Source organism: Hyalella azteca, unplaced genomic scaffold (genome assembly GCF_000764305.2).
Source record: "Hyalella azteca isolate HAZT.00-mixed unplaced genomic scaffold, Hazt_2.0.2 contig13457, whole genome shotgun sequence".
NCBI lineage: Eukaryota > Metazoa > Arthropoda > Malacostraca > Amphipoda > Hyalellidae > Hyalella > Hyalella azteca.
Window position 1 is genome coordinate 257,707 of NW_025943380.1, and position 273,659 is coordinate 531,365.

At 37.9% G+C, this 273,659-nt stretch overlaps 6 protein-coding genes and 2 long non-coding RNA genes across 9 annotated transcripts; 6 read left to right on the forward strand and 2 right to left on the reverse strand.

Moving 5' to 3' along the window:
• Positions 1 to 72,006: 72,006 nt before the first annotated feature.
• Positions 72,007 to 80,967, forward strand: LOC108672515 (STAGA complex 65 subunit gamma). Its single transcript, XM_018160195.2, has 10 exons — positions 72,007 to 72,748; positions 73,704 to 73,820; positions 74,549 to 74,648; positions 76,413 to 76,540; positions 77,352 to 77,589; positions 77,810 to 78,009; positions 78,711 to 78,808; positions 79,466 to 79,558; positions 79,867 to 79,993; positions 80,412 to 80,967. The coding sequence occupies exons 1-10, from the start codon at positions 72,684 to 72,686 to the stop codon at positions 80,479 to 80,481; spliced, it is 1,236 nt and encodes a 411-aa protein (XP_018015684.1). The 5' UTR covers positions 72,007 to 72,683; the 3' UTR covers positions 80,482 to 80,967.
• LOC108672516 (signal recognition particle 19 kDa protein) lies at positions 80,884 to 84,155 on the reverse strand. The gene is made up of 5 exons (XM_018160196.2): positions 83,881 to 84,155; positions 82,102 to 82,177; positions 81,766 to 81,825; positions 81,375 to 81,493; positions 80,884 to 81,087 (listed from the first exon to the last, which is right to left on the reverse strand). Exons 1-5 carry the CDS (start codon positions 83,961 to 83,963, stop codon positions 80,973 to 80,975), a joined length of 453 nt encoding a protein of 150 aa, XP_018015685.1. The 5' UTR covers positions 83,964 to 84,155; the 3' UTR covers positions 80,884 to 80,972.
• Positions 84,156 to 85,689: 1,534 nt separating this feature from the next.
• Positions 85,690 to 92,435, forward strand: LOC108672517 (putative protein MSS51 homolog, mitochondrial). 2 transcript variants are annotated; one of them, XM_018160197.2, is made up of 8 exons: positions 85,690 to 86,329; positions 87,527 to 87,648; positions 88,078 to 88,255; positions 88,845 to 89,071; positions 89,228 to 89,335; positions 89,615 to 89,704; positions 91,041 to 91,196; positions 91,516 to 92,435. In XM_018160197.2, exons 1-8 carry the CDS (start codon positions 86,092 to 86,094, stop codon positions 91,651 to 91,653), a joined length of 1,257 nt encoding a protein of 418 aa, XP_018015686.1. In that variant the 5' UTR covers positions 85,690 to 86,091; the 3' UTR covers positions 91,654 to 92,435. The 2 variants fall into 2 exon arrangements, with proteins under 2 accessions (XP_018015686.1, XP_018015687.1); XM_018160198.2 differs by having other exon boundaries at positions 85,690 to 86,320.
• A 1,771-nt stretch (positions 92,436 to 94,206) lies between these two features.
• LOC125178884 lies at positions 94,207 to 197,240 on the forward strand. The gene is made up of 3 exons (XR_007157056.1): positions 94,207 to 94,503; positions 159,606 to 159,675; positions 196,812 to 197,240. It is a non-coding gene; the product is annotated as an uncharacterized LOC125178884 (long non-coding RNA).
• Position 197,241: 1 nt separating this feature from the next.
• LOC108672507 (protocadherin-16) lies at positions 197,242 to 213,397 on the forward strand. Its single transcript, XM_018160185.2, has 21 exons — positions 197,242 to 197,912; positions 199,604 to 199,720; positions 200,345 to 200,475; positions 200,791 to 200,856; positions 200,999 to 201,091; positions 201,453 to 201,560; positions 201,929 to 202,030; positions 202,145 to 202,270; positions 203,181 to 203,271; positions 203,620 to 203,729; positions 204,211 to 204,387; positions 204,595 to 204,741; positions 205,185 to 205,372; positions 205,996 to 206,110; positions 206,782 to 206,939; positions 207,440 to 207,545; positions 208,518 to 208,611; positions 209,011 to 209,221; positions 209,880 to 210,121; positions 210,966 to 211,105; positions 211,953 to 213,397. The coding sequence occupies exons 1-21, from the start codon at positions 197,297 to 197,299 to the stop codon at positions 212,058 to 212,060; spliced, it is 3,246 nt and encodes a 1,081-aa protein (XP_018015674.1). The 5' UTR covers positions 197,242 to 197,296; the 3' UTR covers positions 212,061 to 213,397.
• Positions 213,398 to 214,360: 963 nt separating this feature from the next.
• LOC108672492 lies at positions 214,361 to 218,049 on the forward strand. The gene is made up of 3 exons (XM_018160159.2): positions 214,361 to 214,377; positions 216,262 to 217,106; positions 217,391 to 218,049. The coding sequence occupies exons 2-3, from the start codon at positions 216,272 to 216,274 to the stop codon at positions 217,993 to 217,995; spliced, it is 1,440 nt and encodes a 479-aa protein (XP_018015648.1). The 5' UTR covers positions 214,361 to 214,377; positions 216,262 to 216,271; the 3' UTR covers positions 217,996 to 218,049.
• Positions 218,050 to 220,152: 2,103 nt separating this feature from the next.
• On the reverse strand, positions 220,153 to 223,469 carry LOC108672506. The gene is made up of 4 exons (XR_001930900.2): positions 223,330 to 223,469; positions 222,904 to 223,150; positions 221,389 to 221,550; positions 220,153 to 220,408 (listed from the first exon to the last, which is right to left on the reverse strand). It is a non-coding gene; the product is annotated as an uncharacterized LOC108672506 (long non-coding RNA).
• A 42,025-nt stretch (positions 223,470 to 265,494) lies between these two features.
• Positions 265,495 to 267,572, forward strand: LOC125178886 (F-box/LRR-repeat protein 7-like). The gene is made up of 2 exons (XM_047883677.1): positions 265,495 to 265,512; positions 266,242 to 267,572. Coding segments are annotated over exons 1-2 (1,332 nt in total). The 5' UTR covers positions 265,495 to 265,511.
• The last annotated feature ends 6,087 nt before the right edge of the window (positions 267,573 to 273,659 follow it).

Sequence of the window (273,659 nt, forward strand, 5' to 3'; positions counted from 1 at the left end):
GCCGGTTATCTCGGCAGGCAACTCCAGTGCCGTCAAGTTCGGGAGAGCGGCACAACTTCACCACCTAACGTCACCGCCGCTCTCGGCACACTGGCCACGCAGGCACGCGTAACAAAATCTACGGCAGCTGCGTGCCCTGCTTCGACTACACTTTTCAAACTTTTGCATGAAACTTGCGACACCTTTCAAGTTAGTAAGAAGTGCCATGAATCATGGGTGAACTCATACTGCAGGGGCGAGTAAGAAATGACTTATTGGTGTAAAATAAATTCCTGAATGGGAGGAACAGAAACGTAAGCAAATTCATAATAATTGAAAACATATTACATCTGAAACTAAATGAATCTTATATTGTCGATTTTGATTGTGCCTATTCGGTTTAAAGCATAATACAAAAAAATGTGCCGTCCACTGGAAGAAACAATAATGCTAATAATAATATAATATATAATACAAATATTTATTAGTTGAATAATATATTAAAATATTATTAGTACAACAATATTATTATTACTTGGAGTAAAATAGGTAAAGTAAATCGAAGTGCAACAACTTCCTCTTCATGCAAATAAAATGTTAGCATTATGACATTAAAAGAAAATGAAAATAGAATTGATTGTGTAAGGTCCCAGTTGCAAATTGATTTTGTTCAATTTTTTATGAAACTCTGAACCTCTGAATCAGGAATTTACAAACTTGAAATCGGGGCTAACTTTTCTTCCCAATCGCTTGCATGAACTTTATCTCGCAATTATCAAGTTCAGGGGCTTAGTTGTGCAATTAAAATTGTTCCTTGAGGTCTGGAAAATGCGCCCAGCTTTACGACCGTGCACTCATTTAATTTAATTATGAACTACGAGTAGAGCCTGTATTTCTGATCCGAAAAACATGAATTGAACATGAAAGAAGGATGTGACTATCGATTTGAAAGTATACCATTTGTGGTAATGAAGTAGTGTAACATCTTTTTCTCGAGAAGTGGAATGAGACTCCGTTTGAACAAACTTGAATGGTCTTACGCAAGCACATAAATATGTCATCTTGAATAAAACGCTCTAGTGGAGACTTTGACGCCAAATAATGGTTACTCGCGAATTATGGGTTATTAATGCAAATCAATTATCTATTACCTTCAACAATAATTACTCAATTAGAAGACTCGAGTAGCCATTTTTAATTTATACAGTGCATTAAAACAAGCTTTATAAATATATTTTTACGATCTTTGACTCAACTGTTATGTGATAATTTTACACAATGTTGTGAAATAAGTAATACTTGGCAATTCAAGCTTTATTCAAACAAATGTCCGGTTACCTGAAATTAGAGTAACTGAAATTAAATACTAATCAACATAACAAATATAACAACAACAAGCAATTAAACGGCAGATTTAAAGTCAGCATGTACGTGGTAGAGAACTTACATTACATTACGGTGGTAGTTAGAACGCGTCAGCTCGACGGGTACATTGAGACTGGTACGGTAGTGAAGCCAGACCATCTAACATCAGATAGTCATCTTATTATGAACTTTATTCATATAGAAATCAGGACTATATTACAACACACAATTTGATATCAAGAAAAAAATACTCGTGGACAATTTTTCATCAGAATTGCAGGTATAATTACGAATGTATTAGCCTAAGCATTAAAACAATCCGTTATTTTTACGAGAAATATTACTAAAATGTTACTCGTTTTAATAAAACATGAACAAAAATCGATGGGAGCGGCATGAAGAAAACAGAAGTCTAAGGCAAATTAAGAAGATTTGACACCTGGAAATTTCAACAGATAATGAGCATAGGGAGAGTCACAATACTGCATAAATTCATTCTATTGAACAAACTTGAATGGTCTTACGCATGCATATAAATATGACATCTTGAATAAAACGCTCTAGTGGAGACTTAACGCTGGTCTTTAGACGCTGCGTTCGCATGCACTGTTAGAAAGAACGGTGAAAAAACGGTCCCACTGGCGTTCTAGTGGCCGGTCGCCCCGTGAAAATAAACTCTTTCGCCGTTTTATCGTATGCATTACGGATTTCTAGTGTTAAATTAGAATAAAAACGGCGACACTGTGTTTCTTTTCACGTGCCGACCGGCCACTGAAACGCCGGTAATACCGTTAACGGTAATTTTTCTAACAGTGTGGGAAACAAAATATTGTGTCACAGGTAAGTTGCGACGGATATGCGAGCTACAATGGCGGGAAAAGAAAACTTTATTCGGTTGCAAGAACTTCAATTACACGTTCAGGCAGGCAACAGGATAACGTACATCATTGTGAAAAACGATTAAACAACGACGATGATAATTGAAAAGTAGTGGGTATAATGGTTAAATATCGAGGATAAAGATTATCAAGGAGAACCATAACACACCAATTAAAATTAAGGAGAACGACTACAAATCGAGGAAAACGATTACAAATAAAGAAAACATCTAAGGAGAACGATTATTAATCGAGGAGAACGATTATAAATCGAGGAGAACGATTACACATAAAGAAGAACAATTACAGACAAAGAAGAACAATTACAGACAAAGAAGAACAATTACACTTAAGGAGATCGATTATTAACTGAGGAGAACGATTACACATCCGGGAAAAAAACATTTCAGTATCGGTGCAAGCGCTCATCGGCGTCGCTGTTGCGAATAATATTTGCTTAAATAATGAGGTGCCTGAAAAATATGCGACATAGCGCGGATTTATTTGAATTTTAAAAATTTCAAATTGCAAATACATGCGTTAATATAAAAGTCACACAATTTGAAATTAATTCTTGCTTAGAATTATATAGAACGGTGTTGCGTGCAACATGCACAAAAACAATATAATTTTCCAATTTTGTACGTACTATTGTTACAATAATTATGGAGAAATTACTCAAACTTGCCAATAAAAACTATAACGAAACTTTTACCGTAGAATTATGTTCTATCTTGCAAAAAAATTTTATAATTATAATTGTTAGTATTTTTAATTATAGTAAAAGCCACAAGAAGAAAGAGTTTTTAATTGGTACCGCGTAGGACGTTCCAACAATGTCGCTACCCTCGTCTCCACAACGATCCGCCCTCGCGCTCATCAATTAAAGCTTTTTAAAAATACTTGTATAACGAAATTTATCTCGGTTACAAGGGTCATTCCATTATTTATAATATCATAAAAATTGATCATACCGTATAATGAATTTAATTGGTCTCTGACCTATTAATTAAAAAATGTCATTATTACATTTACACTATTAAGAAATCCGAGAATTATTATGTGAATCAATACTTACTCCACAATCTACCCAAAATAAGGGGGTTCCACTATCGCCCCACTAGTCGCTGCTGCGATGTTCTCCACGTATCCGATCCTCGCTGCAATATTTAATTTCTAGTGCAATATTTTTGCGCATTTAAAAGATTTCTTGTAGACTAGAGCCACTGTAATGCGTGCCTGGATGGCTAAATTTTGCGACATCATCGTTCGTGAAAAAATTCAACGCTATTTAGGCAGTTTTCTCGACTCTTGCCTCCAGACACGGGAAAACTATCATGGGACCGTTGACTAATACTCAGCCGTCGACTCTTTATCTGTTAATGACAGAAACTTATTTGAAAAACTAAAAAAATGACTCTAATCACTGAATACGAAATATATTTAACTTTTTGCCACAGTGAATCTATCGTAGCATTTTCGACCCCAATGTGCAAGGCGTTTCGCTCGGTAAGACGTACGAAATATCCGTAACATTTAATGAAATAAAATAGAAATTAATTTCACGTATAATAGTTATATGATACAAGTCACTTGTGAGTAACAGATTAGCTTCAGCTTAAAATTTTTACTCGGATCATTCATCTCACATTTCCCGGTACGGCACAGCCTTGCAGTCGTGACGTCACGCAATTCATATAATTTTGAGAATAATTTCAATTCAAGTGTTAAAGCCGAGCACGGAATGGCTATGGCCCTTTGACGACATGTTACGGCTGCTCAGGAAACCGACGCTCGTGTTGGCTTGGAGTTCAGCAATAAAAGTTGAAAGTAAACGTGTCCTTCTAAATTCGCATCTGTTCGCGGGAAGAACCGCTAACATTTGCATCAGCAGCGCATCCACGGCATGCATTTCTTTTAAAGCCTTCCTGAAAAATGGCTGCAAAGTTTAGCTTGCCGTAATTTCCTGGCAGTTGTTATGTAAAATGAGTGAATTATCGAGGGTGTTTGTCTGCTATCAACTCAGGAGCTCGGGAAATTTGAACTGTATTTTTATGTGATCTACATTGATCATGCAGTGTCCAGGGTCCAAATTCTAATGAATGAGAGAAATCTTGTAGAAAAACTATCATACCTTTCGTTATTAAGACTGATTTTGTGTTCTAATTAAACCAAATATTTTATATTCAATGATCTGGTGTACTTTTTTATTGGCCAAAGCAGTTTGCTTCAGTGATTTGACCCCCATCCGCATAATTTATTTACGAGATATAACCAGGATTTAAATTCAGATCAAGATGATATTGCCATTACATATTACATGCGATATTTCAAAAAACATGATCGCATAATGAAGCTAAAACTTTAATGGCCGGGGCTGGTCGAGATTTCCAATTTGGGTGATGCAGTTCTCCGGGATACCATAATATATTCTGCGCTCAAAGGACATTTCTAAAATTTCTTTTGTGGCAGTATTTGAACTAGCAACAAAAGATACATAAGACAAGTTTCCTTTGTGAAAATTTTAATATTTCTGCCAGGGATTTCCAAGAAATGGATAACGAAAGATAAAATGTTACGTGACACTGGATAGCATGCAGGGCAAATACCGTCCAGTCCCTCACCTTTGTTGAAGTGTAAGCGTTTTTGCGAAGTGCGGGCATATAAACAAACTCGAGCGACATCCTCTATGGCCGTACCAGATTTCCTACAACGCTGAGCTTCTTATTTGAATCCAGCGTCGAGTTTTCTGTTGACGCACGTGCGAAAAAATACGACTCTGGTCTCACCTTTCAGAAACCAGACGTTCTTCTTGCACGGAGCCTGGAAGTTATGGGGAACTTCAAAGCGATTTTTTGTAGGAGCCATCGACACAATTTCTTTCTTTGTCAGCCTCAGGTCCAGCAAACGCTGCATCATCTCTATTATACCTAATTATCTCGCTAACAGGTATTATAGGTAGCTATAACTTTAATGTCATACGGGACGACTGATTAAGTATCAACGGCAGTATTTCTTTGCTCATGTTTTTTCGGTCCTGATTTGCCGGTCGACGGTTAGCTTTAGTGATACTTTCGCTTCTCTCGTTGTGTTATATCTCGAGCTCCGAGCATCGGACCATATTTAATGTTTTCATCCTTACCGGAGTTACTGTTTAAGTATTCGGTATTTTCGGCAATTCAGCTTAAATAAATATCTTTTCACCAGTCGGAGCTGCGGGTCACAGATTATGTATCTTTCAGGCACTCTGTCCTCGCGCCAAGACGAACGACTGCAATAAAGCCGCCCAGCGCCCCCAGCCAAACCCATGCCTTCCAGTCCGTGACGCTGAGCCTGGGTTAGGTTTAGGGGCTTAGGGTGTGCTATGTGTTTAAGCCTGCCGCTGTCTGCTGCTAGATTAGCGCCAATCAATATAATTGATAGAATATTTATATAAATTTTAATTTAAAAATGTAGCAGAGTAAGATCGGATTAGGCTATGTAGGCCTAATTATTAATCAATCTGCCACCTTGCCGATTTTGGACCAAGAATTTTTTACGAGTTGTGGGTTTCGAACTCCCCAACTCGCTGTTCTACTTCGAATTTTCTTTTTCTTAACCTCTCGTCCGCATCTATTAGTAAACCATAAAATTCAACATGATCACTCGACATGTTTAAATTGAAACTTATGCAACCTGTCCACTAGATGTTTCTTTTTTTTCTGCTTCATAATTGATATTTCGGCAAAAATTTATTGCGCCAGTGTTCTCCACCTAGGAAATACTGGTAGACATTCTACAAAAATTAGATAAATAAATAAAAAGAAAAGCTTGTGAATAAATCAGCCATATTTTGGGATCCTATTGCAGCAAGTAGCATGAGTCACTAGTCTACAGGACTACAGGTAGTCACTCAGTCAGACGCAGCACGACTGCAGCTAGTCACTCAGTCAACTCAGTCAGACGCAGCACGACTGTAGCTAGTCACTCAGTCAGACGCAGCAAGACTGCAGCTAGTCACTCAGTCAGACGCAGCACGACTGCAGCTAGTCACTCAGTCAGACGCAGCAAAACTGCAGCAAGTCACTCAGTCAGACGCAGCAAGACTGCAGCTAGTCACTCAGTCAGACGCAGCAAGACTGCTAGTCTCCACCAGTCCACCAGTCCCCCCACGGCCAACAGATGATGGCCACTCTTCACATAAGATTTGTGGCGGCCGCTCTTAAAATGAAGCACCAAACTTTATTAGACTCGTGCCTGCAACGAAGCCATTCCATCGTAATTATCCCTGATATTGCTGGGGCGAGTCCCTCTTTTTCTTGGCTCTTCCACTACAGTCGCTGACATCAGCTTCTCCTAGAATTATAAAGGGGCGATCACGATTTATGGAGAAGCAATGGTACTAAAGGTAAATTAGGTTTAATCGGGTGATTGTTTGTATTGATTGTTTGTGTTAAAATGAATCAGTTGACCAACAAGTTTTCGCTGTTGAACAGTTTTGTTTAGGGTAGATTGTCTTACATTGAAATATGGCACGTACTTCAATATTATTTAATTTAATCGGATTATAATGACCAACGCTGCAACATATTAAGGTACAATAGTGCTTTTAAAAATTTTTAAGATTTCATTTTATCGCGCATAACGAAATAATTTGAACTCAAAGAAATAATCTCAATTTGAACACAAAGAAATAAACTCAATTCAAAGAAATAATCGTCAGTTTTGCATTTTTCAATTCAAAACTGACGAATATTTTTTACAAATTATTCCTTTAATTAAGGTGCAACACAGGACGCCAAGTATTTCTCAGATTGGCTTGAGTTTTCATCAACTGATGACATAATCTTCGAAAAATGTCCGGAGAGCTACAACAGTCATACTTGGGGTTCCAGTCTATGCTTATTCAGAAAAATCAATGGGACATGCTGTCCAAATTGCGAAACACTTTATGCAAGTATCACTGATACATTTTTTTACCGGGTTAAACTAGGTCAGGATCACGTACACAATGACCAAGCGTGCATCGCTATTTGGTCATAGTCTCACTCAGTTTTTGAGTGGTGAAGGTTAGTCATATGCGGGGTAACGCAGGAGGAAGCCATGACCGAGGCTTCTGACCAAATTTTCGAATCTTACAGTTTCGAATAAAGAATCGCATCAATAAGGAAAGCTACTTATTACTAGTTATCTATATCAGTAGTTATTAATAAGCAGTTTCAATAATCTTTTTTAAAATTTGATTCATTCTCGTTTGAAATTGACGATGGAAAATAAGTATGGCCAGTATTTTAAATCGAATAAATATATGTGCAAAATTTTCGAATGGTTGTTAGTAACCCTGGAACGCAGATGTGCTCCCGAACGGGTCGAGAAGTGTTCTGCCGGGCAATCCAGCCGTGGATATTGGAAAGTCTACGGGCCAATATCACCCTCAATGGAATGTCCAAGCTGCTCGTAGGCCAAGCGTAGCCTTACTAAGTGACTTATAAAGCTAACCAATGTAAGCGTGCAGCTAGCAGTCACGTCTTATTGCAGTACTTGTTAAACTGGGTTCATATGTCATGCTTCTTGAAGTTGCCGTGAAACTGGTATTCCACACTGTCGAAAAAAACGTGAAAAAACGGCCTACCGGAGTTCTAGTAACCAGCCGCCCAGTGAAATAAACTTTTTTACTGTTTGTTCAGATTTTGTGCGGGTTTCTAGTGATAAAATGGAATAAAAACGGCCACATGATGTTTCTTTTCACGTCCCGGCCGGCTACTGAAACGGAGGTAAAACGGTTTAACGGGAATTTTTTGAAGAACAGCAAATAATTCCACATGCAAAATTATGTTATGAGCAAAATATCTAAAATTCTGTTTCAACATAATAAAAACTTGGTATGAAAAGATTTTCAATTGGATTTCATTCATAATACTCATAGTACAAATTTTGGCAATAATTTTTAGGCAGGTAAATAAAAACTTGTTTCTAACAAGATAGCTGATTAATTTGTTTGGTTTCACATGATTGTGAGTGATATTATGAGGGTAACTCGCAGGTTAAAATGGCCAACGAAACCTCTTAGGAGCGTCGTTTCGAGGCCAATGCTTGTTGGCATGGATATCCTTCAATTACACTCCTTGGAGACTTAGCATCATGTGCTTCAAAGGCAGCAGGCTCATGACGCACTCATATATGTTCTTATATATCGAACAGAAGTTCAAGACCAGGGCCTATACTTGCAAAAAAAGTTAAGAGATCGTAAGTTCATCAGCCAATCATTGACGGCCTTTCAAGCAAAGTCTACCAAGCATAGACAAGAAAATTGAGCGTAAGTACTCACGTTCACTTAGCGAGTTTTGAAAGTATGGCCCCAGCAGTTAACTAGTAATGCTATTGATGTTTACTCCAGGACTATTGCACCATTGTTGCGCAGTTGTAGCGGCACCGAAAAGTGAGGAGCTAGCAATATGTAGTAGCCATCGAGGGTGGTGCTGCAGCATGACCATGGGTTGGTAAACCTAAAAAAACTTTGGGTACGTATTACCTGGAGAGATTTTAAGGTCTTGAGGTCTGACGTTACATGGATTAACCCGACGTTGCACAGGAACAAAACGTTTGCCTATTTACTCCCCAATGGAAACGCATGTCATCACGAGCATCATTCTAATGTACGGCTTCTGAATTTACTCCGACGGTATTCGATCTTCTGAGGAGAAGGTAAAATGCTATATTAAACAAGAAAAAATACTCAGAATATAGAAGAGAAAAGGGAAAGTGGGGGACAAGATGTGCACTGCGTAGGTCTTGTCTACGCGACCTGGGTTCAACGAAAATTTGCCTTGCACTTCGCACAATTGATTCGAAACAATTTGAATTAGATTGATCCATCGCCTTATAAAATTGAATGAAGTCAAAGTGAGAGTATAATCTAATCGACACGTTCTAAAACGACACAATAATAACATATTTTAACGGACATACCAACATGCTGAACGGCTGGAATGTGGTTTTCTTTGGGCCAATATCGTTAGGGCCAGGAACACGTGCCATGTATGAATTACTTTATGACATTGGTGCGGCTTAAAGGTTACAATTTAAGCAGTGCCCCACACCGAGAAGTTGAGTTTAAGACATAAAATTTATAATAGGTTTTCTCCCACACGCACACGACTATATAAATATTATTCAACATCATATTGAGTGATGGTTTAAAAAATTAAATGGGACATCAAACAGTCAACGATTTTAGAAGCTTTGTGTATAGAGCAGACAAGGTGCCAGAGAAAGATAAGACCAGGCACCTTCAATTTCACTAACAGCTCTAAATGCCTCGAGAAATTGGAAAGTCTCGTTTAAAATCGAACAATTGAGACAGCGAGAAAGCCTCTGTTCCTTCGCTTTCTTTAGGCTGACTTTAATTATATAATGGAAAGAGAACCTCATTGGTGGTCTTTTAAAAAATAAATTGCTATTTGGTTTTTTTAAACATGAAAATTAAAATTGGTTTCTAAAATAAACGTTTTGTGCTGCTACTTTGCTTTTGATACAAATGAGGTAATATTCTTCACCGGTCTTCAAGACTTCCATTAATGCAACGACTGCTTTCAGAGCTGCTGATGTCAGCATTTCTGTCAAGCAACCAGTCAAGACCAAAGTAATTTGAAGCGCCCTATCTTATCTCCAGCCAGCGGCAACATTATCTGCCGAGCGAGACGTGAAACGAGATTTTTTATTTCTCCTTCATTCATTTTATAACCTCGTGATAGCATTAGCTGGGTATAGTTACAGAGACTGCGTTAGTCGTGATATAATGAGCGTGGAAGCCTACAAGCGGCCATAGAAGATAATTTGTTTTAGAGCATTTGTACTGCTTCTCAGCATAATATTCAGAGGAGGAAATGGCCTCTACAAACAAGTTCAGAATTATTTTCTTCGTCAAGTTTACTTTTACTTTTTTCAAAAGAGTATTCTCCTTATTATTATTATTAGTCTTAATATTATTACTAACAAATTATTTATTTGTTATTAATATTATAATTATTAACCGCAAATCATTATTATTACATAATAATAATTTTAAGTATCTGATCCAATCTGAAATGATTCAGCTCGTTCAAAGAGATTTTTGTTTATTTTATTCTGGGCGCTAAATGAACCAATATCTTACAACTATTAGATCGTGTTTCAATCAATGAAGTTTATTGAAAAGTATTTTCAATGCAATTTAGGAAACTATAATAAATTAAATGTTTGAAATTACACTCAGTTCTAATGGCAATTTTTTCTGGTCCTGCCCTTTTCTCGCAACATTTTTTTCGTACGCCCAAATGAAATTTGGACCGAAGAATTTGATACCGTGAATCTAAAAAACCATGACCTTAATTGAAACAGAAGTGATGCGATTAAATTAAGACCTGTGTTGGATTAGTTCAAGTTGAGAATCTCTTTCAAAACGACAGATATCTGACGTATCAGCTTTGTACAATAGTCGGACAAGACGGATTCTGTCTTGCACTCGACATTACCGATAGAGAAAATACTGCTGCTGCCATCCTCTCAGGACTTGTCTCCGTAATTGCTTTGTACGATAAGAAGTCGCTCGGAGCTGGCCTGAGATTACCGCAAGCCACCCGGACTTCTTCCATTAAACGTTAATTGTTACAACTTCACCGTGTGCAGTTTCCGAAGTCTTCATTGCTTTTATTGTTATAGGCGGGAGGTCAGTAGCTGTATACACTATAGCTCGGTCTCTGGTGGATCGCCACGAGATCATTTAGAAAGCTGAAATCCGGCGTCGTCCCTCAGACTAGCAATATAGCCTTCATTCATGAACTCGGCACTTATTCATAAAATTTGAGAACTCAGCCCTCATTCCTGAACTATGCTATCATTCATCAAAAATGACATTATTAATTAACTATGCCCTCATTCGTGAATTAAATATGCACTCATTCATGAACAATGCCATCATTCATGAACAATGCCATCATTCATGAACTCAGTCGTCGTTCATGAACTATGGACACATCCATTAACTATGCCTTCACTCACAAATTTAAACCCTCATTCATGGACATGCCAAATGTTTGAGCGCTGTATATCATGTATGGCGTAATTGGCATGTTATTGATATTAGAAATTTATTTCAGAAATAATGCGCTTAACTTTAAAAAAATAATTTCTGGTACAAAAAACTTAAGGTAATCTTTAACTTCGAGATAAGGAATTTTTGTGAGGAACATCGTAAACGTCTTAATTAAGTGACCGGAGCAGAAGTCAGTTTTTGGAAAGAATGCATGCGAATTATAATCAACATTTTCTATGCTGTCACTTAGTCTTTCTACGCTCGAGTAAGTCCAAATTTTGAGGTTCTGTGCGTGAAAATTTGAAGTTAAATTAAAGCTCCTTCATAAAAATAATTTTTCTTAAATATTCAGATGTTACATTTTATAATAACCCCGGATTGGTTGAGGACAAAAAATAACTAATTTCTTAATAATTCCAGCACTAATAAAAAATTATTGGTTTATAAATTAGTTAATAAGTTAATTTAGTTAACTGTCTAGTATAAAAATGGTAGTGATGCACTGTTATAACCTTTGAATGTCTGTAGGCCAGTTATGTGCAAGGTTAAGCTGACCACTCGCGGAAGATCCTATACAAATTTCTACCGTATTCTGGAAATTAGTTTAAATAAAAAACTGACCTCTCAAGAAATAAATCTGTCCTAGGCTCTGAGAAACCATAACTTTGGAACTTTGATCTCAGTAACTTTTATCAACAAAGTTCTTGAGTTTATTGAGAAGTTTGCTTTGAGCTTCTGCATGCATTTTCTTTTATCGCGTCAAGTTTCAGGCTACTGAACTCCACACAACTTCTTGCTCAATTGTCAGAATTTTTCTCTTGTAAAAGCGCTCAAGGCAACCAGGATAACTATAAGCTAAGCCTCAAACCGCACGAACAAATGATCTCTAATAGAACCTTAATATCTTAATAAATCGTTAAACTATAGTTTTTTCCAGCAGAAATTTCAATTTTATCGCCAGCTAACTATTGTCTTGAATTGCGAGCTTTTAAAAACAGTCCCTGCGAGATCGAAGTACTACCCGGACCCCCTACATAAGGGTACGCACACAGTGAAAGCAGGTTGCCAGCGCGTTGGTTACCTGTTCAGGCTGGCGTCTGAAACCATAGAATACAGAAGCAGGTTACCCGAATACAGAAGCAGGTTGGAGCAGGTTGCCCGCGCGGGCAAACCTGCTTTCACTGTGTGCGTACCCTAATGTGAGAGCGGGTCCGCCGGAGCAGCAACAGCTGGCTCGCAATATCATGCCTAATAGGATCATGTAAATTTCTACGAAGAGTTCCTTAACTCAAGCTGCTGCAATTAAGGCTCGTAATGTCGGTCGCAATTCATTATTGACGCCGCTGCTCATTGGGCTTACAGCTTCAAGTTGTGGACGGGAAAGTGAGTCCACTTGATAAATTTCATGTTGGTCCGCGTTTTTATTGAGTTAGGAACTTAATGAGACCGCTTGTTGACGCGCTTGCGGATTTTTAATTACAACTCAAAATTGAGACTTCTAAGGAAAAATAAATCCTGCGAAGATTATAGTATGAGTATTATCCGAGATTAAATTGATTACAGTACTTTAATAACGAACGTTTGTTATACCGAATAATTACGAATTGTTACAGTAGGCTATAACAGTGAGAGTTTTGCAACGTGATGGAGAATTAAGATAAAATGTATTATTTTTGTTCAGCTGCAGTACTTATTTCAAACATTTTATTTATATTTTCTAAATAGATACAAATTATTTGTATGTCAAAAAACTTTCGTTCTCAGTTGCGCGCGTTTTGATCTATTAAATCACTTTTTCAGCCCCAGCGTGCTTTCCTTTATCAAAAACATTTGTTTAGCACTGCGTTCTCTACTTCATCTAATCATTTGTCCAGCACCACATGTTTGAGGTTATTTAATATATTGTCCAGCACCACATGTTTTACGTTATTTAGCATATTGTCCAGCACCGCGTATTTTACGTTATTTAATAAATTGTCCAGCACCACATGTTTTACGCTATTTAGCATATTGTCCAGCACCTCATATTTTAAGTTATTTAATAAATTGTCCAGCACCACGTATTTTACGTTATTTAATAAATTGTCCAGCACCACATGTTTTACGTTATTTAGCATATTGTCCAGCACCGCGTATTTTACGTTATTTAATAAATTCTCCATCACCACGTGTTTTGCTTCAAAAATCACTGCTTCTACTCCTCGTGCTAAGCCTGTCACAACAAAAAGTTACAACAAATAACACAAATAAAGTTACATTTGTACAGCAGGAGCTCGGTGGTAGCGCTGCAAACTCCTGAAAGTTAGCTCAATCCGCCCTAATGAGGAAACCTCGCAGAACTTCAATCTTTAATGGCTCTTAAAACTTTGAAGTGGAAGATAAAAACAACCTTAATACGACCACTTAAAATCAAATCCAAATGCATAAATAATTAAACTGAAAATTTGTCTTCAAATGTCCACCCTCGCGAAGTAAAACTTTCACCTGATAATTCAGAGATTTATTCTTCAGGTTTATTTCAAGTTGTATTTTGCTTTGCGTATTCATTCCTATTTTGAACTTTAAATTTAGTGTATTTTACTTCAGCAGTGATTATGTTAACTTGGAACCTCATACCTTTTAAATTATAAAGTCCTAATTGTTTGTTCACTTTAATTTAGTTACCGCCGAAATTGATGTTAATCCAACCACAATCTACAGCTAAGCCTCAAACCACATGAACAAATGATCTTTAATAGAACCTTAATATCTTAATAAATCGATGAACTATAGTTTTTTCTAGCAGAAATTTTAATTTTATCGCCAGCTAACTATTGCCTAGAATTGCGAGCTAAAATGTACACAAAGAGTCCTATCTGGACCTCGCACTAATGGCTTCAGCGATTGTTATCTGGTATTTCTGCTTCACCTCTTCGTCTCGTCCAATTACCGGACGCGCAGTCTCTTGCGTTGCTACCTTGCCATATAACGTATTGAACGTCACCTCCCGGCAACGTATTGAACGTCACCTCCCGGCAACGTATTGAACGTCACCTCCCGGCAACGTATTGAACGTCACCTCGCACCATTGCGCATTATCTATTGACGAGTAATCACCGCGCTTCAAATTATTGAGTGACAGGATGATGTGTGGTGTGTGCTTACACATAAAATAACACACTCTCTGTATCCTCCGAAAGTTTAATAGACTTTTCTTGGTACAAGACTCATGACTCATTTGTTTTGGTGTCTTACATTAGAAGGGAATTATTCATATCTAAAAATCTTGATTGAAAATTTTTTTATAAATTTTTTTTGGTCATGCTGAACTGTAAATTTTGTATGAGATAAAAAAATGAAAGGCTAAGAAAATTTTTGTATTGAAATTATTTGCACTTATTATTTTATCATGGTAAGGAATGAATCAATCTCGAATTCTTTTTCATATCTTGATGAACTTCCATTACAAATTAACACTAATGTTAAAGTTTATGTTGCTAACTGCACGATTGCTATTCAATTATTTATATTTCCGTCTCCCAGTCCCGAACATCTTGCCCACATCTACATTTCCGCATCACATATACATTTCCCGAACAACATGCACACATCAGCTTAAACTTCACACAAAACGAGGCAAGTTTGAGACTCCCAAACTCTACACTCCTCCATTCACTGCACATTAGTCAGCACAAAGATTGCTGACCTGGTACGATATCTTTTGAGCTAAAGTTTCAGGCGTGGCCATACCACTTGAAACTGACCCATGCCATCAGGAAGCGGCTCATAGGACTTGATACGAACTGCCATTTGCGGCTATGCTGGAACATCCTTAGGACCATCGGACTCTTGTAATTGAGCCTTAGCATCGAATAACATCTTCTGGTGTCGATGGGATTGAACCTGGGACATTATTATTCAAATCACACGTGGAATGAATATTCAAAAGTATTTATATGAAATGATTCCTACGCAGGTACATGTGGACGATTCTTATGAAACGTACGCATGGAATGAATCTTCCAAAAGCACTCGAGGAATGATTCTTCAAAGCATTCCTTGCGTTGAGCTTTAAGGATTCAATGAAGCATGGAAGCCTTGTGTGTTGTAAAATATTTTACGTTCAGCGTTATGCTCTGCCAAATCAATCGTACGAAAGCCTTACGTTCTCTCAATTTAATCCACACAGCAAAGCTCCCAACCGCGTCTGTAGTGAAGCCTTACACGAATTGTATCGGTAGTTACAACGAGAGTTCAATGCATGAATATGCTATGAATAAATCGATTCAATGTAAAAATATCCAATGCACCATAGGTTGTGGAACCGAATATCCAATTCTCAACTCGGTTCAATGTACAAAAAAAATTTAATGCATAACTCGGTTCAATGAACGAATATCCAACGCATAACTCGGTTCAATGTACGAATATCCTATTCATTAATTCCCCATTCGATGAACAAATGTCAAAAACATGACTCACTTTCAGCATATTGACATTCTCTAATTATTGCGTGCATACAAATATATTGAAGTTTATTAATCTAAGTGTACATATCAGCACATATGTTTACAGTAGAGTCTCGAAAAAAATAATAATTACTTGAACCATTTATGTTTGATTAGCAGTCACATAATATCAACTTAATTGAATAATATATTTAATAAAACTTAATAGGACATAAATTCGGCCGTGGGCATTTATCAAATGAAATAGTGTCAGGGAAAATTCTCAATTTTAATCCCAACACTGGCGCATTACATCGGCATCAAAAAGAAGCTAATCCTCACTGCCAAATGCCGGCACGCGGGCATGCAAATATTGATCTCATCAGCCCCCCGGTCTGCACGACTGATGCGCTCAAAGCCTCGCTTAATTAGTGAGCTGGAAAAGTCGGTAAGCGCGTTAGTGCAGCGCTCGACGATAACAAGATAGTGCGACCAGCTGTGCGAGTACATGTTAGTGAGAACGTTAGTGCAGCGCTCGACGATAACAAGATAGTGCGACCAGCTGTGCGAGTACATGTTAGTGAACGTAGTGCAGCGCTCGACGATAACAAGATAGCGCTACCAGTTGTGCAAGTGCAAGTCAGTGAGCGTGTTAGTGCAGCGCTCGACGAAAACAAGATAGTGCGACCAGCTGTGCAAGTACAAGTCAGTGAGCGCGTTAGTGCAGCGCTCGACGATAACAAGATAGCGCTACCAGTTGTGCAAGTGCAAGTCAGTGAGCGCGTTAGTGCAGCGCTCGGCGATAACAAGATAGTGCGACCAGCTGTGCAAAGTGAGCGCGTTAGTGCAGCGCTCGACGATAACAAGATAGTGCGACCAGTTGAGTACAAGTCAGTGAGCGCGTTAGTGCAGCGCTCGACGATAACAAGATAGTGCGACCAGCTGTGCGAGTACATGTTAGTGAGCGCGTTAGTGCAGTTATCGACGATAACAAGATAGTGCGACCAGCTGTGTAAGTAGAAGTCGGGAAACACGTTAGTGCAGGTCATTTACCACCCCTGAAAAAATGGTCTCTGTTTGCACAGTTTTACATACCATTCAGGTGCCGAAAACTTCGGCCTAAAATATTTTATTTTATTTAAAATTATAAATTCGCAAGTTTCTGCTTGCAGTGTTAGGAATGAAATTTAACGTTAAGGAAAGATTATAAAAAATATAAGAATTCATAACACAAGGATGGTATACCGTCAATTCTGAGGTGCACAAGTGTTGTCCGTGCTTACTACTGTAGTCTGGTCCAGGGGGTAGAGCCACGAAGAGCATTTGATGCGTGATTTTTTTAATACGGACCTAATAATGCCCTACCATTTGTGCTAGTAATTTACAGCAATACTCGCACCTAACAATGCGCTACTATTTGTGCTAGTAATTTACAGCAATACTCGCACCTAACAATGCCCTACCATTTGTGCTAGTAATTTACAGCAATACTCGCTCCTAACAATGCCCTACCATTTGTGCTAGTAATTTACAGCAATACTAGCTCCTACCTCACTGACGTAAAGCATAGGAACTGGGCCTCCTTGACTGAGTGCGCTGACGTGAGCCTCGTCACGCGTCTCTAGACTCACGTCAGGTCGTGAGCCTCGTCACGCGTCTCTAGACTCACGTCAGGTCGTGAGCCTCGTCACGCGTCTCTAGGCTCACGTCAGGTCGTGAGCCTCGTCACGCGTCTCTAGACTCACGTAAGGTCGTCAGCAATGCAACATTATTACTCGTCACAAAAGGTGGAAGCCTGGGTCATGCGAACTGCACTCCCGCTGTTGTATCTCTCGACGGAGAAAAGACATTGAAGGTTCCTTCCTTACTATCACTGTCTTCGTGGAAAAATAACAAATATTTGCGAAAATTTAAGAAACATAAATGGCAAATAGAGGAACTGAAAGTTTAAAAACCAAATAGATGGATTTAAAGGAAAATCTTGCATTTTAATTCAAATGTTTCTATTTGAAGAGAAAAAAATATAATAGATCAAAATATAAGATAATCCTTTCGACTTCCTAAAAAACTTTCGCCTTTTTCTTTGACACAATTTCCTCATAAGTGACTCAAAGGTTTATTGAACTGTTCAATGTCAGCGAGCTTTGAAGCAAACTTTTAAATTTCTATAACGTTTTGGTTTTGCTGTGTTATGTTTCATTATTGAGTTGTTATGTTTCATTATTATTAATAATCATTATCATTATTACGTTAGATTATTATTAATAATCATTATCATTATTATGTTAGATTATTATTAATAATCAAAACATCTATGATCTTTCAGTGTAATTCTGTGAGCGAAAAGTGCACACTGAAGACTGTGGCGACGGCTCCATATTGATAGTTGTTCCTCTGATGCACTAAACTCTAACGGCTTGATTATAAGTATATGCTGCTACCCCGAATGCAATTGTAATTTTTAAAATATTGATGTATATATATGTAATAGTTTTGAAATTTTGAAGAATAGCAGGAGGCTGAAGGGTACAGCTAATACAATTGAAAGTAATGATTATCAATAGTTAAATTTATACTAATTATAAGACTGCATATTAAGTAAAGCACAGTTTCTGTCACAGGTGATAAATCCAATTCTTAGAATTTAGATTGAACTTTCAGTTATCCGATAAATTTAAATCTAACTGAAAATTCGATTCTTAAATCAAATTTTCACTCTATTTGAAAGGAATTTTTCGTACAGAGCAGTCTCATAGGACAATTTTTTTCGTGTTAATTTGTGATGCGAATTTCCAGGCAACAATTACGATTTTTATTTTTAGTAATTAATGATTATATCTGTTAAATAATCAACCACGTCTTCTCTGCTCATCCAACTCACCATGCCATCGAAAATCGATTGATGTCGACCACGAAACACATTGGATTATGTATGCATGGTCTGCGCTTTCATTTTCCTCTAAAGCAGCGAGTTTCACAAGCATTCGACGTCATCGACGATCCGTCGAACATCTGAGGTATCGTCAGGGTTCTTTCTAATACTATGATATGGACAGGATATGTTGTGGAAGCATCTGCAACAAACGCATTCCTTCTCCATAGCATCGCTAAAAATTCCATGAATATCAATATACTTCCACAGACTGAGGCTGAATTATTCAACATATGAAGAGTTTGTATGAAGGCTGCTCTGATGTTCCCGTAAGCTGAAAAAAACGACGAGCGAGTTAGACTCGCTGAATAATTTAAGGGCTAATTTCGGCTCAAAGTAGAATGCTGCCTCTCCTGAAGCCGCATTTCGGCTCAAAGTAGAATGCTAGTTCACTAATTGCCATATTTCGACACATAGTAAATTGCTGCCTCACTAAACTTTGCATTTCGGCTCCAGGTTGATTTTTGCCTCCGTAATTGCAACAATTCTCATTGCTTCATTTTCTAGCTTTGTTAAAAGATTACTAAGGCACGTGAACTGTCCCGCTTGCAAATTTGGTACAAATTGTCCAAATGACATTAAAACTTTATTTGCGGTACTTATAGTCGTTTAATCCGAATTTCTCAAAATGTACGTAACAAAACAATAATATTTATGATTAACTACTCAGTTGTGAAATCTTAGAACAATAACGCCACGGTAATAACAATAAGGGTGAGATGGGTACATGTTTTCACTCATCAAGTTTGAATATTAATTTAAAAAGCATTTAAATTCATGTGAAATTGAAGCCTCAAATTATTTGATGATCGTGATCTTAGCCATTATTTGTCATTTATTTACGCTCTTGAAAGCATAGAGATAAAAGCACTTGTGAAAAGTTCTAGTCTGTTTTACTTGTGTACACCAGGTACTGGTTTGTAGTGCTATTCACACGTTACTTGTGCATAATCAGGCTCTATTCAAATGTTCGTCAATTCACCGATTGGTCTTCTGTTGGATCATCGATTCCAATACTGCTTCGAGGTACAAAAATTGCAGCTCCATCCAATCACTTTCAGAGATAGAGCTCAGATCTTGTAAACTGTTTATGCTGTATATTGGATGCAGAAAGTACGTTTAGTAGCTCCTGCAGTTAATCCTATTCAAAACCTATCGACGCAGTTGAAGGAAACCTATCAATAGAACAGGGATTCATTTATCGTAATACAATACGAAGTGGACAAATTTTTTTTATATTACATTGTAAAACGAACAAAATTTTTAACCAAACTGAAGTATCAGGAAAACTGTTAAAAACATTCAAAATACATTGGATAACTCTGAGTTTGAACTCACTCCTCGAATTTTGATGAACATTAACAAAACTCAACTCAATGCGTACAGGAAATTTCCAGTCAGTTTATGATTAGTATAGGTACCTATATAAAGGCCTGGTAACGTTAGTTACCGCATATAGAGGTTGTATTAACCGTTCGTCTAATAATTCATCAGCCGTCCTTAAAGACCGTCAATAGACAAAAGGATAAGTTAGTTCTTGACTACACTAATGGTAGCCTGTTGAATTCCTTGTACTTAAATACACTTCTTGTGTGTTCTACTCCCCAGAGGCATGTGTGCTTGTTATGCACTATGTATCTGTATGTGTAGTTGATTTACTTAGCAGAAGATCTGATTATATGTCGTGTCTTAAATTCAAAATAATTTAATTTTTACTTTCTGTTAGATCAAAAGTGCAAGAATAATATTTTATGTTGCCTTTTTTTACTATTGTATATTGTGTTCTTAACTACTCACAAAATCTATTTAAATACAGAAGCAGGATAAGAAATTATACATTCATATTCTTCATAAACAAATATGCGTAATATCGCTATTGCTGTCAACCTAGTGTGTTTGAGTGATCATTCCTACTAAACCAATTTAAATACGAAAAGATTAAAAATCTTGCATTCAGATTCTTCGTAAACAAATATGCGTAATATCGCTATTGCTATCAACCTCGAGTGTTTGATTGATCACCCCTAATAAACCAATTTTAACACGAAAAGATAAAAAATCTTGCATTCAGATTCTTCGTAAACGAATATGCGTTACATGGCCAATACTGCGAGCGTTTGACAGAGCAGCCGTACGGTGTAGGCTGCCCATGCCGCGGGGGGTGCAGGGAGCGTTTGACAGAGCAGCCGTACGGTGTACGCCTCCCATGCCACGGGGGATGCAGCGAGCGTTTGACAGAGCAGCTGTACGGTGTACGTCGCCCATGCCACGGGGGGAGCAGGGAGCATTTGACAGAGCAGCCGTACGGTGTACGTCGCCCATGCCACGGGGGGAGCAGGGAGCATTTGACAGAGCAGCCGTACGGTGTAGGCTGCCCATGCCGCGGGGGGTGCAGGGAGCATTTGAAAGAGCAGCCGTACGGTGTACGCCTCCCATGCCACGGGGGGTGCAGGGAGCGTTTGACAGAGCAGCCGTACGGTGTAGGCTGCCCATGCCGCGGGAGGTGCAGGGAGCGTTTGAAAGAGCAGCCGTACGGTGTAGGCTGCCCATGCCACGGGGGGCGCAGGTATTGGGCATGCACGACGGTAGGGCCGTAATTCGCCCGAGCAAACACCGCGATTTGTGAGATGATACTCGGCCTCTGCCAGGTCCTTGCGTGAGGCGACTGCTGACACATCCTATAGCTACAGAATCTTTTGGGATGATCATGTGCTGACAATTATTGTTGACTTCAGAACAAAATTACATTAATACTGAATATTTAAAATTACCTTAATATAGAATATTGGACAAAATAGAACAAAATTACATTGACACACAATTCTTTCTAACTGCCCTTTAAACATTGGGAGACAATTTAGGTTTCATGTACAATTTAAATTTGTTGAGTCGAAAATAAATCTTAATATATAAACTAGTTTTTCCCTTCATTTTTTGCCAGAAAAATATTTCATGGTTATCTTCACGGTTTAGAGAAAATTGGTCATGGTGCTATTCCCATATTCGATTTTGTGATTATTCATTCTAATGGCCGAGAGAAGTGACGAGATGTTTAGTGAGAAAAAACGACAACATAATTCCGCTATACTTGTAAAAGGCTCAGCAGAATTGCCGCCTTGTAACATTCACTGCGTCAAGAGAATTACAGTATAATTCATGTTTTTTAGATGCTTACATTTCAAGTGAACGGAAATCCACAGAAAATTCTTATATTTATCCAAGCATTAATGTGAAGTAGCTTTCCGAATTTTCGATATCTGTTCCCCAGACGCTCAAGCAACTCGCATGCCCGACTGAACCACAACAGCTCGCCTATAATGAGATCCAGCTGCAGGCCCATGCTGAGTACTACACTAAACAGCCTCAGCAGGACCACCTTCGATTTCCAATGCTGGTATGAAAGCCAAGAGAGATCTTGTCTTCAGGCAGTGGTTCGTGATGTCTGTACTGGGCCTTTTCTGACTTCCGACAGAACGCTTGGCTATGTTCCGGGCCTTTAGTAACTCTTAACGAGTGTTTTGGTATCCATTGTTAAGTGTCAGCTCCAACTAGATGCGCCGGAGCCTTTCACAGGGCTGTCCAACGGCCCGCGAAGCGTTCCAATGGTCCATTGCGAGTGAATAAGGATGCTCTAACATTTGACTCCAGCTGTTTGTGCAACGCGTGTCGACACAAATGGTCTCGTTCGAATAAATTCGCTTAAATTTTATGACCAAGCTTGACATCAAGCAGATTTAATCAAGTCGTACCTGACAGAGCGATAAGATCAATTGGGGTGATTGATGAAATCGAGTGCTGATAGAAGTGATGATAACTACAGGATTTGCATTCAGGTATGCAATGATAACGCAAATTCACTTGTTTGTGTTATTCTCACTGCTGAATAACGCGTTGTATTGTGAGATTAATGACGCTAGATGCTGCAGTATATTTATATTATCTACCGATCTTTAAAGTGGTTAATCAATGCCTTGTTTTCAATTAAATGATTCTTGAATCAATTTCCAACTTCACACGATACAAATCGAATTGCTTTTCAATTCTGTTGCAGGAACAAACGTGGACTTTATGTTGAAGGTTAATTCAAAATCGAAGATAGATTAATACCCATCAGTTTCAGTGGTTCGTTGACGTCAGGCAGCGTTTCCACTTTTGTAAACACATTTCCCGGCCTTCAAATCCATGTAGGTTGTAAGATTCCCGCAGCGGTCAAGCGATTCCGAAGAAAATGAAATTGGAATGCTCGGTCGCAAATTTGTGCGATTTCATATTCTACATTTATATAGGACGGTCTTTGTACACTAGCCTGAAGTAGGAAATAGGACTCGGTTTATAAAAAATTTTCTTTAATTGAAGCAGCATAATTTATTATTTTTACTTATAAACGGTGGACAGTACTTATAAATAAAATGGTTCAAACAGATCACACACGCGTTTACTGAATCTCTTCTTAGTTGATAAGCTTTGGCATCATCCTAAGATAATTGACGCATGAGCAAAGAGCGTACGACTTGTCCGGCACTGATAATCCCAACAGTTTTTTATATCATAATCCAAAAATATATTTTATTTGGCCCAGCATGCGTACCCTCATAGGACACCAGAGTAACAATAATTTTAAATCGCTCCTTTTATATTAATCTAATTTGTAATATTTCCTTGTATTCCTCGATTAGTATTATGCAATTAGTATTATAGCCGTTCGTTCATTCTACAGGTGCAACCATTATACTTTACAAAATACACTTTGGACATTATCCTCGACAAATTCGTGTTAAAATCCCCCGTTCTAAGTTCATAAATTGTAGCAGTTCCGAACCAACTGATCTGCTATAGCTCCTCGCCGCGTTCCCGAGGTCTACCATGTCCTGAGGTCCACCATGTCCCGAGAGGTCTACCATGTCCCGAGGTCTACCATGTCCCGAGGTATAAATTTGTTGACCTGCTCAATCGTCCTTAAGCCGCCATGTTAAGCTTCGTAAGTTCCAATTAGTTTTTCTGCGTCCGAAGTGGCCTCGAATTAACGTTGCTGTTATCTATCGGTGGCAGTCAAACAAACAGCCAGATTTAGAACCTCAAATATAACAGATCTATAATAAATAAGACATATAACATCTATAGCGTTTCTCGTAATTATCGTGCTGAGAAACTTGCATGTATGTTTACAATATATACCGGCAATATTAAACTAAATTATGTGAAAAATCGCACAATTCTAGTAATGACAATTTGGTGACAAAATGGCGTAGAGAAAATGACGTATTGCCGTAAGGGAACTGGAATTAAATGCACGGACACGTCCTTCGCTTTACCTTCTCTATCCTTAGGACCACAAATGTACAAGATCAATTGAGGTTGACATCAATCAGCCCATTGTGCTTAAATTGGGAAATCCAAGCAACCGTCGTCCACATGCGACATTGATTTATTCATGTCGGTCTATTGACCTCATGCAAACGAATAGCTCTCGATCATTAGGCCGCTAATCATAGATCAGCCCCGACAACAAGCGGCCATGCGTAAACCCCAGACTCTGCGCTCAATTTTTGACGGTAGAGCGCATGCGTCTCTGTAGTTTATGGCTCTGTAAATATGGATGTTTAACGGCGTCACGTCCGTGACTGGTGGTTTAGGCAATATGCGATCACATGCCACGTACGATTTATGACAATGTTTGCATGTTGAATGCAGTACTGATCCTAATATGTTCCCCTATGGCAATGTTGGTCAATAACGCACTTTTTATTGTCAGGGCATGAGAAAGCTTTATATAGTGGAATATCTTTTTAATGGTTATAAGTATTATGTTTTGTAGTAGTTTTGGGTAGTAATTACATATATGCATGCGCACTACATGAGGCTGATGTCATCTTGGTTTAAATCTTCCACAACTAATTAAATGAAAGGAATTTTCTTCAAAAACTTCAGTAAGTTACTGCTTTATTAGACCAAATTTGCAAGTTTCTGCAAATATTTCTGCTTTGAGTTTCAATACTTTGTAAATATTTTCTTGTATTCCAACGGACCAAATTACAAAATCTGAATCGTCTAAAGTTTATTTGTAAATTTGGAGTAGCACAAAAATTTAATTGTATTGATTAAGAAATTACCTCAATCTCGGAGCAAGTGAGTTTCATGGAGGATAATTCTATGCGTGACAATTGGCATGGCACACAGCCTGGCATCTCCTTTTCGATTGCTCCATTCAGACTTGACCGCAGCATTAGCCTAAATATTGTTACATTTACTCTGGCTGATGCGTGTACCGTGAGACTCAACAATGAATGTTGCGTGCAGCTGCCTTCAATAGCACTGCAGTGACACGTCTCAGTGGCACTGCAGTGACACATCTTAGAGGCACTGCAATTGCAAGTCTCAGTGGCAATGCAGTGTCTCGTCTCAGTGGCACTGCAGTGACACATCTTAGAGGCACTGCAGTGACACGTCTCAGTGGCAATGCAGTGACAAGTCTCAGTGGCACTGAAGTGACACATCTTAGAGGAATTGCAGTGACAAGTCTCAGTGGCAATGCAGTGTCACGTCTCAGTATTTTTTTAATTTTGAGTGAATACGAAAATATAAATTTGTTCGCGATCGACCTGGAATTGTGATGCCGGTAATAAAAATATCCCCTTCGCTGCCAAGTATTTCTGTTCGATCAATTTATTTCAGCTTTAAGACGAACATAAATTAAATAACTCTCATAGGCCGTGAATTGAGTATTGACTTCATCAAACTAATTTCAACTACACCTACACTCACCATTGAATGGGTTTCTCTCCGCAAGAAAGTGACGATTGAATCGCTCTGTGGTAAAATTTAGAGCTTTTCCCGAATGTAATTCCTGACATATTTTCATAACTGAAATTTTATTTCCAATGTTTTCATCTTCGGTGAACAAGTTAAGTTTAAAAATAACTCCCAGAACTCGATGCAACTGTTATATTTTATTTAAGGTAATTTTTCAAGCATATTCACACCTTTTGGTAAATATAACCATCACATAATTATTAATAATGATATATTTACAATAATAATTAGATTATTAATTTGGCATCACATTTGTTTAGAACATATTAAGTAGACAGTAATATTGCATAATTTAATCGCCCAACGTTCTTCAACGAATTTTACTTAATTAATTATTTCTCTCGATTAATCTCGATGTCATAAACTTTGAAATTACGGGAGAGAAACGAGTGCAATAAAACTCACTTACCATGCAAAACTGATTAAATTTTGCTCATGATTTTAACCAAATATCTTACCTGATTCGTGGATAACTTTGTGAACGGTTGCGCAATGTGCGCAAATCCCTTAGTATTTCATATTAATGCATGTCAAATATAGTAAGATAATATATAGTATGCTAAGGCCTTAATATATCATATTTAAGAATTAACATAATGTCATGTTAAGGTTATATGTTAATGTTAATATATTATATTAAAGGATTTACGCGCTCTATTTTCTCTCTCAATTAACATAATGTCACAATAAGGTTATATGCTAATGTTAATATATTATATTAAAGGATTTACACGTTCTATTTTACGCGCTCCTTGATCCAAATCTCGAAATGGATTTGTAATATTTTTCCAAAGGCTACTAGATGCCAATTTTACATTGTATAACAATTTACTCATAAAAACAACGTTTGTTCCCTCATGAATCCTGCGCGAGTTCCATTCCAGTAAAATTTTGAACATTTTCAAAACGAATGAGAAATTGTTGCGTGCCGTTTCAATGCTTGCTGTACAGATGACCGATTACGCGGAGACTTACTTCATTTATTTTTAATTGAGGCTGGAACTTCGGAAAAACGGCTAACAATGGACGGGACTTGTAATGAGCTTGAATCAAACTTAGAATTGAAAATATGGCCACGAGTCGGGTAAAGGAATAAAAGGTAATAGACGACTAGTTTAACCATAGTTTTCAATTCAGCAGAAATACCTGCAAATGATAGGTATTCAAGTTTATTGGCGTTATAGTGACGATTTTTGCCTTGCTCGAAATTGTGAAATAATTGCAGAATTTTTTCAACATACAAGAAAATAATTGTTAATTTGTCCAGAAAGTAGATATCTATCGCTATTGAATGTTGAGTGGAAAATGTTGACTCTCGAAATGTTGTTGACTCCTAAATGCGTATAACTCCGTGGACTTTACACCTAATATTTAAGTATCTCTGATGGGAATAATGATGCTTGGAAATAATTATGTATTTAATATTTTTTTAATATGTATTACGCTAACTCTAAAATTCACTTTTGTTATTTAAGAAAGGGATAAGCGAGATTTTGAAGGAGTTTTCCTTTGCCTGTCAAGTGACGAATAAATTCGACTCATCCCGTTCATATTTGACGGATATATTTGGCACAGTTCCAAATTAAGTACAGGAATGGGTTTAAGGTTTCAAAGTCTGTCAAAAAATTGAATATTAATAAGATAAAGGCAAATTGAATCACGATATCCGCGATTGATTGCTAGTGTGTTTGTGTATTTAGTCACTAAAAGCAAAATTTAATCAATTAGTAACAAGAATTCTCATTGACGTTAATTTTTATTCTTAAAACCGTCTTCGATAGCAGGCATTAATTTAAATTTAAATGTGGCAATTGAAGTCTGAAGTGATGTGCATAACTATTATAACTCCACGCATCTACCGCTATTCACACAATTTTTATCAATCGATGAATTGATTCATAAGCTGCTAAGTTATCTAAGATCCCAAAACTTAGTTGAATAATTTAAATATTTTTCATGACGACCACTGAATTGTCGTCATGAAAACCGAAAACCGCAAAAATAATTGAGAGATTTCCTGAAATTTAGGACTGATTATAAAAACGCTTGCCCTGCATTTGCTAAAACGAAGAAAACTTAAAAACACTAACAGATAATTTTAAGAGAACAAAATCGGTAATAAGTTTTGTTATCAATAAATATGTTGATAGTAATAGTGAACGTCATGGATCTTTGTCGTAAGAATGCTAAGTCATGGAACATAAATATCATAAACTTTCGAATACAACTACGTACCATGAGCTTTAAAAGAATGCAGACTTATAGACGAGAGGTGCTACGAAGAACAATCGTGTTCATAAATTTATGTAGGATATTAATTGTTACAGATGAAAACAACAAGGTTACCGTGTCATTCTGTTGCTTTAATTTTAGAACAGAGAATAATGGAACTATGTAGTAACAATGGCAGTACAACAATCAGTTTGATTGTCATAATGGCATTACAATCAATTTGAATTAAGTGCGCTAGTCTCAATAATTGATAAAAATATATTAAGAGTCAGCAGTGCTTGGGAATTTTGAATCATTGGAGCGCCCCTTGCCGTGATTTCTTCTAGAACAAAATTGACGTAAAACTTATGTGCTGCCGTGACGACCCACTAGCGGTGCGTGAGAGGAGAATTTCGTGTCGACTTTTTCCTTAAAGATCTTGAATGTTTTCTTCTCATTAGCGGTGAATGCAAGAACAGAGTAATGCCTATGCTGGGAATATTTTGGCCTCCCCCGCACGAGCGGTGTGTTTTTTCTGCATAATATCCGGCTGAAAAAGCATGAGGTTCGGTCGCGCGCCTTGGAGCCCAAGATCGAGCTTCTCATAATTCCGAGCAGATTTGTTGTATCCTCAGGGAGCTCGACTAACACTAGATCTGATCTCATAAATAACCTGAATTTAGTAATCAATAGCAAAATCGAACAAAATTAATCAAATTAAGAACATATAAATGATCTATCAATATTATCACTGTACACTATTCAATGCACATATGAAATAATTTGGGGGATGAATTTGAGTAATTCGATCATTTGAATGGAAAACTCCATGTCTCGGAATAATTTTAAGTCATTGGATAAATTAAAAAAATTTTTCGTTTATCGCTTTATATTAATTAACTTAATTAATTAAACTTTTCACTGCAAATGAGGATTGCTTCCTCTACTGGCATTGTCTGCGGTGCCTTACAAGACCCATTAAAATCTCTTCGACTTTTCAAGAGAATAAGCAATGTAAAGAAACCCAATATGATTTTATAATTTATAGAAATGTCGATTATTTATGCGAATATTTAGAAAAGATGTTTTCTTGACAGCCGAAATTCTCATGAAAATATTTATGTTGTTACAGTAAATAGTGGCATATTTTCTAAATTTAATTTTATGATGCATGATTGGATTCATGAGCGCATGTTTGGATTCAACAAACGAAGCAAAATTTTGCATTTAAACTTTCATTTGCGCGTGGTAAAAGTAAGTCGTCCTGTATAGCTACACTACACAGCTCTGTGTTGCTGGTCGTCCTGTACAGCTACACTACACAACTCTGTGTTGCTGGTCGTCCTGTACAGATACACTACACAGCTCTATGTTGCTGGTCGTCCTGTATAGTTACACTACACAGCTCTGTGTTGTTAGTCGTCCTGTGCAGCTACACTACACAGGTTGCTGATCATCCTGTACAGATACACTACACAGCTCTGTGTTGTAAGTCGCCCTGCACAGCTATACTACACAGCTCTGTGTGCCTATGTTTGCTGTCATCCTATATTGCACGGCCCAGAATACCTTACTAGCTGGGGCCAAAGTAAGAGCAACAGCTAGATGCCGTAAAAAAAGCCTCCAAATTTATGCTTAGTAAGGAAGCAATGTTATACAAAACTTTTAGTAGCCCTTCTCATAGCGAAGAGAATAATAAAATGCTTATTTGGTCATATAATGAAGTCAAGTGACTGGTCAATAAACTTTATTTTGACTCATAATCGCTTATGTGCCAAAAAATGACCATTCTTTAAAATGACCATTTTAATTTCATCAAAATTTAACTCATTTATTTAATTTGAATAAATTAGTTTTAGTTAAATTATCTTTACCGTGTCCGGGGGGCCGATTTCAAACTGTTAACCCAATCTACAACAGACGCCAGTCTCGGCATGAGCAGCCGCAGCGAGATGCCTCCTCATACGGCCACACCTAATCATTGCGAACAGATTTCCTTCATTGATGAAAATTAATAAACTGCACGGCGAAAAATATAGAGCCCATGAGTCTGTCATTCTGATGAAGGAATAACATAGTTATAATAAAAGTAGAAGTCCATATCACTATTTATCAAGTGCGACTAATATGTATTTTAATTTGTATGACAATATTTCATGCACATTTTTAATTGTAGAGATCTATTAAGCAACAATAGAAAGCAGTTAATAATTCAGACATTAATATGAAAACTAATGAACTGTTAAATCCAGCAAATACTAGAGCAATGTCGGCAGCTGCTATACATATTATACTCTTGAATACAACACAGAAAATAAGGATTTAAAACATAAATTAACAGTGTAAGAAGAAATTTCGTTTTTTCACGCTTCAAAGTGAACAATTCACAGTAATCAAATCTTGGTATAATATTTATGGTGCAATTCACTGAAAAAGAGCTTTTTATTAGGTTCGTGATAGCAATGTTACATTAAAAGGAACTTCAAAAGTTCCGATGTACTTTGATATCTATTACAGTCGCATAAGAACCAATTAAAACTCAACATATGTCTCAAATGAACAAGAAATACAATAAAAAACCAGAATTTCAAGTTTTATTAAATTTTGTCATCTATTAACTTCTTCAAATTGCCAATGCTTGTCGACAGTCTCATGTTAAGAGGCAAGATCGTCAATTTTTCTTAAGTGCTTGTGCCCCAGTGAAAATTTACAGACGCGGCAGCTTCTGATTTGGAGTACCAGAAGCTGGGGCGACTCTAAATTTTGTTAGGGTAGGAGTTCTTCCCAGTGAAAATTTACAGACGCGGCAGCTTCTGATTTGGAGTACCAGAAGCTGGGGCGACTCTAAATTTTGTTAGGGGCGGATCTCCGCATTGAGCCATTTATACTACTTTCGTTAAATATTGACTTTCTGTTACTTTTAAAGTTGTGTAGACGTGTTGTCCTCTTGTTAAATTATGTAAATTGCATGCTGGCACTCCTGTATCCACTCATTTAAATTTTATCGTGCTGACACTATATATAAGCCAAGTGTTGGATCCCGTAGTGTTTTTTTTTTTTGCTCCGTGTAGCCTTTGTTCTTTAACTGCTAGGCTTATGCCAGCTTTAAAGTGCATGCTTGTATGCCTTTAAACTAAGTATCGATTGCATGGATACACCTTTAACTGTGCTTCCTTATTTCATTTAAATTATAAAAAGTTATCTATGAGAACTTTCTGCAAAGGTGAAGTAGAAAGTTTCTACAAGCAGAAGTTCTCTATGAGAGCTTTCTACTACATGTGGTCCTTTTAAGGAGCTAAATGGGTTTGCAGTTTAGTTTCTTGTTCTGATTTCTGTATTATATAGAGATGCATTGCGCAAACACTTGAATCAATCGTAGGGTAGGTTCCTAAAAGTGTTTAGCTTTACTTGCCATATAAAAATCCATCAAACCTCCAATTGACGTCTTAGTCTTCATTCGCAAGCTGCTTGTACTATATAGATCAAAAATACTTATGAATTTTCTTGCACAATAGCCACGCTTGCACAGTGAGGACTGGAGGGAAAGACGTGTAATCTTGCAACAGCGACTCATTCCCTTTATAAGTTCATATATTTTTATTCGTAACCATCACTTGCTGTACTTATACTGTGGTCTCGTGATTTTTTTCTGCAGTGTGTCAACTCCAGCGTTTAACAGTTCACATTGCCCACAGTAATAGCACTTCTTCTTGGTTTTCAAAGAAGTATCGTCGTTTACATTGATATGTTTCATTTAAATTTGTACTGAAATTCAATAGTTAATTACGTGTCTTCCTTTCGTTGCTATCTTCAGTCGTCGGGAACAAATTTCGATCCCGTGGAACGCGTTCGCCTTGCTTCTTCTTTGTCTGTCAGTTTTAGCAGCAGACTCACAGAAGACCCCCCGGAAGCAGGCTCAGGGAAGGTTGGCCGTAAGAAAGAAGGCCTAAAGAAGGCTAGCTGGCAAGACTGCAGCAGGATCAGGGAAAGTTGGCCGTAAGAAAGAAGGCCTAAAGACGGCTAGCTGGCAAGACTACAGCAGGCTCAGGGAAGGTTGGCCGTAGGAAAGAAGGCTTATAGAAGGCTAGCTGACAAGACTACAGTAGGCTCAGGGAAGGTTGGCCGTAAGAAAGAAGGCTTATAGAAGGCTAGCCGGCAAGACTGCAGGAGGCTCTGGGTAGGTTGGCTGTAAGAAAGAAGGCCTATAGAAGGCTAGCCGGCAAGACTGCAGGAGGCTCAGGGTAGGTTGGCTGTAAGAAAGAAGGCCTATAGAAGGCTAGCCGGCAAGACTGCAGGAGGCTCAAGGTAGGTTGGCTGTAAGAAAGAAGACCTATAGAAGGCTAGCCGGCAAGAATGCAGGAGGCTTGGGGAAGGAAGGATTGTTGGTACAATTGCCAACCAATGCAATAAGTATTGTCTGTTAAAAAGCGAGCTATCGCTCAACCGCCATTGTTTTTGAACAAAAAAAAACAGGTTGTTTCAAACGGTTGACACTTTGATGGGTTCTGTGTTGCATCATCCTCAGCCTGATCTGCCCTTACACATTTCATCAAGAACAAATTTCCCGCTCAGAATTGAACAATTGTCAACATAGGCGCAGCTGGTCGATTCTTGTTAACGATGGTCATAGGAAATCATTGCTGAGTCACACTCAAGAAGCCATATACTTTGCCTCATTCTCGGCATTTTTGTGTCCTGAAAGAAAAAATTACGCGGATAATGGCCAAACTCCAATCAGATTGATTTTAAAATTAAATTGCGTGTGGTACATACTTTTCTAAAGTATACTCTATATAAGAGAAAAAAGTATGTAAAGTTTTACTTTTTGCGAAGAGAAGTTACTAAAATCCCACCACGAGGTGTATAGATCGTTAGAAGTCATTACAAAAAGATAAATACTTTAGCGTTGATGGAACAATAAAAAATTTTTATTAGCTTTAAATGAATAATGATGAAGAAAGATATTAATTTCACCTGATGTCAAGGATTTTGTTATGTGTAGAGTCGTTTTTTGAATGAGAAAAACGGATTAGTTTGTTCCACGAGACGACTGTTGAAAACAGCAACCTAGTTTCAGGCCATGAGCCCTCTGACCAAAACAGCAGCCTAGTTTCAGGCCATGAGCCCTCTGTTCAAAACAGCATCCTAGTTTCAGGCCATGAGCCCTCTGTTCAAAACAGCAGCCTAGTTTCAGGCCATGAGCCCTCTGTTCAAAACAGCAGCCTAGTTTCAGGCCATGAGCCCTCTGTTCAAAACAGCAGCCTAGTTTCTGTCCATGCGCCCTCTGTTCAAAGCAACTTCCTAGCTTCAGTTCATGAGCCTTTTGTTCAAAGCGGTAACCTAGTTTCAGTTCATGAGCCTTTCGTCTAAAGCGGTAACCTAGTTTCAGTTCAAGAGCCCGCTGTTCAAAGCAGCAACCTGGGTTTTGCAACAATTTAGTGCAGACTGTATGAAACGACTGGTTCACAGATAAACTTTTCTGCTGTATCGTCTTTAAAATATTACCACAGAAAAAACTAGGTCTAGACTCCAAGTCGCCGAAAAGTTATCTGTATGGCTGAGCGAGAGGCTGATAAAGTCTTGGCTTGCAATATACCACAACAATAATGAGAACGAAGTCGTTCATTTTCCGCTTCAGCGTAAATCTTTTTCCCTTTGTTTAAGAACTCTGACCTCTCGGATAAATTTTCAGTCGTCGAAATTACAGCCATGACAATATACCAAAGCTTAATATAACTAACGAAAAAAATTCTCTTTTTTAGCCATGCACTTTGCATGCTTTTGGCAAGTTTTGACTCATGTAAAGTTCGTTAATGTAGGTGTCTTCAACGAGGGTGCTGTGTGGTAAGCAATGAAATTAAGTACAAGGAGAAATTTTGCTTAAAACATATTGATGTACGTTAACTCTAATTGATACACTAAATGTTTAATTGTTTTGGCTGTTCTTAAAAAATAATTTAACAGTTATGTGATTCAATTCCCTGCTATCTTTTGGTAATCGCGAGTGTGGGTTTTGAAGCAAGTGAGGATAGATGTTCTTTACAAGTATCATTGCAGCACGTCGTGGGTTCGGGCACTGGGAGTACGAGTTAAATCTTCTGTTCGGAGAAGGTCCTCTGAAGTTGCAATCCTAAACGAATGCGGTTCGTTCCCGTAGGAGAGCTCTCAATTTGGTGCCGTTGCAGCTGCAAACAATGCTGGGGCAATGAAGCTCTACGCACACGAAAATCATCGGCGCAGTACATACGTCCATTAACAAGCATGCCAAGATTTGCAGCGGTGAATGCAGTCCTCTGTAGAATAGGTGGCCGAGGGAGGCAGCAGAGAGAGAAAAGTGCTAGTTTGCATTACCGATCGTTAGAGCTTTTTAGGTCGCGACACTAAAACGAAGATTTCCTTTGACCATTTTACGAAGCTCTGTAGGACGATCTAGCTGGATAAATGTGCGACTGACCTTCGCTGTCTGCCTTTGATGCGCGAAAAATTGTTAATGAGAGAATTTAATTTTTAATCTGCACTGAACCATGAATTTTTTTGGGTTTCTCTGATATCCTAAAAATGTAATTATATTAAAAATTGACAAATCTAGAAGCTTTTACTTAAGCTGCATGAGATTTTTTACTGCCTACAAATAAACCTGGTATTGTACTTGTTCATGGGGATATTCAATTTGAATAGATTTTTATTTTTGTCGTGTATATTTTTTTCAATGACGGAAAGTATTTCATGTTTCTTCACGGCGTTAAGAAGGTTAATTAGTTTAATTTAGGAAGATCTTGCATAAGAAATTCCACAAAATTTCATTATGTTACTGCAATTAAGTTAAATTTAAAAAGAATTATCCTTGTATTAAACCTTGCATTGGAAATTCGGTTTGATAATAATTTGAGACCATTTTTCCTCATGCAAAGTTTTTAACAAGTTATATAGTGATATTACTTAGGGATAATTAAAGCGGAAATAATTTTGTGGACGTTTGGGAAAAATATTCTGTTAGTAATTAACATTCTAAAATTGAAAATTTCTCTAAGCCTCAAATGAAAGGAAAGAATCTGAACTGTGCAGCGCTACACGCTCTTCAGCTCGCACCATTAGAGGCCCGTGTGTGGCCACCAGCGAGTGCCTCCTCATTGGACGGCTGAGGCTCAAGTTCATTGAATGTGTCTCGAGGCTCACGTAGTATTATAGCTCACATAAATGAGAACGAGAGTCCTTTCAGTCCTCAGGTTACACTTTCATGAGCCCTGTTCCTGTTCACAGCGCCGCGTCAAAGGGACCGCGTATTTTTAATAAGGCCTGTGAGGTTGCGTACGGTGCAAGATAAAGAGAGAAAACGAAGTATGTTGGCAGCCATGGCTGTAAACCGTTTACGTTATACCTGGGGACACCGTATTCTAAATTAATATCTCAGAGAACTTCCAATGCGAGAAAAAAACAAATTAGCACCATAAGCTTATGAAAATCTCACACATTTTTGTCGAAAAGTTCACTGCTACGCAATTCTACATTCAGAAACCATAATTCTTCATGCATGAAGGCTTATTAGTTGACTTGAACTATTCACATCAGTTGTGAGTCTAACAGTCCCATTCACTTCCTTATTTATTTCATCAGAGTTATAGCCAAAGATACAAATTTAAAGGGAATCAACCTTCAGCGACGCACTTTGCATTTAATTTCACCCGACTTGCTGCGGCCAAATTTGGCTTTCCGCAATTATGTTACGCCTAGAACATTTCATCATTTACATATGTTTCGTAATTCATTTATAGTGACTCACTCATGGCTCATGATTACTCATTGTGAATATTCAAATACTCTTGGAGAAGCTATTATTGGGAGCCATTAACCGCTTATTCTGCACTTGGCATCTAATGTCTGAGTGGCAATTTCTGAATATACTATGCGGTCGTATTTAAGGGACCAACTACCTAGGGCCGCAGGTGTTGGTGCTTCAGCGCGACTTACGGTCCTCCTTGTCGAAGATCGCATGGCCCTCCTTCCCTGTAGCAGCCGGGCTCTGCTCGCGACAAATATGAAGTTTGATAGTTTGTCTGAAGATAAATTGCAGGGTTCCTATCTAATATACTAAGGGCTGGAGTTACTTCAATGGGTTGACCGCGACTTGGCTAACTTAACCCTGTCGCGTCCTCGGCAGAGGCTGACTACGCTGATTAGAATTGCAAGAAATGAATCACTGAATTAATTACACAAATAATTCATTCGTTTATAATTCATGTTTGCGAGCTTAAGATGACACTTAATGGTACCATCATTATACATTATATGGTACCTTCAATTATAATCGTTAAAAAAATTCTAGGAGTTTTAGCAGTATAATGAGCAATCGTTATTAAAGTTTTCTTGACGTTTCTTAATACTTACAAAAATTTGTGCAAAGAAGCTATGATTCAATCAGTGCTCTAAAATGATCGCAATATTGTCGTTTTTTGGACTCGTTTCTAATTTGAGATGGAATTAAATTTCATCTTCTTTGAAATTTGAACATAATTTGGTCTAAGGAATGATGTACAAATTTTTACGCTTTATTTGTGTTGTATATTTTGATTCAGCGCGAAGAAATTCAAATCGAATCTTGAAAGCAATTACTAAAACGTTTATGCAAAAAGAATTCATTTGAACGAGCAAAAAAGTGTCTAAAAACTATTAAGTCAGTTTTATTTTGCTCAAAGTATTCCCCAAAACAGTTTAAAGACTGAAAAAAATACCACGAAATAATTTAATTATTACGGATTCTCATTTTACATTGATCCCCTAACATAAGAAATATTCCACAAAAATGCGGAAATCAACGCAAATATTTAGGATAGAATTATTTTACTTCAATTGTTCGTTCATGGGCCCGAACCACACATGATTTCACCAAGGCACATCGATTTCAATATCGATTCAATAAGTAAATCATTATTTTTTCTGTGAAGATTATTCTCCTGTGCTTCAAATAAATTTTAAATCGTATTTTAGTCCCGGTCGCGTGGCTTGGTGCAGTGCTTTAGATAGCATAGACTGACACTTAACTACCAAACATAGAACTGGTCACCTCAATAATATTGCAGTGTTTCAGCCATAACACCAGTTGATGAAACACTACACTTACGCTCTGTATAATTATTGTTTATATGTGCATGTATTGCTTTAACTGAGTTGTCATAATTAAAGTTTCGCGCTCGCCAGAAGCCGTTGTGAGGAATCAAAACACGTATAAAATTTTTCCACCTAGAAGCCGTCGATCGGGACGAGATTTCATAGCTTATTCAGAACGAGGTCTATATAAAGTCATCTATGGAGGCATTTACTCACTTCGTTGAAAGATGTGACTCCAAACCTAGCAACTGAGAAATAGCTGGAATCCCAGGTTAAAGAAACGATCAGTGAAGATGCTCCTAAAATGGCCGTATCTTTAAAAAAATTAAGATAATCGAGAAAAGACAGTTAACATATGAAAATTTCAAACGCAAGAAACAGTATTTATTGCCACTGGCTTTCCGCAATGTAGTGGCAATGTAGCTTTTCGCGCATTTAGTTTCTTCAAAATCATCGATTATTGCTTGCAATGATCTCATAAATAGATTTTTTCCGTTTCTTGATTGAAATACGGACAAAACTTCAAAATTTTATGAAGCAACCAAACACGAATAGATTTAAAACAGGCAATAATCAGAATCTTCTATATGTGGCAACGATGGTTGTTGCTGCAGGAGAGTTTCCGTACACACACTAACGGTCTAATTGCCCCAATGTATTACCCCCATGAATATTACAGCCTCGTTAATATCAATAACTGTCTTGGGGAGACTTGCCTAGCTTACTTGCTTGCTGATAGATACTCAGCCAATACCATGCCGGAGAGCTACACCAATAATCTACTGCTTGTATCATTCCAGCAGACCATAGTCAGCAATTTACTGCTGGTAACATTCCAACCGGACCACTCCAGTAATTTACTGTTTGTTTACTTAAGCGGACCACATCGATAATCTCCTGCTTGTACCATTCTAGTGGACAAAACCAATAATATGCTTTTTTTAAATACAAAAAAAAACAACAATTATCTATTCCTGCTACCATTGCAGCGAGCCACACCAAAAATTTACAGCTGGGAGGATTATTCCGGACCACACCGATATAATCTCCCGCATACACCAAAAATTACCGGCAAAGGGACTGCTGCCACAGTCAGTGATGGAGTCGTGGGATTCACTGCTTCTCACAGTTCCAATTACCTGCACAACCATTTTTTCTTCGAGAAAAACCTGGCTGATGAATGATGATGACTTCTGATTTGCCCCTTCCTGTGAAATTAATGTGGCTTCGACTTATTGCATCAGTAAGCAAGTTTCGCAACAGCCTAATAAGTTCTTACCCAAATTCTGGTAATAAATCGGCTTTATTATTACACTTTCCATCCACTTAAAAAAACTTGTAAGACTGAAATTATTTGGGAAAATGCTCGCTTTGAGAAATTTTTGAACGTAATTTCATACCAAATGCGAATAAAAAACAGGAGGATGAGCGACCACGACATCGCACGAAACAATATTTATGCCTTTCATTTGTTTTTCATAAGCGCACACATGACAACGGCTGTGCTTTTTCCATTTACTGGTTGATTTTTTTTTATTTTCGTGTGAGCCATTATAGAAAAGCTGATTACAAACCGCCATTAGCATTACGTGGCATCATTAGGGAGTTGTGTAAAGGGTGTTCAGGCGTTGGGATATCACAGCCCCGGGACGCGAGTTGTTTGTCGGGTGTTCAGGGTTACTTTCCGTTTCGAATTAGCAGTGGCAAGTAGATGAGTTAAACCTTATTTAGCAGTCTTTATTTTATGTATGAGTAAAATTTAATGCTAATCATACAAGTTGTGTGGGTTGTTTTGAACTGGATCATTGATTGGGTGCTAAGGACTAAAAAAATTTGTTATTTGTATTGGACGAAGCATAATCATTTATTATCTAATCGACATTAAAATTTTTCACACAAATTAAAAATTTAAATACCATTCTCTCCTATTACTATTTTATTCATTTGAATTTAAGCTGTCCTGGCTAGAATTCTAAGAGCCACTCAATAATAGCCAGGCAGGAACAATTAGAAATAAAGGCTTCCGAGATCTTCATCCTATCTTCTTTATTTCAGTTTTGTTAATCACCGGGAATAGGAAGGCAAATCTAAAAAAAAATATGTGTACTTCAATTACTCAAGGATTCAGGTTTAACTTGACATGGTAAACTCAGGTTTAACTCGACATTTATATAATAATATTGCCAGATATATCATAAGGCATGACTTGTGACTGCAGGTCACTGAACTTACATGAATGACTTCCCTAGTCTAAATTGGAACACTCAAGGTGGAATTCGATTGCTTTACCCTAGTATTGAGAGATAAACAACATTTCGTTACACTGGTAATAAATGGATAAATATCACAACATATTGACAAAGAATGTATAATTTTTAACTAATCGGACTATGAAGTAGCGCAGCTGTAGCGCTACTCCCAGCAGCAGCTATCAACACAATGTGCGGACGGGCGGCCGTGATTTTGAATACTGTGACGTCCGCGCTATTAACGTATGAATAAAAAATTGCACGTCAAGCGCGCACTGGACGTGACACAAACCCAAAACATTTAATTATATTGATTAGATAGTATACTGATGTTTAAAATTCGGTTATCTAGTAAGAACAAAGTTCGGTTATCTAGTTCGGTTCAATCTATCTAGTATCTAGTTCAAAAAGTTCGGTTATCTAGTAAGAACAATTCATTAAGCAGAGGATAATCAATCGAATTTGATTATATTTATCTTATATTATCTATTATATCTTCCAGCAATTATCGCTGAAATGCGTTCAGCGATACGAGCAATGCTATTGACAGCTTCATTGCAGAGAATTCAGTGCAGCTTCAGGCAGTAATGTGACTCCTCGATGATTTAAGAAAATCTCGCTTAGTTAACATGGCTGCCGACAACCACCGCATTGAAATATCTTCTGATGAGCCTATTGAACATATTTTAATTTGTGCAGAATTTCCTCCCACTTAATTTTTTTAGAGCGCATGGGCATTCTTTATCCGAATTTCTGTTAACGAAATCGAACCTTATTGCTATTCTCCAAAGTTTCTTAGAAACAAATGACAGGTCGTTCTTTAAAAAGGTATTCTCTAACAACGACGACCTAATAACGACTACGACATCGTCCTGCTGATAAACCTCGAAAGTTAACGGTAAAATCTTCGAAACTTTAACCACTTGCTGCTTCAGTTCAACTTGAGTGGTGTAGTCGATTCTCCTCTGTCAGTTTGAAGTGAACTTTATCATGAATTCATCGGCCTAACTTCTCGGTGAAGAAATCTGGAATTTTCAAATATTGCGATACGAGCCGGAAGTTGTTAAGACTCTTGCGAACTAAAGCTTAAACTTGCCGCATGTTAGTGACTTTCTTTGGATTCCCGGCAACAAATCTTGACAATTTTCCGGTCGTAAAAGCTGGGAAAGTGCAGAAATGTAAATTATATTCTTAAATAAAAATTTTATTTCAGGCAAGCCACTGGACATTTTTCTTTGTTTGGATTAGTGCGGGTGACAGAGATGACACAGAATTCAATATTTACTCCATAAATTGTAACTTTCTGAATCGTCGACAATCATGCGCTGGCCGCTTGTTCAAAAATTACTTTCCGCTTCATGTTGCTAAATGTTATAGAATATCTAATTCAAATTATTCAATTGAAATCATTTACTTATCGTTAATTATTCCATTGATAGTTATCACTAGTATTACGTCCAGTAAAGATAAATTTTCTGTATTTTTATGTAATCTATCTATCTAATCTGTAAGATTTATGTATTTTATAAATCTAACTCGTTTCAACTGATTATTATTTGTAATAGATTTTTCTAATTACGTTACAATTTCACTGAAGAAAAAATGGTTGCTCTAATTTGAATCTAGTTTATTTTAGTTATTTTGAACAAACTGAAAAATATCGGAAGAAAATGATACGAGGTTTGTTTTAATCTAAATTTCGTGCCGCGCTTTCCATCAAGCAAAGGCGCTTAAATCAGGTCAGCGGTTTAAGAGCGCGTGACGATCACAGAATTTCTCCTTGGCTGAATTTTCATCTTCACTATTAACAATTAATTTATGTGCTGAATATGCTTAGAGCCTATCTCATTCGCTTCAGTTTAACATTAGAGTTTACATTTTCGTGTGAATCCAGCAATATGCTGGAAGATCGCAGGGACAATAGCATGCTTGTATTAACAGCTTGCTGGGATTGATTCTTTAGATATAAATATAAAAAATACAAATAAATATATTTAAATATATAAATAACCATAAAAAAGTTAAAAAACAAGAATTCTGTTGTAATTCTTGTATATATTTCAATTCATTAACAACAATTAAATTTATGATAAATATTTTTGCTATACTAGGTCTGATTTTTGCACTCCTGAGTTATTTTTGCCAATAACAGAAACCTCCAGAAATAAAATATGATGCTGAAACTCTTATATTGTTTGAAATGCTGAAAATATTAGCCGTCCGAACAAAATAGGATTAGGCGAAATTTACAGTATCAATCACAGATATAGGTAATTATCGATAGATATTGAAAAAAATAACGATATGATTTATAATTATAGCATTTCTTTACGAATTTGTAAATTTTCTGTTAATTAAGGCTAATAAAATGTTGCTACATTTGTTTTATATATAACAGGTTGATAAGCGACAGCTTAAGAGAATATTGTCATCATGTTTACCCAACTTATATAATTATATATAAGTTGAATATAATTATATATACACAGAATAATTAATTAACAAGAATAATTAACAGAAATATAATTATATATAAACATAAAGCCAATATAATTCCTGAAAAACAATCACCAAACTCAATACAAGTTCCGTGCACTCGACACGTAGAGGAGCCAAGATTCTCTAGAGAGCACAGTTAATAAAACTCAACTTTATTGGTCGTAGACGCTGCACCTAAAAACTTAATGGTTGGCAACGATTACAATGGTCATTAGTGAATTAAATGTTTTTCGAGCGCTCGTTAAGGAGTGAATTATTAAGACGTGGTCAATCTTAGCGAGAAAAATCCACCAAAACGATCCTGAGGAATCAGAGCTGCCGTTGTTTGTCCTCTAATAGCTTTTGGAACGAGTTTCTGTGTAGACCAAAGTTACTGGAGCAAGGAAAATTCACTACAAAAGTTTGCTGGCTTTAAGGTTGCGGTTGGAATCCAAAATTCGAGTCAAATCTTGAGCCAGGAAAAAGGGGAACATGAAGAATTTATTAAGTTTTTCCATATCAAATCATAATTATAACTAATATATGAGATTTAAAAACATTCTAGGTATTAATTGACGGAGGACACGAAAAAAAGGAAGCTGTGAAAACAATCGTTTTATTTCCAGATCTCCAGTTATTCTCAACACTTTCATTGGAAGCCAACAATTAATGATGAAAAGGTCATACTTTATTATCGAAAAGGTCATACAGAAATATCTTCGTTGACAACAGTATTCAATCAACCTTTTGAGTTGATTCTATTGATTAAATACTAAAAACATCAATTTCAAGCAATCGTTTATGTTTCTTTGTACCATGAATACAGTCGAAAAATTCCTTTCCACACCAAAAATTATCGTAAAAATACATTCTTTAATCGCAATTTGCATCTTTAACACGCAAACGCTTGCTCTACTCGCGCAGGCAGCGCTGCCGCGTTCATGCATCACACATCAGACGAGCGTAAATTGCGCGTCAACGCGCAAAATTACACTTTGTCCTTCCAAAGACTAACGATGCTGGGGAATATGGCGTCATCCGGCACTTGTAATGGTGTTATTCGAACTGTTATTCTTGGTGCTCTGTGGTCTTTAGTAATTCTGTGAAGTTAAACAACCACCGAAAATGTTAATATGTGAACAATTCAAGTAAAGTTCGTTCAACCTTCAATTTTGCCTCTTTGTGGAGTGTTCCCTGCAAAAAATAGACCGTTAATGCAGTTATGATGCATGTATGATGATAAATATATATTAAATAAATAATTAACTATTAATTATTACAAATCAGCTAATTTAGAACGGATCAGTTAATTATTTAATTATTTGTCTCTCCAATGCTTAAACGTATTTCGTAACATATCGCATCCTGCTCATAGAATTAGGGTCTTGTTAAATTACCGCAATTATAACAGACAGGCCACACTGATATTCCCGGATATAAAAAGTTTCTTTCTTGAAGACAATTTTCCCAAAGCTGATCACAGGTTATCAGAAAATTGCTTCCAAATATTTATTTCATGAGAAAAAAGTTGTTGCAAAGCTTCGTGTAAACGAAATATTCGATTAAATCGACTTATCATCATAGGTAATTTTTATGAAAAGCTTACCAGTTCCTCAGAAATGCGATGACAAGCATGAAATCTCAACGTCAAATAAATTCAAGTATTACAAAATTTAAAAAATCGAAGTCGAATTAGTAAGAATCCGTTGCGTGATGATAGTGTGCTCCTGAAAATTTGTTACAACTCTCTTTGTTTAAATAACTTGTTACCTTTAGAGTAATTTATCCTCATGTCGCTGTTGGACTCAGGTATACTACATTAGGCCTTTTATTTTCATTATTCCATTGACTCTTCGATTCAGAAACACTGTGAACATGACCATTTTTTATGTTTACTTATTAAAGAAATTTTCGATTTGTTCATCACACATTTACGATTCGAGATTTGCTTCTCAATATCCAGACCTGGTAAAAGTCCAATGAACTTACTGCATCAATAAGCGTTTGGTAATACTGCATCAATAAGCGTACTGCATATCTGGTCTCACGACCATGTAGTAATCCTACAGCCAAATGACGTCGAAAAAAAATTAATTACAAATTAATTTCGTCGAATAAAATTTAATCAACATTATTTATACATAAGACAACTGTTTGGAAACTACCTTCTATAAACAACTCATGATCAATGTTCATGGCAAAGGTTAACTGATTTAGAGACAGGCGCTAGTCTCTTCCTAAGTCTATGGAGGCTCACTAGTTTACGTTATACGTATTGAACAGCTAGCGCATCATGCTCCCGACTGCTCTAATTAGCGCGGATCCATGAAAAGATTTCTGTCCTGATTCCGGAAAAATCCAACACTTTTTACCAAGTTTACGGCGTCTTGCAAAGTATATTTACCTAAGAAGTTTCGTCTAAAAAATTTCGTTTTCTAAAATTTAGATCCGCTAGATTTTGCTCACTGACGTTAAAGGGATTGTGGACGACGGGGACAGAATAAGACGTCTGGAATGATGTAACTTTAATCAAAAAATCTGCGCGACGATAATATCTTTCCAATATGGATCTTCTATTGGGAAGTGATATTGCAGGAAATTTGCTGCGGATGTTCCTGCAGCTGACAATGCTGGAGCGGCTCAAGCATTTCTCAATCGCTGGAGAAATCGACGTTCGGAAGTTTCTGAAACTTTCATTTCCATTTTAGTTTGCAGAGAAATCTTCATATGGAGATAAATTTTTATAAAATGCTGGAAAATACAGATCAATGTAAGCTGTCTTTGAAGACATTTAAAATAGTCCCTTTTACACCGGTTGTTAATTCCATATGTGAATTTATTAATCATTAATGAGGTTTCAGTATAAGTAAATCATTGATACCGTATGTTTATTTTTGAAGCTTTAATATCAGTTGTTTGTATGTGAAGAGTTAATATATTTGTGGAAAAATGAACTGTTGATGCCGTTTGTGTAGCTTTGAATCTTTAATAGCGTTGGTAAATTAGCCTTTCAATGAAAAATTCGTGGGAGAAAACCAAGGTAATTTTTAATTTTATAAAAGTATTGGTATATTGGTTTGTTGACTTATCGCTCATAAACAACGGTGAATGTGGCAGTCGTATTTCTCCCAATTTCATGCTTATCTTGAATCTGTGAATGGTTGTAATGGAAATTTTAGGCATTTTACTCCATTAGCCAAGATAAATTTTTAAATTACGCCCGCATGTAATTTACCTCCAGGTCGAGTAGCATAGGAAGGGCGAGCCTGAGGACGTTTGTTTACCCGTCCAACAGAGCCGTGAAGGAGTCACGGGAAGGTAAATATTTGAATACTTTTCTCTTGCAGCCGAGCCAGAGTTCTTGGCTGCCACTGTACCTGACGCCTCATTTATAAATTATTTTACTCGAACCAAGCAGAATTTGCTGGTTTTGTCAGCTTGATATACTCATGTTTTGTTTCTGGGATTTACTTGGTAAACCTGGAATCTGCCGGGAATTTCCTTGTATTAACATTTAATATGATTGATATGATTAACATTTAATATGATTTAATTCCTATGCCATAAGTTGATACTCGGCTGACAGACTTCAGTTTAAATATTATAATGCGGTAGTTAGTCTTAGGGCTACTTGTGTAGAATTTTTTAGCTGTTTTTAGTTTAGTCTTGTTACCTTAGTTTAATTTTTTAATAGTTCTTCAACCATACAACTTTTAATGAACTACATTCAAAGTTCTACATAATGATTAACACGCAAGTCTCTGTGATAGACAAAAACGATCTGATGCAGTTTTTGACTTCACATGTCGATCACAAAAATATACATCGCTTGAAACTGCCCCAAAAGAACATAAACGGCGCGAAAATCATCACTTCTTTCCGTCCATTGCTGACTTGAACGGCCATAAATCGGGCTGTTGTCCGGCCCTAAAAAAAGCCTTTTATTGGAGTTGGGATTTTACTGCCGAGCGGGAATGTTTTATGATAAAAGCTATGGAATTTCAACCGATAATTTAAGCCCGCAAAGAGACCATATCTTCCCAACGCTATTTCGAACAACTTTAACAAATTACCGATTATAGTAGCAATCCATTCGCTAATTAAATAAAGACATTCTTTTATTAAAAAACTCAGGGCTTGTTCAGCTGCAGTAAACTGGAAATTCATTTAAGTTCATTCAGCAACTGGAAGACAATTTTTAACTGATTATAGCAAACAAAATATGCCTTACATAGGAAGCAGGAGTATTAATTTATTATGAGAAGAACAAATGAATATTATATAAATTTGTAAATTTAATATTTTGCATAATTACTTTCGGTATGTTGTGATGATAGTATTCTTACAATACAAACTTTTATCAAAGAGAGACCGAAAATTCCAAACCGAAAAATTATTCGTTTTTCGGCGCATTCTTACTTAATTGGTTTCTTGTCTATTTTTCTCGCTTCGCTTCGCATGACTCGCGTTTGCCACGTTCACGTCAACCTTGACTCGGTGGAGCGTAGCAAGCAATCGGAAAACTCAAATCCCATTACAACGGAGAGATTGAGTGCAGTGCTGCCATTAATACGAAAGTCTATATTTTCAAGGTTTGGAAGAAAACCCAAAAAGCAATGAATATCGACGTTAAAATAACCCTCTTTATTTGTGTGCAGCAGTAATTTATTTTCATTCAGGAGGAAAAACCAACAAGCAGATTGTAAAATTACATGCTTATAGATAAGCTAACAATGTACATGAATTGCATAATCATACATGATAAAAAATACCTGTTCTTGGCCAAACTTTAGGTGCAGTGTTACTTACTATGATCGGTAAGCTGTTTAGTTTTGTTTCTTATCCTAGGTAACGTTGTATGATTACCTAGGTTCTAGTCCTAGGTATTGTTGTATGATTACCTAGTTTCTAGTCCTCGGTAATATTGTATGATTACCTAGTTCCAAGTACAGGGTGTTTCAGAATTAAGTAACCCTTTTAATTTGTTAATAAATAAAAAATTAAGAACGTTATGAAGTTGAAACTTGTTTTATTTAAAAGAAGAACATTTTCATGGTAATATTGCATCATAGTTACGTCATTATATTTGTCAAAACAATTGTGGTGGGCATTTAAAAGATATTATATTTAAAAACTAGGATACAATATTACCATAAAAATGTTCTTCCTTTAAATAAAACAAGTTTCAACTTCATAACATTCTTAGTTTTTTATTTATTAACAAATTAAAAGGGTTACTTAATTCTGAAACACCCTGTTCTAGAGAATGTTGTATGGTTACCTAGTTTCTAGTCCTAGGTAATATTGTATGATTGGATTGATTACCTAGTTTCTAGTCCTAGGTAATGTTGTATGATTAGCTAGTTTCTAGTCCTAGGTAATGTTGTTTGATTAGCTAGTTCTAGTCCTAGGCAATGTTGTATGATCACCTAGTTTCTAGTCCTAGGTATTTTTGTATGATCACCCAGTTTCTAGTCCTAGGTAATGTTGTACGATTACCTAGTTTCTAGTCCTCGGTAATATTTTATGATTACCTAGTTCCAAGTACTAGGGAATGTTGTATGATTACCTAGTTCTATGTTCCTGCCCCAATCTGCCACAACATGCGCCTCCACAAGCCTAATGCTCATAACGCCTTCATCTTTCGTCGCGCCTCATCAACTCTTCGTTCTGTGCCGCGGCTCCCAGCTTTGTTCTTCCCATGTCAAGTTTTATGAAGACGAGCTCTGTCTTTGATCACCCTCCATTATCTTCCTTTGTTTGAATGAAGTTCGCTGGAAGATATTGGGTTTCATGTGTATTTTGCACTGACGATGTTACATGTTTGCAAGGCTTGGAATGAGAGCTGACGTCCTCGATGAAAGCCCAAAGCTGTTTTTCCAGGAAAAATTGTCGAGTTGTGAATCTTAATTGGATCAAAAATAAAGTATTTTGGGTTGTAGGAGGTCCTAATACTGAAAATACTGCTAAAAATTTCATTACAATAGAGGATTAATTGTCACACGACCATTCTTTGTCCTTTGGATGTATTAAATTTAACAATTATTAGCTTTGAAATTAGTAAATATCGAATATCCAGTCACATTTCTTTTGGGCTTCACGAAAAAAAAATCGGATGTAAAAGATTATTCTGCGTAAAACTGATTTCATTGTTGTTGCAAGGATGACGAAGTTTGCATGGTATTATTTTCAGCACGCGAGAGCTAAAAAATATTTTTCAAAGCATCAATCGCAATATATTTTTTAAAAAGTTTGACAGCTTCTGTTTTGAACACATTTTTTTACTCAGACAACGTCACGTTTTGCAGGGCAGTCTGTGCGTCTGCATTTTTTCTAAAGTCTCCTGTAGTTGCATCGACACCCTTGTTGTATTTTATCTGGTAATTTAATGTACAGATGCAAAAAAATAACTTGGATATTGAGACGTACGTTTGAATGTTACCATGAATTAGCTTCAATAAATCACGAATCCATCAAGTATGCCATCATGAGCTCTTCATGGTCACTCTAATGCGTATTTACTGTCACGTGAATAAACCACTCAGATGAACAACTTATACTGATGGCTTACATGCTTTGCATGCCAATTTATAAGAAAAGAGCGAGAAAACTCGTAAAAATTCTTTTTTACACCTTTATATATATACATCAATCCCCCAGACACAAACTGCAGTGTCATCCCCCCAGACACACAAACTGCAGTGTGTATATCATTTAAAATGCATAAGTTAGTTATTTATATGTTGGCTAGGCTTCAGCCATTTATATTTCGCTCCCTGAAATAAATATTTAGCCAAAAATAAGGAAAAGCTTAGTATTTCTCTAGTGCCTGACATCCTGACTGTCTGCTAAAAAAATACGATACGAGGCAACACGAGATCCCGGGAGCGTTGGCTGAGGCATGGCTTTGTATGCGCGCGGGAGAGCCGCGCAAACTGCGTATAGCCCTCAGAGGGCGGCCGCACCTCAGGTCAATTCAGTGAGGGACTGAGAGGTGCAGTGAGCACCTCAGGTCAATTCAGCGAGGGGCTGAGAGGTGCAGCGAGCACCTCAGGTCAATGAGTGAGGGGCTGAGGGGTGCAGCGAGCACCTCAGGTCAATTCAGTGAGGGCTGAGGGGTGCAGTGAGCACCTCAAGCAATGCTCAAATGGTTTGATTTTATTTTTGAATTATTCATGATGAATATTACGAGTACTACCTCTAGGACTAAAAACGATAGAAAAATGTTGTTCCTTTATATGTAATTCGTTATTTCAGTTCTATAGTTTATATTAGGATTAACCCATACAGTGGTTAGACAAAATAAGGAAAACACCTGAGAAAACCCCAAAATATATTTAAGTACGCTGTAGGCCCACCTTTGGAGTCAATTACAGCCTCAATTCTCCGAAGTAATGATTCATACAAATTGTGAATTGCTTTCAAAGGAATTTTAATCCATTCTTCAGTTAAAACTCCCTGAAGCTTTTTTAAAGACGATGGCGGCGGGAATCGAATTCTGACTTGCATCTCCAAAATCGACCCTAAATGCTCGATAATATTTCAGTCTGGTGATTGTGGTGGCCAAATGAGATGCTTAAATTCATTAGAATGTTCCTCGTGACATATTTGAAAAATTCCAGCTGTAAGGATTGGGACATTATCATCTTGAAAGATGGCTGTCCCCTCCGGAAACAGTGCTTGAACCATTGGATGAACTTGGTCCTCAAAATTCAAAAATAGTCATGGCTGTTGATTCTTCCATGAAGAGAAATCATTGGTCCGCCAGATTTCCAAGAAATTGCAACCCAGATCATTACAGATCCCCGCCATGCTTTAGGGTTGGGAGGAAGCAGTCGGGATTAAATGACCCTTATTTTTTCCAACCCCTGTATGTGTTAAAAGAATATTGTAGTTAATGCTTTATAAAGATAATAAATTTTTAATGAACAGTTAATAACAAAACTTATTTTGCATAAAATGAAAACTACAGGAAACTTAAAATTATTTCACATTAATTCCCGAATCGATTTGAAACTTATGTCCTAACTCAAGTGTTAAGCTCTTAGCTCAAATTAACGCAAAATTTTCAAACCTTAATTCAGATACCTGATTTTAGTGCGACATGCATATTATTTGAATAGTGAAAAATACTAGACCAATTGTTGGCATTCTAGCGTAAGGAATAAGAAAATTTAGATTTAGAACTTGGAACTCTCCACTTGCAGGTACATGAATATACTCGAATGCATATTTTTCCTATCCAGTATCTTCGTGTTTCTGGCATTAAATAATGTAATCGTACACTGAGATGAAGTCCTGACACTTGCGCACGTTTCGTTTGTCCCAAGTTTCGGTTGGAGCTCATTGCCTACGTCATCAAAATATCTGCAAAGAAAGTCATCTGCGGCTCTGCAAGCTCGACTAAAATCATTATCGAGGGATTGTAACGAAGCTTCAAAGGCACCAATCAAAACTTTGATCGTTTCATCGGGGAAAAATGCGCCTCAAATGAAGCTTCCGAGCAAGCAAAGCTGAAAAATGGATTGGCTATTCCTTCAAGTCAAACTTAAAGGCTGTTGGCGAGTGCGCTGTTGCTGCGGTGGTGCTGTCACGATCCTTGGATGTGGCAGCCTTTATTATAATTATAGCACCCACGATCCTTGAATGTGTTCAGGGGTGCTATAATTATGATTATCAAAATAAACATGAGTGCTAACGGTAATTAGGAAAATACATTCAATAATGGATTAATTCTTCCATGTGAGACCATAACTTAGACAAGAGGCACTAGAAAACATAATAAGATTTAACAAATAAATACAAAGTGAGGTAATATCTAAAGACAGTGACGTGGTCATGTAGAAGAAAATAGAAACGCTCTTTCCAAATATAATTATTTCTTACGTCTTGTAATTAATATATTTGATGTCGAGGCTGTATTATCGAAGTTTCAAAGCACCAGGATACGACACGGCACTCGGGCACTAACTTTTAATGGAAGCATAGCAGCTCGTAACTTTTGGCTCAGGAAGCTTTCCGGAGCAACGGGAAATCTGTTGAACAGATAATAAATTTGAAATGCCACTGCAAGAAATTGATTATATTTATTATAGAGATTATGACATAGAGATGTATAAATTGAAAATTGTATGATTCCAAGTAAAAACTTAAAATTAAAAGAATTTTTTGACGGTTGTAAAGGCAATCGCTGTGTTCAATGTCAATTCTGTGCATATTATTCATTTTTCAATTTGTTTCATTTACACTGAACTGAACTAAAATACTTGAAGCCACTGATGCATGGTGGTTCAAATAACTTCGAACATTTCTTAACGCCATAGCACACAATTATTCAGAGTAAGAAGATTGAGTAATGTTTTTATTGGATAAAAAAAAAACAAGACAGCATCGATCAGCAAAAGCTCAACAGCAATTGTAAAATTTTGAGTCGCTCTTGTGCTAGCATTTATTGTACAACACGCTGACAACAGCCCTTGATAACATCGTCAATCGAAGACACATGTCCCTCTAAAAGCTCTAGAAATTTTTTATCTCTTTGGCACGGGCAATATCATTGACGCTCCGAGTCAATCGTTCGTTCAACGCCGCTGTCACGGTTGTATGTGAGTGCACCTGCACATACGTTGGGTATAGGGGGATATTTTTATCAATGTAATGAATGAACAAAAAAGAGACCCGACGACTAACAAGTTATGGGAGAAATTGAGTGATCTGTTTGACCGAGATTTGCACATTTATTTAATGCGCATCCAGGGTGAAAAAATTAGTTTCTTCATTCGACGAAACCGTTCCAAACACTGAAAAAATTACCAAGGAATATTACTCTTAAGCATTGAAACACAATCTAAATAACAATTATTAACTTCCAGGTATTTTTATTTATCAATTACAACAATCACAATTACTACCCTGTGCTGACGTGATGAAATGAACCGACAGTTGTGACTGACTTTGTCATCAATTTCTTTGTCAGTTTTCTCGCCTGTGTTTACAAAGACACGAAAGTCAGACTAAATTATATAACTTAAGACTAAAATGAAATCCTACATGAAATAACAAGGGGTAGCAGCGAGAAACACTATAAGCCGAGAGTTCATTTCAAAATATAAAGATAGTAAATTGTGACTAAATTTGGAGTCAACAGTGACTTTTGCAACAACACCGACAGACATAGGATGTATTTTTAATTTTCTTGATAACTCATCTCAATCTGAGGGCACTTGTGATCAGTCAAGCAAGGACACGACAAGGCATTCTCGCCTGAATCATTCTAACTCGCAAGTCAACACATACTCAATGGAAGATAAATAAGCTTGGTTTGAAGACTCAATTCTGCCGTGTTTGGACAGAACACTGCAAGTCTGTACGCAGAGGCCTCGGCAGCAGCGCATTCGGTGTCAGGAGAACGGATCAGGTTAACTGGACCGCTGTTGCTGCTGGTATCCGAACTACCTACACGATCGTCACGCTGCAGTTATCTATACAGATTATGCAAGGAGGCGAACAAAGGATGATCAACTAACGTAGTTGCAGTATGGGAACGTTGAAATTCATCATATGTTCGTCATAATACAAGTTCTGTTTGAATGCATTAGTCGTCTTCCTGCAGTTGCATTCAGCGGAAAATTCTTTTTAGCAATTTGTCGGTAGGAGAGTAGGTTGAAATGTAAAATAATAAGTTTATATGCAATAAATTTAATTTCTGCTATGTCAATATTTTACAGTTTAGGCAAATATTTCTTCTAACTAATAAATATTAGTTTATATTTAATAATAACAATAATATTATAATTAACTAATAATAATAACTGATATTTCTAGTAAACTAATAAAAATAACTATTGCAGCAGTAGAGAACTGTTGAATTCATTGTTCATAAATTCTGTGTTTTCAATTCACTTTTAGACGTATTGAATTCGCCTAATCATTTTAAAGCAGCTTGACATTTCCTTTTACGCCTCTTGGTCTCATTACCATCGCACCCTTCATCTTTTCGTATTGATTCCTGGGCCTATACTTTCAAAACTCGCTAAGTGAACGTAAGTCCTTACGCTCGATTTTCTTGTCTATGATTGGTGGATTTTGCTTGATAGGCCGTCAATGATTGGCTGATGAACTTACGATATATTAACTTTTTTTGAAAGTATGATTCCTGGAAATCAGGGGCCATACTTTCAAAACTCGCTAAGTGAACGTAAGTACTTACGCTCTATTTTCTTGTCTATGATTGGTGGATTTTGCTTGAAAGGCCGTCAATGATTGGCTGATGAACTTACGATCTCTTAACTTTTTTGAAAGTATTGGCTCAGGATCAAAGACTTGAGTGACGTGACACTCGACCTCTGAATTTTGCCCTCCTTTGCTTCTAAGAATTTTTTTCTGTGGTTCTTTATGAACAATGACTTTCTCTTAGGCAAACTTTGGCTCTTGTCAATGAATCTCGGATTCATTACGAGGTAATTCCTGACTAAATTCAACTCGAAACTTAACTCATTAAAACCCGCCTCAAATTATCCGTACTCGATATTTCTTCAACTCGTTTAACTGAAGAATTCTCGTGAGATCTCGACGTTTCTTTTCTTTAGGGGGCGAAATAATTTGCGTTTTTTTCCTAGAGCAAATCAACGGAAACTTTAAAAGAGAACCCATTGATTGCGCGGTAACCGAATTAACGGACGGCCTCGCAATCAGCGACCAAAGAACCCCAGTCTCGTGGTATCATTAGCTTTAAGAAGCAAGGCAGTCAAATGAACCAATAGGATCTAAGACCTGAAGGTCGCTGCCGGAAAGAAAACTTAGAAAAAATGAAAAATAATAATTTTTCGGAAATATCATTTATAACAAGTCTGTTTAAAATGCATTCATTATATCTTGTTAAATATATATAATTTGGCTCTGTTGATTTGATATCACTCTGTAATCGTTAACTCGAGAAAGTGAGAAAGTAATTTTGTCTGAATATTTTTATTTGGCTTGGTCGTGTTAAACGCAATGTTCGAGACTCTGGATATCCTGTGTACTTCATTATAAGCCGTTTCTGTATATCTATCTGCGCTACAGTAAATAGAATTGTGTTGAAAACAACTGGAAAGATATGAATTTTAATTTATCAAAAATTATTAATTTTTGAAAATGACTATCAAAAGATTGCGAAAATTATCAAAGGATTGCAAAATTTATCAAAAGATTGCAGAAAATGTGAGCGAAATGCGCAAATTATTCCCAATTATCATCATCAAACTACCCTCATCTGAGTACAGAGTATAGTCCGCATTCGTAAATTACCAAGTAACATTTCCACTAACTCAGCACATAAAAGCTGAACGCAAGGAGTTCAATTGGTATTTGTATCATGGAATTTGTTCATCAAAACCATCCGTCATGTAAGGTATTACGGCGACCTCTTAATAAAGAAAAAAAATATTGGGCTTCATTCTATATCGGAAATGTTTGTGCACTTCTGAGCCTGTATCCACTTCTGATGTATAATATGTATCCACTTCTGAGCCTTATTATCAACGTCATATGCTCCACTTCTGAGCCTGTAGTCCAAGCGCTGATGAGGTTAAGAAAACTCGGAAAAAGTTCACCCCAACTTGTTCAAAGTTCGTTAGGAGGCCAGAATGACAGGGGGTAAAATTAATTGCTTACATTCATAACCTACGAAGTTTGTGCTCTACTGAGAGAAATATGCCACTATGGTTGCCTAAATCAAAAAGTTATCAATGTGGTCGAGAATCTCTTACTAACTTCCTAATTTGATCTGTACAGAAATAAGATCACTTAGCACAGATAACAGTTAATTTTGACCCAGCCTAAATCGGAAATTCATTTCAACAAAATTCCTGATGGGAGACCACCAGCTGAGAACTTTACAACTCCTGAGCTTCGGCCCAATAAAAATTCTGCCCAGTAACCTAATATGGTAAGAATAATTTTTAGTTCCGGTACTGCATAGTAAAGCAACGGCTTAAAAGCATGCAGCTCCAACAGCTCACGAATAAACAACATTTTGCTAGGCAATTATTGGAAGATACGAGCGCTCCACTGCTGCCTGTAGCCCGCAGGACGCCCCTTCGAGATGTATAAAACCGGGCTTTAAAATGAAGCAAGAGTGCTACATCCCGAACAAAATTTCGATTTGCTTTATAGGATATTAAAGAACGCCGCGATTGTCTCAAAGGTTTGTCTGTATCGTTTTGTTTTAGACCCGTTCTTATTCTTTGATAGCATCAAATATAAATGAATTGTTTTTTCGATGATCTTCTAACTGGCAGCAGTTTAATATGCCACTCGTACATTTTTTTGCATGCAAACCCGATTAAACAAACCACTAGAAAGTACTGTCTTTCCTCGATTTCCACTTCTCGTTCCTGCTCATTTGGGCTGTTTTTCTGATCAGGATTCGCAAGGGCCCCAAGAAGAAATGTACAAAGGCACAGCCGCGGGATCTGTACATCTTTGAAAGTGGATATCATATCTTATTGAATTTATTCGTGTTTTCGAAATTCAAGAATTTTGGTGGCGCTTCAATTTATTTATTAAATTAAATCATACATTAAATCTAGCGAAATATGACTTGGAGGTCTCAAAGTTGCTCATTTGCAGCAGCCGGCGGCTGAGAACTAACGTTGCTGCATCTATTGTTGGCACTAATTTCGGGAAAAAGAATGAGCCTTGTCGCTGTGTACGAACTTTGTTATTGTTTTTGCTGCACCGAACATGGCCGAGCTTTTTATCGTGGCAAATTAATGCAACGGCTGGAGCTGCGGGGCTGAAGGCTCTGTCATTCGCTGGCCCTGTAGCCCGACATGCATGCCTTGGTCTCTGTGACTTTTTACTCAATTTTTTCAATTGCTAGGATAGCATAGGCACAGAATGTCCTCCAATGAACTCAAGACGCATTTGAATGTTAACTCTACGAATTTTTTTAATGGTATCATGTTGGTAATGTTATGTTATGTTATGTTATGTTATGTTATGTTATGTTATGTTATGTTATGTTATGTTATGTTATGTTATGTTATGTTATGTTATGTTATGTCTGTCTCTTATACACATCTAGATGTGTATAAGAGACAGATGTTATGTTTGTTATGTTATGTTATGTTATGTTATGTTATGTTATGTTATGTTATGTTATGTTATGTTATGTTATGTTATGTTATGTTATGTTATGTTGTTATATATTATGGTATGGTATGTTATTCCAGTTGTATGACTGAAACTTTTGTGTGCCGTTATGTCAAATTTAAACAATCTAATTCCGACCTCTCGTATATTTTATAGATTCATTCCGCTTTTTCTGTACAATATATTCGTATATTTTGACGTGCGAATGGCATATCAACGTTGGTTTCCTGGTGCGGTATCTCCCTTTTCATTAATAGAACTCTCATTATCATGTAGTTTTCCTTGATTACCTAACAAGTGCGTTAATTCCAGATGCTAATAAGGTGATTGAGTTTGCATAAGACAAGTTACGTAAAATCAAATTACCCAGCTGACGATAAATTAAAAAACTCAGAAGTAGGTTCTAGAGAAGAGAAAAAACAGATTTTTCATTTTTTTCATCGCTTGAGGACATTCGTGATCATTTCATTCCGTAAGTTTCCGAGCAACAAACAAAGCTCTGAAATGAGCGTAGGAAATGTAGCGGATGAGTTGCAGGTCAGAATGAGTTTTGTGTCGCGCGCAAACGAGCTTAGGGATTTAACACAAACACCAATAAGATTAAGTGAACATTCAGAAAATATTTTGGGGGGTCATAAAGCGGCAGTTAAATGCAGTCAATAGGAAAATAAATTTTTACTGAAAATAAGTTGGGGGTCACAAAGCGACCGTTAAATGCAGTCAATAGGAAAATTAATCTTTACTGGAATTGTTAATTCTCAGTGGGAAGAATAGTTTGGAAAGGGAGTATGGAATTCATGCAACGTGTTATAAAATGATTTGTTACACAAATTAGATGAAAACCGGTACCATTCAAAAGTTTCTGATTTTATTGAGTTCCATGGATAAACTTAAAGCTCGTATGAAAGGGCAAAGAATTGAGATAGAATTTTAAATGAGAAATCAAGAACTAATTAAGACAAAAATTAGTCAATTTAGGCAGACAATTGCACTCTGGCCTGAGAGATTTTTCGCGTAAAAAAATTTTTGGAAATGTTTTACAAATTAAACTCTCTGGGAGAATGAGAAATCATTTTACAAAAAATTGATATTATTTGGAAACGAAATAAATGAATGAAGAGAAACACCCCGCCCTTTATAATCTTTCTTGCATTTTGCATGTGTGCTTCATTCGCTAAAAACTATACAATTCAAATATGTTGAAGAACTTCTGCGTGAATCACACGTTTGTTGTATTTTGAAGGTTGATCTCGTCGCTGTTCAGATGACCGAATAATTAATTAGGTTCTACCAATAGAAGAGGCAAGGAATTAATGTTACACTGGTATTAATAATCAACGCATTTCTATAAATAATACATGTAACTCAACGACATATTTTGTTATTGATAATTCTTCACAAACTGGTCACTGAATTTTTTTTCATTTTTGGTGTTCGATATAGAATAATTATTTGAACACATGCTTGATTTGTATATTTTTACCTTGCCACCTGTTACGTATGTCGATGGCATGCATGTAGCGTGGCAGTGCACGCAGGCAGCGTGGCAGTGCACGCAGGCAGCGTGGCAGTGCACGCAGGCAGCGTGGCAGTGAACGCAGGCAGCGTGGCAGTGCACGCAGGCAGCGTGGCAGTGCACGCATGCAGCGTGGCAGTGCACGCAGGCAGCGTGGCAGTGCACGCCATCCTGTAAATATTCTCTCGGCATATGAGAAGAGTCGTCGAATTTCTGCTGCTTTGTTCTTCTTTACGAGTTTTGGAGCGTCTTAATGATTCCAAACTTCCGCGTGCTTCCAATTGCGCCGCCCCTCCTCCGTTGTGCGCGGTTTTGTTTAGGCAATATTACGGCAAATTTAGAAGACGTTAAGAAGCTACCATTGGCAAGTTATTGCGCCTTGAGTGGCTTTTGTAATTTCGTGACGTTAATTGTATTTATTCGAGCCAACGGTGAAACTGAAGCACCACAACAGCCTCATTAACAGCAATACAATAAACTGGGCTCTTTTTCTCATTAACGGTTCCCTAAAAAACCGTCAATGCCCCGGGCAATAACTACTGCTTAGTATCACTTGTTTTTTTTTAATTAATGTCTTTCTTGTGTCTTCCTTACTTGATTCTGTTCTATAATCCACTACGCTTGTATATTTTCAGTCTAAACTTTTAAATAACAAATGGGCTGAGTCAGCATGACTCACTTGCGAGCGTTGCGTTTTAGACAAGCACTGTACCTACTCACTGAGATATTTAAGCCGTGAAGAAATAGCGTAGTCATTGTAAGTGATTGCATTAGGACACGTGTCCTATTTATCATTTATAGGACACGTGTGATTTACCATTTAGGATTTGATTCACCTTTAAAGTTCTGGTGCATTCTGTCTCCGTAGAAAGTTACTATTGTAACTTTCAGTTTAAATTTCCGCTATGAAAACCTACATTGATTGATTAATGTGATCTTGTTCAGACGCGTTTTGTTCTTCTTCATTGTATTAAAATCGCACAACAGAGTTGCGGGCTGCTATTAGATCTGTTTATTTTAATGGTAAACATGTGCTGATTTTGTGGTTTGTGTGAGTAGTCATGAATGTTAATACTTATATCAATCTATTATATATTTTTGTCACGTTTGCGCTACATTCTGCTTTGTTGGTGTTATTACATTATTGTTATTGTATTATTATTAAAAGTCTTCAATTTGGTTTATATATGCATTTTCAGTAAGGCTCCTCATCTTGAGCCCGAAGATAGGACATGAGCTAAGAAAACCCACGGTTTATAATCTTGTATATATAATTTATTGATTATATGAGATTTTATTTATAAGTTTTATTCCTCCTTAATTTAATTATTGGCCTGAGGATCTCGCAGGCCAAGTTGGTGTTTTCCGGTGACCCTAACATCATCAAATAAATTTAACGACCGTTGAGTTGTACTTCACATATTTTGCTCGTTCAATGCAAGTGAACTTGCTCAGTGATAGAATTGTATTCTAACGCCACGAATGGCCAAGGAACCTTGTATGCCTTGCACCTTAAAATGACTTGTGGACATTGCTTCATATTCACTTTTTGGCTAATAGGAAACAACTTTTATTCAATTAGACACCTTTAAACTTATTTTATTTATTTGAACGTTCTCTTGGTATTATGAAGATAAAATTGGATTTAATTATTTATAGCAGCAAATAAAATAACTTGGAACCATCCAGCTGAGACTCAAAGCACTTTGCCGTGGTGCTTGGGCAGCAAAGTTCTTCATGTTCGAAGTTCAAAGTTCATCAGTGCAAACCATGACTGCTTGTGCATAATTCTGCAGCTCTTAAGTTTGCTTTCATCACAAGAACTGTCGAGGAGCTGTAAGAATCTTTCGTCAAAAGATTTATGAAAGTTTAGCGAGTTGAGTGCGGATCTTAAAACATGCGAAAACGTGTCTTCTCTTCATATATTTTCAGCCGACGGTTTTAGTTTTAGCGGCTCATCTCCAAAGCTCTTCATTAATGACTTATGTTGGTCCAGGCAGCGCTCTCAACTGAGACCAGCAAGTTGAGGTTGAGAGCAAAGTGAGCTTTATGATTAATATTAAAATGTTTTGGATCAGCCACAGTTAATCTTACGTCTACAAATGTTGACCTGCCTGACGACGACAGCTGTTGGTCTGCCTGAAGTCGAAATCTTTTGACTTTGTTGACGTCGAAAGCTGTTAACCTTGTTGACTTAGAAATCTTCTGACCTTGTTGACGTCGAAAGCTGTTAACCTTGTTGGAGTTGACAGCTTTTGACCTTGTTGAAGTTGACAGCTGTTGACAGCTTTTGACCTTGTTGAAGTTGACAGCTATTGACTTTGTTGAAGTTGACAGCTATTGACCTTGTTGAAGTTGACAGCTATTGACCTTGTTGAAGTTGACAGCTATTGACCTTGTTGAAGTTGACAGTTATTGACCTTGTTGAAGTTGACAGCTATTGACCTTGTTGAAGTTGACAGCTGTTGACCTTGTTGAAGTTGAAAGCTGCACAGCAACAATCATCCCGACGTTAAGTCCCTAAATATCTTTAAATAATATAACAAATGACATTTATTTAATTGCGTTGATGTATTTTCTCGTGTATTTTTCGTAGATGTATTTTCATTTGCGTCGATGAATTGCATCCACAAAACCATAAACAATGTAATTCTGCAGGAAGTTCCCTTTTGGACAAAGCCCTGACATTAAAACCGTTTAAAATCCGATGAAGCGACAATTCAGTTCTTGAAGTAAATATATCATAGAGTAATGAAATATTTTCCTCTCTCCGAGCAATGAATGGAAGAGACTATTCTTAGCTCAAGGTTTTTTTCGTCCTCTAAGTTGAGATTCAGCCGACAGTTTGGTCCGCTTACTTGGGCATTAGACAATCTTCTTGTGCGTCTCGAGAATTTCAATAGAGCGTCCGCTGAAAATCTGAGCCTCTTTCAAGATCATCTTACGGGGTCCAATCTGCGCCAGAGCTCGACGTGGAGGTCGAGGTCAGTGACAACAAATTTGATTTTGTTTTCAACTTTTAAGCTTTAATCAACCATCGTTGACTATAGTCTACTGCCTGGGCGAGATACTGGAATATAACCCTCTAGGCTGTAATATGTTATATTATATCTATATATATTATATCTATATGCTGTTATATGTTATATTTATAATGATATCCAGTCAACTTGCTCAAGTTGACTACTCATATGAGATAGTTTAAGCATTTCATTTTGTTTATCCACTCTAGTTAGTCTGGTTTTCAAAATATCCTGTCTTGTTCTCTAGTTAATTTCAGATGTCTTTACTATAGAGGCAGACACGACGGAATTCTGTGCCGCATATTACTACTTAAATGCCTTGTCCGGTAAAGAAAAAAAAAATAATTTCACCAAACAAAATTTTCAAAACTAACAACTTCTGTTAGACTATAATCTTTGGATGAAGACATATCAGCCGAAGCTTTGCTTGTAAAAGATTGCATTCTCCCTCGAGCTCAGGATTAATGGTTTTAATTCGTTCTCGAGAAATTTGTAAAACTTATATCAAATAAAGGTCAATATGCAAACATCAGTTAACGAAATTTAGATAATATTGCTGGGAATTTGCAACATAATACACAAATAAATAAGAGTCGTCAACAAAATAAATACAACACAAGTAACTTGTTACATTCTTCACAGGATCGAAAATTTAACGCCATTGAAGCAAAAGATAAAGAACTCGAATTCTAGTAAATTAAATGATAAATTATAAAGAACCGAATTCTAGTAAACTTAGAATTCGGAAAGTTCACTGTTAATTGGAAAAAGTAGAGAAACATTTCAAAATCAAATTATTACATATTTTAGCTATAAACTTAGGTTTATTAAAACTTTATCCGTGCTTAAAATTTGCCTGTGATGGAACATAAGTCGAACACCGCAGTGTCTAAATTTAAACTCTGTAATCCGCTGTCTGTTAACACATATAGCGGACTGGGATGACTTGAGCTACAGCTACAATAGTATTAATTATATAACTGCATTCTAAGCAAAAATTCTCAAAGTAGTAGAGAGGCAAATAGATGCGTACGTTCGTCCCTTTATAATTTCAAATTCGCAAGATAACTATAGGAATACCGCCGCTCCATACTATCAACACCATTCACAATAATGTTAACGGACGCGCTTATCGTTAGGTGGATAACGATCTCTATATTAAATCCTCTTACTTAATCGAATCAAAGTTTACTCCTGACGGAAAATCTCGTTTATGAGATGGACATTTTCGACGTATCGTTGATTTCTTGCCAGTAACAAATGTGGGAGGAGAGTTTCGCGGAATTTGAATGCAGGTTGCCCACTTCCTGTGATTGTAAGATAACTCGAGCGAGGACTCAAGAATTGCCGGCGCCAGAGCATGACCAGCCATCACCAGCAACACGAGCATTCCTATGCAAGCGAGCGAGCCTCAACCTGCGGTAATACTGGCTTATGACTTGAACTGTGTGTTACAGGCAGGGCTCCCAGCCAACAATTTGAGAAAAACTTAGATGGTTGCTGAATAACACCCAGATTCTGCAGATTTCGTGGGAAAAAAACCCAGACGACAAATTTCATCAAACATTGTAATTTTACTTACTTCTGATGGAATTATAAGTATTCGCCTGCTGCTAAATTGATGATCTCTCTGTTTTTTTTTTTTTGTTTAGGACGCTGTTCATATCATATGGAAGCAGGTTCCATCTACAACGTCTTTCACCAACTCTTGTTTCGGCTTCCATGTGTAGCAATTCTGTTGCTTCCTCGCAAGAAACTCCAGTGCTAATAATCTTTCTGCCACTGTCTCAGTTTTAAGCGAGTTTGTTTGCTTCGTTTTAACGTGGTTAACGAACGAAAAAATCCTTTCAACACAAGCGGATGAGTGAGGCAATATAGTTAGATTTATCATAAAACTAGACAGAGTTCCATACTTTGGTTGATTCATCCCGTCTTTAATGTTACGCAGTGAATGCCAGAAGCCAATGACTGAAGTGTAGTTTTTAAAGATACATCGCTAAACTGCCGAAAGAGCCTCCATTCATCGTCGAGTTTGTCAAGAACATCCTCAGGAACAAGATGGGGAAAATTCTGTGCTACGTTCACTATGGAACTGGGAGATTCTGTAATATCTCTTGAGGCAGCGGGATCTAATATATGTAAATTTGCAACAATGCCAAGGACTGTGTGTTGCAGGGACTGTGTGTTGCAGGGACTGTGTGTTGCAGGGACTGTGTTGCAGGGACTGTGTGTTGCAGGGACTGTGTGTCGCGTGAACTGTGCCCCGTATTCAGTATAGTCAGCGTGGCCTCCCTCCTTGCCTGAGCAGAAGAGTCGTGCTGCAGCCGAAGCCTAAGCTTCTTCTGTTTCGTGCAGTTCCGACGATGTTCACGCAGGAGAAAATAATGATAATGTTGATTAGCTTCGAGTATTACCCTGAAGGTTTCTTTCCTTTTCCAAAAATCCCTAAACAAAATTTTTGTGTGGAATTCTCAATTTACTTGAAAAGCAGAGACATGTGTTTGAAGTACGAAGCCCTTGTTGCTGAAACGCATCATTTTCAGCGGCTTATGGTCACGATATAAATAACATAGTACGATGGTGACTCCAGTAGTTAGCGGACGTAACCTACGCAGTATATGAAACCTATCATTAGTGTCATTCATATTCGTATTAATTGACGCGATAAGAATGTGAAATATAACCCCGGAAGTCCTGATTAACTACCATCTGCCTCACGGCCACGATTGGTCGAGCATTGCTCGCCGTTGCAGTGAGCAGCATTTAAAACCGCGGTTTTATTGTTAAGATTATTTCAAAGTCTAAATTAAGGCAAAATATTGCCAACATTGCAGGACTTAAAATGTGTTGCGCTCAACAATATTGTAGCACACATTATTTTCAATATACGCCTTTGCTTGGAATTTTGTCAAGATTATAGTCTAAGTTTTGTGTACACACTATTTTCTCTTACATTTTATTGGGTTTTATAAGAAGCCTAGATGGCTTTGTTAAATTCATTAGCTTGTGTTCCTTTGATTGAATTTAAAATTATTTAAAGTTTGAAGGTCAAATGGCATATTCCATTTGATAACTGATGAATAATAATATAATATATGAAAATATTTGCTCATTATAGTTTGTGAAAAACAATAGTATTTATTTTATTACTACATCATTAGACTGTTCAAATTCGTTTAATATATGAATTTTGTGCGCCAAGAAAACTTTTTCTACTAAAAATTCGTTCAAAAGTTTGCCGTATTATTCGTACGTTGCAACCTCTCTTGGGAATCGTAAACTGCGGAGTTTAGCGCGGCTGCGCTCTACAAAGCAACGTTTTTCTTACCAGGTCGTGAAGTTGAAAGTTAGAAGAAGTTTGGCTTTACTTTCCGCAAGACTTTCTATAATCACATATGCCACTCTTTATGGGCTCTGTACACAGTAAAAACATAAATTTTATTCTTTAAATTTATTTTTACATTTGCTCTAAGCCATTTTGTTGTGAAATTGTACATTATTGGCGCTAACGAGCAATAATTTATAGTATATTTGCCCCAATAGGTTCAAAAATTAAGACGTACACAGTGAATTCAAAAATATACTTTCAAAGTTAAGTTCGTAAATTATTTGTTTAATGTATTATTTAATCTTGAGTCAGCCGAGCGAAATTTTTCACCCACAGATCCGCAGCCCAGAATTTCACGTAAATAATATCATTTCTGACGTTTGTTCCCAATTCGTATGAGGTTTGAAACCATTTATGCTGTAGCCTTGAATTGCACCAACCAGCCCTGCAACAGCTCCCATTGTTTTTTTTCCTGTACACAATTTTTTAATAACCGAACTAGATCAAATTTACGAAAATATTTTGTTTGGACTCATTGGAATCAATCAGCGAGTGTTGGCACAGCACTAAGCTTGTTCGCTGGGATTTAACGCTCGTTAAAATCGTCGAGCTCGGCGTTTTTTGAACAGGATTTGCTTGGCACGGCAGCGCGGAATCAATAGGGTTGAACAGTCGGCGGAAAGAGAATGTCTTTAATTATTCGGTTTGGCTTTGCCTGCTAATTAGAGATCGCCTGCAGGGCATTAACGAGCGCCTAATAAGCTCGTACCGAGAACAGGACAACTAATAGGATACTGCACTGTCAGTAGGATGCTGCACTGTCAGTAGGATGCTGCACTATCAGTAGGATGCTGCACTGTCAGTAGGATGCTGCACTGTCAGTAGGATGCTGCACTGTCAGTAGGATACTGCACTGTCAGTAGGATACTGCACTGTCAATAGGATGCTGTACTGTCAGTAGGATACTACACTGTCAGTAGGATGCTGCACTGTCAGTAGGATACAGCACTGTCAGTAGGATGCTGCACTGTCAGTAGGATACAGCACTGTCAGTAGGATACAGCACTGTCAGTAGGATACAGCACTGTCAGTAGGATACAGCACTGTCAGTAGGATACAGCACTGTCAGTAGGATACTGCACTGTCAGTAGGATACAGCAGCGTACAGCCGGGACGTTGATTAATATTATCATATTAATCAATCTTAGTCTGCTATGAAGTTCTTGATACGTTTTTCGATTGTAAAGGCTTATTTATCATATGTGTGATTGACGATACCCGTACAAAGAGAAATGTGTGAGACTTGAGTGAGTACACAGCTGAGGACTCCCCGTACACAGAGAAATGTGTGAGACTTGAGTGAGTACACAGCTGAGGACACCTCGCACACAGAGAAATATGTGAGACTTGAGTAAGGACACAGCTGAGGATACCTCGCAGTTACAGGACGCATTAGAAGGCATCTGGTAGAGTGGACACTGTGATCCTGAACGCGCTTATAAATAAATAAAAATTCAAACACTTCAGAAATACGGGTTATTCAAAAACTGTTTACATATGTATAAAGGTCATTCAAACAGAGTTCATATATCCATATTTACGAACGATTCAAGCACTGTCTATATGTACGGACTATTCACACACTGTTCATGTATATGGGTCATTCAAATACTGTTTATGTATATATATTTACGAACTATTCGAAGATTCAATATATACAGGTCTTTCAAGCATAGCTCATATGCTATGTCAACACAATTCATATAATACAGTCAGAGAAATAAGTTTAACTTTGTGAAAATAGTTACGCCTTATTTCATTTATATGGGTAATCCCGTCCCAATAAGGATCGACAAAGTGTTGTACAGTGCTACGTGCATAAAATTTGTCCCACTATTTGGACAGTACGACCCATTCATTATTCTGAGTGTTTCGTTATGTTTTAATTCATTATTATTCTAATAGTTCACATACGAAGTAGTCAAACACTGAAGCGACGCCAGAACGTTGGCGTTTTAGGCCATCTAATTAAACTCCTGTACCTGGAATGCAGGATATTTTTCTGGCATTGTAATTTATATGTCCAAGCGTATGGCATACTTGTGTCCGTCAAGCTTAAAGATAAAGAGTGCGTTTATTTCTGCAAGTTTGTGGCCTTTCTCATTTGCTAAATTCAATACCATATTTATGGTTTATATTTGATTTATCTCAATTCCAGAAATATCAGAAGGAAATAAATGTTTACTGCAAGACTCTTTTCCAAGTGCACACACATTTTTTTCACACAGAAGGTTATTGAACCCCGTTACATGCAGGCAGTAGGCTGAATAAAAACGTTGTTATATGAACTAGGCAACTGATGTTGTCATTTAATATTCATCTGCAGTTGTACGAACATTGTTCTAGCTGTTCGTAATCGAAATGCAAATTGTGTCCAACGGCCTGCATGAGCTTGTGTTTGCCGAATTGTTTTCTAAATTAAAGCAAAAAAAATTAATTTGATAGATGTGAGACACTAACTATAGAACAGCCGAGTTTAAAAAAACACCACGCACGAAGCAAATGTCGGAGCACAAAAATTTCTGTGCAATTAAGTACGTTGCAATTTCATCGTAAACATCAGTTTTCGTCAATTGAGACCCTGTTAAGTTAAATTGTATCTCGCTTCCGTGTGAGCTTAGCTTTCAAGCGGCGCAGTATTTCGTTCTGTAATTGAAGGTTTGCTGGTAAAAATATAACTCATTTCTTAGCGTAGCCGAGGTGCCACCATGTTCTCTTAGACGGTATAATTAAGGACAGCACAGCTGGAACAATTCTCCCAGACAATATAAGGTTATTTCTTACGGTATTACGTTAATAATTATGTTACTTATGGTCTCTGACTGCGAATTTTTGACTCTTTTTAGCGCACTTTCCCATTTATGGAAAAAATGCACTATTGTGCTCGCCATGTCCGTCTGTCTGTCTGTCCGTGCGTCCGTCTGTCCGTGACCTCAAGTTTTCGTCGACGAGAAAATGCGCTCTCTGTCACTCACTGCAGTGAGTACTGAGTTATATTTTTTTATCATTTCCTCTCATATTTTAGATTGCTTTAATCTTGGGTTAGCCATTAAAAGGATCAGAATAAGTTTAATTGAACTCTTGGTGCTGAGAATTTTACGCTGCTCTATCCGGTCCACTCCAACTTTACTTGCATCGAAATTGCAAAACAAAATGAACTGGTTACAGTTACAACTGAGACAATCTTGCCGAGCTACAATTACAACTAAGATAGCATTGCTGAGTTACAGTTACAACTGAGACAATCTTGCCGAGCTACAATTACAACTAAGATAGCGTTGCTGAGCTCCAGTTACAACTGGGACGGCGCGGACAGGTTACAGTTGCAACTGAGACAGCGCGGACGGGTTACAGTTACAACTGAGACAGCGCGGACGGGCTTAGGTTACAACTGGGACGGCGCGAACGGGCTCGGGTTACAACTATCACTATTATGCCCACCTACTCAATAGGGGAAGTAAGCGAATGATCGTCTAAGACACCGTGGGACCATAAATTTTGCTTCATTAATTTATATATACAAATACAAATACACCTGTATTTACAAATAAAGGTGTATTTGTAAATACAGGTAAATAAGAAGAAGATATAATAGTGTTGTATTGCGATGACTTTATTTTTCATGCTAATTAGATATTTCCGGGGCAACATATGAATTAATGAGAATTTGTTAATAAAGTACGTCAATTTCAGCAAAGATGGATAAGAGTATCGTCTATTATGAGATAGCATGACATCATAACCTGAATTAATCATTTCCATAACGATGCTGAATTATTTTTGATACCAGGTGGCTGGATTTGCAAAAAAAAATTACACTTTTAAGGGTTCTCTTTGTGATGTGTGCGCGTCACATTTCCATTTTTCACGGCAATGGACGTGTTTATTGTCCTTTAATCTGCATTAAAATGGACCTCAGTGAAGTTTTAATGAATTTACTGCTCGTAATTAAGTCGTGACGACAATCCCGGCAAAGCTGCCGCTCAAAACTGTCCAATAAGAATACCAACTGCCAAGCAACACACTGCAATGTCCTTTGAGCAATGAAGTTCACGATTAAAAACTAGGTTTTAATCAGGCACTTGCTGAGTTTTTGTCAGCCTCGTCTGACATTACACTGGCCTTTGATGAAGACCTTGTCATAGTCAATTGCGCATGCATGCCGGTCTTCAGACAGCTTCTTGACTGTCAAACGCCTTCGTGAACTGTTAAACGACATAGGAAGACATTTTCCTCGATGTTTTGTGTAGGTGAGAGTAATTCTTCCCCTTCCATGTAGATATCGCTGCAACCATCGCCTGATGGCCGGAAAGATAAATTTTGATCAACATCGAGCCTAAAGCAATAAGTTGAGGTTGAAATTAAAGTTGGATTACGCTTGAGGATTGGGTTCTGATGGCCAGTCTAAGATTTGCCCGGCAGAATCAGAAAAAGATTGCTGTATAATTGTTTGGCCATTCGTAGCCCAAATTTGTGACGGCATAATAAAATTAAAAGGCATGTGGGAAAAAATAAGTCTCATGCATCCAACTAATAAAAAAATTCAATTGAGTGATGATACTATATTTGATTAAAAGGAATAGATTTCAGAAACAACATTTATGCGCATTTTCGCTGAACATTATTCGAGCATATAAACAAATGATTTGGTCTGTTACGAAAAGGTGCAATCTATTTCATAATCATCCAATAAGTTTCTTTCTTTCAAAGTCATTTTATCAATAAAATGTGACATGAACGATAAATAATTGGGTCTATTTCAATGATAGTTTGAAGGAGCGCTATAGGCGATAGGTCACGTTGACGGAAGCAATGCATTCCTCTATCGAGGTGACCAAGAGGGATGGCTGAGCTCTTCATCTTGCGGACAGCTTGAAATGTTCGCCAGGGCCGATCGCTATTGGAGTATCGAACATCGCTGCCTCTCGGAAAATATTGAAAACTATGAAACTAAACCAGGGTCTTAGAATGTTAGTTTAAAAATTCCTATGAGTATGATGTTAGTCAGGCCAAGGGTCCTAGAATGTTAGTTTAAAAATTCCTATGATGTTAGTCAGGCCCAGGGTCCTAGAATATTAGTTTAAAAATGCCTATGATGTTAGTCAGGCACGTTTTAATCTATTTTCGTGTATTTTTAATAGATTCAGAACATGGGGAAACGATTTATCAACCATACTGGATTTATAATACAGTTTTGAAACTCAAAATTTCCCAAGTAAATCGAATGTTCATAAAAAATTTAACTCCTTCACTGAATCGAGCTATAACGAGATTTGAGATTATGAATTTTTATGTAAGAAGCCAATATCGCAAGCTTATAGAAGTATTCATTAATAATTCTGTAATTGCGATATGTTATAATAATAATGTCATTAAAAATATTTAAATCGTTATTCAAGAAAATCAAGATAACTTGAAAAAATATTTTAGTTTGTTAATTCAGTTCATTCGACCGGATTTGCCTAATATAAAAGATAGTTAAATTCTACATGTATTTTCATAAATATGGTAGTTTCTCTAAGTTTCTGTAAGATAAAGTCGAGAATAACTATAAAAATTAATTTGTTTTGATAGCTGATCATTGATATTACTACTCGGTCGTCTCAATTAGCCAGAAACCACCAGAATGCCGAAATTATTTCAGTGTAATGTAATTATTTCAAACCAGTCTCAGATTACTGAAATATCCATATTTATAGTCGATGATATTTCGTAATCCCGATATGAAAGAAGCGTCACAAGTCAAATTCACATCTGATTGATCGATTATGAACCTAATTTAAATCTGTATAATGATTTAATATATTTTAGTGCGAGCCAGGACGATGTCAACGGACCAAATTTGACTCAATCGGTTAAGCAATGGATCACGCGTCACTGGCTGTCTGTGATGTTTCGATTTAAGACGCTTTTATAGCCTATTTCTGCAATCAAAATTCATCAATAACATCTCAAACCATGAGGTTACAGACTACATATCGAATAAATGAACAAAATATTGTGTTTTTCTTTCACTGTGAATGGAACGTATTATGTATAACATAATATATTAAAAATTTAACACGCGTATTGTTGAGTGGCTTCCGATTGAGAAAGCCTACGGGCCTGACTCGTAATATTTAAGAATCTAAACGCATAAATCTACATGTGTCGAATACCTTTTTGCCTTTTAATGGACTATTTAATTACAATGTCCGTCACTAAGCATATTATGTAAAAACTGCTCAAAATAATAATATAGCATAATTCAGGTATAGTATGATAATAAAAGGATGACTTAACCATTTTACGTGCCAAAACTAGGGCCAGATCGAAATAAGAATACGAAACGCGAACTCTTATTTTTGAATTCCGTGAAAATTTGTACAGGTTTATATGCGGGCCTTCCAGCTATCTTTAGGCTATGATAATTTTTTATTTTACTTTATTCATTATTTATCCGGCTATTTACAAATCACGATGAGCCTATTTTAGTTTCAAAACTACTGTACAGATATGAGCAAAATGTATGAACAAAATGTACGCTCCCGTCGGTGCCTTAGGTCGTGTGTCATTTTTATGTTATGACTTATACAAGTTATACAGTTATAGTGACAACTGTTGATTTCGTGCGAAAAAAGGAAGCCTTTTTAACGTTTGTATCTTTTTCCGGAAATACATGGCTGAATTAAAGCAAAAAAATATACTGTGCGAATTGCCTTAGCGACCGACGGTTCAGAATTTACCGATCTTATCGCAGAAGCCAGAAGAAGTGGAAATTAGTTCTTTTCAATTTCAGTATTATTTAACCAAATTTATCTTATGGAGGGTATTCTATGTCGCCAAAGTTGGAACAAACTTAAGGTTATTCAATAAAAAAATTAAAATTATTACGACAACATGATAAATATACAGTGGGGGGAAATAAATATTCGTACACTTGAAAAACTGTATTTTAATGTATGCAAGTACACAAACTTAACAGGAAAAGTGATTTAAATTATGTATAGAAACGCATAGTATTCAAAAATACTATCAAAAGAAATTAAATCTCAATGCAACAAAAAACAATGCAACATGTTCACTTCTCGGGGTGAAAAAAGTATTCGTACAAAACAATAAATCCGCATTATTTTAATTTAATACTTGGTTGAATACCCTTTATAAAGGGTATTCAACCAAGTATTAAATTAAAATAATGCGGATTTATTGTTTTGTACGAATACTTTTTTAACCCCGAAAAGTGAACATGTTGCATTGTTTTTTGTTGCATTGAGATTTAATTTCTTTTGATAGTATTTTTGAATACCATGCGTCTCTATACATAATTTAAATCACTTTTCCTGTTAAGTTTGTGTACTAACATACATTAAAATATGATTTTTCAAGTGTACGAATATTTATTTCCCCCCACTGTATATACCAAGCCAGGTGTGCGATAAAAAAGCTGGAGATGTTTGTTACAAAATTACGAAATGCTTAGAGAGCACAGATGTGAAGGAGAGAGCTCATAGTTTAACAATATAGCTAGTTCCATGGGGAGAACTTGAGTGCTGGCGGCGAGCTGCGGCAAATTAGTGCGGACAGCAATGACGGCGACGCGGACGCCGGCTTCGGTCAGCAAGTTTCGCACTTGTGTGTGCTTACAGCGGGTGTGGTGGATAGCTAGAGGTCAGCATAGCCCAAGTCCACAGTGCGATTCATATACCTTCCCGACTCCCGAGCGTAACGCAGCCGGGCATCTTCACGGCTTTTGACACAAAGCGCCCACCACAACAGCGCCGTTCAGTCACAGGCCCTACCGGCTACCGCAACTGCGCAACAGCTACTGAATGTCTTTACTGAGTTTGGCCTCGTTGAACCCTCAAATATTGTGTTATACAAGATTTTAATGCGGTACTCCTAATCCTAACGTCCTAACCTACGCCGCCTGTTGCGGTAGGGCCTGTTGCGCTCCGGCATATCCACAGCTCATTGATCTGAGGCTATGTGTAGATATTGCATGCTGATGGTTGGCGTTGGGTGGCTTGGGCCTAGGGCCTGTTTACGAGTCAATTTTGTTACCCACGGCTGCACTCCCCAGCGGGTGGTCCGGGGTGGATAGATCATAGGATTCATAGCTAGAGGTCATCGGAATGATCGGATTCATATAGGTACCTACCTTCCCCGAGGCCAGAGCGTAGCAGGCCTGCCGGGCTGCCCGAGATACCTAATTGGTTCTAGACTCTGGAATTGATTGGTGATGTGAGAATTAATTTTAATGAATTTTTGAAAAAGAAAAGAATTTAGGTAGCCTTAACTATCTAATTTATTCCAGGAAAATTTATTTACTATGTGGAAGTAATTGATGAGCAAGAAATTAGTACAGCTAGTAAAATAATTGTAATGTATGGATTGTATGCAAAACTAAAGCAATAAAAGTTTTCTATAATGTAAATAAAACCTTGACATTGTTTGGTGTGTGATTCTAAACTTGAACGTTTCAATGTTTTCAGAGCTACAAAATCAATAAACTAAAGTCAAAGCTCACTCAAAAATCTAGTTAGGCCTATGGCTTGGAAAGTACCTAGATATTTTTCATGCATGACATTTATTTTACAAATACTTGATTCATGTCACTGTCAGAGTGTCATAGACTCCCAGTTCTGTAATTTTTTGTTTGCAGTTGACAAAAAGCCATTATGTTCCCTTTTTTATATCTAGAGAATGATATCCAGCAGTCTTAATTTCCCTCTCTCGACAACCCAAACTAGAAAATGCCACCTGCCACTTATATATAAATGAGATGAAAAAGCCCATGATTGCAGACAATATTACCTATTTCTATGGCCCTTGCCCAATTCCTTCAGTGAATATTAAGAAAAACAGTACATTTTTTACTTGCAATTTTTAAAAAATACCTGCAAAACAATCACTTTTACTGTACTTTTTTGGACATTTTTGCCGGATGTTCAATATTGGTTACCAACTGCCATAGCATTCTTACTTGGAAATTCATACTTATTTTTGAAGTTTCCAATAACCCAAACAAACAAATATATATTCTGGCTACGGTATCTAATAATTTTTCAATTCTAAAAACCTCATAGGTAAGTACATTATATGATTATCATATTGCAAGTAACAAATAAAAATTGATTTATCCAACAACAAAAATGACCACTGCTGCTGTTAAAGAAAAACTATGGGGCGAGTTTGAAGACAGCAACGATGATCCTTGGTAAGAAATCATTAGGTTTGTTGATGTGACGTTGTGATTAAAATTTTGACTTGAATTGCTCATTTGCCTAACAAACCTAGCAGACAGCTACAAATTATACTAGTTTTTTTTTTTTAAATACAGACACAAATTCAATATTAGTAGTGATTGTTCATAGACCCTTCCCTTTCTGCTAAAGGTAAATATATAATGTGATGCTGTCTTTGTAACTTGTAGGGTGAAATTTATTTTGAAATAGTGTTGAAATAAGTGGTATGCGACATGTGTAAAGGGTATTGTTACATATTGGAGCAATACATACCATATGCCCCATGATACTCATATGTACGGGACCACTTTGGTGATAATATGACTGACCAGTTATATATGACTCCAATTGACTCAAAATTTATAATCCCTTCAGTGGTATAAACTGTTTTGAGAAAATATTGAGGTCTGACTAATACCATACATCACTTGTTCATTTTTGCTGATCTGAAAGTATAATCAGAGACATATAGGTATATATGTAGATACATTTATTTTTTATTTTATTTTATTGTTTTTTAATGCTGCAATCCTAGCACAAAATATACCGTAGAATGCAAGATCATGTTTTTCATTCACCATTCATGCTGTAACAAATGCTAATTTTTATTTACAACTTCAATATTGTTCATTTCCCATCTAATGTTTGACTGCATTCAATGGAGAATGCAAGATAGTTTGTGTACTACTGTACTGTTTTTTAATATGTATTGTCTGGAGTAAAGCTTGAGGTATGGTCAACATAATGTTTACATAACAGATTGAACTAATTAGGCTCTTCCAAAGTTTTATTCAATCTGTTCCAAAGTTTTGTTCAATCTGTTTTCTCCACATTTTTGGCTAGCCAAGATCTAGTTTAAGTAGGTATACAGTATTTCTTGTTGGTAGATGAGCATGTCATAGTAACAGTTTCTTGTATTGTTGCAAGGGGTGACCACAGCTTCGTGTTGAGTGACTATGAGGAGCTCCTGACTCCACGGTCTTACCCCCCTGGCTCCACTGCTCTTCATCAGCCGTCTCAACAGCTCACATCTTCTTTCCAAATGCATGTAACTTTCCATCCACTGCATAATATGATTAACTTATATTTTGTCTTGATTTTTTTGCAATTTTGTATCAATGAAATGAAAGACTATATATGAAGTTTATGAACTGTAGAACTATTGTTGAAATTGGCTTCAAATATTTCTGTTAACATGAATAAAAAAAATATATATATATTTCAGGGCTGCTGAGGGAAGTACCTACTAAAGAGTACTCTTGTTATGAATGTACATATTTTCTAATAAGGAAGTGATCATAATGTATTCAACTAATTTTTTTATGAATTGAAACAAATACCTTCTAAATTATATTATGTGTAAATTTGCAAATTAAGGTTTTTTTGTCTCAAAAATGATTTTCTGTACCTACATAAAAACCTGAAATGTTGTGCTTGGATTATGACTATCAGAAGAAAAAGAGGATGATATGGTTTTTCTGAACCATTATACTTATGTTGAATCAGACCTTTGATGTGAATTTTTTCATCACTTCTTTATTTGATTGATAGAATTTTTTTGGTTTAATGTTGATTGATTCATTATGTAATTTGTACTACTTGAATATTAATATATGAAATCTCTGCAATGTAGGTATAATTGTTTGATCATTCATGAGGATTTGCCTTGAAATCTTGAGAATTCACTCAACCGATTCATTGTGATCATTACAGGAGTTTACTACTATTTTTACATTATTATTAAGCACTTGTAATATTGTCCTTGTTTACAGATTGAGTGGTGAGCTGACACGTTCAGATGTCACTGTTCAGAACACTATTCGTCTGCTGCAACACACGCGGCATGTGGCACAACTCATCAACAGAGCCCAAGTAAGACTGAGTATTAACCATGTTAAACTTACACAGTTGACATAGCAAAGCTCTGAGTCACTGTTTACTAATGTATCAATAAAACATATTGCTCGGTAAAACAAATTGTGTTGTACAGGTCAAAGATGTGTGTTACATACTGTGCAGGTATTTACAGGGTTATTCAGTATTCACAGAAACTTCCTGATTTGAAAGCTCAATAACAAAAGAACTAGTAAAGATATCATTATAATATAAATTTAACTTAAAAAGACATTACCTGAATTCTTGTATCACTTAGTTTTAAGGGTGACATTGGACAAATGAAGGCCCCTATTGTCAATGCATTCAGTTAGTTGATTTTTAAAGTTCTGTTCAACTTGCTGAAGCATATAGATGGGTGTGTTAGCAATGGCTTGGCGTATGTTGTTCTTCAAATGAGGTGGTGTCCTTGGACAGTCATTGTAAACAGTTGATCTAAGATACCTTATAAAAATCACATGGAACCAATTAGGGGGATCGGGCCGGTCAAAGAATGTTGCCTCTCAAGGAGATGAGGCGCTCTGCTAAATGTTGTCTCAGAAGAACCATTGAACACCGCGCTGTGTGGGCCGTGGCTCCATCCTATTGGAACAAGCCATACCTGACATTCATTTTAGTCAGATTTGGGAAAGAAAAGTCATCAATCATTTGCGTGTACCAAGCTGCAGTCACTGTTACTGCGCTTTCATTTCCTCAAATGAGGGCTGACATTTGACACCGCACACCACATAGTTATGCGTTCGCAATGAAGTGGCCACTGAATGAGTTCAAGCAGATTGTTATCACTCCAAGAACGCACATTTTGCTTATTTATTCTGCCGGAAATGTGGAAGTGAGCCTCATCGTTAAAGAAAACGACTGGATCATGAGGCAAGTTTTCAAAAAGCGCTTCACATGCATTTTGGTGGGCAACAAAATTGTTATTGCCACAGTCGTTTTTTTAGTTCTTGTGCCAGTCAATTTGTAGGGATAACATTGCAGTTGTTTGTCGAATATTCATACCTCACTGTTATTCAAAATCCCAAGAATAGAAGCGTGTTTATGTGCTGTACGGTGTGGAAAACGCAGAAACACCTCTAACTCTCACTACGTTTTTGGGTGCTGTGGCAGTCTGCTTACCTGACCCTCTTGCATTCATACTGCCTCATTCCCTAAATGTGTTCTCCCACGTAATAATCAATTTTTGATCAGAAACGCGACTTGATCAGAATTCTTGTTGAGTAGCGGTAATGGAACGGCCAATTGTAAAATATGCCTCGACAGCAACCTCATGCTGCTCATTTGTCTAATGCATAGAAGAAAATGACTGACTAGGCTGGACACAAAACTTCATAACCATGCCTACCTTATAAAATGTTCCCCGCCATTTTCCTGCAACATCTGGCTGCTTGGCACGCAATACAAAACATGAAGTTTCCGTGAATCACGCTTACAATAAAACATTTCACACACCGTCAACCAAATTGTGAACTTGTGACAGGTCAAAGATATGTATCACTGTAACACATGTTGCACTATCAACCAAAATATATTGTACAGGTCAGAGATGTTCTTCATTGAGAGTGAATGTTTACAATAAATCATGTTGCACCATCGGCAGAATTGTATTGTACAGGTTACAGCTGTGAGACAGCATTATGTACAATAGGTAAAACACATAGCACTTCCTACCAAATTGTTTTGTTTATGGGTAGCAAAGCCAGCGTCCCTGTTAAATTATAATTTATCACTTGAATTTTGCAGAGTCTGGCCAACAGTGGGAGTGACTCGGCCTCGTCGCTGCCTCCATGTCCCGCCATGCCCGCCGAGATGCCCCTCACCCGTGCCCCCCTTGGTGTTCAGCCTCTCAATTTCCTGCTACCTCAAACCACGTAAATGCATTAATGTTTGTATTGAAATTCTGGAGTCCCTGAGTTTAAAACTATTTTTTTCCTACACAATTTTTCCATAAATATACACTTACCTACGTAGTTGCAGTGCGTGATAATAAACGATGTTAAATTCTTCATAAAATTAATAAGAATATGATCAAGCCTTCTGTGCAAGTGGCGATCATTACAACAGCGTTCAATTTGTTTTTATTCTTCGCACACAAGCAGCCAATAAGTAGAAGATATTTCTATGTATATCAGCAACACTAAAATTGGTCAAAATTATTTACTGTCAGTGGTGGAAGTTAATACGTTACCTAAATTATTTTATTATTGCAAGTAAAGAACATTTTGGGACTGAAGGAACACAAGGATGGGACAGGCTTTCATTAAATACTCAAGCATGAATAGCAAAGTAAATTTTCTCGGCTCTTTGATGGAATTGGCTTAAATATTTACAGACAAAATAACAAGATAAATTATATCCACTCAGAAAATTTAGAGGAGTACTCTCGACTTGTACTGTGGATGAGAGTGATGGAAATATTTCCAAAAAGGGATTTCTTCATGATATAGTAGAATAATGATAATATTAGTGGAGATATTTGAAGTCTGCTTCTCAAGGATCATGCCAGTTTTTCTCAAACTTTTGTAGTTCAAGAACGGTGTTGCACCTCATACATTAACCCATTGTCTATTAACGGAAACCCTTATTTTCAGGCCTCTAGATATGATTAACTGTGATGTCTGTTTTTGTATCTGAAGGCAGTTATCTGAAAAACTTGATTACTTGAAGAAAAATTTGTTTCAGGGCGTTCACCAGCGGGGAAGAAGGCGGCTTGCAGCTGCAAATCGAGCACGGGACGGCGCGTAAGATGCTGCGTCAGGCCGTGGCTCTGGTGCTCGTACATGCGGGCTTCACCGACTCCTGCGAGACCGTCCTGCGCACCTTGACGGATCTCATGCACGACTTCCTCACCAAGCTCACCAAGACCTACAGGACCAACGTTGATAACTCCATCCTCAACCTGGGCTACTCGCCTTTCCACGTCAGTCAACATTTGTGCTTGATCATTCCGTGCTGCAACTCTCAAATGAGTGTCACTTTCTCCTAAATAATATGTCGTCACTTGGTTATGTCTCTCAGTCATCCATTTTGGGGCTTGAAAACTGTCATAAAAAATAGGATAAGAATTTTTAAAAGTAATTGTTTAATATTAGACTTCAAAAGGTGTGAATAAATTTGCTAATAGAGAGCACTTTCATCAGGATGTGCTGGAGCAGACGCTGCAGGAGATGCACCTTGGTGGCCTGCGTGACCTGCACACGATGTACATGGAGCGCGTACAGAATTACCACAACCTCGTTAAAGCCAACGCACTACAACTCACCAGTCATTACAGTGCACTTATTAGTAAGCAGCAACAGCAAAAACAACAACAACAGCAGCAGCCTCAACATCAAGTTTTGTGAGTAACTTATTATCCTCCCTCGTATAAGTTGTTCATTCTAAATAAAGTGACTGAAATCTCATGTTGTTCCATCTAGTTCCTTAGTACTTGTGATTTTTTGAATATGCTGGAGCATAACTTCGGTGGCGCACCCAGCGTAACGCGTTTCATATCAGGCGCTAGGCGGAAATCAAATTAAGTGTATTCGTCATTGCTTTGATGTTTGTTCATTTCATATCAACATGTGTGCTTCGATGTTTGTTCATTTCATATCAACATGTGTGCTTCGATGTTTATTCATTTCATATCAACATGTGCGAAAAAGTCTCTTTGCTGAAGAATTTACACACGGGACTCGTAGAGTGCGAGTTACTATGATCTGAGTTTTATTGTGTAACTGAATTATTAAATGTTAAAGAGACTGCTGTGAAGGCAAGAGTGCGTCTATTGATGGTTGTAAAATCCTTACTAAAATACCACATCCCATTCAATGACAACGTACTGATAGATATGCGTATCTTTCTAATTTCTGGCACGTGTGATGGTTTAATATCTTATAATATTGTTAGTTTCAATATGAAAACGTACTGATAGATTTGCGTATCAGTCTAATTTGTGGCACGTGTGATGGTTTTAATATCTTATAATATTGATGGTTTTAATATGACAACGTACTGATAGATATGCATATCAGTCTAATTTGTGGCACGTGGTCTCAGATGGCAGTCAAATGGCAGCAAGAACGGCTCGGCGACCGCCGTACCGTTCAGCACCGTGCTGCCCACGGCCGGCGGCGGCAGCATCAACATCACAATCGGTGTGACTTCTTCTCTATCGCTCTTTGCTGCTCATCTCGCATCTAATTCAAAGATTTTGTTGAGCATATGGAAGGTGGCTACTAAAAGCGAGAATATCACACGTTAAAACCACTTGGATCAGGCAAATCATAAATTAACAAAAATCTGGAAGCTAAGCATATGTTAAGAAAATCAAACGTATTTCTAGTTAAAACGTTTCTTAGACTAGCTCTAGCATTCATTGCGTGATATCATTTCTAGGAGATGCACAATATATGAGCATATTGGGAGAGTAGAGCCCATGCAAAGCAAGTAATCTCATAGTATAGGTGATCTCTCATAGCATCAGTACTTTGAAAATTAATTGCTAACATGATGTGTTTTTTTTTAATTGCTTGCTAATAACAAATTCTAGTTTCTTCCTATTTCCTAACCTAGCAAACAATTTTAAAATAATTTGGACGTTTTATATAGGTTTCTAAAGATAGAACAATTTGAGTCCAAATTTTATGTCATAAATAGGAAATATTAAAAATAAATTGAATAGCAAATATACAATCAAAGGAATTTAAATTAGAATTTTCGTTAATAGTAATTAATCAAATAATTAATCTGATCACGTTAATATTGTTGAATAAATTCAAAGTAATTAAATCGTAATTAAAATGAACTTTCAGGAGCTTTACCCGGGACAGCTAGCATCAACTTTCCCAACATGACTGCCTGCACCTCGGCTGACAGTCCGAGCTCTACTGAATTCATTACGGCAGGTATGTACCTTCTTACTGTATATTGCGAGTACCCAATACGTACAGGTTACTGAATAAAGTGCAGCTGATAATTTTGTCATACATATCTGGAGTGTAACAAATTTCTACATCGTAATGAAGCAAAATTATTATTCATTTATTATACGATCTATAATTCCTCACTTTAGTGAGGTAATCTTGGATGGAACAAATTCTTCCGCAATTATTCATATCTTATCTGATTTATTTGTTATTTCGAAAAATGACTGTTAAATTTAAGTCTCATTGTAAACCAATTAACGCAGTTCATTTCTATTGGACCCGAGTAGACGCCCCACGCGGAGGTCGGTCGTCGCGGTTCAGCAGCGGCGGGAGGAGCGCCACGCCCACCAGCAGTTCCGGCCTGGTCAACTTGGAACAGGAGATGAGTCGCCAGTACACTCCTGTATCTTTACAGTGCGTCTAATTCTTTAGCATTAAGCTATCACAATTATGTATTTCAGTGTAGGGTGCACTGAGCATTTGTATGTTTTTCCAAAATAAAACATTGCCATTATTTCACTTAGTATAATGAAATGAGCATTTGTCTTGATGCGCGTGACTTTTCGAATCGTGCTTAAGAAATTGTTATCAACGTTAGGTACCACATTTGTGCACATGCTTTAGAAGTGTTTGCATTTATTTGTACTTCTGTCAATTCTTTCAAGCAATGATGAATCTAAATCGTTGTCATGTTTTTCCTTACGGAGCTCTTTATATTTTGACATGTATGTGCCTTATTCTGTTTCAATTTGTATGTTCTCTAATAATGATACTAGAATAGTTATTATTTATGAGATTACATTCCGAGTGTAAAGGAACATTTATTGAGCAGGAACGACACCGACGGGCGTAACCAGAACTCTCCTCTGTCGGCACATTTCTCACGCACGCAGCAGAGATGAAGCATCCACGTTATTGCGCCTTGAAATCTTATTCCTTTGTGAATTTCCACTTAAACTATTATTCGGGTGGAGGTCTATAGCAAGTATTAGGAATGAATCTCGTTATTATACTATGATATAACGGCTGTTGTATAAACAATTTATAGATGCACAGCCGATGACCGTGTATCTAAATGATTTATAGATCTATATGACTCGTCCAAGGACATTACAGACTTCAAAGCGTAAAATAGCATTAATATTTGATCAAATCGTCAGAATTCCTGAACGGATTCAAGTACTGAAAAACAGCCACAGTATTTTCCGATTTTATTGTGAGTAATTATTCGCGCGTAATTTCCATGATGTTACTTGTGAAAAATCCTAACGTATGCGTTTCGTAAAATAAATTAAATGTCATAGTAGAAACAAATATTTTAATTATCATTCACGTCCAACACGAGAAACTCAACAAAATAAACTGGAATATCTTTTTTAAAACTCGTATGTTGTTACTTCTTCTTGCCCTTGCCTTTCTTCTTCTCTTCTTGCTTTTGCTTAGGCTGCGTTCGAGACTTGAGCTGAGGAATGCTCTGAGCGATGAACCTGTAGATATCCTCTCGACGCCTGCGGAAAAAATCGGAGAACTCTTCCTATCAATTGTAGTCATAAACGTGTAGATTTAAGTCGTATCAATTCAGAAAAAAAAAATTTCGCGGGATCTTGTCACGAGAAATCTTCATTTAACTAGGCAACAAAATGAAAAGCCTTATTCATCCCAGGCACTGTGCACAACATGATTATATGCAAATACATGTTTCATTTCATAGAATAAGTTCAACAGGAACTCGAACAACAATAATGAAAAACACTCTTAGGATAAGTAACTGTTGAAATGTTTGCCATATGCTCACGTGAACTGCTCGTTGATGATGTTGCCGTCGCTGTCTTTCATCTCGACACGAATGCGCCCGTAGTTGTAAGGTTCTTTGCTCCGCTCTCGCGGGTGTATTCTATTTGGCTCACCTATCACCTGATATAATTCACAATAATTCGAGCAGCCGTTGTCAGAAACGCTTTATACTTGTTTAATTACTTAAAACATACTCAAGACATTACATCAGGCTAGCACTGAATATGCAAATAGCATTTAGTGGTATGTTATTAGAACCAAAATCAGTCAGTTCAAATAACATGAGAGATTGATACAAAGCTTCCACATCTTGAGAATTCCTTGACTGCAAATTGCATTACAATTCAAACTTTGCACTTGCGGGCCTGTTTAAAATACAGCTCTCGACTCACCTGCAATCCAGTTCCTTGCATCGCTTCCATGAGCTCAGGTAAAATTGGATGCTTCACTGCCTGTCAAAGAAATGACCTCTATAATCGAGACACAATAAGATTAAAACGTATCAAAATGTGGTTCAAATGAATATATATGTACTTTATTAGAACAAATTTTTACAGCGATGTGACCAGTTTCACTGACATTATGCAAAACCTACTTCAATGGAAAATAAGATTTCTTGCATTGTTAATAAAGACCTTAATCAGAATGAGACTTTATTAAGGCCATAATATTAATTTGTACTATTCAACGACAACAATTCATTCGATACATAATTTTCAACTCCTTACCTCAGACTTCTTTACTCTTCTACCTTCTGCAAGGGTCTTGTCCTTGTTAATGTAAATTGGGTAAACACATACCCAGCTGAAAAAAAAGCAAAATCTCATTAACAAAAAGCTGTAGTGAATTAGTTAATAAAGGTCTCTTCAACGTTATAGTTATTACATGAGCTTGGTAGATGGAAGATTCTTTCATCTCAGGTGACACATTGCTCTCTTGAGATTCTTTAGCATCAGGCTCACCTTACTTTATATATGTGACTATTTAATTTATCTCCAAAACATGCAGATTATGTCTATACAGAAATGTTTTGTATTAGTGAAAATATGCTTTAAACATCAAGACCTCAGCATCTGCTTAGTGCTGCTTGCAAGAATATTTTGTCGAGTTGCAGGGCATCAGGCAACTAACTGGCTAATTGCTAAGAAATAAAAAGTTCTAAGGAAATTCATGTACTTAATAGGTAAAATTTTCTAGACAAATCAATATTTTATGTGTTTATATAATTAGCAACTCTGACATATGGTAGTATCCACAGCTTAAAAAATAATCTCATGGCTGAATAAATGAACTCCTGGCCAATAAAAATTTTCCATGGCTCATATCTGCACTCCTGTTGGCAAAAATTGTTCATGGCTTAGAAAGTAAGCTTTTGAAAAAAGATGACTTTGACTCTATGAAGAATTTTTGGAATGGCATCTATAATTTTATATAAATTTGTATTCTTGAGTGGTCCAACTAGGTCACTGGCTATATACCAAAAAGTTATTCTAGTACAATATGTGGTAAGTTTGGGCCTTGGGGCAGTGAAATTAAAATAATAAGGTGGCATGGAATATACATTGTTGATAACTTCTTAATTCTTACCATGAACATTTCATACACGAGTTTGGGCTCATTTTAAAAGCCGTTGCAACTTGCAAGGGTTATCAAATGGCATCACTGAAAAAATTCCATATGCTATTCGTAAGGTGACAGACCACAGACGCAAATAAATGCATGCCTAATTACCCCTGGGAATGGGGTAATTAGGTACACTTGACATTAAACTTAGTTATACAAATTTTGAAGCATGCAGAGTGTGCTCATCCATTACTAACTACTCCAAAGTCCTCTTCCTTTGTAGATGATGTAGATGTTAATACAATTGGAATCTTGTGGCCTGATCAAGAACTTTTATCAACAATTAGATAGAAGGTAGGCCTAATTGATCTGGCGAAAATCTTGTGGTTCCAGAAATGGCTGGAAAGCTCTGGTTGTGGCCTTAAAGGTAGACATTTTCCACCTGACCAGTTTTCACACTTGCTTGCCATGGCTTCTGCCCAATTTTCCAGTGTGGACTTAGAAGTTCTTAAATTACATTATTATTTGCTTCCTGGCTATATGTTTTTTACTCAAATTTAGATTTCAGGCAGATGTTTTCCTAAAAATAGCAGACAAATATTATCATTTAAATTTTCATGGGTGATTTTCATAAATTGCAGGTAAAAATAGGTAGGTAGTTCTAATTTTTATGGGAGAAATTGGGCCATAGGCAGAGGAATGAGTGAAATTGTACAGATTCATCATGGGTGTCAAATTCATAGGTGGCTTGACGCTTCAGTCTTGAACATTTTTATTACCATTCATTTCACTAATAGACTACCTAGGCTAACAAGTTTCACCCTGCATTAGGATTAAGGCCATATAGTGGCCCATTTAAATTTCTATCGATGAATTTACATTGTTAAAGATGATAAAATAAAACACCATACATGACCAATGTTCACAGTATCAAGTATGCTTACTCTTTGAATCCATCTGGCAATTTTTGGGGCTGCCTGTAAGTTGGAGCGTGTTGAGGTACAGGCCCCACAGCTGCCGTTGCCATTATCTCCTGGTCCTGAGATTAATAATTATTGAGATATAAAATATGAAGAAAACTTTGAAAAACTTAGATTCAGTTCACGGCTTACGCGAAATAAAAAAAGGTTATATTTTAATTATTTTTTATTGTTGGAGTAATGGGGTTATGAACCACAACTTTGTTGTTCGTGACAGACTTCCAATGTCACTGGTCACAGGCAGGAACCAAAACACTGATCCGATGATCCGATCAGCATCCGATATCAGGTACAAAATAATCGGCAAAAAACTTTTTATAATGTGAAAGAATAATTTGTGATTGTAGCTTCGGTGAAATAAAAATATTTTTTGATACTACGTACATATAACGGAAGGTTGGTTTTTTTAGAGCCTACATGGTAATATTAAAAGTTTTTGGAAACCGATCCAATCTACTGCTATATAAGCTAATTTTAATTAATCATACATTCATTGCATGAATAAAGCGAAGCATTGAATCATGTTCAATCTTCGCTTACTCTAAACATTCGCTATAGGCGATAGAATATAGACTAATGACGTGTTATGTACGCTATCCTGTACGTAGTATAGAGAGCTTGCAATTCGATTGCGAAAAATAATTAATAAGGTAATGTTCTGGTGTCATTTTCAAATATTCGTCAATATCTGGTCTATTGCTAATTTAAAAATCGAAGAATTGTGATTTTGACAAGAATTTTTACAGCTAAGCTGGGACTTGTATTCATAGTCTTCAATCTACCTTAGGTAGCTGACCTTTTTGAATCTTAATTGCTATACAGGATCTACCCGACCATGTACCCGACCTCAGTTCGCAATTCCGGTGTTCACGATTTAAACTCTACTCTTTTGATATGATTCCGAAAGACCTTTATATAATAATTAGTCAGTCGGTAAGGATACAAAACTGATTTACACTAATTATTTTATTTATTTCACTCAAATTTTACAAGATTCCCAAAAGACTATCGAATTTACTATTGTCGTTTACAACGTTGAAATTTTGCCATAGTGAAAATCGATTTCGACTGGATATAGGAGCTACGGGCGGTAAACTAGTTACGAAAACGCGCTGCACTCGGATATTTTAACTCACAAATAAATATTGGGCTACCAAAATATGAAATATAAATTAGACACCACAAACCCCAAAACCACAACAAAATTAAATCTCACGGACCTTATCCACTCCGTCTACGCATTAAGCAATGAATATGTTCAGATAGGATCAGGGTTGTGATTCTTCATTATGAATAATACATGGTTTATCACAATTTCAATGATATAAAACTGAAATGGAATAATTTCAATCCGCCCATCCGATAACCTCAATTGCGTTTTCTAGCGTATGTTATGCATTTAAAACGTAGTTTTGTATCCCAATGACGTAAATAACGTTCTCAAATGTTGCTATTTCATTTTTCCGAACTTTTCAATGTTCCCAATTTTTGTGGGAATTTCAATTCCCAAATGTTGCCAATGTTTGGGAATTTCAATGTTCCCAATTTTTTGGGAATTTCAATTCCCAAAACAAAAATTTCTGTGTTCGCCGCGTAAGTTATGTTTCAGTATATTTACGACCATGCGCCCACACCAGAGTCCATTAGGTCGCGATACTCGACTCCTTATTTGGCATCGAACCAAAATTACTCTCCACTCAAGCCAAGCAGCAAGACCCGCCTCATTTGGCGCGCTTCTGTTACTCAAGTCCCAGTTTGCTCGTAGACCCAGCAGCCGTTGTATTTATTCATCGTTCCTTGTGGGGAAAGTTGGTTGACAAGATATCACTGAATGCCAACCGAAAATTAATATCAGTGTGTTCACTTTTAGTCAGCGTGTTTATTGTAACCTGTTCATATGTTGAGTTTATAGTTAAGTTTCTGTTTAGGTGATGACTGAGGTAAACGCTATTTGAAACATTATCACAGGCTCCACAGCCCAGTGTTGGTGTTCAGAACAAACTTGGAAGCCAAACCTGTAATATCTGATTAAGTTTCAGGCCTTAACAGATAAAAATCGTCATGTCATAACAACGAAAGATTTTTTCTTTGCATCCTAGCACAACGCCTTTTATTTAGGTATAAACAAACAGCGTCTATTGTCACGACATTTAACATCAGTACGTATAGTGGAAGATGGCTTTTGAAGCCCCACAAAGTTGCAAAAGTTATCCTCCGGCGGCATTCAGATCAAAATATGAAAAATTCTTGGCCCCGCACGGACTTCTTTTGCCTCCCAAGCAAGTTTTTAAGAACAAGAAGCTCGGTCCCGCAGCAGAAGATAATCTTAAGAAAGCCTTTATGATCACCGTCAACAAACTCAACAAGAGGAGAGACGTGTGCCCAGAGTGCGGCAAGAAACCCGGTATTTTTTGTAAGCGTTTATTGCATTGTAATGCTTGAAGTTTCTGTTTTTCTGACACTTGATGGATTAGGAAAAATTTATATGGCAGTTAAGTTATTGATTAATCTTTTCTAATTGAATTAACTCATGCTCATCATTTTCACATAAACTTACTTATTATCTACAGATAGAAACTAAATTTCTTGACTAGTTAGAAATTTAGTTGCTTGGCTACACGTAGTAACACAGTAGATTGGCTATACGTGTAGAAACTCAGTTGCTGGGCTGCGAGTAGGAACTCAGTTGCTTGGCTACGAGTAGGAACTCAGTTGCTTGGGTACGAGTAGGAACTCAGTTGTTTGGCTACGAGTAGGAACTCATTTGCTTGGCTACGAGTAGGAACTCAATTGCTTGGCTACGAGGAGGAACTCAGTTGCTTGGCTATGAGTAGGAACTCAATTGCTTGGCTACGAGGAGGAACTCAGTTGCTTGGTTACGAGTAGGAACTCAGTTGCTTGGCTACGAGTAGAAACTCAATTGTTTGTCTACGAGTAGGAACTCAGTTGCTTGGCTACGAGTCGGAACTCAGTTGCTTGGCAACGAGTAGGAACTCAATTGCTTGGCTACGAACATAAACTACAGTTGCTTGGCTACGAGTAGGAACTCAGTTGCTTGGCTACAAGTAGGAACTTAATTGCTTGGCTACGAGTAGAAACTACAGTTGCTTGGCTACGAGTAGGAACTCAATTGCTTGGCTACGAGTAGAAACTACAGTTGCTTGGCTACGAGTGGGAACTCAATTGCTTGGCTACGAGTAGAAACTACAGTTGCTTGGCTACGAATAGGAACTCAGTTGCTTGGCTACGAGTAGGAACTCAGTTGCTTGGCTATGTCGGGCATTCCGCCAACGATCTGCGAAAAACGGCTCCTATCATTATTCTCTGCGATGATCTAAGATTCGTCTCATACAGCCTTTTCTATTCCTCTATACTTTAATTACGAAATAAATGTTTTGAAGAATGCAGTGAATCAATTAAATCTTCTAATTATATATGAATCAAGAAACTCACGATTCATCCATTAATTAAAATGTATATTTTATGCTGTATTTCTCTTTTGATTCCCATTCTAATCTAGGTTATATTTTAATTGTAGAATTATTTTATCGTTGCGATTACTGTTTAATCATTTGCGCTTTCAAATAATCATCCCAGTACTGTGATTCAGACCCAGCTGTAGTCTGCGGCGGGTGTCGGATGGCGCGCTACTGCAGCGAACTCTGCCGAGAGCCCCGACGTCTGGCACACAGCCTCGTCTGCGACGAGCTCAGACAGGAATTTTACGATCAGGTATTGCTGCGGCAAGAAGATATTAATAATAATTATTTAGGTATGATAAGATAATGGAGACAAAAATGACCAGGTAGGCTGCTGCAAGAAGATAATATTGACAAATAGTAAGAATGATGAACATGATCCCCAACAGCCAGAGTGTCTAAAGTATTTCTCAATAAACCCTCAGCAATTATATGTTTTCGCCTAAAATAGTTAAAATAGATCCATCATTATAGTTTCTAAGTAGTAGACCTTCTGATTTAAATACTACACAATCTGTGTAACTGTGGCACAATACACTAATTCAGATTGTACTGCTCTTTAGGTAACCATCAATGCGTTTCGAGTCGCTGTAAAATAAATGCTGAACTCAGCCTCCTCATAATTACCGTTTTCTACTTGCATACTCAATTTTCCTAACTTGATAAAAAAAACATATTTCAGTTGCTTGAGTGCTTGCCGGACCCATTATTACTGGGCCGTGAAGTCCTGAAAGGCAAGGGAGGTTATGTCAGGAGTTGGAGTGACTGGTTCGACACGCACACAAGTCTGCGGGACAACGTCAGGTCGGCAACGAGTGTCGTCTCGCAATGGTGGGACTACACTGGGACAAAGCATCCAGGCAAGTCCTCTGTGAAATATCTCAATGTTGCTGGTCAATTCAAAAACATAAAAACATAATCTCATCAATACATCAGGAGCAACTGTACTGCAAGCGTCACCGGATAAGTCGGTCTGATCTGACCATTCATTGCTCGCATCTATTCCATCGGGAAACAAATGACAGTGATCATTAGTTATTAATGCATTAATAACTCAAGAGCCGCTGTACTGCAAGCATCTCTGGGAGGTCGGTACTTCAATTGTTTGATAGGACCACTCATAGCTTGCATCTATCCCAATGACACTGATCATTAGTTATTAAATGTATTAATAACTCAGGAGCCGCTGCAAGCGTCTCTGGGGAGGTAGGTACTTCAATTGTTTGATAGTACCACTCATAACTTGCATCTATCTCATCGGGAAACAAATTAAACTGATTATTAGTTATTAATGCATCAATGCTTCAGGAGCCACTGTAATACAAGCGGCTCTGGAAAGGTCGGTACTTCTCCTACTTCAATTGTTTGATAGATCCACTCATAGCTTGCATCTATCCCATCGGAAACACATGACACTGATCATTAGTTATTAATGCATCAATACTTCAGGAGCCACTGTAATACAAGCGTCTCTGGAGAGGTCAGTAACAAACATCTTCTCGACGGTCCTGACCATCGCCAACTCGGTATTTTGGCTACGGCAACCTGAACTGTTCGGTGGCGTGGGCCCGACCAGCAGTGAGGTTCAGGAGCCGCTGCTTGACGCTGACGTCAACATACACCTGATCGGGGCTGACAAGCCGGAAGTCACTCTGGTGGAGTCAGGGCTCATCCAGGTTAGGTCAAAGTAAAAACGTAATACTATGCAATATGTGTTGCGAAAAACAAAGCTTGTATCTTTGTAAAGAAAGTTACCACACGGTATAAATTCTTCTGAAAACTGGAATAATATTTGAACTTATATCTAATTTTTTTTTTATAATTTTCGGTAGGTGTGCAGTCGCGTGTTGCAGGGACGGAACGTGAACGTGACTCTTGTGGCTCCAGACCTGACCAGACATCCCCAGACGCTGTCGCTCTCGCCTGCCGCGCCCGCTAAGGTGGGTCGGGTATTGGACAGGTAGAGGTACTGCATCGAAAATAAAAGAATATGATTAGTTTAGAAGAATGACAATCTAAAAATATGATCAAAGATTTCGTCATCGCCATAAACATATTCTCTCTTCATTAGTGATTTAAATTCTAATGTAAAGAACAGTTTTAGAGTTACTTCAAACAAAACAGTATGTGCTTATTTAAAGCGATTTACGATGTTATGTTATTTTAATTTACATTATATATTTTTATATAAACACAAAACCAAAGGCAATATATTTCAGGTAGGAGACAAGGTATCAGTAGGCTGCTACCCCGGCCTCTACCACTCCTTCTGGCACGACCACGTGGATGCCCAGGACCCCAATAACAAAGTGAGACGCTTATATAAGTTTCAAATACCACGAAAAATTCTATTTTGTTACTATAAAATCAATACATGTTTAATTACGTCATACATCAAATTTATTATATTTATTAAATAAACAAATACTTAAGAATTGCAATTCTTTGTAAACAAGTACGTAAATCTAGCGACTTCCCACTCAGTCTACACAACGACTGGCATACTCAGAAAAATATGCATCATATTGTCCAAATAGTGACTCACTTTCTTACCCACAGCGCGAACAGAGAGCGGAATTCGGGCCAAACTGGGTCAGGATGACCCACACAATGGCAAAAAATGCAGCGCTATTTGGTCAAAGTCTCACGTATTTCACTCAGTGCAAAATCTTCACACATTTTAGGCACTTATCAAAATTTATTAATTCGACAAAAATAAATATTCATCTCAGCACACTTAAGAGTTCAACGGAGACGCAACACTTATGATACAGAACGTGATGTTGATATTTTCAACTGCCGGATGAAAACCTGGCATTGCTATTACAAGAAGGATGATTTTTAAATAAATAATAATATTTTCAGTTGCTCATGGCAGATAAATTTTTTGATGGCAAGTTCCATGAGTGCCCCATTAAGTCCACACTCTTTTATGTTCAATTATGTTATCAGCTAGATAAACATAATATAAATACTGTGGTTCAGCTTATTGCAGGGAATGAAGTGAAGGAAAATATATGTAATGGAAAAATTATGAGTATATGGCATCGCATTTTTGGAATTCATTTTCACAGTCGTAATTCATCTCTGTTTTGTTACTCTCAACTGAAGTAAACATATAGATCAATATTTAATTATTGATCTAAGGGGATTATTATATATATCATGGCCAATTACCTTATCATTTATGAACTACATCGTTTGATATAGCATTATAAATAAATAATATGCAATTTTTCAATGAATAACAACTTGCATTAATCTTTTTCTCTGACACTTATTGCACTTTTTAGTCTAACCATAATATATTATGGAGCAATGTCCTTTCGGTCCACTTGTTATCTAGTTATTGCAATCCTAATGGGATTGGTGGATCCTGTGGACAACAATCTCATCAACTGGTGTTGATGAGGATAATTTTTCGTATTTATTGCTGTCTATGGTAATAATAATAATAATAACAATAATAATAATAATAACCACAGTATCAATGATAATGAAAATTATAATAATAAGAACATTGATAATAATAATAATAATAATATTAGTGATGATAATAATAATAATAATAATATTAGTGATGATAATAATAATAATAATAACAATACTAATAATAATAATTATAATGAAAATTGAATTGTATAGGTTCCGCGGCCGACGGTAGCCGTAGCCATACACCCGGGCTGCCACACGCCCGAGATGTGGAGGCTGTGGTTGCCCACTTTTGAGCTGCTGCTCCAGGAAAAAATTCCTATTCTGCTCACGACGTACAACAAGCACGAGCATGACTCCACTCTTAAGGCGAGTGCGAATAAATTTAGCGAAAAAAAATTCATTTAAACTGATAATCGATGAATAAAGAAAGAGATGATAATTTTGAAATGCTATTTAATTTTATTCACTGTATGTACAGATTGGTATGCATTTCTCACGCAAATATTGTCAATATTAACAAAAAATAATTTTGTAATATATCCACGTTGCACATCGGTGTTTCGCAAAAAATGAACATACCTTCATATATAATGCAATACCTTCGTATACAATACAATACTTCGTATACAATACAATACGTTCATATACAATACAATACCTTCATATACGATTAATCCACCCTCAGGTAATGCGTCAGCTGCGACCCTCCATCAGGTTCGAGGGCCGCAACTCGCTGGCGTCGCTGCTGGCCAAGCAGACGCCCTACGAGCCCGACCACGTCTGGGCGTCCAATGCATACATTATTGGGATAACGCACGACTGAACTTGTCGCTTACTTTAGTAGGCTAATTGAGCAGTTATCAGGAACAATGTATGCTAATTAAACAGTTATCAGTTACTTTGTACGCTAATTGTGCAGTTATCAGCCACAATGTATGCTAATTAAACAGTTATCTGTTACTTTGCACACTAATTGTGCAGTTATCAGGCACAATGTATGCTAATTAAACAGTTATCAGTTACTTTGTAGGCTAATTGTGCAGTTATCAAGCACAATGTATGCTAATTACACAGTTATCAGTTACTTTGTACGCTAATTGTGCAGTTATCAGGCATAGTGTTCAATAATTATGCAGTTATCAATTATTTTATAGATATATTATACAGTTATCAAGCATGGTTTACGCAAAAGTTCAGTTATCAGTTATTTTGTAGGTAAATTTTGCAGTTATCAAGTTATCAAGCATAGTTTATGCTAAAAAAGCAGTTATCAGTTACTGCGTGCGCTATAGTTTTCCTTCGTTGAAACGTGTTCACATAGTATAGTTTACTGTTTTTTGTTGAAGGGAATTCTTTTCTGCTTATAACAAAAATCCATAAGTTTGTTCAAAGAAGTGTAGAATGGATAAAAAGCAATTTACTTTTGTCATGAGGGTATAAGTTGATTGTACAAAGGAATAATTCCTAACATCATCCATTAGTGAGGTAACTGGAATTTGGTGTTAATCATACATTGAATTTAATATCTTTAACTGCATTGCTTTTTTCGGTGAGACGTAACAGCCAATGCACATATTTTAACAAAAATCTATTTAACAGCTATTATTAACTTATTAATTTATCCTAATTATCTGTAATTTTTGAATAGTTTACAAATTTTACGGCCAGGACCTCGGTTTTGAATGGTTTATTCATTTTATTCACAAGTAATTTTATTCACAAGTCTATGGGCAGGGTGGCCCAGTGGATAAAGTTCAGAGTACCATGATTGGCGCAGAGAGGCGCGGGTTCGATCCCAGCTCTGTGCGCCAGTTTCTGGTAAGAATCGGCAAGTAGGCCGGGCGGTTAAGCATAGCAGAATTGAAGCAGTGAGTTGCGAGTTCGAGACCGCAAATTGCTGTGAATGTTCTGCGATGTTAAGAATCGGCGACAGGCCTACGGCCTAATAACGCTGAAACCGCTATTATTATTATTTATAACGACCGAAATTTTCTGACGATGCACGCCACGTCCATCATTTAAACAAGTGCCTTGCCAACGAGTGCCTCGACTGACCGCTTACATTGAGATTAAAAATTCGAGCAATTGCAGTGCCGGCCGGCCATAAGCCTCCCAACAATCGTCCATAAGCCACCATTTTTGAAAGGATTGTGGATCCGACTCGTCAAGGTGAATGGGGCAAGTGATGTCCCCCATTCATCACTTTGAATGGAAGAAAAAATAATCCCAAAACGATACTGAATCGAAGAAACACGGAAGGTTACAAATGCACATTAAAATAACGGCTGCACGTCAGCCAAAGTAAAATTTTACTGAGATAGAAAAAGAAATAAATGAGGATGTCTGAGCCTGAAGTTGTATGAAGGGAAGAACAATATGTGCTTCAGAGAAATGTGGAAGAAACGATGATGTGAAGCGGTTTGCTCAGGATATAAATATACCAAATAATGGATGTGATTCTGGATGAACGAGGTGAATGTGACGTGACATCGTCGATAGGAAAGTTTAAAAATGAATTGCGCTGATTCTTTATCTGCCATTTGCCAAGCTTTTGGAAAGTGGTAAAAGAGGTTTTGGAGCGCGAGGCTCTTAGAGAGCTGGAGATGTAAAGAGCTTAGAGATTACAGGTATCGAGGGTCTGTCGCGGAACTTGAAATGTTTCAGCAGCATGACTAAAATAAAGTAGAATTCTCATGTTTACGCTGCTGGGCCTCAAAGACTAAATTTATTAAACACACATGCCAACCCGACGAGCAAAGACATGGTCAACTTTTGCTACTAGCTGGAAATGCTGAAATACTTGAGATAGAATCTGCATTTTTAGCGCATTTTCTCATTTATGGAAAAAATGCACTATTGTGCTCGCCATGTCCGTCTCTCTGTCTGTCCGTCCGTCTGTCCGTCCGTCCGTGACCTCAAGTTTTCGTCGACGAGAAAATGCGCTCTCTGTCACTCACTGCAGTGAGTACTGAGTTAAATTTTTTACTCTAATAATTTGGTTACTTCAAGCATTGGTTGAATAAAGTCAGAATGGCGGGATCTCAAGAGAAGCTCAAATGATGAATGCACCATGAGTGGTTTGTGTGTAATTTATAATTCTCATGTCATGACATGATAAGGCACTTGCTAAACTCCATAAAGGAACATGGGGACTGGTCCAGATCATAAAAAACGGATCACACTTGCTAAACTCCGTCAGCATCATCATCCTCGTAAAGAAAATCAGACCTACTTTTTATAAGAATTTGCATTATTGATAACTGATCTAAATTCAATCCAGCCAATTCTTTATAGAACATGATGGAATTACAACCTAAACTTTGTTTGAATATGCAATTATTTATAACCTCGCATCTCGTTAGTACATGCATGAGTACATGTTCTTCCTGCTAGTCTGGAACCACTGGGATTGGGAACGGATGGAGGGATTCGGATTATCGCAGCGTCAGTAAAGTCCTGACGCTTGGCAAGTGTGGTTGTGTCTCGCTGTGAGTGCTCGCCGGATGACTTGGTTCGCTGCTCGTGTACATTTGGACTGGTTCAAATATTATTTTACGAAATGGATCTAAGTTTTAAATATGCTCTGGTAATACGTATTTAAAAACCTGTGGAATTTGAACCAGCTTGTTCGTGACCTGTGTCTGCAAGTTACCAAGCCTGTCCTGATTGCTAGGTAGGTACAATTAAAACAGGTAATCGATTATATTTAGTATTTTAACCACTAAAAGTTCTTCTTTTCTCATGGAATAATTTCGTTATTCAAGTATCTTTGATCACTATTGACAAATGGTGGTTGCACTATTAGTACAATTAGTAATAAAGAAAACTTTTAAGTGACATTCACACCTGTCTCTGTCAGGAATCAGTCATCTAATTCTGAACTTTTAAGACAAATGCATGTTTACTGACTTATTCTTTTTTTTATTGTGTCAATAATTGTTGTATAGCGTTGGCTTTATTAATGAGTTAGTAGATTTTCCAATCTGATTAATGATATTTACGTCTGACTTGCACTTGTACCGTCAATTACTGAATTACGAGTCGCCAGCCACAGTTGCCAAAACTAGAGACGTATTACATACTGAGCAGTGGTCGGAAACGAGTTTTGTAGTGATTGAGGAAGGGAAAGAAAAATAGAAGGAAACGAATTCTTGACATGCGTTTTTGTTTAAATCTAATGGTAAGGTATTTTTTTTCTTTTATATGACTGCGACTCAAATGCACTGGTGACTTGCGCGCCAATGGAGTTGGTAGTGATCATTTATCTAGTTAATTTGCTCACTACTTCCTCTACAAATTAGGTACGTTCAATCTTATTAGCCTCTGATGTAGACGTCCTTCTCATTAATTACGTATCATCGTTCATTGTTCGTTTAGAAATTTGATAAATGTGCCAAGAATGAACTGTTCGGTTATTAGCTTTTTTACTCCTTATATTATCTATTGTCCGAAAGTAACCTTATTCCGACACCAGTGCAGTCTTAAGTCCTTTATCTCTATACCCGTATTTACGAATAATCTCGTATATTTACCATTTTATATGAGCTGCTAATGCACTGGGTTTTGTAGCTATTAATTGGATTTTCAAGTTTCTATTATATTATTCTCTATAACTTCTAATAATGAATGAAATCAGCTAATGCATTCTACTTGAAAATTGTGTTGTGTGTGTCATTATCATTTGTTATACAAAACATTGTTCAGTTAATTAATTAGCTCAACTAAAGACTTCAATGCTTGTTCGTAGTCAGGCTACCCTGCTGATTGGCAGTGTAGGCAAACCCACTTTTAATGTGCAGCCTGACATGCCATTACCAAGTGCCTCTAAATTCTCCAGACTGGATTCCTGTCATTTTGTTGGTAGTGCATTGTCCTTTCGGCGGCGCTCTAAACCCGTTCAGGCGCCCTTAGTTCAAACTTGAAATTCCGAGCTTGCTGGCCCTCGAGCCTCACATGTGGGGTAGTGAAATGTGGAATATCGCGATTGTGATGCATTTTACTTTGAAGACATTTACAGCAGGCCAATTAGGCGGCATCATATTTTAACCTTATCATTTGGGGAGTGCGGGTATTTGTAAACGAAAACTTCCTGCCACGATTTAAATCTGAACAGTTTATTAGAAAGTAGTTACTTGAAATATTTTTGCATATGTTGAAGTGGAGTGCAAGCATCTTGTGGCAATATGAAGCCGAAAGATAATCTCAGCTTATGTAAGCAAAATTTTATTAACGATTTACTGTTTAGCCGTGCGTTGCCGTTAAATCCAGCATTTGTTACAAGTGGATTTAGGCTGGGTCTACACCATACTGCCGGGCGTGTGCCAGTCATGACCCAGTCCAATATTCTCTAATTCATTTCTATATAAGCATTCATACCAGCCCTGCAAGGCACCTACCGTGCTCAACTGCTCATGGTGGGAATGCTTCTATGGAGATACATTCAAGAATTGGACCGTGACTAGCATAAGCTTGGCACATGCCCGGTAGTATGGTGTGAACCCGGTCTTATGACGCACATAACACCACCAGGGCGGTAGAGTGCACGAACGATGTACTATCAATCGTGGACTGTAGATTTGATGAAGTAGTAGATTTGATGACGTCCATAACACTATCATCGACGTTAGAGTACACGAACGATGTACTAATAATCGTGTTGCTGACCAAACGCTGCCCCTAAATCTTGCATTCTTCCTGCTGATAATTACGGATTGTTTGCAGGTAATTACGGCCGTTTTATGTGGCCGTCTTGTGCTGTTCTCCGCCTTCTAGAATTCAGTAAAAAAAAACAGCGTGGGGCTGATCGCTCTCAATCTCTATCGCTGTTCATTTTGCCTCCTGATCCGGCGGGTTTTCGGCGAATTGTAGTTATGAGGTGCAAGTCGTGCTTTGTTTTCAATTTTTATTTGTATTGCTCAATTGCAACAAAAAATTTAAATTTGCTCGATGGCAACACAACTGAAGATTTGCAATGTTGGTCTTCAATTATTTACCGAGAAGATAAAATTTCATTGATATGCATTAGTATTCGAAATAGCTCACATTATCCCCAATAATTTATGGGAGCAATTTTTGCGGTTTAAAAAATTATTTTATAATATACATGGAATTTCAAATGATGGAATTTCAAATGATACGATAATTTTGTCCTGGCGTCTGAAATATCATAGTATTTAAAGGCGTAAATGGCGTTTGATTGGGTTTGAAATAAGAACTTTTATATCCAGTTTTGTCATTAACTATTTCGTATATGTACGTACCTATATCACTAGTTGCGCAGTCACGTTTATTGTGGTCCTTGTTTGTTTTTTACCATACAAGATCTTGAAGAAGCGTATATTAACCGTCACAGATAACCGCGCTCTTCTTATAAACTTGAATATGAAACGAGAAATTAAGGGCCATCGTATGCGATGAATAACTTTAGATGTGTTTACCAAAACAAGTAAGCAGAGAACACGAGTGCTGCTCCATTGCTTCAGCTCGCTGGAAACATCACTGACTGGAATAGAAGCCTGTCGCTTCGTTGGAACTCCATTGTTCCCTGCGCTCTGGTGAACAAAAAAAAAAGCTTGAAAGAAAACTAGACAATCTGTGAAAGGGATATTGATAAAATCTTGAGGCATGACGGCGGTGAGGAGTGAAGTTTGTGAGCAAGTCATTCTTAATCCTTTGGTGTGCGAAACACTTGCACCTGATGATTCAGTTACGACCAGATTCAGTTAATTGGAGACTAAATAATTTAATATTATATGCTGCTGGGTTAAAGTAAGAAACTTTTTTGGTACTCTGTGCCGAGAAAGAAGCGAATATTTTCATTGCCAGATGAGATATATAAGGTAATAACCAATGACTTATTCGCAGTTTAAAGTCGAACATATCGACGCTGTTACTCATTTTCTGCTATAGAACCAACCCTGCACGCAGAGAAATTATTTGGATATTGTCCAGATAACGATGGACTTTTCGCCCTTGTATAGGTCAATCGGGTTCAGTTTAGCCGGACCCATCAGTACTGCGTCCGCAAAATTGTTTCGATATTTGAATAAGATTACCCATCCATTTTCCTGCGTGTGGGTTGGGTTGGTTTCAGGAGCTCTAATGCCTAAGCATATAAAATTTTATAACTGTTTTCTAAGGCACAATATCTGCACCGATTTACATAGCTCTAATGTCTAGGCATATAACGTCTTTGCCGTCATTGTATAACTTTTATTCCTGTGCCTAATACCTGCATCGATGTCAACATCGATATTGACATCGATGTTGACAATAAATAGATCAACATCTATTGATCTATTTATCTAAATATCGACATCTAAAATAGATCAACATCTATTGTCAAAAGGTATAACATCTTATCCATTATTTAGCTACGAACATCTTAGCGCGGCGACCCAGACTCAAGTTAAGCTTCTTAAGCTCCCAGCCAACTGCTGGTAGCCAATATACTTTCGATTTCTTGAGGAGGTTGTCGGCCATGTGACCATGTCCTCGACGCTTCATTTGCATTGCAGGCTCAGCTCACCACCATCGTCCTGCAGGATAATCCTTTTATAATGCCTCGTATTTACCCTGGCAATTCTGTGCCCATCTTTTGCTAATGATGGGCCTCTTGCATTTAGCAAGTTATTGCATCATTAGATGGTATTAAGTTTTGTGATGAAATATAGAAGATATTAAGTTTTGCGATGAAATATAGAAGATATTAAGTTTTGTGATGAAATAGAGAAGAAATTAAGTTTTTAGATGAAATATAGAAGATATTAAGTTTTGTGATGAAATAGAGAAGATATTAAGTTTTGTGATGAAATATAGAAGATATTAAGTTTTGTGATGAAATACAAGGTATTGGGAACCTAATTGTTGCTGTGCATTCCTTGCACAATTGTTTTGTTCCATCTGTGAGCATATTAATTAGAATATTTGTGAACAATTCATGCGTACCTGGGAGGCCTATCATTAACTGGGATGCGCACCTTTAGAGACCTCTGTTCATTTTTCTTAATGCGAGGATTTTTTACGCCTTGTTTCTCTGTATCTGATTTAAGTTAAATGAATGTATTTTTTAATTAATTTCGGTCTACGCTCATTTAATGCATATCTAGTCTAGCATTATAAAAACGTATATGTGTTTATTAGTGTAAAAATGATAATTTTTGTCATTGCACAGTTTTTTAATGCATTGATGTAGTTAATTGATGTAAATTATGACACGAAGATCCCTTTGAAGATCCTTTTATTTTGATTTATAGTTAACCGAAAGGTTCGCATTTTCTCTTGTGCAATGACGTAAAATTTGAGGTCTTTTCAGTTTCCTATCTATTCATTTATTTGTATATGATGGTAATTTTGACCCGAGCCACCCTTCTAAATTTGACATATTCTTAATTCGAAGTGGCTTCATCTAATGAGAGTTTGATGAATGATTATGCAGGCATAAATTACAATGAACGCTTCTGGTCGTGCGCAGTTTACCCTAATCATGATTCATCACAAACCAGAAAAAATTAAAAGTTCAACATTACCTTCTCATCACCGCGTGTATTTGGCTGGAACCAACGATCATTTGTCTTATTCTTGAAGTCGGTAAAAAGTTTTCATGCCGCTGCCCTTCTAACACACTCATAAACCTTGGGAAGGCCACGCAAAAGACCATTGAATGCTGGACCTTTGCATGTACTGAAGGTATTTATGTACGGGCTTCTATATACTGAAGGTGAATATGCCGTCTGTCCCATTGAGCTTTGCTCTGAGTGTCAAAGGGCAATCTATAATGCACGTGGCACGGTGCCTCGTATGCGAGTGCGTGAATCATTCCTGCAGGATCCTATTGCTTACAAATCGCTCAAGCCGCTTGAGGAAAGTGTGCCGCCTTTTGTTTCTAAAGGATTTCCTATTGGACTCAGAGTTTTTTTGCGTGTCTTGTGACAATGCGGGTTATGCAAGTTATAAGTTCACAAACCTTTCGATGCATTATGATTTTAAATTTTTTTGTTAAAATTTTGTTTCTAGTGAACTTTTTTCTCATAGTCTTGCGAAGTAATTATTAAATTAGACATCACCAACCTGTTGGATTATCATTCAACCGCAATGAGCCACAACTTCGATCGGGTAATTTAAAATTCAAAATTTTATCTTTTTACTTGTATGATTTGTAAGCAATTTGTAGGGCTACTGAAAAAACATCAGTATACATGATGTTTCGCGCTATACTCTTTACCATGCACCCTACAGGTAGTCACATTCTCTTTTCACCCTCGCACAAGAGCTTCTCAAATTTCCAGGCATATAATAACCTGCAATGCTTGCGACCTGACCAGCGATGAGCGCGGATATAAAGCTGACATTTTTATTACCTAGGCCGAGTGAGGTCAGCTCCTGAGATCTCAGCTGATGAGGTCGACGATTTAAAGAGCTCAGACTATGGTGGCGACCTAGAGCTGGATTCTAAGGATTGTTAGTTAACATAATATTCACGAAATAAACTTTGAGACTGGCATTTAATGGATCAGGCTGCTCACGAGCTGGCTTTTGAGGCTTGTTAGTTCACCTACTGTTTACAAAATAAAATTTTCTGACTGGGCATGTAATGGAACCAGGCTGCTCACTAACAGTTTCAGCGATCAAGTGTCTGCCATGCTGTTGAAGATAACAGGTGGTGTTCAGGCCGACTGCTTGAACGCATGTTGCTATGATAACTTTATTGCCAATTTCGAAAATTGTCCCGAGTTTTGAAAATGTTTTAGTTTGTTTACAATTTATCTCTATTCTGATAAAATTGTTTTGTTTCGTTAATTTGTCCGTGACAATTCTCGCCTCGTTTCGCTGTTCCGAAAGAGAAGTTCGTACTGCTGTTCTGTCTATATAGAAAACGATTCCAAAACGCGGAGGTATACCGCCATTCATTATAATCACAATAGTTTATAAAAGTTTGTTTGCATTGTGTGTGCACGCTGAAGGTAATACGCAAGCGAACCTGATGTTGTGAGTTTGGTCAAATTCGTAGGTTCTCTTTGTTAATGCACTGACATAATCAGGAAATCATGCTAATAACATTTTGTAACCTTTCACCAGCTTATCGCTTCCGAGTATCGTCACCAACGTCTTTGTTTTGGCCCTTTGGCGACTTTCTAAAGCTCGTCATCGATATCCCTATCATCGTCTCAGCAATGCATGGCACTCCAAGCCCAAATTCTGCGTATAATGCAGTCAAATCTTGATCAATGTTGCGCTGGAGCAACTAAGTCTTAAAGCTATGCACTTGGTGCAGCAGAGCATCACTAAATTGAGACCAGTGTGGCACCAAAAAAGTTGAGTATGATTATGTGTATTATTTACTAGTGAAGAAATTCGCAGTATGTTCGATGATGTACAGAGTTCAGAGCCAAGGCAATACCCTTCACATGTTACGTTTGAAAGCTAACGGTAGGAAGGCGAACAGCACGCATGTGTTCTCGGTTGGGGTCTTTCATCTAAAGCCTTTCGCCCCGCATCGCCTTCTGGCAAGACGCTCACTTATACAGGAAATATTAAGCGCTCTGTAAATCTTTGACGTAGTTATATATACGAGGAGAAAATATTATATTCTGAAGTATATCCGCACGTAAAGCACATTTGCGCGTAAGAATTGAGGGTTGCGTAATAGGTGTAGCGAAGTGAAAGGGAAATGCAAAGGCTTTAAATTGTAGTTATATAGATAATAGGCATATGGCTCACTGCATTAAGGTAGCGTTGCTGCGGTGTCGGGCAAATAAATGTTGTGCATTGCAAGTCCAAAACAATCCAACAATTTGGCGCATGACTTTGCTAATTTTTCGTACATTAAATGTTCATTTGAGCACTGACGTTTATATACAGCGTTTTGCCTTGTAATATTTTTATTATATGAAAGATAATTTGTGTTTCTCATTATTTTAATGCCATCGTCATATTCTGATTCCTCTGTTTTGTTTCATGTTATGTTCAAAATCATGTTCCTGGAACAGACATGAATGCCGATAGTCATTATGTAGCTCAGATTCTGCCGTGATAAAAGAAAAACAAGAAAGTTTTTGCAAAAAAAGTTGTTTTAAAGGGACAGGGGTGATTTCATCACATCAAATTTTGCCGGTTTCAGACCATACAAATCGACTTATCGATCGATCGATCAGTCTTACAACCTTTGATGATTCCATAAGCACTGAAATGTCCTCATCCCACGCAAAACACAAATCTTCTTTCCTTTCGCCATGCGTGGCGCCTCACAGTCACCCCAACAGTCTAGTACGCTATGATATTAATAAGATATTTTCGTGTACTGTACGTTCAATGCATCTGAATCGTCTAAATGCGAATACAACTTATAAAATTAGTGCAAATTTTACTTAAGTGTGATCAGACACACTTTATTTGTCAACTATTCCTAGGAACGTTTTCCTTTTCTCTTACCTGAATTGGCAGAGCAATTAATGGTTTCTTCTTAAGAATAAAGTTCGTCTTTAATCAATAACTATGCTGCTTGTCAACCATTTTGGAAGTTGGAGTTGTAACCCGAAATTGAAAAACTGATAGAAGTATCGAATTCTGATCTAATATGAGTGCCAGCTCCTTTGCCTGATATATACTGTCAATTATCTGACATATTTTACCCATAACTGGTATCATTAACTCGGTTATAACCGACTTGGTTGAACTTGAACGTTCCTTTGGACAAACTCACGACTTACGGCACATTACGGAGCATTTCCATGGGCTTATTTCTTCAATGCCGACACTTCTATTCTATTGTCGCAGGCTGCGTCGAGAAGTGCTGCTTGCTCCGCATCCCCCTGTCGAATTTGTGATTCGCGGCTAAAGCCTTGCGTCTTGACTGATACAATTCTTTGGTCTCTATGTTGATGCTGCTGCAAGTTAAATTAGAGTATTGCTTCGTTGAACGTTGGTTATGGAGCAACTAGCTCATTTATATGGATCCAGTATATTTATATTTGTTCTTCAGACAAAAAATTAGGTGTTTGTCGTTCAGTAAAAGTTTATGAAGTGACAGCGATAGCCTCATTATTGAATTTCATATTTATTTTAGCACATTTCACTAAATGCTCCGTGTTATTAAAACCGTGTAGCCGTTGAAGTTCCTAAGCACCTTAATTTGTACAAGAAATATGATAAATAATTAACCTAATCACCTTCTTTATTTAAAAGGATGATGAAAATAAAATAAGCATTTTTGATTCTCTACGCAATTGTAAACAGGAGAAAGTGATGTGAGAAACATTCTTGCATTTCTGCCTAGTCACTCTAGATGGAAATTGGGGTAGCTATCCCTGCATTACCTGTCGTCACCGGTCATTACCGACCACCTCAGTGAGTGGCCATGTTTTTCAATATCCGCACTAATCAGCCTACGGAAATTACAACCGACGCCAGACACGCCTCCCCTGTATACGCGCATGTCACGTATAGGCTGCTCTTAGGGTCTAGTACATGATGGGAACATGCTTAATGTTCGTCTACTTTATTGTTCATGTGAACGCTTACACTGATTTTCAGGGAAACTTTTAAGTTCCTTCTCAGTGATGCTAAATTTTTGGGGAGGAATATTCTTTTTAGCGCATTTTCTCATTTATAGAAAAAATGCACTATTGTGCTCGTCAAGTCCGTCTGTTTGTCCGTGACTTCATGTATTCGTCGACGAGAAAATGCGCTCTCTGTAACTCACTGCCGTGAGTACTGACTTATATTTTTTAGTTTCTTCCGTAATATTGATTCTTGGAGGCTGCTAAATTTAGCGTACTAGCCTAAGTTTTATTGATTACTAGTTGAATTCCAGCAGGCAAAATTCTTTTCCTCAATTATATGCTGATTTTGCGTGTATCAATAATTTACCTAGGCATTTGTTGACTGCTCATTTAACTTCGTGGTTTCAATTCAGTCATTCATGTTATCAATTAATGCAACTAAGCAAAGTCCTTTTTAAATATTAATAACAAATTTTTTATCAAAGAACACAAATGTGTAAACAAAATAAAAATTCACGTTTATTTTTAAACTTTTTGCATTATTTACTAAATAATGTGGACGCTTTTAAATTTTCTCAGGTTGTTTACTTTTTTTTTTGCATGAGTAATAAGGTAAAATTTGAGCTTGAGTTGATTGTGCTCATCATTTTATTTCTTCTCATGTGTTTCCTTTATTTGTTAGCTGCTTGTCAATAGTGCCATACCTAGTTCCTTCTGTGTCATCCTTAGTTCCTTAAATGCCCTCACTGGTTCCTTTAATGCCATCACTGGTTGCTCTAATTCGCCCTCACTGGTTGCTTTAATGTCCTCACTGGTTCCTTTAATGCCCTTACAAGTTCATTTAATGTCCTCACTGGTCCCTTTAATGTCCTCACTGGTTCCTTTAGTGCCCTCACTGGTTCCTTTAGCGCCATCCTTGGTGCGGTGCCACACTGCAGGTCTTAGTCACGCTGATGCCAGGTCTTGGACGCGCAGGTGTCGTGGCGCGTGCCGCCGCAGCTGCCGCACACCTGTTTGCTTATACCGTCTGTTGTGGTATCGATCCGTTCCTCTGAGGAAATATCCTAGCACGGCTTGGTACTAAGCTTGACTTGGTTGATGATGTCCGAAAATCGATCCGTTCCTCTGAGGAAATATCATAGCACGGCACTGAAGTGAGCTTGACTTGGCTGATGATGTCCGAAAAATTTACGATGAGCTATTGACGGCTTCATTAGTCTCACAATTACTCGATATACAATCACACAGTTTGAAGCAACATAGGCAAAATTTTACAATACAAACTAATGGACGGTGAATTCCTATCTATCAATCTCGAGTTTGTACTCTTTAAAACCTTAAAAAGAATCACTTCACGATATATCTTAGTATGGAATGAATTTTAAACAAAACAGAGAGTGTCTAATGGATTTTAGGTTAGACATTTCATTCTTATGAGTTGTTTTCTCGAATTGTGCAAATTTGGATGAAGCAATACCGAAGCAGATAACATTCCTCAGCCTCGTTGTGCACTGAAAGTGTTTGTCGTCATAGTGGACCGCGACGTGGCTGGTGGGCGTCGAAGACTTAAGGGTTTTTAGACAATGCCGGGTTTTCAAGTTTCTCTGACGATTACAAAGCGGAAAAAATCAAAGCGGCCGTTATACTTGGCATACTGTGCGAGATTCGAGTGCAAAGCTAAAGACCAGCGAGGCCGGTAAATGAATGGAGTTCATCTGTAATGTTAACCTCTTATTGAGGATTTCAACTGGAGATACTTGGCGTGTGTGTAATGCGAACATAACATATTTTGGATGGCGAATGATGCTGCAAGGAACCATAAATGATGATAAGACGATGTTGATGATGATGATGATGATGATGATGAACAGTTTGCGTCCAAATTGCTGTAATAAGTACAAATAAGAAAACTTTTTATCACCTTCCGTGTTCGATTGTGCGACCCTCGTTTACAATTGCGAAAAATTAACCATTATTGCTTGGACACTCCAAGAAACGAGCGAGTCTGGATTATTAACTGCAGCTTATATAAAATACGATAAAGATCCCGTTTGTCTTCTTGACTTATTTTAGATCCGTGTCTGGCCTCATTGAGTCTCAAATATAAAAATTATTGTAGTTACTTTATTGGTCAAGAGACTCGTATTTCTTGGTATTTCTTAGAGTCTCTAAGAAAATGACTCTGGGACATATTCGAACAGTGTTCGTTTTCGGACCAGCCGCTCGATCTTGTCATACGCTCTCACACATTTTTTCGCCTGCACAGTCCAGTACGCAGGACTCGCTTTCAGTTTTACAATTTTATCATTTGTAATGTAAAGTAATTTATTACTTGCATATGTAAGTACCTTGCGCATTTGTCTGAGTTGAGCGCGCCCTTTTAAGCGAAAGGCGCTGGGGCGATGACAAATCTTCGGCGGGGAATGCCGGCGTGTAGGGGTAGTATCCGAAGATTAGTGAGGGATTAGTGAGGATTAGTGTGGGATTAGTTATGGGTATTGAAGAGCCAATGATGCTCTGTGGGATAAATCAGAGACAAATGCAAACTTATAATCAGCCAAGCTTTAATGAAATATGGAATAATATTGGATTTATTTATAGAATTTAAAGCTGAAACTTCAAGTATCCGAAATGAAAGTCTAATTGATAGTCTGGCGATGTCATGGTCAAGAGATAACTTAGCTTACCTAATTGATTATATGCATGCTACGTGTTCAAGAGGTCACTAATATAGTGAAGGAGGATGAGGCTGCTTAAATCTCACCGCTAATTCAGCAGAAGCAAGGAGGGAAATCAAGATGCAGTGGCAGGGTGCAGTGGTATAATAGGTACAGTAGCAAAATGCAGTGGCAGGGTGCAGTGGCATAATTCAGTAGCAAAATGCAGTGGCAGGGTGCAGTGGCTGTCTCTTATACACATCTAGATGTGTATAAGAGACAGGNAGGGTGCAGTGGCATAATTCAGTAGGAAGATGCAGTGGCAGGGCGCAGTGGCATAATTCAGTAGCAAGATGCAGTGGCAGGGTGCAGTGGCAAAGTGCAGTGGCAGGGTGCAGTGGCAGGGTGCAGTGGCATAATTCAGGGGCAAGATGCAGTGTCAAATTGAAGTGGCAAAGTGCAGTGGAAAGGTGCAGTGGCAGGGTGAATAAGTAAACTAAAGAAGCGTGGTGAAGAAGAATAGTGGAAAAAACGGGCGCAAAAACGGAGCGATGAAACAGCGTGAAGAAGCAAGGATAAAAACGGTTGTAAATGGTTTCATGCTATGCGTCTTAGTTTCGTAAAATTAATTTACAAGCTGAGAGGTACTTTTCTGCGTTACGAAATTAACGATCAATTATTCAGAGAAAGCGAATCTCTGTTTTAATTCACTTATTTTTAACGCAAAATTTTGCTCAATTTTATTTATGCAGTGTTGCCTTCTTTCGTGTGAATTTATTCAATGAATATATTCCTGAAAGTCACGTCTTTTAACGAGAAGTCTTTCTGTTCATTGAATTTGTTTCCCACGACGAAGATAAAACCTATTCGTCCTAACAAATCTGCATCGTGAAACTAAGCCTCGCTTGTGATGCAGAGTCATCTCTTATGCGCGGGTGATGGCGATTGCTTAAGCTTTAAAATTGAAAGTTGTTCTTCTTTGATCTTGGCTTTTGACAAGTCATGATTCCAGGCGTTCTTCTAAAGCTCGAGGTTTAAATAATATTTTCTTAATATATCGTCCGGCTGAATGGGATGTCAGAGTTCGAGTCATGACTGTGGAGGCGAGATAATTGTCTTCGTGGCAACAATGGGATGAATTAATAATTGTCATGTGGATTTCTTGTAAGTCTGAATAACCTTCCTGATGGTCGATCTTTGCGACGAGCTTCCGAACGTCATTTCTGTCAATTTATCGCTGGAATCAAAGGCATATTTAGCTGATGCGAAGGACTAAATTTACTAGGCTCGATATTAATTAAAAATATATTATCTAAGAAGTCATGGAACACACGTAAAAAAAGTTAATACCACCAAAAAATTTTATTCTACCAGCTCTTTGCTATATAGGATTTAAACTCAACCTAGCTCATTTTCTTACGTAGAGTTAGGCATTTAATAAGCCTTTTACGCTTTACGGCTTTTCAGTTTATTTTCTCACGCTTTTGTTTTTGAGTAGTGCTAAAATGAAAGTTTTTACGAGTCTGGCTGAGAACGCGATCTCGATAGAAACTACCGCAGTTGTAGTGCGGATGTCTTCTTCCAAGTTTCAATTCTCGTGTTAAAAATTAATTATCAATATCATTAATACTCTAGAAAAATCCAGCTCCTACTTTCAATTAGTAACATGACTCATGTCGAGATCCTATCACTGCCTATACTCATGGCAACATTGGCGCCCTCAACCATTGAACAACAAACCTGTTACGAGAATCCTATAATTAACCTATACCCTACAGTGAGTCCCCACTGTATTTTGTACAGGGCCATGCTAGTTCCTCCTAACGAAATTAAAATAATTGCCTTCACTTTACGATGCAAGTAGGGCGATGCTTACGAATAAGTGCATGCCCCGCTGACTGTCTCTACAACTGTAATCCTTTAATCTGGAGGAGCCTCCAATTCTTAACCTGCCTTTCCGAGTGTTGCACAATTGCTCTGTGAAAAGGGAAAGGAATTCAATGTTGTGCAGGAGCTGTTGTACGCGGAGCAATGTTGTTCCCGTACTACTCGCGTGTACGGGAAATAATTCTTGTAAAGTCTTGGTGTAGATTTTTTCTCTGGCACATTTATGATGTTAAACTGGTAACTCTGAGGAACATGGTGTCGGTGATTAGCGTCCCTGCGTCGAGTTATGTATTTTAACTGTGCCGTTAACTACAGACTGATTAAATAAAAAATAAACTCCACTTTATCTAAAAGTGTTAAACTCATTTAAATTCAAAGAGGCTCAGCATTTTTTACTTTTCAGTGCGACAAAATAGTACTATAGATCGTAATAGTACAATAGATTCGTAAATAACCATTTCATATTTTCTTTGACGAATCGTTCTACTGATGAGAAATGATAACCCGTTATTGCAGTCCCCATTAATTTATCGATTTTTATTGTTGTTTCTCTCGACAATTTAAATTGCAGGCAAGAGATGCAAGGTAGTGGAGTCAAAATTTTTACACAAATCCCTGCCAAAATCCCACAGGTGATCGTTTGCTGCCATTGATACCGCATTTGCTGAGTCAGAATTACCAAGCTTGAGCCTCGCAGACTTCAAACCTGATCACGCGCTGCCTCGCTTGCGGCATGCCACGCTCACGCAGTGCCACGCTCACTGCATGCCACGCTCACTGCATGCCACGCTCAAGCAGTGCCACGCTTACTGTATGTCACGCTCAAGCAGTGCCACGCTTACTGCATGCCACGCTCAAGCAGTGCCACGCTTACTGCATGTCACGCTCAAGCAGTGCCACGCTTACTGCATGCCACGCTCAAGCAGTGCCACGCTTACTGCATGTCACGCTCACGGCATGCCACGCTCATGCATTAGTTCGCTTACTTCATGCCACGCTTACTGCATGTACGCTCAAGCAGTGCCAGGCTTACTACGTGACGCGCTTACGGTGCAGAGATGACACAGGTGGTAAGCCTAGTACGATGCATCTTACCATTTGCCAAATTAATTCCAATGCTGATTTAGAAAAGAATTTAAACTTGTTCAGAACGATAGTCATATCTCGGCGAAAGATTGTTCATATAAAAAAATCAAATGGAATAATATACGAGTATGATGCATCTAACGCAGACTCGGATTTTTTGTTGTTCGGATTCTCTAATCTAAAATCTCGCATTGTAGCTTTGCCAGTTCATTCCTTAGTTGTGTGAATAAATAATGTTAGATAACTTTTTTTCCGGATACAAATTTTCTAGAAATACCGATCGCCTTGGTAAAATATAATACCTACGTTTTAGGAAATGGAATTTTTTTCCAAATAGCGATGCTAGTTTGCCCTTAATTATTCGATTCGTCCTGACCAAGTTTGGCCCGACAAAAGAACGTATCAGTGCTACGTCTGCTCATGCTGAGGCCAAGAAAGTGAATCGCTATTAAGACAACATGATATAGTCATTTTTCTGGGTGTAACATTATCGGAGAAGCAGCCAATTATGATTGGGCAATGTTCATCTAAATCCAAAAACATTTCGATCAGAAGATAAATTGCATGATTAATTGATTTTCGATTAACATTTCGATTAATTGGTAAATTGTATGTTTTCATAAAAAATGAAAATCGTTTGAATTGTAGAACATGTTATCATAGATTTGGATTAGAGTTTGACTAAGTTTTCGAGTATCTAACACGGAGTTAAAAAAAATATATGCTCCCACATATCCAGAATGTAAATGCAACCTTGGAATGTTCGGGAGAGAAAAAAATCATTTGCCCAGCATTCTGCAGTCGCTTTCTTTTCAAGCGTATCCAAGCAATCAAGCTGGGCGTTTGCGATCAAATGTTTGATTGACGTCACAATGGAGCGCATCGAGCCGACTCACTCGCACGACGTTCAAGTTGAAGACGCTGGTGTGTCCCATACAATGCATTTACCGAACACCACGGGCCTTTGGCGTGCAACGAACAAAAGCGTCCCAGAAAGTCTGAGGTTTGTTTTCTGTTTACGGTGTCACTCAAGCTTTCCTAATGACTTCTCATCTAATTCATTGTGTTTTTTCTTCTTCTGATTCACGATTGAAGTTATGAAGAGGCCTGATTTGGTTGACGAACCTCCTTCAGTCGGAGCGAAAATATTGTTGTTTGATCTCAATTTGAGGCTCATTCTTCAAGATATAAACGGGCCTGTGGTTTTGACAGAAACATATTCTCGAAGTTGCTTGATTTTTATATTTGAGTCTTCCATACTAGAAACTTTAATTTATGTTGCCCAAATTTCCTGTTCTTTCGGGTGGCGAAATTTTTATCATTAGTTACAAAGTAATTTATTACAACATTTTTCTAACGTATATTATTTGCCCGAAGTGTTGCGTTGCTATTTTTAAGCGATTAATTAGCTGAAGTTGTGGGCTCTAATTGGAAATGAGCTTACTTTCGAATATTCAAAATGACGAAAACTTTCCACTAAGTATATAGTAGGAAAAAACTTTTGCAAAACACATTCAGAATGTAGACATTTCTATTTTCATTTCCCGTTAAGTTTATTCGTTGAAATTATTACAGTATATTATTACGTGTTAGCCAATTTGCATAGACGTAGAGTATTAACTTCTAAAATTCAAATAAAAAATTAATTTTTTCTTTATGCCCCAATGATGTTTTTTAATCCGCCAATAGCAAAATCCATCGTAAATTGACGAACATTTTAATGATTGCATGTACATTCTTATTGCATTAATAATGCATTTATATTAATGCAAAACTGCTGGAAAATGGAAATGCAGCTTTTTTTACGCATTTAAATTTCAGATTTTAACGCATTTAGAAATTATAAGCCGCGGCCCTGGTGCGTGTGGGGGCGCCTGCGGCCCACGGCAGGAGCGTCGGTAATTTCTCTGCTTTAGGCCAATATATTAATGAGCGCTCTCCAGTTTATGATAGCGCGAAATTTAGTAAACGTTTTCAATAACCATAATCAAACATTATCAAACAACAAACAATATTTACTATCGTCCGGAAATGGACACTCGTATAAAATAGTTTTTATTAGAAGTCTATTGAAAATCTAATTTTTTGTACAATTTTAGTTCGGGCTTTTCCGCAACGCCAGTAATTTTTGTGACTATCATTGCTCGTGACAATCTTCTAAGTCGACATTCGTTCATAGCTCGAGGCAATCCTCGACGCTGGTATGCATTCATTACTCGAGGCAATCCAAGCTGACATGCATTCATTGCTCATTCCAATCCTCGACGCAGACATGCATTCATTGCTCGAGGCAATCCTTGACGCTCGAGGCAATCGTGCGCGGAACCACAATCCGCTTAGAGGCCGTCACCGTTTCCCTGGGACGCGAAAGTTGGGCCCAAGCTTTCGCTGAGGCATGAACGTTTTCCGTCTAACCGCAAACAAGGAAATCGTTCTTATTTGATCAGCAAAAGTTAGCATGATCAGCCAATATTCAATCGATCAGCTAATATTCAATCGTTACATCAAAACCTCATTATTTCCAAGCTTTTCTAGTCTGTTGAGGGACTTAGCCTAAGAAAATTATTGTAATCTGTCAGCGCTCCAAACTACATTAATAGCTAAAGATTTCAACGCACCAAATATAGTTAATTTATAAACGAAGTAGAGTCCTTTTTCGCTTCATCATATCAATGGGCTAAATTGTGACTCATTTTAGCTTTATCACTAAGTAGTTTTCATAAAAATATGTTTTCCTGCGCACATGAATGCACATGAAAATTTCTGCGCATTTAAATATCTTCTGATGTCATGTTATTTAGTAATATTAAAAAATGGATTTTTAAATAGAAGTTTTTGAATTCTAACGATACTGGAGAAGAAATAGGAATACTAATTAAGGAGCAATAATCTCCTCGCGCCTTCGCAATGACTGCATGCAGCCGATAGCGCGGCAGGTAAAAATGAGCGCCTTTGGCATGTCATTTTAATTCTTTAATTAAACTTATCCACTTCTGATTTCCACCAATTTGTTAATTATCTTGATATGCTTGTGTTTTGAAATCAAGCGTCTCACATTTTTTAATCTCATATTTTTACAACAATAAATTAGTTCTTCTTTCGTGCCACTGCTCAGCTGATGATATGCGTGAATGTTACCAATACACTTGCATTATTTGAGGCAAATGAGAAGCTTGCATGTTTAACAAAGCGATGTGTGAGCGGCGCATTGCTCCTTATTTCGTAAACGATAGCTTAATCTTAAGGTTCAATTTGTCATTAATTCAAGTCCTTTGTATTCAATGCAAAGTGCGCGTCGGTTACTGACAGGCTGTTCGTAGTTAGCCTAGAGCGCCACTCCACAGCAGTCAGAAGTCAACCGCCGGCGCCCTCATTCTTGCAATGACGGTACCCGCAATGTGGGGTTCCTTGTGAAAATATTAGCAGGTTTACCGATGTACGCCCGGCTCCAAATCAGCTCTAAAGTTATGCACTCGAAATGCATTTGAGACTGCATGTTGGTGCAACTCTGTTCAACTTACTAGTGACAAAGGAGCTTCTGAAAAATGGGAATGGTGTAGGCATTCATTAATGCACCGCAACGATAATTAAACTGAAATTATTTGTAGCAATTAATACTGAACCCCGCAGTTGCTTATTATAGTTATGGAAGTTATAGACAGATAGTTATCAGTAGTTTATGGTCATAGATTGCAAAATATTGCATGAATAAGTTGTTGTCCGTGCGTATCTTTATTAATTTAGTCTATGATTTCCTTAACTTTTCGTGCCCGACACAGCGGTGTACATCCCGTGTATCTTTTATGATGTTAATTAGTCTTTCACTTTAGGTCTTGGTCAGTTTTATCTAACCTTGTCAACCTTGAAATTCTTCACCTGCCACAACAAAAATGCCGCTCTCAAGTCGGTTTAACGAAGTCAGCGAGGTAAAAAAATGGAATTTTATCATGCGCCATTCACGAATGAGCCGCCAAATGAAATTCCATACATGTTTTTTTTTCGTCCTGAGCTGCAGGAGGGAGATGGAGGATAGGAATTTCCGCCGCCTCACGTCCTGCTGTACGAGCGTCTCATTCATGGACGACGTTTCCTTCATCTCTTATGTCGAATTTTTATTTAATATCAGTCCTTGCTAGACCTTTCGATCTTATTATTTGAAAGACTTGATTATTAACATGCAATAATATGCAGCGTCGCAAAATTGTATTTCACAAGTTTACCAGTTTCATGTCGACTGGGAATGTTTTCTTGAGTTGGTTCTACAAAATATCGTTCGTAGTAGCCGGAAGCTCCGAACTAATTTTTCCATACAGATCCTCGAGGTAATCTCGCTAAGTAAGTCTTCTTAACTGAACTCCACGGGTAGACGCTGCGTGCGCAAAATGTTAAACGCTTCCCAGATTTTCTACAGAAGCGTTAAATCTAACTCACTGGCAAGCGAAGGTTCCTTGCGACCGATCAATGGGGAACATTAATTGCGTGCGTCGAGGATACAGACTCTCAGTATCATTTGATGCAGCGAGTATTTTGTACCGAGTGATGCACGATGGAATAAACGAAGTTTTTATTTATTGAGGTTTGTGTTTCAAAATTGTGATTTTGAGAAGCTTGGCTGTTTTTATGACTGTCAATAGACAGTCATAGTTATCCAATAGATTTCTTCCAATATTGTCATCTTTGGCCCCTCGTGTTTCCGTTGACGTTGGTTGACGTTATCGTGCTACGTTCTGACTAACCCTATCTTAATCACGAGCCTAATTAGTCCGTGGTTTGGTCGGCCACACTCCGGCCGCCTATTCGTGCCGGTGCTGCTACAGATCTCGTGCCGACCTCTCGCGTGTTGCTGAACGAGGGCTTCCCTGTAGCCGCGCTGGGTCGAGCATCGGAGCACGGCAACCCTTGCTGAAAATTATACTTTGATTAAAGGTAGCCGTCCAAATGCGAGTGTTCGCTTGTATCATTAAAGATGGAGCAAAACCACAGCAAAATACCACTCCCTGCAATCTCTTGATTTAACTTTCAAGATCCGAGAAAAAAGGAAGGGGCTACGTGCACTCTGAGCCTCACTTAACCTAGAACTCAAGAAGGATTAAAGCGTCTTGCCCTGCATGTCACTCGAGGGTATAACATACCGCTTCATGTGAACTGCATTATACAAAGTAAATATCATGGCTTATGTAACGTACTTAGCATGATTTATCTTGCATACAATATTATACACTGTATTATACACCGTATCATACACCGTATACATCGTTCATTGTACACCGTACAATAAGCAGTTTACCATTCATTCAGTATATGGTGCAATAGCTGCATTCAAAATGCCAATTTCTATAAATCTAGCACAAAAATAAAGGCAATATTGACAGCGAGATTGCATTATCATTTCAATTTGTAAATAAAACAAAAACTATTTCGACATATTCTTGTGGAACGGGCTAAATAAGAAACTAAATGTTAAACAAAACGTCAAAATTTTTAGATGCTTTAATTTGAATGAGATCTTTTAATTTGTATGAAATTTGTATGCAGTGTCCGTAAAATTGGAATTTGATTACTTGGTAGTGTAACTTACCGTTTTAAATAATTATATATCGAGTACACATTTTATTGTGTCCTTCTTTTCTTCTCGTTTAAATATTTTTAAGATCGTTTTTCTATCTTATTGCACCAATCAATTTAGTTGGCTGGATAGGAAACCAGTAATGTATTACTAGAGGGCACTAGAGTAATGTATTACTAGAGGGCATCATATGCTTGGCACCTTTATGGAGAACTATATGCTCTCAGATTATCAGGGTGTTCGCCCTAGTGTTCTGTGACATGCCATATCGAACTTTATATCCAAACCGCTTTCTAAACTTGGCTGATCCTGCCACGGATACGACGTGGCCATCTATTAACTCAGCGCTTGAAAAATCTCCGTGCATCTTGAAGAGGAAACTTTTGAAGGCGTTCAAGCCGAAAATAAGTGCTTTGTGTTTCTGCTTTCTTCATAAATCAAAATAGTAAGAGCCATATTCTTTCGTTCTAAAAGCGTTAAATACATAATTTTGGCTCGCTGTTGCCTAATTTCTTACATGTATTTGTTAATAGTGATATCATTTCATTCAAATTACTTTACTACAAAGGGTCTACCGTACAAATTTATCTCTCTTTTTTTAAATATATTTCACTTAAAAATACTCTAATACTTAATCTAGAAAGAAAACCACAAATAAGCACATTCATAATTTCTTTTCGTCATGCGCTCGATTACTAACAATTACCTTTAACATCTCTGCAGCACAATGTTATTACGACGGCATACAAAGCTTGTAACTTTCCCTGGGGCGAAATAATGCTTGCGCTGTACGGAGGAAGAATGGAAATTTTAGAATTGGAAAACGATCAGAAGCCTGCGACCTTTGCCAGGCTGTGGGCAAGTTATGCGCTCTGAAATGGGGTGAGTAGCAAGGCGGTGGCGTGTAAACAATGCACGATGAGCGTCAGCTGGTATAGCTTTTTCATGTACGCATCAGCAGTACATGTGTGTTGAACCGGCAACGTGGCACGCAAGGAGTATAATCTATGTCACGCAGTTATGTATATACCTTGAGTTTGAAATGTTTCAGACTCCTATGTAATCCAGTCATCTAAAGAAATGAGTTCTGTAGATGCCAAGAAAAAAATTGTGAGTTTTATAATCTGTGTACTTATTTAATAATTAAACGAATGAAAATCACTGTATAAAGTAGTGAACAATTAGTAACTATCGTAAGTTGGTATCGCAATGGATGAATGCGAAAAATTAGTAGAGCTGTAATGACCTGCTGAATTCGAATAAGTTTTTTAGGACATGATTTATGCGCGCGAAGAATGGACAAGCGTATTTTTCTGTCCTGTCTTTTCTGCAGTCTTTTTATCCTCGCATTGTTTAGCATTCTTGAAATTTTTTCTTTATCAGCTTTGCAAATTTGAAGCGCGTTTTTATGCTTGAGGTGCAAAAGATTTGTGCTTGAGGTGGAACGAAAACAAAGCATCCAAGAAGAATTTTTTTAAAGAAAGAACGGAAACTACGACGTCGCTGCGGATCTCGGATGTTGTGGTCGTCCGGTGGAGCGGATCATCCGAGAATTTCCGTGACGAGCTCCGTTAAAGCGCGGTCACTGTCGCGTCGTTTGCGTCGTTAAAAAAAACGTTACGTGTTGTCTTTTCTGTTTGTCTGTTCACAGGTGCATTATTTGGCTTCAATTTTTCTTTTGCTTGTGCCGCTTGATCGTGTCGGTTCTTCCGTTACTGGCATGCTCGGGCATGCTTTCAAAGATACGTCATCGACTCAAACATGCTTGATGACAAAATCGTCACTAAAAACTATACACGTAATTATGAAACATCATTGGCAACTGCACTCAATGCTGCCTTCTCACTAACTGAGAAGGCAATAACGAAACTCCTGAAATACTCTCTACACAGCACGTCATTAATATATGGAGAGATGATGTCAGTGATATATGGAGAGATAACGTCATTGATATATGGAGAGATAACGTCAGTGATATATGGAGAGATGACGTCAGCGATATATGGAGAGAAGTTGTCATTGATATATGGAGAGATGACGTCAGCGATATATGGAGAAAAGTTGTCATTGATATATGGAGAGATGACGTCATTGATATATGGAGAGATGACGTCATTGATATATCGAGAGATAACATCACTGATATATGGAGAGATAACACAACACGCGGACAAGATACGGAGGAGAGAACACCACACGCCGATAAGACACGGAGGAGAGAACACAACACGCCGATAAGACACGGAGGAGAGAACACAACACGCCGATAAGACACGGAGGAGAGAACACAACACGCCGATAAGACACGGAGGAGAGAACAGGATGGAGGAGAGCGGCGGTGGAGGAAGTCCTGTCAGGGAGGAAGTGAGCGCCTAGTGCGCGGTGCTGCACCTGGGGCTGCTAGTAACTGGCGACGCCCTACGCCTGCACTGCGAACCTGGGACCTATTTATATTAATAAATATTTATATTGTTATATTAATTAAATTAAATTTAGTTAAATTAAAATTAATTAAATTAGTAAATTTAGTAATTAAATTTAGTAAATTAAATATTAATTAAAATATTTATATTAATATCGAGCGTGCAGAGGCCAGCGCTCTATTATCTGAATTAATCTGGAACATAACTCACAAGGCAAGAGGCTGCCAGTTCAGTCAAGAGTGATCTCGAGCTTACAGAGACCTCCAGCGCAGTTGCAATGATCTCGAGCATGCCGAGAAAGGCTTCAGGCTTCATCGGACCGAAATACCGCATCTGCCAGATTCTATAAATTTGTTTATTTCAGGAATTCTTCATTAAATCCTGCATAGGGACGGAGAATTTACAACCTTTCCGTATCGCCTATTCTTGAAGGAATAATTTGGTTGAAATATTACTCAAGGCTTATATTTTCTACTTCTTTACGTGCGTTCTCTTATTTGGATTCAAAAACCCCAAAAGAATTTATCTTTTCGATTGCTCACATCTCCTCACATTTAAATGACGATCGCAACAAAATGTATGAATGACTGGCCAGTGCCTAGTTTTTTTGTATAAATTTCTGTATTTTTTGCGTATTTTATAAGATAATAAAACATGAGCCGACCATCTCGTCCACGACACGTGGTTATGACGTGACGGTCACGGCAATGGGACCGTGACGTACAGACCGCGTGGCCCACATACGCTCGTTCGTATCGCTGCTGTCATCACACGTGCTGCGAGCCGCAATGCTCTGCATCTCTGGCTTGCTTATTCGCTCATCTGTGTTCGGGTCCGAGAAGAAATATGTTAGTTTTACCTGTGTTGCTATATGATCTTCTAGAGTATTTGTTCTCAGAGTTATCAGACTATTTGTAATAAAGTTGTCTGCCATGGTTGCGAGACCTATTTTCGATCGTGTAATTTCCCTTTCCTAGATAATCTGTCTCTTAGGATAGAATGTTGAAAAATATCCTTGAACAGACGTCTTACGAGAAAATTCTTGAACTTAAAAATGTTTGAACTCGTGTTTAAAGCCAAGCTCGCGTATGCTCGCCTCATTTTTTATTCTCAGCATTACGTCGTTCACTGTCAACTTTTTTTTTACCATACAGTTAATTTCACTCGTCATTGGTCTGCGATTCCTTTGTTATGTGTTTGTACTAATGACTTTTTAATGCAATTTTTCCTCTTTTTCGTGCTAGCATTTTTCTAACGAATATTTTATCACCGTAATTTCGCCTATGTGCTCGGATGTTCTATAGTCCAGCGCCAGATTGTCAATCGCTATTATGCCATTGTATTTCTTCAAAGATTTAAATTATTTTTCATGACTGCAATTGGCAGGAATGGCTGAAGCAATTGGCAGTGAACGCGCAACTAATTCACTAATGATTGTTGTATTACCGCCCAGGTTTCTTCGATTTATTCTTCCATTTCTATAATTGTGATAGAGCTAGAAATATTAAGTAAAAGTACATGAATTGAATTTATGTTGCATTGACATTTAGAGACAATTCTACTCATACTGCTATTGTTTAGCTTTTGTATTAAACGCCGCTTCTATAAGTGAAGCACCAAATCAAATCCGTCCTCAAGCACCTAATTAAATCTTTTCCCAATTACACACCTATCTAATTGACCTTTATTACCGTTAGGAATTGACTCCGTGAAAAATCAAACTTTTCGCTTTAGCTAATGTGATCGTTCTTCCACTAATGATCTTGACGTCTTCAGTGGCATCTCTACTTTAACCGCGACGACTCTCTATTTTTCATTCGAAGACTTCATATTAGTTTAATTTATGCACAGTGTAGAAAATGTGAATCGCTAAAATTTTCGGGTATGCACATAGGATATGATAATTGTTATAAAAGTAACGTAGTTAGGTAAAACAGCGAAATAGCTTTCATTAAATATCTACTGCTCAACTAAACTCAAGATTGGTGTATACATCTGCAGCTTGAATGTTACAAAAACTTCAGTTCGAACGAATTGTCTTAAAAATAGATTCGTGTTACATTATTCCTTGCTTTTTGCCTGTTAGCGTTCCGTTTAAGCTCGAAATTAAATATTTTATCATCGCACTTCATTGAAATATATCCCAACTTGTTCTGACCTGGCTTGTATAATTACTCATAGTTGTGCATGGAAAGCGAGAAATTTTGTAAAACTTCTACAATTTATTGAATAAAACAAGTTTTGTCAGTCGGTTTAGTTGTTCACAGATACTGTTTTATTTATGATACATGCCAAATCTCCTATAGCGTGACAATACAAGATGCTTTGTTGACAGATCAGCTAATTATGAGCACTCAGATTATTATGAAAAAATTTTCCTTGTTAAAGATTTTTTTGGTCGCGGTTGCTCGTTTTTACTATAACTTATTTTAAATAAAGTAACTAATGTATTCCACAAACTTCTTATCTCATCACACACCGATATTGTCACTGTCTGTTAATCCATCGTGAGTTGTACTAGTCACGGCGCTCTCGTTAACGATGGAGCGCCTCTGTGTCTTCACAAGCTACACGCTCAAATAGGTTACTCAGCCATTACCAGAGTTACCCACTCACCAGCTATCACCTCCCTAATGGTAAGGGTGAACCAGTTACCCCCTCACCAGCCATTACCTCCCTAATGGTAAGGGTGTACCAGTTACCCACTCATGACCTTTGCAAGAGAACACCGTGCGATGTTGCGCGTCATCTCCCACTACTGTACTCAATAGGTCTGTAGATGACGCAAGGTCTATTCGTATCAAGTCTATTCATTTATGTTAATTAATTTACCATTCGTGTTGTATGTCAACCGATGTTATAGCTTAGAGTTATGCTAATTTTGTTTCAAGAAATAATTGAATTTAACATCAGGTCAACTTGATTTCTAACCCTCCACCAAACGCATTATTCTTGCTTCCAGTAGAATCGCTACCTTATTGAAAAATAATTAAAATAAATACCATTTTATATTCTAAGTGAATATTTCAGTTGAAAAACCTCTCAGTGTTCAAAAATCAGAATGAATAAAAATCATTTCGTATGAAATCGCTTCTGACTTACAATAAATACGCTGGGGATTTTAAAAATTATTTTTGTGGGGCTGTTGAAGGGCGTGATCCCGTGGCCCCGTTCATATTATGTGAATAAAATTCAAGGCTGACGCCGTCCCAAAACAAGATTTATCTTGAAAACCCACCCAAGCAAATCCTCTAAGGTTCACTGTTATCGTCATTTGTTATGTTTTGGAAGATCGTCGCTGCATTTTTAGTTAGAAACAATAACTGGAATTCATATGTATAGCTAGAAATGTTATCTCGGTCCCTTGTTCCTTGCGGTATAGGCTTGAAACTAATTATTTTCTGCGGCATCGAGATGGTTCAAGTGAGATCGTACAATAATGTGTAGGTAAACTAATGATTTAGTATTTAACATATGCAACGTCGTCTTCCATTGAAATGAAAAACGCTTAATTTTGATTAATTTGCAAGATACATATTTCTAAGCACGTTTTTCGACCACGAAAAATTATTTTCATGACCATGAAAATAATTTTTTCAAATTTTTGACCATGAAAAATTATTTTTATGGTCATAATATCTAGGAAAGTTTCAATATAGAAATGATTATTCTAAGCGAGGTATTCTTTAAGCTTATTTATCCTATATAGAGACAATCAGTGCACGGGAAGGGCTACTCTAAGCGCTGGACGTACTCATGCAAATGTCAAGGATGCGAAACTCACGTCGCAGGGGCGGTGATGGTATCAGCTGTCCATACTCTCGTAAGACTCGCTCCTCAATAAACTCTTCAGGATTGCACCACGAAATTATAATTACACGTATATTTAATTCCGATACGTCGTAAAGCATGTTTTCTTATTTCTTGAGCTCTTCATTTTGAGCTCCTTATTATTGCGTCTAGTTTTAGACATCTCAGATTATGTGAAGCAAACGCCTTAAATACTGTAATGATTTACGAATATTTTTCAAACATTTAATTTCTACTATGCACTTCAAACATTAATGTAATGTATGAAGTTACGCGCGTCAAAAGTGGGAAGAACACGGCAGCACGGAACAGGCTTTATTGGAACCAACATAATGAACACGAAACAAGAACGAAGGCTTACGGAGCACGACTTCTAAAACGTGCTTCTTCTTAGCGGCTAGTTGTTAAGAATACAGGAAACTTTATATGCTACAATTAAAATAAGGATTGGGGAGCTAAAATATTTGGTTTTTACTTGCCTCTCCTTGCGCGGCACAATCTTCAGCTCTTAACCGCGCCGCGGTTACATAACGATGCAAAATTCTAGACCCTAGATTTTAGGTGCCGTTTTCCCGTACGTGTTCGCTGAGATGCGTTTGTCATGTGACGGTATATCAGCGGGGAAATGAGGGGTTACATTTCCCTGTTTTGATTCATTTAAGGTCTTACGCAATTATCTTGATTATTAGTAATTTTATTAAAATTTATGTCAACGTTTTTTGAGTATGTAGTGTGCATAAAATTTTTGGACTTGTTGCTGTGTTTTCTATGTTTTTATTGCAATGCGTTGGCCAATAGCTCTTTAATTTAGGTTTTGAAACGGATTATGCAAGACAGATGCCGTCTTAGATTTCACTATAATAATTAATTCTGATTATTTGATATTCAGCGTGAAGGACTGATGATAATTTGTGCGTTTGTTTTGCTTGCATATGATTCTACAGGAAACGCTTAAGCCTGCAATGTATCATTTAGTCTCTAAATCTTTTTAATGCTTATGCTATGAAAATTATTGAACGTTTTCAGCCTTCTTCGTGGTTCCTTGATGCCCTGAAATATCATGTAATCTTTATTCCGTAATACGCAGTTGTAAGCAGATCGCATTAATCATCTCTGTAATTTGGATAGATTAGTCTCTCTCTCCAGCCACTAACGATTCATGAATATTCTTAGTATCGGCCTTCTCTATTAATTTTTCTTAATTTAATTTAATTATTAATATTAATTTTTCATAAAGCTGGCTCGCGGTTTTAATCTGTAAAGAATAAAGACTTGCTTACTTTTTTAAATGATAAAGAACTGGTTAACGTGTTCTTTCGCTCATGTCCAGAAAGCACTTTGCATCTTTCAAAAAGTAAAAAAAATATTACGCCGCAGCTTCAAATGATAAAGAACTGGTTAACGTGTTCTTTCCTTCATGCCCAGAAAGCACTTTGCATCCTTCAAAAAAAATATAGCGCACCAACCTTATTTCTGCGGTGCGCAGCGTAGTGGCTGACTGGTCGCCTCCATTAAGCGATCATTTGTGGTGACGCTCTTCATCACAAGCTGTGCGTCGCTTCCTCTGCTGCATCTTTCGTCTCACAGCTCTGTCGGCTGTCGTACACATCTCAGTGTCTGCATCATTGTTATAGGTGATGAATAGAGCTTCAATTTCGTGTTTTTGATTATAGTCAAGATCATCACTGTTTTCTTTGCTAATTAAAGTCGTTTTGCCATATTAATGTAGATACCCGAGATCTCTTCATAGTAAAACATCAGTGCATATGCAGCTTGGAGAATTTGATAAGGCCAATCAGGTGCAATGCAGATAATTTGGCTACTTCGTATTTGGCGCTTACTTCATTTCTAAATGGTGCTTACTACACTGCCTGGGAATAGTTCTGTGTAGTTACACAGGGAACTAATAATAACTAATATGAACGGAGCGGAAGTGGCCAGCACCGTGAGACCGAGCTGTAAAATTAGAAGCCTCAGCTACAATGACAGGCACGACAATGTAATCCTTGTTACGAGAAAGACGTCGACTCAGCGTCTCGTCATGTGATTGTTTAATAATAATTAAAAATCATCCCACAAGATAAATTAATTGTTTGAGGCTACTCGTTTGTAGAAGTTATTTATCTCATCGCCGATTTTACTCATCTTGGTCGGACGAGATGGAAAATGTACGACTCAATGGCCAATTCTTTAAAAAGTCAAATTTTCCGAATTAATATTTTGTAGACTAACTGACCGGGAGTTATTATGCCTAATAAGCTTATTGATTTCATATGTCAACCAAAAAGAAATTGATTTTGTACACAAACTTGTCTCCTATTATCGATCTGCTAATTGATCTTATTTCAATTGTCGAATTGTGTTTGGATATGATGAAAAAAATCTTATTTTCATCAAGAAAAATGTAAATTACGATTTCTCGGTATTTTACCATGACGTTATTCCACTCCGTGCTGGCTTAAACGTCAGGAAGTCACCAAATGTTTAACTGTAGCTCAGACCAACACGGGAAGGCGAAGCACAATCCACTCAGTGGCAGCACGCGTGACTGAAAGGTTTAATTGTCATAGGAAATAAGGGGACGGAAGAGGCTTCTTCATCCCTTAATGTTGTGCAAGTCTGTCGGTGTCACAACTTATCAGCATTCTCGGTGCTCATGTAATATTACAGCTTGTGATGGAGTGCAATAAGTGCAATCATTATTGGCTGGCGGAGTCACCATTTGGCTGGACCTTTGATGGCGTCAATGCTACTGATGAGATGTATTTGCGACGGCTAAATTTTGCCTCTTGACACGTCGTTTCAATGTTTGATAGAAGCCGTGTTTTTCCAGTTGAACAGAGGCCATTGGCAAGCTTTTCGTCATGTTGCGCCTTAAAAATTCTTTAACGATAGAACCCAACATACTGTTTACTTAATTTTAATGATGCCGAGCCCGATTTATCGATTTATAGTTCGTTTTACATTCCGCCTTGAACCGACTCTGGATAGTATAATTTTTATCAATTAAAAGCCGACATGAATCTTATTTTATTCGCGGAAAATGATTCTATCTCCTAAAATCTGATTTTATCTGCGAAAACCTGCTTTTATCTGCAAAAAATTCACTCTGTGCATGAATTGAATGTTTAATTATGTGAAAAAATGTATATGCAATACTCAATTTTAGATTCTTACTCCTTTCCCTAATTTCAGTGCATGATATTACCGTTCAACGAGCATCCCGCATCATTATTAATTATGGAGCTCGACCTGCTTATAAAAAGTTTACTTCCTGTCACGTTCCTGACATTCAGCCTCTCGTCAGGAGCCTCGATTGTAAAAGTCGGATCTTTAAATGCTATCATGTTACAACCGGGATCAGTTAGTTAAATCTGCGAACTGATTGTGCACTAAGGATGTACCCAAGTAACATTAACCCGAGCTTCGTACGCTGCATAATGCATTTACTGAATCTATAGATAGGCGCTTTGCTATAGCTATATAGGCTATATATAGGCGCTTTGTAAATTCAGAACTGTGAGAATTAGAATTGTATGTATATTCAACAGACTGTTTGAATGGGTATCATTGATAGGAAAGATTATTTTGTGCTCTGATTAGGGAGAGACGTGAACGTGCATTAGAAAATATATGATATTGTCTACAATCATGCAAAATTTCTCGAAACGTAACCCGTGCTATGTTCCCCTTTTTAAAGAACTTTACTGCTATTTATTTTCATAAAATATTTTACTATAACCGTTGAGTTTTATTAGTAAACATGGAATCTGTAGGATGCCACTACACCCACAGCAACATACAGTATATTATCACGATGTATGCATCTTGTCTAATGGATGCGTCTTAATTTGAAATTACTTCTACTGAAGCATTTCCAGTGAGTTTTTTTCTCACTTTCTTTTTTCACTGAGATTTTTTTTATTCTCAGCTTTTGTGACATATTCTATATGACCCTAAAATGTATTCACAATTTTTATCATCCAGAAATGTTATACTAGCCGTGGCCGAGAGAAAATAACCAAACACTTCTCTAATAGACGAAGTTTTTTCCTTACCATGCTTGTTGTTCCTGCAATATGCCCTTCTTGTAGTATTTTAAATAAATATTAAAGGTAAATTCGTTCGCTGAAGCACCTAGCTACCTTTCACTTTCGTACGCCGCGTCATGGCTTGGAAATTTCGCGTATATAAATCCAATAAAGCTTTTCCGCTATTGCTTGGCTAAAATTGAGTACCCTTTCCTTTTGATATCATGTGTTACGTGCTTTATGTCGAAAATTATCGTGTTTTGAAATAACCTTTTGACTTATTTTTATTGCTCAATTAACTGTATAATTTAATTATGCGGTATGCAATGTTTCCTTTCGATATCGAGGACTGTTATAGCAATATTAACGTCTACAGTCTCTTGGCTGCACTGGTACAAATTTCGTCGTCAATAAATAGTGAAAATTAACTGCAGGTTTGTATTCGTGCACGGTGTACTTTTTGAGTACATTCCTCTCATCGTGCGTATTTAAGGCAAGAACATTCAAGAAGAACATTAAGCTCTTCCTGAGATTCAGCAGCATTGGTATTAAGTGTGCGCGGGACACACGCTTCGTTACCTTTACTTTGTTCGCAACTCTGCAGCAAGTTGAGGAAGTCGAGATAATATGTGGTTTATTTGGGTGCTGTGGGACAATTATGGCATTTATGGTGCCGTGTGTTGGCAATTGGTTCTTACCTACTATAGGTCATGATTTTCGAGTATGATTTTGAGCATAAATCTCGCCCTTATGTCTACAAGTCTTTTATTTATTCAATCTCGATGTTTTTTTAACCCTCTTCGGGCTAGAGCTTCATTTTAAATTAAACATTGCCCTGAATAAACATCTCTCTTTGTGCTCGTAAACTGAAAGTAGTCAAGAAATTACAGAGGTATGTTACAATCAAGGTCATATCAAGTACGGAAGACTGATTAGCTACATGAGACAAAGTAAAGATTTCGCCTGATCGTCCGATGTAGAAACCTTGTTTGATTTCCTTAACTTCGAACAAGTAACGTGTAATCTTAACGATGAGTGGAAAATGAGACTATGTAATATCTAATGTTCTGAAAATACTCCTCAAATTGATGATGGTATCGTAAATCCCATACATGCTTGAAGAAAACCAGCATTATTATAGGAGCTCCCATCTAATTTTTTCGGAGGCGATTGAGTGGCTTCAATTATCTTAAATGGAAACAGAGATTAACGAGTCTATTTTTTTCTTGAGAAAAATTAATATAATATTATTCTTAAACTGTGATCTTAAGACGCCACCTGACGACTGTACAGTGGAACAAAAGGACCCAGGGCGTGGCGCTCAGTCCCGTAATTGTGCGCGTCGTGCGAACGACTTGCGTTCGTCTCGCAGTGCCGGCGGCCTTGTGCGCGGAGCCGCGTGTCCTGTGGCGCAACCTTCGCGCGCACCCGCGGTGCAGCGCGTGGTGCGTACACCCGCGGTGCAGCGCGTGGTGCGTACACCCGCGGTGCAGCGCGTGGTGCGTACACCCGCGGTGCAGCGCGTGCTGCGTACACCCGCGGTGCAGCGCGTGTTGCATACACCCGCGGTGCAGCGCGTGGTGCATACACCCGCGGTGCAGCGCGTGCTGCGTACACCCGCGGTGCAGCGCGTGCTGCGTACACCCGCGGTGCAGCGCGTGTTGCGTACACCCGCGGTGCAGCGCGTATACCCTTGATTTCTTGCATCACGTACCTCAATCTTCGTCCATAAGATCACGTATCTCAATTTTCTGCACCAATCATTCACGCGACGCTGATATGTCGCCCAAGCTCATAACGTATTTTTTCCGAGATCATTAACAGGATCTCACATTTATTAGATTAAATTCTCATTCGTGCGGACCGGAATATCTTACACGCAGCCGATATTTTATGTGATACATTTATATATTTGGGCTGATAGGTTTCAGACTTCGAACGAATATTTCATTTTATATAAACGTGAAAGACCATTCCAGATTTATTTTAGGAACAAGGTTGGATGTCCATGTATGGCAGAGAGTCGACGCTGCTCCGTTTGCGAATCAATGAACTGTGAAATAAAGTTACGAGTTTCTTCCGGTATCGTTGTCTTTATAATATTTTGGTCTTGTGTTTTAGCTGCATATGTTCTTTCGTTCCTCAAATACAATCGAATTGCGAGGATTGAATATTGAACAATAACCCTGTACTAGCATTGAACCAATTAGTTGCTATTGATTTTATGCACACTCTAGTGTAAATTAACAATTTAGTCCCTTGAATAATAGTGGCATGCTCATGGGTCGATTAATTTATTCATAATACTCAACTATTTTATAAGTTTATGATAAATTTCTCTGCACCTATGACCTATTGTTTTACCGGCGCTTTATTTACCTTTCGTGCCAAATACAAACAATTTGTGTGATGTAATTAATTGGGCCTATTATGAATTCTAGCTGCAGTAATCCTTCACACAATAACTCTGAACATGCATATTGTTTTCGCTCAACGCTGATCTGTACGGTATAAGTTAAACATATAGTCGAATGTCTGATTATGTTTTAGGTTAATTAAATAAATCATCGACGAAGTTGTCTTGTAAAAAAAATCTGATGGAAACTGAATGTGTTTTTGCCAACATTCAATGGTACAAAAAATTTTGCTGACGGCAAAGATCAATTGCTGGCGGAGTTCATTAATTTTGAACATTTTCTCGATATTTATGGGACTCGCGCCACACGCAACGATGCTTGTAATAACTCAGATGAACCTCTATTATTCTTTTCGATGTTCTAGTGAAAGTTTCTGATGAGTGATGATGAACATTACGCTCAATAGCCACGCTTCACACTTGAGACTATGGACCGTGTGTCTCTGTATTTCTTGTCTGAAGTGTTATCCGTTTGTATTTATTGGGACACTGCCGAAATTTAGCGGCTGTGAAATAATAATTATTAATAAATAAATATATAATACAAATAATGCTATTATTTAAAATGAATATTTTTTCTGTCGACATATTCCTCGGCCATCGGAAATTTTAAAATTTCGGTCCATAACTTTTTACTTCGCCAAGCATATAGGTTATCTACGAGTCGGTTGCAGATAACGATTGCTGCAAACCATCACCGTCTGACCGTGACGATGGTAAAGTCATGTCTCATACTTCACCTCGTATCTTGGATTCCATTGATGCCACATTTCATCAGCACGAACTTTGGTCGATTTCAATGTTCCAAAGAAAGTCAAACACGCCTAATATATTTGCGTGTTTTCAGATGTATTTGCAAAATTCCTTCATTTTAGTTCACTGATATGTCAGTCAAGCGTTCAAGCAATGGAGGGCGGGACGAGCAAGGCGATCTGACTTGTTATACCGACAGCCCTTGTTATTTTTGATAACGACAGCACGACCATGAAGCTACGGGCTTTAAGTACCGTGACATTTTTTGTTGTTGAAGTATTTTGTTGATAATCTTTACACGTCTTAAGCATGTCCTTACATTCATGTCTTATATGAATCCTTATCCTTATGTCTTAACATAATTTGCAATTTGCTTTGTATGTGTAGAGGCCCCTGTTAAATAAGTTCTCGTCTTCTAGGTGCAGGTTTCTTCGACATTTTATTAGTACAAAATCACTCGTAATTAAAGAAGGCGAAGCAATTCTGTAGTTCATCCTGTAAGTTTTTTTTTCATTATCTGGGTATATTTAATCAGTGATGAATGATGAAGAAGCTCCAAGTAGTTCAATGAAAGTGTTTAGAAAATGTCATATGCCAATGTAACAATGTACGTTTCTTCAGTAGCTTAATTTATTGGTTACAACTCGTCTATGATGTTCAGTCTCATAATAAATTTTTCTTGTTGTTAAATCATATCTAACTCATTTCAAATCACGTAAAATAAGATCTCTCTTACTTCTGGATTATTTAAAAAAGTTGCATGATATTTGAAGTGCGATTTTCCCATGCCTGAACGTGATATCTTGAAATGACATTCTCGCGCATATCGCAGGTAGGCCTTCACATGCCACAACGGCGCATGCGCAGTGCGCACGTCACGACGTGTTCTGCATTGCGCCAATAGTTCACTCATGCGCTCCGTCCTATGATCAAACATGGCCACAGCTGCAGCTCGACATGTTGCAATCGCTGATATTTCCGACTACGCTGTCTTACGCAACATAATTTTTGATCCAATCGCACCCCAAGCAGAAGTACAGTCATTCGGCCAAGTAAGGTTAGGTTTGCTCAGGGAAGCCTGCTCTTATTTCGAAATTCTAAAGAGCAATCGATGTACTTGGCATCTGTCGTCACTACAAAGTATATTTTTATATATATTATTGGTTAGGTTATGTCACCACAGCAGAATATTTGCCCCCTACATACTGTACAAGCGCTGTCACTAACGCAAATAGTTTGTGTGCCGCATATCACTGATATCTTCTTCTTTCAACATCCATACCGATGAATTCCATCCAAACTGAAACTTCTAAATAGTCCGTGACTATTTCACCATAAATTTTGTTGACCGAGTCCGAAGAAATTTCGCGTCCAGTTTTGCGCGCTGGGCGTAAGCGAGCGCGCAAACGCAGCGTAGATTAGCCAGCCAAGTCGCACATGTCGCAGGCGCGGCCATCAGCGCTGGATCGCGCATGCCCAGCGTTGGACTCGACAAACAAAGGCTCGGTCCACGCCATGCGCTTTGATCCAATTTTGCCGCTCTCTTATTGCGTATTGTCGTCACGAATCGACGGGCCATCGCGGACTTTCTATTATTTCGATTAGTTTCTGTTCGATTTGTTTTTAACACATTTGTGATTTTTTTTTGCCTGGGAGGTTGAGAGGTGTGATTTTCTATAGAATCGAGCTCGAAGTTTTTAAGAAATTAGCGTGCCAGATAGTTAAAATATTTATGAAAGTTTAATAGTCCGATAAGATCAAAATTATTCACGATACTTGTTCCAAAAACTAAGATCATCTGATCATCGAAGAAAAAGAAATTACCACATTAGACATTTGTTTCAACTTCTTATGGTCTGGAACTTCACCTCTAAATACTTCGCTCGTAATGGAGTCATTGAAGCTTAACTCGCTGTCGGTGCGAGGACAACCTTCACATTGTACCGCTCGAGGCCCCCAGGAAGCTTGAGGAATGACCACGTCTCCCTGAACACTCCTACCCTCAATTGTGCATGCATGGGCGCTCAATGCGAGGCATGAACCTCCTGCGGCGCGTTGCATCATCCATAACTGTTGTGCTCGTCGCTCGCCATGCATAGCTGTCAGTTTTTCTTGCCGCTCGTGTGTTCGGACGCTTATTTTATAATAGCCTTTCTTGTACGGTCAGATGCAGCAGGACTTTTGCGTGATTCAAGGCATCGGTCAAAGAGACTCTGAATTTGAAGGGTGCCTGACTTTCTACGCTGTGGATGTGTCGCAATCGATTAATTCGTACGTGGTCTTTAAAATTTTTTGAAAATCATTGAATATTGTTAAACTTATTTATATTCCATATAATTTAAACCATGACCTTAGAAAACCACTCATATACTAAATTTTAAAGAAAAATTTTTAAAAAGTACAAATAATTTCCTATCAGTGTGATCTGACTATCAGTACAATTTCACGTGTTGGTAAAAATGCTGCGTTTTTTTGCGTGTCCATCATGTTATTTGGTATTGTATTTAAATCAAGAAACTTATGATCAAATTTCCGATTAAATAAAAGTAACATTAAAATTATTACGTTAGTGCGTTAACATATAGTGTAAGGATTTCTTCTACTTGCAATAACGCATTCGTTTTATCGTTGACCGACACATGCTGTTTATAAATGTCAATGCTTTCACTTAGCACTGATGCATGGATCACCTATAGAGCCTAATTTGCATGGATTACCAAGAGCTTATTTTGCTTAAAGGTTCTCATCTACTCACTGCCCAACAAACCATAACAAATCCCCCTCGTCCTCTGAACCGTTATAATATGGCCACTAGTATACAGCATAAGAACACCGCCGGCCGTGCTCTTTCCATGTCCAAGATCGATATCGATGTTTCATCCTGAGCTGAATGCATTCAAGCCTGTGCCTTGAGCGAACGCTGGTCTACGAAGCCGTACAGTCTTCTATTGATTGCGCCAATCATTTGTGTGGTTAGCAATCAATTGCTGTCCTGTTTTCTTCTAGGCTCATGGAATGAATTTCAACATTCACTTTAGTCCGTTCCGAGAATTTGTTTTGAAACAGTTCCGATTAAATATAATTATTGGTTGCTGCCAGTGCATATAAATTAATGAAAATGTTTGCAATATTTATAGATATTTCTTCGAAATTGATTTATTTCCCTCGTTAAATTTCTTCGTGGAGAACATTTTTTAACACAAATGTTTATCAGAAATTGAAACCATTTTAACCTATCAAATTGCATATTCTACCATAATTTCGCACAACCCATTTATAGATATTCAAAATTCATTTGATTTATTTCGGTCAAGTTTATTCCCTTTCGTTGAATGAGTTCGATTTTCGCTTACTAATTTATGAGGATTGTCTTAGTTTGGGTACTTCATTTCTTTACATTTCATGCTATGAAACAGATTTTTTCTATGCGAATATCATGTGGTATGATTATCTTATATAATGAGTTTATTAATTTTTGAACGATGAATGACCAAGTTCTCTTTACTAAAATTAGTTTGGAGTTTTGCTGCTGATTGACAGTAAAAATTTTTGTTTTTAATAGATTGTATAACATCGACCTTATCTTCTGCAGGTAAGCGACCTGAAACACACAGCCTTATGTTGCCCGGTGCTGGGTAAGTAAATTGTCTTTATATTTGTCATGCTAATGAGAATTAAAATAAAGACGAATACGAGTGCATAGAGTTGTAATCGTTCGGCAAGATTATTTAGGTTTTCTTGGGTGTTTTTCTCGCTTGCCAAAAATCGAATGATGAGGCAGCATTTCTTGACAAACTGACTTGGGGCTGGTAAATTTCTTCATACTCGTCTATATAGGCATAGTAAGGCTGGTTAATTGTTTTTGGGTGAATATCGGTTCAACTTAAGAATTGGTCGAATATTTCGTACACACATACAATATCAACGCTTTCTTATTAGAGAGTTGTCATGTGAACCATGTTTACTAAGAAGGGAATAAAGGACGGAGGTTGATTATCATGAAAGGTGAGCTTGAATATCCTGGGCTGGTTTAAACTAATTAAGTGGCCTGTCAATTCACCTGGAAACTGCTTCCCTCTACTACCACTGGTATTCTTTACTTTCATATCCATTGAGTCCATGCCAATTGAGTATGGACTTCATGCTCAACTCAATTGCTTTCATGTATGTCAATTGAGTCGCCCTCGCGATGAAGTAACGTTGAAACTCAACTTTTGGCACAATAATTTATTTTGTTCGTTGGATGGACTGGCAACAGTTCTGCAAGATTGACTGGGGATTCAAGAAATTCAAATAACTATCGAATCCGACCTCTGAATCAGAGACACTTGCATGATTTCGTTTGTGTCTCGGGAAACTGACGTGCTCATGACTGTGGCTAATATTTAAATTTACCTATACATTAGGGAGCCTCTAATTAACGCTTACCTTATTAGAGTTTAAAAGATCTTTAGTTTGTGTATGTGTTTTGCGTGTTATATGTTTTGAGCGCTAGTGCAGGGCGACGTCTCTGAGCGCCGCCGTTGCAAAGGTCAGCGCAGCGTCGGGCGTGGCCGTAGGTGTGCGATCGCTGTTGCGCGTGCCCGTATACCGCGCCAGCTTTCTGTTTCGATTGTCGTTTCCTGTTTCGTTTCAAAATTCATTTATTTTCCAAAAAGATTGTGCGATTCATTCCTAATCTTTTGATATATCTTTAGTTGAGATTTTACATGCTGCTTGGTATTAAGTGTTGTGTCGGTTCAATTTCCAATTAGGATTCAAGTTTGTATTGTTTTTTTTTCATTGTTGGATATTTTTGTCTGTTCAGCTATTGCATGATGTGTTTTTTTTTATTTCTTGTATCCGTTAATTTTTATCACTTGTTTTTGCAGTATTCATTTTTATTTATTCTCTGAAACTATTGGTTGCCTTATTTTCTTCGCCGCATTGAAAACATCAGTTTACAATTTTTCCAGACCTTGAACGTCGCTGAACTAGACTGTAATTTCCTCGGTAAATTCCTGTAATTTATTTGCTCACATCTTAATTTTTACGTCGGACCTCCCAAAACTGCCATCATGAACAAACATAATTACGATCAGCATCAAACCTATAATTTTTTATGATTTTTCGGAGAGGATTTTTTTTTTCGGTCTCCCGGTCATCTCACATGCAACATTTTTCTCGTAAATTTCTAAGCCCCGCTTTGACCCTCCCCTAGTTTGACGATATGTCGGACTCGTCATTAGCTCTGCCCTCAAGGATTTGTCTCGCTCTAATATGTTTTTTTTTTTTCAAGAATCGTGACGCGATTCTTCATTAGCAAAAACATCGTTACTTCATAAACAGAATTTTTATTAGCCCGAGTTTATTGAACTTTTGTTTCCATCGCAGGTGGGTTTTTCTTCTGTTCAGTCTTGTTATTTCCAAGTCAACTGAAGAAAAACCTTTCAATTTATTTATAGATATTCTCGAATCCTGCCAAAATTACTTTTTTCTTCACCTATTAGTACTTGAATTTTGCGCAATTAATATTGGAAATCTGGTCTAACTACGACCTTTATTTCACTTTGTAGAGGCAAATCCCTAGCAGGGTCGCCTCCTAGATGATTTAAAACGACCCATAATTATTTAAAAGATTCACGAACCTTATTTTTTCTCGATTATTCCTATCGGACTAATAATTTTTGATTTACTACTTCATTTATAGTATTGCAGTGACCTACATCGGTTCTATTAATTTGCTCACCTGAGACTAAGAGCGCTGACTCTTTATTTCACACGAAACTAAGAGCTCAGGTTCTTCATTTTCCGCGACACTATAAGAGCGCAGACTCTTTATTTCATGCGAAACTAAGAGCTCAGTCTCTTTATTTCACACAAGACTAAGTGCAGAGACTCTTTATTTTACAAGAGACTAAGAACGCAAACTCTTCATTTCGCGCAAGATTGAGCACTCCGAGCACGAGACCAAGAGCGCCGACTCTGTATTTCACACGAGACTGTGATCGCAGACTCTTTATTTCACACAAGATTGAGCACGCCGATTCTCTATTTTACACAAAACTAAGAGCGCCGACTCTTTATTTCACACGAGACTGTGATCGCAGACTCTTTATTTCACACAAGATTGAGCACGCCGATTCTCTATTTCACACAAGACCAAGAGCGCCGACTCTTTATTTCATACGAAACTATATAAGAGCGCAGACGAGACCGACTGCCACACCAGTTTGGGTTGTGCGTGTTGAAGGCAAGTTTCGTAACGCATTTATTGCCGTTCGATCAGTCCTACGCCGTTCGATCAGTCCTACGCCGTTCGATCAGTCCTACGCCGTTCGATCAGTCCTACGCCGTTCGATCAGTCCTACTTCCGTATCTCGGCATCGTTTAAGCGATCATTAATTTCCAGGGTTTCAGAAAAAGCGCCACTTGAAAGCATTCTCGCACTGCTCGATCGAGGAACGATTGATCCACACAAAGATAGAATCTTGACCTAAATAACCAATGATGTAATTATATGCCAGTTTAAACTACAGGATTCCACTGTTTCTATGTAATTTCGGATAACATGTTCAGAAATTTATAAAGTTCATTTCTTGCATAAACCTTTATATTATGATATCACGTTTTATTTTTGACATTAACTTTGTGTTCTGTAATGAGTTACATTTTAATTAGTTTGTAGTACTTGAATGGCTATAGTTCAAAATGAATATTCAGCATAGATACCTATAACAATATCTTTATCTACTTTGAGCTAGTCACGCCTGATATCGATAAATGACGCTTTCATAACTTCTTTTGATATGTTGTCAATTTTGGCCAGAAATTTAACTATTTTTATTATTGAATAGTCCAAAGGATTGGATTTTTCTCAATTTGCATTCTTTTGCGTTATAAGACGCCATGGACCTTCAGAGCAGCTTGCTCTTCCTGGGCCTATACTTTCAAAAAAGTTAAGAGATCGTAAGTTCATCAGCCAATCATTGACGGTCTTTCAAGCAAAATCCACCAATTACAGACAAGAAATTAGAGCGTAAGTACTTACGTTCACTTAGCGAGTTTTGAAAGTAGGGCCCCTGACCACAAACAAATTAAGGAGCATCGCGTGCTCTGCAAACGCGCCATTCTAGGCTCCGAAGAAACGCTTGACCACCGCATGCACGTGCGGCTGAATTATTTAGGTTTAATTAAATTTTACTCCCTTTCTGTTGCATGGCAAGCGTGTGCACATTGAAGTAATAAATATGTAGAATAATCCCGTGTTGTGATGCAATGATTTTTTTTATTATGAGCGTGTGCGATTTATGTGCGATTAAAAAGGAGCGATTGTGATGTGTGATTATGATGATTTTTGATGTCATGAGCGATTAAAAATGTGTGCGATTTATGAATGACAACAGCTTCTTTATTGCCAGGATAGTTCTTCGTGTGAGTGTTATTTACGTCGTGTTGTACTATTGCCGGGAAAAGAATAAACAATTTTATTCTTAGCCTTCTTTATTTTTGCACGTAATTCTATATTTTTTGTGTGATGTTCTGTGATATTAAGAAATATTCCCTTGAAAAATTGACATAATTAAAGTTTGAAGCCAACTAAATGTTAACAGCAGAAGTATTTCAGCTCAAGTGTAAGTCGACGCTCACTTTCGATTAGCATGTATGACCTCGCAGTCACACACGTGAGGTCATCGAGAAAATTCAGTTCTCATGGCCTAGATGTTTCGTGTGTCATATTTCTACGTGATAAAAACACTTGACCTTCAAGTTTTCTCATGGAATTAGGACTGGATTTTGCCAACTGTAATAAAATGGCTGGGTCATCTCGGGGTGATCTTCGTTGGCAATAATGTTAACTTCTGGAATGGTATATTAGATGTTAATAACTTATCTGCTTTACATTTACATTCCATTACTGATACATCCAAGTATTTGATTACCGCTTCTCCCGTGATGACCTTTCCATAGGCTGCATTCAAAACGTATTATTATCAACTGCAGACAATTGAGTTCGAAGTACTACTCCACTTGCCCTACTCCCTCCTATAGCGATCATTTTATAGCTGTTCTATCTTGGCAAATGGATTTTTTACAGGTACCCGGATATTTGAGAAAAGTATTTAGATCGCTTTTCGATTTCATTTTAAGAGATGAATACCAAAACGTGACAAATCCCGAGTTCCGTACGTTGCTTCCTCATTATATTTGTTGATACCTTTTTCTAATAACCATCAACATCTTGCGGAAACAACACGTGCTCCGTTGCTATTATTTATCCAATCAATAAATTGCTTTGTTATCTTGCGTGGAAACAACACTTGATCCGTTGCTATAATTTTGCCTATCAATATCTCTGCTATCTTGTGTGGAAACAACACACGATCAATTGTCACCGCGTGGAAATGAACCGTTATTCTTTAGTTCAGTTATTAAGGAATGATCTTCGGAGGCGTATAGTCAGCAATTAGCGTTCGGTGAGGTAACGTGGCGCTGCATCGTCTTGCACATTGGGGGCCATTGTTCCCTGACAACTTGTGAGAAATGCTGCCAATAATTACTACTTGTTCTTCGTGGCGCCCAAGAAGTATTTACGAGAAAGTAAAATAAAATTTAGCACAAAGGAAATTACACGCTAGCGAGAGGCGAGGAAGGCGTAAAAGGAATATTTCATTATGTTCAATTGCAATATATAAATATAATAAACTCGTACTAAATAAATAGAATACAATCATTAAATACAATATAACACCGATGCAAACAAATTTAATAAATGAATAAAAAAAGCAAACCGGAATGCTTGAAAGTAGCTATAGCGCAGTCAGAACTTGTTTGTTGTAGGCTGATAATTATGTAGAAGCGTGAACCGCGCTCGGTGTGTCTTAGCACTTCGTTCATTTTATAATCAACGTTTAAGTAGCAAACGATGGAGAAGTGATGTTTGTTTGTGTGAGAAATTGGGTTGTGTAAGTAATTAAGAGTGTACGTGGTTAGGTACTGTCGGTAACTGCATTCGCTACATAAAAATACATTTTGGAATATTTACCTCTTTGTATTGATTTTGTTGCGCAATGTTTACATTGGGCGACTTATTTGGGTACACAAAGTCATTGTCAGTCATGAAAAAAAACAAACTCTTAACCTAAACTTTACAATATCAATGAAGTACATTTGAATATATTGCCAGTTCCCTAGTCTTGTATTGTCCTGTTGGCGCGGTCTGGTTACGGTGACGGGGCGCTGCATGGGAAAGCTCGGGTAAGAATACTTGCGATCCATTGTCTGGTGCTCGGCGTAACAATAGCATTGCGGAAACTGCCATGAAAAACTTGTAAGAAAATCTACGTCTTCTTTACCGTCACCTGAATATCCTGCGCCTGTCAAGTGGCCCTCGCCAGCCAAATGTGATGTGCCGTCAGCCAAATGTGATGTGCGTCAGCCAAATGTGATGTGCCGTCAGCCAAATGTGATGTGTCATCAGCCAAATGTGATGTGCCATGTGCCATCAGCCAAATGTGTTGTGCCGTCAGTCAAATGTGTTGTTCCGTCAGTCAAATGTGTTGTGCCATCAGTCAGATGTGATGTTCCGTCAGTCAAATGTGTTGTGCCATCAGTCAGATGTGATGTACCATCAGCCAAATGTGATGTGCCATCAGCCAGACGTGTTGTGCCATCAGCTAGATGTGTTGTGCCAACCCTCACTTTGTGCCGAATGTGTAGGTTGCATCAGGCGCAATTAACTTCGTGGAATGAAGTGATCAATTTATTTTACTGATCTCTTTGAACTTTCCGCCGGCAATACTTGGTGTTTTAATAGCTTACAAATTTATGTGCATTTTTATTGCAGTAATTCCTATTAAAATTCACGTAGTGTTTCGAGTTTCAACCTTCAATCAAGCGCCTCGGGATGATCGATAATGTTTCTCATTGGCCATGTTTTCTAATTATTTTCGCGATCTGAGTAAAGTATTTAACTTGAAAAGTACACGATGAGAAAAGAATTGTATTTTAATTAGAAGTGTCATTCGCTCTGCTCTAATGTTGATTTAATTACTTAGTATGTGTCCAATTAGTTTTTTTTAGAATAAATCTAAAAATTTCTCTGCTCAAATAAGTATTATTATTTCGTAGATTCTTTTACTGTCTTATTTTAAATTACAGTATTATCTCAAATCTAATTATTTCGAAATTGAACCTGCGCAGTTTAAAGGGAGGCTGCGCTATGAAAATAAAGTAATAGCGTAGTCTGATTATTGTTCTTATATTCTCGGCTATTTCTTCACAGGAAGTTATCTGTGACAACCTAAATTCGAGCTTCCTTGTAAATCTGAAACTACTTTCTAAATCAAATTCACCATGCCTCACGCGCAGAATAAAAAACGGATTAAAAAATATGAATTTTTGCTTGTGTTTGGTTAATAAAGCGCATATTTAAGTATAATATTGGCTCTATGTTTTTTAAAACACAGTTTAAAATTACTGAGTTTCATTTCGAATTATAATTTGTTGAATTTTTTTTTTCACTTCGAGCGCCACGAAGTCTTCTCCACCAAGTACTGGACTCGTATTTGCATGCCGTAACTCGTCGTCCTCCATGAAAATAAATTCCGCCTGTTAATTTAATCTATTCAATTGACTCGGGTGCAATAGATAGGACAGTATTTATTGGAGGGTTTCTTTGTGGGGCCTTCAATGCGACTCCGATTGAAGTACAAAGTAATTTGCATGACTTAAGAGACTGTGCGTTGTGGGGTAATTAATGCGTGCCAGGCATCTTAGTGGTCGTGGTCCAAACCTCATCATAGCTGGACTTACTTTACGTGATTCATTCACTAGTGCAGGCGTTCGGTCGTATTAAGAGGTCGGCCCACTCATGCAGGCGTTCGGTCGTATTAAGGGGTCGGCCCACTCATGCAGGCGTTCGGTCGTACTAAGGAGTCGGCCCACTCATGCAGACGTTCAGTCGTACTAAGGGGTCGGCCCACTCATGCAGGCGTTCGGTCGTATTAAAGGGTCGGCCCACTCATGCAGGCGTTCGGTCGTAATTCGGTCATCTTCAGGGGTCGGCCCACTCATGCAGGCGTTCGGTCATCTTCAGGGGTCGGCTCACTCATGCAGGCGTTCGGTCGTCATCAGGGGTCGCGCTGATGCCTGTTTTGTCTTGAAACATTTAAAAGTTTGTAATTTTTAGGGTAAAATATGTTCTATTCAGATTATTATAAATGTATTTCTTCTGGATATTTTCATTTGACTACATGTTCGGGCAGTTATTCAGCTACGGTTTGGTTTCTTTTTTGCTAAGGACCTGTACTTGCCATGATTCCGAATAACGACTACAAATTAAAGATGGATAAGTTCAATTTGAATTCACTTGACAATTTTCCCATTTTATTATGCGCATGAGTTTTGATGAATCGTGCGCCGGTTCATTACTCATTCTTCAAATAAACCCGACTTGATGAATCGAAGACATCTTGATGTTTCTACATCACGTCCGCATAAATGATCACGTAGCTTTTGACCCCCGCCATTAGAGCGCCAGAGATTCATGCTGTATTAATTGCATCGTCTGATGAATGCAGGCGATAACTTAGAGGCGAGCTCAAGCCTGGGCCTCGTCTGTGAGGTGCTCGTCTGCTGTGAGGATAATGTTAATTTCCTGTTACATCCACTTTCATTTCACTATTTCATTTGCAGTTTGTAGAAATATGTAGAAATAGTAGTATCTAATTTAGCTGTGCGAATTATTTATTTCTAGAATTATCTATTCTAGAATTTTACATTCTAGAATTATCTATTCTAGAATTTTCTATTTTAGAATTTTCTATTCTAGAATTTTCTGTTTTGGAAGTTTTTATTCTGTGATCTGGTTTTCAAACCGTTTATATCTCGATAGGCCGAATTTTTTCATACTTATTTGCTACTAAGTTTTTTAGTGAATTTGCGATTTGAGGCTATGGTATCTCACAATACTCGTCAAACATCAAGATTTGATTTAATTCTAAATAGTCCATGAACTTTATACTCGAAATTAAATAACGCTTGCCACTTAATGGATAAATACTCCTATTCCTGTCAGTGTATTTATTCGTAATGATGACAATTCAATAAAAGTTTCCTCCGCTCATCCTGAGCCCGAGCCCCGCATCCGGCCATCACGGCTGCACCACAGCCGTAAACTTGCCCCATTCCTGCCGCGATTCGAAGTCGTCGGCACAGATGCCGGCTGCTCCGTTATTCCCGGACTAATCTTTTCTAGCGTCATTCCCGGACGATCGTGGGTCGGAGATCTCATAAGAAAACCGTTCTATTTATGGCTGCATTAGCCGTTAGAATTTCATGAGGTTCCGTTAGAATACATCGTTGTAATGTTTTTACATGAATGTAATTTCTTGGCTTCGTTGTTTTTAATATGAATGTAATTTTTAATGGCTGCAGATCACGAGAACGTGTACCTTAAATTTTAATTTGGAAATTTCATTGTATAGTTCCATAAAAGTTTTAGACATGATGCAATTAAAAACATGATTCAAAAATAATTTCCAGTATTTCTTATCAATGTATTGCGAGCTAAAAAATTCGATAGTTAAATTATTTTGTATTTTCTGTTGAATATTCTTTTTTTTTCGCTATGAAGGCGTTGCCTGCCCTTAAAAGTTTGATAAAGAATTTTCATTGCATTCAGGGAAATTTCGTAGTTTTGGCCACTCGGTTACAATTATTCTTTAGCAACTGTAAATCAACGCTCACTATTTTTTCTTCTTACTTGGAGAGTCATCATTACATTATTGCTATCAGCATACGGTGATAAATGTTTATGATATGATATTTATTACAAAAAATGGACCGTACATTTATCTTTATATTTTTTAAATTTTTTTTTGTGCCTGAACTTTCAATTTTTTTAATTTTTTTTTTAAATTTTTAAATTTTGTGCCTGAACTTTCAGATGAATAATTCGTAATTTCAAAATAATTTTACTCTTTCATTGCTATTTGCCACCGAAGTGCACTGTCTAAAATATCTTGCCCTGATTCGACGAGCACATATCTTTTTTCAGTTTTTCAATGACAAAAAACCTAATAAGACGCAGTTCATTATCACTCTAGATTTTTTACAATAAAACTGCAAATTATTTCCTTATAAAAACCTCTCATTCTCAGCGGAGTAATTATTTCAACCTTGAAACCGATCGCACGACTTGCACTGTCTCATCAGTTCCTCGCTCCCTTTTAAAATTACGAGTGGAATCATCGTCGGTCATTCGTAGGCCATTCATTATCCGCCTTCAACCGGAGTGTGACTTGTAAGGCTGCGTCTTCATCTCTTGGCTTCTCCTAGAGCTGAAAATCCGTTATTTTGAGGCGCAATTTCGGGCATTTTAATGGCCGTACTACCGGCAATTAACTACCGTCATTACATCTCATGGCTTCTCGAGGGAGTCAAAATAACGGGTCTGTGCTTCGAATGTCGCCTATGCTCCGAGATTTATCAGTGAAATAATTTTTAACTTCCATTTTTGTCATTCTTTCACGTTTATTAGGTAATAATGTAATTATTTTTCAAGATATATGTTTAACTCTAGTTCTTCACTAGTGTTTTATGCAGCTTCGTAAACCTAAGGTAAGTTACTAACCCCATCATCGAAATTTACTAGCAAAAATTTTTAGAATTCATCGTGAACATTGGAAAAAAAAATTTCTAACTCTGGTATATAGGACGCTTTATATGTCAAATAAAAGACATATAAAGCTGCATGCCCTTTTAATTTTTGTGTCCATTTTTCAGTCACAATCACCAGGTAAAATCAATATATTAGTGGCATTCACCAGTGAAAGCGTCAGTACTGTTGATTCTACTGAATTGATTTTAAACTGTTCAAGCTCGAGCTTCATGGAGGTCGATCAGCCCTGAGTCACGCACCAGAAATACGGTTATCTTGCATGCATCAAATATTCAGTGAATGTTGAATGGAGAGCTCCTCGTTGCATTTGAAATGCAATTTAAGTGGCCGTCCCACTGTAAAGGTCACGAATTGCTTGTCTGTGTATCTGCAGCGTAAAGAATCATGGCTTGATTTCAGCCATCAGCCATAGGGAAATCTCTGTGACCTCCCTCCATGTCAGCTCCTAGGTAAATGAAACTCAGATCGTGGTCTGATTTTTTTTTTTGAGCTTCTGAAACTAGCTTGATCGACTATTGTAATAGCTTCTATTGTAATAGCTTCCAGAAATTTCAAGACAATTCAAATTATCTCAAACCAGATATAAAAGGAAAAATTCAATTTTTTATCGTCTGCAAATAAATTAAGGTAATTAGTCATGTATAGGAAACGTTTCTACTGGGTAAAATGATTTACATTAAATTTCGCACTAGTCCACCAAATAAGGTTCTTTTGAATGTTCAATTCAGTGTTGAAAGTTTGACAGTGCATTCTACCATCTACGTATTTCAGTATAGTTTCATCACAAATAATTCATGCACTGTAAGTCCTATGCCGTTTGCAACTTTATTTTTTTATTCTGAGAGCCTCCACGTAATTTTGCTATGAGTTAAATTCGACCGATTTTGTGGTGCGCAGAGGAATGCTTTAAGTCATACACCGCTCGCAACCATATATCGGACCTGACCTTCTGCACAGCGGCGACTTTGTGCTGGGGCGGTCCATGAAGGGGAAAGCCGAGGCTGTTGTTATATGCAGAAGACATCGCTTTTATTTCAAGTGACATGAACTGCCTGCCTAGAAATTGACAAGGGATGTAAAAAACAATGGGAGTTATATATTTCCCGTCTGCAAAGCTCGATGCTTAACACTTTGTAAAATGTAAAAAAAAACGGAACGGTCGATGATTTCGTGGAGACGCTCTACCTTTAGTTTGATAGGCGATTTTTTTTTAGAAAGGGAGGGCTTAAGTTGAACAGAATACTTTACAAACTACACGTGGTCGCAAGGTGATTACATAATTAAAAATATCAAGATTGGACGAGTAATTTTTGTTATTTCTCAGAAATCAAGAAGTCTGCCTTATTTAAGATGCTTTTCAAGTCCGAAAAAAATTATCCACAGATGATCAATTATTTTTTGCGGGGTTTGAATTCGTCAAAAAACGACAATTGCAAAGTTAAGAGAAACGAATAATCCGTCTTATGATTTCAGCATAAAAAGTTCATGTGACATTGGCCTTGCCTGAACGATTTCAAGACATGAATTCGTTCGTTTCGTTGCATGGTATGGTATATGATATATGGCATATGGTATACGACATGCGAGGTGATCACTTCCTTGATATCGTGATGCTACACGTTATTAGTTAATCTTTCTAATACATCTAGTGAATCATGATAAAATATCATTGGCTTCACATTGAAATTCCAAAGGATTTAAATAATAAAGTATTTAATGCTGCGTTTGGTATGCTTTGGATATCAACGTCTCGTTAAGTAATGTATCTTTCCTAATTAATCTATGGAGTTTAGACGACTTAGAAAATCTCAGTTCAAATTTTATTCGAGATTAACGCACACTTGCAAACGAATTCTTGAAGAGGCTTCAAATGGTTGACACGCGTTTTTTCCCTGCATTTATTGCTTCCCATCGTTATTGTCAACGGCATTATATTTTTTCGTGTCTCGTATAAATAATTTGTAGATTTATTTTTGTATTACAAATATTCATAATGTTGTATTTTTCGTTCATTTTATTCAAAATTTTATCCGCTTCCGTGCAAGTAAGTTCGCATAATGTGCCCGTAAGATTGTTAACAAAAATTCAAATTCGCAACCTTTTATCTCTCTTATATGGCCAAACGTGCAATATAATAGTAGATTGGAAACTTGAGGCCGCTAAGCGATTAGGTAACCCAAGCAACTCCGGGCTGAATTCAGTGTCTACGTTAGTTCGTGCGAGGCGTGGCTGCAGATCGCGACTGCAAGACAAATTATTAGTCATTTTTATTTAGGAACAAATTTGTTCAGGGTTCTTGAGGCTCGTCCTGTGAGTCAGAAGCGATCGCTTCACCGATTGCGATCGCACGACCTCGTCGACGATGGAAGATCAGCGGTATCTGTACCTGCATCAGGTATCAATGTTGCATTAAAGCATCTAGCATAAAATGCCTCGTTCCTATCGTCTTTATAGAAGCTTCCATAAGTACTGGTCATGTAGCGCAGCTGCGTATTTTTTTTTTATTTTTTATTTTTTTTTTATTAAAAAAAATGCGTATTGAGTTTCAAAGAAATAACGATAAGGAAAGCTCCCCTCACGACTTACCTGCAGATGACGCATTTTCCTGAAATTGCATCGCATTCACCTATTAATTTACCTGACATTTATCTCAAATATCCTGAATTTTCGAACTCTGGAACTATGCATCTGACTTTGTTAATATGTAACGATTTGAGACCAATAAGCGATGTAGACAACACACCATTGAATTGCTGTGCTTGATAGCGAAGGTGGTCGCCATACTGACATCCTCATTAGTGCTGCTTCAATAGCTTCGATAAATATGCTAGTTTTGGGAAATTCTGCCCCTAACAACATTTTCACAATATTTTCTTGTTTAAAAGTTGTATATTGGTGTATTCTTTCGTCATTACTATGCTGTTCATATTCTATTACGAAAATAAATGCTTTTCGGCTTCAACTGGTCAATCTGCAGGAAATCGACCTCATTGAAAACGACGTAGATTTTCTTATGCCAAACTCATTCGAAGTAGAAACTACAAGCCAACAATACTTTAAAAAATGTTTACTCATGTACTTATGTTACCACAAACCTCTCTTTAATAAATTTATACATGTATTGTGACGCACACAGATTGCGACCTATGCCTCAGGAATGATGCCAGTGTAAAATTAAGACGTGAACTTATGGACACGCGATGCTCGTAATAAAAAAGTGCGGACACGCTTTAAACTCGTTTAGGACCTCCATAATTGCGCCCTATTTTCTGTACTGCAGAGTTCTCCTTGCCGACCAAATGTCAGCAGCTATATCAATTGCATTTTAGTTTAGTTCTCCATCACTCGCTGGGCCTCCAAGTTTCATGTCTGGCATTATTGTGAGGAATTTTGCCGTCGTGAGCGACTTGCTAGTTTTTGCGTGTGTGTTTTGCATATTGCGTCCAGCTCTTTTGCCCTCGCGCAAGCTTACTGCGCGGGTACAGATTTGATTCGCGTTGTGAGGCTATAGTTTATGCCGAATGCAGTTTATCATTTCATCTTCCGCACCCAATCCGGAAATTTGATTTTTTTTTTCACATTGCATGATTCTGAAATTCATTTAATTTAATAATCATGGCTACGCTTCCCCGCATAAATAACTTCCTTAAATTCTTTATCCACTTCATATGCAGATTTTAATATTTTATAACTGAGTTATTCATAATTTTGTAACGTGGGTAGATGAAGGTACTTGACCGGTTTTACCGCATTTAATTCAATGGGAGAAATAGCCTGCCTATCTAGAAGTCAATTGTTTTCATTTCTCTGCCATCATTATTTCTGCAGCCAAGCCTCGCGTCCTGCTTCATTATTCACAGCTCCGACCACCACCGCTGCACACCATAAAATCTTTGACGATAATAACTCATGAGTTGGTCTCTTACTTAGGGTATTTTTCGAGGAGAATTGGAAGTCATAAGTCACTTTTTCGCCTATCCCATTTACCGCAAAGTATTCAATTAAGTCTAGTGTCTCGTCATTATTCAATTAAGTCGCGTTCAAATTGCCACTTTGGAGACATTACCTTGTAAATTAATTTGAGCTTTGGGCAAGTTCTTGGGCATAATTTTTCTTTAGTGTTTTTGAATCGTTTAATTTATTTCATTTTATTTGTTTGATGTTTGTCATTTTGTTGAATTGCCATGCATAAGCTTCTTAAATCAGCACGCTATTCCACAAGTTGCCAGAGGTTAACCTACTTAAAGTTAATAACCGTATTGAAAGGTCGACTTTTGTTGTTGCCAAGCTCCACGACCGTGACATCACTACTAGCAGCTCCTTCTGTTGCTTCCTTGCAACATCACTATAAACAGATACTGCGATGTTGATACTCACGAAGATTGCCACCAGCAGCAACTCGATGCCCTGGAACATCACCGCCAACAGCCACTGGATTCCCTGGAACATCACCTCCATTCTCCGACAGCCACTGGATGCCCACTGACATCACCGCCAATAGGCACTGGATGCCCTGGAACATCACCTCCAACAGCCACTGGATGCCCTGGAACATCACCTCCAGCAGCCACTGGATGCCCTGGAACATCACCTCCAACAGCCACTGGATGCCCTGGAACATCACCTCCAACAGCCACTGGATGCTCAGGTCACCCCTGAAAAGATCACTTGCTCATGTGATGGCTTCAGTGCCCGAGCGAAGACTGCGAAACTCGTCGATTTATAGTGAAGAATTTACTTCACTCTATAGATAACTATGTTAATTTAATCTCTTGATAAGATACTGAATACCCAGGCTATTTTATTCGTTCGCAGTGTTTACTGTTCCTTAAAGTTCGTAAAAGATAAAGGTCCGTCTTGTTTAAATTTTGCATTTTTGATGCCAAGAAGAAATAAGGGATCCAATTACTAGGCACCAGAGATTTTTTTATATTTTCATTTCAAGATATAACGAGATTATTTTCAAAAAAAAAAAAAAAACATTAAATTTTATGCTTTCTGACCGCATTTACTGAAAGCATTTCCAAGACAATAATTACTGTATATAGTAGTTTTGAGCACTCGTAGTTTCTCCTATTCTGTCAGTTTAAAACATGAAAATCACGATTTTTCTCTCTGAACGATTATAATTTGTAAGACAATCTAACTCTTCCTAATCCCCGAGGACATTCAAGAAATAGTGGCTGTCCTTGCCGCTGGCTGTTTCATTTCTGGGTTGTCTTGTAATGCGTGTCACGTTTATTTTTAATTCCACTCATAATTAATTGCAGCCTCTAGCTTAATAATGCTCTTCAAATGTCGTAAGCGCTGTTAATTTGGGTCTGCCAAGACCTGCGTTGTGGGAACTGACATTCCGTCGCGCGTGATTCAGTCTCAAGTCAGAAATTCTCCGTAGAAAAAGCGCTTATCGCAGCAAGTTCTTAGTTAATAAACGTGTTGTCATGCACAATAGTTGTTTGAGTTTTTTCAGTGTTATTAATATGTTATGTGAAATTGTTGAACTCCTTACGTATTTCACATTAGTTATATATTCCCAATTTTTGTATTGCTTTTATAATTTTCTTTGTGATTCTTGGACGTTTCAGTTTTAAATAATGAACAAGCTAAACGAATGTTACAAGCTACCATGGGCGCTGGGTGTTCGACTCCTACAATTAATGCGCAGTAATATTTAAATCAATTTCAAGTGGGGACTTTGAGCACCACTGTAATTATTTCCTCGCAGGTAATTAAGTTAAGGAAGTGTCTGTACAATTCATTTCCCATTCGAAGACCTGACGACCTCGTCACTGCCGCGCCCAACTCTCCTTCTCACCGCGAGTGTCACCGGCGGTCAGCGCAACTGTATTCGAGTGGCAACCTTGAGGGCGTCTGCGCTGCTCGCGAATTCGAGTGCGAATGTCACCAAAATTGGCCAATTATTTCGGGACGAATTTGTTAAATGTTGCGTTGATTGCGTTGTCGTTTCTTGCTAAAATTCATTTTAAATTTGACGGCAAGAGATTTATCGATATTTTTTCATGAATTAATTTTGTGCAAATGTTATTTCTTAAGTACTACAAGTTTTATTGACACAGAATTCAAACGCCATTGTTTGTCTGTTTCAAAACGACAAGTTCTGTATGTTCGGGTAGCATTTCATTGTGTCATAGAATTTGAACACCGTTGATTGTTAATTTCAAAACGATAAATTTTGTTTGTTTCTTAAACTGCTCGATCAGAAAAACTACCTGTTTGAATCCACGAACGCAGCTCGATTTATTGCCGAGGACTCATTCAATCAACTACCGATTTATTTCTTTGCAGCCGCCAGTTAGCGGATCGTTGATGATGTATCCGTGATACTAGACAGGCTCTTGCTCCACTCAACACGCCTTGGCTGCTAATTATCTTCAGTTTCGCCTTGACATTAGCAAGTCTCGAGGGGCTGCTAGCGCCCTGTGCTGAGCCGTGGGGTGCTACCATAGATCGAACGCTCTTCACCAGACTCAGATAAATTAATGTTTCATGTTTTCCACCCTCATTGAGAAGGATTGGGGCTCATTGTCGAAATAGTGACACACTTTTGTCTACACACATTGTCTAATTGTAGACAATGTGACAATGTGTGTGCCTGACACACATTGTCTAAATAGTGATACGTCTTTTTCTGGGCATAACTGGGTCAGGATGGTCCACACACGGCAAGAAGTGCATCACTATTCGGATATATTCCCTAAATTATTCTGATTGTTGCTTGGTATGCCGTGCGTGTGCTGCCATGTCACTCGCTAAAGCTCTTCCAAGGGCGTGACCGCTGGTTTAGATAAGACGTAACCTCGACGCGTCACAGGTCTTATGCATGAGCTTTTCGTAGTTTGGCGCGTCTTGTTCGAATTCACTTTTTACGTAAATTACTCGGGGGCTTTATGTACAGTGATTTACTCATAAAAAATTGTTATTATAGTGACACTTTTCAGTCTGATAATTTCTCCTACGAATTAGAAAGTGAACTAGAAACTAAAATTAGCTCAACAATATAATAATAATAATAAATAATAATATAATGTAAGCTCAATAATATAATAATAATAATAAATAATAATATAATGTAAGCTCAATAAAATAATAATTAGAAATTGAACTATGAACTAAAATAATCTCAAAAACGTATAATTTTTCAAGACGAATGTACACACTTTTAATTAGCTAAATCATGACGCAGGATAGCTCTCCTAAAGCAAATTGAAAATATAGGGTCGCACCGTAGAACCTCCTGGTCGTTTGCGTCCACTTGGCGCACATGTGTTTTCTCAAGTGAGTATTTCATAGTCCTGCTATATTTATCAAAGAATGGGATGAATAAAATGATCATTGAGACAAGTCTTGGAATAACTTTTTGTATGTTAGTCGCCCTGGCTACGCTCATCGCATTTCCCAGCAACAAATTTTGACCTTCCTATTTCAATTGGCAGGCTTCAATTGAAAACGGTTGCCGCTGTATTACAGGTCGGCCAACGACCGGCCGCTTGAGACCAAACTGTAGGATTGTGCTAGGGGCTGCCGGGCAGGATTTATGAAGGATTATTATTTGTACTGCCCGGAGGATCGGCTTCGTTTGCAGCTCCCGCGGGGGTGGCCTCCTAATAACGGTCGTCTTTAGGGGGGACTTGTGAAGAATTGTTTCTTTATATCGAAGCTTTTCTCTTTATTTAACAACCTCAATAATATATTTGATTTGTAGAATTTTGCTTATGTTTCTTACATTGATTGGCAGAAATAGAACATATTTTAGTGTACAAAAAGTTGAAAGATCAGAATTGCTCTTAATAGAATGTTCTGCTGAATAGTATCCTCAGTTCTGCTGCTCTAACATATATTTTCAATCCATCCACCTGCATTTTCACCATGTTTGTTACCCAGCAAAAACGGTATTCAACTCTTTTCGGTACGTAATTTATTTCTTCACGAATTCCACGTCTTCCTCCATTCCATAATGTCTGAGTTATTCTCCAGGGCTGTGCTTGTTTTCTTGCAATTTTTCCTGATGATTTCTCCCAACGATCCGTTGCGCATGACCCTGCGGCAACTTCAGATCTCCGATGCCTTTGAATCTCATGCATTTTAAGGTGATTTATGGCATTCACTCAGGCCTAAGATGCTAGTGAACCTTAACTAACGCAGCCGGTTGTTGACGGCGGTGGATGAGTTGCGATATATACGACGCATGAGTATAATTGACATATACCAAACAATAAACAAAAAATAAAAGCTAGAATAATAATGCAAAAGCCAGGAACAGTCATGTGTAAATTTCATTGCCAACGTACAAATGTATTTTATATATGCATCAAACATAGAGACCGATTGAGAGAAGATATGTGCATACAATTTTATCGAACCGTATTGGGATATTTTTATTTACCTTCTCTTTCACTATTTACTGTGCAAGATGCGAGAACGTTCTGGAAGCAATATTCTAGTAAATTTGGTAAACTGAGATAAGGATTCTGATTTCTTTATTAGCCCTACTATTCAGACTGCGTATTTAATTTTCCACTAAGCATTGATTGCATTGCAAGATTATAGAGCATCTTTTGGGAAGCCGTAAGAATGATTGCATATTTGCCTGCAAAACTTGTATAATTTTCCCTGCCTGACATTTGCAGTGACCGATATGGGCAGACTATAGTTTCCCTAAATCTGGACTGCCTTTGTGAGCGCTGCATTCGAGCCGAGGGAGGAACTGTTCAGTGTCGGGACATTAGCATATCAGGCCGGTGATCGAGAGCAATCTTGCGCTCGCACTCCATTCTAAGATGCGTCGGGCATTCCGTCTTTCATTCCAGTTGCAAGAGATTATTCCAGTTTAAGATTCTCATTCCAGTCACGAGATCTCATTCGAGCCGCGGACTCTCATTTCATTCGCAGGCTCTCTTTTTAGTTCCAGATTCTCATTCCAGTTACAGGCTCTCAGGCATTCCAGTCGGTGGCTCCCATCGTATCCTGTTGCTGCTTATCCTACCTCGTATGCCGCTGTGCTCAGCTATCTGGGAACAATGATAATTCCTCGCAGTCCTGCTGCGCTTTATCGCTATAATCGCTGGAGAATTCATGTGTTCTCTTGAGTCCAGTTTTTGTGAAGTCATTGTAAGCTTACTTATGATAATCTGGGTTCTTGAAATCGAAATATTTTTAGTTTTGATTTTACCTGGCAATTTTGGCTTCCACAGCAACATAAGCTCAATTTCTGTAGGATTGCCAGTTTTATTGATCCTGAATCTGTGAATCTACTGCCTAAAATATAATAATTTTACATTTTATGTAATATTTTGTGAATTTGGTCTACCGAATCCGTTGGTACGATGTCCCTGGGTGCTGTCTAAGCGATGGTAAGTAATTTAAATTATATTTAATAAAGTGTACATGTTTTGCTGCGAATTTCTCTAGCTTCTGATTGGTTTAATTTCACTCGTTCGCTGTTTGCCTAAAAATTTATTAGTAATGTATAATCATGTATGAATACCCGGATATTATTTGATGGAAATGGTCCGTTTGATAGAACTATGAACTAGCGCTTTAATTTACTAACCGAATAGATTAGTCTATAGAAGTAAATTCGAAAACAAAACGTGTTTGTTGTTTAATTTGACTTTTTGATCGCATTGGTCAGTAAATTTAATGAACAACCAGATTTCTCAATTAGCGATCATTTCTCTCATCTTTTCCTGTCGCTGAATTTACGTAGCATTATTTTACTGTCACGTATAAAGTTGATGTTTCATCCTATAACATTTTCCGTTGACGCAGGTTCCTAGCGTTTCAGTTTAATTGCGACGTTTTAGTAGATTCAGTAAATCTTTTTTCTTTGAACACCTAGAATAACGCAGTCTCAATGCAGATAAATATAATTACTCAGCCAATAGCAGTGTTGTTAACTGGCAGTTTGGTCTGTAATTATAGTGCATTACTTATATTTTTCCCGTCCTGTTGACATAATGAGCTATTGGCAGAGTATTTAGCTCATCCGCATGCCTGCGTATGATTGCTTTCTTCTATCAGGTTGAAGAAAAAGCTGGTCTTCTGCTCGTAACCCGAGCCTGGTTAGTACAACCTTAACCTCGAATTTTTATCTGTAGTGTAAAACGTAAGTTATTTCTTTTCATCGCGTTACTTATCGCGTTTTCTTGTGAGAGGGAATTGGAATGTAACTTTTCTTCAAATGATTGGTTTGAAATAGCTAAGAAAAATATATATTAATTTTCTCGGATAACCTTCTGAACTATCCATTATCTATGAGTTGCGGCGGCCGAATGGGACTCTAAAAACCTGCTTCATGCTGTGCAAGATCTTTTGCGACTTGCTCCGCTATGAGTTAGAACAACTAAATTTGGAGGCCTTAGACGTCATTATATAATAAATTCACAATTATTCGTATTCTTCATTTCATAATCGTCTTCAACCTTAACTGTTTTGCACTTTTCAGTCTATGATGATGGAACACAGATGACAAATAGCTGCCCTGCTGATGATGACGATGCAGGCGACTTGCTATATTGAATCGTGTTCTATATCAATTATGAACCCCACAGATGACCATCATCCTGCATGGTCAATCACAATCATTTCGGATCTGATAAATCCGGGAACCAATACTTTAATGCAGTTGTGGCGGGTATTTTTATGCGATATCTTTCCTTTATTTCTGTCTCGTTACAGAAAGAAAACTGAGCTCGAGCATTCCCGTGTGCATTCCCGACAATTTTTGGTGATTAATATTTTTTTACCATTCCTGATTCCCGTCTCTTATCATTCCAGATTCTCATTCCAGTTGGTCCAGAACTGGCGATGGCTTTTGACGACGGAGAATTATTGGTTAATCCGCCGCAGAAAAAACCGGCGCCACTAGGAAGAAAATGCAAAGCGGGCTGCGTAGGCGAGGTCGATCCTCTCCTACGACCTTTAGGATGCTTGATCTACAGCTACAATTTATTCCCTGAAACCTTGCTGGTTTTGCTATGAAACTAAATTCTTTGTCTTGGTTATTATCATGAATAGTTCATTTTCCCTACTAAAAAAGTTGGTCTTGAGTCCTGGGTGGGAATATCTTTTGTATATACACGAGGATCGAGCCGTTCGTTCATTATTTATTCATGTGGCGACTCTAAGGTGAAGTATAAAGCATTCATAAACAATAACTAATACTGTTTTAATTGCTTGGTCAAGCTTATTCTTCCCTCAATCGAAATTTTGTGAAAAGTTTTTGAAATAATCCAAATTAGGGTCTCAGTTGCTCCGTGAAATGGGGTGAGTGCGCAACATTTAGGTTTGAAAGGCAAAATCTCTACCATGCACATGCACAAAAATTATACCTACATTTTTATGTTTCGTTTTTTTTTTCAAAACGAATACCTCGGTCAAATAATAATTGCAAAAAATTTGTATCTACACTAATTTTTCTACGTACATTAGGATCATTTAAAATAATGGGATTATAGATCACGAGAGGATTATACAGAAAATGTGTAGCTATACTTGCAAAATATAAATATCATGGCTAAAAAATAATTCCATCAATTTTATCCCTTTATTTAATTGGCTTGTTCTGTACAATATGAAAACCTCAGCCAGATAATAATTAATTAACGTGCAGTTTCTATGGCAGCCGAATCTCTGGCCAATCTGGACCCGGATCTGAGGCTAAGGTGAGCTCTACTTTTTGGCGTCGGTGGACATTTTTGGAGCCATGAACCTCGTTTATTTTTACGCTCTGAATGAATCTCATGCAGGCGCTCGTGCATTCGGATTTCACGCTTCGTTTGAAGCCGAGAAGCTTTTGCGAGGTCGGGATTATCGTCATTTGCTTTCAGTTTAGAAGGATAATGTAGCTTAAATGATGATAAAAGTGCAAATTGCACAGTTGAAATATTAGTTTTCGGTAAAAATTCTCTCTCGGCCAGACTCGTTTATATTTTCTGTGGGAATAAAGAGTGCAATTAAATTAAGTTATTTTCATGATTTTTAATCAATTTGATCCTCAATTGCATTTTTCCACTCGTGCACAGGTATACTCGGTTGAATGACCGCATAAGAGTCGGTTTTTCGGAGCGCTCGAATTCGTCTTTTGGCTTGCAATCAAATTTTGACTTCACGAGTCGAAGAGTTCAACATTTCCGTCGTATTCGATGCTACTGAATTGGAAGGAAACAGTGCGACTCGTCCCTCCGTTTCCCGTCCATTGTGCGGACGTTTTGTGAGCCATGCCAGTAACGTCCGACGATTCGGTTTACTTGAGCTGTTTTAACTTAGTCGTTGTCGAGGCTTCTATTGCGTATTCGGTTCGGGTCTCGAGAGCTATTCTTCTTCGAGACATTTGTCACGAGGAACTAATGCATTGTACAAATGTGAGAACGTCATGTCTAAATTAGAATGTGGTCCTATTAATTATCAAAGTTTAAAAAATTTTCGAATGATATAGTGAGTAAACGATGGTTTTTGGAGTCGTCCAGTCCTTCAATGAATTTTTCAGCTAATGTTCGATTGCATTGGAGTTGTGATAAAATAAATAAAAGATAGCACTTTAGCGAGCTGGACAGTATTCATATCGCTTGCACGTATTATGCCCACTGGACTTGCGTGTTGTATTTTTGAAATGGTAATCTCTCATGGTGTTCTGTGAATAAAATTAACGCGGTAAAATGTACTCAGATATATTTAGATATTCATGTGTGTTTCTGTTATTCTTCAAGTGTGTTTGTTAATGGTAATCATCTTAAATTTTAATTATGTTATTCGACTTGCACTAGTATTGAAACTCGGAACGTGCCAAAAAATATCGCTAAGTATAATTTATTTCGACAACTTTTTCTTGCAAGTAGATACGTATTGTTTAAAAATCCAATGAACAAATATTCTTTGCAAGTATTTCTTCCGAATCCAATAAACTTCTTGGACTGATTAGAGGATGCTACGAATTCTTGGATGCAGAAGCGATGAAGCTGTTGTTTGTCGCTGTTGTGCGCCCGAATCTAGTGTTTGGAAAGGCCGTGTGGTCACCGAAATTTGAAAATGACAAAAATTTGGTAGGGAGTCTCGAAGATGTGCATCAAGGATAATTCCAGGCTTGAAGGGCAAGTCCTATGAAGGAAGATTAAAAATTATTAAATTTTCAAGCCTTATATGCTATCGACGTCTGCGTGCATGGTGACCTCATTGAAGTATACAAGTATACTTATGAATTATGATTTATAAAAGGTCTTAGAGGGTTTGCTAGAATTTGTAACAAGAACCAACACCAGGGGCCACTGCTATAAACTAAAAAAACTGCGTTGCAACTTATCCACGCGACAAAATTTCTTCTCGCTTCGGATCACCGACATGTGGAACAGCCTCCCCGATTACATCGTTGGCGCTGAGAGTATGAACGCGTTCAAGAACAGACTAGATAAAACTATGGAGAAATATATGTTCAGACTTGGAATGCCAAGCACCATATCGGACCTGGTGGAAGTCTAGTAGCTGTTTCAAAATATCGTCAGATCTGGAAAGATCCGGTCAAAGGATATATTTTTAGATCTCCTGTGAACAAGTCACGAAAAGTACAAGAATCAGCGACAGGCCACATCAGGCCTATTCTTCTGCGCTGACATAACAATGTTATGTAATGTTATGTTACAGTAAATAGTCAGGATCGATGTTCGACAGCCAAGGTCCGTCCTGCCGATGCCTTGTTAGGCCTTCTTCATTTCACCAGTTGAATTCAGTTTACTTGAATTACCAGTAAAGTGAGATACCCTCGTCCTCTACAAGGCGCCAATACAGTCGGCCATTGTCAGGATCGCTCATTATCCTGCTCATGTGATTCAGTTAAGCAGCGCTCAGCACAGGGCGTTGCCGTGCATCTCTGCTCCGTCTATCATCTGCTGGTCTTCGTTTTATCTCATCCACACCTCCGCCGCCTCGATCTCGTTTTATGCTTCGACAAGTCTGCTTCGTAAAGTCATCTTCGTCAAGTCACGTCTGTTCATATTTTTATTTTTTTTTCTTTTCTTAGAATCGATGAGAAGTTCTAACTGAATAAATTATTCACGATTAATTTTCGAAATGAAAGTTCATCAGAAAGCACTATCCTCTACTAAGGCTAAAGATAAAGAACCGTCTGAGCTCAATAATGTTACAGTCACGCATTCTGGCATATTTATTTTATGCTCCATATTCATGCTATTATTTTATTTACCTATAATAATGTTTGCCTCTGAGTAAGTGCGAGGTCAAGCGTTTCTGTGTCCCCATACACTTTATTCCTCTTACTCACAATGGACGCGCACTTTTCGACCTCGCTTGCTGCTTTACTCCAGCCTTCACCATCGCGACCTCGCTTTCAGAGTTTACCGAGTCATATCTTGATCTCATTTTGCAGAGCTTTGCATTGGAACTACTTGTGTGTCGAATCTATTTCGACATCTTATGCTTGCAAGTATTCTTTTTAATAAACCTTTCTTTTCCTAGGGTTTCATTTATCCATGCTGTTGGGTGTCAAAATTGCTAGACTTTTCATGAGCACTACGCACTTTATGCTGGAATATAATTTCATTTTCAGTCCCTTGTCTGTGGTTTGATCACTTGCGTGTACATCTCATTCTTAGATAACATCTGTGTGACCGACTCGATGGAGTTGTATTAATTATTATACTAATTATTATTATATAGATTGGGTTGTATTATTATTATACTTCTATTTTTTGTCATTCGTAGCGACGGAGAAATCATTATATTATATCGTTTCAATTCGGCAAACCTTATCTAGGCATTCATTTTCGTGTAGTCAATACAACTATTTTCATCGGTCTTTGTACCTGGGCCTATACTTTCAAAAAAAGTTAAGAGATCGTAAGTTCATCAGCCAATCATTGACGGCCTTTCAATCAAAATCCACCAATCATAGACAATAAAATAGAGCGTAAGTACTTACGTTCACTTAGCGAATTTTGAAGTATGGCCCCTGGGGCCATACTTTCAGAACTCGCTAAGTGAACATAACTATTAACAACCCAGCATTATGGCCTGGTTGCAACCCTGCATGATAGCCTGGTTGCAACCCAGTATGATTGCCTATTGCCTTCCTAACATGTTAAGAGGGAGGGAGGGTTGAGGCAGCGCTAAGGAAGTCAACAATTATATTATGTATCAGAGAAGAACAATTGTGCACGGGAGAGCGGTCGCTGATCTTGAGCAGGAAATTGATCCGCGTTTATTGCATCTCTTGCTCCTGGCGTGCGATATGCGTCGTGCGGGAAATCATTCCTTCTATTTTACTTGTATTTATAGCAGGATGAAGAACTTTGCATGCATGGAATGCTCTTGTTTTGGGATTGATATGTGACAATTTCAGAAGTTTTAAAGTGCGAAAGCTCGAGAAATTTGTCTATAAAATTCTTATATTCTGGGTATGAATGTAATTAAATTTAACCTTTAGTCTTCACTTCATTCATGCCATGAGACGTGAAATGCATTTCGGTTCAACTTTACTTTCATCAATACGTTATATTATAAGTTACCATTAATTTTAGATTATGTTGATGCACGCCAGTGTGATGCTAGTGAGAAAAGTCGTTTGTTGAGATAGACTTCACTTGAATTATCGAAATTTTGTCATTATTATAATGTTATCAAACTCTGTCTCAAAATTTGCCTCAATATTCTTTAATGGCATCAATTTTCTTCTATCTCTGATTTCATTAAGATTATTTGTAGCATTTCCAATTTATTTGCTTAGTTTACAGGGCATCCTAGACGTTTGCCATTTCGGGACACTTGGTTATCTTAACTAATGGTATTTCGATTTAGGTCTTCCAAACTTTCACTTTCTGAGACCTTAGCTCATCGTTATCAGCACATCGCTTGACGGTCCATTTGCACCAGGCGAAAATTGCCTAATGGTTTAATTGCATCGATAGTAAAACCTTTTTTTCTGGCCATGAGAAGTCTCTAATTGGAGAACGAGTCCACAAGATTGTCACCTTCCAAGTTTTATCTTCACTTTTACTAAAGAATGCTGCGGTCTTCCAGTCTAACTTGTCCCTGAACGCCACCTGATCTTATCTGATATCCAGAAATGGACTGTGGCTGTCCGAGGCGCGCTTAGGCTGGATAATAGATAGGTGAAGAAATGGAGCCTTAAAAAACGCCTTTTATTTGCAGCAATAAAGGCATAGAAAATTGTATTTTATTTGTTAAATGAACCGGAGCTTGATAGGTGGACCTTTTTCGTACCCAAGTGAGAGGCTTTCCACCACATTATTTAGCGCCCGCAACGGCGCTAGAAGCTCGCATTGAAGAAAGATTGCTGGTAAAAGTTTATCGTTCAAACACTCAAATTCTTTTTGATCTTGTGCCTATATAGTTCTTTCTAATTATTTTTATCAGAGAGTGGATAACAATCTGCGCACGTCAGCTGTTCCAAAGTGGATCATTATCAACTCTGCGTTAAAGTCTTCACAATATTTTGCTGAAAATCTTCAACAACTGTTACGCTGTCGCATTTTATTTATCATGTAATAAATAACTGAAATTACTGCAGCAATGACGTTTTAGAAGTTTTTGCTTCAAGTTTTAATATTATTTAATGATAATAATCATTCTGATTCTTTTTCAGTTGAAATACCGGTAAAAGTCTGCAATCTAACTAATAACCTCAATCTTAATATTAATTCAATAACAATCTTACTTGAAATATCATAGAATGCAGCAATATAAAGTTCAACCTCAATGAAATAAGTACGCGATGACAGTGAACTCAACATTGCTGCACATGTGAAGGAGTTTATTGCGATGTTACTCCTTAAGGATGTTCAAGTGCAGGTCGCATGCTGCAATTAATATATGGCTGCACTTGTACACGGGTACAGTAATATCAAGACAATCCACATTTCAAATGCAGCAATGTCAAGTTCAAGAGCATCAGCTGCAGCTGCATCGAAAGCATGAGTGTGGGAGAGCTTCCTGTAGCGCCAGCAGCGGCGCCCGAGGGAATACGCTTGCGGGTATCCGACAGCGACAAGATATTGCTGTACAGAATTTGTCTGAAAATTAATTTAATTATAAGTCAAGTTTCATGTTCAATTCTAACTTTAAAAATTAGACGAGAGGATGCATTAATGTTTTTACTGGGTTCTCCCTTAAGCAACCCTGATGGCAAAACTATTCTCTTCATTCCTATTATTTATTGCAAATTCAGGAACATTTTCCCGTCGTATCTTCATTAGTATCCCAAACGGTTTTTTGAGAGACCCGTGCTTCTATCTTCTCTTCGGTAGAGCTTACATTTTTTGCTGCGCATCGTATCGTGTAATTATCCAAATCGCTTTGAATTTTTTTGGTTCGTATTGCCGAGTGGTTAGCTAAATTGCTGTCATCTTGATCTTCGTGGTTAGCAAGCATGAATTTTTCAAGAGGAATTGAGGATCAGAGAGCAATCATGAGATTCGTTATGCTTGTGATGAGGCCTAAAGTGAGATCGATCAGGCAATCCTTTGTCTGTGCTTACGACAAGCTTATGTATCCACCTTAAAATCTTCTATAGCTGCTTATATATATACTATAAATATGAAAGTTATCAGATCTTTGCGAAAATGTTTATTTCTGCCATTTTAATTGTAAGCCGTACTATTGATTGATATTATAATTAATTCACTTATTTAGTCAGTTTTCTCGATACAAATGTTTTGAGTGGGGATCAAGAAAAGTAATTTTCCCCATTTTCCCTCAACTGCTTCGAAATTCTTTCTCCAATCGTTTCTGCACCAACACCGTGCAATTTCTTTTTAATATTCTTCTGGAAAAATTGTTTTCTCAATCGCAGATTTATTTCGCAATGACGCAGATTTATATATTAATTTCACATTAAAGCTATCATTCGACGAAAAAAATCATTCACTGAACTTTTTTTTAGACAAATTCAACTTATTTTCCTAGTAAACGCTTACTTTTTCTTCTTTGTTTTCAGGTCACTGATAGTTACCGGGTGCCGAATAAGCTGAAGGATTGTACGCCTCATTTGCTGGTCATCCTGATAGGTAGGTAAATTAGGTAAGGTAGGGTAGGTAGGTAAATAAGGTAAGTCATACCCATTAAAAGGTCGTGTTGTGATGAGCGTTCCAATAACGTCATGAGAAATCAAATTGTCACTTTGAGTGAATTTATTCAATATTTGTCACAAGTTGCATGTACTGGGATCTCGCACAATCTAGAACGCTTTCCATATCCCGCGACATTTTGTTGAAGCATTAAGTTTCTTTCCCATTATAGCGAATAGGAATACACATCTTGATATTTTTTCGCATCATTACTGCATTTATGCAATAAACACGATAAAAAACTTTATACATGAAACGTAAAAATAAATTATCTTATCCAATTTACCCTCTTGATGCCTATGTTTATACCAACTTCACAAAATAATAAAATCGCAATAATTTACAATTAAGCGTACTCGAGATCTTTTGTATTGTATCGGTAACAAAACGTTCCACATGCCATATATATCATTGTTTATTCCATTGAATCCTGCATGATGGCAATGCAGAGGTTCATGTGAACCACGGTGGCAGCGGCAGGATGGAGCGCTGGGTTCAAGAGATAAGAAATGGATAGTAATGAGTAAGTTGTCTCTGAACGAGTTATATATGAACGAGTTTTATATATGAGTTATATATATATATATAACTCGTTCTGAACGAGTTATATATATATGAACGCCGGTTTCCCATGGCATTGGGTTTTGTGCTGCGTGAAAACGCATAAAAATTAAGAATATTTATCTTATTTTCAAATACTTCGCTTTCTATTCACTGCCCACGTATTGTGTGTTTTTTATACTTCATTCACGAGGTTCTCAGTAACAATTTCACAGCTTTACATCGTTTGAATTTTTGATCCTTACTTATAATACTCTCATTATTTGAGATATGTGTACGTTAAAGTTGCCGAGTCACACCTCTTGATTCTGAAAGTTTCGGCCCCGAATGCTGAAAGCATATCTTCTAAATTCGTACTGCCCTCGGTCACGCCATTTTCTATTCACCGTATGTCATCCTCAAGGCTCGTGCGAGTTCCTATTCATTTCACTTCCAGTGACTGGCTTCCACGATCGTTACGGTATGCCTTGACCACTTAAGACACGAAAAATTTCTTCCTCTTTTGCTGAAGGGTCATCACTTTCCCTCCCGAAGATTAGAAAGCGAGATTTATGGGTTGATGACATCAAACTTACTGCCAACGATTCAATAGATATATTAAGTTAGTACTATCAACTTAAACGCATTAACCCACGTATGATATTTATGTGATATTTTCAGAAAACCAGCTCATCTATTCCACCAGGCTCATTAAAAAGTGCTAATCCCCCATTAGACGCTCGTTTTATTTTTTGACTTACAATAAGGTGCCACTAATGAGCCTCTCAAGAAGACGCTGTCGTCAGACGTTGCATTGTGCGAGTCATTAGAAAATTCGGAGGCCCGTCGAAAAATCTGTGATGAATCATCGCTCCCCCGCGTCCTACCAGAAAAAAAGGCGCTGGACAATCGTCATCTTGAATATTTTCTTATGGCTGCGTGATGAATCACCAATAACAAAGAGTAACTCATGATGAGATGCAACTTGGTATTGAGCGCTCGATCGGACCCGGGGAAGGTTAACAAAAGTGGCCCCTTAAACTTTTTGAGATAACCAATTGTAAAGGCAATTTTACATTCACCTTATTGAGGAAAAAGATACGTTGACTTTGGCATGTAATGTCTATTGATTACAAAAACTATATTAATTAATAGCGATTCAGATATTTGTAAAGCTCGCGGTGATGCTTTTTGAATTAAATGTAGTTTCTGTTTAAGAAGTGAGATATTCCGGGCTTCAAATGTCAAATTGACTTCCAGTGATGAAATACCGAGCGGTTATGGTTGTGTAGTTGCTCGGAGAAATTTTGGCAAATATATTTGTCAGTTTTCCATGATACAAAATTTCACTCCACAGATAAAAAGTAAAATTAATCTGTATTGTATCTAAGTTGAACGTGTTACGGCTGTGTGCGCATTCGTAGAAAATGTTACTCGAACTTCCTATGAGTAAACTTTTTGGTAAAAATTGACCGTTCTTCATGTCAACATAACAATAAGGTAAGGTCATGGTAAATTTCGTGCGTATGATGTCTGCTTGTGGATACATGATGGTCAAGCATGAAAAGTTCCATAGATTGCTTATGCACGATGGATCAAACATGAAAAGGTTATAGCTATAGATTGACGATGAGTAACCAATCAACGTGAAATGTTTGTCGATTAATGATGTGTATCAAATGAAGCATGAAAAGGTTTGTTGAGCAATAATCGGCGTCGAGCAGAGATTGTTTTGAATGTCACCTCAGTTATATAATAGAGAAGCTGACCTGCCGACTAAATGCCACGTTTCGCCAGCCCCGCGCGTGCCTGCGCCGCCCTTAGTATCAGGGCACCAGTCCACCCAGTCCGCTAACGCCGGGGTCTCAAAGTCCTTAATTTGAATCGCTTGAGTAATTCTTAGCATTTTTTCTCCGGCTTAATGCATGGAGACTCAAGTAAAATGATCATTTTTCGATATGGCAGCAATTACATATTCATTGTAACTTGCAAAAGTTGAATGCGGATCAAGTTTACTGATTGGTACATATTACGCTCCTCGTGCGTTACTTTACATTGAAGCGTGTTCGGTATTGAAAGCTGGTGAAAAGTGAGATCTCACTTAAACGGAGAGTTGAATTATATTTTCATGAACCTAAATATTTTTTAGAGATAAAACTATAGGTTATTTTTCAATAAAGAATTGTTAACTCGGTGAGCTAGGACGAGTCGTCATGCCATTATCAAAGGAGAACACTCAATCGTCATGCGTTTTGCATTATCGAAAAGACTTCACGCATGCCTGGACTTGACTTGCTCTTACGCTTACGCAAAATATACGGGACTGAAGTTTGATCGAGGACAGATGCCAGCTGAGTTCCAGACTCTCCGCTCCAGTGACTCGCTGCCCTGAATGTTGCTCTGTTCTCAGATGCGAACCTTTCGGTTTTGTTCTATTGAACGACTGCACATTTAGTATAAACAAGTTTCTAAGTTACTGCAGATTCATTTTCATGAAATAAATTTATATAAGTCTAAATATATTTGAGATTAGATATATTTTTAATCTTAAGCCCCATCGAAAGTGAAAGCTTTCGAGTGTCGGGGCATCACGACACGCGTGTTTATCCTCCTTTAAATGATGGGCCGTGAGTCTAAAAATCCACTTTCTTCCCTACGCCTGCACGTTGCCCTGGACTCCGTCGCTGAGGAGCGTCGTGACCAACAGCAGAGGCTCATCCTTATAATGTTCAGCGGATTGTTGGGATATTTTCATCCTTCTTTTCTTGTCATTATGCGCAGTCATAGAATCTTCGTCTTCATTGGGTTTAATTCTATTAAACCCATTGAGGGTCTGAGCACTTTGTCATTGAAAATTGTGTATAGGATTTGAGTTGTGTGACAGTTAATTGAATTGCCTTGTTTGAATCCACTTTCGACGCGTGCTTTGAGTTTGATTGACTCTTTTTATTCGTTGATTCGTGAGATGCAATAGCTGCCTTTCTGAAGCCATAGTGATATGCTGAACTGAAATTTTCAGAAATGTTCAGCTTGACAAATAATTTTGGTGCTTTCCTCTCGCGTTATGCCAAGTTTCGATCTAAAGCTTGACGCGCGTCTCTCGCACGTTAGATGACCTCGTGGAGATATGCGACCAAAATGCGTATTCATTCCCATGCATTCTTCACATCGTCGGATTTGGGTACAGAACATAGTCTGGGAAATGAAAGTTTTAAGCGGCCCATTCATCATATTCCTGCAAATCTCTTCTTAAAAAAAAACTTCGGTAATTCATGCACTCGTCTGTTGAAATTTTCACGATAAATTCCTTTAGTTGTCGTCAAGACACGCGGTTGGTGTCAGCCTGGAGTATTTTAGTGGACGTCGAGAAATCGGGTGGGTGTTTTGAGGACTTAAAGTTGGAGAAAGTTACTCTGAAAGTTGTTTTTTCAATTGGATTCTCAGGCGAAAGCGTGTTCGTTATTTGTTTCATTGTTAGTCCAAGTGGTCAAGCTTATTATCATTGGTACAATATTCAAGTTGATTTCTCTTCCAATATCATTTCATCATCTATCATGGATTTGTATGTATAAATTTGGGAAATTGCAGCGAAGTGTTTATGGTTCTACAGATCATGCACTCAAACCTCAACAAGTGAACAATGTTGTGATATTACCAAATATTTGTTTGCTGGTATTTTACTGTTGTAAAAAGGAACGCTGAATCACATCCTTGTTCATAACTATTAATTTGGACTGTCGTAGATCATCCTACCCCGACAATTCAATTTATATTGACCTTACGCGATACACTTAGTCATTCTGCGCTGTGTTGGTGCTGATTAATTACCGTCATACGTCTCTTCTTCCGGTGATACGTTATGACCTGATGACAGCCGTACGCCCCAACGAGACCATATAACGTCATCATCAATTGACCTCACCTTAGTTTTTATATTTCCTTGTTCAGCACAGTTATTTCTTATGAATGTATTATATCGCAGCCTGAATTATTCGTGTTTATTTCAGTGAAAGTGTCCCAGATAACTGAATGCAAACATTACTGTCTAGTATGTGGTCATGTGAACCGTAGGCCGAGTTAATATTTCGAGCGAATAGTTCTGAAGTAACTGTTGATCAATTAGTGGGATTCATGCCTGTCTGTTTTGCCGCAATATAATCGTAGTATATTCAAGAATCTTTAAGAAGAAACGCTAATTATTAGTAGTACTATTTAGACATGCGAAATTCAAGCGATTTTGTAGAATTCTTAGCGGGCACAGGTAATTTTTCGAGTAAAAGCTACACGAAAATTTTTACGTGCGTTGGAAGCATTTCCTCCACTCCTGCGTATTGCAGCCTAGACGCTCAGCCGTTTCTTCGTTATGATATGCATGATGTTCTGCTAAGCTGCATTTCTTCATGGAGTTGTTTCTCCATGTAATGCATGCGTATTTATTCTCTGACGCTTTTTTCCGTGGGCTCTCTATCCCTGTGACTGGTCGCGATCTCTCGTGAGGTTGAGTGCTCTCTCACTCCACTCACGCCGCACACTTTCTCTGCACGGGATCAAGCGTGCACCGCCAAGTGACAGCGTGCACGCCTTTACACGCTCTTAACTCGCCGCCCTCGCCGTCATGTCACGCGCTACGAGCATGAGCGTGTCGCTCCAACAGGCCGAGTCTACGCGACTGCATGCTTGTCAACGCAGGCTGTCGGCATCCTGCTGCCTATGGGCTGAAGGATTCAGCGATCCCAGTTCACTTGAGATAGGTGCAGAACAACGCGGGATTTTAGCTTTTTTGTAGACTCACCCGCTATCTTGAATCGTCATTAGGTATTGGCCTCAATTCCAGTTTTTTTCGAAAAAAAATTCGTGCGAATCACGCCAAAATAGGGGGATTATCATTTGCCGCTGTAAAAAAGTCCTACAAACACGACCTGAAGAAAAAGATATTAATTCATGAGCCAAGAACATTTGTCCATGTACACGTGTTGTTTTCTCCGTCTCTCCATAGCGGGAGACATCAAGATACGCCACTCAAAACCTCTGTTGAAGCTCGCTGTAGATCCTCGTATGAGCCCAGCGAGGACTGTACCGCGCATGCGTTTGCCGAGTACACTAAAGTCAAAACTGCTTTCTCATATTAGCATATTCCTTCTCGCTGCATCTTTGCTGCTCGTTTCATTAATCTAGCTTGCCTTATCATTCTGACCTGATGCGTGGGAAAAGATGCTCGCATTCTCGCAGCAATTGATGCCTAACCTGGGAGTGCTCGAGTATGTCGTTGAAACTTTGTTGTGCTTTGATTAAAAGGGTCATTGTCTGCCCAAACCTATTTTAATTCTTCCATACGTTTCGTGCATCATTCGTCTTATTTTCTATTTATTCTAATTTTTTTCTTAATTGCATTAAAATTCCCCGAAGTTCTTCCCTCTGTAAATGCAATTAAACAAAACACTGCTGGGATTTGTTTGGACCTTAGTACATTCTTCATCGCATCATAATTGTTCATTAATCATTGAGCCATACATGACTTCATTAATCAATAGAGCTCACGCTGAACTTTCATCGTGTCGTCTCACGAGGCTCTCGGCAACTTTCCTTTCCATCGGCCCGTGCGCTCTACTCGATTATGACTCGCCGAGGTGGATAGCTTCGGTTTGGCACGTCGCGTGATCGCTACCTCGATTAGGACTTGGGTTTTACGCGTATATTAACTTTAAGATTGTTAACGGCGTATTTGTAGATCTTATAAATGTGCTAGTGTCATATCCTGAAACAACTTTAAATTTTAGATGTATAAATATATTAACGATTCACTTTCAAGTGGTTCAAAATACACGAAGAATCGATGGAGGCTGCTTTCCACAGATGTATCTATAATTGATTAGATTGGAATTCCCCTTATTAATTTAAATAATTATTATGGTTTTCCAAGAAAGCGAACTCTATCCCAGTGTTCTGGAGCTATGACGAAAAAATGTTCCTCGTCGGCAAGATATTGTGCCTTCAATTGCTTGAAAAAATTTCGATCTAAACCTTATTGCTCACAAGGCGAAAAGAATCGATAGTATCATAATTATCCGACTGTAGAATGATGACCGGTCTCGCAAGCACGATCTTTGACGCATAATTTATGCAGAGAAAAGCATTATTTTCATACCAAACTGTAGAAACATTCTCCTGGAGCTCTTCAATATACGTATCTTCATAATGCTCCTCTAGTATCTTATAAATATGCTAGATAAATCGACTCTTTTTCATGGGGCAATTTTACTAAGTTCTATTACCATTACCGAGTCCCGAATGGCATCTTGTTTCGGTGTAGGAGTTTACCTGGTGACTGTCGCTGCATGTAAGTCGTGCCGAGAATTGTCTTGGCCGGATCTATATGCAGTGTATTTTTCTCCGACCAAATCCGACCGGGGCAGTTAGTTCGTTCGGACGAAATATGCTAGATAGGCTGCGTCATTAGCGTTGATAGGGCGAGTGAAATCTAGTAAAACATTCCTTATTTGACTATGCGGCTAGTCGGTGCTTGGATTGGAGCATCTAATATATCTAGGTCCTGGGACTGTACTATCAGAACTCGCATAAGTACATGCAGCGGCTGATTCTTGGTCAGTGGGTGATGGGATCAGCTTGAAAAACCGACATTGATTGGCTGACGGAGTTACGAACTACTGAACTAGTAACTATTTATGGTACTATACGGCCCTCGGTCGCCAGGATGCTGCTTCACAGGTCGTCAGGGTGCTGCTCGTGTCAAGCGTTGCAGCGGCCGCGTTGCGTGAGCTTTGCAGCTCCGATAAGATCATGTGACTCAGGTTTCCCGAAACCTGGGAAGTGTAACTCTAACAACGTTACCTTGATTCCTGAGGTTGAGCTACCTGTAGATGAGTTGAATTACAGATTGACGAATGCGGCAAACTGGGCTAATTAACCCGACGTTCATTAGTTTATGAATTAGCATCATTAATCGCTTGTTGAACGGCGATTTTGAAGTCAAACGCTCTCGCTTCTTGACTCCGTATAGCAGCGTGAAATAACCGATCTTTTTATTTGATTATTCGAGAGTTTCTTTGTCGTCTGTGGCGACATCGACACGATTTTCCGTGTCTGCTGGCGCTGGACGATGGTCGGAAATTTCTCATCAAAAAAATCCCATAATGGGTGTCGCCGATATTTATCACGTCAATTTAATCTAATTTCTCGGCATATATAGTGACAGTTGGCATATTTTTCGGGAATTTTTCTTATTCGTTTATTGATGAAAAATCTGGAAATTTTTATTTCTGTTCCGTTTAAAGTTTTGCAATTTTGGGTACGTTGTTTAGGTCCGCATGATTCCACATAAAATAGAATTTGTATGGTCATGAGTTGAAAAAATACTTTCAATTATGGTGTTTTAGGTGTTTGAAAATTATTGTAAATTTATTATCTATATTCTACAATTTGTAAAAGAAAATTAAATCTACAGACTAATCGAGTAAAAAAATCTACAATTGACGAATTCTACAATTGTTCTATAATGCTTTTCTCATATTATCACACCCTATAAGACATACATAGAACAATGCTAACCTCACCGCAAGCTGAATTTCGATTCCTATATCACATTGGAGTTCAAGTGAATACTTTCTAGTTAAAACTCGTACTTTAATTTCTTTACCCTATCTTTGATTTTGAGTTTAAACCTCCTAATCATTCCATCGCACCATATAATAATACGACAAGAACAGTTAGAAAACTAGGAGTACAAACTTATAACGAATAATATTATAAATTTGTACGCTTTATTGAGACTTGAACGAATGCTAATAATGCGACAAAGTTAAGGATTTTTTTTTATCATTTTTCAATTGAAACATATTATGAATTTTTGGTCTCAATTCAGATCCCTGAATGAGCGAAAATAATTTCTTCCGTTCAAGGCCAAAGAACCTGCGTGTGCCTCTAAAGCAGAACATAGAGCGGATAACTCGTATAGTTACGGACTTATATAGCGGAGAACTTATGTAACGGAAAACTTATATAACTTAGAACTTGTATAACGGAGAGCCACAATGAAGGTCAAGATAAATCTTTATCGCTTGTGCAGCGCGCTTTCTTTATGAGAAGCAAAGCGTTCTCGTTAAGATGCCGTATCGTTTCGCTGGACGAGAGGACGTCTTTCTGCGAGCCCTTGCACGCTGCACGCATGGACACGCTCATGGCTTTCGTATGCATTCGGCGCAGTTAGGAAGCGTTACGCCAGTCACAAGAGGTCTAATCGAAGTTTATGCACAACGCTGGATCTTGAAAGGGTCTTGTGTCTGTGATCTGGACAGAGAGGGTGTTGATAAAGCTCCCTAGTTTTCGCGCTGCTCGATGCTGATTGCTTATCGTTTTGAAAGCACTCTACGACGGTCGTCTTGTGGAAACCTCTCATATGTGTGAGTTTGAGATCGTGGGCGAAACTTTATTTAACACGCTTTTGCGTCTTAGCTATGCGATTACGAAAGCCATCTTACCGGTACGATTAAATCATTTGATTTTATGCCTCATCTAAGGGAACTCTGAAGGCTTGAACTACCGGGATCTTCCAAAATAGCACTTGAAAAAAATTACCTGAAAAATGCTCCTTCAACTTTGTACGTTGTAGAATTTTCTAAACTTTACATTGGATATACATACAAATTAACAGTTTTAATAGTACGCGTCATGTGTGAGCTGTTGCACGATACCAGAAAACATTCATGAACAACGCAAAAAATCAAACAATTCATGCTTTCTATGCTGGGAAAGCACGTCTCGATTTCTTTTGACTATAATAGAATTTCATAAATTGATTCGCAAATTATGGTAATAATATATAGTTACAAACGCGAATAATGAATAAAGCAATGTAGCATTCATATTCATCCCGGATGTTTTTTAATGGTTTACCTTAAATTCAACGATTAAACTCCCGTAAATTTGCTCTATACTATAGTTTAAGGATGTCTAAAGATGCTAACATTTTAAACTTTTCCATTAATTGGCCATTTTGAGTAATACTTTGAGTACCACTAATTAAGTGCCACATTTTGTGATACACCCAAGTTTCTCTAATCCGTTGACAAGTAAAGTATGCCCCAAGGTGACAAACGACATAAATTCTCAGAAGGTATTAATTCTGAGGAGGTCGCCAGAATTAATTTTCCCTGCATCTGATCCGACGTCCTCATGACGACCAATGTCTAGTTACACTACATTTCAAAACTGGCTAAGTGAACGTAAGTACTTACGCACTATTTTCTTGTCTATGAGTGGTGGATTTTGCTTGGAAGGCCGTCAATGATTGGCTGATGGACTTACGATCTCTTAACTTTTTTTGAAAGTATATAGGCCCAGATGCGCTATTTGACTATGCTTGAACGCCGAGTTTCGGAGACCTCAGTTGGACGTTACCCAAAGAGGCCCAAGTTAGGAGACTTGAGGATTCACGAGAGCCAAAGTTATGAAACGCACATGATTTCTTGATCCAGATTGCCGTAGTCGTGACCAGTTTCCCTGACAGAATTTTCTACAGTGCTTGAATAACATCGAAATACTGGAATGTTTTTAGAATTGTCCGTATATTTTCAAAAATGTTCGTGATGTAACTTTTTTCCTTTTCCTTCCGAACAAAAAGCCAGAAAACTTTCGATCAATCTTTGTTTTTTCATCAGCGTTAAAATTGGCGATATAATACTTTTTCATCTTATAACAAAAAAAAATTCCGTGAATAGAAGAACTGGTTTTTTCGAAACTAAGTAAATAACGGAAGCCATTGCTTCGCGCATGTCTTCGTCCACGAGATTTTTCCATTTGCGTGCACGAGTATTTGGCTTTGAAGTCGTTAATTCAAAAGACCACATTAATTATTGGGCGTTCAGTATCTACTATGAATCAGTGAGAGGTATGAAGAAAACCAATTCAAAAGTTTTTTACCCGAGTTGAAACTGATTGAAAATTTGCTCGTAAAGTGCCCACATCGATGACACTAACCGTCCAAGAACTGAAAGCCTGAAACTGTTCATATATCATCTCTATTCAAGAAGATTAATTGCCTAACATCCACGCAGGGTCTTGAATACGTTCATTTCTTTGGCTGGCTCTTATAAGCGCAGTCGTACACAGTGCTATAATTCTCGAGCATTCATTACATCGGCGCACCGCGATGCTCAAACAGGCTTTGCAGATTCTGTCAAATCGTGAAGCAGCGCCGGCACGATTCTCGAGTCCATTGCCTTGCGCGCGGCCTACCGAAGCCGTTATAGTTGAAGCATTCGCACCATGCCATCATTTTGATGGTCTCTTAAACTATGTATTGAGCGTCCTAACGTATTGTTCTTCTACCAACGCCTCATTGTGGAATAATCTATGCTCTTCCGTGGGCCTTTTGTCCCTTCTCCCTCCTCATCTGAACCTTTCTCTGCATGCCATTTTGACTATTGGCGAATTGCTTTAAACGTTTTTGATGCTAGGTTGCCGTTTGTGTAGAAACTTACACATATGATGATATTAATGGAAATATGAGGTCGCAAAACTCATTTTCAGTTTAATTTTCGAGTCCAAATGGTTACGATGACGCATCAACAGAAAGATTTAAAAAATTTTGCTGAGCTCCTTTGGTTCGCTCTCGGATTAATCGACAGTGGACTGAGAAAGTGTATGAATCGAGAATTAAACTGCTGTCAAATCCTCGTCTATAAAAATCGTTCCGAAATTTTTTTTCATTGTATCGAAATTTTTAACATCTGTATAAACGCAGTATAGGAAATTTACTTCCGGCTGAGGTGCGCTGGTTAATTATTTCGCAGTGCTTATTCTACTACAGTTCTGTGCGTTCTTGAACCCCCAACGCTGTTGGACCAAACGCTTAGACCATCTTTTTGCGTTTTTGCATTTGTGGTCAAAGATTTCACACATTCCATGAATTTATTTGCAAACATGAACGATATAGTAAATCAAATTAATACCCCGTCTCAAGTGTTTCGCGGGTTCACGATTTTCTCCAAAGAAATTCAGAGGCAAATGAAACGATGTTCACAAATGTATCTTATGACGTGAGTCTTTGATGCTCCCACGCCTGCCGTGAGATGGACGAGCCAAAAGGTCCAGACGTATCCCTAGCCGCTGCGCCGTTGGTGTTGGGACCGGAATAGCAGACCCCAGACGTATCCCTAGCCGCTGCGCCGTTGGTGTTGGGACCGGAATAGCAGACCTCAACCGCCCTCCCGACCATCTTCTGCCAGCGCCTCCAGAGGTCACGATGCGGGCGCTGCTGCGTCTGCCCGGCTCTCGTGTGGTCCACATGACGCGACTTCTTCGTTAGGCCGCCGGCCGGCCGCTGGTCAATACTTCAATGTATTTCTATGTTATAAATTGGCGCATTGCTGGGCCATTTGTGCCCTGCATGCACAAATGTTCATAGAAATAACTGTGCTAGGTTATTGTTAAGAATGGATAACGAATGGTATTGTGGTAATATCGGACACATCAAATTCAATAATAGCTGCGGCTTAGATCCAAAACGCGCCTTTCGAAAGGCCTTATATAGTTTTTCGAAATCAGATCAACTATATTGCGCGTTGTTTTATGAGCAACAAATCCTGCTGGGTACTGAATGTACATTAACTACCTCTTCATGATGTCGTCAATGAGGGACCATTCTCCTTTTCTAACGTGTATAGCCATTTATGCCGATTACAAAGACAACTGTCTTTCGGATAATGTTTTGGGGCTATCTACAACTTTTCTAGTATCAGCGGACATACTAGTTTATGCCTCATCTTGCTGGTCAATGTGCACAAGCTTCAGTGTTGTTACGCTAGACAGAATGGCTTAAATGTGAATGTTAGGGGAAATTAAAGTCCAAATTTCCGGTTTTACTAGAAAGATCCAAGTCGTGTTCCAACTTGAGCGATTCCTATCTTTTTTTTTGTTTGTTTTGGCTGTAAACTTTGCCCTTAACTTTTGTAATATATTATACCGTGCTGCTGCCGTCGCCGGTTTGCTAGCTCTATGTTACTTTTACTGCATTTTACGCACTATTAAAACCTACTAGAAACTAATATAGTATCTAGTACATCTATAGACGCAGTTGAAGGAACGGCGGTCAAGGACACAGGACAAACAACGAACCGAATTTTTTATTTGAGATGTCTGCATGATTAAAGTTATACTGTTGCCTATTTTAATTTCTTTTACTCGTTCACCTATTACGGTTACATTAGTTTATGTAGGAGTTTCTTTGTTGAAGAAATTTGATTGATTACTATAATGGTCATCAATAAATCCTCTGTACATTTGTTTTTATCTGGTCTGTATCCTGCATTGTTGACGCCGTTTGTTTTCTCCGTCGTCTCCTCACAGCGCTGGGATGAATTTTAGATAAGTCTGCCAGCCCGCCATGAGGTCCCGCGTGGGAGGGTTCAGGCTGACACACGTGTAATTATGAGTGTCGTCTTATGAAAAGGACAGCGAGACTGTCTGGGCTACAAGGGTCAAAGCTGCGGAACCGAGGTAGAAGTAATGAACATTATCAAAATGTCCTATTTAAAATTCAGCATTTTAAATTGGTATTGTGATGTCATTAAGCCGTGCAAATAGCTAATACATCATCAAAACACTGATGCGGCGAACCCTAACAGTTCATACATGCAATTGTAAGATCTGCTTATACGCTGGCGATCGTTGCACCCACGTCCGCCTTTGAGTTTCGAGGCAATTTTCCAGTCCCTGCCTCTGCTGCATGATCCTTGCGAACCTTCTCGTCCGCCCCATTCACAACATTTTCTGCTGTAGATTTTTTTCTTCGAGGTTTTTATTCATCCGCGACGTGTCGTGCAGACAAAGGACGGCAGACAAAAGCTCCCGGCCGCATGAATTTTAGGAGCGGACTCATTCCAAACTCGCTGAGTTTATACGGAACCTTCCTTCCTTGCATCTCATTAAACGTTTCTTGCCTTGGATACGCTAAGAGCTTGTAGCGTCTCCTGCCGCCACACGGACGGCGACTCTTGTTTGTCCGGTGGCTTATCCTGTAAAATTCTAAGAAAAATGGCATTCCTGTGAGTCCGGTTTTGCATGAAGCTTTTTTTAGTCTCGGGCACCAAATTTTTTGTTTCTGGGAATATTCATAATTGTTTTAATCGAAATCGGTTTGTGTGGGAATAAATTCCTGACTACATGTGGATCCAACGGGGTTAAATCTATAATTTTTAATTGAATAAGCGTAATTGTGAAAATTCTTTTATCAATTTGAAAATTTTGATATTAGAATAATTTAAATACCTGATATTCATCTATAAATTGCTCATTGTTTGGTTTAATCAGTTAAGAGTGCGAAATTGAGAATTTTGACGAGGGATTTACTTGATTTGGTTCTCTGTTATAATATACAAAATACAGAACCAATAAATAAGTCTGTTCCAAACTGACATTTCTTCATTAGATTTATTAATCTAGCAATCATGCTCAGTTTGGAAGTTTCACACAGATTTGTCACAACTGAGTTATCTCGGCGTCTTGAAAGAAGGCTTCAAACCATTGCCAGTGAAAATATTTTTATGTGATTTTCTAGGAAGCTGAAAGTTACGGCGTCACAAAAAGTAGCTCATACAAAATATGAGCAATTGAAATTTGTAAAAATAAAATTTGTAACTCATACAAAATATGTGCTACATGTTCGACCTTGAAAGAAGGCTTCAAACCATTACCAATGAAAATATTTTTGTGTGAATTTCTAGGAAGCTGAAAGTTTCAGCGTCGCCCTAACAAAATATGAGCTACATGTTCGGCAGTGTGTGAGCTGCGGTGTCCCGCTAGTGTTCTTGGAAGGTTAGGTCATGAATGGTCTACTGTATCACCGCTCCGTGACCTCTTCAGGCCACAATCAAGCTTGATTCATTTCAGTGCACGACGGGAGTCCTAAAACTTTGCACTCCTAATGATCCTTTCTGTTTCGCTTAGTTTGAACCTCGGCTTAACAGATGCTCGGATATTTCTGCCCAAGAAACATGGCTTCCATGCTGGAACCCGACGACGATTATATTATTATAAACGGGTCAGTTATGAAGTTTTATTCAGCTATGCTTCTATCCCAGAGTTATTTCACCCCAATGTTATTTGGTAATTCCAACTTTGAAATTTATAAGGATTCTGAAATCGATCGTTCCTGCACAGCATTTTCACTGGCTACTTTTAGCTTTTCCCAGATATTTGATTAAGGCTCCTCTCTGCTGGCAAGCTTTGGCGTTTCCTTTGTAAGTGACAGAAAGCAATATGCCGAAATAAGATAAAAAATATCTGGCTGTTTTAAATCCCCCCTTTAACATGGAAAGGTTCGGAGCATGATGATAAAGTCCGTATTTTCGTGTTCATCTCGACCATTAACTACGAAAAAAAATTGTTTACCAACAACAGAAGTTCGTTTAGAATTATTAGTTTGTTCTCAAACATGCAGACCGGCTCATTTTTGGCGTTACGGAAGACCTCGTGAAGTTTGATCACACATTTTCTTCAATTGAGCTGAGGCTTATTAAAACTTTTTTGTTGTGAAATGAAGGCACTGCGAGTTTAATTTTAGCATCCGTCACTGTGTTATTTTCAGGCGAGGTTTTTGATTATTCATATCGTTTTGAGGAAATTTTAAATTTGCATCGTTGTCACGTCACTGTCAAAAGTCAACATTAAATCGGACAAGTTCTCATTAGGCAAAAAACTATACTTCTTCCCATTAATAAATTTTGTTTTTGCAAAATGAAATGAAGGACTTTCATAAATCCAAAGCTACTATAAATTTCTCCTAGACTCAGAAGACTCCACTGGAACGTCTTGCTTGACGCCAGCAAGATACGATATCGATCGTAGTTACTTCGCACCAAGACAGAACAATAGGTGCTACGTCTGTCTGCAGGCGCGCTTCATTTCCAAACGAATTTATTACTACTTAAATTTGGAGCTTCTTGACTAAGGGATAAAACACAACCGAAATTGCCTTATCCGTAGTTGGGGAAGAGGCCATTAGGTTCTAACGAATCAAAATGGGTATAATTTTACCGAAATCTTGTAATTCTGTCACATTAAATGGGTTCCATAACTTGAATATTACAATATTTTGTGATTAATATACATGTCTGAAATTTTCATTTGCTAGGTCGTCAAGCTATGAAAAACTTCGCCTATTTACAGATCAAATTTAGCTTTATAACTTAAATCAGTATTTTTAAAATATAATTTATGTGTAGACTATCAGCTTGATTTTCAGATCAAATTAATTTTAGTCACGAAGTTGCCTTCTCATTATTCTGACGGCTCTGCTGCTTGAGGGTTTTATCTTTCCATTTGGCCAATTTCAATAAAAAGGCACAAAAATTAGTTCATAGAAATAGGTCAGTTGCACTGAAAAGGTGCTTTTTGTATATTTTAACATAAATTATCTTAAAAACTGGGTTTAGTGCATTCAAATCGAAATTAATTTAGTTACGATGGATCAGGTATCTAACGTGGCGAAAAGTATGCATTCCTTCCTCTCTTCTGTCTCCTACTGCCTTATCTCTCGACAGGTCACCACGCATGCCCGCCCTAGCAGCTGTACTTCTTAGTTGCATGATATATGTAAGATGTATGCTGTGAAATACGCAAGACATACGCAGTGACACACGCCTTGACATATGCACCTTGACATACGCAGGACTTATGCCTTGACATGCGCAGGACTTACGCCTTGACATACGCAAGACATGCGCCTTGACATACGCAAGACATGCGCCTTGACATACGCAAGACATGCGCCGTGACACACGCATGACTTACGCCTTGACATACGCAAGACATACGCCGTGACATACGAAAGACATACTCATTGACATACAAAAGATCTACGCTTTGGCATATGCCTCACATACGCCTCAGCATACGCAGGACATACTCCTTGACAAATACAAGACATACGCGAGACATACTCCTTGACAAATACAGGACATACGCGAGACATACTCCTTGACAAATACAAGACATGCGCCGTGACACACGCATGACTTACGCCTTGACATACGCAAGACATACGCCGTGACATACGAAAGACATACTCATTGACATACAAAAGATCTACGCTTTGGCATATGCCTCACATACGCCTCAGCATACGCAGGACATACTCCTTGACAAATACAAGACATACGCGAGACATACTCCTTGACAAATACAAGACATACGCGAGACATACTCCTTGACAAATACAAGACATGCGCCTTGACATACGCAAGACATGCGTCGTGACGAGCGTAGCACGCGTTGCTATGCTCACCATTGGTCACGGATAACGTAAAGCTAGCATTGACCCTGCAGTGTGTCCGAAGCGTGCAGACAAGCCGGATGAGATCTCTCGTTTGTAGCTCAAGTTTAGCATGGTCGTGCCTCTGGTTTGCTGCATGATCTCCACTGCTTCCATTAAATTCCAAACTAAAACTCAGTCGCTTTGTGAATGCCACTCGCCTCGCTTTGCCGTCACGCGCGCCGCTTTGTTCTTGAAGTGGCACGTGAACTGCTCGGGGCAACGGTGCAGCTCTCTATGCTACTTAAGTGCCTTACAATCTATTAATATTAATCCAGCTACAAGCAAAATAAATAATACAATTCACTTTTTTTGTGCAACACTTGCTCATGTTCCGATAATTTTTACTGATTTTTTTAGCTGGTAAATAGATTTTTCCAGTGAAGAATGTTAGTAATAATAATAAACTTGACTACTATTGTCGACAATTTTCAAATTAAGACATTTTGGGAATTTTTTTTCAGATTTTCTCTGTGATATTTTCCCAGATTTGCAGCATTAAAGCGGACAGTGCTTATTAGCTAATTATTTACTATTATAATTTATATCAGACGTACTATTTTACCAGTTTATTCAGTACACACAAAGAAAAACTTCGCTTTTCCTGTATAAAATTTTTAGTCGTAACTTTATATGAAAAATTGCTAGAACAAAACGTTTAAGTTGTATTTAAAATTTCAAATACATCAACAGCCAACATTTGAGTCTTAATTTCCCATTTTTCCGGATCTTTTCCGGCGAATTTCTCTAAGTTGCACAAATATGCGGTTGCCCATGTTTATCGCCCCTATTGTTTCGGCGCGGCCGCTTCGTGACCGACGAGTTACATGGCTCGGAGCTTCGTGGATTCTCTTTCTGAACAAGCCTTGGAAAAGAACACGAAATTGCATGCGCAGCCGCTCATTATATTCGATCACTGCACGCGAACAACATCTCCTGCATTGATGCTACAGCCTTTTAGCTATACGCATTTATGTTCAGTCAAGAGCCTTGTCTACCTGTACCACGTCTCTTAAACCGATTGAAGTAACGGCGACTGTTTTTATGAAGGTGCGCCTGTCATTGCACTTGAACTTGTGGCAACGTCCCGCCAGCCTAGCGCGACAATAATTATTGTTTCAGCTGGGAAAAGTGAACTGACAGATCGTCTAAAATTTGCGAGCAAGACGCACTTTTAGCCTGAAAGATTGCAGGGTATTCATATTAACATGTGTTCATATACTGGTGTACAATGCATGCATGTTTAAAAAGTTCGAGCATTAATAGTATTATTTAAAAAATTATTCGACAGAGATTTTTGTAGGAGCCATGCGAGTTTCTAGTATTGTTACCCTTTATGTCAGGTCACACAGGAATTGAACTTGCATCTTTTTTCCTTTGTAGTTCTTGACATCGCCAATTGGCACTACGTTAATTTGTATCCGCAATACAACTTTCATTATGCTCGCATACCACGAGAGTCATTACGCGTGTCTGATGACAAAACTCTGGGTTTTAGTAGCAGATGCGACATCATTGATTTATTTGCTTGCGTGCCTCTTGCTATTGATGTGTCAATTTCGGCCAATCATCAAATTTTGTGAATCGCGTCCGCTACTTACGACACATCCATCTACATGCGTCAAAACCAGACTAAGTTCTCAATTTGGAAGGCTGCATCATTTCCGATATTACTCCAGTGTCTGCTACACCATCGTGGCTTTGGGACCATTTCTTACGCCGTCATCCAAGCATTAAGAATACAATTTATTGCTTTTTTCAGCAGTATCACCTAAAATTTGGTTGGAAAATTGCTCTTGAATCGTACTCAGCAAATCTTGAATCGTACTCAGGTTACTTCCACGCGTTCTTGTATGGGCTAGAATCAATGACATTTTACGGGCTCCGATTTCAGGCATGGATCATCAAAAATTTTCAAGGAAGACAAGGAAGCTGTTAGTCTAGTGGATGCCTTGAACTTGATCATTAGCTGGCCGTCGGTGACAAATGCACTGAGGGCAATTTAGCTAATTGTGATCGTGATGGAGCGAGATTGGTTGTCTATTAATCTGGCAGGGCCAATGACACGGAACGGTGCTCTGACAGATCCAAGTCTGAGTCTTCGGTCCTTGAACTTGATGTTGATTTCAGGTTCTTATTGTGGCTTGATGGTTTGTGTGTGGGAGAGATGCTAGCGAACGTAAATAGCCTAAATGAAAACACATAAGTTTAAAGTGCATACTCGTAAGGATCCTAGCATGGAATCTAGTGGGTTTATCCATTGTGATTATTTGGCGGTTATGTAGCACACTTCATCACTACACTTCGCTCGGGAAAGTCGTTGATCACAAAATTTGTGCGAATAACCGATGGTTGTTTTTTAAGCATGAAAAACCGTCATTTCTAGCTTTGAATTGCTTTTTCGGTTAGATTTTAGATGATTTTAGAAACTTATAATTTTTATCTTTGTCATTTTTTCTCTGCTGTTATACTCACCCCGCTGAATGCGAGAACGCAATGACGACTGAATTGACTGGAAGCATTTATAAAGGAAAAGAAACGAAGACACTAATTATTGATGATAATTTGAATTTTACCTTATCAAAATATTAATAATTCAGGGATTTTTTTCTAGCGGCAATGCGTTTATTTAGTTCTTCATATTGCTGATTATTTTGATCGATCGAGCTCACTGTACCTGATGTGTCAATCCTAGTGTCGTTTTGCAAGTCATTACCACGTCATCCATTCTCATGCGTCTCGTAAATTTTGCCGCGATAATCTGGTTATTGATTGACATGTAATGTCTCTTATTCCCCCTTTCCCATCCTCTGCCAGAGATTTCGATCTACACCCGAGACATCACTTTCGAGACATGAAATCACGAGCCTTGTTTTAATTTTCCGCATTACTTCTGCCCCGAGTGGAGACACGAGCATCTGTTGACCTACCTCTTCTTTGGTGACAATATTTCTTGCTGCGTGGGCTAGAAAATAAGGGATTCTGGAAGCCCAGGACGAAGATTTATAATCGCTAAAAAATTATGCAAAAAGGGGGTGATTTTTATGATGATTGTATTTTCTGACAATCTGTAACTCAGATAACGCATCGAATGGTAGGTTGTGAGATTGCAAGAAACTTTATTCATGCCTATAGTTGCTGAGGATGTGCCTTTTTAACATGTAAAATGGTCTCGAATTCATGGAAATTTAATGTTTTCCACAAGTGGCCACTTGTGATGCCCATGAGTTCAAGTGGAGTCGTGATGCTGTCGGCCATTTTATCGCTAATTATAAATAACAAATTTTAATTGTTCGGCAACGCATTTGATCTCATCGCCGCGCTGTAGAATCGGCGTTGAATTGACGGGTGAACTTTGGCAATTTTTTCGTGTGATAAATAGTTTACAACTGTTTTCTTGCTGACCTAACTCATTTTCGTCGTGTTAATTCAATGTCAAACTTAAATGCAAACATGAATTTTTTCTGGCGTTGATCACTTACAATTTCAATCATTAGTCCTAATCATTATCTCGGAATATGTGCTGACAAGATCAAATTTTTTTAAAAGATCAGATTTTTATTCACCGGATCAAATTATTTTTTGAAGGTCCTGGTAATTGCAGCGACGGACGCTCTTTCTTTCCGGACTGATGAGTCAGAATTTCGAACCCCAACCAGGTACTGCATGTGTCTCCAACGTAATTTTTTTCTAAACGTGGAAATTACCGTTTGCTTTATATTTGTCAACGCATGTTACGCATTACTAATTATGTACTATGCACGTTGCGCGTAATAATATTGTACGTGGTAAGTTTTTCGTACTATTTGCTATCCTTTTTTTGGTTGCATGTCTGCATTAATTTAGGCTGCATGCGCTCATGACGAAGCAGATTTCACTTTTTTGTGACCGTGTCATCTCTGTCATGTTTGTCTTTAATTTTTCCTTGCTTGATTTGTCAATTGTTTCTTTTTGTTGAGCGCATCTACTTTTTTTCATCCTGTTTCAATTTCGTTGCTTTTCATCCTGAATCAAGAACTATTGTTTTTTAGAGAGATTTTTGTCTGGCGGTTGACATCCACCTCTTTATGTTTCAATTTTATTTCAATTGTTGAAGCTATTTAAACGAAGTACTTACTGACTACGTACGAATTAAATTACTCAAGAAGTACGAGAAAGATTATGTCACGTCTCCATGGATGCCGTTAACTGTTTGCATTGAAATAAGTAAGAAGTTCAATGTCAATCAATTTAAGAATTACTGTATAGTTCTCTATCGTCGCATGATGTAGTGCATCAGTTAGTTTTCACTTTACATTTGTCATGAACATGTTGTGATAATGATATGGAACTCCATTAACAAAAAACTTTTGGTTCTGTACTCAATTTCATTTTTCGCTCATTTGTTTCTATTCACTAAAAAAATGAGTGGCCCTAACTTGCTGCGATTGTTATTTTGCTTTTAGCCGGTGTCAAGGGACTCGCCATAAAATTATTTTCTGGAAATATGCAATGGGCGGCGCGTGCTCAAAACCTGCTTCTCTGTCTCGGCTCTCCCAGTCAATTCGCACGGCGCCCGCGTCCCGTTCTGCTCGGGCGGGAGAAACGACCGCCAGATAACCGCTGAACTCGGGTCACCTCCGAGTAAAGTAACAGCGCCCGGCTTACTTATTGCTCCTTCCCGAGGATAAACTTACGAATCATCGTACGGAATGTCTGGGCGTGACGACGCTTCAACGAAAAATTTGGTAGTTTCATCCGGTCCACTTCTTTTATGTATTGAATATTTAATGTTGACACTTGACATAGAACAGTTTTATTGTATTTTTTTTTCTCATCTAAACCCAAAATGAATTATTTTCTGCTTGATTATTACGTTGACGATGGGTTGAATCGCTTAACCTAATTAAGAGTATATAACTGCAAAGATGGTAAAATAAAAATTTATTACGTCTTACAGAGTCTCACTTGTCCGTTCATTTTAAATGTGTCTTTCATGAATATAGGTGGGCTGCGTTTATTCGCTGATGAATATCGAATAATGCCGCTATCAATTTTATGTAACTGTGTTAATGAAAAAGTTTTATTTCTGTTACCGGAATAGATTGAAGCAGATATATGTACAGAAGTGGAGGTTTGACTAGCGTTGACGCTGCCTAACAAAAAATATTTTCGCTGTACATAGAAATTTGAAAATATCGATTCCAAAATAACGGTCTCAAATGCACTAATTCCGCACTCCGTACTCGATAACATCCACGTATTGACGTAGAACATAAGCCAATACTAGTTCCACTTTCAATAAAATAAAACATTTGAACTTGGAATTTTCTGCTGTTGCCGTCTGTTGGCCACAATGGGTGTGACAATACCTGGCTGAGCGGGAAGGAACGAGCGCGTTATCGTCTATAAGATAAAACGAACTGACGAGACGAGTTCCTCATGAGGTTACTGCCCTATCGTCTCTGAGAGCTGCCCTCCAAATGCATAATAATTGCGAGGTTTATGGCCCGAGAATCTGTTTCGTGAGAGATGTTTACCTGCAGGCTGTAATCACTTAAACCTTATGGGTTCTTTTATTGGTCCAATGTTTTGTGTCGCTTCGACGTTCGAGTTTACGATCCGCGATGTCGATTTACGACCATGAGGCATGGGCAGGGCTGGTTGAACTCTTAAAATTTTAACTTATTAAGAGTTGCATTGATTATCCTAAGTTTGTTTCAGCCTCTCGAAATATTGAACATAGATTGTCGTGTTGACGTCACGTTATCGAGAATGCGTCGCGGAAGTAATACGTCTTTTTCCACGCTTCTTCACATCTTATTCTGTCCTATTGCTTATACTCGGAATCACATTTCATTATATATTCTTTCAGCTTCGATGCGTCAAGTTGCCAGTCTCCCTCAAGCAAGCGAGGAAGCGCTTTTTCTAACCCGGCTTGAATTTAGCGAATATGTTGCCTGTCCGTTGGTTGTCGCTTGATTTAAATTAGGTAACCCGCGAGATAATAATATTGTTTTAGCTGTGTGGGCTCGCCGAACATGTTCTAAAGTTCCAAAAAGAAAAATAACATCGTTGGGCTTGAGTCTCAATATTTTAGGATAATTAAATAAAAAATATAACTCAGTACTCTCTGCAGTGAGTGACGGAGAACGCATTTTCTCAAAATCGACGAAACCGTGAAGTCACGGACAGACAGACAGACGGACGGACGGACGGGCGGACAGACATGACGAGCACGATAGCGCATTTTATTCATAAATGAGATAATGCGCTTAAAATGATCAATACTTTCTTCCAAGTTAAATCGGGTGGAGATTTTCCAAGATATCAGTCGGCTATAAATTCTGAATAATTTCTGCTGATTTATTTTGTTATGATTTATGTTCCGAATAACATTAAACATTTGCTGAAACTTTACGTATCGAAACTTCAATTTCTCATCTAGTCAATAATTTTTTCATCGGTATTTGTAATATTATACCACCTGCATCTATGATTTAATTACCGGGTTGTTATTGTTTTGAAAATACTCTCCCGATTTATGCTTTAAACTGGATGTGGCTTCTTCAAGTTTTGCTTCCGAAAATTTCAAGATACTTCAACCTATACACTTTTTGCGTGTCCAGTTAATCACTTGCGATGCAGTTCGTGCCGAGCCGAAATTCGGGTTTAAACTACGCGTCACTTCATGAATTTTTCTGAAATTAATGTTGGCAGTGGACAAGTTTATTGCGAATTACTTGTGCAGGAGAGTGCAGGAATCCGGAACCTGTTTCGTCGCGGGCCAGAAAAGGTCTTCTCCAATGTTGAAATTTCCTTTTCGTTTAAAGTTTTTAAAATAATATTCTAACTGCTATTTTATGAGTTAGTTGGATGAATTTTGAACTTGTTGGAAGCTTTGCGTGTCATCCCATATATTCGCCTGCCGTGTATAAAACTTGAATATTTGATTATTTCAGAGTTATACCTCAGTATGATCTTGGCCCTCGAAATTTTTCCATCCTTCTGTGATAAAAGTGAATATTAAAAATAATTTTTGGCTTGTATTGTTTCATTGACGTATTATTTGGACTATATTATGCATTATCTACTTTACTTGTATAAAAATTCTTTATGAGACTCGTAATAAAATAATTAATTTGCTAGATGATAAAGTATCAGCTCAATGAAATCGGTCAGGCTGTGAACTTGAAGTGAAACTCGCGTGCTTGCAACGTAGCCACGGAAAAGTCTCGTCAGGTCTGAGCTTTGTGTGAACCCCAACGGTGCGGATGCTGGCGTATTCTGCAACTTGAAATTGCCACGCTTGTCGAGGGCATCGGATTTTGTTTTGCGAGGAGCGCTTTACAACTTTCATGGCCCCCGCTGACACCTTTACTGACACTTATTGCCGCTCTGACTTATCGACCCTTCCTCCAGGGGGCTCTGGATTCAAGCTGCGAATTTTTCTTCCCGGGGGAAGTTTTTAGCGATAGACTGTGCATTTCGGCGTGCACATTCTGACTCAATCTTTTGGTCAACGTTGTACTTACATGCGGCCCGTTCGGCCACTGCATGTTAGTATCTAGGTGAAAATCAAATTGCTTGTTTCCTACTCCTAAAATTTTAAAAATTATCGTTCTTTAGGTTTGGATGTAGTACTTCTGAGATTTCTAGGTTCGTGCAATCATTATGATTTGAGGATAATATATAAAATTATTTCGTACAACTTTTTTCTACTTTTGAGAAATCTGATAGAAAGCAGCCATAATTTGCATTATTTGATTATTGTCCTCTTCGTGGTCAGGGAACATTTTACTATATTGAGCACACTGGCCACAAACGTCGTCATATTTTCACTATTTTTTTTCATCACGTTGAAATTGCCGGCTATTTCTTCAAGATACCATCATTAATTTCCATGTGCTCTGATCACTGAACTTTCCTTGCAATAAATTTTTCAGCTTTAATGCACCCGCTCTTCTCCGTAACTGTTGACTATCATGTCCCTTCTTGGGACCAAACACATTAGTTATTTCTCGCGGGAATTAAAACCACACGAACTTATGCTGGTTCTAGTGACTAAAATACGGCGTGCGCGTTGCTGTGAGATGGATGGCAGGGTGGATGTCGAGTGGTCTTAATAAGATGCCTTATGCAGAAGATGCAATGAGACTCTCGCTCTTAAACGAGGCTCTTACTGAAAACATTGACCGTCCTCGACACTTTCCTTGAGTCGCACGGCATTGAGGTTGTTATTAGTTTTCATTTTTTGCTGGACAAGATTACCACAATGCAATTATGTATTAAATTCATTAAGAATTGTGCTACTTTTTTAAATACTTTAAAGCGTAAACAACTATATTATTTCTAATCCTATTTTGTATTACCGACATACCTTACAGTAAATAATTTGGATTAAAACATACATTCCCTGCAGCATTTTTTTCTGCAATATTTTGACGTAGGTGACAAAATACTCCTGGGTGGAGAGAGACTCACTTCTCTAATCATTATGCCGCTCCTCCATTGACTTTTCACCTGCAAAGCAGCACCAATCGCTATTCTTATTTCAACATATTTCTATACAAAGCCCTGACATATCTGCTTGCAGACGATACTTGTCCGCCCTCGGCGGAGCATGGAGATTAATTAGGTACAGGTATTCTCCCTCCTTCACAGAAACTAATTGGGAGATTAAGTACAGTTATTCTCCCTTCTTCACAGAAACTTATTGGGTTCAGTCCACGATGCATTCCTGTGTCCGGAAAGTGAATTCACTTATACACATACCGATCATCTGCTCAAATTTTCTTTAACACATTTTACTTTACAAGTTATTCTTCGTAATTTCATATTTAAACGTTGTCAAAAGACGTACCCATTAGGTTGTGTTTCTCATATCTTGACGTGGAAGCATAACCTAAGTTGGCAATTGTCCATCTAGTGCTCAAACTACTCGAAGACCTCAAAATTATTCTTCGATTGTATTAATTAGTCGCTTGAAATACTGAAGGGTAAATTAAATGTCTTTATGATCTTAGATTAGAGGTTAATAAGTAATTTCTCAGTGAATACTCCGGGCAATTAAATTGTAATGAATTTCTTGAGCTCTTCTTTTTCATTCCAATTCCTAAAATTTTATGTCGTAAACTTCATTCTATTCAAGCATTGGCATTATGTCTCCACGAGTCTCGATAAAGTATTTTTGGTCTTAAAATCTCCTACTTTGACTCGCTATGTTCCGTCCTCCGATCTCATGTTAGTTTAATATCAAATTTTGAGAGGCGCTCGTTAAGGCTTGCTTTTCTAAGTTAGCATTCGTACGTCGAGATCTCCCCATAGCATTTATCCTAACTAATGAGTGCCGGTTAAACGAAGAGTCATGCGCTGTTGAAAGTGAAGCACCCTGCGTGGAATGTGCTTGTCATTTCAGCCCTCGGATTAGAGATGCAGACCGTGTGATATGATCGTCGAAGCTGCCTAATTGGCTTCTGCCAAAGCTGCCGCTTATGAACACCTAGAGCGCTTCAATTATGGAATAAATAATCTGCGTTTACCCTTCACATCATATTCATTTGCCTATGTGTTTGTCGTAATTCAAAATGAAATTGGAAAGGCTAAAAAACACTTTCTTGGTCAAAAAAAATTCAGCCTTTAAAACTGTTCATAAACAACTGTTCATCATTCAGTTGGAGTATGACGGCTCCGTGCGCCAGTTTGCCTAGTTTCCAGTGTTCCGTAGCTTTCGATTAATTGCCTCCCAAACGACATCACTCCGCCAGTGTATTAATTCTTTTCTCAATGAGTTATTAACGATGATTGGAAGGATTTGGGGAAGTGGCACGCACATCCATTCATTCCATACTTACGTGTCATGTTCGTGAATTAGGTTGACATGTTTCCTTAAAATCTTCGGAATTTCCTCCTCGCACCCAAAAGACTTCATAATTCTCATGGAAATAATTCTATAATCATAATAATGATTAATAATTATATTGACGACGGTTCGCTCTAGTATTTTGAGCGTTTGACGACGGTTCGCTCTAGCAAATACGAAAACCACTTTAAAAAGCAAGAAAAGTTTTCGTGTGGAAGATGCAATCGTGCAGCAGCCAGTTGCACGATTGAGATTTTGTCGCCTAGTATTCTTTAGAAAGTTGAGGCAAAAATTATTCTAACTTTTTTTCGTGATTTTATTTACATTGCTTCCTTTACTGAATTTTTTTTAGGTGATGCTCGAGGAGGCGCGTCAAATTTATTTTTAAGACCACATTTAATTCATATCGGTACCTGATATTTTCTTCCGTAAATTTTTTTTAGTTACTCTAAATACATCGACACATATAACTTTTTCGTGTGACATGCATTAAATAATTATTAGCAAATCAACACAATTGCTAATATATTTTTGAAAAACGAACCGCAAGAAGGTTTGCAGCATTACTTTTCCTGGAATGTTCAACGTAATTTTTTTCAGAAAATTCCCTAGTTTCTCTTTCGCGATGTACGATTTTGAGCCGCAATATGTCCTTAGCGGGCTCTTCTACACGAACCTCGTGGCACTTGTCCTGACTTTCCATGTCGCTTGAGTGAAAGTTCGTCGTGTAAACCTCTTCGAAAGCGCACGTTCTATTGTTTGCTGACGGCTACTAAATAATTGATCGTAATTACTCAAGGCTTGTTCCTTTAAGTTTTGAGCGTGCCTAACTTTTAAAATACCTTGGTCATTCGACATGGAGATAGGTGACAATAGCAGCTTTTGGGCTCGTAAAACTTTATTGCTGATTTTTTCTGAACCGAAGAAGAGAAATGCCAATTCTCTGAACTATAAACATCGTTCAATTTATTTCAAATATTTCAGTTAGTTTCAAAGGAAAGTCAATCACTGCATCAACATCAGGGTGCGAAATTATGCTTCGCCTCAATTATTGTTCTATGGAGCTAACATTTTTTATTATCCAAGTAATTTTTGCAAACTGCTGAATACATCTCAATTTTATTTTACGTGTTCAGTTTACACCATTAATTTTCTTTTTGCAGTCATCGCTGATTGCTGTTGCGTTAAAAGTGATTAAAAGAAATGTCAAGTCGGCCATTCTCTATATTCTGTTATCTTTGATTGTTGTTGCGTGAACGGTGACTAAAAGAAGTTTCAATGTATGCCATTTCACCGTGTTCAGTCATCTCTGATTGTTGTTGCATGGCCGGAGGCTGATAAGAAATTGCGGGGAAAATGTTCAGAAATGAAGGTTTTAAATCATGGCGTGTCTCGATGTCTACAGCTGCTCACGTGAAGCCGTAGCCATCATGCCGCTCAATGAGGCGTCGAAACGCAAGAGATCGCAAAGCTGTCGCGCTGCGCCATAGAACTCTTGCATGCGAGAAATCTTTGTATCATCTTCTGATTTAAGTGTGCCGAGATTTGTATATAATATTCGAAAAAAATTAAATAATTCGAATATTGATAAAAAATACATCGACGAAACCTTTGATGTATTAGATTCGAGACAAAGTTTTTAATAATTATGAACATGGCATTTGCACAGTATTGCATGCATAGAGCAGGAGGCTCAAACTTGCGGCCTGTGGGCCGCATGGGCCCGCAAAATAATTTTGTGCGGCCCTCGGCCAGGTTCGAGATTTAGTGTAGCTGTGCATGTTTATGCTGAGCGTTGGCTACAGGACTAGTTAAAGATTTGTGGCCAACGGCTGCGCTCCTTGCATGTGATGTTATGTTGTGCTTGGTGATTCAAGGTACATGCAATATTCGTCTTTCTGCTATGTTATTGGGTTTTTCTGTCGAGGAGAGTTCATTGTTTACTTGACTTTATTTTTGTAGAGTAGTATCCCTAAAAATGTAATGCCCAAAAAATATCCCTAAACGTCCAAAAATCGAAAAATTATGTGCCAAAAAATTAAGTAGGTGTTCCAGGTTAACTATGAAAATTAATAGTTTGTCGCGCAAGTGGGCAAAAAAACTCAGCAGTATGATTTTCGTACAGTGTGCATCTCTATGCCCAAGGAATACTACGTACGTAGACATTACGAAACATTGAATCGATAACAGTATGCTGAACTGTCCGACAAACAGCGCGAGGTATAAGTCAATCACTTGAAAGTATTTTTCAGCAAACGGAGAAACTTTTTTGCAACGCATCAACACAACAAGCGGGAGATTCTGGGAAGGAAAGCTTTGTTGTTGGCGAGATGATAGAAAGGCAGCACGACCATTCACTGGAGGCCATGTTTGTAAAAGAGTGCATGATACCATGGCGTGTGAACGGTGTGATATTATCTGCCCCGAGAAGAAGAAGCTCTTCGCAGACGCAAGTTTGTCTACGAACTCAGTTGCCAGCAGGATCACCGAGTCAGTGACAAATGTTTTACAGCAACTGATTGTCGCTGTGAAAGTTTTTGTAGCATATTCCATCGGACGATGGAATATGCTACAAAACTGGTGTAACTGGTAAACTGGTGTAAGTCTACTGGTGTAACAGACATCGCATACTGTGCCGTATTAATTTGTGGCAGTGAACATCTGCTGTAGGCCTAGCAATTATAGTTTTTTGGGGGAACCACAGTCTCTACTTTTTTATTAAGAGCAAATATAACGTCAATTTATTTTAATAAACGAAACTGCCTTTGCATGTAATAAACCACGCCGAATGCAATTATTAACTATAAAAACTGTATTTTATTATTTAATTACAGTGACAGAAGTGTCCGTAAAATTTAATGGGAAGTAATTTTAGCAGGGTGGCCCAGTGTTAGCAGTTCAGAGTACCAGGATTGGCGCAGAGAGGCGCGGGTTCGATCCCAGCTCTGTGCGCCAGTTTCTGGTCAGAATCGGCAAGGAGGCCGGGCGGTTAATTAAGCAAAGCAAAATTGGAGCAGTGAGCGGTGCGTTCGAGACCGCAACAAGCTGTCAAAGTTCTGCGATATTAGAATCGGCGACAGGCCTACGGCCTATATAATGAAGGCTGAAACCGCTATTTTCGTGGTGCGGCCGCTGGCTGGCTGTTCCTTTGTGATGTGTCCCACATGCCAATATATATGAGTTTGAGACCCTGGCATAGAGTATGAGAGAATTGCTTAGAATTTAGGTTTGCCAATAGTAGCTGAGATTTATGCTCTCGAATGCTTTTTGTTGGGTTTTTCTCAAGGCAATGGATCTTCTGCGTAATTTTTAAAATTTATGGCGATTATGATGGCCAGATAATTTATCATCGCCTATATAAATAATTAAGGCTCAATCCTCCAATTACCTTAGCAGTTCATCTCCATCCTTTGATCAATCAACTATATTCAGCGTCTCATCACCGTTCTGAGAAAAACAAACTCAGCTCATAATCATTAGGTAGTCAAGTTTCATTGTGCGGACGTTGGCATACATGTTGTTCGCTGTAAAGTATTTTCGCCCGTCATGCATTGCTTCGTTAAGGCAAATAAAACACTTTTGCCCAAGACAATACGTTTGAAAAATCGGTCTCCTTTATGAAAATTGTATGTTTTCTTGCATTCTACTGTAATCATTCAAGGCGTGTCGTCTTACGCGTTTCCACGAATTGTGACCTTGTCTGTGAAGTTCATCCACTCTTGATTTTTTTGCAAACCTTCATTACATGTCAAACGTGTTTCTGCGGCATTTTCAGTGTCGTTCATCATTTATTATTCACTGTAGGTGCCATTTTCAGCAATTTATTTCCAAAAAAATGTCGTAGAGCTTCAGATGTCTCTTATATGCTATGTCTAACCTTTTAATATAAATATAATCATCCTGAATAAACAAAGGGATTTCGTAAAGTTAATTAGCGTTCATTGAGGAATTTTTCGTTCTTACTTACCTGGGGGAAGCTGATCGGTCTTCTAGACAGGCTGCATGTGTTATTCTAGTGACCATCCAGGGATTGACGGAGAGAAGTTTAAAGTGATAACCCAACAATGGCTTCTCTATATGTTGCTTTACTTAATTCTGCAGTGTTCTGAAGTCCATGGTTGATTTGGAACCATAAATAAAGAAAATACAGATGGTGGAGGGTGTGGATCACTTCCTTACATCAGTTGAAGTCTCTTAATTCTTTTAGTCACCTCATTTATCCTAAGGAAAACTAAGAATTATCGCAGCAATGGCTGCGATAATTCCCCTGCCCCTATAAAAACTGTGATGCCTTCCCTAATTCAAAATGACCGAATAATGGTTTATTTTGTTTTCCTTTAGTAAATTGAATTAAGATCGTAAATTGTTGGGCCAAATCTACTAAGCAGAACCTAGCTAAGGCACAGACTACACTGCCAGCGGTTAAAGCCACTGGACAGGCGCTCATGGTTCAGCAGGTTAAGCGCGGTTTTCAGAGCGTCCAACGTTTAGGTTACATGCTCTCTTGACTGCAGTCGGTCTGAGACACATTCACGGTCTCTAGACAATCCTAAAATTTAGCCAACACCTTTATTTCATTTCGAGAATAAATACTTAGTGCATTTTGTTTTTCTCTCTTTTCAGAGTATGGTTAACCTATTCTACCAAATTTTTATATATGAATAGGTAATTTGTACAGACATATTTGATGCGTTCGATGATGCGTGCCGAATGTTTTTTATGCCTCGGAAGTTTCAAACACATCTCCTCGGACAGTTCACCCATGATGCTTACCACGAGTACAGACAGTTAGCGGCCCTTGTGACTGTGAACGCTCCACTGACTGTAAACCACAACTGTCGCTCTTCGTCCAGCATCTTTCTGCTAAACACACAAAAGTTTGGAAGCTTCGGTCACCATGTTGATACTGTCATCAGAACCAAATGGCTGCATCACCAGGCACTTTTGTGCAGTTTGCTCAGATGTAAGCTCTCGCTATTATCAGTGATAGGTGCGAATCATTTGAAGCTTGTTATGTTGTATGATATAAATGAAATATGTGATCCAAACAGGTTATACCTTCTTATGTTAAGTTTACATCAAAAAATTTTCTTGATAGTTTGGAATTCTATTTTATAGTAAATATGTTTACATTATATTGAATATAAATTGATAATTTGTGCTTTGAATAAAACTAAAATATTCTGATTGGTAAAATGAAAAAGGTCATTTCATGCAATATACCCTTGATTAATCGTGATTTTGTATAGTTGTTTGAGCAAAAAAAACTTTAATTTCGTCCAAAAGATCAAGAACATTCATTAAAATAACATGATTGCTGACACAGAATTGAAAGGATTAAATTTTGCGTGATGCAAATTGGATCGATTTTTTCAACTGCATTTCCACTATTTTTTGATGTCTCTTGATGATAAATACGTGCTCTGCGCGACAGAGCCGCCGTCTCTTGGTCTCCTTTATAATGTGGTGTTCGTTCTGGTCCTCATACGCGATTTATGGACGCATACCTTCTCAAGTTTTGCGTCCCATTAACAAGGATCTATTTTCTCCGGCTACGATGAACTCGAAAAGAAAAGGCAGGAGCGGCCAACGAACGCCACGGCACGCTATTATTTCGGGACTTTTGATTTAGTGAGCAATAAATTTTAAAGTTCATTTTGCTTGTCGTGAGCAGAAACACGAGTAATAGAACACTGAGAAAAATTTAGGGGTCAGATCCACCCACTCTAGTAATGTTTCTCGTGTCTCAAATGAAGAACATCCCCTCTTACGTATTGATTCGTAGACAATAATAACACATGAACGACCATTTAAATTTACAGCAAAATGTGTTTAAATAACATGAATTATACCTAAATAAAATTATGTGTCATATATGATACACGGAGAAGACCATACCAACAGCCCCCTAAATATATATCCTGATCCAGGATTGTATAGGGTGATAAAATTTGTGGATGCAGTCAAATTCGTTTCAAGATGAAGCTCGTGAGACAAACTTACTAGCTTCTCCTTCAACTTAGCTTTAACTTATAGAACTTGGAAGTTGAATTTATGGGCCTCAAGCCAATTTTCTTCTTCGATTTGACAGCAGCAAAACCCCCGTGAAGGCTGGAAATAAATTATTCAATTTGAACGCCAGGAGCGGTCATGCAAACTGTCTCCCGAGCAGCAACTGGGTTAAATGGTTTCGAAATAGAAAGGGATCAACTATCATTTTCAACATTCGATGTTTAGATCTTCGACTTAAATTTATATGGCATTTTTTAACCGCAAAGGCTTTTTAAACCTTTGTCGTAATAACTTTTTTCAGTGCATTTGACAGATCATTCAATAGATATACTAAGATGTTATAGGATTGTTCGATATCTATTTATTGATTGTCTATGATCGAAAAAAATCTTGAGAGTGCATTTTTGCCATTCCTAGCAACGATTTTATCATACACGCAATTCGTATCGTAATTACCTGTTTGGCCATTTTGACATTCTTTATTTCTATGTCATTTGAATTTCTAAGTTCGAGCTCTGATTCCTTCCTGTTGAATGTCATGTTGAAACGAGCGTATTTTATTTTCATTCCTATGCTCATATTAATTATTCTTCATGAATATAAATAATTTTTATTGTTTCATTGTATTCATAAATAGGTTTACAATTATTTTTACTCGCAGTCAATAGGCATGCGATAGAAAGCCGATTATTGACTATGTCTGTCCGTACAGGCATACAAACAATTGGATTATTTTTCAGTTCTCTCTTTTGAATCAATTGTTCAATAATCTCTGTATGTTAAGGTTTTCTTGACTCTGTAATTGTTTCTCTGTACAATCGACTCGAGTTTGATTCTGTTGTGTTAACTTCCCGTGCTCACTCCTACAATGGAAAATGTTTGACTGTGAGTTTTTGAACGAATCTCTTTCTATAGACCCTTCGAGACCAAACGTCAAACAACCATGAAAGCTGATTATTTTTAGCGACTCACTATACGCCGTTTCTAATTTTTTATTCTAAACGAGATTTAGAAAAAACTGCGTCAGTAATATTGATGAACACTTCCTGTGTGCAATTTAGCTAAAGAATTCGGTTAATATGTTCTATGCCCTAAATAAATTTTATTTTATATGCTTCTGTGTAGAAAAATTATGATTGCAATAAGAAATTAACTACAGAAAATAAAATTATTTTCCAGAAATGTAGATAAATTTGGGATCAATAGATAGACTTCAGGAAGATCAAGTTTCATGGTATCCGTTTTCTTATTCACGGCACTATTTTCAAGATTCAAACCGAAAATATCCTCAAAATCGTCTTTCTATTTCACACTTCTTGTCGATTCTTGTTTGGGATTCTGCCCGTAGAAACTTATGTATACTTACCAAAAATTTGCTTTGAAATTACATTGAATTTGCATGGACCCGGCAACCATAATTTTTATTCATCCCTGCGAATCCGTCAAATTTCCTTTCATAAAAAATGATCATATATTCAGAATCAGCGACAGGTCTAACAGCCTAATCAAAGCTGACACTGCTATTACTATTATTCAACGCGGCAGTACATTTCTTCTCACGAAGCTAAGCGAGTCTGTCTTCCCATCCCTAACATGTTTACGACCTGTGCATTCCTATTATGCCGCAAGAAAATTATTGCATAAGCGCTGTGTCATCCGAAAAAGTTCCTCACTTCGACGCCCATCGGCCGCGTGCTTCAGAGCAGATCTTGGTGGGAGGATCTTATTAGACTGCGATAAACATCGGCGTCGCAGAGCGCCCCGAACAAAAGAACCACTAGGGGCTGTAGTGTCTGGACTGCTTCAAAAATCTTTGTCTTTCACTCCGCGAATGTCTTTCTTACTATTTTGAATTAATTAATCTGTTTGTTGGAACCTAAACCTTCTGTTCCGCGTCTGATTCGTCAAAAGTGGAAATATAGACAATAATTTTTCGATACTCTGCAACGTACTTTACTCTTTACCAAACTCTCAATGCATTTGCATTTGAAACTTTTCGTTTTCCGATCCATTATCTGACTTCATTGTTGTGTTTTCAACGGTACTCTCTTTTCTCTGTCGTTTAACTTAATTTTTTTAACATCATCTTCCATTATTCTCTCTTTTCTCTGCAAGTGACTTGTAAAACAAAATTTCGCCTCATTAAACACAGTCAGAACACAATAAAGTCGACGGAGCACATCCTTCTCAAGCACCTACAAGTGTCGCTGAACCTTACAATGCGACGAGCGTTTCCTCCCTCAGCGGCTACGGCCATGAGATAAATGCAATGTATATTGTGGATGCCGGCTGGTCGTGATCAATCTTTTAGTTATGGTTTTTGTTATTTCCGCTCACTCATTGACTGGATGAGCAGCTGTATGTTACCAATTATCCGTTCCCTTTAGTTGCACTGTCAATTATCTCGGTACGTGTAGTCTTTTCTCTTGCCGATGCCTTCCATAAAATTCACTGAAACTGGAAAGATTTTAATTTTTCAAACTTAAGTTGTAACGATCCTTCATTTAAAATATTCTGTCAACATCCAATTATTGTTCATTTAGGCTACGGGTTCTTCCATACTTAGTCGTAAGTGGAAATAAAAGTATTCTAGTTTCCATATATGAGTTCTGTAACTTAATATCGCCGAAATTGCTCCTTTTTTCATACCAGGTCTCATAAGGAATCAGAAGGTGAACACTCGCACATTATTGGCCTAAATGCCAAGATCATGAATTTTGCTCATTCGCCGGTCTTGTCATTATGCAGGCGCCAATTTGTGCTCTAATCTGCAATTTATGACCTAGTAATTAATCCTGCAATTAATGGCCTGGTAATGATCTTGTAATTTATCGTCCAATATAATTTATTGTCCAAAGCAGTATCTTGCTGATTCCATAACCTTTGACGCGTGCTGCTCATGACTAATTTGCTCGTATAGTAAGGAATTGGTGGTAACTCCATGGGCTGTGTTGCCAATGCGTGAAATAATAAGGCGACTGTATTCATTTGTGAGAACTCGAGAGTGGTTGACGCCCTCGGTCGGCATTTGGTTTGCTGTGCTGCTTACGCGGCGGATGTAAATTGGAATTGCGAGTCATGATAGTACTCTCCTTCATGGTTTCATATACCTAAATGACACTGATTTGATTTGTTTTAATATGTGACGATAAGTGAGGCTTATTGCAATGTTATGTACATCTAGCCTGAGCATAATTTATGCTGTTGAAACGCTGAAATTTAATAAATATGTTCCACGAGTAAGCTACCGTGCTTAACTTTAACTCCTCAGTCCTCTAAAAGATAGTGGAAGTAGTTTCGCCTCAAAAAAAAAAAAAAAACTCAGAGGCCATGCTAGGTGTGCAATTCTCCAACGAAAGTAAACGTGATCTCAACCAATGAAGTGTCGTGTAACCCTGCCCAGGTTTTCTTACTTACTCTGGTTCCACAACGTAAGCAAGGGAGCAGAATCCAAGTTGCTTCTCTGCTCGCATGGGAGGCAGCGCATTACGCCCTGGGTTAATTAGGCGTCCTGCGCTCAGGTTGTCGTTCGTGAGAAAGTCGGATTTCCACTGTCGCGCTCGCTTATCTCGACGTCTCTGGTCTAGGAGACTCTCTTTGCTGCAGCGTATGTGTGTAGTCCGTGATCTTATATTTGCTTACCCATATGTACTGGTCATACAACATCAAGTACACCACCGACTCAGTGGAATAAATTGCCTCTATGACATGCAGAGCCATTTCGATGTTAGAGTAAACATCGTTAAGGCTTGCATTTATTTTTGTCGAATTTCTTTTGAGAAGAGTTGTTCTAACTACTAAAATAAAACTTAACATTTTATTTTATTCCGTTTTGCATCTGTTCTGCCAAGCAGTGGTTATTTAATGCAAAAAATGGTTTTTAAATTAGAAAAACTCGGCAAATTGCTATTTTACCATTTCACAAAGTTTTAACTGTAATTTACTTTCATTATTTTTTATAAATTATGTTGGGAAGCCAATTGGACGCGTTTAATCTCATCTGCATAAATATCAAGTTCCTTGAAATTTATTCTGTTTCGACTTCATGAAGTGAACGGTTTGAATTGATGGTATTAATTAAATGAAATCATACATGAAGTTGAGATTTGGCGCAGGAAAGCTTGATAATAAAATGTTTGTTTTCCTGATTGTAAATCAGTGCTACGACCGCTCCCTTCCTAGTGCTGTGGGAGGTAAAATGTGTTCGGTTTTTGGAATATGTGACCAGTCATTTTTTGGGTGCTTGATAGCGAGGAAACTCACAATGAATCCTAGCTAATGCTGGGATTCATATCACTATCAATGAATCCTAGCTACTAACGCGTGTCTAATTTCTTCTTTTCATTCTACTTCCAGACCTTCCGCACGACATCTGCCACAGCCGCGTCTGGGTCTACGTTGTCTGCTCCACTTCGACTGAAATTTTGTCACGCCGAGTGTTCCACTAAGCGAAATTTTTCCCTTCGGTTTGAAATCGTTGATGAGCCAGAGCAAATTTCCTGGCCCAGGATTCAGCAATTCTAGTGTTGTGTTACCTGTTGACTATTGGTGGTGTTTCTTCAAGTTCTCAAGAAATTTGTCGAACTCATTCGGTTGCATTAACAACTGTTTCTACGAAAAAACTTTACTTCCTGTTGTCGTTCATTTAACAAATTCCAATTTTAGTCAGCAGCATTAATGCCCTTAGCAATGGCCTGAAATTCTTGCCATCAAAGTTGAAATTCATTGCGTGTGTTAAAATGCAAATTATTTAATTTTTGGTGGGCCGTATTTATTATTTCAGTCGGCCTTTTTACAAATAAAATATTTTTCGAAGTGATATATTTTTTAATGATCAATAGATGTCGCGTTCCGATCGAGAGGGCTGGGACCCTGAGCAGTTGAGGATTAGTGTCCAGGAACCTCAAAGAATAGAACATGTCTGTTCATTTTTACGACCAGCAAAATTCAAATCGTCCCGCAAGAATGAATCAAAAGGTCGCAGTGTACGCGTGGACGATGACTACTTCGAGAGACAACAGGAGTTTTCTTATTATCAATACATGAATAAAAATAATGACTCAATTGACCCGGCATACCACGGGAAGTTGACAGGTAATTTTACTAGTACAAAAGAATCTTCAAACAATAAACAAGAAAGAAGCAAAATGACAACGATTTCTCAACAAATAACTACAAGAACTTCAAAAAATCAGCGTATACCTGAAGGCGTTGTCTGTCCGACTGGTCAACGACCCGCAAAAATAGTCCTGATCTATTACTATTTTCTGGAAAAAGCGCTTGAATTCTTGAATAGTTTCATGGCGCCTCGCAGCCGACAACGCGTCATTCGTTCCGGATCATCCGGAGGTTCGGACGAGGCAAAAACACGTCGAAGATGCCGCGTTGTCTCCAAGATAACTGCCTCTCCTCTCATGTTTTTAATGTTCACTCTTCCGTCGCTGGTGTACGGCCAAGGTGAGGAACGTCGTTAGCGAGACCTCCTGCAAGTGTTTGTTTGGCTTAAATTACACTCCAGTACATCTATTGGCTCGTTGACATTTAAGTTATTGATGTTTTTCGATGTTGAGTCTAAAACCTGTGGTTAATATGCATTGATCAATGATGTTTTTTCGATTAAAACAACGGATTATTGAAGGTAAATGAGAAAAAATAACTCTGCTTAACAATTTTTTTATGTGTTGGGATTAAATATTTATGTAACGGAATGAATTCGAATTATATTTCAATCAAGTCATGATAATCAATTGGTCCGAAAATTCATGGTGACCTTTAAAGGAGTTGTAGACAGTCGTTTCTTATACTTGTTTATTTTTTCTTGTATTTTATATCTTCAGCCAGTCGTTATCAATTGAATATTCAAAATATCGGTGTAATCAATCTGTATTTGCTAGTGTCATATCCTGTCCTGCTAAAGCCACAGAAGATGCGAAATTCTTCTGTTTGGCACGATTGAATGCTAATCTTGTTGCACAATTGTTCACCATGTTGAACTGCGGACAGAGAGCCTCAATAGGAACCTTGTTGGTTCTTCAATGTAGTTCTGGAATCTTGACTTCCAAAAATGAAATGGTCCTGTTGGCTAAAATTTTACTTGCTCAAACTGAGACGTTCAAAAAGTTGAAATCCATAAAGCCATAGATACGGATGACTATGAGTCACTGCATTAATACGGGTACATCAGCGATGCAGGTTAATGAAAATAAAATTATTTAACTATGACGCTTTTGTTCTATACATCCCGTTATTGATCGGTTACAATTTTTCTTATATGATTCATAATCACACGAACTGCGTTGCAAAGAGAAAGTTCCGTCACATCTATACCAGCTTGGATCTAAAGAGTTAAAGTAATATCATTGCCAAAATTTGATGAAATCTCTTCTAAGAACTTTGTCATAAAAACTTCATGAGCTGTCCTTCACATAACTGTCCCTTACAGCAACTTCGTGCGTCTTAAATCATAGCGCTTGTTATTGTGACGAGAAGGACTCGTGTCCTTATTTAGGCTTGGTTCTTTAAGCTGCTGAACGGCTTTCTGAACTCTCGTTACGTGACCCGAGATAAATTCGTGACATAGCATGTGCTACGGGAGCCTGTTATGGATTACGCCCCACTGTGTGTAAATGAAGAGGCCCTCTGTTTATCATCCATTTTCCTGACACGACTCAACGGGGCACGTTACAAGACTTATGACAATGTAAGGGTTTTTTTTTTCGAAAGTGTATCAATGAATCAGGTGCCGATGAATGAGCGAACTTCATTAGGAGTCGTGCCGGTTTTCGATTTATTTCTTTTCATTCCTCACATAGACGATATTGCTGTTATGATTTAATTTTATTATTTCTTTTTCAATTATGATGTCGATTCTTGCAAGTTAAATAGAAAAAATGTAATATGTTGGGAGCATTCTGATGATAATTTTCCTGGAATTCTCGTCTATAAAAATTGAAGTACTCAAGCACACATTACCTATTATACGAATAACGTAAAAAAATTAAATACTAAAATAATATTAAATATTAAGAATTAAAATAAAATAAATAAATAAATAATATTAAATATTTATTAATATAATAAAATTAAATAATAATATAATGATATTAAATAATATTAAATATTATAAATTAAATCCCACTCTACCTCAGACGATGGATTTTTCCACGACTGGAACACGACGGAGGACGCGCGATGCTTCCTACAGCACGGCGGCTCTGTCGCTAATTTTTTCATCAATGAGAGCTTGCCTGTCGGCTCAGTCATCGGTGCGTTCGTAATTCTATTAGCTTTCACGAAAATTGTATGATATTTTACACAATATTGATACAATATATCTTACAATATTGATACAATATATTTTATATTTTATATTTATACAATATTGATACAATATATTTTATTTATTTTACACAATACATTTTAGGCATCTGGTTCAAAATATTTGCTGTATATGTTCGCCTACGTAATACTTGTATTGCTAATATGTTTTAGTTATTTCATTAATAATTATTACGCTTCGCGGTCAAACTTTCACATTTGTGCACTGATCCAGTAAATCGAATTTGGCATTCCAGGTAAATAATTTTCATTCCAAATATTTTATAGACGAGGCTGTATTTGGTGTTTATTGTTGCAGGTCTCCACTGGAAAATAAAATTGTCGACGCATTTGCGTGAAATTTGGTGCCACAATTGGATCAAATTTTCAAAATAATTGAAAATTTAAAACTAATACTAAACGAATATTTAAGAAAACTATTGCTATTGGTGACTACAATTAAAATAATCTTAACTGCAAGTTTCCTTAAAGATAAATATCTACACGTATATCAAGTTCCATTTTCATTCTACTTCTGAGGCAGCATTTTTATTGTATAAATAAATTGCCAGGATCTTTGATGATCGGCGGCGACGCTGGCGAGGGCGGAGATATTCACCTCACGTTGGCAGATCGCGGAGTGCCCATTCAGATCGCCGACAATTCCAAAGATCTCATCCTCACCGGCAGGATTGATAAAGAGGTTCGTTTATACTTTCTAGTGGAATCGGACAAATATTTTCTAGTGGAATCGGACAAAATTTTTCGGTTAATATGTGTTATTAATATTGACCGGAAGAACTCAAATGTAGAAGTTAATAATTTGGATTTAGTTGTAATGCATAAGCGCAACATTTAGATTTCATATATGAGAGCAGATTTGTCAAAACCCTGATATTTTATAAATGATTTCCGTCGTACTTTTCTGAGTTTATTTCCGTCTTACTTATTTTCCGTCTTACTTTTTCTGAGTTTATTGACTTTTTTTAGTTTTAATTTGTATTATTTTCTTGTTTAGGGTAAAGTTGGCCAAGCGCACATCATCGCCGACGTCGTCTGCAAGAAACTTGGAACCAAGGATGCGGTGAGATTTCCTTCGAGAATAAAAATAAACGGAAATGTCTACCAATTTCGCGAAATTAACTGAAAAATATGTATAATTTTCAATAATTTAGTTACAAGTTTCACCGAACACATTTAATGGTTTTTGATAATGCGTCTTGCAGGCAATCAACATCCCAGTGATCATCAGAGTAACGGACGTGAACGATAACGCTCCGGTTTTCATCGGTGCCCCTTACAAAGTCAATATTTCTGAGGTGAGGCGACTTTGAAATGAATTACTTTCATGGAGTAGTTGGTAACTCGGTCAACTTGCGTTACTTCATCTTCGTCTGGAACAAACTTGAAAATTTACTTCATCCCAAACTTGTAGGCGGCCGCGATATATGTGGGATAAGGTGAGAGATTTTCAAGTTTAGGAAAATCGAATTATGGCCTCTTTTTTATTTTAAGTAGTATTTCAGCTTTTATTTCCCGCAATTTTTTTTGAAAATTGTATCTTTTCACGCTGAATTTGTAAAAAAATTCTGTCTGTGAATACAAATAAGGTTCGCTGGTTTAGACATTCATAAGTAACTTTGGATTATTAAGTATTCATGAGTAATTAACTCACAACAGGCAACAGTCGTGGGCACTATCATCTTCAGTGACATTCAGGCCACGGACGATGATCAAAAGGGCCCCTTCTCAACCCTCAAGTACACCATCGGCCCGGGACCACATTCGGTCTGTTGAACTTTCTGCATTTAATTCTACTCAGTTATATCAATCACACCAGTTTCGAATTTTACTAATGAATTTCGAATTTTTTACCAAAAACCTGTGTGCTACACGAACAGGAGGCAGTTTTTCTCTTCGAGACACATACATTAACATCTCCGGAATTTTTCCCGTCATAATTTTTCCATTTTTATTTTTTCCTGACAAGAAAATATGCCAATTATTTTATTCTATTATATTTACTGTATATGCATTTAAATTTTTGCATTGCCGAAAGGGAATGTACTGAGCTAAATCAAAGTTGAGGGTTTTTGAGATTAAATTAGTATTGTATTTGTTTATCATGTATATTTATGACGATTTAAATTCTACAGGAATTGTTTGACTTCGAGTCTCCTCTGAAGGGTTCTCTGCGGCTGAAGCAGCCTCTGGACTACGAGACAGCACCTGTGTTTAACCTAACCATCGTAGCGCAGGTCTGTGCGCCTGAAACTCTTAACCTGTGCATTTTAATTTAATAATTAAAATATATATCGTACATAGTTACCTCAACTCAATCCTTAATCTTACTAATTAATTACCTGTTCCAGGATTTGGGATCTCCGCCGCAACGCTCGAAGACTTTTCTCACCGTCTACGTGGCAGACAGCGACGACCAAAACCCGGCCTTCTCTCGGCAGCGCTACATGGCCACCCTACCTCAGCCTGCTGTCAGAGTATGCATTCAATTACGAGATATGCTTTCCAACCCTTTTTAACTGACCGTAACTCTAGGTACTAAGCTTTTAGGTAAGATAGTCTTTGATGACGGAAATGGTGTTCTTAGTATAAATGAAATATGCTATTTGAAGTTATTTCTGCTCTGCAAAATGTACGTTACGTCACAATTAAGTATGCTTCGTAACTTGCATTTTCCCATTGTAATCATTGCTTATGTTGAAGTGGCCCATCGTAGACGTATTTTGAAGTGCAAATTTTTACACAATTTTTCGATTTTTAGCGCATTTTCTCATTTATGAAAAAAATGCACTATTGTGCTCGCCATGTCCGTCTGTCGGTCCGTCCGTGACTTCATGTTTTCGTCGACGAGAAAATGCGCTCTCTGTCACGCACTAAAGTGAGTACTGAGTTATATTTTTTAAATTATCTGTTGAAAAACACATGCAGCCAAGTTGACACCTGGAATCTGTTAACACGACCGAGTATGTTGTGGTATTATTGTTTGAATATAAGGCATACTTCTCATTTTATTTTTCTATCTTAATTTTTTAATATAGTTATTCTAATTGTTGCGATTGAGCTTGGCCCAGGCTCACGAGGCTCGAATTCGATTCATTACTCAAGATGATAATACCAGACGCGTTCGACGTCTGATATTACCAGTATTACCAGGTAAATATACTGTAATACCAGTGCGCGGAGGCTCCCAAGGGCCCTACTATCAAAATAGATTATAGTTCGTAACTCCGATTGTCAACCACTGACGGCTTTTCAAGTTAAACCCACTAACCACAGACGAGATTTCGTGCGCTACGTGTACTTGGGCTGCCACGTGCACTTGTTAGTTTTGCAGTTTTGTTAGTAAGGCCCTTAAGCTCATCGTGCTCAACTCTTATTCTCCGTCAGGGCGCTCAGCTCGAGGTGCAGCCTGAGCGCATCTTGGCCAAGGACCGCGACGAAGGCATCAACGCACAAGTCAAATACTCACTCGCTGCCGGTGGGTTCTTATTAGTATAAATAATTTTACTTGTTTCTTTTTTGGAAAAATTTGAGAATGAATGAAATATTTATTAGGGCTTCTAAAATGATTAATTGTGCGAAATTCAATACCGGTTTTGTAGTTTCCCGGTTACCCTGTTGTTTTCCTGCAATAAATAAACTATATTTTTATAATGCTCCAGGAGAGTCGAAGTCTAGGAAAATAGTGTGGATGCTTTCTGGTAGAATATCCTGATGCTTTTTGATTAAACCTTCTTCTCAGAAGATCCAATTATCTATTATGTACCTAATTAGGCAACATGTTTGCTCGTAATTCCTCTTGAATTCAATAATTGTTTTTCTACAGACGTTCCTGAAGCCGATCTCTTCAGCATTGAGCCGGTGACGGGAAATGTATATCTGACTCGCGATGTTCCCATTGACCTTATCTCACAGCCCGTCTCGCTCTCTGTCTTTGTGAGCACGCATTTTTTTAAATTAAAAGTTATTTAGCTAGCACAAGCTTTTGGCTGGTAATGGTCGTCGATATTGCGATGAAACGACTGGATGAACTGTAATCGAAGTGATTGGCCCTCTGTTGATCGTACGACATTCTTAGGCCTCTTTTTTGACCGCAACGACAATGTGAATATTGCTAGTCAGGAAAGAAATTCGCCCAGTACTTAATTGATAATTTGAAATTTGATTTGAAAATTGATAATTTTGACCTCTGAAATTTATTGTTTAATATACTATAGAAGCTGTGATCTTATGATAAGGATGAATGCGAAATCAGCCTTCGCATCAAAATTCAAGCCTCTGAACTTGAAAATTCCGTCCTCGAGTATGAGTTTGCTCAGCATTTCAGACTTAATTTTCTGCAAAATAATTAGTTCGTTACTAGGTATGATTTGGTAAAATCGCTGGCAATTTGTAATTCCTTTTCTATTGTTCGCAGGCGACGCAAGTAGATAACCCAGATCGCAGAGCGGGGACGATCCTGACGGTGTCACGACGAGGATACAAGTCATCGCAGCTGCAGTTCGTCAAGACTTTCTACAACGTCTCGGTGCCTGAGAACGTTCAGCCTGGAGCTCTCATTGCCGAGGTCGTCATCAACAGGAACATTGATGAGGTCTGGGGCTTGCATTAATATGTAAGAACAAATTTTATGATATTATATTGTGCCGAATTGACATAAGTCGTTAAAAATTAAATTCATTAAGCTTTCCCTAGCGTAAAAATCAGCCTCTTCCAAAGTTATACTGGCGCATGCATGTTTCTCTTTCTTGAGCTTCTACAATATTTTTAGACCCACGTTGTTATGTCTGCTTGCTCACAGAACGTTCGCTTCCGACTTGATGATTCTGCTGCGGGAGTGTTCAGGATTTCCCCCAACGGACAAGTGCGTTTAGAAACTCACCTTGACTATGAAGAGAACGAGCACCAGGAATATGACGTTGGCATCTCTGTCACGGATGGAGAATACGTGAGTATCGCAGCTGAATTCATATTAAAATCTTTCGTAGATCTGGTCTTGTAGCAATACGCAATGTTCTCACTAAAACATGCGTTAAGTGCTGGTTCTGATTCGTTACCTTAAATACTTCGGTCCAGTGGAAACAGTTCAGAGTGACAAGATTGGAGCAGTGAGTAGCTGGTTCTATCCCAGCTACCTGCTGCAGTTCTGGCAAAAAATCGCTAGAAGGCTTGGCTGTTAAGCAAAGCAAAATTGGAGCAGTGATTTGCATGTTCGAGGCACTCAACAAGCTGTGAAAATTTTGCAAATCAGCGACATATTTGACGGCCTAATCAACTCCGACATCGCTATAATAACTATTAATTATCGTTACTTTATTCCTCATTTACTGCAAATAATCTTCATTCAATTCTGCTACTACAATTTTTTTCTTTCATCAACCACGCGCTCAGCAAGACACAGCGACGCTGCATGTGGTCGTGCTCAACGTGAACGACTGGGACCCGCGCTTCAGGTTCCCGCAGTACGAGTTCTTGGTGGGCGACGGCGTGCAGGAGGGTGCCGTGCTCGGCACTGTCCAGGTCGCTGACGGGGACATCGGGGACACCATTGAGCTCTCGCTCCTAGGGGATGACGCGAGGTAGGGTTTTTTAGAAATTTATTTCCTTACAGTTTTTTTGAGAAATTTCATACCTTCTGTTAAGAATTTGTATAGATGAGAATCATGAGTGGAAATCGTCTCTGGGATTTGAGTATATATTTATAATGAACGTTGATCTTAATTTTGATCGATCTTTTCCTACGTTTCGAGTGCGAGGTGAACAGCTTATATTTAGTAAAGGAATTTATCTACTGCTGATAATTTTTATGAATAATTTGCTGTTAATATTATGTATTAACGTTGTGTCGATGTACTGCTGTCATTCGTCTGTGTTCAGTTCAATGCACCATATTGAATACCATTCTCGTGAGCGCTTACTGCTGCCCTTGAATCATGTGAAAAGTTTATTTCCCTGGACTGCATCAACTCCTATAATGCAACATCACTGAAACAATGAATAGACGCTTTCAAGGATCGAATCCCTATTTTCGCTATCCGATATGTCACATATGTATATATAGGTTAGATTACTATTCTATAAGAAAGATAATATTTTACATTAAAATACACCCTAATTCAACTCCAGCTGCGAGGTTATAGCAGCCAATGAATGATTAGGAATAAATCCTCAGTTCATGAATAATGAAGATGTATGTGTACAGGCACTTCAGTGTAGATGCTGGAGGCCACGTTAGGCTTGTTAGCCTTGATGGCCTCAACTCGTCCGAGGCTCACGTCGTAGTCATGGCTCGAGACTCCGGCCACCCGCCTAGACAGGTGAACCTTGAATCCGGGTCATCAGAAAAGTTCTTCTGCTGATCAAATTTATATAAATTGTTTCAGAATAGCTGGAAATTTCAATTTTTTACCTTTAGAGTTACTGTTGTCTGAAAAAAACTATTCTAAATATTATAACCGAACATTTATGCAAGTATAAAGTAATATGATGCTCCGACGCACTTACTACGTTTAGTTTTCTGCTCAAACGTCGGTGTATCTGTGCCTGTAAACAATATCAGGAAATTTAATTCCGAAAATATTGGTTTTATTAAAAAAACTTGAATGCAAATATAAGTACTTTTACGCTTCGATCAACTCAAAACGTTGGCTTTTCTGCGCAGACTTCGGTGCCAGCTGTGAAGAACAGCTGAAAATTTAATTTGAACACCATTTTCGTCAATGTTGTTAGATCTAGTCATTTAAAGTTTTGATATTGAACTAACTTCAATGCGAATATAACGTACTTAAATGCTATTTTTGATTTTGTTTGATTTCGGCACACAGACTTCGGTGCCTGTGAATAACAGCTGGAAATTTAATATTAACTCCATTTTCGTGAATGTAGTTTGACTGAGTCATTTAAAGTTTTGATATTGAAATAACTTGAATTCTAATATAACGTACTTACATGCCATGTTCAACTCACTATGTCTGATTTTGCCACGCAGACTTCGGTGCCCGTGACTGTAAAGTTCCCGCGCGCTCTGACAAGCCTGAGTGCCACGTTCGAGCCCAGCTGGTGGTTCCTGCTGCTGCTCATCTTCGGCTGCCTGCTGGGAGTGCTCATACTGATCGTCATCTGCCTGGCCGTCTATATTCATAAAAAGTGAATATTTCTCCACCTTGTTAGATATTATTTTCATAGTACTAAAATTCGGATAAAAAGTTGTTTCAAATAAAACGGGGATAAGAGTAAAAGGGTGGTTAGTTGTGTTTCACCTTGTATTTTTGTTGTGTTTCACCTCGTATTTGTTCTGTTTCACCTTGTATTTCACCACCAAAAACATCTCTGCACCTTGTTTGATATTATTTTCATTGTACTAAAATTCAGAGAAAAAGTTGTTTCAAATAAAACCGGGAGAAAGAGTAAAAGGGCGGTTAGTTGTGTTTCATATTATATGTAAAGGTTTTATTAGTTTAAAACAATTATTGGTAATTAGAATTTGATTACTATGCTTAAATTTAAATGAAAGAGTTCCTAAATTGGACTATTTCAAAACATTAAAACGAGTCGACAGGAATATTTGTTCCGTAACTTTAACATCTATTATTCTTGACAGCATAATTTCGTGCATAGCAATGAAGATGATTATTTTACACCTGCAGCAAGAAGTTCCGAGAAGATCCGTCGGCTGCGCTGCCCACGAAGCTGAGCCAGCTCGTCCACCCCGCCATGAACGCCTCCAAGGTGGCGCCCCTCAGCCATTCTCAGGTCAGCGTTCGGCAACTCCTGAAAATTAATATTTTTGCTAATTACTAATAACTGTGTTATAGAAATGGGGAAATAATGTTGGAAGCTAATCTCGAAGTGATATTGGAGGCTCACCTCTCACTGTGAACTGAGTTTTTTAACTCAAAATGGATAAATTTTTTATAAAAATTGGCGTCGAGTAAAATTTGTGAAGTATTTGCACATCATCAATTCTGATACCCAAAATTTATTCGATAATGGTGATTTACGAGGCTTACGTAATTTCTTGTTATATTTAACGCAGTGGGAGAATTTAGAACGAGTTATGAAACATGCATGGATACTTCTTTTGACTGACTTTAGTGAAGTGATCTTTAGGCGTTAGTTTCATGGCAGTGGGAGTTGATGGTATATATAGTGGCCGTCCGTCCTCAGGACAAAGTTCCTGCTTGTGAATATGTCTCAAGTAGGGACATAGTTCTGCGTGTGAATATGTCCCAATTAACGACAAAATCAGGGACATATGGCTGTACACAATCCCTATTTTAATAGCTCAATAATTTTTAACATAACATAACTTAACATAGTGATCTCAGCGCTAAAGTGTAGGCCTGATGTGGCCTGTCACCGATTCTTTTCCTTTTCGTGCCTTGTTCACAGAAGATCTAAACTCGTGTCATTTGACCGGATCTTTTCATGACTGACGATAGTTTGAAGTAGCTACTGGACTTCCACCGAGTTCGATATGGTGCTAGGCATTTCAAATCTGAACATATATAATATATATTTCCATAGCTTTATATAGTCTGTTCGTGAACGCGTTCATACTTGGATCGCCAACGATGTCATCGGGGAGGCTGTTTTTTTGGTTGTGTTCTTTCAGTTCCTGTAATTACTGGTTATTAACATACCAATCATTTTATTGAACATTACGCAAATTTCTGCATCTTTATTTTTATTTGACCATCATTATAATGTATTCTATGTTTTCAGTCGCGCAACGGCGGCAGAGTCGATGACCGCAACGGAACGACGCGCATCTTCAGCCAGACGCTCATCGGCAACAAACACTCACGCGACAACACAGGTAGCCTTTCCAATCTTGATTGCAAACGACTGCAATTCTAGCTTGATAAACAATAAAATAATTTCATTGGTTGTCTTCTTTTATTCAATTGGAAGTGCCGTAATAACGACTCGATGAGTTTACCTAATGTTAAGAGTTATCATCAGGTCATATTAAACTAAGTAGGAATACGTACTTCCTCAGGGCAAGTGTCACTCTTTATGCTGCCCTTATTCGTTTGTTTAATAAAGTTATAATATGCTTTTCAATGAAGATGTTCTAAACTCTCTTCATAATGCTGTTAATAACTTTGCATGTCTATTTTTCGCAGACTGCCGAAGTTCCGTCAGGTAATTTCAATCCCTCTCCATGAGACAAAATTTTATATATGCTCTGCCTATAGCATGAATTTCTATGCAGGTTTCACATGCAGCGAAGCCGAGGACAACGACAGCCCCAACCTCTCACACCCGCAGCGGCGGCGCTACTGCAAGAACAGCGTAGCGCCACAACCGCCACACGGCGGCAGCAGCAGCGACAGCAGCGCCACAGGAGACGTTGCGTCGCTCAACGGCACGTCGTCCACAGCGTCCGTCGGGACACCAGAGTTCCAGAGGAATGAACTTGGCGGGTGAGATGCACAAATATGCTTTGTATCAGCGGTGTCAAGGGTGGTTGGGGCCATTAGACTTCAGGGTACCACGATTTTGGGAATTATACAGCCCAGCCACCTCGCCGATTTGACCACAACTGTAGCAGATAGCTGGAATCGAACCCGCAGGTCACTGCTCCAATTTCGCTAGGCCACAATGCTTTGATAATCACTAATGCTTCTGTAAATGTGCATTGTATTATATTTAACAAATATTTTGAAAGCCCAAATAGAACTATCCTAAGGTTGTGACAGAATTTTCAATCTTCAGTTAAGGTGAATACATTTGAAAGAAGTTTATTTAAAAATTCCTCTTTCAAAGTAGAGTAATTTCTTATTACTGTATTAGTCAGCTTATTACGGGCAGCTTTCATTATGTAAAATTCCGTATTTTTTCTAATTACTTGGCCTTAAATATTCTCCTGTGTTCTTCCTTCAGTTATGCAACCCCTGCTTGCAATTTCTCGGCACTCATCTTAAAAACATATCATTCCGTGTTGAATTTCTTCAAATCTCTTTCATACCCGTAAATTTACTCATGCCTTTTTGAGCCTAATTCAGAGATGAAATATCTACCCAACTAAAATGATCTATTTGAGCCAACTTAACCTAATCTCTCACGTCATGATGACGTCAGAAGTTCGGACGGAACGGCCCGGGCGACAGGCGGCGCTCCGCACCACCGCTCTGGCCACATTCCCCCTGCCCCTCCCCCACCTCCCCCACCCACCGGCACCTCCTCCCCCTCCTCCTACCACTTCCCACTCTCTGCATCCTTCAGCCCCCGGCACCGCAGCCCCAGCCCTGCCTCCCCGTACGGGGAGTCCATGTCCACCTTCTCCCCACACGTCCTCAGACCGCCGTCTGCTTTCTCCTCGGGTGAATAAATATTTGCATTGAAAATCAATGCCATCAAATATTTAAAAAATACCTCGAGTAATATGAATACGAAAACAACACTTAAATAAATGGAAAAAAACACAATTAGTGTGAATTATGAACATTTTAATGTGCTATTTCTCAATAGACAATGCTCAAATTGATAATATATTTGGTCTAAAGTTAATTAGGAAATTTGTAATAACGAAAATTACTAAGCATAAGCGAACTAAATGATTTATATACTTTTTCTTCATTACTTGATCCCTACAATTACATGATTGGTGTCAGCTCCCTCGCTAAGCCAAGGGAGGTTCGTGTAGGCATACCAAGAGTCTCTTGGAATTTCTTTCTCATGTACGTTTTAAAAACTTTGAGTCGCAACCCGAAGCTTGAATTCGTTTAAGAAGTTTACAAGTAAAAAATTTAATTCATGATCGAATCTCTAAGGGGACAACTGAAGTTTATTACTAATAAAACAGCTTCGATGATTTTAAATGTGAATTGTTTAGCATAACAGAATTATTTTATGTTTGATGGTTGTGCATAGTCGCTTGATCCGTTTTTATCATCTCTCCTATATTTTTTTTGCTCTTTCGCTCACTTGTTTATAGCTCTTTCTAAGTATAACGTGTCCTCGAACTTCGGTTGAACCAGACTCCCCGACAATCGCTTCGTCAGATTATGTTGATAATAATAATAATAGTAATAATTATAATAATAATAATGATAATAGTAATAATAGTAATAATAATAATGATAATAGTAATAATAATAATGATAATAGTAATAATAGTAATAATAATAATAATAACAATGATAATAATGCCACGTGCGTACGCAGGAGGCGCATCGCTGGCGTCGGAACACGGCGCGGTGAACACGGCGCTGTTCGACTACCAGCCTCAGCGCACCGTGTGGCCGCCGGGCTCCATCCCCAAGCGCGTCAAGAAGTTGTCGTGGGAGGACGAGCTCTACAGCCAGGTGAATAATTCTGAACTTCTCATGCGCTAATAATAATAACGAGAGAAATTTTCTGAACATTTTTCTTTCTGAACTTTTCTGAGCTTTTCTGAACTATTTCTGAAAAATTTTGAACTATTTTTGAACTTTCTCATGCGCCAATAATAATAGCGAGAGGAAATTTCTGAACTTTTCTGAGCTTTTCTGAACTATTTCTGAACTATTTCTGAACTATTTCTGAACTATTTCTGAACTATTTCTGAACAATTTCTGAAAATTTCTGAACTATTTCTGAACTTTCTCATGCGATAATAATAGCGAGAGGAAAATCTTTCTACAGACCTTTCATGCTTCTTTAAACTTGAACATTATTCGAAATATATAGATTGATTCCGGGGTAAAGCCTCCACAGATGGTGGTTATGGTTGTCAACAATAGTTTTGAGATTATTCAGATTACTGTTTTTTTATTTAGTCCCGCTATCATGACTATTCTCAATCGGTAAGTGTGAAATTTTCCAATCAACTAAGTATAACAGACTCTGTAACCTTCTACATGGAGAATTCATTTTGATGCTCAGTATCTGTATTTCTTGTTATTGCTGGTTAATATAAATTTTCACACAACAGCATTTCCTTATCGTCGTCAATTGTCATCATTTCTTTAACTACTCAGCTCATTTCTAGAAATATCTCAATGATTGGAAGATTTATCCAACATCGTTTGAGATTGTATTCAATTGTGCATTTTATTGCAATAACAATTATTAATCAATGTTTTATTGCAATGATATTCGTTTATTATTGCAATGATATATTTATTTATTATTAACATGTATTTATTAACGCTTTATCATGTTACGATGCAGACCGAACTAGACCCCGAGGTGAGTGTGACGCCCATGCCACATAGAGCGCCCCACCAGCACCACCACCAACACAGCAGCGACGCGCCTGGCCTTACTGTCTATTTCTGAACATTAAAGTGTAATTATCTGCATTAGAGAGGGGCTTTTGTTGCAGCCACAGCGATGACAGTTATAGGTAAAACATACCCGTTATTGAAGTTTAAATTTTTAATTCAGTGAAAGGCGGATTATTCGGGAAAAAAACGGAAAAAGTTAGACGGATTATTAAGGACGGTTGGTTTTATTTAGCAGTTGTTTCGACTTCCTGTGTCTTGCTTCCACGGACAATGAATTCGTTTTTGATTATGCAATTTTATAGCCGTTTTGTAATGTCAGGAATATATTGCAGCAAGACTTTGGTACAATTTTTTTACGCACACACTGGACGTTATTGCACAGAAAATATTTCCTAATTTAAAACATTAATTCGTATTAATAATTTTATTTTCCTGATTGATAATCCAAATGTTTTGCCAAATAGAATAACGAATTTATTATATGAATCACATTTCGCTAATTATGAATTTATTTTCGATAAACACGATCTCAATATAGGTGATGCATTAACACTTTATGTTGGTTCAAAAGGTATGGAAGATTATATGGGATGAATTTTAGATTCAATATGGGATGAAGTTCAACATTTGTATCATCTTAACAGTATCTTATTTGTTTGTATAAATCATCATTCATACCACAATCCTGTTAATTTATGGGTTGCTTCTCTCATTGATTCGCTTCGTTTGGATAGTCATTTTTAAATATTTTATGTATAACCTTATTTTTTATGTCCTATGTAACCCAAATGTTTTTATCTTAATCTTAAACACTAAACAAATTTTTCAAACTGACTAAACAAAGTTCGAACGAGCAAGCTCAAACATATCGGTAAACAAACTTTAATCAATGAATTTGTTTAAAATAAGATTTGATGTTGATCTTGACGAATAGAGTGAAAAAATAGTTGACTTTCATATGTTACTATAGAACAATCGACACGGGCTTTGTATTATAATCGGAAAATATTATAATTTTAAAGTAAATTGCAATATAAAGTAGTAAAAAATAAAAATATGTATTATTGACTAAAAATAGTGCATATTAATCTGTGATATACGTAAGTTTTACTTAGTGTGCGCAAATGAAACGCTCGTGGCACGTTCTCATGAAGGCCGCTGGTAATTTTATGCTAGTGTGATAATCACGTTGAAAAATCCAAAGGCGTTGACGTATAATGTATAACGGCAATAACTTGATTCTTGGCAATCCTCATGTAAGTAGTTTTGTTGAACGCAGAATGCGAACTCTATTTACGGCAATTATCCTGTAGATATGTATTTTTGTACATTTTCGCATAATTTGTCTACTAGTGTTGTAGCAAGTTATCAATAAAAAGTTCCTCCCTCTGTTACACATGAATCATCCTCATCTGCACAGCGAATCTTATTACCTAAGGTAATAAGATTATTACCTTATTACCTAAAGTATACGAACAAAAATTTACGAATCACTTCAACAAGTCCTCTCTTTCTCGCTGCACTTGATCTGTAAGCCGGATCATAATATGTCATCCTAATGTACAGTGAGCAGGGACGCGGGCTTGTGAGCGGGCATCTGTCCAAATTTGTTGGTGCTGATCGCTTTTTGAAAGAATTGAAATGAGTGTTTCACATATTCATATCTAGAACAGATTTTTAATTTAATTAGTTCATTGATGCTGTAGATCGCATTGTTAAGTACTGCTTAAGATTAATTAGAATTGTTGAACCGTTCTTCGGGCACTTAATTATTATTAGATTGATCTTTGACAGTAACTCCAGTCTTATGGAGAAGAGTAGCGCTAACGAGGCTTAATGTATCCGTGGAAGTACACGAATACCACTGACAAGGCAAAAAATACCATGTATCTGTGGACATGCATGGATGGCACTGACAAGGCTAAGTATGGCAGTGAATAAAATGTGAAGTGAGGCAAATACACACTTAGTTCAAGTTAGAGACAAGATCTGGATATTTGATCTCAACCAGATTAGTATTTGCACCTAATTAGTACTAGCAAATAAATCGCATCCAAAATAAACTGGGACCACACTCTGGTCCACGTACCTCCTGGTCTTTAATATCTTAAATGCAGGAGGATAACACTGCCATTTTGATATTTATTTTTTTTTTTAAATTGTCAGGCAATCATAGTCTGATAGCAAGCAATTTAAAAATAATTTCTGATCTCATTGATGTTTTTTCTGAATTTATTGATGTTTTCATAATGAGATGCAAAATATTCTGAAGCTTTATTTGACTGCGAAGAATAAGGTTTTTGTTGCTTCCTTTAAACCAATTTTACTCCTTACGAAAGTCGTCTAGTTCCTGAAATATCTCGTCGACGGTATGTATGGCGTCGGTGTAGGGAACAACTGCGTGAGAAACCTGGGAGATGTTGACTCTCTAAAATGTGTTACATTAAAATCAATTTGATAAGGAAACGTGTGAGCTATTTCAATGAACAATACTGACTAAAATATCAAATATAGTTTAGAAAACTAAAGCAGATGGAACTCTTCGTTATATCTGAATGTGAATGTTACGTATTTCTTCCGTCTGTTAGAATGTAGTCGAGTGTTTCAAAACTTCCAGGAGCAATGCGAAATGCGGATTTCTAGAGTGGCATGGTCTGAACAATTAAATGTTAGCTGGCATACCGCGATTTTAATAATACCTTTCGCTGAGGTGTAAAATCACTCTCTTGTCTCATAAGTGAATCATTTTCAGGAAGTCGTGGTAGCAAAAGTTGGAACGCATTTCGTGTGAGGTTTTCAATAATTTGTCCTCCAAAATGTTAGTTCAAAACTGTTCCTGGCATCAACTGAACCATGCCAATACGAATATTTAGCTTATTAGTTCGGCAAGTAGATATCGTAAACAATTCTTATCATTAGCTTACAACTTCATCCTTATGTATGGTCGGGTTACTCGTGTCCTCGATAGAAAAAATTAAAGCTCCACTGGTAATTATTTGTGTTGTAACAACTAATTAGTTGTGACAACTAATTAAAAAAGAGCTTTCGTGTCGCTAAGATGATTGACGTTATTTCACTCGTGTATTCTGTCGCTTCGCATGCGAAAAGCCCCGGGTTCGATCCCCGGCACCTCTAGTTCCTTTTGGCGATAAACTGTCGCTTATATTATTAGCCTTACCATCTAAAATCGCGTTAGAGATCATTCTCTAGGTAGCAAATCCCTTAGATGCTAAGTTCTTATTTAAGTGCAACCATTCTGTATACAATGTTCACCTCTGTTCATACGAACTGTGAACACCAATCTTTTTTTACTTGCAATGAGCCTTTATTTATGGACGTTTAGATCCAAATATTTGTTTAGTACTGCTTGAGAAGATTGGAAATCCCACAATTTTTGCCTACTCGCTTCTATATTAGGTCGATATTTACAACATTCGGCGGATCGGGTTGATCAGATCTCATTTTCAATAGTGAAATCATAAATTACGACACAAATCTTGGCATATTTTTTTATAAAATCATCTTACTTCCATATTATTCAGTTGACTCACGTATATGCTATTCAATTGAGTCACACTTACTTTAAAAATGGGACGTTGTTGGTCTCTTGAAAAACTGAATTTTGCCTGAAGTGACAAACGCGAGAATTCAGAACAATCGGTTGTCTTTACGTGCTTTGGGGTCCTTATCCAGACTTCAATTTCGGTCGTAGATTAGTCATTTTAGAAGCGGTTGTGGCTCACTTCATTCAGAAACCTAAACTAATCAGTTGTAGGTAAGCATGGTTATTATTTGTAACGTAACGTTAAACGTCGGATCAATTTATCCCGGTCGAAGGCATTGAGGAGTTGCATAAGTCTTTGGAATTAAAATATTGAACGACCATTCAGTAAATTACTAGTAGCAACATTTTTAATATGATCATGGCCACGGGTCGCTCGTGAATTGCCGAAATCGCGAGGGCTAACTATGCGAAAGGAAACTACCGCTAAATTAGTTCAAATCTCTTAATGAGGGCGATGATATTGCAATTAATTATTAGATAATAACCGACTACAGAAAATAAACTAAAGTGTAGCGCTAACTAATAGAGGCTTGAGATCTGCGTATTATACTGTTCTAAATCGGAATTTTTCATAAGTCCTTGGATCTTGGAGGTATGATAACGAGCATCTAGCGAAGACGCTTATGGAATTATGTAAAACGAAACTATTGTGTAAGAGAAGAAAATAATTTTATCCAAATTTTTGCAGACAATTTAAAATGGTAAAAGGCGGTCGCCGACGTTCTAATGCCGATAAGACGCCACAAGGCAAAATTAAAAAGGCAGAAGACGCAGCTTATGCTACCAAAGACGATTCAGAGAATATAAATTTAAGACAGGAGCACACAGAATCTCCAAAGTTTAATGTACTGAAAGAATCTAATCCACCCGAAGCTCGGATTATGTCTCCTGGTAGAGGTAAGAAGCAACTGACTGCAGATGCGTTAGCAATGACGGCTGCTACCACCGATCTCGACCTTCTGGGTCGTACGTGTGAGATTAATATTTATGCTAGAAACGATAACGGAATTCATGCAGAAGTCGCAGCCAACGGCCATCCGCCAGAGGAAGATGCCTCGTTCGTGGATGCTGCGGAGAAAGACGCAGCGTCCGTGGATGCGGCCGAGAAAGACGCAGCGTCCGTGGATGCGGCCGAGAAAGACGCACCGTCCGTGGATGCGGCCGAGAAAGACGCGCCTTCCACAGTCGCTAATGTAGAAAAACCGACCGTGATCACGGCCGCGAAAAAAATTTCTTACGTAAATTATGTACCAAGAAAGTGGTCAACAGAGTCCGGATTTTCTACTGACGATTTTGGAGACCCAGTTATTGCTGATGGAAAGAAAAATACCTCACCGGAACGAAAAGAGAAAATTCGAGGAGGGCCAAAGATGCTACCAAATAACAATTTGTTGTCTTCTCTGATGACATTCACCGATGACTGCGGGAAAACTAAAATGCAGTTATTCTACGAACGTGAGAAGAGAAATTTGAATAACCGCATTCATCCCGTGATCGATTCAACCTCCAAAATGCGTAACTTTTGTTCGTCATGTGAGTTATTTACTAGTCAAACATTCTCTCCATTCTTTCTTTTCTCGTGACAGAATATTAGCTGAGGATCGGTAGATACGTTTTAACGATGAAGATATACAATAAATTGTAAGTCATGATTTGACGGAATATGGGATTGTTGTCTGGATCTATGATAATAATCTCGTTTTTTTTCGTAAAATCGCATGTTGTATACTTGTCTCTGTAATAATAGATTATAGAAATAATTTTCAAAAAGTTTGACCTGAAGCTATAATCCTGCATATCTTTATACCGCTCAACAGGTGGAAGCAAGAGCGGTTGGTACAGCCAGCAAAATATCCAGGACGACCTATTGTCTACGCCTGATCATATCCGGAACTTGAGTCTTACCGAAGACTTGGAGCCGCAAATACGAAGCAAAATGATAGATCTTTATCAACAGCATGCTTTAGTGAGCGCCTTCCTACCAAAAATAGTCCTGAATCATTTGAGCAAAAATGTTGCCCACAGTGGGGAAGTGGGTGTTGAAGAACTGGCACAACTTCACAAGCTCTCAAAAGCACTTTCGTATGTCGTGGACGTCATTCGAAGTGTAACTTCTGAAGATGGACTGCAAATGTGGTGGCGCTGCTTTAGTCCGAAGCGGAAGCTGGAGGTTCTTGATCAAACCTCCGCAGAGTTGGACAACGACGGAGCTGGACCTTATGACATTGGCCCCGAAGAGCCGCAGCGTTTGTATCTAAGTGAATCCAAATATTACTACGGACATCCTGATGAGAATGAAATTGTTGACACCTCAGGCAGTCGCTACGAGGGACTTTGCAGTGACGATGAAGATCGGACACTAAACGTGAAACTAAAAGTTAGGTTTGACGATGCTCGAGCTGTCGCACACACTTACACTTAGTTGTTTTTCTTTTCGATATTTGTTTACTCTGATTTCCTAAATTTGTTCATGAAGAAATTCTTGCTTTTATGTGAAATTGAATAAAATTATTCCTCTGATTTTGAGTCTCAATTACAATTTCTAAGCGCGTATTTAATCGAGTCAATTTATTTAATCAACTGAAACAGATAAAACTCGTGCTAACAATTGGCTAACAATTCGCAGTTGCGCGGATTTTAACTCCAGAACGAAACGGAGAACATGACGTAGGACTAATTACTTCAGTTGATCATTCGAAAATCTTTTCTAGATAGGCCTCCATAAAAATTTCTCGTAGGGGAACTTCGCTATTTACTAAATGGGACTGAAACTTTCTAATGCGTGTCTCGTGGTAAACTTTCCAACTACATCGCATGGAAGAGACTATTTAAATTTATTGGCAGTACAGCTGCTTTCTTTCACTAGTTTTCTTTGTGCTACGATGGAGGATTAAGATTTTCAAGGATAAAAAAATGAAAACGGTGAGGAGATGTGGAATTTATTATAATTAAAACCTATTAAATGTCGCAAACTCGCATTCCACAATCACGGAAAAACAGAAACTCTGAAAAATGTTCGCTTTGCTACCGCGAGCAAGTTGAAATTACAATTAGTATCAAAAATTAATAACGTGGACACAATTCAGACGATCAGCGTGACAATTGGTGAAGTTCCGATTATAATCCCTGAACGCGCATTAACAAATCATCTAGAAAGATCTGCAGTCACAATAACCGGACGAGCAGCGGCACGGTCGGCAGCAACTGGTTGCCAGGTAGAAGCCATGCAAGAAGAACTAGAAGCAGCAGCTGTCGACTCGCGAAGATACACACGTACCGTTGCTGGAATCGTCGACTGCATGCAAACTCCTTGTAGGCAACTACCTGTGCCTCAGCGTTGCCATCATCCTGAATTGAAGATTCTCCGTTCTCATGATGTTGAGATCCATGCCCTCCGTAGTTTGCTCACCACGATTCACAACGAATGCCGTAGACCAGCTTTCTATGTCATATTTTCCATGTCAATCCTTGAGCTGGGCCGAAATCTTTCTGAACTCTCTGATCCATCTTTTTCTACAACTGACTCCTATGGAACAAATTACAACTGAACAAATTTCTTAATGTAATCTTCATATCTATTAGATTCGACGAGTGCGCACGAATTAAACAGCAGTCAAAATCCCACGAGTCAGCGGCTTGATGATGCAGTGGACGGCATCAATTTTCACGGCGCAACCCCGCAGCTACCAAACTTAGCCGTTTCGTTTCACTTTGATTTTCTTCCGGCCGGATAACATTATTATTAAAACAAATTACGTGATATAATTGTCTCCATTGATTTTTCATCCTTAGTTCAAACTATGTTTAACAAAGGCGAGTTTCCACTATATATGCATAAACAAATCCAGGATAATTGACTGAAAAATATTGAACAGTTATTCCCAAGAAATTGAAGCTACTATACTAAACATTGCGGAGATATCAGAAGTCACAGCAATTAGGTAAGCAGCAGCAGCACGGTATGCAGCAACAACTGAAGCAGGAACACCAGATGATGCAGCAGAGGAGACAACTGTCGGCTAGAGAACCCCTCAATATACCACCGCCGCAGTTTTCGTCGTCTTCAATTGGGGACACAAGTTAGTGTACCTGTGCGTTGCCATCTTCTAGTTCTTCAAGCGCAGGATTCTTCCTAAACGCCGTCAGACGCACTGGTCCGTCTTCGTCCATTACGGTCTCGGATGGTCGGAAGAAGATTTTCCGTAGGTAATTCATCATGTGCATTTGTTGATGAAGACACGCGAAGTCCAACGGCAGGTGACTGAATCCAAGGCATCGGCGGCTTGATGTTGTGGCGGGCGGTATCACAGATACTCTCCGCCTTGAGCTATTAATTGTAAAGTTTAAACATTCCCAGTTTCATTTCACTCAGCTAAACTCCCTTCCGCATATCTTTAATGGAATATGTTGAAATGAATTATGCCAGAAAATGATATATCTCCGTTCTTCTATGCTTGTCTCGAGTAAGAAAATAAAAATCCAGGGACATTCTCAACGAACAACATTCGGCAATCGATTAACAATCGGCAATGAAAATTAGTAAGTGAATTGTTACATATCACGATCACACGAAAAAAAGCCAATAAATCGACTAGTTTGGTACAGGGAAAGTTCCTAATACAAGTGCTTGATTTAAAAAGGAAAACCCGTCAAAAATAAAATTAATTTTTCGTTAAAATAGCCTGCCGGCTTCCAATAAATCATTACTCCTTAACAATTTTGAATATTCCTGTCCGAAAAATTTCTTCAAATGTAAAATGAAATAATAAAACCAAATAAACTTGCACTTTTCTTTTTGACATTATTCTCCAGTTGCCAAAATAGTTGAGCAGTCCCTGAAACGAAAAATTATAGCATAATTATCAAGGACACATAAAATGATGAATAAATAAGAATTTCAAACCGAATCCTAATCGGAAATTTTGGATCGTTCGAGATCTTCATCATTATGAAGGACTTGCATTACCGCGATAGGATTTTAGTCTAGATGCCCATTATCATGGGTCAATATTGTTCAAATAATGATAGGAATATTAAATTTTCTTACCGCTTGTCACTTACAAATAATCTCACGAAAATCATCGTTCTTACTTTGAATCTAACCGAAAGCGATTATTTCGGTAACTAGGGAATTGTTTTCTGTAATTTTTTCCATAGAAAGCATCGTCTCTATGTTTCAGCATTTTTCTGTTTAATCTGGTATCAACTGATTCTAAAAATAAAATAAAGTAGAGAAAGTTAGACATCGCCGGCAAGTTTGTACCTGTTGTGCGATTTAGTTGCTCATTTGTTTATATAATTTAATTAAAACAAATTTCATTTTATGGAAAAGCTACTCTCTCCAGGCATACAGGAGTAATTGACCCGTTTACAAAGACCATCCTTCGCTTGCATAATGACAGAGTAGAAGCCTCGTTAAAAAAAAACAATTTCTATGATGCTTAATTACCCATCTGCTCAAAATTCAGCAACGGGCCCGCATGATCCCAGTTATTGTTCCCCAGAATCTCGAGTTACAAAGAATACCGAGTTAATTTCAGCTATTGGTAATCTTCTATAACCGTCAATAGAATTCTAATTCGTCCTAGGTTGAGAATCATGTTATTGATTTTGCGTTTCGTTTGAAGAAGAAAAATTCAGTATATCGCAATTTCTTCTCAGTGTAACTTATACGTAAAAAGTGGGTCACTTGAAATTTTTTGACAACTGAAGCTCCCTAAGCATCGGTTGAGGATCATCGTCCATTAATTTACTGCCCATATATCTACCATGGTTTTCATCGTAGGGTGTTATGACAGCCATCAACGTTACTGACCGCGACCGGAGTTACATAAGAGTGCAAGGCCTCGGTGGTCGGCCGCCTCAGCTGTGCTTGTGTTGCGCTTTTGTTTCGCGGCGCTCGGGATGTTTCCTGGAGCGCCGCCAAATGACGAATAGGCCTCCCACACGTGGCTGCTTGGCTCTCACTCCTCAAATGCTATGGAAAAGGAACGATGTACTGATTAGCTTTCCTTCTTAGCTACACTTCCTTCTCATCATGTAAAATAAATGTACAATACAGAAGAGTGCACTAGATTAAAATTCTCACTGAGTCGAACAATTCTTAACTACAATTGAGATCGATTGAGATAAATTCAAGTCCTGCAAATTGTATCGAATAAATTCTCTAGCCATCAATGGAGAGTGTATTAACAATCAAATTCTGCTATCTAATCTTAATTATTACAGCAGGAATAAACCCCACTTCAAGGTTTTAGATCACGCTACAGCAACTATAGAAGCAGGAGGAAGTATCGAGCTTTATAAGAAAAGCAGTACGCATCATTTTTTTTAAAGGTGGATAAGCCAATTTACTACAACAAGCGTAAAAACGTAGAGCTTTTTTTGAGATCGAGGTTAAATTAAGCTAATGATAATTCATAACATAATTAAGGAATAATAATTCATAGCATAATTTCACTTGTATAATTAAGCAAGCGTATTCAGGAAAAGCATGGGTTAGTTTCGACAGGTTTCCCGGCGCAATGAAAGTCGGGAATTTATACTTATTTAGCTTTTTTGACAGGATTAATTATAATAATTGAAAGATTAATTAATTACCATCACTGATTTTAGAACCAGTAAGTTTAGGGATAAGCACGTATTTATCGACTATGTAGCAATCGGAGTTTGGTCAATGTGACAAGATTCTCGATTCTTCTCTTAACAATAATCAATAATAACGAAAAACGCCCTTTCAACAACCTAACATCAATTTCGGCATCAAGGTTTTAAAAATCACAGTGACAATAACTTCCAAAAAACGTTCATATCCCTTAATTTTAGTCATTTCTTACATCACAAGAATATTCTCTGCCCTAGCGCTAAGACCAACATGTGGAACAGACATGTTGGCATATTGAACGCTGCGAGTATGAACGCTACAAGACAAGAAGGAACAGACCAGACTATGTTGTGCAAACTTCCATGTTCATACTGGAAGTGCCCATCACGCCATTGACATGGTAAAAATTTAAATTACCGTAAGTTTTGAAAAGATCTGGTAAAAAGGTCAGTTTATACATATACTGTGAACAAGAACAACAAGCGACAGGTCAAACTTTGCATAGCTATTCTTCAGCAGTCAGCACAACACTGCTACACTATAATCTAAGTTTTTGCAAATACAGTAATCACTCGAGTATTGCGGATGTTAAATTCCAGGCCTCGTCAGCAAAAAGTGACATTCAATCGGAATTTCGACTGATGGTACCTAATCAATTATTAATATTGTAATTGCCTGGTAAGATCTCATTGTATCAAGACTAAGTCTTTGTTCCCACTCACTTACCGCTGATCGAGTTCCGCGGGATGTTCAAATCTGCAGATCGACTTTCTCAGTTATGTAGATTAGATCGATGATCGATTCGATAGATGATCGATTAGATCGACCCGTCAGCCGGCGAAGATCCGCGAATGATTCATTTTTATTTCTTTAAAACCCAGGACGAAGTGCAGGCTCCGTATAGGCGAAGCGCGATGTAGGGAGAGATAACTGATAGCCGACGACACGGCGCCTCACTAGTCGCAACGGCTCACTGTTATATTCAAATAATAAACTACCTTAAAGAAGTAATTATAGTCATGAAAACGGTAAAATGCAACCATGATAGCAGATAGTATGCATATAATGAGCATTATCAGTATAAAATATGACTAATAATCAGAATAAGAGAGCGAAAATCAGCTTGAAACTAGATTAGTTAAAACTGATTACCGCGTGCAGCAAGCTATATAAGACGCGTTGCTACATGAACGCAGGGAGATTCATCGTGGTCGCAGGGGAGCATGAATGAATGAACGCTCGCCCGCAAATGCCGAGCACTAGTAAGTTTCGGCCGACTGGATGTAGCATTCATACTATGGCAGCATAGAGAGATATAGTTAGCTTATAAATAGTAGGTATATTTGCTCAAATTTAAACAGCGATAACTTTAGTAGGATATTAATTTGAAAAAAAAAACTTACCGCATGCATAAAATTTGAGAAATTAAATATTCAAATTAGGTTTTCGAAACAGTGAACAAACACAGCCATTTAATTAAGTCATATAGCGTTAAAATTTCAACAACTGAATTTAATTTGTACATCACACTAAAAAAATTCTACATTGCATATAAATGATATATTCACGCGTCAGGAAAGAATTAGGTAGGCACACCATCTTCGCTACCACAATTGCATGGCCAGCATGGGGGCGGCGCCGCCGGGCGTGTCCAGCCTCCAGGGTCGGACGAAATTAGAAGAGTTATCTCCAAATGCACTGTAATGACTCGTGGAAATAATTAGCTATCGATAAAGACATGGACAAATAATACTATATATTCATCGCTGCAGGAATTTCGTATCCCACATCCCAGGGCCCAATTAACCTACTGAGTTGAGTTTTACATTCTGAGTTTCCGCATCGACCGCATAAGAAAGCTTCAACGGGGTAGTTGGCATATAGTTCTGCTACTGTCAACGATAAACGGTCAACTAGTGTGAGTAGCTAGTCGCCATTCAGTTTCAGCAATGCTTCACTTAACTCGCCGCTTGTCAATAATATCTATCATACTGTTCAGAAACTGTAGTTTGTAGGGTTTGATTACAACACTACGAAGCTGTTTCGATCATGATACGAAGTTCTGGTCAGTTTTGTTCATAATATAGCTATAGCCTATTAGTACTACTATTCAAGGCCGCCGACAAATTTGCCGTGGGGACTTGGCACTTGGCAAGTTGGCAAGCATTGACGTTTGAACTTTGAAGTAAATCAAGTAATGCTCCTCTTTTTCGACTACACTCTTACTGAACATTAATTTTTTATAGCTAATTTGAAACGTGATGGAGTGACAAAAAAATGAAATGTCTAGGATCGGTATTGTACCTAACTAGGCTATTATCAAACATAAGAACCCGAACGATCTAGTTCATATTTCACACCACGCCAGGTTATTCAAACAACCATATCCTACTAGCCTACCCACTATTTTTCATACATGATGCACTGCTTGCGAAGCTCACGACCATAGTCACTTTTTTATTTATCTTTATTTAGTTTTCATCATGAGGAATGATTTGCTAATAAATTTGAGAAACAGCACTCGTTTCCCAGTATTCGTAGCCCAGCCACGTTCACAGTTCACACCCTCAAGTGCCGCGCGCCTTTGCGTGAATGCGTCCGAACCTGGAGAGTGGAGAGGCATCAAAACGTTTGTTCACTAGGTATATACTCAGGGAGCACTAAGTACAGAAAATATTCCATTATTTGAACAGAGGTTACTATATTTTTATCGTGCTTAATTAATGTGATAACTGATAGAAAAAATATATTTAAAAAAACCATGATGATCTCTCCTTAATTACTCATTACGTTATCCGTCAAACATGGTAGACAAGATATATAAGCAAATTGAATAATTTTTTATTAATTTTCGTAGATTTATGGCGCTCATTATCTGAGTTTAATATCGTAATAAAAACGGGAATTATTAAAACATCATGGAGAGTGTTGCACTAATACATTTTTCAAATCGTTGCTGTATAAAATTAATCTGTGTCGATCTGGGATAATACTGGAGTTCATTGGTCCTTAATGGGCTTCCGTCGTCAACATTTTGAATCCCGGAAAGTTGTATACATTTTTGGCTAATATATCACTTTGGTAGATGTGACTGGAAGCGTATTTATCCCAAGGCTCCTGTCAAGCTGGCTTTCTCTTTCGTTTCTTTACGAGCTTTAATGTTGCTGTTCTGCCTCGCTGAGCATCCGCTCTTATGTGTCTCGTATTTTGAGGGCGGACGGCTTCTTACCCGCGGAGCCTGAATGGCAAGCTAGCTTCCCTTGGTTGGCCACTGAAGTATACGAGCGGCTTAAATAAGACATGGCTGCGATATCAGAGGCGGTTGGCTGTCTATATCGCACAAAATTTCCCTAGGAATTTTTTGAAGCGGAATTCTGGCAGTTTGACTGATCGAGCTGCCATCATGCACGAGGAATTTTTTCTTCCTTGTTTCTGTATTTGGGATAACCGGATAACTCGTCTCGATTATCATTCATAATGATTATCCTTGATAATGAAAATGGTAATAATTGGCGAATGTCATCAATACAGCGCAAACAACTTGTGGAAATAAAAATAAATTATTCAAAGATTCGTAATTTATAGCTGAGACCGACTCATTCTGTTTGTCGAACAAGCATCCTGGGACTGCTGCCACTCATCGGAGAGGACGCGCCGAGTCGTTGAAGACAACTTCTTTTATCCATTATTTTCACTTTTTAGGAAATATTTTCTTTAGTTTGAAAATAAATTGAGAGAAAAGAAACTTTCTGAATATGACACTGACATCCAGCAGTAGAGGAATCAAAGTGAAGCCCAGGTTTATAGTGTTTCTAGACACGAACTTCAGAGACACGTTTCAGCGCAGCAGCAGCTTCCTCTCAGTTCAGCAACTGTCCAGCAGGGAAAGAATCCCAGTGAAGCCTTGGCTCAGCGTGTTACTCAGACAGCATCCTCTGAGGCACTCAAGAGCGCTCTATTTCCCTTCATTGATTTCGAAGAATTTTCAGGCTCTCGGATACCACCAGTGTTTATTGGACAGAAATTACTCCTAAGATTCCTATGGACTCGAACTAATGGAGGTTTCAGGACCAGCACCCACGTTCCGTTTAAAAATTATGCGCCGTTCGTTTCCTTAGAAACTTCAGAAGAAATGCTCGGCTCTGTGGGAGGGGGTGAAACTTTATCTTATGTGAGTTTGATAGCCTTCTCAAATTATAATGGGTGATTATACGAAAAATTTGTCAAATACTTCGGATGTTGGTCGGCATGTTGAGAATATGATTCTTTGTATGTGTTTTGGAACCAAACATATAATTGAAACTGTTTTAGCTTATGGAATTCGAAATTCATTTAGCTGAAAATTTTTGTCGTTCATAAAATAAAATTTGAAAATTCAACAAGAATTCTCGTCATTATACAGCATATAGTCACTTTAAGTGGATGCCAGTTATTATTGTTAAAAAAACGTATTGTTGCATATGATTAGTCAATTTTCCCGCTTACTTTTTCAAAAAACTTTTTCAAAACTTTTGTTGGTTCATTTTTTGTTGGCGGTAAACATGACATTTTATATGATTTTAAAATAATTTTTGTCAAATATTGTTTGTATATTCCTTGTTCGCACCTAGAATATCGTACAATATTCCTTGTACCAGGGTTTGAGAGACGACATCGAGTCCTGCTCATGTTTCACCCGTAACGATTTTTTCGTGTAGGCAGTGCACCGTAAATTCTGCAAATTGCCTCGAATTTGTGCAATATCAAAACCTCTAAGGTTCTTATACGGTGCAGAACTCGAATATTCGCGCTTGAATTCCCATCGGAGCATGATAAATTTCCGAGCAAACTGAGGGGTGAATTACCCCTCGTACGTTTTTTAGATTGAACTCGCAATGGCCAGAGAGCAGCTCTCGAACAACGATACAAGCAGAGCCTGCTGGGATGGCTTTGTTATCGTAAACGATATTGAAGCTGTAAAAGATGCGTCGTAAACGTTATCGACGAACAGATCGTTCCAAAAAAATGCTGAAAAATGAGAAGCATTTCGTATAAGAAGAACTTGCAAGAAAGTGGGAGGCTTGAGATTAATGTCAACATTATCTAAAATTAAACACTCTTGAAAAACGGCCCTTCGGTATTGTTTCGTTTGAAATACCTATATTCCGATTAGAATTATGATAGTTAAATGAAGAATTATGTTCCAACCTCAAAGGTGAGTCGTGGATTGAATACCTGTTAAGGGTTTGAAAAAGAAGAACAGGTCTTCCATATTCATAACCCAATGTGCGCATAATTAAATGTTGCAAGTAAGGTAAAAATTGGCCAGTAACTTTTACATTATTTACCCATGTAATGGACAAAATTGCTCTTTTTCGGTAAGTAAGCCATATGTTACTGCGTTACTTAAAGTGTTATAACTGTTATAATTCGATCGACAATTGTTTATGATTAAATTAGCTGGAGCTTTATTGTGTTTAATTTTATAAGTCTAAACTAGTGTATCTGCATGGTTTTGGTCATTTTTAAAAGCGCGTAAATAACAGAAATCTGAAACAATTCATTGTAGATCAACAGCAATAAAATAAATTATTTTTTTATATGTATAATTCATGTGGGATTTTACATGTTATAGTATTGCAGATATTATTGTAGTATCTTTGTATTTTACTGAATCAATTCATGTTCTGACTTCTACAGTGCAATCGGATCAATTATTTATTTACCTGTATTGATAAATTCAATATAATAAAAGCTGAGGTAATAATTAGACATGTAGCAAATTATTTACTAAAATCAAAAAATGCTTTTCTTATTCTTTTATACTGATACCTTGCGATATTTCAATATATGTACGAAAAAATGGTTACAGGCTAATAAAAAAAATCATATATCATAAAAGTTGAGTTGTGAACTTATTTGCCCGTCTATCAGTAGCGAAGTCTTCGTGAACTTTTTCGAAGACCCGAACCGGTTTAGAAGGTCTAAGATCCCGGCCTCCATTCCGTTCGTCACACAATAGTTGTTATTTCAGAGTGAGAATTCTTGACCGCCTTTAACAGCGAAATGCTGCCGTTGCGATACGAGCTTATTGACTGGCCTGGAAAAGTTCAAAAGGCGAGAAATAGTTAGAAAGTCGAGAAATGCTTCAAATCTTCCGACGGTAGAGGATATCTTCAATACGCGTGCAATCACAGTCTAAAGTGAAAGACCGATATCATTAAATTTCTCAAGACCGTGAGGCCAATCCTTTTTGATAATATTTTTGTGTTGAAGACAGAAGTGTCCTACTCTCACAAATGAAAAGTTCATATCTCAATGTACAGATTTTCTAATTAATGCCAGCAATAAAATTCTTAGAGTCTTTGTATATATCTATATTGAGAACGATAACCACATACTCTGTAATCTAGCATGAAACAGTAAAATGCAATATAATTTTTGTCCTTTCAATTATGCATTCTGATTATTTTTCAATTATGCATTCTGATTTTGTTAGAGGGTTTTATTATTAATTTATGCAGGCATATAAGTGAATAAAATATTAAACTCTATGAGGTTTAAATAAACCCGAATCGTTTAAAAAATCGAACTACCTTTGTTTGAGAGCGCATATGTGTAAAATGATCTAGAAATAATAGCTATATAACAGGATATCAACTGCTTTATATTACGTACTAAACCTTGTATCCAAGGGAAGAATATCATGCGCATTTCAATCTTTTAATTAACTTCCATGTCTCCGCTGCTGTTCCCTTGACGATTGAGTTCACAAGCATCAACCTTAATTCAATTGTCTGGCGCTCCCAACAAAGGAGCGACCGTTAAAAAAGCGACGGGTTTTGGTCGTGGCCAATAGCGTTGTGATGCTTCCATCTCTCGTGAGGCTTTGTCGGACGGGAGAACATGGATAACCGAATTCTTTCGGTCGCGGAATTTCCCGTTGCATCTCATCGGCGGAAATTTTTTCACGAAAATTATAATCATAATCCAGATGACATAATTATGTTCAGTTGTTGTATGTTGGTCATTTCAGGATACGATACCGTGTCGGCAGGTGTCTCATGTAATCTTGTGAATAGTTTAAGGCTTGTTCTTTTAGTGAACATTCAACGCTGCTTCTAATTTAACATTAAAGTGCATTTGAAAAGTATTTTCAGTTAATAAAAACATTAGCAATAATGAAAAAGTAATGAATAATATGAACACAAAATTACTTTAGATGCGCAAATCGAACCAAGAAGTCACAATTTTCCGCAATCATCCGCAGCCATTCCATTTGCCGGACACGAAGCGAAAACCTGCGCCGACTGAATGCTGCCCACTCGTGATTGCGCTGTCACCGGCAGCGCAGCGACTGCTGCGCTCAGCAGCCGCATATCGCGCAAGTCCAGCCTCCGATTTCATCCAGTATTCGCGTAGGCCTGAAAACTTTGTGATGCAATAATGACCATATCATGTGTGATCGTATGTTACTGCTAGTGGGTATGAAGATTAATTTAAAAACCGGGGTGATTTAATTCATGAGGAGGATTCCATAAGTGTCTTAGCACCTGGGCCGGCGCTCTGAGACTGGAAGGGTACGTGTATACCATTCTGAACACATGGAAAATATTAATCAGACTAGGTCCTGTTGGATTGCCATATTACACCGATAGAAGGAGACTTTGCTGCATAACCTTCCTTCTTTGCAGGATATTAATCAACAGAACAGCGGACAAAGCTAAATCTCTGCGGGAAGGATCCCTTCTTGTGGTGATAATACTTTGCAAATGAAGCTGAGAGGAAAGGGGAGTTTACTTTAGAGACCTTCAAGGTACGACTGGATGTGCTACTGAGCACAATTCCTGATCGTCCACTGCAATCAGCAATAAGCATGTAACAAGATCGTGCACCAGCGAACTGAGGAAAGATGTTGCACTGTCCTCTTGATTAACATCTGCTCAGCCAGGACAATCTGCCTATCAATAGGCGACTGGGAGACGACATAGGCGACTCTTAACAGCACGGCCTGGGACTGTTGTGCAATCTGACCACGTATTGAACACTGCAGACCATTTTCTGTGTTCGTTTCAGCAATAGCGGAAGTATTTTCTCTGCGTAATGTTGAAAAACTGCGACTAAAATAATACCGAATATTTAGTGGATCAGTTTTGAACATTGACAGAATCGATATTCAGACACCTTTGTACGACAGTTATCGTCAACGATGAAGTTTTAAAACGTACAAATTTAACGTACAACAAATTTAAGTATACGTACGAGAGGTCTATAGATGCATGGTACCTAGAAGTACTGAGTATAATGTGCTTAAAGTGTTACAAATGCCGTTTTTCGCAGCACTTGCATTAAATTTAATCAACGTTTTCACATCTATTCATAAGTAAGTAATACACGTTGGCGCACTGCAAAAAAGATGGGAATTCGAGAAATTCTTTGATCTGAAGTCCCTATGAGTACCATATTATATTTTCTATTTGGGTTCATACAACTTTAGCGGCGCAGTTTTTGACTAACAAAGTTTTTCTAAGGCCATTATCGCTCTCAAGTAGACTGAGTTTTTGGTCTGAATAAAGGAAAAGTTTAGATCGCAGCCGAGGTTGCGACGTCCGTCGTTTTTTACGAGTTTTCAACACTGCTGCATTTCCCTCAGTTCTTACCTGGAAAAGTTTGAGCAGCAGCAGCACCGCTGGTTGACAGATGAAAGGCGCCGCTAGCTGAGTGATGGCATGCAATGTCTGTCTTCGATCAATGTCGATCTATTTACCGTTTTCATGCTGATTTCTGCATAAAATCAATGAATAACACAATTTTGTTTAAACACTCAAGATAACAGAGAAAGAGCTTCAGTAATGTAAATTATGGCAGATTGTTTGGGAATAGCATCAATATAAAGAAACCAGTAATTGTTATTTTTGTCGTAACAATCTTCCATTTTGAGTTAGAGCTTTTCGCACTTTTGATTCTGCATGCATCCGGGATTTATTCGTTCATGCTTTAGATTTTGGCTGGAGAGGGCTACACGGCACAGCGCAATTGCACCGTCATATGTTACCAAATTTATTTTTATTACTTATGCATATCTGAACTTGACCGTTTTCGAGATTCAGTGATAAAGACGTAGTCTCCGAGCAAGCCAGAAATCGAAACAGAATAATGCTCTTGTTTGAACGTGGACATTACAAAGATTCTGGATAGAAACGAGAAACGTTTGATGCGAGCGTAGCAATAAAAATGACCACGAGATAAACTTCTTTACATTCAAACAGCAGGGAAGAGAACAATGGAGAGCAAATTTTCATTACCTGTTTCATACATAATGCAAAGTAAGAGGGAAGATACACACCGAAATATTTAGATACCAAACCATAAATTCCAATCAAACCATGATGCAAAAACGACGATTTTAGATTCATGACTATAAATACATGAAACTTTATTTAGAATTTCTTAATTTGACACAAAGTTTTCAGAAGTAAATAAAAATTTATACTTTTTTTTCAGACCACGGAAGTCAGAGACTTGCAGGGAAGCCGCCGCAAATATTGTCGTCAATCGTCGCCATTTAGTGAAGTTTGGCGTCGGCGGAAGTAAACAAGGAAATGAGGAACGTTCTTCAGGCGACTTGCGCCACCGAGAGTCTCGGGGAAAAAGACCCAAGTGCGTAAATACGCAGCAATAAATGTTGAGAAGAACAGAACAAAAAACTACTTTCAGTGAAAAGATATTGAGATTGCGAGGTCGGAACAAGAAGTCGACTTTTGAAAATAAATTCCAATAGCAGTTTTTGCATTTCAATTAGTTTTCCGAGCTCTTAAAAATAAGCATGCTGTATTTAATTTAATAATCTGTGTCATTTGAAATTGATGGAAATTCTAAGACATCAAGGTACTGGATATATTTCAAATGGTTATGATTTTTAGCTCACTGAATAAGAGTCTTGTTAAAACTTTTGTTGAATCTGGAATATTATTAAACATTCATAAGAGTTTCTGTATGATATGTGATTTTCTTCATGCTGCACTGTGCTCTGCATCACCGGTAGGCTATGAAGTTTAAATTTATATAGACGGACAACCGTATTATAGACGGCCAACTGGATTATAGAAGGCCAACCGTTAATTGTAAAGTTGCCAAATACAGGATGGATTTTCTAGCAGGTATCATGATATCACGAGCAGAACAAATCAGGCGAGATAACGAGCTTCTATCCCAATCAGGGACCTTAATTAGGCAGTTAATCAGTGATAGTCACGGTGGAGCGCAGCTCATTAATCATGGCTTCCTCATTAGCTCGAAATGACACTTATACTCTCGTTAAGTGTCAAAACTGAACAACGATTAGGCTGAACAATAAAAAAAATGGACAAGTTACAATCGCGTGTCAGATAATAACGTGTTCTGATCTAAAAATTTGTTCAATAAAGAGAGAGGCACAAACATTAACAATTTCATTGCAAGAGATGCGCAGTAAATCGATTCGCAGTAGAGCTTCTGTATCGAATAATTAATAGTAACGAATGACGATTAAATGGAATCGCGTTGTTTTATTTATAAATTATTACCTAAAATTGGATCTTGAAAGCTTCAATTTTAGAGATCAATTTCTGTCTGTAGTTTTTAATTGCAATATAATAATTTAAAATTTATAGATTTGATTAGTAGACAGCAAAAAATATTTGTCCTCTCTCCTCTCTATGAAGTTGTTCTACCAAATTGTAAGAAAGATCATTGAGTGTGCAAACGCTCACTGTTCCTAGAAGGAACCTTACAATTTTAAGCTGGACTCGTTCAGCGATTCTGATTCGCTTGGCTTGATCGATTAGCGGATATCAGCTTCGGTCTGCGCGAAAAGTTCGGAAATAAGTCCTAGAATCTCTAATTGCCGTCTCGTATCTCGCTGGCACTCAAGCTAGATTCCTCCTAGACCAATTCATTTCCATCCACTATGACATTTCTATTTCAAAGTTAAGTCATTCGTAAAGTTCAATTCCCAGAACAATTATGTAAATTTGAATATGTAATTCCTATTAGTTCGAGGGATGACAGAACCATTAACAAGTTAACGACCTCTTGTCAGAAATTGCCGGTGAGTGCATTTTTTATAGGCGGGATGGGGGAAAATTTGCAAGACTCTGAACCGTTGCGACGTTGCGAGCGGCGACGACAGGCTTCCCGGTCAGACCGTCAAATAATAAAAATAATAATAATAACACTTTCGTGAAACATTAAGAACTAAGAGAAGTGATTGATGGTAAGATTAAAATTTCAGATAAGTATGCTCTCAAGATATTATGATTAATGCGCGAACATTGTTCAAGGAGAGAGATGTAATATAAAATTATATAAATCAATGATATAATTATTAGCAAATTTATCAGGCCTGTAGATTAACCGTAAAAATAATCGAGAACAAGGGAGAACAAGCGATGCGATCCCAACATTGCTGATGCAGCCGAAAATTAGAAAAAAAAGTTTGTTCAGCCTCCACTGAACACTACAAATTGGCCCTAGATCGACCAAGAGCGCAGGTCCAGCAATGCCATACACAAATTAACCCTAGAAAGTAGTTAACCCGCAATATGACCAGAAATCAAGCGAATATCAAATATTGCGATTTCGACCGTAACGTAGACTTTCTGTCTAATTGTCCTGTTAATGGTTAGCCTCGTCGCTTGGAAACAAATACTTAAATAAACATGAAAATTATCGCGAAGGTTATTGCAATGCAATGGCCTAAGCAGATAGAAAAAAAAACATCACAGGTTCACTGGATTTTTCAAATCATTTTGGGAGGCTCCGCGAATCCTTCCGAAGTTTCTTATCGTATTGGAAATATCGCATATGATCATCCAAGTATTTTCAATCTGCACTAAAGCCTTGTTTCCTTTAAAAGGCTTTCCTCCGGCCAGCCAATATTGCCCAGCTCCAATCCCACGGGACTCAGACGAGCCAATATTCGAGTCTCTCCCGCAGGTTCTCAACCCGAGTCCGCATAATTAAGAGAAGACCATCGGAATCTTAACTCTGAGCTCTAGAATATCGCGTAAGCTATCAATATGGAAGCACTATTAAATTATTCTATGGATATCTATTTTGTCTTCCCCGATAACTCACATCTATCGCCGATATCTTCCCTAAACTACTTAATTAGTACTGCATAATTGATCAATACGAAAAACAACAAAAACATAATATGAGAATGAAGTAGATTTTATTTTAAAATGCTGTTTCGCTTCGTCAAATGTATACGATAGATAATGCGGCCCTTTTTATTGAAATGCTCCCGAGTGAACGCAGAATTTCGGTAAACTTTGATGCCATTCTTCCTGAGATTTTTTAGGTCTTTTAACCGTTTTTTGCAGTCGATGGTGAAGCTCAAGCAGGTTTTGGATAAGCTCCAGGATGGACAAAACCGAAAAATTGAGCCATAAAAATTTCCGATAGACGAAGTGTACGGTCTGTTCAGAGTTATTTCAGAAAATGCGAAAAAGGTCACTTGCTTGGTTAATCATTAAAATATAATGGCAATTTTATAAGTACACACTTGCCAGTATCGAAGAGCACGAATATTTATTATATTTTTTCTACTCACATTTACGAATTTGGAATTTTTTCTTCTGCAAATTTTTACTATTGCCAATCATTTCCTAACAATGACATTATCTGAGCGGCAGAAAAATAATTGTTTAGCCATACGTAATGAATTTTGCACGGCAAGTGTCATGTAACTGAAGTAAGAGCATTAACTCCCTTGATCATCCAACTTTATTGCCGGGATCTGAGAAGCTCGGGCGGCGGATATTGCTTTATGAAGAGCAGAGTCCGCAGAGTTGCACGGTAATTGCGGCCTGGCCGCTACATACATAATGCAACAGCGGCCGGGGACGACACACCACAGATCGCTTCGTGTCTCTTGGACGGATTAAATTTCTGCCCAACCTCACTTGATGATTTTTAAGCACTGTTAGAGCGGATGTGTCGGTACACCTCACTTTTTTTTAAGGCACTGTTGAAGCGGATGTCCCGGCTCACTTCACTTGATTTTAAGGCACTGTTAGAGCGGATGTGTCGGTCGACCTCACTTGATTTTAAGGAACTGTTGAAGCGGATGTCCCGGCTCACTTCACTTGATTTTAAAGCACTGTTAAGAAGAGATGTGCCGGGCGACCTCACTTGATTTTAAGGAACTGTTGAAGCGGATGTCCCGGCTCTCTTCACTTGATTTTAAAGCACTGTTATAGCGGATGTGTCGGGCGACCTCACTTGATTTTAAGGAACTGTTGAAGCGGATGTCCCGGCTCACTTCACTTGATTTTAAAGCACTGTTTGAGCGGATGTGTCGGTCGACCTCACTTGATTTTAAGGAACTGTTGAAGCGGATGTCCCGGCTCACTTCACTTGATTTTAAGGAACTGTTGAAGCGGATGTCCCGGCTCACTTCACTTGATTTTAAGGCACTGTTTAGGGGAGATGTGCCGGGCGACTTCATTTGATTTTAAGGCATTGTAAGAACGGATGCACCGGTCGACCTCACTTGATTTTAAGGAACTGTTGAAGCGGATGTCCCGGTTCTGATCTCAAATGTGTTAGTATATAGAGCAAAGGATTTTTTGCTTTAAAAGCGCGTGATTGAGCACCAGATGTTCATTTAAAAACGGAAACAAATCTAGTACATAAATGAATTAAATAAGTCGAAACTGCTGAATGCAACAAAAAACTTTCTTCTGTGGCTATTAGTCGTGCTCGAATAATGAAAACTCCTCAAGAATTTGATAAAATTAAAACCGCAAAATATATAAGTACATAATCGATCGATGATTACTTCCATTGAAACTAGATTACTTATCTTGTGTAAAAAGATGGACTTACAAAAATAATAAAGAAAATTAGAATTGAATTTTAATAATTATAAGAGCTTTTTTCAACTACTTAATATGGTTAAACTTCTAAACTAAACTAATACCAATAAAGCTACGTTTCACTGATTCGAAACTTGAGTTTCCGGAGCCAAGCAATTATCGAGATGCGCGCGCCACTTTTTCTGCATATTGTAAAAAATTATAACAAAACAATCCGCAGAATGGTGCCCTTACCTCGACTTAGTCCGACAATTACGATCCGTGAAATTTCAAAGGAACTTGACAAAGGTTCAGAGCGGGCGTGCATTAATGTTAATGTTCTGAACCGTCCAGATATGACCTGCGCTATTCACGGGGCACAATACGACCTCCTTTTCAAGCCTCCATTCTCGAGCTCTTGGCTACAATTTGCGGCATCTTCCACCAATTTTGGTAGAAAGCGCCTGAATGTTGCTCATGGTCCTTCTCTCGGGCGTCATTTTTGTTCAGAGTTTCCCTCGCTCTGCCCTCGAGATCAGCGACCAAAACAGCGTCGTTGCTGCCTGCTTAAAAGCCCAAGCGAATGTCATTAAACCGTCATTTCCATCCAGATTCTGGAATTTATTAATAAATTCGTAGAAAATACGAGCGAATATTTTTGAATAAATTTAGAAGGCGATGGAAGAAGTAAATGATATAATTTAGGCCTATTTATTCAGTGGTTTCAGGAAATTGCAATATTATTCAAACATATTAGCATGAATGATTTAATTTGGTTACATTTATTTCCTAATGATCATAAAAAACTATTTATTTTGTGCAAGACCATAAGTGATATTCAAAATAGAACTAGAATAACAACTACCTAATATATGCCCATGATTTAGTACCTAACAAGCTGATTTTCTGTCAAATAAATAGAAATGATTTTCACGGTATAGTCAACTAGAAAAGCATTGAAGAATCCGTTAAAATGCGATTTAAGGAAATATTAAATTAGGTGGAAGAAAAGGCTATTTCTGGTGGGCTTGCGAAATTGCATACATCAAGTCTTCTCGATGGCCGACGAAAATATTGAAACGTTTGTCCAAACCGAGGATTACACACAGCTTTATGTGCAGCCTTAAGTATATATGATACGAACACAATACCAGAATACGTGTTCCTTGCATGTAACTAATTCAAAACGTATCAGAATACTCTTTATTATCCAAAGCTATATTATCTTTAATATCGCACGCGTTTTAAACAATTATGCATCTGTTTGATTTAAATTACTTGTAGCACGAATTCTTTTTCTCTACTCATAATTATTTAAAAGTCTAGGTTTAAACTTCATGGATTAGGTATGCAACGCGGACACAATTACAAAATATTTAGTCATTTACATAGACAATAATTTGAATAGAAGAATTTAGTCATTTGATTTAGTCATTTAGTCTTTTGAATTTAGTCATTTGATACTCAATAATTCGAATTTGAATGTTGTAGATCGATTTTTTTCTTTGGGCACCTCCATTGTCAGTCGAAATTGAACATTGTGTTCAGTCAATGAGACATGAAGTTACGTAAAAAATATTAAATTTTGATGCTATATTTAATCAATGTATAGAGAAATAAATTAGCACGATTTCGGTGTAAGCAATCAGTATGTATCATGCTTTCATAAATTTCTGAAGCAGCTTTCCTTTTCGGAACCAAATGATTGAGTTCGTCAAACCTTGTATTAGAAGCCAATTATTTATCATTTAATTGCCGATATATAATGAATATTCGATTAAAATACGAAATTGCTAGGCAAGCTCAGAGAATATTTATGAGGGTGTGTTGAACCCAATTAGTTTTAGGGTGTTAAAATATTCAATTTAAAAATATTAATCGTTAATGAAAGCCGGATTAATATAAGGTTCAATAATTAGTATAGCCTGTTGAAAAATTTGATTCCCTAAGTTAGTCCAGCGGCACGTGAACAACATGAAGAATTCCTCAAATTTTAGCATCTAAAGCAACAGTTTTCGGAAAATTTTACAAAAATGTTGGCATTTATAAAATTTATTAAACATGATGTCTGTTGCAGCACTGAGTGCTGCACTGCAGCAATGAATAACAAATCGAGTAATTCTGTCGAATTTCATTTGAAATATCATCATATTAAACATAAACAGTATTCATGATTCCACTTTAACTAAGTGTAAGCAGATCTAATATCTGAGCTCCATGTGTTCTAAAGCATTAACAGTATTAAGTAATTTTGTGCGATACAATGCTTCGTGGACGAACTAAAAATTAAGCCCCTTTTGAATCAAGTAAAAATTTAACGTCGCGCGGGGAATTGTAAAATTTCTTTGCAATTACGTTCTATTTTACAGCGTCGGATTATTGCACGGTAAATGGATGTCGCTTGTTTCTGCAGGTATTCTGCATTCGCTCATAAATGCTTGGGTTATTTGCAATAACTTGAGACGCTAGAGCAGAACAGAAAGAGCATTTGCATCTACAATCCCATGCTGGTTTCTTGTTATATTACCAAGTATGGAACTCCAGTTTTATAAGAGCGTGCACAACCGCTAAGTGTATGGTGATGCGCTCCGTACTGAAGCTCTGGGATTTACATAACATTCACAGCTGCAGAGATGTATGGTGCTCCTCTTGAGAAGGAATGATTTTTTTGTTTTCAAATTGTTTCAATTTCTTTCGGGATGCTAAAGATTATGAATCACTGGCTTATGTTGCGATTTATTTCATACAGAGAAAACGTTGTTGGAAATTACGGGAATAATGTTCCGCGTTTTTAAAAGGAAAAGTCTGTTAAAATAGTGAAATTACCGTAAGTGTAACCGTTTTTTGTATACGATTTTAGAATAAAATGAAAATATTAAAAAAATAATCGAATTTATTCAGTTATAAATTATATTTGTCACTGTCTGCACATCTTTAAAACAAGTTGAATGAAGAATTAAGTTATTTTTTTCCAATTATATATTTTTTTCAAGTGAAGGCATGTGAAAGAAAAATTTCCCCATGTGCTTCTACCCTGGAAACTTCGAGTCCTCGCTGCTTCACGAACCTTTCGCGTTTTATTGAAAAAAGAAATTAGAAGAAAACGAGGATTTAGCGGCAGCGTAGCCGTTGATACACTTAATAATTGAGCGTAATAACTATAATTATCAAACAGAATGTAGGAGGAAACGAGGATTGAGCGGCAGCGTAGCGGTTTATACACTTAAGAATTGAGCGTAATAACTGTCATTACCAAACAGAATGTAGGATGAAACGAGGTTAACCTGGAATTGTGATTGCGTATATAATGTTGAGCTGCGCTCTGCGGGTCATTAGAACTTCAGCAATGAATTTGAGGACTTTTTTATGGCCGTGAAGCTCGCGAGTCACCCGCCCACGCGGACTGTGTTCGGGATGAGGGTATGTGTGGAAGTTCTTAATTAATGAATTATTTATACGAACTTCAGCGATTGTACTTATTTATTAAACATGGTCAGTTACCTTCATATGTTTTTACAGGCTTGAAAGTGTTGATTTTATTTTGCATAAATGTTGATTAATTTAGATTCGGTTTTTAATATTTATGCGCTCAGGAGCAATAATTAATAAGGAAGATTTTTCTTATGATTAATTTTTCCTCAGATGAACTGCACATGTACGTCCATTTTCTGGAAAATTCCTAATAAATCTCACGCTATTTTTTCTCACTTATATTTTCATTCACGACGGCTTCAACATAACTTCATTTAACAATTCAAGTAACAGTAATTTTTTATGGCTGTCCAATAAATGCCAAGATCAAACGAAATGAATAATATTATTGAACAAATGCAGCGAAAAACCAAACAGCAGCTGCAAAGAAAACAGTGAAGTGACCGGTAGACAAGAAGAGGTTGATGAGAAGTATGAAACATTGAAGTTGTCATGTGCACATATACAATGAATTCTGTCAATAATTATATAGAGAGAATATTCAAAATATCAACATTATCAGACAAAGTTATAGCGAAATTATTATGATATTACGCTTACTACGCGACACAAAAATCACGAAGTCATAATTCTGAATATCACCGCTCCCGCGGCCGCTGCTGCAGAACTTGACTCGTTCAGGAAAAAGTTCGGGGCGCGAGAGTTGCAGCGGGAAACACAGGTTGAGAAAAACTTTCAAAGTGGAAGCCAGCGCTCGGATTTAAAATGAACCTCTCACGTTTGTATTGAAACTTCTTAATTGAGTGCCTCTTAATAAAAAAGCAGCGAGGCTCGTGAAGAGAGCGAGACAGTGAAAGTCTGCATTCTGTCTGGTTGATAAGAAATCCCATCTCTGTAGAAAATGCTATGAATCTTTGAATTTGATAAGCCGTGCCGAGAGCGGTGGGCAAAAAGCTGTTCTTTTCATATAAGTACTGGGATAGCAGACACATAGCTGCATAAATAAGACAAAAATGCGAAATCGTACGGACGCCTAACATTTCCCATCACGTGAATTTTTGTAGAATATGTGTATATTTTAATTAATGTAGTATAAAAAGGTTGCTTATCTATATCAAACATACGTCGGACAAATGGATCACATTGCATGAATATAAAGTGTACATGGATTGAAATTTTACATCATCAACTCATCTAAAAAATGATATTGAATAAGCAATCATTAAAATGAACCCACCACACAGTATTTTTTCCATAAAACGGAATTAAATTTCAGCATGTCTCGCGGTATTTGCGTTTCCAAATGAAAAAAAAACTTCCCTTTTCGATGGTTGATTTTGTGATACAATCTTGCCGAAAGACGACTCTCCAAGTAACCAAGTAACTCAAAATATGCATTAAAATCTTTTTTCAGAGCCTGTGGCGAAAATGCAACGTCGACGACGGTCTTTTATTCAAATTAAAATTAAAGTGATGCCTCGCTTCGATACTTGGGAAGTGACAGCGAAATGCCAGGTTTTCTTGGGATTGATTTTTCCTTAAACTGATTTGCAACAAACATGCAGAAATACGACATTTAAGCAAATTGTTACGAAATTTAAGAGCACAATTGTGATTTTAGCTAATTTTTTCAAATCATAAAAACATTTAAAATTTAATTCAATCCTATACATGCAAGAACTGTTCAGCCCTTATTCTGGTAGAAGAGAAAACCTTATTCAAAATATTTCGAGATCATACTCAAGATTTTGTATGTGGATTTCAAATGATATTATCATACTAATGAGTATATTAGTATGTGGATTTCAAATGATTGATCGTTTCAATTAAACAGCTCAGAACGGCGAAGAATGCCAAAGTAAACTTCGCATGTTGCTGTCTTTAAGGATTGAGAGAATGAACATGATAAATGCAATAGATTTTCTCCGTTTAAGAATTTTTTTCATGTTTTCATCAAGCTGTACGGACGCTCAATCCTAACCAGTCTATTAATTTCAATAGCTTTCTATGAGTAATCAAACTTGCATTAATTTTTTCCGCCTAGTTTTTTCGCTGAACTTTGAGAGGATCTGACTTTGAAATGAACTAATATTGCCTAAGTTCTTGAAAGAAATCCGATTGATCCTCTATACTGATGTTTATCTTTCTCTAGGGAAATAAGAACCTCCTGTTACCCTGAAGGATCTAACTCAAGGGTTCGTCTTCAACGACCGTAAGGCCAAAAATGAATGATAAATTCTATGAAGAAACTGTTTTTTTTATTATGCGTCAAAAACAGCGCAAATTTTATAAAATGGTTCGATTTTGCGATTCTGCGCATTATTCGGAATCGTGGATTCAAATGTAAAAAAAAAACAGAAACTCGTTCAAGGCAAACATAAAAACGCCATGTTTTAACCATCACAAAATTGAAGCTATAAAATGACACTAAACTGTAAAGGCTTGAATAAATGTTTAAAGCGATATAAATTTTCGTCTCTGTGGCAAAAAAAAAGAAAATATCCTTCTGAGAAATTTAAACTCAACCAAAATGGTCGCAGAGGAAGCATTAATTCAGAAAGAGAAGCCAGCCTACTTAGAATTCCATTCACGATCACAATGGATACTCAGGCAGCGATAGGAAAGCCTTTCTTTGAACGAGTAAAGTATACACGAGTCTGCCGGCCGAGCTCTGCACCTCAAGCGAATAGATTTGCACTTCTTTATCTCACTCACAAGATTTTAAATCTTAAAATCTACACACATTTGCTAAGGAAAAATTAAAAGTTATCCTTTATTAAAGATTCGAAGCATACATATATTGTGGATGTGTTTCACATAATATTTCCCATCAGAGATATTTTTCAGCATTATTGATAACGATGATAGAACTATTTTTATTATCAGTATTTTTATTCACCATTATTAATATTTTTGACAATGTCATAGTTTATAAAATTACTACCCGCATAAGATCCATACTTGTGTATGTCATCAACTTGCTTTAGTCCACTTTTACTCTCAACTATTTCGCGACTACAAGCAGACTTGAATCTATGACGGTAGAATAACGTAATCGTATTGTGGGCTCCACGGAACCATTGCTGATGTAAGTATGGCAAGCTTGTCCAATATTGCGAGGGCTTGCAATCTCCCGCAGTGACATGTCCGTTACTGGCATGTTTCTAGCACGTGTCGAGCAGCAGTCCTTCTCTTCCATTTGTCCTTTCCAACAGGCCGAACAAGAATGAAATATTTCTTCTGAGCAAGGTAGCCCATACTTGTTCTTCTTATAAATAGAACAACGCTGCCTAGAAAAATATTTCGTCAATATTGTGCGATATCATACTAAATAAATTTTACGTACAAGTGTACTCTTCTCGGTAACGTTGGACACCTCGACGTGCTTCATCACCAATAGGGGGTTTTGTCTTGACGGCCGGAGACGCGGAACAAGAAATTATTTGACGCAAGAAATTATTTATTTGTGTTTTTTATCATCGGTGAAAAATGACTGAATGCGATTGAGCCGAACATAAGTTGCAGTCTTAAGTAAAGGCCTTGTTCTTATTCTTGAGTGGGACTTTCCATGCTGAATCTGAGCATAATACGCAATAGCAAGTAGAAAAATGCGCACAATAAGTTGAAAATAATAATTGGGAAATTCTCAACATGAGGAAAAATAGTGATTTTTGTCTCCTAAACACGAATCAAAGAGTGGAAAAACCTTACAGAATTTGTCCAAAAATCAGTAGTTTGAAATGAGAATGCAAAAGTTGTTCTTGTTTTATAGAAGTAATCAATGAGACTTCATACGCATACATAAAACTATTGAATAATGAGTTGCAATGGCAAGGAAAATGTGAATGTTATATCGAGAGAATCGAAAATTTTAAAATATTTTCTGGGAAGAAAATTAAGGAAAAAGCAAAAAATAAATAATACTAACAAAGAAAAGAAAATGCCAATGAAAGTTATTAACAACTTGAAATTCTTACATTGCTAGGTTTCCATGGTAAGCTGCTTTTTATCCTCAAATAAGCTCTTAATTGCTAGCTCAACTGTAATATTAGTCGTGCGAATTGGTAAGACGTATATCCTCGAATTCTGAACAGACGATGAGGCTGATAACCGAAACTTTTTCGGCTAAATTATGGTGAATTTTCCTGCCAATATATACTTCTAAATTTATGGTTAATTTTGGAACTCACGCCACCAGTGTCAGTAATAGAACTTAGTACTGTTAAAATCCACATTAAATAAACTCATATGAAACTTTATTTCTTATTTTCGTTACAGTCCTAAACAAATTGCATCATTCGGTGAATCACAAACGATTTGCCTGGAGTCAAGAGCAGCATTTCTATTAAGCGGCCAAATGAATGCACTCTTATGCCAAGCATAAACATATGTGCGGGCGCTTAGTGCTGCAGGGAGCGAACGCTGCACTATAACCCGGCATTATAGAAATTGGGTAATAATTTTGCGATGCTTCTAGGAATTTGCAGCTCAGCTGGGACACTTTAACGTCGAGTAATCTATTGATATTGCTTCACTCAATGACGGAGAAAAATTATTGCTATCTATAGAAACGACTTTCGTTCTCATTCATTGCTATAAAAAGAAAACAATTATTCTTTTAAATAATGAATACGTATATTGATGCCGAGGTATTTATAACATAACTATTGGCAAATAATGACAAATTTTCGTTGATAAAAACAGTTATTTTCTGCTGAAAAACGGCTGCTCTCTAATGTGCTTATGTGCTTTTAGACAATGAGAATACCCTTGTGCAACTGGAAAAACAGTTTTGCACAAATAAGATGAAAGGAATAAGATGAAAGGATAAGATATAAGGATATTAAGATGCACATTAGCGAAAACAGTTAAAGTGATTCGTTTCTAGTGAATTAATGGGCTCTGATATGAACAATAACCATAAAGCGAAGGAATAAGGACGAGAATTTTACTCCGTGTCGTGGATATGGAATAGTTACATTAAATTTGGCGTTTTACGATAAATCAAAAGAAAATGAAAATAATTAGCAGGAAAAAATACTGTACTCCTGGAAATAATAAAAAGGTTCCCAAGACAACTCTGTCTGTTCTTTCACATAGTTAATAATTAGTAAATCCTTCTACGCGTAGGAGCAAAAGTACTCAATAATTTAATATAGCTGAGAGCAAAGGCTCGTTTACAAGGAAACGTCCGGACGCAAACTGGCTGGTCGGAAGCTGGTAACGCCTTCGAGGACGCCGCCGGCTTACGAACGCAGTCACCGACAATATTTTCTTAACCTCGGTGCAAGAGAAAAAATATATTGAAATAAAATAAAACTAAATAATATCATTACTTCGTTGTCAGATACGTTATTCATTATTCAGTTCTCGGCTAAATAATCTAAATCATCATCTTAGTTCCCAAAATCACCATGCACATGTATATACAGTATAGTCGCTTCAGAATCCCCTTTCACAAATCCCACACCAACTCCAATATTTTCAAACTCACTCAGTCCACTCTAACCGAAACAGACAAAAGGCGGATTTTCACCGAACAATGTAAATTTGCAAATTACTACGAAAATGTAAGCTTAATTGACTCTTCTTGGACATTCCTTCCTTCCTGAAGAGAGTTGATGATTCATCGCGCGGCAAGACTTGGCGCAGACTCCGTATAACGTTGACGCGTGGGCTCCGAGGTGCGGGAATTGCTGCAGGAAGTTAAGGGTTATTACAGCAGCTCCAGGCGGAGGTCCATCATGCCAAGTTAGGCTCCAAGTTAGGATTTATGATACACTGGAGACCTGCAGTACCAGGCACCTCCAGTCACGGCGGCAAAATATGAAAACTCAATGCAACTTTTACTCGTAGGATGCGCGTCAACATTGCTCCACGATGAGTTATTTCTGGCAAAATTTTTTCGTCAGTGGAGTTTCTATATCGTGAAAAAGTTCGGAGCTATGGCACGCTGCCTGCATTGTGATTAAGGCATCGTGATGTATGCATTTGTAGATCACGCATCAAACTGAAGATGAAGTTGCAATCAATAAATCGTTTTTTCACCTAGAGGAAAACTGACTGATTCGAGAGAGAAAAATATTAACTAACCTTATCTTAGTATTAACAATGAATCTACTTCACACCATAACTTAACCCCAGTTAACTGTATCACGAATTTTCAATTAAGAATTTTTGTTCTTTTCCGAAACCCACATAGGGGAAATTTTCGATTGCTGTAATGTGAGAAAAATCAAATAGAACGAAGGTTCTGACTGTTGATTGTTTCCAACAATTCTAAACATAGCTCATACTGGTGAAATATTAATTGAAAATTAATGAGCGCATTTTTTAGAGAGACAATATGAGTAGAACATCGTCACATGATGCTTAAGAGTAAATCCTGTGAACACCAGTTTCTCGCAAATTTGACTTTTAATTTTCTCTAAAACGGGCACAAATTTAACGGACAAAACTTGACTCTGAGATCTAACAACTATACGCAGCAACTTTATTGCAGTGAAGTACTATGAATCTTAAAGAAGCTAAGCTTCGTAGATTACGCGAGACAATCTAGCCAAGCGTCAGGCGCTCGAGACTGCGGAATATCTCTGGGGCGTCTCTACAGAGACACGTCTCGCCCTGTAGCCATTTGTTGCCGTCATTTGTTGCCGTCATTGTGATGTCTCCAGGCAACGCGAACGAATAAAGTCAACGACTGCACGCGAAAGTCAAGAGTTAGCGGTTTACTGCACGTGAGAAAGATGAGATACTTACACGAACTTTTCCTAAGTTAGGTAAAAGTTAGGATATTAGCTCCAGTTACTGAGTCGGTCTCAAAAATACTAAAATTTTTAGTGTCAATAGCATCTGAAAAAAGGATTATATCGAAAGATAAGAGAGCTACATATTATATAGCAAAAAAATGACACATAAAAATATTAGAAAAATGGATGCGAGAAATCGGCTACTCACTAGAAAATTTTGCGATAGGATGCAGGGATCGAATTCATTTTGTTATGATAATCATACACCGGCTAAATAACCGTATAATACAATTTTAATAAGTAAAAATAGTTTAATAAAAATGTCATTAATTTAACAAAGTAGGATGAGGTCCTTCATACATTGCGAATTAAAACTGGAAAAAATATAACTCAGTACTCACTGCAGTGAGTGACAGAGAGCGCATTTTCTCGTCGACGAAAACGTGAAGTCACGGACGGACAGACAGACGGACGGACAGACGGACATGGCGAGCACAATAGTGCATTTTTTCCATAAATGAGAGAATGCGCTAAAAAGCGAGTTGTTTTATCAAAAATTTCCCACTGACATTTTTAAAACTAAATAATTTCTTCTCAGAATTTTCAATATAAATTTTTAATTTCAGACATAAATGAGTACAAGATTTCCTAGCAATGGGTTGAAATTTTCACATTTTAATTTACAGGTAAAAAATAATATACGCTGGTGTAAATAATTGAAAAAACGTTTCAAGAATACACGGGCATTTACTCACTGTCATTACATACATACTAGTATAAACATAAAAGATTAAACATGCGAGATAATATTGCACTTCAAGTTCTCGCTTCAATTTACCGATATTACGAAGCGACGCCAATTAATGACTGGCTGAACCTTATGACCTTATGACCTTATGATGAGTTTAGGACGTCGTAGTCCAAGGTCACGCTGATGCGCCGCCTTCGTCGTCCTCCGTCTCCGAGTCGTCGTCGGATGTAACGTTGGACGTGTTCCGTCTATTTGCCCTCATTTGGGCCAGCTGATGCAAGATGCTGTTGATCCCTGATATCCCGCCGAAACACTGAAAAACACTTGGGCCCAAGCTGTACACATTTACAACTGGCCGACAAAGAAAAATAACCGTCACACACGATTATCTCAGCTCACGCAACAGTTCCAGAGAGAGCGGACACGTGCTTTCTCGACCGCGTCTGACAGGGAAGTGTATGAGTGAAGTATGAGTGTATGAGGAAGTGTATGAGTGTATGAACGATTCACAACTTTTTTTTTGTCTTGAATATGATGTTAAATTATGAAAATTCAGTGAGCTTAGTTACTGTGTTGTTAAAAGAAGCTCAGGTAGCGGTGCCGATGTTAAAGGGAAGTTTACATGATGGCTGGCGCTCAGTAACAGCAAAGTAAGCTGTTTTTCCCGATAAGTTTCTGAAGCAAAATGTTCGAGGCATGAGGTCGTTCAAAGGCACTTTTTGCACGTTTAAAAATATTTCTTGCATGACAAACATTATATTACCCATGCCTTTACTAGATATGCAATTTCTATCTTTTTTACGAAACTTCAATCGTTAGTTTTCTGACTGATTGGCTATGATGGCAAAAAATACGGAGGTGTTCTTTCCTTCTCAAGTTAGTTCTACCTCTGTAAATAATGAAAAATTTTTAATCATTTCCCAAGCAAACATAAGTTTTATTGCTGACTGTGGAAGTAAACGAACTGATGCATCTTGTACATGCAACCAATTAGAATATTACTAACGAGTTCTTCATTCCTTTCATCATGTTCTGATTACTAATTTTCAGCTTCCATTATATACTACCTATCATGGAAATGAGGAACGCCTGATCATCATTAATATCATTACAATCAATAAGGCAATGAGATACCCCTGAAAATCATACACTGTACAAGTGCATCATGAATATTGTACAAATTTTTACTTGATTCTCTCCACAAAAATAAATTTTCAGACGGATTTTTGCATATTTGAAAAAGTCTAAGGCAAATATTTGATCGCATTTCCGAGCTGTGTTCAGAGTCCCGTATTTCATCAGTCAATGGAGGGCGATAAGCCACATCGATGACACTTTCTTCAATAAATCAATGACTTGACAAAGTCCTTCCGCTCCGCTGACTTGTGGCCCACGCAAAATTTAAATTTCAAGTATCCGCTTCTTGAAATATGTAATAAATAAAAATTCTGAGACTGCAGCCGAGAGCCATAATGTAATACTAAAGTAGAAAAACTCTGCTTCCGTATTCTCTGTTATGCCAATTTGATGCTATTTTTAAATCGGTCAATAACGTTGCGTTCGGCCGCCAATGAAATGCAATCATTAGGAAAGTTGCAGTGAATAAGAAAGCTCGTTTTCATCTTGGAACTCTCGGCTAGAAAAGTCAACCAGTGAGGATTTTCGCCTTCGAAGTTCTGCAAAACTTCCTAAAGGAAATAAACTAACTAAATTCAGCAAGTCTTTTCAGATCTTACCGAGGAATCTACTGATTTGAAGTTTCAAACGTATTTCAAAATGTGTAAAGTCCCATCCAAAGTTTCCAACTCCAGAGAACGATGGAATATCGAAGAAATTTGGAATTATTGGAATATGTCGTGAATTAAAACAACTAAATGTAAATGTTAACGATTCATTCTTTCATATAATAACAACAAGATTTTTAGAGAGTGAAAGATTAAAGTTAGAGCGAACTCCAGCTGCGTGATGAGTAATTCGCATCATATACAAGCATTTTTTTAAAGGTTGAAATGACAATTCATAATGACAATTCACCAAGGCAATTCGCCTTGGAACCTTATCTTAAAGGAGGCATTCAATCAAGTTTACACTTTAGCTTTCTCTTAAGCCAAAATTAATTACAGTAAATTTTCATAGTGTTTCCCCTCCATACATAGAGTGTTTCTCCACGATTCATGCTTGCAATCGCTCTAAAATTCTGAAAAGGCTCCATATCTTATCATTCAAGAAATCCACAAAGATCCTCGAAGAGTTCCGTTTTTAAATTATTTTTCACTTTTCTTCAAATATGAGTCACAATCAACCTTATTTAAAGTTTCATGCAGGATCTCGTAATTTGAACGCGTAAACCCACTTCTAAATAATCGTAACTTGCTGCCATCTTTCTGATAGCGAGCCTCCTTGATCTTATATTCTGCATTTTTTCAAAGCCGTGACAATTGAGCTTACAGGTAAAGGTACTTTTTCGTTTCTTAGGCTTGCACCTCGATCTCAACAAAAGGTGATTTAAATTTGTATTTTGAATTGAACTGGCAAGGTTGCAACGAAATTTTTTCATGAAACACTCGCTTACAACGGAGAATAAACTCGAAAATAATTTTAGCAACAAAGTTGAAAAAATTTTAAGCAACAAAAGTTAAGAATTTGAAACCAATATGTAAAATCGCGCGCCACTTGCTCGATTTAACTGAATTTTCTGAAGCGGATCTTTAACTGTTGGATTTGAAGGAAGGTGCATGTTGGACAATTTACCATATATCTCTTTGCCCAGTGCAGGTATCTCTCGTTACCAGCTCTTTTGATGCAAAAGCCAACGTTTATGTATTCATAGACAAGCGGTAAAATGGCTTTCGAGCAAACTGCACGTTGAAATGGAATTATAACGTAAAGAGAATCAGTATCGAAAGAATACCACGAAAGATTCGGAGGACAATCTCCACATTTCCCTACCAATACGTTTTTTATTCAAGTTCTCATTTTGGTTGGAACCTTTATTATTAATTTTAGTAATTCAAGATCGGGCTTTGATGTCTAATATGGAAGTGGTTCACAATCATGAGAAATATTGAGTTGAAAGTCTCCGTTAGTTAGGAGCAAGTTCTCTAGCTTATTTAGCGTCTCTCCGTGCCCTGATACAATAGGAGCAAGTTGCATGAGTGGCCACATTCATTAACCCGGGGCCAGAATCGAACCCATTGCTTCGCCGGAGATTGCCAGGACGATTGCTTGTTTAGCAGCGGGAGTTAATACAGCGAAGGCCGGCGGGGCGAATCGCGCTCACTATTCCCTCTCAAAATACTTCTAAAGTTGGCCTTTTTGTATTCGAAAGCTGCACATGAAAATGCGGGAGCGTTTGACAACACAGTAAATTGAAGTTCGATCTGGAAATGAGTTTGGTTGAACCAAAATCGGAAGACATAATCTAAAAATACCTGCAGAGGTTATTTAATTTTTTTACGAGTACTACCGATTTCCAAGTTCTTAGCTAGAAAATCCAGTGTGATAAAGATTTCTTCGTTGTTAAATTCCTTGTTCTCTAAACTCTAAAAATGCATACGTTAAAACATCACTTGAACGGCATCACTATACAATTGAATCGTCATTGACTATAACTTAGGAGATATAAATAACACAATTTCGTTACTCCAAAAACAAAATGAATCGATAAATTTTGCAATACCATATCGTACGTATTGCTTACCTTTTTTTATTATCTTTAATGAAAAACTCATCCGGGAAAAATGATGAGCAACTTCGTGCGGCAGAAAAAATGACAGGATGCCCAACTTAGGAAATGCGGCAGAGGAAGTTCTTCATGAAGTGTAGTTGGATTCTTCATATGAAAGATAAAGTGCTCTTGAGTTTAGGGAATTAGATCGCCTTCTGTGACCGAAGACAGATGATTCCCGGTCCTGTCCGGCAATCCAAGAGGTCAGCTAACACTAAGTCGGATGCTCCAAATAAAGCGATTCCAGTGTCTCCGGAAACGGATTTAGCAGCGCAAAAAAAATTCCATTAAAGTAGAGTTTTTATTTTTTCCCGGATTAGTTTTTGTTACTTACAGAAGCGACATCAACGAACGCAAATGTTTTAAAGTTGGTTTTCAGAAGTTCTAATTTTAGGTGCTTTTAATCACAATGCTCGTGAAGGATGTTGGGGAAATAAATCCGGCTGTTTCTTAGACATTTTTTTCAATGTTGAGCGATACTAACACGGCTAAAATTCTACTGTCACACTAATCTTTTAGGAACAATGTGATTAAAATTTTGCTTTATTTTTAGCATGCGCTTGACGAGCAGTGTGCTAAGTGGGTTTCTTAGCACGTCATTGTTTGGGATAAAAAAATCCCAGAGTTACCATAAAATTCTATGCACGATTCAAGATCAAATTTAACAATTATATCATTCTTCTTAGCTAATTATACCCGGTGTTGTTATGAAGAGATATCTAAAAATGCGCTAATTTATTCGTATACAGATGCGAGATATGTTGCAGGTTTCACAGCGACGCAAGTTCATCAAGATAGTTGTTGAACCCAGCGTCGTCGGCAGGTTCGCGTTGTTTTCCCTCTTCGACCCTTTCGCGCAATTTGCAAAAAAGTAAAGGTAAATTTTAGTGCTATCCAACATTACTACTCCCACTCTTGATATATCGAGTTAAATTATGAATTTCAAATCATGTTAAAGTTAACATTTTCTTAGTGATGTTCGGCACAATCGGTAGAGCGTTTAGTCGCCCGCCGCTCCGCTCCCCCCCCTCCAAAAAAAAGAAATATCACATAATTACCGGTTATTAAAATATGTAAAATAAAATATATGTCCTGCATGTAAGTTTATAAAAATCTTCATAAAATTTCTAAGGAAAAAGCAACAACCGGCTTCTAAGTGATTGTCATTTATGTTCGGTGTTTTACACTTATATATATACTTGTTGTCCTTGTATCGCTGTACGACGCGATAATCAGTAATACAATAATCATTAAAAATTTCCAGAGTCGCATTTTTCATTCGTAATTCATTTTTAAGCTTCCACTGCAAAATTACCAAATTCCCAAATTATGCATCACCAACTTATCACTCAAGAATTATTCAGAATTTAAGTCAATAGATGCAGCAATCACACCAGCGATTGACATGGTAATTGAGAGAGTGAGGTCGTAAAAGGTTTTGATAGCGCCTGAATTTCCGGTGGCTTCGGATTTCATCCAGCAATGAACTTTGATGATTAATAGATGGAGATTTCATTATCCGATACAAGTAGAAGTAGAATAAATTTTATTACCTAGTAAATGAGCAATCATTCAATTCAATTGGCCCATATAATTTAATTGAAAGAATCATTAAAAATTTTTCAGCGAGAACTGCTCATTTGATTTGACAATCATCAGTTAAGCATTTTAGTTCGTTTATATCGTTGCCAAAGGTTTTCTAATCAAACTTATAATTTAATATAAACAACACTTGTGAATGCTTGACCAATTTAAAGAATTTGTTTAAAATTTCCAATCCCAAGCACAACTTAATCTCTAAATTAAACCAGAATGCACCTGAAGGCCCGTTTTATATGTTAAATTCAAATACAACTGCAAAAAAACAATATTCAAATCAGCACACAGTATAACTTCGCAACTATTTTCTTCCTAATAGTTGCTGCATTTTTCCACTCTTTTGTAAACGATTGCAAAAATAAACAACTGAGCCTTATACCGAACTTTGTCCATTTAATGAACATATTTTAAGCCATGAGCAACCGTTGCATCGTCCCGAAAATTGCAATGAAAGGAACGCAAGGGCAAAGCTAACAGTTGCTGCAGCGTTAGGCACATGCGTGGGGAATTAGTTCTGACAATTGGCCGCTACCCAGAATAATTTCTTGAGGTCCGGGAAGCTGGATGGCTTAGAAGCAATTATTTGATCATATATATACATTATATATGGTGAGGCTTGCGTCTAAGGAGTTAACGCGTCTGAGAATGTGCATGTATGCTATACCGGGTTTATATTCTATTGGGACATACATGGATAAGAAATCCTAGAAGGCTTATACATTAATTAAAAGAAAATAAAATGAAGGTAACATACTATCAATAATTGTTTTACGAAAAAAACTGCCTAGTATAGGAGAAATAGACTCGAAAATCAGAAATACGTACAAGTCGGTTTATTCGAAAAATATGGACTACCAAATATTATTGCCAAATATAGACTACTAATATTACCAGATTGCAATTTTTTACTCTCCTCATATAAATGATATTTTCTTGATTTATTTAGCTGCATGACTGCAAAGGAGTGAAAATGAACTTCGGAGTTGAAGCCTTGCTCCTGCTCTTAATAACGAATTAGCGACAAATGCGAGCCTTCGTAAATGTGGTTAAATCCTGTTCCTGATAGAGAAAAAATGCACCATGCATACGTGACCACCACATCGGCGACAGAGCCAGCGCATTACCAGCGCGTGTTACTAACAACACTGCGGCGACAGAGCCAGCGCATTACCAGCGCGTGTTACTAACAACACTGCGGCGACAGAGCCAGCGCATTACCAGCGCGTGTTACTAACAACACTGCGGCGACAGAGCCAGCGCTCAGGCACTGTAGCTCTGGGTCTCATTACGCTGAGCTTTGTTCTTATCAGCACAACATTTTAGCGCAGAACGAGCAGGGATTTTTACCTGATTTAGTAGCGCAATGCCTAATTATAACTAGAGCTCTGCTTCCCTAGGTTTGACTCTTGAAAAGTAGCACTGAATCTAGCAGAGAAAATACGGAAATAAAGTTTGGAAGTCTCATTGAAGAGGCACAAAGAAAGAGTTTTATGCATAAAAAGGTATTTTTTAGCACATGTACATAACAGCGAACGGATTTCATCAGTTAAAACTCATGGAAGCTCGATTACGTAGTTATAAATTCTAGTATATCGGTATGATATTAATGATAAGATCCTATTTGAGTGACGTCTTCACTGCAATGTGAAGAAAAAGTACGAATACGGTAAGACTTGAAATAAGAGCGGAACGGTAACAAATTTTTGGTACGCTGAACCCAAAAATATCTGACAGTTTTAAACTAAAAAAAATCGAAGAAGCTACCTTCGATTTACTTCAAGTCCCAGTGCCGTAGCACTATTATCTCTGATCGTTTTCATCCCCGAAAGACTGAATTATGCAAGACGTAACCGGTAAATCTCGCCTCAATGGATCAAACTTTTGCGCGGAGGGTCGCGTTTTTGCCGTGCAGCAATGAAGACGGTCGCTTTGACAATCTCGCTGGGCTTCAGGATGTACTAAATTTGCCACAATCGTAACTTTTGGAGCCGTACTTTGAAATTTCCACGAAAAACTTCAATTCGGCTACACCCTGTGAGCTTCCAAGTATTCTAATGTAGATCTTTTCGTAGCCAAGTTGAGTGCATTGCCGACCTCCCAAACAATGCTGCAGCGTGCTTAAAAAGAATCAAATGCGGGAAATTTTTTCCGGAGAGTAAAAGCCCACAACAAAGAAAAATTACGATGAAATTTGTTTTTATAGGGAATGAATAGAAATGTTAAACTTTCGCGATACGCAAAATTATCTTGTTTGTCTGATATAAGCTTGGATATCAGTCACATGAATAGGAGTGAAAAGAACTGAACTTTGAGAGTGACCACCAATAAAATATATAATATAAAATATATAATAATATATAATATTCTCTTTTACCTGCTGATGTCGCATTGAATTTATTTAATAATATAGGTCTAATATGACAGGTTTTTATTTATTATGAGCAACAAGACAATTGAGAAACATGTTTAAATCGTGATCTTGATTGGATAAATTAACCCAATTTATAAAAAAATTACTATTGGCACGCAATGCAAGATGGAGTTGCATTCTAACTGTTCGTGGAAATGCTTTTGTTTGCTGTCCAAAATGTCGAAATTGTTATTTATTTCTCAAATTAAAAATCTGAAAATTTATTTGAAATTATGATCTGTTAATTTCACGAAAGTGTTCAACTTGCTAAAGAAACCTTCCGCAATAGAGCCCCACGCATGCATCCATATGGTGCATTTCTATCCAATTTATCAGGAAATAACGACTTTAAATTTCTTACACATTAGCTCAATGACTTTTGTAATTTCCAAGGCTGAGGCGAGCTCATTAAAGCCAAGCTTGCCTGCTAGGGATAAAAATGTGGATAATTTTAGACCAGCATTTAGACTGGAGGCGCGCGCAGTTAGAATTCGTTATATCTGAGGCGTAGAACTGAAAATCTGGTAAAAAAGGAATCCAGATCTTGAGGCTTCAAGTTGAACCTCGGAAAATCAAGTCACCATAACACGAAATTCAGATCCTTATTTAAAGAAGAAATAGGTTCTCATGCAGCTCTGAAAAATGCACATCTCTTCATAAAGTGCTGTAGTTTAAATTGTTTAATACACATGCGTATACATTTTTGTCAATTATTTTCTTCTCTAAAAAAACTAGCCCCGAAATGCAGTTTTTAACCCCTATAGAGCATCTAAAGCCGTACAAGAAATTAAAAGCTTCCAAATGGCATACCAAGTATTAAAATGCTACTTTTAAGGCCAAATCTTTGATAATTGAATTCTAATGACGACGATATACACGTTCTAGCGATTAAAACTGCGAATGACTTTCTCTATTATACTGTTAACATGTGGCTAGCTTATTCCTGTTGTTCTTCGAAGCTCCATCGAGAAGGATTCGCCCAGCAATTCCAGTGTTGAGAAGCCGTGAAACTTCATCAAAGTCCATTAAAACTTTTAGCTTTGGTTGTTGGCTAGCGGCGAGTGAAAATAATTATTCTTTTTCTTTGGTTATCACACCAGGCCGCTCTCAGGCATGGAATAAATTTGAGTAGCAGCGATGGAAGTGCGTAGGTTTAAAACCAATCCTCTCGTGAAACTACAAACATTATGAAGACAAACATCAGAGGCTGGAGAGTGAAGGGGAAATATTGAAATATTAATGAAATTCCTGAAATTCGAGGCTTTATAGAGGCTTCTCGGCAAAAACCCACATCATTTATAGAATAATCGGACGGAATAAACTATCAATGGTTGAAGAGAATTGATGAAAAGTTAGCAACGACGAAGGAAATTAGAATATTTGCATCCTAATGATGAATAGATAGATAAGGATATGTGAATGTTAGACGATGGTAGCAACGCAAATTTTCATTGCCACGTACTGATCACGATCGTGAATTCTCTCAATCATCCTACACAAAGGCAATGATATGCTAAATGTTCTCCCTGCTAGCATATTAACACTCGATCAAGATGCCAGCGACAGGAGCTAGGAACTTGGTTCTACGGCCAATAAGGCCATTGCCATGCATTACACTGTCAGTAATTTTCCCGATCATTCAACTTTAGCAGTTTGAGAGCGCTTACGTGCGGCCATCAATCTCCCTGACGTGAGGAGGGCTATTGATATACGCCCTCCCAGCCTCATCTAAATTGCTTCATATTTTGACTTATGCTAAATAAGATAAATGGCCATTGCACTGCTTCTCCATATCCCAAAAGTTCATGATGCCTTGGAAACGACAAAGCTCTGTAAAAAATTTTTGCAAGCGCATGCATGGGCGTGGGAGAATTTGGCAATAAAATGCATGCTATCACGCGCAGGTTAATTGTGATATAGACACTTGTTGAATACCTCTGAAACGTACACATTACACACAAGTAAATGAATGTTAATTTCACATTCAAAATGATTTAGTGTACCAACTAATTAACCAATTAGTTCAGTTATATAACCTGAGTAAGCATTTATGACTTACCAAAAATTGTCCGTTTGCCTACTCTGATAGGCAATCAGCAACAGCAGTAATGATATCTGCATCCACCTCACAAATTATATTCATCGTCAACATCAATTATAAAACCATTAAATTCTCGATAAATCCAGCACGTTGCGCTGTGCGGCAAGCGGGACCATACTAATTATTAGCTTCGTCTTCATGTGCTTTGAAGTTCAATTTTGAATTCTAAATTCCGTAATTTCGATTTGGTCGAGTGCGCATTAAGTTACGGCCTGAGCTTGTACGCATGTGCACTAATTAAAACGCGTTGTTCAAACGGAAACGGATGAGGTGAATGCGGAAGCAGAAGTGAGAAATCATTTTGGATACATCGATCATCTACTCTGATTGAAGAAAAATTATTCTCAGTTAATTTTTAAAATGACTTCAAAATTGTACATAGTGCTGGTTGGTTCCGGGTATTGTTTCTATTTGATTCGCTACACTCTTGTTTTTGGTGCACGATAGTCGCTTGTATATATTGTCCTTATTAAATTATATTGGGCCAAATTTGAATTTTTTTAATTTACAGTAGAATCTGAGTTTTTTCTCTACTATTAACTTTAATGAGTCGATTGTGTTGTTTAAAACCCAGAAAAAGACAAATCAACCACATAATTTCTACAACAAATGGTTTTTTCCGCTGAAGGTTGAAAAACAATTATTTTCTCGTCTGGGAGTAATCATGCGTTCATGTGATTAAATATATATAAAGTACAAGTGAATCAAATTGGTACGAAGGTACAATTTCAATAAGAATTATCGTTAGTTCAAGGTAAAATGCTATTTTTTCCAATTACATCTGGCTTGGGCTTCCTTAAAATACATCAGGCTTTTGTTTTATTAAAAGCTCAAATATTAACAAATGCTTACGAACGATGAGTGATGAACGTGTTTTTCCATTATTCGCAAAAAAAAAAACTAAAACTTGTGTGGCTAGGCTCGATGGATTCAAAGGGTCTGATTGAGCCGAGGCAGTTGGTCTTGTATGCAATATCCACCACAAGGGAACGCAATTAACGATAATTAGATCCGTGTGGCTGCGATTGTAATTACAAAGAATTGAATATTAGAATAATTGACTCTCTATAGCTAATTAATTATTGTGTTAGATCGCAGATTTTTGTAAATGGTTCACGGTTGGTGAGAAATATAGTGAAGTTAAGAATAGAAGTGTCGGCGTTGAAGACACCCATGGCCTGTTGCCGATTCTTGAACTTTTCGTGACTTGATTCACAAGGGATCCGGCCTTTGGAACCCGATCTTTCCATAACTGACGATTGATTGAGATATGTGCTGGACTTATTGCCTGCTCCGTAATTTGCTAGGCATTTTAAGACTGAACATATGCTCCTGCATAGCTTCGTCTAGTCTGTTTTTGAAGATGTTCATACTCNTTCATGAAAATAATTAATATCGATGAAGTAAGTGTCGATGCTTGAGAACATAAAACCTGGATTAAATATGTGAACCACACTATATATGCGATGATGTCTAATTACATTACTGTCAAGAAATCGTTTCTATCCTTGACTGAAATTTTATTATAATCTATACTTTGGAATATTAATACAAAAATCATAACAGTGATTGTAAATAAACTTATATTATGGGTCCAATAGTTTTGTGTGTAACAGTGGGTCAAATAAGTGTATAATGGCAATAGCAATGAACAAATAGTTCCTAGCAATATCCGACAAACATATACGAAAGTATTTTTAAAATAGTTGAAACTCCAATTAAATTCATGTCGCTAATTCTGTACAAAACTCAGTCTTGCGTTTCAATTCAGTGATCTATACGTCACTGTATTCTCAATACAAAGGCTTTGAAGAAAATTATAGAGAAGGAATGCTGGTTCTCAATATAATGATCTTTTACATTATTTTGTTTCGGAAAATATTGACATCAACATTTTTAATTTCAGTGAAAACTGCTGCATCCTCGCTAAAGATGGAGGGACACAAGATGGCGCCAACAGCAGGAATATCGAATTTGCCGGATGAACTCCTCGTCGAAATTTTATCTTACTTGACACCGCAAGAAATTTACCGCACGGTGGTCCATGTTTGCGAGCGATGGAGGAACATCGCAAGCGATCCTTCATTGTGGACGAATTTGACCGTCCATCCTGAGGACCTCGTTGCCCGTCAAGATGTGGAGGGCCATGAAGAATGCTGCAAAAATTATTTAGCATTAATCGAAGTTGCCAAAATGACGTCATTGCGGTTGGACGCCTTAACTCTACGTGTTTCAAATCGAAATATTGTCAACCGATTAATTTCTGATTTTAAACATGTTTTCCCCCGGCTAAAACACCTAGACCTCAGAGAAATTTCTGTCGATAAAACAGCTTTTGCGAGAGACTTGACGCTGCCGTGTTTACGTTCCTTGTCGGTGGCAGGAGCAAGTCTCTACCATCTTTATAATCACTTAGATTTTACAAACATTCGACGTTTGCGGGTTGATCATTTGCACAATTATAGAGATCGATTACGCGCCTCCGAATACACGTCGAATCTGCTGAATCTTAGCCAGACGTGCATTCACCTCGAAGAGCTCGAACTGTACGGAGTACCTCTTCCCGACGACGTTTTGGAAAGTTTTCTTACAAATTCTAGAGGACGATTAAAAACTTTTGGACTCACTATCCCGTGCGGGTACATTCCATCCATTCAACCATTCTGGGTTCAAGCCATCGAAAATAATATGAGCACGTCATTGTTGAAACTTGTAATCGATCACGAGCCAAACTTTTGGGAGTATTCTTTCGGTAATATCAACCTGCTCGGATTGCGGAACCTTAGCAGACTGAAACATCTAGAATTTTCAGTCAGTGTCAGTGGAAATTGTGATAACTACTATCACACAAGGTTGCGTCATCTTTTCCACTCAAGCACTTTTATTCACTTAGAAACTCTCATTGTTGCCAATGTCAGAACTCGGGGTGATGCAGTTCTGATATCAATGTGCACGGAATTCAAATTTCTAAAACATTTGAAAATTTCGGGATGGCTTGGAGTTTCAGACGCTGGTATTCGTGGGGTGTTGTCCGATTGCAATTATTTAGAAACTTTAGAATTACGTAATCTCGATACAGACTTCGAAGTGGAGACTTTTGCAACACTTCCTAGAACACTTAGGAAATTGGGACTCCACTTTTGCGGCTCAATGAGCTATGAATTTATTAATAAAATACAAAATCTTCATCCTACTCTTGCCTTAGACTACACATTGGACGCCATGTTGTCTGTACGAGGATTGTTTGAATTATCCACTCCAGAGTAAATAAATTTTATATCTGATCGTGTTTGATTCTTCAATTTTCATAATATATTGCGTTTACGAAGCTGATTATAAGATAAAAAAATATCCCCTGTACTTTCTTCGTACCTACAATTTTTTACTTAAAATACCTGCGGTTAGAGCCGCACGCGCACTCAGTGCTCCGTTTGGCAGTGAGTGCAATCAGTTGAGCGAGTCGTTGAATTATATTAACGATCATTTACAGCCATTATTTGCAACATCATAAGCTAGAAACAATTTTTGCACATTAACAGCTTGAAGCATTACGAATGCACTTGCGACAGATGTTTATATAGCTACGTTTATGAACCATTTACATCTAATTGAAAGGGAACTCGTGGATTTTTCAGGAAGTTTCTCTGATTCGGTGAAACGAATAAAAGAATACACCTACATCTATATCCAAAATGAGAAGACGGCAAAGTTACGAAGAATATCATAAAATCATAGCTGTGTCTTTTACTATCACGAAAACTTGCCCAGTGTGGGAGCGCAGCCGCGGGTAACAAAATTGACTGGTAAACAGGCCCTGGGCCCAACGTCAACTATCAGCATGCAATATCTACACATAGCCTCAGATCAATGAGCTGTGGGTAACTCCGGCTAACAGTAAATCCGCTTTGCACAACACAGCCACTGCTTCACAGCGCCGAAGCACAACTGGCCGGAGCGCAACAGGCCCTACCGCAACAGGCGGCGCAGGTTAGGTTAGGTTATAGGAGTAGCTGTTGCGGTAGGGCCTGCTGCGCTCCGGCAAGTTGTGCTCCGGCCTGTATGCGCTCCGGCCTGTGACTGAACGGCGCTGTTGGGGTGGGCGCTTTGAGTCAAAAGCCGTGAAGATGCCCGGCTGCGTTACGCTCGGGAAGATATATGAATCACACTGTGGACTTGAGCTATGCTGACCTCCATCTATCCACCCCCCAGTGTTACAGATTTTAAATGTTTGCCTTGTCGAAAGTCCCATGTTTACTCCGTGAAATTTCGAGGGCATTACATACCATCAACCGCAAGTGCATGTTTTATTTCGAGTGAGGGTTACAGTCGTCAAACGGTGCGGTGATAGTGAGGGTCACAAGCAACAAACAGCGCGGTGATAGTGAGGGTCACAAGCAACAAACGGCGCGGTGATAGTGAGGGTTACCAGCAACAAACGGTGCAGTGATAGTGAGGGTTACCAGCAACAAACGGTGCGGTGATAGTGAGGGTCACAAGCAACAAACAGCACGGTGATAGTGAGGGTCACAAGCAACAAACGGTGCGGTGATAGTGAGGGTCACAAGCAACAAACGGTACTGCTAACATTTTTCGGACAACCTCATTCGTTTACGCGAAGTATACTTTCGTGCCAAATATAGAGGGCAGTTTTAATAATCTATAAAGATTAAAGAGTTGTTATCATAAAATTGAATGCGTTTGTTCTGCCTCCATTGGTGGCACAGTAGATGATCGCTCTCAGTCCTTCGCAAACGAATGAAACCAAGTCACGGTACGGGCACGGTGTTGTCTGTCGTGTTAAACAACCGGCGTCCGTTATATTTTACCAAGTTCTTCGTCAAATATCTCGTACATCACAAAATAATTGTTCATCGGACCTTGCGTTATCAACCTATGGGAATAGGACCACATCCGTTTAGTTAATTTTAAACGAAAAATGTCCCTAGGTCATATTTCTGGAGGTTATAGATTTGGTTCGATTAATATATTTTTGGGATGAGTAAGTGGATTAATAAGGTTAGACTTACACATAGATGTAATCAACTTTTCTTATCCAAATTGAATAATACGCTCCTTCACCACATTTCGATATTAATTAAGCCTTCAATAATTGTAAGTGAGTCTCGGTGTACACTAAGCGAGTAGCCTAAAGTCGACAATGAATTTCGAATACAATAACCACGTGATGTAAAATAGGGAAACTTTGAATCGCTCAAGCACCAATTTTTTAACCAGTGCTACGCCAAACATTAAACCGTCGATTTTGTTAGTTAAAACTCGTAGAAGACAACTAAAAAATTTAGTCGCCCAACTAATGAATTTCTTGTTGAACGTTGAAAAATAAAGTTTCTCTTCGGGGAGCATTCAGCATAAGTTCATGGGATGGAATCAATTTTCAAGCACATGAGATCAAGAGGGTAGGAACGCGTAATTCTGATTTATCAGCCTTAGTTCAACGTAAAGAGCGATGTTTTTTGCTTGCATCGTGCGCTTTGCTAGCTTAAAAACATGAATATAAACAGATGTTTACGTATAGAGAGCGCTGCATGTGTTGACCTACTGGGCCTATACTTTCAAAGAAAGTCAAAAGATCGTAAGTTCATCAGCCAATCATTGACGGCCTTTCAAGCAAAATCCACCAATCATAGACAAGAAAATAAAGCGTAAGTACTTACGTTCACTTAGCTAATTTTGAACGTAAGGCCCCTGTTCTCCAAAGATACGATTAGAGTGGCGAGGCTAGCTGGACTTATTAAGGGTCTGATTGAGCCGAAGCAGTTGGTCTTGTATGCAATATCCCCTCGCAATGAAAGCATTTAGCGATAATTAGATCCATGTGGCTGCGATTGTAATAACAAAGAATTAAATGAATAACAGACTAATTGACCCTCTATAGCTAATTAATTATTGCATTATATGGCAGTTTCTTGTAAATAGTTAATGCTTGGAAAAAAAAGGTAACCTCTTCACAAAGTTAAATACTTTTCTGAGCTCTCTGTTAATGCTAGGAAGAGAACAGAGAACATAAAAGTTGAACAATAACAAATTGATAGCAATTTACAATTTATTAACAATGTAAAATTACAACTAATACCACGCTTGAAACAAATATAGCTGAAAGTTTGTTATATAGACGATTAAAACGAAATTAAGCAAGCAGCAGAATAAGGCAGCGATGAGTCACTCACAGCTGCGGCATGCAGCGGCAGCGATTGCGCCATGTTGGCCAAGCCTGAGCTGAGAGGCGATATTACGAGCCGCCTCAGCCGCGACGATCGGTATTGGAGGTGAGCGAAGGAACATCGCAAGCGATCCTTCATTGTGGACGAATTTGACCGTCCATCCTGAGGACCTCGTTGCCCGTCAAGATGTGGAGGGCCATGAAGAATGTTGCAAAAAATGGTATAGCATTAATCGAAGTTGCCAAAATGACGTCATTACGGTTGGACGCCTTAACTCTACGTGTTTCGAATAGGAATATCGTCAACCGATTAATATCTGATTTTAAACCTGCTTTCCCCCGGCTAAAACATCTTGATCTCAAAGAAATTTCTATCGACAAAACTGCTTTCACGAAAGACTCGACGCTGCCGTGTTTACGTTCCTTGTCGGTGGCCGGAGCAAGTCTCCACCATCTTTATACCCTCGTAGATTTTACCAACATTCGACGTTTGCGTGTTGATCATTTGCACAATTATAGAGACCGATTAGGCGACTCAGAATACAAGTCGAATCTGCTGAATCTCAGTCAGACGTGCATTCACCTCGAGGAGCTCGAACTGTACGGAGCACCTCTTCTAGACGACGTTTTGAAAAGTTTTCTTACGAATTCCAGGGGACGATTAAAAACTTTTGGACTCACCATACCATGCGAAGAACCATTTTGGGTAAAAGCCATCGAAGATAATATGGGCACGTCATTGTTGAAACTTGTAATCGATCACGAGCCTAACTTTTGGGAGTATTCCTTCGGAAATATCAACCTGCTCGGATTGCGGAATCTCAGCAGCCTGAAATACCTAGAATTTTCAGTCAGTGTCAGTGGAACTCGTGATAATTACTGTCAAGCAAGGTTGCGTGATCTTTTCCATTCAAGCACTTTTATTCACTTAGAAACTCTCATTGTTGCCAATGTCAGAGCTCGGGGTGATGCAGTTCTTAAATCAATTTGCACGGAATTCAAATTCCTAAAACATTTGAAAATTTCGAGATGGCTTGGAGTTTCAGACGCTGGAATTCGTCGGGTGTTGTCGGATTGCAATTATTTACAAACTTTAGAATTACGTAAGCTCGATACAGACTTCGAAGTGGAGACTTTTGCAGCTCTTCCGAGAACCCTTAGGAGATTGGGACTCCACTTTTGCGGCTCAATGAGCTATGAATTTATTAATAAAATAAAAAATCTTCATCCTACTCTTGCCTTAGACTACACATTGGACGCCATGCTGTCTGTACGAGGATTGTTTGAATTATCCACTCCAGAGTAAATAATTTTTTCTCTGATTGTTTGATTCTTCAATTTTCATAATATATTGAGTTTACGAAGCTGATCATGATTAGATAATAATAGCGGTTTCAGCATTTAGTAGGCCTTAGGCCTGTCGCCGATTCTTAACATCGCAGAACATTCACAGCATTTCGCGGTCTCGAACTCGCAACTCACTGCTCCAATTCTGCTGTGCCTAACCGCCCGGCCTCCTTACCGATTCTGACCAGAAACTGGCGCACAGAGCTGGGATCGAACCCGCGCCTCTCTGCGCCAATCCTGATAATAATCCAAACTTTAACCACTGGGCCACCCTGCCCTGTACCATCCACTGTACTTCCTTCGTACCTATAAATTTTTACTTGAAGTACCCGAGGTTGGAGCCGCATACGCGCTTAGCGATCCGTTTGCCAGTGAGTTCAACCAGTGTTGCGAGTCGTTGAATTATTTCAACGATAATTTTCAGCCGTTATTTGCAACATCATAAGCTAGAAAAAGTTTTTGCTCATTAACAGCTTGAAGCATTATGAATACACCTGCTACCGATGTTTACATAGTTAAGTGTATGAACTATTTATATCTATTTGAAAACTCATAGATTTTTTAGGAAGTTTCTCTGACTCAGTGAAACGAATAAAAGAATGCACCTTCATCTTTATCCGAAAAGAGAAGACTGTAAAGTTACAAAGAATATCATAAAATCTCTGTTGTCATTTACTATCGCGAAAACTTGTCCAATGTCACAGATTTTAACTGCTTGCTTGTCGAAAGTCCAAGTTTACTCCGTGAAACTGCGAGGGCATAATTAAATATCATCAACCGCAAGCTTTTTATTTCGAGTGAGGGTTACAGTCGTCAAGCGGTGCGGTGATAGTGAGAATCACAAGCAATAAACGGCGCGGTGAGAGTGAGGGTCACAAGCAACAGACGGCACGGCGATAGTCAGGGTTACCAGCAACAAACAAATAAGCCAATCGTTAACTGCACATGAAAAAGCACGGAAGACAAAAAAAAAAACATACACTGCAAAATCACACATGACACCTCAGCACGAAACATCACTAATCGCGCTTTATCGACGATTAAAACGATCTTAAGTAAGCAGCAGTATAAGGCAGCGATGATTCACTCACAGCTGCGGCAGCAGCGGCAGCGATTGCGCCATGTTGGCCAAGCCTGAGCTGAGAGGCGATATTACGAGCCGCCTCAGCCGCGACGATCGGTATTGGAGGTGAGCGCACCGCCCCGCCAACACGGCGAGTGAGTATTGGTCGTATTTACAACCACGGCACTAAAATACTCTGTATTCTAAAGTGACACTTCAGGTGGTTCATTTTTACAAGCACTATCGGCATTATTGGTAACAAACCTCGGTTTCATGTAGCGTTATCAATTCCTGTATGTTTGAACTTTAAGTAAGAAACTATTTTAGAGGAGTTTCTGTATAACTCTATGTTGCGTAATGTGTGGAAATGGTTTAGTGACCGTATTTCAATGATTTGCATGAGTTTCAGTACTATCTATCGAGATAAAAACCTGATGTAAAAATTTGATCCAATATTGATTGATAAATGCCAATTTTAAGTTCGATGAATGTCGATCGTAGCCTTCTGCCTATATGAGTTAAATTTCAACAATTTAGTAAATTTACATGATACATTGTCATTATACGTATATACTATGCGATGGTAATAAAAATCATAACAGAAATTATAAATTAGCATGCATCATCAGCATAGGTACACATTTTAAAAATGAACTCGAAGCTCACATAATTTGTGACCAACAAAACGAAGCGACACTCTACCATTATCTTATAATGGTTGAGACTCCAAGGTCATGTCGTTAATTCTGTTCATAATTTAATCATCTAAATCTCAACACAATAAATTACCCAACTCATCGAGTTTGAGGAAAATTAGCGAAAAGGAATGAATGTTTTTCAGAGTAATATTTTTTCACTCTGACTAGGGTAAATTTTCATTACAGTGAAAACTGCTGCATCCTCACTCAAGATGGCGGGACACAAGATGGCGCCAACAGCAGGAATATCGAATTTGCCGGATGAACTCCTCGTCGAAATTTTATCTTACTTGACACCGCAAGAAATTTACCGCACGGTGGTCCATGTTTGCGAGCGATGGAGGAACATCGCAAGCGATCCTTCATTGTGGACGAATTTGACCGTCCATCCTGAGGACCTCGTTGCCCGTCAAGATGTGGAGGGCCATGTGGAATGTTGCAAGAATGATATAGCATTAATCGAAGTTGCCAAAATGACGTCATTACGGTTGGACGCCTTAACTCTGCGTGTTTCGAATAGGATTATCGTCAACCGATTAATTTCTGATTTTAAACCTGCCTTCCCCAGGTTGAAACACCTTGACCTCAAGGAAATTGCTATCGACAAAACTGCCTTCGAGAAAGAATCTAAGCTGCCGTGTTTACGTTCCTTGTCGGTGGCTGGAGCAAGTCTTTACCATTTTTATAATCTAGTAGATTTTAGGAATATTAGACATTTGCGTGTTGATCATTTGCATAATTATAGAGAACGATTACCAGACTCGGAATACACGCCCAATCTACTGTATCTCAGCCAGACGTGCATTCACCTCGAAGAGCTCGAACTGTACGGAGCACCGCTTCCAGACGACGTTTTGGAAAGTTTTCTTACGAATTCTAGAGGACGATTAAAAACTTTAGGACTCACTATCCCGTGCGGCAAGCCATTCTGGGTTCAAGCCATCGAATATAATATGAGTACATCATTGGTGAAACTTATAATCGATCAGGAGCCTAATTTTTTGGAATATTTTTTCGGCGACATCGACTTGCTCGGTATGCGGAACCTTAGCAGCTTGAAATACTTGGAATTTTCAGTTAGCGTTCGTGGATATTATGATAATTGGAATCAAGCAAGGCTGCGTGAATTTTTCCATTCAAGCACTTTTATCCACCTTGAAACTCTCAATGTAGCCAATGTCAGAGCTCGGGGTGATGTTGTTCTGAAGTCGATATGCACGGAATTCAAATTCCTAAAACATTTGAAAATTTCGAAATGGTCTGGAGTTTCAGACGCTGGAATTCGTGCGATGTTGTCGGATTGCAATTATTTAGAAACTTTAGAATTACGTAAGCTCGATACAGACTTCGAAGTGGAGACTTTTGCAGCTCTTCCTAGAACCCTTAGGAAATTGGGACTCCATTTTTGCGGCTCAATGAGCTATGAATTTATAATTAAAATACATAATCTTCATCCTGCACTTTCCTTGGAGTACACATTGGATGCTGTGTTGTCTGTAAGAGGATTGTTTAAATAAGTTAATCCAAAGTAATAAAGCTTGTAATTTTACAACGTCTCGTATTTTATTTCTCTATATTTGACACTCCATAGCGTTGGCAAGGCTTAGAAGGGTAAAGTACAAGATACAAATATTCATTCTAGCTTTTTTTTAATTCAGTAATAAATAACGATGTAGATGGCTAGTTGCAAAACACTTATGAACCAACAGCCGGGATCGGAAAGAATCTAGAGTATCTCTATATCCGAGGTTAGAGACGCATATAGGCGCTTAGCAATCCGTTTTTAGCGAGCTCAATCCGTAAGCCAAATGGTAAAATTTATATTGACGATCCTTTGCGGCAATCACTTGCAATATTTTAAGAGAGAAGACAATTTCTGCTCGTTTGCAACACGAAGCAACGTGAATGATTTTGCGAACAAGGTCTATAGTTCATGTATATTATCTATTTACATTCACGCGATAAATAGACATGAATTTTCTGGAGAGCTTTCTTAATAATGAATAAATAATTGTTGTCTTTTACTATCACGAGCACCAGCCCTAAGTCAGAGATTATGACGGATTGCCTACTTGAAAGCATAAGTTAAATCATATAATGAGTAAATGTCCAAGTGTTTTTCGATGTTAGCATCCGCAATCTTTTTATGAGAATTATGAAAAGATGTCAACAAACGGTGCGGCAAGACTGTGAGTCACAGTAACAAATGGCGACGTGAGCTTGAGTTTTAGAGTCAAGAAAAGGCGCGTTCAGTGTGAGAATTGCTGTCTCGAAAGGGTGCGGTGAGCATGTAGGTGGCTGTCTCGAAAGGGTGCGGTGAGCATGTAGGTGGCTGTCTCGAAAGGGTGCGGTGAGCATGTAGGAGGCTGTCTCGAAAGGGTGCGGTGAGCATGTAGGTGGCTGTCTCGAAAGGGTGCGGTGAGCATGTAGGTGGCTGTCTCGAAAGGGTGCGGTGAGCATGTAGGTGGCAGTCTCGAAATGGTGTGGTGAGCGTGCGGGTGGCAGTCACTAGTCAAAAAAATTGTGTGGCGAACTGAACTATTTGTGAATGACATATTATCAATGTATCTAACGAAGATCGTTAGAATTCTCATTGATAAATAATAAAGAATGGTTTAAGAAAGAAAAAAATATTTTAGCGTTCGAATACTTCTTGAGATCATTGGTTAACCTTGTTAGATTTCCACAAGTTATAAATTAAGACGACGGCAATTAACTGAACATCAACATTAAATTTCTGACGAAAGCTTACATCACACTTTGAAACGGTCAGATATTGAGCATGGCACAAACAACAAAACACTCAAAGTAAATAAATTAATGATTTACAGAAGATTTCGAAAGTTAGCGAAAATTTCAATATTTTAAAAAGCTCAGAAAATATCGCCTTAAATCTCGCTTTCCTCTAACTTAGACAGACTCTTCGGAATGCTACGATAGTCAAGGCTCAGATGCTACGAAAAATCATCACGGTTAAATATGCAATCTCTGGTCGACTAGGAAGTGCACAAACAAGTTTACCGCTGCAAGCTACCACATCCTTCTCGTCCTCGTTGATTGATGGCTTGGTCGCATGTATCGCTGTAGCTTGTTAAAACTTCCATAGAGGTTAGAAAAACATCGCCCCAAATTTTGAAGAATTCTGAGCTATAGTTGAAATTAAATCTGTGAAGTCGTCAAAAGAAACGATTTGTCAGCAGAATTGAAGCGGAATTGCACGGCTGTGGCGACTCTGTTCACACCGACATGCCGGCACTCGATATCGATTCTTGCCGCGGTGAGGCTTGGTCGGCAAATGGACGCTAATTCCATGATGATGATGTCATGGAAATTTGATGATGATGATGTCATGCACCGTTTGTTGACGTGCGTTCATAAGATTGTTTCATTCATCACATAGAAATGATGGACTTCCACGTGCATCATTTCTATGTAATATTTTAAACGGCATCTACTTCGGTGTTTGAATTCGAAGCTTCTGGGCCTTTTCTAAATTACTACAAATTAATAAATCAATTTAAAAACACTCTTTGACGTAAACTTGATGGTCAAGAGTGATTAGTGCGAAATTTGACATTTAATATTTGCTGGTACGGCAATGATCATAGTCGCCTTGACAGACTAGTGTAATATGGTGTACTTGGACATAAACGATCGGGACCAGTCTGAACATTAGCAACTTTTAAACGTTAGTGCTTCATGTAATATTTTAGGATTGTTCAAATAAATTTCATGCTTGCTGCTAGAGCCAGTATTTTCATACATCTGCTACTAGTGAAGGTAGTTATTTACTCTGGCACCTGACCCTCATATGAGGCTTGACTACGACTTCCATATCAGTTTATTTTAAGAGGCCTTAAGAGCCCCGCTGAGAACTTGGCGAGCTCTTATCAAGAGCCGCGACTCGTATAGTGAAGAACCGATAGAACAAGAGACTGTCTGAAAATTCAAGGGATGAGATTGAAGAGCATCCGGATGGTGAGAAGCGACTCAATCGCGAGGAAAGATGGTGAAAAGCGTCAGTATCGCAATAGAACTGCAAGTATACATACCAATCGTAGAGAATAAAAGGAAAAAGCCTCTATATCGTAATGAAATGTGAGACATTAACAATCACATTAAAAGAAAAGTGAGAAGCGTCTCTCCAGTAACTTCTGATGACAGAAATTGAAACTTGTCCCTATCGTGAAGAAATAGGTTGAGATTCATCCCTATCGTGACGAAAGAAATTCAACGTCTAGAGACAAATCAGACAACATTGAAGAAGTCAAAATGATGAGGCGATAATTAAAGCTCTCGGGAAGTCAGTATGCACCATCATAATGCACTGATTGTAACTGAAGGGAAACAAGGAGGGTGAAAGTTCTAGTTTTTTCGTAAGTTACGAGTCTTGCGTCACGTAACTTGACGTGAGCGTTACAGAACTTTCAGCTTCAAAGCTATCCAGTAGATTGCATAAGCATATGCATGGAATAAATTACGACCGGTGTCCCTCAGGGCAATGAAAGTAAGAACCATTTTTAATACATATATTACGTCAGCGGCGGTGAGAGGATGCAGTGATACACAAACTTTTGCTCTGACAATACACTCGGGATTGCAATCGTGGCGGCTTAAATTTCAAATACAAGTATAAAAAATGGTATAATAAAATATTTTCATAATAAGTATTTAAACTAGAGCGAAAGCCAAAACGAACGTTCAATATACAAAATATTATAAATAGTTAATTTGTCATGTGTTTTTTTCCAACACAAAAGAGACGAAATTGAAATTTAATCAGGCTCCCTTAACCATGTAACGGATTTTAGTTAACAGGCCACTTGAGAAAATTAAAGATATTAGTAGAGTCAGCAATAGGTGAAAAATTTGCTCCTGGTGAAAGTAAGTTATTGTAACGCGGAAGCATTACACGCCAAGCCTCTAAGCTCATAAGTACACACGAGATAATGTGGCATTTCGTAGCTAGGATTCATTAAATGAGTCTTTTTATAAGAGAAGAAGAGAACAGGAAAATTCAACCAATAGGTTTAGATGCTTGATTATGGTGCGCTACTACGTTTACGTAGGAAATTCCTATTCATAGCTAAGCATTCATAAAGGCAACGTATATTGAATCTGCACTATTAATAAAACTTTTTTTTCGTCGGTTCTTTCGACCCGGAGGTCAGTGGCAGTGTTAGGCGGGTCGCCTGCCGAAGACCACAACTGCCCTGGATGTAATGGACCATCATGTTTCCTGCCTTCCGGAACGTAGCCTTCAACACTTCAAGCCGTCCGTATCTAGGCCGTGGGTCGAACCAGCCCTCGGTCGAACGGCCACTCGTCGAAGGACGATATATTTTGGAACAGAACTATGCTATCTGAAACCTAACCTCAGATGCGGTGAACGTAAAATTACGTAATTTAACGATGCCCGGAAGTCGTATTCGATCCGCGGCCTGGTGGTGCACGGCAGGTGGTGGTCAAGGCCGGAAGAGAACACAGCCGAGTGGTGCACGGCTGATTGGTGCAGGTCCGGAGAGATCCAAGGCGTTCGATTCAGGGCTTATTGGTGCACGAAATTGGTGGTGCACGGCTGCGCTCCCTGTTAGGCGATTTATTTTACCCATCAAAATCGCTGCTTGCTATACGGATAATAATCCTGAAACCTGGCCAATTACTTGAAATTAATTCTTACTTCTCTTGCGTAGATGGGATAAAGCGGCAGAAAACTTTCCGCATTAGATAACATCATCGACAAAAGTGTCCGGAGTTTTAAAGATAAAATGATGAGCGTAAATAACCGGACAGATGCTGCTAACTCTCCAGTTACTGGAAACATAAAAGTTATAGTATAATAACATCAGACATGATTATATCGAAAATAAATAGTCAGATTTTACGAAGGCATCATTACAAATAGAAATAGGATGACCTCGATATTATTCAGACTTTAATATAAATCGGGAGCTTTAATAACTCAATACAAATAAAGAAGTAAGAAACGTAACAGAAAATATTGATTTGATCCAAATTCACCAATATGCATCATATACGGCATTGAAATGACGTTTCCCCAAATTGTTTTCTTTAATGGTTGCTTATAATATTATGAACTATGTGCCTGAAAATTAGAGGAGAACAAAGGTCATAGGGTAATTACAACACTTCTCTTCTTGTTTATCTGTTCGTCTGTCTGCTACAAATCTTGTACTAATCGATTTTTAACACACTTCTACCTCTCCAATCGATCTGAAAATTAGCCAACTAGCGTAAAGTGGGAGACAATGCATGAATCAATTGACATAATAAATAATTTTGAAAATTTAAAATTTTTTTATATTAACAAAAAAGAAAAAATCTAATTTTGTCTGCTACATAACTTATAATCGATATTTAACACACTTCTACCTGTCCAATCGATCTGAAATTTTACAAACTTGCGTAAAGTCGGAGACAATGCATGTATCAATTGACAAAATAAATAATTTTGAAAAATTTTAATTTTTCTTTATAAAAAAATATAAAAAAATTATTTTTTTAAATATACGTATTTCATAATAAAATTAGAAATTCATTGTACAAATGTAACACCGGACGGAATAAATAATTTTGAAAATTTACAAAATTTTGATATCTTAAAAAAATGTGAAAAATATTTTTTTATACTTGAAAATAAAATTAGAAGTTCATTGTACATGTGTAACATCCAAGACACTGAATTCTTCTGAAGCATTGTCTTAAAAAGTAATTTTTAAACATATTATTTTTAAGTTTGCAGTTGGGAAATAAGACAATGAACGTTTTTTGTCAGACTTTACGTACGGGTAATAGAATTCACTTGTAAACACGTGACGAGCTAAGCGTTCGATTACGTACGAAATTGTTCGACAAGCACTGAAGCCCTCTAGAAGCTCGATAAAAATTACCAATAGTAAATATGAACACAATGTGACTAGAGCGTAAATACTTATCATGGTGGGAAATAACGTACCTACCCAGCAGTGATATTCACTATATTGAAATTCCCAAAGTATGCTTAGTTATATTTCTAGGCTAAAAATTTTCATTTGTGAGCATTTACCTCTAATGGATGTAGCAACGAGTTAACACGATTCAAATTTTTGAGATAACTGAACCAGGAATATTTTTATTTAACGGTATCCGAGGTCGTGGTTCGTAACGAATTGCGACACAACAATGGCGATAATAAACAACCATAAATCTCAAAAGTGCAAAGAAATTTTACGATACTAGCAAAAAGTATTAATTTTTCAATTGAAGTAAGTCATCAGTGAAAGAGCAAGATTGTAAATTGAGGACTTTATTATAGGAGTAAAGTTTTATAAACCATATCATAATGAATTTCAGGAAAATTCGTTCCTCGGTTTTCGTACCGTACGAGTTTAAATAGTTTCCGAATTCCATGTATATAGGTATTATACATATCAATATATATTATACATATAAAATTTATAAATACGTATATGTATCTACGAGTATTATATATAAAGGCTGTTATCAGCACAAAGATCCCCATTTCAAGCGTGGGTAAATCGAGCACGTGTCCTTAATATGGCTCAAAATAAAATAATGTAGGTCTCAAAAATAGCAAAACGATA

Coding starts and splice junctions, on each gene's coding strand:
- LOC108672515 (XM_018160195.2), top strand. CDS start 72,684: ATGACCACTGCTGCTGTTAAAGAAAAACTATGGGGCGAGTTTGAAGAC. Junction 78,010..78,710: donor CAGCCTCAACATCAAGTTTT/GTGAGTAACTTA, acceptor ACGTGGTCTCAG/ATGGCAGTCAAATGGCAGCA. Junction 78,809..79,465: donor CAGCATCAACATCACAATCG/GTGTGACTTCTT, acceptor ATGAACTTTCAG/GAGCTTTACCCGGGACAGCT.
- LOC108672517 (XM_018160197.2), top strand. CDS start 86,092: ATGGCTTTTGAAGCCCCACAAAGTTGCAAAAGTTATCCTCCGGCGGCA. Junction 86,330..87,526: donor CAAGAAACCCGGTATTTTTT/GTAAGCGTTTAT, acceptor ACTGTGATTCAG/ACCCAGCTGTAGTCTGCGGC. Junction 89,705..91,040: donor CCCAGGACCCCAATAACAAA/GTGAGACGCTTA, acceptor TGAATTGTATAG/GTTCCGCGGCCGACGGTAGC.
- LOC108672492 (XM_018160159.2), top strand. CDS start 216,272: ATGGTAAAAGGCGGTCGCCGACGTTCTAATGCCGATAAGACGCCACAA. Junction 217,107..217,390: donor GCGTAACTTTTGTTCGTCAT/GTGAGTTATTTA, acceptor ACCGCTCAACAG/GTGGAAGCAAGAGCGGTTGG.
- LOC108672516 (XM_018160196.2), bottom strand. CDS start 83,963: ATGGCAACGGCAGCTGTGGGGCCTGTACCTCAACACGCTCCAACTTAC. Junction 81,494..81,765: donor TGCAAGGAACTGGATTGCAG/GTGAGTCGAGAG, acceptor GAATTATATCAG/GTGATAGGTGAGCCAAATAG. Junction 81,088..81,374: donor ATCATCAACGAGCAGTTCAC/GTGAGCATATGG, acceptor TTTTTTCCGCAG/GCGTCGAGAGGATATCTACA.
- LOC108672507 (XM_018160185.2), top strand. CDS start 197,297: ATGTCGCGTTCCGATCGAGAGGGCTGGGACCCTGAGCAGTTGAGGATT. Junction 201,561..201,928: donor TCGGCCCGGGACCACATTCG/GTCTGTTGAACT, acceptor TAAATTCTACAG/GAATTGTTTGACTTCGAGTC. Junction 209,222..209,879: donor CAGAGGAATGAACTTGGCGG/GTGAGATGCACA, acceptor TGATGACGTCAG/AAGTTCGGACGGAACGGCCC.